Source organism: Gossypium raimondii, chromosome 9, assembly GCF_025698545.1.
Source record: "Gossypium raimondii isolate GPD5lz chromosome 9, ASM2569854v1, whole genome shotgun sequence".
NCBI lineage: Eukaryota > Viridiplantae > Streptophyta > Magnoliopsida > Malvales > Malvaceae > Gossypium > Gossypium raimondii.
Window position 1 is genome coordinate 35,343,733 of NC_068573.1, and position 288,358 is coordinate 35,632,090.

Below are 288,358 nucleotides of genomic sequence, written 5' to 3' on the forward strand. Positions count from 1 at the left end.
ATCTTCCTACTATAAAATTTTTAGAATTTTTGTCTTAGCCAATTAGTACAGTTTATTAGTTAAAGTCTCCCCTGTTTCACTAATTGACTGCTCTGACCTCTTGTCACTAAAAATAATATTTCTCATTCTGGGATTTTCATATAATGCTACCACTTATTTATACAGAAAATATACTCAATAATGATTCCATACATATAAAATACAACTCATAACTATTTTTGTACCATTTTTAGTGATTTTCTAAACTCAGAATAGGGGACTCCAAAAATAGATCTGACCCTGTGTCACTAAAATTCACATATCCCAAAATATAAAATTTCTTTTGCTAAACCGTTATTTTTCCATGAAAATAGACTCAACAAGATTTAATTTCATATATCATTCACCCTCTAATTCATTTTATATCATCCTAGGTGATTTTTCAAAGTCACGTCTCTGTGCTGCCTGAATTCTGTTTCTTTGCAAAATTTTACCCTTTCAATGATTTCCATGCATAATATATCACTTAGACTCTTATAACCACAAACACTTTCATACTTAACCATTTTAATAACCATTCATCATAAAATACTTACACCTCATTCTTTATCAAAATCATAATTACAAACATACAAAATTACTAAATCCCTATACATGCCATAACCCAAACATGTTTCATCATAAAATATCGAGTAGTTGTTCTTGATAGTGTGGACGATCTCCGACTTCTTTAGGATCCTTGAAGTAACCTTGCAATACTATAAGAGAAAGAGAAATAAAAGACGTAAGCATAAAGCTTAGTAAGTTTACTAGCAAATAAATAACAATATTTAACACAAATAATTAAACTCAAGTGTCTATATCCCTATTTTACTCTTTAGTTAATCTCATACTAGTTCTCTTGCTTGATTACTTAATATACTTGTGTTCATAACTTACTCTTCTCTTGCTGCATTATTGAATATCAAATGTTAATATAATAAATTCTTAACTCCTATAACTCACCGAGCTTGCCATTTCTTATCTTTAACGAACTTTCATGTACCGATTCGTTTACTAGCCCGTTGAACCACATTGGAATAATAAGGATACTCGGGTATCTTCTGATCATAACATGCCAAAGCCATGTCCCAGACATGGTCTTACATGGGATGTTCTCATATCGGTGCCCATGCCATGTCCCGGACATGGTCTTACTGGGACCTCTCATCTCGGTATAACGCCATGTCCTGCACATGGTCTTATATGGGACCTCTCATCCGGTGCCCATGCCATGTCCCAGACATGGTCTTATAGGGGACCTATCATCTCGGTGCCAATGCCATGTCCCAGACATGGTCTTACATGAGACCTCTCATCTCGGTGCCAACGCCATGTCCCAGACATGGTCTTACATGGGACCTCTCATCTCGGTGCCCATGCCAATGTCCCAGACATGGTCTTATAGGGGACCTATCATCTCGGTGCCAATGTCATGTCCCAGACATGGTCTTACATGGGACCTCTCATCTCGGTGCCAACGCCATGTCCCAGACATGGTCTTACATGGGACCTCCCGGTATCAAATATAGTCCAATTCACCAACTTAGTCTTCAACTTTATTCTTCCCTTTGTCTAACCTCGAGTTTCGTTCTTCTTGATTATGGAGCTTGGAAGCTTGAAACCCTAACTATGGCTTCCCCCCTTGCTGATTTCGTCCTAATGAAGAAGAAGATGATTTTTGCCATCTTTTTCCCTTTTAATTCTTTTTATTACTAGATTACCAAATTGCCCCTAACTTAAAAATTTTCTATTTCACTTATTTCATGTCCATTTTTGTCTACCAAGTTACCAATGGTCTAATTACCATATAAGTACCTCCAATTTAAAGTTTCATAACAATTGGACACCTCTAACATGTAGAACTCAACTTTTGTACTTTTTACAATTTAGTCCTTTTGACTAAATTGAGTGCCCAAACGTCGAAATTTTCGAACGAAATTTTCACGAAATCATTTTGTGAAATTGTAGACCATAAAAATATAAAAAAAATAAAATTTTTCTCATCGGATTTGTGGTCTCGAAACCACTGTTCCGATAACCTTAAATTTGGGCCATTACAGGAACAATTTAAATTCGTCTTGCGGAAAGTACAAGTATTTTTTGGGAAAAAAGTTTTGTTACTATAAATATCACAACTTGACTTCGTTTACAAAACCTTTAAACTTTCGTTGTGACTAAATATCATTTTCTAACCCGGATATTTGAAAATGATTATGTATCAATACCCATGGTAGTGGTACTGATACCATAACTTAAAGTACCGAAACATAAGCAAATGGAATGATACTTATCAACCATGCGTAATGGAGTATGATTTTAGTTAGGGATAATATATAATTTGGCCCTTGAACTTGTCCATTTATTCCTAGTTGGTCCCTAAAATTTTTTTGGACCTAGTTGGTCCCTAAACTTGTATTCCATCAACCAGGTTGGTCCCTCCATACTAACATCGTTAGTTTGTGTTGACATGACATTTTTAGCCAATGTGGTGGTTCCATGTGGTAGCTTCCCAAAATGCCACATGGCAAGCATAATTTATATATTTATATTTTTTAATTTTTGTTTTCCACGTGGCACCACTGGATTGGCTAAAAATGCCACATCAATATAACTAACGGTGTTAGTGCGGAGGTACTAACCTAGTTGATGAAATAAAAGTTCAAGGACCAGCTAAGTACAAATGGACAAGTTCAAAGTCCAAATTATATATTAACCCTTTTAGTTACATGTGAAGTAATAAACTTTTGAGCGGTGCTTAATAAATTGCATAACAACAAATCAAATTGATAATGGTTCATGATTAGGAAACTGAGGGACCAGTGATGCCTTAAGGTATCGATTGTAACATCACTTAGGAGGTGTTACATATAGTCTATTATCTTAGTTTTTAATTAAGTGTCTAGTTTTTAGAAGTTTCTTATTTTTTTATGTTTTTAGCTTGCTTTTATTATTTTTATAATAATTCATATTCTTTGGACTTAGCCAATGCTTATATTGTAGGACAAGTTGAAGCCATAAGTATGATGAAAATATAACAAGCAAATTTGGAACTTGTAGTATGGTATGTCGCGACACACATTCAATTGTGTTGCGACGCATGAGCTAAATTAAGGATAAGGATCTAGCCTGACAACCTTGGTGTGTTGTGATGCAAAGATCCTTGTGTTGAGACTCTAAGAAGTTAACCAACATTTTTAAAATCTTTCAAGGGAAAAATGATCATTTCACTAAATGCCAAGGTTTTTTTTATCAATAAGAACATGAGGTCATCATAATAAGGGGAGAAGGCTAGCTAAAAGGGTTAATTTTAGGTTTAGATACTTTTTTTTATATTTCTTTTCTTTATTTTTCCTTTTCTTGTAAAGCAGTCCAGGTTTATTGTTTTCCTTTATAACTAGCTAGTAAGTATCTTGAATATTGAAGCATTCAAAGAATTATATTTTGGATATATGAATAATATTCAAGATTAGAAGAATATTTAATTCGACAATTTGGCTTACAATTTTCTACTCTCATTTCTTGTTTATCTTGAGATAATGCTTTTTATATTTTGTATTCAATTATTCAATCTCATTATGTGCTAAACACTTATTGTGGTTGAGTCTTACTCAAAGTTAATGGGTTAAGTTCTTAATCTACATGATTCGAGTACGTTTATGATTGTTTGGTTGATTATTGAAGTGAACTTAGCCCCACTATCTTGGAGTGACGCTCAGATAATGTTATATTTAAGTGAAGATCCAAAATGAACACTTTGTGATTTCCTTCAAGAGTTTGTGATCCAAAATGACGCTCAGATAAGTTACATATTTTTAATCCAATCCAAGAGTTTATACTTGTATATACGTATATATATATATATATATTCATGCTTATTCGAACATCACCTATTCTTGATTACATTTCATATCTTCATTTCAAACCATGAATTTATACAAGATCATACTTGTATATTCGAATATTATATATATATATAAAATCTACACTTCAAAATTTATTCAACTAATATACTTTCAATTATAACTTAACATAAAATACAATTAGTATGCATGTATAAATATTAGCTTAATAATTTTTAGTTGTTAATAGACTTACCTCGGATATCGCAGAGACACGATCGACTATTCGATTACTTTCGTTTTCCCGATCCAAATTCGTTTTCTTCGTTTCTTGATCTAAACATAATCAAATTTAACCTTTTATTCATAAAACATTCAATTAAGTCAAGAAATACATAAATGGGAAAATTACCATTTTGCCCTAACATTTTGCACTTTTGCAATTTAGCCCTTTTGCACAAAACACAAAATACACAAAATTTGCCCATACTACACAAGGGCCGAATATTCATGGTTCTCATACAAGTCCACACATTGCATTTATTTCACATTTTAGTCCCTCAAAAATTTATTTTCACAATTTAGCCCTAAATACTCAAATTCATCAAAAATCCCAAGACAAAACATGTTAATCTAAGACATATCTTCCATTATTCATCATCAAACATCACAAAAAACAAATATTCATTAATGGAATAACTTAAAATATTCATTAAAATCAGAAATTCAAGCATTGGTCGAGTAGTATTCAAAGCAACGATATCAAAAACGTAAAAATCATCAAAAACCGAAGCAAAAACATACCTTAATTAGACCTAAAGATAGCCGAACTTTGTTGTTCTATTTTCCTTTCTTTTTCTTTTCTCTATTCGGCCAAGATGAAGAACATGGCCCTTTTTAATTTGTTATATTAAACATATATTAGCTTTATTTTTAATTTACTATATTAACCTTTACATATATATATATATAACATATATAATAAGGTTACATTAGTCCTTTGCCACCCACTAACTTACATAGTGGATTATTTGCATAATAAAACCTCTAAGTTATAAAGACAACAACAATTAAGTGCTTTTATAATTAACCCCTAAATTTTCATTTTACGCGATTAAGCCCTTTTATTAAATCGGACACTTAAACGACGAAATTAAAACACGAAAATTTCACACAATCAAATGCACACAAAATAAACACGCAAAATAATATTAATAATATTTTTCTAATTCGGATTTGTGGTCCCGAAACCACTGTTCCGATTAGGGTCAAAACCGGGTTGTTACAAACTTGGATTGCCAACATCATATGTAGCGTAAGTTAAGTATTTTGGTTGCTTAATCACATTAATCAAAGCATTTTCTTAACAACTAATTTTTGCGCTTGATTTATTTTTACTTCAAGTTAATTACTTTTCCACATTTTATTTTATAGTACCTAACTTATTGTTTCTCTCCACCATATAAAAATTATTTTTCGTATTGATAAACTACTAATATATTAGAATTAGTATTGAATTCAATTAACTAATTAAGTGGGTAAAGAAACTATGTTTCCTTCTATAATTTCAATTAGTTTACATGACGTTCTACTTCTCTTGGATTTAATGCTTGGTAAAATATGAAATGCTTTATATTACATTGACCTATGCATTTTCAAAATATTGCAATGTGTCTCATCTTCAAAAGATAAAATCTTATTTTATTTAAGACACATCTGTGTGCTATCATATTCTCAATGAGAGATCTACTATAAACTCATAGTACAAATTATGATTTAAGCCTAACCGATCAATTATTACAGCCCAACTATCATACATTTAAAACTGAACTCACTCACAAATTAAGAATTCTCTCCAGAAAGCTTAAGAAACTAATCAATAGGACAATTTAATTACAAAATTTTTCACCAAGCAAACTCCCTTGTGATGAATAGAAATATGCATGTTCAATTCAATATATTCCAAGGAAGAATGGACCTTCGATATATAAACTTTGGAGTGTTCCTTCGTCTAGCTTGAACAAATCAATCCATAATTTCAATTTATTACCCATATTAATTATCTTTGAAGCTTTTAAAATGTTACTAAGATAAAAGCTACACACTGTGAAGGAGTGACAAGAGAGCGGTCACTTCTTCACCACTGAAAGTAAAATAGTAAACAAACAGAAGACACAAGATTTGTTTTTGTAGTTCGATTTTCCTACATCTGCGAGCCTAGCTTGGTTCGAAATATCCACTATCTTCAACACTTACAACAAGTGATCCTAATCTATCACACATCCGTGACAATTTCTGCACATTTGCACCTTGAAGAATGATAATATCACCACTAAATTTTCCTTTATGAATTCAACAAGTAAAATCACAACACTAAAGGTTTTACTATTAATATACACTCATAAAATAAAGTGTCTCATAAGGATAGATTAAGTGTTTAATTCTCTCAGTACAATAACTTGTACAAATATCTCAATTATATAGAATATTTTGATACTTGCTAACATAAGAAGATCTGTATCAATCTCTATTAAACAACAATAGAATATGTTAAATACAAAATAATAAAAAAGTACAAGGTAAACATGGACTCTTGCCGGTTAAGCAATTGGTGTTTCAATTCAATTCAACCTAATATTCACGATCCAAATGATTAAATAGGGTAATTTGATTTGACCCAATATCCAAAGTATGTTTCCTCAAGTATTATAGTCTTCAATAATGGGCTAGACATCATCCACGTAATCAACACAACCCTTATATATCGTTCAATAATTGCCAACATCTCAAATATGGAAATTATCTTAAACAACTTCAATGATAAGGGAGTGGGCACTCCATTGACACTCAATTACCAGTTCCATATTTTTCAATAATTTTTAAATTGTAAATAATAAAGATCAAAGACATATCAATTATAAATTCCATCCCGAATCTTCTCGATGATATATATTTTTAAATGGGAAAAGATAACCGTTAAATCTTACTCTAAAATACTAGTTTACTTTAACAATTAAAAATATCTTAATTTTGTTAAATTTATATAAAAATACACATAAAAAGCCAAAAATAAATAATACTAAAATATCATGACTCTATAACTTGTAGCAACTAACTCCATCAATAATCAATAGTCCTTTTACATCTCTTCCCAAAACTTAATGCTGAACCAAATCATAGGAAAGGAAATCCAAGAGCATCTAGCAGAATATTAAATATTATGAGTCATAAAATGCAGTAAGACACCCCATTTATGGATGAAAAAATGAAAAATATTATGAGTTGAATGTTGAATCCCCCTTCTAACATCAGTTTTTGGATAGCAGCCTTTTCTTTCTTTCCTTTTTTTAAGCATAATCCCGCAACATGTGACTTAGAATTGTAAAATATATTTTCATTCAAATAAATCCCTTTTATAGTTAAATTCTTATAGGTAGAAATCTTTGAGAAAGCCAATTCAAACTTTTCCTTATGTTGACAAGGATACATACAATTGTTTTAATATAGCCACAAAATCAAACAGTCAATATGTCACTACTAAAGGAAAAGAGTCTGTGAACTATTCTGGGATAAATATTAAAATTATATATCAATTATGATTTAATATGTAATTTTATACATGAATTTTGATTTAATCCAACACAATTATTGATATAACATCATTTTATGTTTATCCAAGACAAATATAATTTGATATATATATTTTTTAAATGTGTATGATTAAATCAAAATTAAAGTTTCAAGCATATATTTGAGCCACAATTAGAATTTCATGGCACCACAATTGCACATTAACTCAAAGCTCATATATAATTTTGAAATTTATCCCTAATAATAATTAGTCTAAACTTTGTACCTAGTTCTTGGATATTTTGGATAGAAGTAGTAATGAATTGCATTTCATCAAAAAGTAAAGTTAAAATATGCCATTAGTCCTTGTATTTTTCACTAATTTAAAGTTTTATCCTTATACTTTTATTTCTAGGAATTTAGTTTTTCTACTTTTCAAATTTTAAAATTCAAGTCCAACTATTAACACTGTTAAAATTATTTTGTTACATTCAGGTTAATTACAACATCATTTTTTTTTAGATGCATTCCTACCAAGTGAAGGTTTTTTAATTGAAAGATTCGAATCCTACGAATATTTATGAACGAATGAACTATAGACACACATTCTTTTTCAATGTAATCATGTTATTAGAAATATCTATGGGTTAGATGAACCGAGGTCCAGTTTAAAAAAAAAATTCAAGTTTAGGCTTGTTTTTAGGCTAACCTAAACCATCCATAAAATTCATTCTACTATTAAAAAATTAATAAAAATATTAAAGAAATATTTTTAGTTGAAAAAACATTTTTTTTTTATTTAAATAGAATTTCGAAGTGTAAAAATTCTTATCCAAATTTGACCTGATTTGGGTCAGGCCTAGCGGGTTGGGCGAACTAATCAATTCTTAGACAAGTGTAATCGTCCAGGCTCATCCAACTGAGTTGACTCTGTTCAAGTTGGATTAGATTCGAGTAATTTTTTTTAATCCAGTCAACTTTACTAGAATTTAGGTTAAATGCTTTTAAAAATCGTTTTATTTACATTTGTTATAAAAAATATAAATATTAATATAGAATTATATAATTTTAATATTTTATATTTAAGATAGTAAAATCGAGGTTTAGGTAGCCTGAGTCCTGTCTCAGATTTTATGAAAAAAATCAAGTTTGAGCATGAACCGAACTCTTTGTCATATATGCGAAAATTATGTTAGAGTTAAATTAATTAATTGTAAGTTTAAAAAACAAGGTTAGGGATGAAGTAATAGTAAATCCTTTTGACTGAAAATATGAGTGGTAAGTAGAATCAAAACTAATTCCAGCTTTTCATATTTTTAAATCATAATCAAATAAAATTACTAGATTTCTTAAAATATTCCAACTCTAATCCTACAATTTATATAGGAATTTCACTAAATGAATATAACGACATTTAATATTGTATAGTTTCGTTAAATGAGATTAATATCTTGACTGTCAACGCATCAAATACCCATCAAGACCATCCTAGGAGGCCTATTAACTTCAACTAAATCAAACAACCAAAAGGGCTGTTCTTTTAACCCAAATTCATCCTCATCAATCAATCTTGTTATACTAAAAGTCATATTATATTTTACATTTTTTACTAAGAAAATAGGTAAATTAGTCCCTATACATGAACTCTAAGTGCAAATCGATTTTTCTGTTAAAAATTTCATTTATTTGTACTGTAATAAATTGGCATGACTGACGAAATAATCAAACAGTGACACGTGATGATACCTCATGCTAAATAGAGGGATCAGGTTTCAACAGTAAAAATAGATGAATTTTTTTTAATAGAAGAGCCAATTTGTTCTTTCATCTAATAACAAGAATTAACTTATCTATTTTTTTAAATAGAAAAGACTAAATGCAGTCCGATGTCTAATACAAGAATTGTCATGATAAATTTTCCTAGTTTTTGTTGTTTGCCGATACTCACAAATTCTGGAATCATCCTATCAATATGGTAAAGTTATAACATATACATTAACATTATACATGCACTGAATTGATCAAGCTCAAGATTTGTACACTTGAATGTGTCTAATATTTTCAAATTTTAACTAATTGAAATTGAAATGGATACATACATGTACGATTGAGTGCATAATTACTACACTTATTCTATTAAATGTTATTATATTTATGTTGTCACTAATTGAAATTGTATTTAATATTTAAAATTTTCACAATCTCTAATGTTATTATATTGATATTTTAACTAATTAAAATTGATTAATTTATAAATAAGTTTATAATAATTATATTGTATTAAATATTACTTTCTTTATTTACTCACTAATTGAGATTGAAATTAATTATTAATTATACGATTTGTTAAGGTGTTTACCATTATCGACCCGTTATTTGCCTGGGCTTGACCCGATCCTCTTTAGTAGTGATAGCTTACATAGTTCGCTTACATGAGTTCGCGTCATCATGCAAGCGAACCTACACTTAGGGAACACGTGCTAACCTTAGAATAGGGTACATGTTGGCATGTATGGGGGCCTACCTAGGACGTCACAGTCTAATTAAGAGGGTACTCACAAAAACATTCAACAATATGGTGTGTTGAACGTGGATAGACATCTGATGATCAGAAATTTAGAAAAAAAAAAGATGGCTCACCGTAACGAGAACTTCCTTAGCAACTTCCCATCAGATCAAGTTGGAGGTTTTGACATCGGCAATCAACCGTGAGAGATGGACCTTTTCACTGGCTGGTTCACTGATCAAACAGAGAACTTAGGTAACTCAAGTCAAGGAGGTGCCTCTAACTCTTTTGATCTCAATGTTCCTTTTGGTCAGGGGTTGTCTTTTTCCTCTGATCAGGGAGCATCACCACAACAATTATTTGGTTTGTAAGAACAACTATGACTAATGAAAGAGTAGATGACTCAACAGAGTACCAGGTTCAAGAAACAACAATACTTGTTTCACCAAGAGCTGCTAAGACAGAATGAAGAATTGAGGAGAAAGATGCAATTCGACCATTCTGATCTCCAGGACAATGTTACCTCTCTCCAAGAGGAGGTTATTGGAGAACATGCAATGTCGTGGAAAAATGAGATGGATGCTCTGCGTAGAGACATTCAGGCGTTACACCCTGATGTACAGGATATGGATTGCTTGTCGGTTTTAACAACCCCTTGTCTCTAAAGGTTGCAGCTGTGGGCCTTTCACTACAGTTCAAAGTATCAAAAGTGATGTTTGAAGGTAGAAGGGACCTAAGAGTACATCTCATGCAATATAATGATTATATGAATCTGTTAGGGGATTCTGACGCGACGAAGTGTAAGGCTTTCATGATAACTTTCAAGGGAAGCGCGAAGGATTGGTACTTATCTTTGCTACAGGGTTCTATTTAAAGCTTCTCACAGTTGGGTCAGATGTTTTTGGGTAGGTTTCGTGCCCATAAAAGGATAATGAGCACCCTAGTGGTTTTAATGCCAATGAAGTAAAGAGATGGATAATATTTATAAGATTATGTAAAACGGTTTTATGCAACCATGTTGAACACGAAGAACTTGGAGGATCAATGTACTATTGATGCCTTCATTGTGGGAGTTCAAAATGAGCATGTTCAATCCTCATTCACTAATAGTAGACCGTAGAGTTTGGCGAACTTATATAAGAGGGCGCATAAGTTTGTTGAAGTTAAGAAAATTAAGAGAGTAGCTCGTGGTACCTTTCAGAGGGATGATAGACATTTTAGAAGTCGTCAGAGTATGCGTAGCTAGCAAGGTCCTTCTTCTTAGAACCTACGTGTCCAAGGTGAGGGACAAAAAAGGAGTTATTCACAAAATGAAACACCAAGGGCATTCCAAATGCCTCAAGGCGAGTTTACGAGAAAATATGTTCCTCATGGAAAATTTAAAGTTTACACTCCTTCAAATGTGTCGTGTGCCTATATCCTTAATCAGGTTAGAAGCTTGGGGATTTTTTCGAGTCCACCACCTATGCGAACCAATCAGTTAAAGTCTAATTTAAGGGACAAATGTAGTTTTCATAATGACGGAAGTCACAAGATAGATAATTGTTTCTCTTTGAAGGATGCCATAGAGGAAGCTTCGCCATCGCGACAGAGATCACGAGGTACTGATAAAGGAAACAGAAGGTCAGAGGCACAATACATGTCAAAGTTGGTACAGATGAAGAATGGGTGACGTAACACAAAGAGAAAGGCTTATCTTAGAAGTGTGATGTCTATTAGTTTGCCCAAGAGGTTACATTAGCAAGAGAAATAGAGGGTAAAATTTAATGAGGAAGATAAGGATTCAGTGTGTGGCAAGGAAGGAAATGACCTATGGTGGTGACAGCAACTATTGTTGGATTTGAGGTTAAGATAATTCTAGTTGATAGTGGAAGTGTTGTAGTGGTTTTAACTTAGAAAGCGTGTCATAAGATTGGATCGGAAGAACAAGCTTTGAAGAAGGTGAGCCCTATATATGGCTAACCAACCCGTCCAGGTAAAAGGGTGTATCACTCTACCTGTTACCCTTGAGGATGGTGAGCACACTACTATAGAATACGTTTAATTTTTTGTGGTAGACCATCCCATGGCTTACAATGCCATTTTCGAGCGCTCTATTATGCAAATGACTAGAATGATGATTGCCACCTTTTACATAAAAATTAAATTCCCTACCAAAACAAGGGTAGGATTCATGAAATCTAACCAACAATTAGCCAGACAATGCCATATGTTGTCAGTTAAACAGACTCGTGAGCAAGAGCTACAAGTTCAAAGTTTGCAACAGGTAGAGGTAGCTAGTCAAGTTTTAGATTTGAATAGTTTGGATGTTAGAAGCGAGGAAAGAGTTTGCAGGCTAGAGGAGATAGAGGTAATAGAAACTTTGCAATTATTTTATAATGACATAGAAAAGTTTGTGAGGATTTCATAGACATTAGTAGAAGAGGAAAATAATGACTTAGTATAGTATTTGAGGGAGAATTCAGATATTTTTACACGGTTAGAAGCGAACATACCTGGTGTGGTTCCACAAGTGATTGTGAATCGGCTGAATGTATTTTTTGAAGTTAAGCCGGTTAAGCAAAAAAAGAATAAGGTTCTCTCTACAGGTTGTGGAAGCCATTAGACAAAAGGTAGGAAATTGCTTTCAGTGGGGGTTATTTGGGAAGTGGCGTAGCTTGACTGGGTATCAAACGTCGTCATGGTAAAAAAGGCTAAAGGCAAATAGAGAATGTGTATTGATTTTAGTTTTTAGTTTTTAGTTTTTAGTATTGGAATGTGATGTTTCAAGTATTGGCATAAGAGCGGTTCTAATGCAAGACAAGTGCTCAATTGCTTGCTTTAGTGAAAAACTCAATGGTGCTCAACTAAATTATTCGACTTATGACAAAGGGCTCTTAGCATTGGTTTGAGCTCTTGAAGCACCCTCTGTCACTGTTTAGTTCACATCATAATCAATTTCCTATCTCAATCATAATAATTCATTCATTCTTCTCCCTCGATTCTAATCACTCAAAAGGAAAACTCTCAAAGATCAAATTCACTCTTTTATCCCTTTCTTCTCTTTTCTTTCTTCTCCAAATGATACCCCTAAATTATACCAAATTTCAAAGGAAAAAACAAAAAATAAGATAGAAACACTTAAGAAATTTTATTAGGCCATTTTGATTTGAGCTGTGTTGGGCTTAAGCGGTGTACTGGTGGCTTGGACTAGTGAAGTAGGTGTAGAGACAACTTGATCCAATGATGTAAGAATGTATGGGTTTGGTGCAACAAGGTGACCAGGGCATGTTGGAGGCTAGGTGGATAGAAGCTAGTTAAAACACTGATATGAAGTTGTGTTGGTGTTGTCTTATGATACAATGAACATCCTTAGGTTGTTGGAAGAAGCTTTGGTCAGATACAGTGGCTATGTTAAGGCAGAGGGGCCTTGATTAATATAGTGGTGCGACTAACTTAGAGGGCTACTTGCAACTTGAAGTTAGGAACGATTGGGCTTTGTAGCAACAGTGGATGCAGTTGTGGGTGTTGACTTTTGTGTTGGGCAGAATGTTCTTAACAATTAGAGCTACAACGCAAGGTTAATGGTGACTAAAGGCATGAGGCAGTGGATATTGTGAAGAGTTAGATGAAGGTGCAAGGCAAGGTTATGGGAGAGGGCTTTGGTCAGTAAGAGAATGGTGGCTAGTGGTTGACACAAGGGCGGTTGAAGAAAGAAAGAACGATTTGGTGGTAAAAATAAAATGAAATTTGATTGGTGAAAAGTTTGAGGACTAAATTGATGAAATTTGTAATACAGAGGTTAAATTTATTGGATTATTGAGAATTAAGACCAAATTGATAGAATGTGTAAGTGTTGAGGACTAACTGTGGTATTATGCCAATTAAAAGGTTACATCATAATTTTCGTTAACAATTTAATATAGGGTGACCAAAACAAAATCGAACAATAACGTTAGTGACAAAATTGAATTTTTTATAATTTGATAACCAAAACAAAAATAATCTAATAATTAGACGACTAATTGTATAATTTGCCTTTAAAATGATATAAAATCGGCTTCTCTATTTTTTTTTTGAGATGATTGTTTTCGACATATGATAAATTACAATTCTCAAATGACATTCATAGTTAATAAATTAATCATATACATTTTTTGTTCAATTTTTTAACATTAATCTCATTATAGGTTCTCATCGTATACTCTTTTTGATACAGTGCCTAGAACTACCTATAGCCCCTCCCAAACTCTTAAATAGGATGATGATGCGTCTCAGTGCACTTGAATCCATGACCTCCTGCATTGGCAACAATATTGATGCCAATCGAGTTAAGATTCATGACCAGTTTAACATTACTTCTAAGAAACACTTTTGAGATAAAAATATTGTTAAATAATATACTTTTTTGAGAGAAAAAGTGTTTTTCTAACCTCCAAGATTGGCCCAAAAGTGGTTTTGACATAAGTAAAAAATTTTAACTTCTCCCCAAAAGTGATTTTTGTTTCAAAAATATTTCTTAAAAATAATGCTAAACTGGCCCTCAATTTACTTTTGATTCAAAATTAATTAAGCATATAAATGTGAATGATAATTTAAGTAGAGTAGATTGAATATGGGTAAGCTAAACTTTTGTTGGCAATTTCCATCTTTGGGTAAACAATAACATTAAATGGTGAACAAAACTTTGAAAATGCATTCAATAAGTTTGAATTCCACGAAGTGCTTGCCTTGCTTCTATTGGCATTATTATGGGTTTGGTTTGGTTTACTTTCTTTTTTCCCAAAATCCAAATCGCCAACTTTTGTTTGGTAAAATTTTATTTCTTCAGTCTTTTCTTTTTGGTAAAATTTTACTAAAGGTCCTTGTACTTTTCAGAATATATAATTTTAATCTTTCTTTTAATGAATCCTATGTGATGATAACATATATGTCCCGACTTTTTTATAGCTATATATTTCTCCTTTAAAAAAATACAAAATTTTGTCCAAAAAAAGGGAATGTATATATGACACATAATTTTAAAAGAATCAAATTATTTGACACGAAAATTGGGCCTCAAACTGAAATTGTATATTTTAATTTGCAAATGCTAGTACAAATCTTTTTACCTCCAAACTCAAGGGAAAAGAAAATTAGTTTTAGGGATTTAATAATATTTTACATCAATCTCTGATTCTTTATTTAGCTTGGAAAAAAGAGTACAAAATATTGGTCTTAAGAAACAGTGACCTCTTGATTAAATTCATTTTTAAGGAAGGAGTGTGGGCGGTGGAATCCCTGTTGACCCACCATTGTCCTTTCCTGGCTCAGCCTGACCACTAAGCAATTGCCATGTGGCGTTCATTTAGTAGTTGGAAGACATTTCCAACCCAATGTCATTTGCGTTGTTTCTCACGTGTTGACCATTGAAAGCCCTTACATAAGAAAGTACTACTGGTAAAACAAGCTGAAGAAGATAAAAGAAGCACACAATATGGACAATGACTTTTATATAATATAATTATTTAAACTTTTACGTATACTTAGAACCACCCTTTCATATATATGAGCCACTTTCTCTTACCATTTTGGCTTGACAGGTAAAGTTTTTCTAAGTCTCTTGAGTTTGAGCTACTACCCCAATGGATGAGATTGAAATTCCTCAATATTTCATCTGCCCCATATCGCTGCAAATCATGAAAGACCCTGTTACAGCTGTTACAGGCATTACTTACGACAGAGAAAGCATAGAGCAATGGCTGAAGACAGCCAAGGACACCATTTGCCCTGTAACCAAGCAGGTTCTGCCATCCAGTTCTTGTTTAACGCCAAATCACATGCTCCGGCGGCTGATTCAGGCTTGGTCCACGGAAAATGCGAGCGGTGGTATCGATAGGGTCCCTACTCCGAAATCTCCTCTCTGTAAGAGTCGTCTTCTTAAACTCATTCGTGAACTTGAAGTTCCTGGTTTGTATGTAAATGCTTTGAAAAAATTGCAAGTCCTAGCAAAGGACAATAGCAAGTTTATGGAGGAAGCCGGTGTCCCTAAAGCTATGGTTTTGTTGTTGATAAGATGTTGTAATCAAAGTAAAACTATTGGTGTTGAACAAGCTTTGAGAATTCTATATCTTACTTGGACACCATCTGGTGAAATCAAGGCTGCTGTGAATGAAAATCACCGAATCATCGACTGTTTAACATGGATTCAAGGGTGTGACATTGCGAATCCTGTTGTTGTCAAGACTCTTGCCATGCAAGTCCTGAAAAGAGTGATTGAGGCTGCAAATACAAGGTTGCTGGAGAAATTGAAACCCGAATTCATGGAAGAAATGTTAAGGGTACTTAAACTGAAATTCTCTCAACAAGCAACCAAATCCGCCTTGCAAATTCTGATACAAGTATGCCTTTGGGGAAGAAACAGATCAAAAATAGTCCAAGCCAACGCGATGTTCGAGCTTGTCGAATTGGAACTCGAAAAACCCGAAAAGAACATCACTGAACTGATCTTCAACCTTTTGGCACATCTATGTTCATGCGCTGATGGAAGAGCCGAGTTTCTTAGCCATGCAGGAAGCATAGCTATGGTGGCTAAAAGGATCCTAAGAGTGTCACCAGCAACAGATGATCAAGCTGTTCACATACTTTCATTAATCTCCAAAAATGCAGCAACAAAAGAAGTCCTTTCAGAGATGTTGAGGGTTGGGGCGGTAACAAAGCTTTGCATGGTGATTCAAGCTGATTGTTCAACCTATCTCAAACATGAAGCCAGAGAGGTCCTCAGACCGCACTCTAATTTATGGAATAATTCTCCTTGTATTGCTGTTTATCTGTTAACCAGGTACCAAAGGTAGCCTTGGTGACTAAATTATAGGAATGATCACAGTTTAGAGTTGATTAACATGGATGCCGGATGAAAATGAAGAAATGTGTATGGTGTATAGTTGATAAAGGTAAAAATCAGAATCCAAATCAAAGTGTCGTCTTCTCCTAAACATTTGAATTCAAACTTGGGTTTGAGTTCTTAATTTGACGGTCAATCACATCTACCTGTTTTATATTACACACCTCAGACACATGTGTCCAGTGTGTATTTTTATTATAAATAGAATATTTTAAATTTTATATAAAATGAGTTATTGGCAAATTCTTAATCAGACCCAAATGAAATTATGATTATAATACAAATACGAAATAATTAACCATTTCTTTAGTTTTAACTTATAACAACATTATCACTGCTCAAAGGCATGTTTCCAATTATATGATATATAAATGGAATTTATAATCTTATTCAAGCTAACATATATTATAAATCAAATTAATAAAACTTATAATTTTTAATTTCCAGTTTTATAAAATAATTTAAAAATAAGATGAAATTTCAAAGGGATCCATGTTGAAATAACTTGGTCAATGATTTGCTTTTTTTCTTTTAGTTTACAACTAAATTAACCGTAAGTCTTGTTGCGACTATATCTTCTTTTTTAATTTCGAGTAAATTGATCTTTCTTAAAATTTTAAAGTAATTTAATTTTTTTAATTTTAAAAGTGAGCAATTAAAGATAATTAATTATAATGTTAACCTCTTTTATTACAGAATTAAATAATTGTCCAAGAATTCTAAACCCATTTTTTTCTTGAATGGAGAAGAGATGCATGGGCCGCTTAAAGTATGTTTGGTTGGCTGTAATACTAATACATTACAGCTGAACTCAATGGTCCATCACTAAGCCATTGTTTGGTTAGCTGTAATGAGCTATTACAGCCCTATTCCAAACGGGATTATTCAAGGCAAAAGTTCTGTTTACAATTCGGTTGTTTGGGTCAGGAATAACGATTCAGGGAATGGGTGGGTGAAAAATTTCCTCTAACTTTCAATTTTACCCTCATTTCTTTCTCATGTCTAAACATTTTTCCTTTTTCTCATTCTTCTTCCCATTTCCTCCCAACCTTATCTCCCTCTTTTTCATGCTTCTATCCTCACCAACCTGTTCTCCCTTTGACAAAATAGAGAGAAAATAGAGAGGCCTTTCGATCGTTTCTTCGGAGATAGCAGCTACTATTATGGTGAGGCGGAAAGAGCGGCCTATTGAGGAGTTTTACAATGCAATCGAGATAATCTATATATGAACCAGAGGCATGTAATATTATATTTTTCTGGTTTCATTAGGTTTTCGTTTAATCTTATCAATTAAACATTTGATTGATAATTTCAGTTTTTTGGGATTTTAATTAATTGGATATTGGGTTCGAACGTTTGATTAGTTTAATGTAGTTGTAGAATATGTGGAAATATTTGGTAACAACTATCCTGAAATTTGATGTATCAGTCCTTTGTGATGCTGAATGGCCTATATATGTTGGGAATTAGGGTTTTGGGTCCTCTTTAGAAATTGGATATATTTCTTACCTTGCTGCTTGTCCCTAGTTCCGCCAAAAAAATATGACCCTATGTTAGGCCTTTTATGGAGTTTAGATGGAAGTTTTAGATGTTGCAAAATTAGATTGCTTATAGTGCAATGGTTCTTTTTACTGGATTTTGTTTAATGATGCTTTATTTGATACAGTTTGATGCGCTTTTTAGATCACATGTTTCAGATGAGACGGATCAGAGTATTCAGAAGAATACAATGAGAACATGGTAATTTTCAAACTGTGTTCTTAACCTTAAATGCTACTTTTTCTTCCTCTTCTTTCTTTCTTTTTCTTAAATTTTGTTAGTATAATGTTATAAGTTGAAAGAAGTAAGAGCATTTATTTCTTTGCATTTTCTGTCCTCTTGGAATGTACCGTATACATTATGTTGTTGTGGTTAACTTTAAAATTTTATTGGTGGAGTGTTTTGAAAACTAGGAGGATAGAGGATTGGTGGGAAGAATGATAGAAAATGAGCATACTTTTTCATTCATATTCTCTCTAGGAATGATTTAGAAGTGGAATGCAAGAAAATGATATACATACTTAGTTTTTGTCTATAATCTCGCCATCCTTTTTGTTTTGCTGGATTCAAATTTGTTGGCTAATGTAGCAAATTCATTTCATTTTTTTTATTTTCTTAGTATTTATAGTACCAAGTAAAAAGTGTTTACCATGCATGTACCCATTTTCAGACTTAAAGATCAGATAAAGCCCTTTATTGCATTTTTTTTGGCCGTAATTATGTGATGCTAACTTTCTACTCTATTCAGTTCCAATGTTGAAAATTGTGTTCTGTTTAAAATGTTAATGAGTTAGTTCTAAGTAGGAACCTTCACAATAGTCTTAACAAAGATATGATTTTCTTTAAATTCTACAGAATTTTCAGTTCCATGACTCATGATATTATTACATATCTTGTAAATTTGTAAGTTTGTTTTATGGATTTTTTTCAGTCTTTATGTTGTTGTGGTATAGTTAGTTAACACAAGCCTGAATCTAACTCAGGCTTTGTGCTTTTGCAATTCTTGCTTAGCACAAGCATGAATCTTAGTCCATCATAATCATTTGATAGTCAATTGTTTGTATGATCTGACTCTGAGATTGAAGCTAATGTGGGCTGGTTTTTTTAATCATTGTTGATTTGTATTGATAACATTTGCATGAGGATGGACCATCTTACCATATTGACTTCAAATATATATTATTGGTATATGTGTGCTCAAATCATTGGTGTTCATTACCCTCATTTTTCCACTGGTTTTCATTTATTTTGATTGATTCAAAAGTTGCAGATTTTATCTGGCATTTACATGGTTGCTAAGGACATTTTCATGTTTTCCATTCATTTTGCCTTTGGTTTCTTGTTAAGTTTATTTTTATTTGGATTTTTTAGTTGGAACCATTATGTGTGAAATGTGTATCCTCTTGAAATAGTGGAATGGTTTGTGTTTTAGCTAAAAGAGTGGTTGAAGGTAGCAACAAGAAGGGGAAAAATATCACTCAAGGGTGTGCTAAGGTAGCAACAAGACAATATATACATGTTAAACTACATTTACAATTCGGATTTGATCTTTTTACTTTAAACAACAACATTTTGGTTATATTTAATTTTCGATATGTTTTTATTTTTGATATGTTTCATTTAAAACTATTTTAATCTTTTAATATATTTTAAACTATTTTTATTTTTGATAACTTTAATTTATGTTATATTTAATTTTGGTCTTCAAACAATATTTTATATTACTTATATTGTTTGATTAAAATTATAATTAACACTACAAAAATTATCTCAACAAACTAAAAAAAAAAAAAAAGAAAGTAAAATGCTACAAATAAATCATGTTATGGTAAGAATGTAATGTATATGGAGTTTTAGATTTTATTTAAATACAAATGATAATCGAATATTTTAAAATAATAAATTTTAAGATATTTAACACACTATATACCTATAATCGAATTGAGTTAATACAAAATAAAAGAAATTAAGACCTTATTTTATTTTCTCATAAAATTATTAAATTCATATTATGTTTTTCTTTTTACTAATTTTAACTATTCAAACAAAATAATATATATTTTTCTATTCAAAATTATTAATTCAAATAAAACATTAGTTAATTACAATGTGAGAATGAATACAAACTTTTTAGAAGGTAAATTAAATATCGAATATTTTAAAATTTTTCATATAATATATGTATATTTCAGAGAACTAGAAACTATGTATATTTCAGAGAACTAGAAACTATGTTTTTGAATGTGGATGTATTAAATGGGTATTTTAAAAAAATAATTATTAAACATCAGTCATCAATTAATCAAATCCACAAAAACACATTCTTTACTTTTCTTTTCTTTCTTTTTTTTTCTTTTTGGGTGATTGATAAAGAAATGAATTTCAAGTTTTTACTTGCAAAAATAGTTGTAATTTCTATTTTGTGCTTTGTAAAGATTCTTAATATGTATTATTCATTTTTCTTTGATAGTGTGTTATTGCTTTCTCTTCTTTTTTGGCTTGTTTGATTGCTTCCTCCACCCACAGTTGAGTGTCTTGTATTCAATGAATCACTATAAGTTCTTTGGCAATTAAATTCTTTGATTTTATTTTACTGTTATTGAAATTAGTATTGGAGAAATGTGACCCTATTACTACGATTTGAAGATATGTAACACTTTAATATCTTACAGTAATGGCTTGTCTGCCTTTAATAGTACAAAGTGTGAGGCGTAAAAGAATTGGTCTTGCATTGACAATATGGTTGCAAATGTATACAGTTGCGAGTTAGTTCTTAGTTACATTGGGTGTCATCCATAGCCTACATACTTATAGACCAAGGATTAGATCCTATATTTTAGATTTTTATGTAAAACGAGATTATGTGAAAAGACTTGTATTGCTAGTGACGAGACATGTATTGAACAAGTTAGGATGAATAGAATTACCTTTTTTAAACTATGTGAGATATTACAAACTTTAGGGGAATTGAAGTTGTCAAGGAACATGCTTGTTGATGAGCAAGTGGCAATGTTTTTACATATCATTTCTCATCACCTTAAAAATCTAGTTATCAAAGATCACTTTAATAGGTCCGGGGAAACTGTTAGTAAATCATTTCACAATGTTTTAAATGCTATCATACGCTTATAAGATGTGTTATTTAAAAAGGCAGAGCCAATTACAGCTAATTCTACAGACCTAAGGTGGAAATGATTGAAGGTATTGGAGTGAGTTCTATATATAGCTTGTACATAATTTAGTTGATTTAGATTTAAATATAGTATCCTAACTCAAGGTTTTATACATGTGATTTAGAATTACTTAGGTGCTTTAGATGGAACCCACATCAAGATTAGGGTTCCAACAGTTGATAAACCTAAATATCAAATGCGAAAAGGTGACATAGCAACAAATATGTTAGGTGTTTGTACACCTGAGATGCATTTTGTTTATGTTATTCCTGGTTGGGAAGGTTCTGTTGCTGATGGACGGGTTCTTCGAGATGCCATTAGTAAGAGATATGGACTAAAAGCTCCTCATGGTAAAGTGCAAAATTAGAGGACTTTGAATTCATCTTTAAGATCATACTTTTTGGGGAAATTAACCATGACAAATAATTTTTTTATAGGTTGTTATTATCTAGTTGGTGTTGGATACACAAATTGTGAAGGATTTCTTGCACCTTTTAGAGGATAAAGATATCATTTGAATGAGTGGCGTCAGGGTTACCAGCCAAGTACTCCGGAAGAATTTTTCAATATGAAACATGCTTCAGCACGTAATGTTATTGAAAGATGCTTTAGGTTATTAAAACTTAGATGGGGAATACTTAGGAGTCCATCATTCTATCCTGTGAGGATGCACAATAGAATCATTATTGCATGTTGTTTACTCCATAATTTTATTCGAACCTATATGAGTCTTGATCCTATTGAAGCGGAGTTGGGAGAAGGATTACCTAGTAATGTGATAGATGACGATGAACCGAATATCGTAAATATTCATCCATAGAATGCATGGGCTACTTGGAGGATGGAACTAGTCAACCAAATGTTCGATGAATGGCAAGCATCTAGAAATTAGTTAGGTTTAGGGTAAAAATACTAAACATTAATTTGTTTATGTTATTTCATGTATCTAGTTTATGAAACTTTGGTGGTGTTTGAATTGTTTTTTATATTGTACTAGACTTGTTGTATTATAATTTATTTTCTTTTGATTCATCATGTGTTATAATTTTATAAAGTGTTGACCTTTTGATTCATGATATTGAACTTAATTTTAATTTGTTTTTTTCTTAATATAGTTATGTCAGACTTTTCACAATCAAGTGTTTCTTCCCAAAATTCTCGAGGAATCAAAAGGAAATGGGTTCCAGAAGAAGATGTTGCGTTGGTTGCCTGTATGGTCGACTTGCACAATGTTTGAACCTTCAATGCTGATATGAGATTTAAAGCCGGTTATTTAAATGAGTTGGAAAAAATGTTAGAAAAAGTTTTACCCAATGCCATGTTAAAGGCTAAACCTAATCTTGAATCGAGGATTAAGATATTGAAAAGGGATTGGTCAATCGTTTATGACATGCTTAGTGGAAAAAACAATAGCAGTTTTGGTTGGGATGAGCATAGGCAGCTTGTTGTTGCTGAAGATACGGTGTGGAACTCATATATAAATGTAAGAATTATTTCAAGTCTTTATTATCTTATGTTGACCAAACTTATATTTAATATGAATTCCTCATTTTTTATAGAGTCATAAAAAAGCTGGTCAATTCAAACATTGTAGTTTCCCTTATTTTGACCAACTTACTGCTATCTACGCAAAAGATCGAGCCACTGGGAAAGATGTTCAAACAGCCGCTGATAGTATTGAAGAAATAGATGTTGAGGATGTAGCTACTACAAATACTCATAAAGAAAGAAACAATTTCTATGGATGCGAAGCTGATGTTTCTTTGGATGACACAGATCTTTCAGCTACACAACCGTAACCAGCTAGAAACCAAGGTGATTCCACATTTTCAAAGAAGAAAAAAAAAAGATTTCTGAAGCAAGTGATCATATTTCTTCTACTTCATTTCATGATCCTGCCACTTTATTGGCGGAAAACATACAGACCGTTGGCGTTGAAATCAGTAGGAGTATTGCCTCCAAAGTGCTAATTCAACAAAAGTCAGAAATGACCATTCAAGAAAGACCTCTAACATTATATCCAACATTATGTGAAGTAGAAGGTTTAACTGAGGATGAGCGCTATCACGCATTAAGCAAAATTCTATATCATCCAACGCAACTGCTCATTTTCTTTAGTTTACCTTCTTCTGTGCGATTGAAATGGGTCAGAAGATTTCTTGCTGACCATTAAAAATCATGGTTGTGTTGATGATATTTTGGTAACTTTTTGTGTTTGTAATATTTGGATGGTATAATGACATGATAGAATGTCATTATAATGTTGTAACTTTTTGATGTTGTAAAATTTTATAACATATGGATTATGACATATAAACTAATGAAATCATGTAACTTTTTGTTAATATATGAATATTATGTTTGGATGTGAAATATAATTCTCAAGTTATTTATTACTTCTAATATTTTACTTTTTTATTTATTGTAGAATTATTAAATTATTTGTTTCATTGATGATATTTTAGCACATTAAATATGTATTGCAATTTAAAAATAATAAAGTAGATTATATATTATTTTTATAGTATTATATATTATGATTTTTAATTCATATAATAATAATTTTATTAAGAATTTTATTAAATTATATATCATTTTATTAAATTATATTTAATAATTATTATGTTAAAATATGGTTAAATTATTTATTATTTTATTAAATTGTTTTTAACAATAATCTTATTAAAATTTAATAACAATAACAGTAATCATCTACCTAAAAAAATTCTACTAAGGGTATTCTAGTCATTTTAATTTTTTTCCTTGTGCTATTACAACATCGTTCCATTCAACCAAACACAAGAATACTATTACAGTTCTATTTCATTTCATTAACCAAACAATTGAATTACTGATTACAGCTTTATTTCATTACAGCTCTATTCAATTACAGCTCTATTCCATTACAATAAACCAAACGTACGCTTAGGTTTGCATTTACTTTTTTTTTTTCCTTTTCCTTTTAATGAATTTACTATTAAAAATATAACAAGCTGACATTAATATTAAAATCATAAAATAAATCATCATTTCATTTTTAAAATCATCAATTCATCTAAAATTATACAGATTCTCAACAAAAATTCGTGGACATATATCTCCATTAACAAAATTCTCATGGAAAGTGTCTACATATAGACAAATATTTCATGCCTGTTAAATTTGTATGGTTCCAATATTAGTTGCATGGAGATCAGCTTTAATTTCCCCCATGCTTGTTTCAATATATCTACATACGCAATAATAAAGAAAAATGAGAGCGCCAATCTCAAGAAGATGGATAAGAGGACAACAAATGAGATGGAATACAAGAATGGTTCCTCCAAACCCTAGAGTGCAACTTCAACATCTCCCTTGCTTTTTCCTTGGTCTTGTAACTACTATCAAGTTGAAGCACGAAACACAGCTTTGCCACTACCCCAACTTGCAACATCTCTTGAAGTACCCTAGATGTTGCTGAAAACCTGCAAATCGATGACAGAATCCTCACTGCCCTACCGCTTACCACATGTGAAACCCTGAATATTTTCTTCGACACCATCGCTAGCCCCGCTCCGTGGTTCAAGAACTCCGCCCTCCCTTCGGCGCAACCGCAGAGCTGGTCCAAAACAACCATTGCCAGCTCCGAAGCTCTCTTGTCGGAGCTTTCGAGAAGAAGCTCGATCAAGACGAACACGGCTCCTCCTTCCACGGCTTTGATCCTGTTCCTTCCCCATGGACAAAGCTCCACCAGGAGTTTCAATGCTGCCTTGGAGGCTTGTTGCGAGATCTGATCACGCAATGTGTGCACGATTTCGGTGAAGAAATCGGGTGTAAGGCTGATCAAATGGATTGGATCTGCCACTTCAAAAATATCCTTCAACAGCATCGTGGCGTATGCTCGAGATTGGTAGCTACCATTTCTCAGTATTTGCACTAAACTCTCCACAAATTCATAATCATTGCTAATAATACTTTTTAGACAGCTTTCCGAGACCTTGATATGATAAAGAATGCTCAACGCTTCATCGCTGGCTTTTAAAAATTCGGGCCCTTCATTGCTTTCGGTTTCAAGTAATAACGTAGAATTATAAGTCTTGATGATTGATACAAGGAATTCAACTGCACCAGCAGCTTCCAAGCAGCTTCTGTTTCTTTCACCTTCGAGGGTGATTGATCTGAGCCTTTTAAGGCATTTGACTTGCATCTCAGGGAACTTTTTCGCATCTTTAAGGAGCTTGGCGATCTGGGTTTTGTCGATGGGAGGCTTCGGTGTTGGGATTCTTTCAACTCCATGGGAAGCATTGACTGTGCACCATGATTGGATCAAACGACGAAGAGTGTGATTTGGGATTAGATCTGAATCGTGTAACACTTGTTTCGTTACCGGACATACCTTGTTCTTGCATGAAAACAACCATTGCTCTATACTGTCTCTATCGTACGTTATTCCAGTTGAGATGGTAACTGGATCTCTCATTAGTTGAAGGGAAATCGGACAAAGAAAAAGGGAAGGAATCTCAATTTCATCCATACTTTATATATATATGTATTTTGGAGTTACTAATTCTATAGGCAAAAAAAGCAAAAACCAGCTTTTATGACACTCTATATATGGAAGATATGATGATGGGAAATAAAAATGGAATGAAATGTAGTTACCTCAAACTCAGTCTGAACTCAAAACACTTGCAAAAATGGCTGGTGGGAGAGAGGGTTAAAGGGAGGCATTTTATACATGGAGAGGAGAAAAAGGTATAGACAAATGCAAGCTGTTGATAATAAATAAATAAAGTCAAAACACGCAATGCAAAATTAGAGGGAAATGGAGAAAGGGAAATTAATTAGGACCATTTCCAAGGTTTTGAAAGAAGAAAAGCTCAAAAGGGTGTGGCATCGAATAAAAAATTCGAACGACTTTAGTTTAAAGGCATTAAATGGGGAGCTTTGGGGCAGGCGTCGGTGTTGCAATACCCTGCTCCTCAATCCTTATTCCCACTTTGACTTTCTCTCTTTAAATAATACTTTCTCTCATTATCATTTTCAACTCTTTTTTTTTTTTTAAAGTTAAATAACTTACCAATGTATACGCATAAGGATGAGCAGTAGCGATTTATATGTAATAACAGAGTTTGGATTCATTTATAATTTGTATTAAAAAAATAGAGGGTTTGTTTTGTTATGGAGGGTTGCATGGGGTGGTTCCGACATCTCCTCATGTGGCTCGTGGATATCCGCCCCAGTCCCCACGCATTTTATGGGCTGCGCCTTTAAGAAATCCATGTATTTGTTGAGGTCAACTGAAAACGTCTGTCGTTAAAAATAAAAATGTCGTCTTTAATGACGTTACCGTTTTACAACCTCTACATTTGTGCCAACTGCACTCATCCATGTATCTATTAATTAATTAATTACTCCAATTTTACTATTTAATTAAATTCCCAATTAGATCTTTTAAGTAAACAAAATTCATATATATCATATATTATTTTTTTTGATTTTTTATATACTCTTTAACCCTCTGTATTTAAACTTAAAAAGTGAAAGTTTATTTACGTTTATATACAATTATTTCAACAATAATAATGTCAATCAAATTAAGATTTCGTCTGTAATATATTTACATTTAGTATATTGGCATATTTAATAAATTTTTGACAAGTGTATATATGTTCACGTGTTTATTTTATTTTCCAAGCATTTTTTTATATTGCAATTTTCTTTAATTATTTTTTTATTTTGTTGATATAAGGCTCAACAGGAAAGGGAATAGGAAGGAGATGACCGTGGTTTACGGAAGCCAATTCACCTAAAGAGGTAGAGAGTCGAACAAGAACAAGAGGATAGATAAATTGAGAATGTGAGTATAAAATTGCTTAGAGTAACTTTAGGGTGTCTAGGAATTTGATCCTTTTTACATTGCTTGCTAGGTCTTTATAGAAAAGGTTTTTTTGTACATTAGATATGGCAAGATAAACATTTAGTCTTGCTTAATTAATGCATAAAAGAAAATCATGGGTGTATATTGTGGGGACTCTATTAATATGATATTATTATGCTTGAATAGACTCCTTAACATGTCGAGAGTGTGTTTACTCCTCTACGTCGAGCGGGTGGTTTAGTTGAACACCTCTTTAAATCATGATCAATATCAGGTCCATGTTACCTAAAAAGCTGACACATGTTTGCATGACGATAGGATATAACATATTAATATTTCACTTTTCGAACATATAGTAATATTTTCTTTATATTGGAAATTTTTTAAAATTTCAATTTGAGATGAAAGTATGATTTATTTTATCCATCAACTTTTTCCTAATGGTACCAAAATTAATGTTGTGGAGTTTGAAATTCAAGAATTTAAGGAATATAGAGAGCCAATTACATACCAAATTAATAATATTATGTATATTGTGATTCAAGATTTGAGATTTATTTATAATAATTATTTATTTATAAAATATTATCATTAGAAGTCTACGTAACACATGGAACACCTAGATCTAGATTTAAGTACATAAAAAATATCGGCCAAAAGTCTTTTCCGTTTCATGAGAAAAAGTCCATGATTGTTAGCATAATTTAAGTAATACATGTATATCTGAATATAAAGTCTAACATTATGGATATATCCTTTATATAAAAAATTATCCCAAAAAAAAAAGATTGAATGAGAAATGCACATGTTTGATGGATTCATAATTGTCTGAAATAAACAACAGTTGGATGTTTTGATACATAGAGGAAATAGGCAATGCAATAAAACAAATGTCCAAGTTGAAAGCCGAGATCGTTTGGCTAAGATGTATGTTGAGAGGCAATTAAGGAAGGGGAGCAGAAGTTGCGGATAATAGGGCATTGGGATAAGGGGGTGCTCAATCGGCCTGAGCTGTATATCTTGGGATCCAGGAATGAGACAATTGATTATCGGGCAGTGCCGGCGCCAGACATGGCCATTGTCCGCCAATCAGTTCCTACTTACGTATTATCAAAGGATAAGGATTCCTTATTATTATATCCAAGCTTTCATCTGCTTCTTATTTTATTTTAATTTTTAATAAAACAGTTCATCTTCCGAGTTTTTATTTTTTTGATAATTGAATTAGAAGAAGGAAATTATTTGGGATAGAATCTAGTGGCGCGGGGCTAGAATTAAATTGTACTATTTTAATAGTCTATATCTTTATAGTTTTACTATTACTAATTTAAAATTTTATAAATTATAAAGGGTGTAAATGAAAATTTTGTATTTTAGAAGTTGGGTACATGATGGAACCTAAGCTCTCATTCTTTTAAACCAACAACGCAATAAAATGATTTGTATATAGAAACATGTGTGAAATATAATCATATTCAAAATTTCAAAAGTGTTATTAAATTGAAGGTTGATTTCGGTTAAATCTGTATTAGATGGATACAAATATTAAAAGTGATGAAAGTTTTTGAAATACAGAACACGTGATACACTAATTGATTTTGAAAGACCAACGATGACATTTCTTATCACCAAATTATCCTCTTTTCATTTTCATTCTTGTTAAATTGCAAGTCCTATATCTTATATTACAAGTTGTAAGACTAAACTTAATGTGAATCATTTATTTTAATAACACGTAGTTAATTTTTAAAAATAAAATAGCTTTAAATAAATGTTCTCATTTCTAATTTTGTTTTCAATATTTCTTCGAAGTCTTTCATAATTTGGTTCGTGAAAATTTTAAATTGTAAAAAATAAAGCTGATATATTATCTCTTGAATAGTTTAAATTATAATGAAAATTTATATATATTATTATCTCACCAATTATGTGTTAGGTGTAATGGCAAAGTATATTGCCATATAATTTAAGTCCTGAATCCAAACTCAAATTCTCCTTTTAAATTAAAAAACCGATGCCTATATTTTATGAACCAAATTGGATTTGGACCACAATCCGGTCTTCATATTAAAGCTTTAACTATAAAACCAACTTGTTCATATTGAACCACCACAACAAATGTCATGAATTGCATTCTTCAAATGGAACAATTACTTAGGTCCCTATCACCCATAGACTTTGAATTTAATTAATACGTGTCTATAGTATAAGTAACATGTTTTTAGTTGAGCCCAACACTTCAATACAGTCAATTTTGACTATAGAATTGGTACAAGTCCTGTCTGGGAAAGTTCACAAACTGTTTCCACAGATGTATTGGGCCACATAATCCATCCAAATCTTAGCTACTTGGATGCGTCTTTCTATATTTCGCACGTCCAAATAAAACCCAACCAGCCCCCTTCAAAGCCTTGTTTATTTGAATTTTAGATACCGCTTATGGGTTAGGCTATCCATTCCGGTTCAAAGGCTCACTCGAAATTTAAGAAGGTATAGACAAAATTATTAAGTCCAAAAAATGTGTTTAAGAAAAAACTTTAGGCTCGTTTAAAATATGGGCTTGGGCTTAAACATTCAAAACTTGAGCCTGACATTTTCTTAAGTTTATAATTCTTTATATTATGTAATTCATAACACATTAAAAAAATAAACCTATACTAAATATATAATACTACTCTAATATAAATATTAAAATAATATTAAAATGACTATATAAAATTTTCAATAAATAAAAGGATATAAAATTATTAAATATTAAATTAAAATAATATAAATATTTTTAAGAAACTAAAAAATAATATGGGTGGGCCTAAATGAGCTTAGGTTAGTGTTTTGCAATTATGACAAAATTGGATAAAATCTTAAGCTCATATTTTGGTCCGAACCTGATTTAGACAAACATAAAATATATTAATATCATGTTTAGATCTTAATAACCCCTCCTATCACTTAATTTTTATTTTTTTTTGGTAAAAAAGTAAAAATAGGGGGAATCTGGAAAGGGGACATAAGGACGTAAATTCTAGCAAGCATACTTTTAAAATGCAAGCCACAAGCCCAACAAATAAAAGGCCTAGTGGAGTCTTGTAAGGGAATCCTAGGTGGGAGGGTGGACAAGATCCGACCACATCGCCAGCCACCCGCCACCCGCCACCTCCCTCTACCTTCCTTCCTACCCTAAATTTCTTCCCATATCTTGTGTTTCAATGTGTTCGGCTAACCTTCTCTTTCACTTCAGGCCATATCTTAATTCAATGGAATTGGAAAGATTTCTCAAAGATTTGACAATGACATTATGCCCGGATAAGCATTTATACATTGCATATAGGCTTCATACTAGTTGAATATCTGAGTTTTGACAAATTTTTTTTAATTTGGTAGGTGTTTTTTAATATGGTATTGTGTTTGAAAAACATTATATATTTTGGTATTCAAAGGTAATGGTGTTAATTTTTAGTGTTTAAATTGGATTTTAAAGTTGATTCGATGAAAATATATAATTAGTAAATAATGATAGCAATTAACTTTATCAAATAAATCTTAAAATCTAAATTAAATCAGATCCATCCGACTTTATTTGATAAATTAAATGCAAAGTTAAAAAATTTATAATTAACACGAAATTTATTTTATTAACAAAATCATAAAAATTCAAACATAATAATTCATCAATCAGTCCTTAAATTTGAATTAAAACCAAAAATTAACACCGTTACCTTTGTGTATCAAAATATATTAACATTTGTCTAATATAAGATTAAGATTAGACCAAAAATAAAACAAACATCATATTAAAAAAGCAATATCAAATTCGAGAATGAAATCATTTGATAATTAATCATCTATAAATATTTGATTTAAAAAAAAAAGAAAGTCGTACACATTTATTGCTTTATATGCTTATATAGGAAATTGGAAGTAGATGATGTAAATATAGATTATGGTCATAGAAAAATGAATCCTTGTGGAAAGTTAATATAAGCATTAGAGAATAAACAAGTTTTAAAAATGGATTTTATATTTGTTGTTCACATAAACATTGTTTCCAGTAAGAATCCCATTGAAGAGTGCATGTTACGACTTCAATTTCATGAAAGCAATCCTTGTTGGTTTTGATTCTCTCTTTTTATTACTTCCAGATATTGAGAAGGACATGCAAAATTAGGGGAATATAGAAACCATGTCCCTCGTTTCCATTTTTATTAAAATGAAAAATCCCACTCATTTTGGATTTAATTTTAAAATAAAGGTAAATACATGCACTTCCAACAAAGTTATTCTCTAACATTTTGTTCATCAAGCTTTTCCTTTTTTATATATATAAAAAAAAAGACTAATATTTATCTTAAAAGGAATCTCGATCGATAGTAATATTTCAGATTCAAATTTGATAAATAGAGAAAATAATGCTAAATAAACTTTATATTTTGTTTAAAAATTCAACTCGACTTACCTTCAACTTTAATATAGAATAAAAGAATAGGCATGGGATATCTTAATATAGGAAAAAAGAAAGAGGGGTATAAACCTTGGGGAACTTGGATATTAATTATTATAGCCAGAATTAAAGAAATTACCCCTTGATTAAGTTTGAGGACAAAAAGTGAAAAGACATGGAGAAGTAGTGTAAATCGACACATGTAAACCAAAAAGAAAAAAAGAAAATGGAAATGGTAGGATTAGGATTATACCTTGATTCTGCTGGCTGGCCACTAATTAGCTAGTGGTCAATACTGAGAGTGGGTTCATACCCTTAGCCACCATCGAACAAGGGGTGGGAATGGGAGTGAGCTAAACATGGCAGGCTCGGTCATAAAAGGAAAAAACACCCTTGACTCAAGTCAACCAAATCCAACGCAAACCCCATATTTACGTGTCCCCATTCATATTGGGAAACGTGGCCGTTTCTAATTCGCACAAATTGGCATTCCCGACCGTATTGGAATAACTAGTGAAAAGCCATGCATGCAAAAGCAAAGGCATAGATTCATAAAGCTCTTGTAAGATTGTGTTATCTGTTCCAACCAAAAAACATTTGTGTTACCAGCAATTTTGTGTTTTTTCTTATCATTGATTACGATGATACAGAATATCATTAAAGATGTTTTTTTTTTCCCGTAATTTAAATCTCGAACAAAGATAAAACCGAGAGATAAATACAGAAGGAATAGTTGGAAAACAGATGATGGCATATTTTTGTGTACCACCAGATTGGATGATCCAAACAATGTTATTGCAATGGGGAAGAAGATCTTCTCTTTATGATGAGAATATATAAATAATAAGATCGTGGAATGGAGGGGCTGCACTTTTATCCTTTCATTTCATCTTGTGAAAACCTCTCATCAAATTTTAAAAGCAATCACATTTATTGGACACGAATATCTTCCTTTTCTTTCTCCTTCCCTTTACCATTATTCACCATCTATTTTCCCCTTGATATTTTCATGATTTAATTATATTAATATTTTCTATTCATCAATGTTTTATAATAAAAAAAAACAAACGAAACCAACTGCTTTTATCGCACATATTAATAATAAGAATAATTGTATATTATTATTTGTAATTATAAATAGTTAAAAGTTAAAGGCTTAAGGTGTAAAAAGTCTTCCAACTTTTCAAACATACATAATATAGGGGAAAATGTACCATTAATATGGACTATTAATGAATTTTCAGATGTGGATACATACAGGCCCTTACTCTTTTTTTTTTTTTTTTTTGCACTCAATTAAATATTTAAACTGTCAAAATGTATAAAAAAATGTATAAAAAAATGCCATTTGATCATTAACTTTAACAGTCAACCATTAAAGTTAGTTACCCCTAATTTTTTTCAATTAAAGCCACCCTGTGCCACAACCATGGCTTGACATGTGGCAAATAAATTATTAAAAATCAATAAAAGTTATAAAAGTTATTAAATTTTTATTAAAAATATATATTAAAAATAGAAAAAATTATAAAAATCAAAAAATTATAAAAATTGTAAAATTTTATAAAAATCATAAAAAATTATAAAATGTATCAAAAAGGCCCTTTGACCATTAAACTTAACGACCCCCATTTTTTTTCTAATTAAATCCATCACGTGTCGCAACACAGCGTGACATGTAGTAAAAAATGATAAAAAATCAATAAAAGTTATAAAAAAAATATAAAATGCTTTTTTTGGTACAATAATTTTTATATTTTTTAAGAACTTTATATTTCTTTACATTTTTTATAATTTCCTTACGACTCTATAAAATTTTATAGTCTTTTTTCTATATTTCTATATATTCTATAATTTTACGATTTTTTATATTTTTTCTAATTTTTAATGAATTTTAAATATTTTAATTTCTTTATTAAAATTTAATAATTTTATAAATTTTATTGTTTATATTTTTACCACATGTCACATCATAATTTTGCCACGTGGTGGCTTTAATTGAAAAAATTAGAGCGGTTAACTTTAATAGTCAAAAGGCTTTTTTAATTTATTTTGACAGTTCGAATACCCAATTGAATGGGAAAAAAAACGGGTTTAATTGGTTTTTTGAAAAAAATCTTGAGGGCTTTTATTTTTTTTTTGAAAATAATGGCAAAAGTGGTGGAGGAAAAGAGGAGGTATGACACAAGGAAGGAGAAAGAAAGAAAAAAGAGAAAGAAAGGAGGTGGGACGGCAATAGGAGAGCAAAACGTGAGTAAAAGAGGCTGAAAACAAATAAAAAAATATGTTATAGACTAGGGCTTAGAGGCATGGGGAAAAAATTATGCAGGAAAGGAAAGGGAAATTGAACTCAAGTCGCAACAACAATTTTACTAACTTTTAATTATCTGGCTAATTACCTAATCTTTACTAACAACTCATAAGATAACATTAAAAATCGGGACGTGACAATAATATTATCATTCTAAATATTATGATTACTAAAATTAACTTTACACATGACATTTACTTGTTGCATAATATAAGACGTAACCAAATATGACTTGTTACAAATCAATATTTTGCAGCTATATAAATATTTTTACGTAAAAAATTTAATAACCATATTAGTATTGTCGTATAAAATATTTGGCAAACACATTTATAATTATTAAGAAGAAAATTTAGTAATCACCTTTAGTCATGGTGTAATGTAATACACAACAAATTAAAAATGTTGTTATAAAATGGTGTTTTTCACCGCTACTGCCTTTAGTATTATAATGTAATCACGTGATCAGATGTTTGATTTTCGTTCATAAAAATATTCAAAAAAATAATAATCACTTAAACTATAACCTCCTAAAAATCCGTAGGAGCGTCCATTTAGGGGTACCCTACATCTCCTCCATTAGTACTGCACATACTTATTTTCCCTTTGACCAAACACTTAATAAAAATCTGAACTTTGCACTAAAGGTTCCCCTTTTCATTCATGACTTTACGACCAAATCTATTATGTGGAGCAGGGTATCGAAGATTTTAATCCATGGCCCATTGATTTTCACGAAACCACCTTGTAATTGTTAACACACATCGTAATGACTAGGAATAATTGCGTTAGAATTTATGCAGCTGTAAATCTGGAATTCATTTATCCAATGAATACTAAATAATCGGAAAAATATTTAGAAATGATGAATGAGGCCAGCTAAGCTAGCTTTCATCGAAGATGTACATCAAGCAAATATTTGTTAACCATTCATGCATGGATGAGATCATCATGATTAAACAAATGGGCTACAAAATATTTGCTTGTAAAATATTATTGGTTGCATAGGTCAATTTGATTTAGGGTATAAAGCTGAAAAAGGAGGGGAACAAGCATTATGCAACTTTACCCCTCCCCTTTCCTTTATTATGTGCGCAACACATTTTTCGGAAAGTAAAGCTCATTAATTAATTTCATTTATTCAACTTTAGGAAAAGAATGAAGAAGCAAATTAATGACTAAAGTGTCAACCTTTTTAATGTCATGCATGAATTTTAACTTTGTATGATATTATACTTGAATTTTTAATTTTATTCAATTTTCAAATCTCTAGCATTATTATCGAATATAAAAATAAATGTATGTATTATATTATTTTAATGTGTATAATTACACAAATTAAAATTCACGTATCGAGTTGCATATTAGACTAAAGTTCATATATAAATGTTCATATATTTAATATTTAACTACCCAAACCTCACGTTATTGGCTCCATGATCTAAGGAGGTTAACCTATACAATCCACTCAGATTCGAGCCTTTGAGGAACTAAGTTATAGGCCTTTAGTTGAACGACTCCTTTTATACAATATGCAAGAGTACTTCATGCTATTTTTTGAATATTTTTTTATAAATATTAAACCATTTGTTGACATGATATGTAAGATAAATAGAGTCATGGTAGCATGATGTGCAGTGTCATACAAATTGCCTCACCATCATCATTAAAAATTAATATTTTAGTTAGAATTTCTATTAAAAAGGTAATTTAACTCTGTTTGAAAAGTTAATAAGTAAAAAATAATTAAAAATGTAAATGCATGCAAAAATAAATAGATTAGGCGAACATTTTCCAATTGATAAAGACACCAGTTCCAAGAAGATTTGGAGTAAAAGGAAATTCATTCTAATTTTGATAAAAGGAATAAGAATGTTAAAACTTTTGCCCCTCTTTTAGAAGTTGAAATCAAGAAGGAAAATAAGTCCTCTACATACAGTGCAGATGTTATTCTTCATTAAATATCCATTAGACTCTCTTTTTTATTAAAAGAAAAGAACATTCGTACCCTTAGAAACCATAAAATAGCAATTTTATTTTTGGAGGAGAGGAGCAAAATAATACTATTAGTAGAACAAAATGAATTATTCTTGAAAATAATTAAATGCATGGATGCGTATTGCAAAATAATCCAATTATTTTTTGAAATTTTAAAATTCATTACAAAATTGAAAGGGTTTTATAAACACTCGGCCAGAAAAGCAATTTACATAAAAAAGAAATGCTAACTTTTTTTTTTAAAAGGGCTCAAGCTTAGGACATAATGTTATTTTCAAGTTTATGGTGTTTGAGTGTTAAGATTTGGCATGGATTTTCAGTGGACCTGGGGGAGAAAAGTCAGTTATGGGAATGTCGGAGTTGGAACTTTGGGATGCTTTCCAATACTTAAATTTGTAATAATCCAGTTCTTAGTGGTGTCGAAAAATGCAGTTTTGAGACCCTGTTTCCATAAACCAAACCATTAAATATTAAATTGGGACATTTACAGAGTTAGTGTATAGATGAATTGAAGTTTGGTTAAGTAACTTAGCCGAAATTGTGGTTAATTAAGGCCTGAGGACTAAATTGTAAAAGTCCAATCACTATAGATTTTTATTTAGGAAATGACTTGGGGACTTAAATTGAAATTAACCAAATATCCAAATTAGCAAATTGACCATGCTTAAATAAAAGATAGTGGACGTTAATGTTATACTTTGATTGATTAAGTAAAAATATGATTAATTAAGGAAAAAAAACATGATTAATTAAATTAGAGCATAATATATATCAAAGAATGTGGAAGGAAAGATGAGAAAATTTCATCTTCTTCCTAGCCGTCCTCCATATCTAAGGAAACAAAGAAAGCTTCAAACATTTCTTAACTTTCGGCTAAAAATTCAAGTAAGTCCCTAGTCATTTTTCTTTAATTTTTTATAGATTTGAGGTCATGGGAGCTTAATTTAGCTAGCCTGTGTACCGATTTGTAAAACTGTTAAAATTTTAGAAAGTTTTCATGGTTGAGAATTTGATGAAATTGGTGTAAATTTGATAGAAATTAAGCTTAGATGTTAAAAAGGACTAAATTGTAAAGCTCAGTTGATAGTTTCGTACATTAGGGACCAAATTGAACAAAATGTAAAAAATATTATGAAATTTCAGTAGGAATAGAAAGTAGAAGGTCCCTAATGAATATATGTGAAATCTGATTTTAACCTGGAGGACTAGATCTAAAGTTATGCTTGTCCCGGGTTTAGGAACTAAATTGAATAAATTGTAAAATATGTGTGACTTTGTAATTGAATGTGAATTGATCTGGAATTTGATATTGTGCATTGTTGGACTATTATTCGTAGCTAAAGATGACGTAGGGCCATCTCAAGTCTTCGATTTGTATTTCTATCATTTGAACCATTATAATTGTTGCATATTTATAATATATTGCATAGTATGATGTTGAGGTGAATTGAAAATGGTTATTTTAATTAAATTGTTATGATTGAGATTGGTTATAGAAATAGAAGATTAAATTGAATAGAATTGAAATTGCCTCTGAATTGGGTTGAAACATGTTATGTTATGTAATGAAATGATGAATTGAAAATGATGAAATGTAATTTAAGTTATATGATGAATTGGATAATTGGTTACTCTATTAACTATTCGAGTAAAGCTAGATATAGTTGGCATACCATAGGATAGATTGAGTACGAGTTACTTCAGCTATATGTCGATGAGCGCTGGACGCATTTTCCTTCGGATGTTCCGATGAGTGCAAGACACAACTTTTATTCTTGTTATACCAATGAGCGCTGGGTGCAATCTATTTACTCCGGGCGTTCTGATGAGGCACTACGTGCCAAATTGGTGTGTTGGTTCAGATCCGTGTATCCGTTCAAGTCCGAGTCATGTTAATAGGGAATATAAATTTTGAATTGGTTGACTGATATTTGAAATGGATTAAATTTTATAAATATGTATTACATGTATTTATAAATGATATTTGATTATCGATAGCATGTGAAAGACCATGCGAACTGATTAAAGAGCCTGAAAGCCAATATGGTAAGATAAGAAAAGATCGATTTGATTCAAAATTGAAATATGGGTTTGATCGAATGTGTTGAATTGAATAGGAATATGAATATTAATGATATTGGTATGGTATGATTAGCTAGCTTATTATTGAAGTTATTCATAGTTGATTCATTTGTTATAATTAGTACACTTTGCGGTGTATATATATGTTAATATGCAATTGAAGATTAGCATGAATTATGTAAGAATTGGTTGTTAATGGTATTTGAATTTGATGTATGCAATTGATATAAACTTGTAATGCTTTAATTTGAATCATAGAAATACCACTGAGCTTTATTGCTCAGCATACAATTTGTTTTCCTTGCACAGGTTAGGTTCATATCAAGGTCCCGAGCATCAACTTCAGCATCTAGATAAAGATCTTAGACTCAACAATGTTTGTATAGTTTTTTTTGTTGGTTATATGGCATGTACCTAGGTTGAATTGGATTAGTATTTTGAATTAGTCATATGTCATATATATATGAAATGGTGAATATCACAATTTATGGTTAGTTATGTTTTGTGGTATATCAATAGCATAATTGGTAAAATGTTCATACGTATTGGTATATAAACACCAATTAACTTAATAAAGGACTTGAATGAAATGTTGAAAAGAATGAATGTATGTGTGTATAAATGGTACTTTGGACTTAATGGAATTCATTAGTTTTATTGATTTGGTTGAATTATAATTGCAATTAAATTTGAAAATTTTTAGGTGTTTGTAAATAGGGACCAAAACTTAACCATTTGAAAATAGTATGTCATGTCACAACGTCAAACAACGGTTGTCGCGACGAGACCAGGCTATCATGTCAAGGTTTGACATCAAGTTTCAGTCACTATGACGAGGCCCACTCAATATGTTACGTCGCGACAAGAAACCCTTTGGCATTGTGACATCAACCTGATGTTTTGAAATTCTTACAATTTGGTTCTTTTTGACCTTGAATTAACTTTAGATCTTTCGTAAGCTTGTGTAATACCCAGAAATAATTGTTTAACGTGTTGCAAACATGTTTTGATTGTAATTAATTTTTCAATGGTATAAATCATAAAAAAATTGATTGTAGTTGCTTCGGCAACGAGTGTGATACCTTGTAACTCAGACCTAATGATCGGGTCAGGTATCGGGGAGTTACAAAGTCAATAAAGAAATCAATGGAAAATGAAGGAGACTTGGAAAGAAAAGAGTAGGGTAACAATTAGTTGGAGATTACAAAAAAGAATGAATGAGATACCTGGGATTATACATTACTTGGAGGTTAACTTGGGATTCAAAAGTTCATGGGATTGGTTCATTCTTATGGTCCTTAGCTAATAATTGTGGTAGGACAATGTGCACCATTGATAAGACATTGCGTACAAATCCATGGCACTGGAATCCTTTCTCCTTCTCTTTTTTAGTTTCTTCTTTGATAACAACACCTTTAGCTTTGTTCTTGGGAATACTCTTAGTGGCCTCAAACTTTTTGAATCTTCTGTACTACTTCTTGAAAGCTTTGTTGAAGTTCCAAGTGAGCAAAGTAATTTGTTCTTGAAGTTCTGCAATTGCAATGGAGTTAGAAGTGAGTGCTTTATTTGTCACTTGTAAAGCAATACTCCTTTCATTTTTGGTTTTGCCACGTCTCGCTGTAGCTAGGTACATTTAAAAAACATATAAGGATTTTATTAATTCATCAATATTCAAAATTTTAGTGTTTTTAGCCTTTTCGATGATGTGACTTTGATGGTAAATATTTCAGGCAAAAATTCATCACCTTACTAACCAACTTTATGTTGGAGTACTCTTGTCTAAAAGCAAATGCATGGTTTGATGAATCACAAAGCTTAGAATAGAATTCACCAGTGATCTCTAAATATTACATTCTTAGAGTTTCAAATTTGGTGGTCAACATTTGCATCTTGGACTACTTGACTATGCTAGTTCATTTATGGGTTGTTTGAAGCATGTCCCATGCTTCCTTGGCAATAATAGACTTCGAGATCCTCTTAAACTCTTGCAAATCGATACCACAAAAAATAACATATAATACTTTAGAGTTGACATTATATAGACATTCCTCATTAGTAGTCCATTCCAACTCAAATATAAGAGTTCTTTTAGCTTCAGTGTCAATCATAGGTGTTTGCCATCCAATGAGAAGAGAGTGGCTTGCCTTTTCATTAGTGGACTTGATACAAGCTTTCATCTTTGCCTTTCAATAGGCATAGTTGCCACTGTCTAACATAAGGGGACGAATAGTCAAAGATACATCCATATTTATCAACCAACAACACTAAGAAACACCACTAGCTATGTTAAGTGGAGAGTTCTGATACCAAGTGTTGAATCAAATAGTTGTTAATTACATATAAAAATAAAGTGTTGAATGGAAGAGCTTGTTTGCAGTGACCACTTTGGTTTTCGCTGCGGTGAACAATTTGAAAAACAAAGTAGAACAATGACACAAATTATTGTTTATACAATCCGATTTCTTTCTGTCTATGGAACCTAGCTCGATGAGTAAATCCACTATCTTTAATCCCCACTACAAGTGATTTAAGTTCTTTCATACTCTCAGTATAGTAACCTCACTTTTGTATCTAAACACCTAGATCACTCACCTTTAGGTTTTCCCCTAAGAACTTAGGCAGTAAACAAAATAGTTTACTCTCTCAAATACACTCAATAAAGCGTTCCAAAATGAATAAATCAGTGCTTTCAATGCTCTTTGCAAAACCTATACAAGTCTCTCAATATATAAGAGATTTCAAAACTTACTAATATACTAGAGATCAATTACAATTCAGTTCATACTAAACAAAAACTATAAAATAGTAAAATATAATACACTAATAAAGATCAATGTAAAGTGAATTGTTGGAGATTCATTCTTCAGTGGTATCTGAATGCTATCCCAATTAGATCTCTACAATCTAAGGGATCTGATTGTATAATTCGATCCAATCCAATCTTCAAGGAAAGTTGCTTTAAATGGAATTGTCTTCAAGGCCAGGCTTGTATACATACAACATATCAACATTATTCAAAGCCTAAATGTTTTATTTCAATAAATTACCAACTTCAAATATGGCAAGTACCAGTTTGTCATAGTGATTGTGGAAGGGGCCACTTCCATGTGGCACTTAGGCAACCATTTTAAATATTTGCCCCAATAGAATTAAATCGAATTTGGACAAACATAACTTATTAATAAGATGGCTAAATTTAGTTTGATCAAAAATATATAACAATGCAAAATAAATGAAAATCTATATTCGACAATCTATAATATATATATAAAAGCACAAGTTTGAAAAATCTTTTGAATTGACAAGAATACCTTTTTATTGTTAATTATATTATTAAATTAACATTAGAATAATAATTTATGATTATTATAATGTGATAATAATAAAAGTAAAATTAAGTAAATGTTAATTAATATGATGTTATATTAATGTGAAATTAATTAATTTGATCATATCTTTTAAAGGTTCTAATTAAAAAATAACATAATATATTCTTAATTAATACAATTATAAATCTATAAAATCGTTGAATATAATTTTTTTAATATAATGCCTAGAACTACGCATAACCCCTCCCCAACCCATAAATAGGAGGATAATGCGCTTTAGTGCACTCGAATTTACGTACTCCTGCATTGGTAACAATGCCCATACCAATCAAGCTAAGCCTCAATTGACATCGTTGAATATAATTTGATAAACTAAAAATAACAAAAATACAAGTTTTTTATTAAATAAATATTACTTTATTTTAAATGTGTGAGATTAACATTATATATATAAAGATCATATCAATATATTGATAACTTAATATATAATGTATATATTTATTTATTCTTAATTTATATGTCAAAATTCAAAAGAAAATAGATATATTTATAATTTAATTAAATATTAATTTTTATAAATATTAATTGCATCTAATCAAATCGGTTCAATTCAACACAAATCTTAACTCGACAAATAGTTTGACTCATATCTATTTGAGAAATTAAGATAAATAAATCAATCGATTAAGAATTAGTATTTTATAGTATAAATGTTTCTTATATTTTTAAATATATAAAATCTATAATACAATATAAAAATAATTATTTTGTTAATAATGTTTCTATTAAATTTTAATATAACATTACGTTCTTAAAAATATTAGTACAAAATAGTTATAATTATAATTATTTTATTAAGAATGTTTTCATTATCAATATAATAGTTGTTATCACTTAATTAAACTTCCATATTAAATTAATTTTATTATTTTCGATTAATTATCACTTAATTATGTTTAATAATATACCAACTAAAACTAATATTTAGGTATACAAATATATCCATTAATAATATGTTTTCATTAAAATAACATCTAAAAATTACTGAAAAAATCATATTTTAGCATTGTTTAATATATTTTACTTCTATCACCAAAAATATATAATTTTCATCATTATTTGAGACGTCTAGTTTTTATGATTTGATATTCAATAGTTTTACTATTATTTGATTTTAATAATATTTACATAATTATGAATGCGGTTTATTATGTTGTGAAATATTATATTAAAGGTAATGATTAAAGTAATAGTTCTTTGTAAACTTTACTTGTTTACGGATAACAGTGTTTACCATTAATTTTTTATTTAATTACTTAATATTTTTCTATGAGTTGTAAAAATATTTTTTTCTTTCAATTATTTTTCAAACTCTTTTATTATAAGTTTAAAAAATCTCATTTAATTAGTATATATATTTTTAAAGTCATAAAATTATATTTAATAAATTTAAAACAAACTACGTAACATGAGAAGTAATTAAATACCAAGTATGTCAGATGTAAATGAATCATATTCCTTTGATAGTAAAAAGTAATATAAAAGAATTTATAAGCCAAATAATTAAAAGGCTATTTTCCATAGCAGTAATATGTGTCCTTAAAAGAAGAAGAAAAAAAAAATATATATATATATATATATATATATATATATATATCCGTTGTCCTAATTTCTTTTTTATATTTTTGGTTGTGAGTGCAAGTGGGAATCCAAAAGGCAGTGCTTGTTCCTTATTCAGCAAAGAAGAAATATGAAAGAAATAAAAGTCAAAAAAAAAAATGAAAACTTAATAAAGCTTAGGTTGGGTGGACAGAACCTAATGCCCATCTTTCCATAACGCCTGGTCTCCCTTTTTGTGACATTTTTTATTGACAAAAGCATGGCTGTGGCTAGCAGCTAGTTTCCTACTCATCTTCATGATTCCAGAAAGAAAAAAAAATACTTTCTTTCATTTTTAATTAAAATTAAAATACTAAAATATTTTTTAAAAAATATAAGAATAATATTTTTTACCCTCTAAATACATATCGATTAAAAAAAATTCTATTGATATATCAATTCAACGATTATACTGATATATTCAATAATTATATTATTAAATTATTATTAAGGGTAATTATTTTAAAACTATTGTACTTGTAATTAATAATTCATGTGTATGTATTTTGATGAATTTTACGGTTTTTACAAAATATTATAAAAATAAAAAATAACCAAAATATTATAACTTTTTTTAATTACCAAAATATATATATTTTTTATTTACCAAAATATATCAAAAAAACTTACAAAAAAGTTTGCACCGATTTGACGGCACCTTGGTCACGCCAAAACGATTGGCGGCACCAAAAGTGCCAAAACCATTTGCGGCACTAATGGTGCCAATGCCATTGGTGGCACCAATGGTGCCAATGCCATTGGCGGCATTACTCGTGTTATAAACACGACCTCTGTTCAGCTGAAGGGAGAAAAATCAGAAGAAAAAGAAAGAAGAAGAAGAGGTGCTGCGGAAAAGAAGAGAAAAAGAGAGAAAGAGAAGAGAAAAAGAATGTATTTTTTTAAAAATAATTGATAATGTATTTTTTTAAAAATAATTGATTATATTGTTGTTATTGTTTTGTATATTTTGTAATATTTTTGTTTTAGTTTAGTTATTAAGATTAATAAAACTAAAATTGATAGTTTTAGTTAGTAATATTATTGTTGTTGTTGTTGTTGTTGTTGTTGTTGTTGTTAGTATTAAGATGTTATTAATGTATTAAGATGTAACTTAGTAGTATTATTGTTAGTAAAAAACTAGTATTATTATCATGGTTAGTTATTATTTTTATTTACCAAAATAAACTAGTTAGTAAAAACTAGTATTATTATTATAGTTAGCTAGTTTATTTTTAGTAAAATTAATAATTTTAGTGTGTATTATTTTGAGTATAAAATTATTAATATTATTAGTGTGTTAGTTATTAGGATTAGTGGTTAAACGATTTTCATGTAGAAAATTGCATATTGAAACATTACATTTTTTTTAAGTAATTTAGTTACTGTTCGAGAATTTTTATGAGATTTTGTTTTTTTTACAGATTAAATATTGAAGATGGATGCTAAGTTTCTTGTATGCGTTTATTTCGATGGAGTCATCTTGACAACAAGTGTTGGATGTGTATTTGAATGTCGGCAACAAATAGCAATGAGATTTAATAGAAATGTATCGTTCGATGAAATGAAGGCAATGATTAATGCAAAAATTCATAGACGTTGTGGGAGAAGGATATCAAAAATTTTCTACAAGTTTCCAGTTTCGACAAATCCGGTCAAATTCGTCGAAATGGAACTTGTAGACGACGAAGACATGGACACAATGGTCGATCTCTACTGTGGGAATTGGAGTGAGAATAATGCACCGATTCACTTATTTGTTGAGTTAGTTAGTATGGAGCAAAATGAAGATATTAATGCATCTGATGAAGAAGACTGGGCTGAAGAACCGTGGATGGTGGCTCCAATATCATACGTTGATAGTGAATCAACTATGGGTGGGATCGATATCGACCTGAATATTACACCCGATGTTGATATGGTTGGTGGTGAAGAAGAAGGTGCTGGCGAAGAAGAAGGTGGTGGCGATCATTGGGATGAAGAGGTCGATAGTGACGGTGATCCCGATGTGGACGATGTACCTGATGATATTGACGATGAAGATGTCAACAACGATGAAGGCATTAACGCTTCTTCGGTCGGCGAGTAGATGCGGCGTATTTTGATACACAATAATCTTGGGCCACACATGTCGCTCATAGACCCCGACGTAGCGTATGTAGCTGAGTTTTCGGAGTACCCTGAAATAGCTCATTCTCATTGGCTGGCCGTAACATCTGATAATGAAGAGTTATTCATAGGCCAGAGATTCAGGTGTAAAGAAGATTGCATATATGCCATTAAACGGTACAGCATGAAGATATCAGTGGATTATAAAGTCTCCGTGTCTACTCCGACAATATATGTTGGGAAGTGTTGGAAGGCAGCGGAAGGCTGCAATTGGCGGGTACGAGCTGTATTCATTAGAAGTTCTCAGATGTGGGAGATACAAAAATTTGTTGGTCCTCATACATGCACATCAACACGTATGACAGAAGATCATGGAAAACTTGATTCAAAAACTATTTGTACGTGTATCATGCCAATGGTGAAGGACATGCCGACCATCAAAGTTTCGGTACTCATTGCAGAAATGCAAGCACGATTCCAGTATCGAGTGTCATATCGGAAGGTATGGATAGCTAAGCAAATGGCGATGGAGCAACTGTATGGGGATTACGATTCGTCGTATAACAAGCTTCAAGGTTGGATAGCTACTATGCGGGAGTACGTACCGAGGACTGTGATTGAGTTGCAGACAAGTCCATATTACGGCCCGGATGACCAGTTACAGCCGGCAAAAAGGATTTTCCATCGAATGTTCTAGACGTTCGATCCATGTGTGCGGGCATTTCCCCACTGTAAGCCACTTGTGCAGGTGGATGGGACCTGGCTGTATGGAAAATATACACAGATCCTACTTCTTGCAGTTGCTCAAGACAGATATGAACGTGCTCCCGATAGCATTTGCTATCGTAGATAAAGAGAACATGGAGTCTTGGGAATTCTTCCTCACAAATCTGCGGAGGTATGTTATTAGGAACGATAACATTTGCATCATCTCCGATAGAGGGAAGGGTTTAATTGCAGCTATTAGGCGTTCCGGTGTGCCGTGGAGATCCATTTACTGCATTCGTCACATTGCGTCTAACTTCCATAAAGATTATAAGAATGCAGACTGGAAGAGACAAGTCGTGGCAATGGGTAAATGATAACCTTATATTTTTAATATAAGTTGTAATGTTTGATGTTATCGATTTACTAGAACTTATTTTTCGTTAATACGTATGTAGCGTACGAGTTAGAGCCACATATTTTCTGGCAAAGAATGATCCGACTTGAGAGTGACATGGAGGGGCAGACAAACACATCTTTCCGATAATGGTTGCGCACAATGGAGCCGTGGCAGTGGGCTCAAAGTTTTGACGAGGGCTTTCGTTAATGGCCACATAACCATAAATTTAGTCGAGGGGATCAACGCTGTCTTGTTGAAAACACGTCATCTTTTGATTGCATCGGTATTTTCTGCTACTTTCTACAGGCTGACTACTTTGATGCCAAGAATGGGTCAGTAGCAAGTCGACCAAATTCAGGCGGGACATGTGTTTGTCGAACATGTAACGGATGCAATGGTCATAAACCGTCGGTTGGCGAGGTCAATGAACGTGGAAATATATTCACGACGACTGGAAACGTTTCGAGTTACTGAGAACATCAGTCGTCGACCTAGGTCCTACGGAGTTGATCTCTGGAATATACGGTGCGAGTGCAGGAAGTTTGAAACCCTTCATTATCCCTGTGCGCATGTCGTGGCAGCGTGTGCTAAAGTCAACCTTGATGCTGAACAATAAGTCGATGATGTGTACACGCTGGAGCGCACATTGCGTGTCTGAGAGAATGAGTTCCCCGTCCTGCCTGACCTATCTACGTGGGAGGTGCCGCCGATGACTTTTTGAGCTTCTCCCAGACAGAGGGCTACGGAGGAATCCAATAGGTCATCCGCAGTCAAGTAGAATCCGTAATGAGATGGACATTAGGGAGAAATCTAACGGAAAGCGTTGTGAAATATGCAGGTTAAGTGGTCATAGCCGGAATAAATGCCCTAACCGAAACTTTCATGTTGGACAGTCGTCCGGATCGGGTCGAAATTGAGCTAATGCTGTAAAATTTTTATGTATATTGTTATAAAAAGTAATTTAATTAATAATAAATTTTATTATTCGGCTTATGCTTACGCTTAAATTGTATCCAAATTGTTTCCAGATTAAGTTATAAAATACCATGTGCGCATTTGGAATTATTAAGATTATATCAAAAATAGAGGCATTCATAATTCGATTCAGCTGTAATATAATGAAAAAATAGAATAATGGATATTTATACAAAAAATTCAGAAGTAAGCAAAAATTAAAATAGAAATATTAAATTTATACAAAAAGTGCATTAAACCCCTAAAATTGATGGTTCAATGGTGTTGTCCTGGGGGTATACCTACGCGGAGGTCGACGCTCACGGCCTGGGCGATGACCAACATCCTCATCGTCTACAGGTGGGGGTGTGGCAAATATAGAGGAAAGGTCCTGTGGCTCGTTCGCCGCCGACGAGCTTGAACCGGAATGAGTCCCATAATCCTGCGGATATGAGTCGGACGAGTCGGGCATGCCGTACTGCGGTCGGAGGGATCCAAACAGTTCAAACTCGTAGGCGTATTCTCCCTCTGTGAAGCTCAGATAATATTCACCGCCCACCAAATCCGGACGATAGCCATGTGAATCCACATTTGACTGTGATTGTCCGGGATCTGGCTGTGGGTCTTGCTCGGACACTGCTGGTTGTGGAGAATAATATGCCATCGCATCCGGATCCATCGAGCTCGTTATGTTCGATCCCCCAACTTGCTACACGTACGGGGGGATTACAGTCAACTGGCCTCCAAGTAAATATGGCTTCCCGCAACTATAATACCATTGTGTATACTCTAATGATGGTTGCAAGTCGGTAGCCATAACCATCTGAGGAATTTGGCGCAATCGATCGTTCCACAGTGCAACTAATTTTCGGTACTTAATTCCCCAATCCAATTGAAATCTTCCTCTCTTTGTCAAGCTGTGATCTTCCCCCACCTGGCACGGCAGATCCGGGATAGGTTGGATGCAGCCAAACTGCCGAAGCACTCGATCGCCGTGATACCACTCGACGACGTTGAAATTTATAATTAGTGTGTTAGTGCACCATATGTGGGAATCAACGAGTGCGGACGAGGGTACAACATTTGTAATTTCTGGCCTCCGGTATGGCATCCATATAAACTGCATGAGTAATAACATTGTAACGAGTTAGACCGATAACATGTGAGTAAGATATAGAAATAGAATAGATGTCATGAATATTTGAATAGCAGCTTACCCCTTCCCGGGCATGCTGTTCAATCCTGAGGCGGTATATCGGGACATCACACGACCTCCCAATGCCTGGACGGGTCGTCCACCTACAAAAAATAGTATAGGGTTTAGGGTTGGTAACATTACTCAATATATTATGACCATAAATAATGACAATTTATATTTTATCACCTGAGTGGCAGTGGATACAGATACGGTTGGTGACTAACGGATGCCAAAAACGGCATCCGATAAAGCGCCCAGGACTGCAGCAGTATGAGGCATCTGCCGATGTCTTTAACATGCAGCTCTGTCACCTGACAAAGCTCCCGGTACAGCGTTGCTAGAACGGCAGAACCCCAGCTATACGACCTAGCAGTGGACAAATCAGCTAGCAGGGGCAAGTACGACAAATGCACACTGTCGCTGTTTGCATCAGGCATGATTACTGCCCCTATCATATGCATGATGTACGCTCGAGCAGCGCACATCAACTCACCTTCAGTGGCGGTCGCTGATAATTGTCCAATTTTGGCTTTTAGCCATGTAAATTTTATGCCGGAAAAATATTTATCACCGTCCTCTGGCGGCTCTCCTAGGAGTTGATAGCAAAGTGCAGCCGGATCGGTAAATGAAGATACTCCCGTTACGGGACTCCCGTCAATTGAGAGCCCAAGCTGCAATGCAACATCCTCCAAGGTCACCGTGCACTCCCCACACGGCAAATGGAAAGTGTAGGTCTCCGGGCGCCACCGCTCCACTAGCGCAGATAATAAATCAAAGCGCAAGTCGGAGGACCGGATCAATGCTACTGACCCAAATCCGGCTAGCTCCAGGTACAGCATCAATCGTGCATCCAGAGCTTCCTTTAAAACACTCACACGTCCCCTTAATACTTGGAACGAGTCCTGATAGTGTTAAATTACAGAAAAAATATTACGATAACATAATTTATTTGTATATACTGCGTATATCCTTTTTAAATAAATAGATATCGTGATTAACAAATAATAAATCATACCGCGTTATTAACCGCATCAGATATGTCTAATATCGCTTCGAATCAATCGAGCCATTGCGATGCCTGCAAGTTGAAAAAAAAGTTAGTAAAAAAATCTTACTTCGGCCATTTATTCGTATTTTTTTCTCCGCATTTTATTCATTTAAAAAATATCATAATTTCTAATTTTATAATTTTACATTATTTCAGTACATAATGTTTGAAATTTATTAATTTAGTGTGTTATTTAAATAAATTTGATGTAAAAAAATAACTCTTACCCCGCCCTTTGCTCGTATTATTTTCTCGATTTTTATTACTTTAAATAAAAATATATTATTCTCGTATTTTATTATTTTATATTATTTCAGTACATTTTCTTTGAAATATTTTGTATTAATTATTTTTGAATTTAAAAAAGTTAGTAATACACTCTTACTTCTGCCATTTGTTCGTATTTTTTCTCCGCATTTTATTATTTTAAAAATATCATAAGCTTAGTCTTTTATAATTTTACATTATTTCAGTGCATAATGTTTGAAATTTATTAATTTAGTGTGTTAAAGGGGAATAAAAGAAAATAATAAATAAGGAAGGATTAAAAGGCAATCAGCCACATATTGGTGCCGCCTTTTTATTCCCCTCCATCACCCTCTTTTTTTTTCCTCTATTATTTTGGTAAATAAAAAAAGTTTATAATATTTTGGTATATTTTTTTGTAATATTTTTGGTAAAAAACCCGAAACAAAACCCTTTCCCCTGCCCTTTGGTCGTATTATTATTTTCCCGATTTTTATTACTTTCAATAAAAATATATTATTTTTATATTTTATTATTTTATATTATTTCAGTACATTTTGTTTCAATTATTTGTATTTATTTCTGAATTTTGTTAAAAATTTACTAATACACTCTTACTTGACCATTTGTTCGTATTTTTTATTCGCATTTTATTATTTTAAAAATATCTTAATTTTTAATTTTATAATTTTACATTATTTCTATTTATTATGTTTGAAATTTATTACATGTACATTTTTCGCATTTTATTATTTTCGATAAATATACAACTCCGTCTTTTCTTTTCGTATTTTATGTTTTCTTAAACATATTTCTTTGTCATTTTACTTTTAATGATATTTTCCTAAAATTTTAATTTCAAATTCTAAGTAAATTTCATAAAAAATCCTAAACAATGTACATACCATTAATTTTTCATTCTAAATATATTTCATAAAATATATATGCTAAATAAAATAATAAAATAAGTATAATGTACATAACATAAATTTTAAACACACAAATATTACAAAAAATGAATTTATAAAAAAATTACCTTTTTTTTTTTTTTTCCTTCCTTCCCTCTTCTTCTTTTTTTTACTCTTCTCCTTTCCTTTCCTTTTCTTTCCTTCTTTCTTTCTTTTTTCTTCTCCTTTCCTTTTCTTCTTCTGTCATTCTTTTTTTCTCTTCTCCTTTCCTTTTCCTTCCTTCTTTTTCTTTCTTTCCTCTCCTTCCTGTCTTTCTTTCTTTCTTTCTTTCCCTCTCCTTCTGCCCCCCACCACCGACCCCCCTATTATACATTGGTGCCGCCAATGGCATTGGCACCATTGGTGCCGCCAATGCCATTGGCGTGACCAGTGTCCCGTCACATCCGACAGCCTTTTTTCAGGTTTTTTTTTATATATTTTGGTAAATAAAAAAAATATATTTTTTGGTAAATAAAAAAAGTTATAACATTTTGGTTATTTTTTATTTTTTTATAATATTTTTGTAAAAAACCCAAATTTTACCCTATGATTTAGACATGTTACAATTCAGATTTAGACAGGTTTTGAATAGATTAACAATTAATTATGATATTCAGCTTAACACGATGGAGTATCAAGTCTTTTTACAAAATTGTTTGCTTGCTGCTACCATGCACGAACAAGAAAAAAAATGTGTGGTTAAGGATTCCACAATATGGCAATATTTGCTAATGCCAAATCCAATTCCCAACACATATTTCTTCGATCACAACTTCTTTTGCCTATTGCTAAAAGTTAACCCAAAGAAAAAATCAATTAAAATGCTCGAAATATTATCTAGTGGAATAAAAGAACAACAAATTTAAGATATCATTATGTGGCCTAATGTTGTAAAGTGGACATTTACGCTACAACTCACATATTTGGTAAACAGGTTAAACGCCAGAAGAATGGCATATTATTTGGCAAACAGTCTGAAGTACAAGCCAAAGTGATGGACAGTCTAAGTGCAAGTCAAAGTAGCGGATAATCCAAGTGCAAATTGTCCCGAAACTTTTGATACAAGTCAACAAGTTGTCAACTTGTTTAAAAAAGCAGTCAAATTATTTTATTTATCTTTAATTTGATAGGTTAATGTAATTGGTGTTTATTAGGAAAAAATCAGTCAATGAGTGATCCTATGTACCTAAACATGCCAACTTGTCAAGTTGCAGTTAGTAAAATTTTCCTATTTAAGTGTATACTTTGTATGTAAACAAATGTATTGGAATGAAAAAAAAAAACAAGTTAGTTTTGATTGCTAAAATTTGATCTATCCATTTTTCTTTCTTAGACAAAAAACCAACATCTTATAATTGTTGGGACCTTAACTGTCCTTGTATTTGAAGTTTCTCCTCATATTTGAACAATTCCTTGAACAGCATGTTTTGTATCCTTTGTTCAAACAACTATCTGGACAAACCTTTGAATAGTAGTTTGGACATGCCTTTAGGACAACTAAATGCAATATAAAGTTGGCATTTTGCTTCGATCTTTTTGGATTGTTACACTATCTACAAATGATCCTCAAGCCATGTTTTATTATATATTGGTTGCTGCTAATCGAAATTGTGAAGAGTAGAAGGAGAATGGATTAACAATTCCATGTCAAATCCTTATCATTTTACTTGGAGACCAAGCTGGTTGTTTTTAGTTGGAGATGAAAAAAATTTATAGGATAATTATTGAAGATAATTAAAAAGATAAATTTAACTTTTAACTAAGAGTTTTATCTGATCAAAAGTTACTTAGAGAAGTTTTCATTATTGTCCTATAAATAGGCTGCATTGTCGCACATGTTAAGGTGTTGATGATTCTTTGTGTATCTTGTACTCGATATTTTTGCACTCTTGTGTTATGATTTGTTGGAGAGTAAACCTTATTGTAATTAATGTTGTTTGCGGTGCGTGATTTGTAACAATTAGGGTGTTGGGGTTGCAATTACTTGTTTATGTATTGCTAGATTGGGCTTTAGCCAATAGGAGATCTGAATAATTGTTGAATAAAATCATTCATGTTAGAGTTGTGTGACCCAAATTCTAAGAGATTGCTTGCAAGTCAAGTTAAACAAAATATATTTTCTTTTTAGAAGATATAGTATTTATTAGTATAATATATTTATCATTTATTAGCATAATTTATTTGACCTACGAATTTAACCGATAAATAGACTCTTTTACAACCTTAGAAAACATACCCATTAAAATATTAGAACTCATAACACTATTAGAGAATTTTGTGTTTACATTTTGAGGGTTCTTTATTTTTGGGTTTCGAGGTTTAGTTTTTTATCTCCATCTTTTGTACTCTTTGTTCTTTTGCCATTATAGTAAAATTATCTTTACCCATGATTTTTTATCCTTTTTGGAGGAGTTTTTCCACGTTAAATTTGTGTGTTCAATTTTTCAATTTTTTCCACTATTTTTACTTGTTCGTTGTTTAATCAGGTCGACCCTCAACAAGTGGTATCAGAGCTAGTTTAATTTTTTGTATATCAGCCCGTTTAAAGATGGCAACAACAAGGTTTGACATTGAGAAGTTCGATGGTGTCACAAATTTCAATCTGTGGCAAGTTCAAATGTTGGAAATTCTAATTCAGGTTGGGCTAAAAAAGGTCATTACCGAGAAAAAGCCTGGGAATCTAGATCAGATAGAATGAGAAGAGCTTGATGAAAAGGCCCTATTTGCAATCCAGTTGTGCCTCGCGAGGGCATTGCAGGAGGTATTGATGGAGAAAACCTCAGAAACTCTTTATGCGACTAAGTTTCTGGCTAACCGTTTAATGTTGGAACAACGTCTATTTACGTTTTGCATGAATGAAGGTGAGCTTCTTAGAGATCACATTATTCAATTTATTTCTCTTTTGAATGATTTAAAGAATGTTGAGGTTAAGATTGACGATAAAAACCAGACTATGCTATTATTTTGCTCTTTACTCTTTTCATACAAGTCTTTCAAGGAGACCCTGATTTATGGTAGAGGCAAACTCTCGTTTGAGGATGGGAAGGGTCATTTGTTGAGTAAAGACAAATTCAAAAATGAGTTTGGTTTAGATAGCAAGGCAGATAGGCAAGCTTCCGTTTTGGTAGCATCAAAGAAACGAGACAAAAGGTGTCGCTATTGTAAGAAGTTAGGTCACGTCAAAGCAGATTGTTATAAACTGCGAAATAAAAAGGTTGCTTAGAGTAACGAGAAAGATGTAGTTGGTGCTAATTTGGTCGATGAAAGCGGTGATAATTTCTTGTTAGTGTTAACGAGCAATAGCTCCAAGTTTACGTTTGAGTGGATCCTAGATTTAGGATGGTCTTACCACATGTGTCCCTACAAAGAATGATTCTTCATATATAGTTCAGTTGAAGGTGGATTTACGCGTATGGGAAACAATTCATCTAGTAAGGTAATCGGTATTGGTACTGTCAAAATTAAGATGCACGATGAGACGATTAGAACACTCTTAGATGTTAGGTATGTACCTGATTTATGAAAGAATCTCATTTTCTTGAGTATTTTAGACTCGAAAGGTTGCAGAATCAACATCGAGTCGAACGACATTAAGGTGTCTCATGAGGTTCTTGTTTTGCTAAAAGGTAAAAGGACCGACAATATTTATATTCAAGAAGGTTCTACAATGACCGGTGAAATCGGATGTCCCTCATCCGTTACAGAGTCGAAGTTAACTCGTTTAGAGTGGAGGCAACTTGGTCATGAGAGGGAAAAATGTATGACTGTTTCGATGAAAATAGGTTCTCTTTTGGATAAAAGTTTTCAAAATTTAGGGCATTATGTTCATGAAAATCAAACTCGGGTTAGTTTTGATTTTGCAGTGCATAAGTCGAAGGCTAGGAGTCTTCCAGCTTCTAAGCACAAATTCAACTCAGTTAATTCCCTGCATAGTTCAAGATAGGTCTGTGGCGGGCTTTGGCAAATATGACGTTGTGAGAATTCATGTCAAGATAGAGATTGTTAGAGTTGTGTGACCCAAATTCTAATAGATTGCTTGCAAGTCAAGTTAAACAAAATATATTTTCTTTCTAGAAGATTTAATATTTATTAGTATAATATATTTAGCATTTATTAGCATAATTTATTTGACATACGAATTTAGCCTATAAATAGGCTCTTTTACAACCTTAGAAAACACCCTCATTAAAAGATTAGAACTCATAACACTTTTGGAGAATTTTTGTGTTTACATTTTGAGGGTTCTTTATTTTTGGGTTTTGGGGTTTAGTTTTTTGTCTCCATCTTTTGTACTCTTCATTTTTTTCACTATAGTAAAATTATTTTTGCCCATGATTTTTTATCCTCTTTGGAAGGGTTTTTTACGTTAAATTTGTGTATTCAATTTCTTAATTTCTTCCATTATTTTTGCTTGTTCATTGCTTAATAGGGTCAATCCCCAACAATTCACTAAGTCGGGCTGCACAGAGTAAGATTGATGAATTCGAACTGTGTTAAGAAATATTTTGTGCTGATTTCTCTCCTTACCTTACTCTCTGTTTATAAACTGTTGTTAAATTACCTTGTTCATATGTGTGTTCAAACATCTATCCAGACAACATTTGGGACATCAATTTGAACAAAGAGCAAACTGATTTTTGTTTTTTTTGATAACATATTAAAAATTAAAAAATATTTAAAATTTCTTATAAGCATCTTAACCTCTTTTTTTTTGAGTTCTCCATTGAAATAAAGATATTTATTAGTGCAAAGAGTTGTTGCATTGCTTACTGCAGCATGGGCAAGAACCTAATTTTAGATTTCATGTGTTGGCAACTTTTTACATAGATTTATAGAAATAAATATATGAGTAAAATAACTAGTTAATTGTCTAAAAGGAAGCCAGAAACTACGAGACTCCATACTACATGAGAAAACTTTTAAACGAATGAATAATAGAAGCAACTTATAGGGGATTGTTCTAGTTAAAGATAAACACAACATCTTATCCCTATTTTAAGGAAACTAAATTGATCAGCTTATTGAAGCTATACACGCACTATTTATTCATAGAAAGCTTCATTTTTTAATGTCTTTATCGAGCCAAATACACAATATAGTTTATTATTAGGAACATTTTATGTGTACAAATAATTTGTTATTTGACAAATGATTATAACTCTCAATAAGAGAAGCTAGGTGAAGGAAAAGATTCACACTAAAAGTTAAATAATAAGGCTGCAATATTTGAGTAATAGGCTAGGCTTAAAAATTGGTTGTACTGTATTTTAATAGTGGATTCACCTCTAGACAAAGCCGTATAAGCGTAGGCTTACAGTGAACAACGAAAATAATTAGTAGTGTTTTTTTTTCTTATTTGTTATCACAATTTGTTCTAACAAGTACTTACAACAAGTATGTGCAATAAGTTAATATCAAATACACTTTTAATTGATATTAGAGGCTAACACTTGAAGAAATTGATGCAATCTCATGTCTAGTTATTGATTTGGATTCAATGAAGGAAGGTAACTCAACATCAAGACCACCACTATTGGACAAGATAAACTATTCCTACTAGAAGGTTATGATGTAAGCATTCATCAAATCTATTGATGAGAAAGCCTAGAGAGCCAATTTAACAAGATTAGGGCCTAGTAAAAAAACAAAAATAAGATAAAAATAGTAAGTCTATAAGCAAAATGGACTGCAAAGGAGGATAAGATAGTAAACTTCAACTCACATGCATTTAATGTTATTTTAATGGTATTGATCCTTAAGAATTTAGGTGTATCTCCAAGTGTATTTCTACAAGAACATCCTAAACAGTACTCAAGACTACTCATGAGGTTGAAAATACAAATGTTAGCAACCAAGTTTGAAAATCCCATGATGTCTGAAAATGAAACTATATTCGAATTTCATGTAAAATTATGTAACGTCACTAATGAGGCTTTTGCACAATTGAGGAATATTCAAATGAAAAGTTGCTTTATAAAATATTAAGATTTCTTCTTGAGAGATTCCCTCTAAAAGTCACAGCCATAAATGAGACAAAAAATATTAGCACAATATATGTTGATGAGCTTATTGGATCTTTATAGATGTTTGAGATGAATCTTGAAAAAGCAAAATGAGACATGATCAAAAAAGGAAAATATATAACTATTGAAGAATAACCTAAAGAAAATATAAGAGAGATCCAATGACATTAATGTTAGGGATATGGTCACATCTAGGTAAAAACACCCTGAAAATGAAGAAGAAAAAATCTTTTAATATGAGTTAGAGTAATTATGACACTAAAAGCAAGTATGCAAATGATAAAGATCAATCAACTGCGTTGCTTTCATTTGAAAATCAAAAGCAGTGCTTACATATTAAGAGACAGAGTTAGACACCAACAATCAAAGTGATGGTTAAGCAACAGAGATCTAGACACAAAAAGCCTACAAAAACATGTTAGATAAATGGGATATTGTTTGAAATATCAATGATAACGTGGGAGGAGAAATCACTTGCATGAAGGAAGGGAAACAAAAAGTGAATTTGTAAAAGATAAATATGCTCTTATAGTTGATCTTGAAGCCAAGCTTGACGAAGCACAAAGGAACTGGTAGTTGCTTAAACAATTTTGAAGAAATTAGGATCTAGGAATATAGAGATAGATGAAATCTTTGTAGAAAAATGTGAACATGATCATAAAGGACTTAGATACTTTGATAACCCTCAATCTTTACTTTTATAAAAGTTTTTGTGAATGCTAAAGATGTTACAAAACTAGCTGAGATAATCCCAAAAAGTTGAGTAATCAAGCACCTATTTTAAACTATCAAAAGTAAAAGAGCAAATCGATTTGTCACTATTATGGTGTTCCTTGTCATATTAGACCTAGGTGTTGCAACACAACTAAGAACAATAAGAAAAACTGTACATAAACAAGTGTGAAGGAGAAAATATTAGAGAACCCTTCCTGTGGCTCACATTTCTTTAAAAATAACTACATGAAACTTGTGGTGCATTTAGAACAAATGTTTAGACATATGATAGGGGAAAACTATATGCTGAAAAGACTTTCAAAGCTATCACCAAGGATGAGTATTATTTGGAGATGAAAAGAAATGAAGGATCCATGGGAAAGGATTCTAAATTTTAATTGTAACAGCCTGTTTTCAGTGAAGTCAGAATAGTGGTTTCAGAACCACAAATCCGAGTCAAAAAGAAAATTTATTTTAATACTATTGCATGGTCTGCATTATGGTAGAGAATTCATATGAAAATTTTGTTACGAAAATTTTACCATTACATGTTTAATTATAGAAAGGACCAAATTGCATAAAATGAAAAAGTTGAGTTCTAGTAGCTATAGGTATTAAATAGCTATGGAATTCAAAACTTGAGGTTCTTATATGGCAATTAGACCATTAAGAGAAGTTAGTAAATATTTTGATGATTCATCCATGGAAAAATAAGAAAAGAAAAGGATGAAATTGGAAAGTAAAATATGAAAAGATGATAAATAAATAAAATAAGAAAATATCATATTTTATATCATCTTTCTTAAATAAAATCTATGGAAACCCTAGCCATGGAGACTTGAAGAAAGAAAACTTATTTGGCCAAATTAGGTGAGTATTCAAGTCCCGCTTTTAGTAATTTCTATATTTCTAATATCATAATAGCTTAATTTAGTTATCTTGGGAATTAATTTGCAAAGTTATCAATGTACTATGGTTTTCCATGGATGAATATGCATGAATTATGAAATTTATGGTAGAAAATGAAAGGTTGTTGATAGATAAACAACTTTTGTAAAGTGAATTTTGATGAAATTGTGATTTAAGGACTAAATTGTAAAGTTGAAAAATTCGTGAAAACAATTCTAAAATTTATGAAATACATGGGCTGTAAATGTTATATGTAAAAATTAGCTAGGCTTGGAATAAGGATTAAATTGCATGAGTTTCATTTTTCGAGTTTAGGGACGAAATTGTCATTAATTAAAAGTATAAGGGCAAAATGGTAATTTTGCCTAGGATGAGAATTGAATTGAATATAAATTGTATCAAATTGATGTTAAATTCATTTATATAAATCCAAAAAGATCAAATAAAGAGTTAGATTGAGGAAAAGAAAAAAGTGTCGAATTAGTAGATTTTCGTATACGAGCAAGCGACGAAGTAAGTTCGTGTAAATAAATTGTATACATTTATATGTTAAATTTAATGTTGTATTTATATATGAATTGTGAAATTGTTATGTACATGAAATTGATTATATATATGACAATGCCCGATAAATGTCAAGTCCCGTTTGAATATATGAAATTCGATGGATATAGGATTTCCCATATTGGTTGTGATCTTGCATACCATAGCTCGAAAGAGCATCCTGTTATAAGCCCTCTCGAGCTTCTCGTTACATGGTTCCTGCGAGCATTTCGATCGGTATTGATCCTGCATGTGTTGCAGACATACCGCAGCTCTTTGTGAGCGTATTGTTATATGATCGGTATGGATCATGCATATAATGCGGACATACCGCAACTCTTTATGAGCGTCCCAATATAGGCACTTTATAAGTTTCCTGATATGGCTCGCTTGAACTTCCTATTATATGGCTATCCGAAGCTCTTTGATAATAACTCTTCGGAATTACCAGTTAAGCTCAATGAGCTTCCTATTTTAAACTCTTATGAGTTTCTTGTTGTAGCTCGGATAAGCTTCATATTACATGGCTCACATGAGCTTCCTGTTATATGGCTCGAGAGAGTGCTTCCTGATTATGTGCTCTAATGAGTACCTTTGAATATGAATTGACGGATTACAGTTTTGTACACTTCAAGTGTACTATATGTGTATCTATCGATATTTGAAATAAATTCAATGGACAAAGTTCTAACATAGGCTAAACTGAAAATGAGAAGATTTGTCATGAAAATGCACATGTTATATGGAAATATCATATGGAAAGCATATATATATATGAAAGTTATTACATAATGAGCTCATTCATATTCTTGGTTTTTATGTGAATCATTTGACTAACATGATTGATGAAGTTGTGTGTTTATGCTATTAGTCAAATTGCTTGGATGCCATTTATATGTTTATTTTAATGAAAATAAATGGTAAGTTAACTTCCCGTTATGCGAACTTACTAAGCATTATATGCTTACTTTGTTTTATTTCCTCTGTTTTATAATATTCGGAAGCTCGTAAAGTTCAGACATGGGTCGAAGCAACATCACACTATCCTTTAACTCGTTTTGGTATAAAAAGTAAACTTTATTTTAAGTATAATGACATGTATAAGTAAATTAGCCAATATTGGCACACTAATGTTTTGGTTGTAACTAGCCATTAGAATGGCTAGTGTTTGGTATATTTTGATGTAATTATATAAGGCATTAACATGTTTGATATGCTTATTATAATGGATAAATGATGGGAGTTATATAAGTATGTTAAAGAATGCATGAATTGGTAAAATATACATATATGTTAATATGACCAAATAGGTAAGTTTGGATAAATGAATTTAAGAAATGATATGTCATGCATGAGACTTGATATTGTCTGAGTTTATATGTATTAAATTAGTTTAGGAATGTGCTGAATTGTTGATGTGGGTGCAAAGCAAAATGGGTGAGAAATATGGCTTGGGAAATGGCCTTATTTTGTCCACACGGGCAGAGACACGGGCGTGTGTGACACACGGCCTAGCACATGGGCGTGTGTTCTGGCCGTGTGCCCCCTGCATCCTTAAATTTGAGAAACAAAATGCTCAGGTAGTTTGACACGGGCAGAGACACAAGCATGTGTCTCAGCCGTGTGTGTCACACGGCCTAGCACACAGGCATGTGACTTGGTCGTGTGAATCGTACATTTTAATTATGCAAGTCAGTATGCTCACACGGCCTAACACACGAGCATGCGACTCGACTGTATGACTAAGTCAGTATACCACCTAAATTGGGCACAGGGTGGGACACGACCTTGCACCCCTATTTCGAGTGCCCACACGACCTGGGACACGGGCATGTGGCCGTGTGAGCCACACAGCCTGACCACACGGGCGTGTGTCCCTTGCATATAAGGAAAATTTTAAAATTTCACAAAAAATGCTCTAAGTTTCTGGTTTAGTCCTGACATGTTTCCAACGTATAAATTGGGCCTCGAGGGCCCATTTAAGGGACAATATTATTGAATATGCTTAGTTTTCTGAAATGAATAGTAAATTATATGAATTAACTGAATTTGATTTGTAAACTTTGGTAGTACTCTGTAACCCTATTCTGGTGATGGATACGGGTTAGGGCTGTTACATTAATGGTTTTCCAAATCTTAATAATATTTTCCAAATTCAAGGTTTAAAGGTAAATTTAATCATTATTAGCCAACTATTTGATCAAGGGTTACATGCAATATCCACATAAGGTAATTGCGTTGTGATGGATCATAATAACATGCATATCATGAAAGGAGCCAAGACATTAGATGATTGCTATAAAGTTGTTGACCTTCTAAAATGTAATAAAATAAAAACTTAATATCTCAATATAGGGAAGAAGAGGCTTGGTATAAACTATAGAAGTTTCCAAAGGATAATAAAATATGATGCTATTCAACGACTTCTTAATATTAGAAAGTGTAACACCCCGAATTTTGGGCCTAGAAAAAATAGGTTTTGAACAATGGAACAGTTAGGAACTGCACATAAATACTTAGTTGTGCAAGGAAGTGACATAAATAAATGTTTGCTTCAGTGGTTAAGTGATTTAGGAGTGTTTGGAAGTGTCTGAGAAGCCAGGGGTTCAAGCCTTGGCTTATGCAAAATTTTTATTTTAAGTGAATAAAATCCTTGGATCTAGATAGTAGGTTCTTAAATTATTGTGGTTAAAATTTGACACAAAAAGAGCCCGTGGTCTAGTGGCAAAATGGCGTGTTGTGTAACTGTGAGGTCTGAGGTTCAAGTCTTGGGTTACTCAATGGAGTATTTATTTTGCTGCTTGAGTTGTGTAGGTAGTGGAGTTGGATTGAAATATTGGTAAATGGAGTTTGAACTGGTCATAGAGAGAATTGAGGAGGGATATTTGGAGAGATTTGAGGAGAGAATATTGGGATTTGGGGTGATAATAGTAGAAAATTAAAGGATTTTGGGGTTATCAATTGGGATTTTTATTTTTTTTTTCAATTCTTTTCCAAAATTTTAGACGTTTCAATTCTCCCAGTCCCCTGCCGATTTTATTTTTGTTGATTTTCCTTTCTCTTTTCCTCTCTTTCGTCTTTGGCACTTTCCGGTTCGGTGTGGCTCGATTGTTGTTGGTGTTCTTGGTGTGTGTTCTGGTAAGTTTAGTTAACGTGATTAAAATTTAGGTTTTGGTAATCGTTACTAAAGGGGTTGTCTTGTGTTAGGAGAAGATTAAGCGACTGGAGTTCTTACCTAACGGAGTCGTTGTGTGTGGAATCACCAATGTTTAGTTGAAGGTAAGGACTTTAGTTGTTGTTAAAGGTTGCTCATCTTGCTGGGGTTGCAAATAGGTGTTAATTGAGTGACTGATTGGAGTTTTAATTGTTCAACTTTAAGTTCTGCTGGTCTCGAGAGTGTTTCGGCATCAAACCCCATCAGGTGTGTAACAGCACTCTATAAACGATATCGGTGAAATACCGAGAAGTGTGTGTAATCACACCCCTTAACTGTAAATCGATAAAAACTGAAAAGTCAAAAATGACGACGTTCGATGCCACATGAGCGTACGAACGCTCGTGGGGTAATCTGAGCCCACGAAACATGGTGCTTGACTGTAGAGGCCGCCATGAGCATTCTTATGGGCTTAGGCCGAAATGGGCCACGTTGGTCCAAAATGGGCTGTATGGACCAATGAGCTCGTGGGCCCCACACGGATGAAATCCACGAACTGTGGCGAATACTAAACTAGGCTATGTAGATCTCATAGCCGTGGTGAAGTCTAGGCTGAACGGGCCACACGAGCGTGTGAGCCCACTTGGGATGAGTAATGGGTCTTGGGCCCATTTACACTGTTATGACCATTTAAGTTGCCTGAGTCACTCTATGCGACTGCGGACCTTTCGAGAGGTCGATATATGACCGAAATACCCCCATAGGGTAAAATAACCGAAATACCCCATAGAGTAAAATGACCGAAGTATCCCAATAGGGTAAAATAACCGAAATAATCTCACAGGATAAAATGACCGAAATACCCCCATATGGTAAAATGATCGAAATACCCTCATAGGGTAAAATGACTGTTATACCCCTAGGAGATAAAATGACTGTTATAGCCTTGTCTTATATATGACTGAATTGCTCTATGATATGTATGACTATGATTGAGCATGACATTTTGCATACACGTATGATATTATGTCACGACATGTTGCATGGGGTTGGGTTGTTATATTTGGAGGAAGTGTACTATACTGATAAGGTCGCACGGGCCGCTCAAGACAACTGTGAACCTACTGGTGGCTTTGCAACATATACTGTTACTGGCAGCTTTGCTGCGATACTATTACTGGCAGCTTTGCTATGATATTGGTGTGTTGGCTGGGTGGGTCAATTTTATCCCCATATGGTGTGTTGGTGGTACGGAGTGGTGTGTTGGCTGGATTGGGATGGGTTCTATTATTACACTGCATTGTTACTGTATTGGGCTAAGGCCTACACTGATTATGTATTAGGCTAAGGCCCACACTGATTCTATATTGGGATAAGACCCACACTATTACTGTATTAGGCTAAGGCCCTATAATGGCCTAAATTCAAGGTTATCGGAACAGTCATTTCGTAGCCACAAATCTGATTTAAAGATAAATTTATTTTAATATTTTTGCATGAATATTGATATGATAGGAAATTTGTATGAAAATATAGATAGAAGAATTTTACCGATTTAGTGGTTAGTTAGAAAAAGAAATTATTGAAAAAATTGGGTAAAAACAAGGTACCGAGACCTCGATCTCGTAAAATCGAGTCAAAAATATTTTTATAAATATTTATGAAATGTTATTAATATGGTATTAAAATTTCGTTAGAAAATTTTAATATTTGGGTAGTCAATTAAGTGAAAATGACTAAATTGAAAAAGGTGTAAAAGTTACTAGAAGGATTAAATAGTTCAATTGTTAAATGAGGAGGGACATAAATTGCAAATAACCCTAAAAAGAGATATTTTGGGCGGCATAAGCTGAGAAAAATCAGGAGAATTGGTGAAATAATGGTAAAATGGGAAAATAACAAATTTTGCTAACATAAAAATGGGACCAAGTTGGAATATCTAGAATTCTTTTCATATTTTCTTCATTATCATCAGCCAAAAAATGTCCTAGGGGTTTATTCAAGCTGGTACTTCATAATTTTTGCACCAAGTGAGTTAATCCTTGCCTTTTTCTTGTAATTTTTGTGTTTCTAAGACTTTTACAACTAGGTCCTATTACTAAATTCATTAGTTTTTAATTTTATGAATGAAATTGAAAGTTGATATGAATATGTGCTGGAATTTTATGATGAAATAGCATGAAATTGAAGCTTTAATTTGTTTATGAGATGATTTTATTAGGTAATTTCAATAGAAATTGATTTGTAGGACCTAATAGTGAAAAAGTTTGGAATTAAAGTCTAGTGATAAAATTATGATTTCCAAAGGTTATAAAGTAGTTTAAAGTGATAGAATAAAGTGTTAATTGAGAAAAATAAGCTCAATTGAGAGGTTAATTGAGAATGGATGAAATTATCATTTATTGAAAGCTTAGGGGAAAAATGGTAATTAACATCATGCACTAAAACAATTTTGGACAGCAGCAGTAGTCTAACTTTGAAAAATCACCGAAAATTGTAGAGATCGAATTAGAGGATGAATAAAATATGAAATTAAATCTTATTGAGTTTATAAAAGAAACGATGTAAGCAATGTAATTGTAAATCATGAGATATAGTAGATTTTGTGAGACAAGGTCAGAATGAATTCGGGTTCCCCTATTCTCACTTTGGAAAATCATTAAAAAATTGGAGAAAAATAATTAGGGGCTTAAATTTATATGTTTAAAATCCTTAATGAGTCTATTTTCAAAAGAAACAAACGAGAACATCATCCGAATTCTGTACAATGAGATAATTAATTTTTAGTGAAGAGGGGTCGAAACTGTCGAACAGTGAAACAGGGGAAACTTTAAAGAATAAACTGTACTTATTGGCTAAACCAAAAATTTTATGGTAAGAAGATATGTGAGTCTAGTTTTGGGCAAAATTAGCGGATCTTAATTTGGAGTTTCGTAGCTCAAGATATAAATAATTTAGTGACTATGACTCAATGAGACAGCTTTGAATGCACTATAAATCATAATGGAATTATAGAGAATGTTACATATGAACATGAAATGTATTAGATTAATGATTAAATTTATTTATTTAGATCTAGAAAATTCAAATACGAAGCTAGATCGAGGAAAAGAAAAAGTTTAGGATTAGTAGATTTTTGTTTACGAACAAGTATCGAGGTAATTTCGTGTAACTTGAATTATATTCTTAAATGCTTGAAATGTTTGTTATTGATGTGAATATGATTTAAATGTTCATTGTACGAAAATTGATGAAACATTGATATATTTGATAAAAAGGGGGAAGAAACCCCTGTTGAATGGAAGGAAAATTCGATGGATCTTTGAAAAGGAGTTGACGGTAAAAAGGATCTAGCTCGGACGGGTGATCTTATCCTGATATAGTCCTCCTGAAGAATATGTGAAAAATGGATTTAGCCCAGACGGGTAATCCGAATTAGGGTCTGAATTTAGCCTGTACTGGTAATTCAGATCCAAGCTCATTAGAGTAATTGTCATTGCGAGATTTAGCTTTGGTGGTACTCGACAATACTCTATGAGTTTATATTCTGAGGATTTAGCTGGATTGGTAATCCCGCTGTAAGGATGAGGTTCGCGGGAGTGTGCTCTCTGAAATGGAAATGTGCGCACATGAATATGAATTGACGGACCCGGATTTGCACACTAAAGTGTACCTCTGAAAATCCATCGAAATTTCGAGAAATTCAACATGATAAATATGGAAAAATAACAAGGGAATGGAAATCATGGTATTGATGAGCTCATCAATCATGGTATGTATATTATTGATACATGAAAATTATTGAACTAACTTGAATGTTGAGTTTGTGCATGTTAAGGGAATAATGCATTGAATGGATGTATGAATGTTTATTGCATTGTATTGAAAATATTAGGTAAGTATAATTCTTATTACATGAGCTTACTAAGCACAAAGTGCTTACCCTATTTCTTTTTCCCCTATTTTGTAGTGTTAAGAGCTCGGAGGTCGGATTCGGTCAGAGACGCATCACACTATCAACCTCAAGATCTCGGCATATAAAGAAACTCTATTTTGGAAATAAATGGCATGTATAAGCTAATAAAGTAAATGTTACTGTGAAATGAATGTAAGGTTAGCCATTTGTATGGGTAACAAATTTTGGTTTTGGTATGTGATGAGGTTATCTTATGAATACGTTAAATCTATCTTGAAAATATGTTGAAATGGATTGGTTGTGTTGAATTGGTATCGGTTTAAAATTGCATAGAAGATTAGATATTTATAAAGAGGTTATATTGAGTTCAAAAAAAATATTTGGGATTTTGCGAAAAATTTCTTATGGTTTCGATTTAATCCCGGTTTGGTCCCGATGTATGTTTTGGGCTTCGAAGGCCCATCCAAAGGACGTCATGACATGTTTCGATAAATGAATAGTATTTAACTCGTAATAACTAAAAATTTATTCGGTAAAATCTAGTAATGCCTCATACCCTATTTCGACGACGAATACGAGTAGGGGGTATTACAGGCCCACACTATTACTGTATTGGGCTAAGGCCCACACTGTACTGTCACTGAATAGGGCTTAGGCCCAGACTATTACTGCATGCTATTTACTAAATGACTGATAGGGGATTACACACTGAGTTTTCGTAAACTCACCCTTTCTTTTATTTACTTACAGGAAATCCTCAGCCATAGACGATTTGGTGCTGTGAGGGACTCGGAGGTGGCCACACTACTGCAGTTGTTTATTACTAGTTTTTATTTAAATTTAAAGTTTGTGTTGGGTTTGTTCATGTAATAAGGGCCTTTTAGGTTTGTTTAAGTTTTTAATTAGGCTTTTGCTTATTTACTTTAAATTGCTAGTTTAGGGAAGACGAATTTTCAAAATAATAATTGTTTTCAAAGTCACGAACTTTAAACAATTGGAGTTTTCAAATGCTTCCGCGTTTTAAAAATAACTATTATAACAGTAGCAGATAACAAGGCAAACATTTTAACTAGATGATTGTTAAATAATACTAAAGAGGTTTAAAGCTTAGCAACGTTTATTTTCCAACAAGACAAATTTGCAAACGACACTCCAATGTGACACGCCAGATTTGGCCATAACGTCTAGGCTGGGTTTGGGGTGTTACAGAAAGCAACATCATGTGTCTCATAAGATGTTGCAATAGGTCACCACAAAAAGTCCACTAAAGCTTCTTCACAAGTACTTTATGGGGCCAAGCAAAGAGAAAGCCTTAGATGTTAAAGGTATGTGTATCTATGTTGACAATATTTTATGATTTATATAAGTTACAATTTTAAGGTAAAATTATAAACATATAGATTTTTAAGAGGTTGCACATCAGGTTGGTGAAAGAGAAAGGTTGTTTATAAGCAAATTTCTTAAGTTTTATTGCCTTTTGTGATCTAGATGGAATCAAGCATTGCTTTCTAGTAGAAGTAGAAGTTAAGTATGAAGAAAATTATGATGCCATTGAAGCTATTCTCACTCAAAGGATTCGAACCACATGGGCAAAAAGTAAAGAAATTCAAAACTTCAAAATTTAGTAATACATATGATTTACAATTGGTTGTTGTGTGTAATTAGATGTCTTCTCATCACTACACATCTTTTGGAAAAGTGTTCACGTATTATTGCACAAAATAGGTACATTGTGTATTTTTTATCTTAATTTTATTATTTTTTATCAAATATATAGTCATGTAAAAACCAAGAATGTTAACACTAATTTGTCTTTTCAATCACTTATCTTTTAAATGTTGATAAAAAAATGAATATTATAACCAAGGAAGATTATTTTGAGTCTCTTACTTAAGACATCAAGCTCTTTGACAAGCTTATGTGAAGGACACGACTCATCACACTAATGAATTTATTTTGTAAGTAGAGATGACTACTTAACCTATTTAAACTCATGTTGCAACAAGTGTCTCAACTCCAACTTTGTACGTTTCTTAAATGGGTAGTACACTTAGCATTTGGAACCTAATCTTTGTTTTCTCAATGCAAGACTCAATAAAATCAACAAGAGGAGGAATCTAGTCCTTCAATACAATGTAGATATGAAAAGTGCAATAATCTAACCTTTCTAACTATAGATTTTTTCCAAAAAGTAGGAGAAATAAGGTAAGGGTCTTATATGTGTAAGAGGAATTGGTTGTTTAAGGGAGTTAGCTAGAGTTGGTTTGTTTCGAAAGGAGCACAAAAGCTGCATATTTTGTTGATACATGTTTTTGTTTGACTTTGATGACTTTGTATATGTTTTAAGATGTTGGTTTGTAATGACTTAATATCTACTCTACATACTACTTGGTTGAAATTGATAGGAGAATGTTTATTTTGATTCATGTGTTCATTATTTTGTTGGGCATTAAAGATTTTATTTTATTTTTTGCAAATTTTTGACAAAAATAAAAAAGGAGGAGAACGTTAACGCAAATAATTGTTGCACAAATTGTTGGAACATGTCCGAACAATAGGTATTGATCAATAATCTAATTTTGTATTTCATGTGTTGATAATTTTTACATGGATTAATGAAACAAACAAAACAACAAAATAATGAGTTAATTATTTGAAAAATGAAACTAGAAACTACGAGAGTCCATGCTATATGAAGAGAATTTTAAATGAAAGGATTATCAAAGCTACACATAAAGGACTGCTCGTTAAAGATAAAGACAACATCTTAACCCTATTTTAATGACACTAGATTGATCAATTTATTAAAACTATGCATGCATTATCTATTTATAGTGAGCTTAATTCTTTAGTTTTTTTTATCAAGCTAAATAAGAACCATATAATTCATGGCTAATCACATCTTTATAAGAGTGAATTATTGTAATTTAGGCAAATGATTACAACTCTCAATAGAATGAGCTAATCAAAGGAATCACATCTTTATAAGTGTGAATCATTGTAGTTTAGGAGAATGATTACAACTCTCAATAGAAGGAGCTAATCAAAGGAAAGGATTCATACTATAAGTGTGATTGTAAGGGTGCAAATTTTTATTCATGGGTCGAGCTTAAATAATTATTTGTACTATGTTTTAGTAATGGATTTATCTTAGGACGAAACCCCTACAAACATAAGTTTTATATCGAATTGCACAGACCATTGCTAATTGTTGGGGTTTTGTTATTGCTCGTTCCATGTCTTTTTAGAACGAAATTAAAATTTTGCATGCTCCATCAAAATGGTCCATGGAAAAGTTTTAGCCAACTATTTGTGGCCTACAAAAGTGTGTCATTTTTTACAAAATAATAAATATGGTTCGACTAGAACTCTAAGTCCCCAACCGTCCCTATTGCAAGGCTATGGGATTATTGGATAATGATTGAATTTTTATCCTTATCACTTTATTTAATGAAGAATTAATTAAGAGATAATTATCATATTTTCCCGATGGATTTTACAAGGATTTATTTGTTGGTTATAGGAGATTATCTTGCTGGTATTTTAGCCTGTAAATAGGTATCACTTTCTCTTGGTGCTACACGGCTTGGAGAGCTAGAAATTTACAACACTTTCAATCAACTTTTGCTTTTTTTCTTTTTGTTTTGCTGATTGTTGGTGAAAACTCTTGAGTGGAGTTTAAAGTTGTTTTTTATGTATGTTGAGTGAACTATTGTTCTCTATTGGGGTTGCATGAACTTGCCTTGTAAGGGGTTATGGGCTTTAGCCAATAGAGGTAAACGATTATGGTTGTTTGATTTGGTGAACGAATAAGAGTATAGCCTGAGCAAGGCTCCACAAATGTTGGCACATTGTGTCTGAACTGCGTAAACAAATATTGGTTTTTTCGTTTCTTCTTTCTTTTCTTTATTTCCTCACATGTTTTGTTGTCGTTCTATTTATCGTTACAATGAATTCTGAGCTTAGTTAAATTTATCATTTTTGTAGACTAATCTTTTTCACTAATGTTGTTCTTATGTTTATTTTATTATTTATTATCATAGTTAATTATAACAAATACATATAGTACATCTCAAGTTTATTCCAAATGCACTTTCAATATTAATTAATAAAATTAATGAGATTTAAAGTAAAAATGTTTCTAGGTTTGCATAATCTAAACTCAAATTTTGTAAATTTTAGAAGGATCAAGGTCTTGTCGTCCATCTTATTTTCAATGTTGCACTTGGATATGCAAAAATGTTTAGTGGATGGAATATAAAAAAAAGATCTTTTAATATTAATTATGTTAAGGCAAATTTTGAAAGTGGTTTATGGGAGAGTCCACTTCGATCAACACTGTGCTAGAAACATAATTTGCCTTATTTGTGGCATGCTTGACCAAAATATTTTGATGATTTACTTGTCTTTTTTTGAGGATTTTGTGCAAACAATTTTGTGTTTATCATTAGAGAAGATATTGAATGAAGAAAGATTACTTTTCAAGGATTCTTATGTAATCTACTTACCCTTTATATTGATATATGTAATCCAAGAATATATAAGCTGACTTTATGATCTTTTGTATCATTATATTAAGGTCAATTGATATGATGATATTTGAGTAGATCAAGATGAAGTAAAACTTACTTTCTGAAGATGGATTTGTGCTCTACACATGGAAGGCTTGAACAAAGAGATTTTATTATTGAGGCAAGTGATTTTAAAATGGTTGTCGAAGTGCCACCAGAAGTGGTCATTGTAGTCAGGCACTTTGACTAGCAACATAACTTATCTTATTTGGAGTTGAAAACTTTTTAACAAATCACTTGAGTCATGATTTAAATTATTTTTTGGACATGTGCAGGCCCATACTTTAAGATCCGTCTTGTGGAGCAACAAATCTTTGAAGATTGAAAAAATAATTTGGCATTTCATTAATATAGATCATATTAGTGATCAGACTCTTTATATTCATTCAGTATATGAACAATGTCAAAACCTTTCCTAATTTTTTTGGTCAAAACCTGGGTATTCACCACCGGCAACAGTGACTAATCTTCTTGCCACGGGTGTTCTCCAAAGAGGTAAATAGCTGGCCATGAAATGTACTCTATTCCCATAAGTAGAGATCAAACCCCCAACCACATGGTTAAGAGATGAGGTGAGTAATCACTACACCGCACATCATGATTAAAACCTTTCCTTATTTAATTATATATTAAATGAACGCAAATCCTCTGCGCCAAGCGCTTGCCCCCACTGTGCCCTCATATATATATATATATATATATATTAAAATTCCATTAATATGAGTTTTGTATTAATAAAAAAAGTTAATTTCTAGTTTAATACTGTAGATTTAATTTAAGAATTCATCTTGTAAAAATCCAATGTATTAGATTATTTATAATTTTTCTATAAAGTAAAATATATGTATGATAGAGGATTTAAGTTTTTATTTTTATCTATTAGTACAATTTATTATTTTTATTTCTTATCAATTTTAATTCTTTTAAAATTAATATAAATTTTAATTTTAATTAAAGTTTATAAAATATATGAGGGGAGCAGAGAGTGACAGGCGCTTTGAGGAGAGGATTTTCATTTATATTAAATGGTCATACTCTTTAAATGAAATATTTTTATTTCTGTATTATATTAAATGTTTAAGAATTTTCCAAGGATCAAATTTGATATTTGAGTCCACCATAAGTCCTTTGAACACTCTACTAGAAATTTAGTCTGTAATAGCCCAATTTTGCCAAACTCAACCCAAACTAAACCAAAAAACCAAAAAAAAAAAAATAAGTAAAAATAAAGTCCATTATTAAAGTCGATTTACAAAAACCTTAAGGCCCATTATCTTAAAAATTTTTGGAAACCCTAGGGTTATTTGCGCCGTAGCCTCCGCCTCTGCCTCATCAGTGAGTTTGTCGCCCAAGGTCTAACTCTTTCAGCAAAATGGCAAGGCAGGGCTCCCCAACGCCGTTGACCTTGCCATGGACGCTTGCAAAAAGAAAACACAAGGACAAAAGTGCAACTCGCAAAGAACAGCAGAAAAGAAAAAGAAAAATAATAGTCTAATGTAAGACATTCGGCTATAAAAGCCATAACAACCATGTAATTTTTTTACAGACACAAGCAATCGAAATATAAGAAAATCGAATACAAAAAAGGTGATTCTTCTATTTTTATTTTTCGAAATAAATTTAGGAAATAATAAAAAGAGCTTTTTTTACTTGTTTCAGTCGTTGGTGAGACCCATCTTCGACTCGAGAAGCCTCGGAGTCCCTTTAGGGCTCCGTTGAGGGCCTCGTTGGAAGGGGCCAATTTTACCAAGCTTTTGGCAATTTTAACCCCAAAACGGGTTTCCTTGTAAAAAAGGGGACCATAAGGGGGTTTTGAAAATTTTCTGGCCACCGGAGGCGGCGGTCACCGGCCGTGGCGGAGCTACGGTGGCTCCCATTGCCGGCCTAAGGAAAACTTCAGAGAAAAAAAAAAGGAGAAAGGAGATTTTTTAAAAAAACAAAGGGAAAATGAATTTTTTTGGAAAATTTTAACTTAAATAGGGCACTGGAACAACGTCGTTTTGGCCTGGTTTCATAAATCCCAAAACGACATCGTTTTGGGCATGATCTGCCAACCCGACCCACCTTTTGGATCTGCGCGTTTTCTTAAAAAATGGTCTAATTTCCTTTTTAGTACTTCCGCTTTTAAACTTTCTTGCAATCTCGCCCTATGTTATTTTTATTTTGTTTTATGTTTACCCTTTTATTTTATTTTCTTATTATTTAGTCCCCCGACCTAGCATATACTTGCCAAAGGAACGATGCGTTTAATGGGTTGGGAATAATTTCCCATTTGGTCCCTATTCTTTTTCGCATATTCTATTTTGGTCTGTTATTCTGCCCTATTAATTTTTTTTATTTTTTTATTATAATTTATGCTTTTAATTTCATTTAAATTCCAATTCAATCCTTCATTTTTTAATTTCACCCTTTTATAAATTATTTATTTATTATTATTTTACCCTTTTAATACTTAAAATTTACGATTATTTATATTTCTTTTTTTATTGTGCATTTTTGCCCTTATTATTATTATTATTATTATTATTATTATTATTATTATTATTATTATTATTATTATTTCATTATTCACATTAATATCATGATAGTAATCATGACATCATATAGTTGTTATTACCATAAATTGATGTTTTACTTTCATCATATTTACATTATTGCTACTCACTAGCATGGCACTTTTATTTTACCTTTTATGTGTTTTCTCTTATTCATTTATTTATTTATTATTCTAATATCATGTTATTTTACCCATCACTATTTTACTTTATTTTGTTAATTATCATGTCATCATGTTAAAATATATTTATTCATTTTTTTACACCATGTCTAAACAAATTAAATATATATCGTTTTAAGAAGTTACCTTCGTTCTATCTAACGTATAAGAAACATTTGAAAACCAAGACAATGTTCATTATTTTTGGAATTAGAGAAGTCGTGCTCCTAACTTACGGAGTATGGCCTCTTTCTAAAACCGAAATAATTGAATATCCATTTTAAAAATGGAAAAACGAGATTTAAGCAATAATTAAATGGTGATTATTCTTGTTTTCGAGGATTTAAAGCACCGTGTCCTAACTTACGGGGCATGATCTTTTCTTCTCGATTAACTTGAAATAAGACATTTTCATAAAAATTAATTTAGTTAAGCGATATTTTAATAAAAAAACATCATGCAAAGAGGGATCGTATTTTAAATTCTCTTCAAATTTTTAATTCTCGACATTAAGACATCAATTAATCGATTAGGTACCAATTTTGAGCGTTATGAGAGTGTTAATCCTTTCTCATACATAACTGACTTCCGAACCCGTTTTTCGGATTTTTGTAGACCAAAAATAATTTTAATAAATCTAACATTTTATTAATATGACCAAACTTTGAGGTGATCCAATCGTACCTAAATAATAAGGATTGGTGGCGACTCCATTTTCATTTTTTTTAAAAAGTCGATTACCAAAAAAGATTTCGACATAGTCTATAACACTACCTATTTTAAGCTAATAACAAAATTATTATAATACCAAAGTTTTGGTTCAATCTCTATTAACCTCACCTCTACTCTTAATTATAAAATGTAGGCATGGTGATTTATTTGACTTTCTAATTTTATAAAAATAATTATTTTAGTTTTTCATTTAATTTTTCTTTTTTTATCTCTTGAATTTTTATTATTTTATCAAATCACGAATAGAAAAATTAACATATGTTAACTTTGTTGATGTGACATATATGTGGATACTATATTAATTTAAAAATTCAAAAATTATAAAAATCATTTAAAATTAAAAAGTATTAAAATTAATAAAATATATATAATATATTTTAATTTTAAAAAATTAATTAATTACTAACGCTGCATACACGTGAATTGCTAAGAGAATACAAGTTTAAGAACTTAAAAAAAGCGAAAAAATAAAATAATTAATTAAAATATAGAATTTGGTTAATGATGTAAACAAAATCATGACCACAAATATCCATTATCTTATTCATTTAATTTTTCATTTATTCTTGATTGTGTATGCCCACAGAAAAGGGTGTATGGTGGAATCATAAGTCATGAAACAGTAAGTAAAGGATAGGTTACTTTATGGTGGAATCATTAGTCATAAAGCATGATAATAATTAATTAGGACGATGCATATGTTAAATCCCATTCGACATTGGAGACGAATGTAAGTGAAAATTAAAGGAAGAAAAAGGTTGGGTTTAGTAGACTTTAGACATCTTAAATCAGCCTTTCGGAGATATATAAATAGGAAGTACGTACCACCAGTTTTCTTTTCTTTTTTTTACAACAACATTAAAAATTATGATTCCCCGCGTCAGCTCAGAATGTGTTCATCCACTTGCCATTTCCTATTTCGACTTATGTTTTTTTTTTCTTTTTCTCCTTTCTTCTTCTACTTGAGTTTTTATCAATGCTTTAGTTTTACCATGATATCAGAGCTTGCTTAATGGTCATCTTCATCCTCCTTTCGTCATCTTCTTTTCTTTTTCTTCTTCTATTGTTCTACAATCCCCAATTTATGTGTTGGAAAATTAGGTTTTGTTAGACAATGAAATTTTAAAATTTTTCACAAAATTTAGTACATGTGTTTTTGAGATTGAGAGATTCGTCAAATCTTTGATCTAGCATCTAAATCTTTCTAACTTTCAACCGAATGATCTTCTCCGCTATTCCCAAACCTTCGAATGCTTAGAGAGTAGGCTCTATTTAAAGAATCAGACATAGGATAAAAACCGAGACTTTCTATTGGGGAAAGTCAACTTTCTCTATCGAAAATCCAAAGCCCAAGAATTTAGTCTCACCAATTTCAATTATAATTGCCATGGAATTTGCAATTATAATCTCACAAATTTTAACTTAGAAGTACTCACGAAAATTAAAATTTATTTGAGTTCAATAAAATAACCCAAATAAATTCTTCATTAAAATTCAGAAAAGTATCCTCATATATATATTTGCGAGTATTTTGACAATTCCTAATCTTTATTTATAAGGAAATTCACAAGACTTCTACTAGAATAAGAAAAGGAAAAAAATATTTTAATAAAAAATTAGTCTTACTAGAACACCGAAGAGATGGGTGGCACACCATGCGGCACACACACTGGGAACCCTTCATGATGTGCCACCCACTTAACCATATATTAAGGTATTTGGGTCTTTCATGTATTGAGTTCAATTATATGTGTAGTCTAGTTATAAATTAAATTAAAACAATCTCATATAATTATTCATTTCAATAATCTATTTTTTTATTCTTAAAATATTAATTAATTAATTAATTGTTTTTTCAATCTAATTCTAATTTCGTCAAGTCATGACGACTTTGCCATATTAGAATTTATGAGTAAATCATTTTAATTATCTTATTTAATAAAACTACAATAACTAATTTATTTAATTTTCCTTTGGACTCGAATATTTAATTACATTCAATTAAATAATAATCCAAAGAAGTTAAATTAAATTTTAAGCCATCTCTTACTCATTTGAGAAAAAAACATTCATGCAATCTGTTTCTCAAACATCGTTTTCATCCGTTCTTCACATTAATGATTCTTATTAGCAATCATACACAGTTATATTGAGCTAGCAAAAAGATCGATCAGACATATATAATTATGACTTAAATAATTTGTAATTAAGTTACTGACTCTTCATTTATTAATCACAAATTATTTAGTCATGAAGTCAACGCACTAAAAATACCATGATTAATCTCCCTATTATATATCATTATGAAAACAACTTAGATTTGTGCTTTTGTCCATTGGCCTTTTCATTTGTCTGTCGCTCTCATATATAAAATATCATTTATCCATTTGGGTTATAGTTTGTTCACCTAATTCGATTCTATTTTATCTCATGGCCACAACTGCATATTTTACAATAAAAAAAGAGTACTATCGTAACAAACAGTAATGATAATCATTCGTTCATGATGACGTTTCTTTATTATAATTCATATAATACTAGTGAGAGAATATCATTTGCTCTTTAACTAAGCCATGAATTCCGTTTTTGTAAGTGGAGTAATGTGATACATACTGAATATCCCATATTAACACTAGTGATCATTATGATGCTAGCTAGGGTTTTATCTTCAATGAACCCTTGACATTTTTACACTTTAGCAGAAATTTTAGTCATTGTCAACATCATATTGAGGCGATTTGATTACTCCCATCCAACTTGAGATTGAATATCTAATCAAAGAATTTTCTCTTTCCAAATTTTATAATCATTAGCAGTTAAAATTGAGTATATCACATGGAAAATTCATAAGTTGCATTACTGCTTAAAAATATATATTTATATCATAAAAACAATGAGGTAAATAAACATACGATATACAACATGCCTCAAAATATGAATAAAAGTTGCTTATGGGCTACTGAAGCTTTATGATAAAACTATTCAATTAGATCCTTTTCCTTAACTCCTATTTTATTATTCCATATAATTAATCATAAAAATATTGTGAGATAAAATTTATTATGTTTCACGTGATTTACTTAACATATAATTTAAAAATAATCAACTTTTAATTATTCAATTATATTAACCACAAACAATCCAATTTTATACATAAAATATATCAACATATAATAAGGAGGCTTAAATAAAGCTTATGGACAAAATACGAGGATAACATCAAGATAGAAGTAAATTTTAACTAAATGTGAAAGAGAAATTTAACCTCTATGTTTAAATTTTTTAAAGCATATCAAAAACTTAGTTGTAGGACTCCTTTTTTATAAACAAAACAATGTAGGAATGCCTTCAAACCATATATCCTTAAGAAAGTATGATTTAAATTGAGAAAGAATTGTCCCTCCTTTGGGTCGCTACCACCCCATTTGGTCTTTCAAGAGACGTTCACTAATTACACTTGAAAGCTTTGGTTTAACAAATATTGTGAGTCCAGCATTCTTATAATTTTGTGTTATCCTAAAATATTCCAGTGAATCATATAAGAAATGATTTATTTTTATATTATTCAAGTTATAAATTAAATAAAAAATCGAATCATTTAAATAATAATCATATCAAATTTACTAAAACTAAATGCAACACAAATATTGTTAAATGAAGGTAGAAATTAGAATGTTAAGCAAAAGCAGTGACTCTGAACATGTTTTTTTTTTTTTGACATGATAAACTCGCAAGAAGAAAATAAAAAACCTTTGACTATGTTAACCAAATCATAGTTGAGAGGATAACACCACTTTAAACTTTTGATTTTGTTTGTTTAATCATCAACTTTTGTAATAAAAGGAAAAACTTGGAAAGGAGTGGACGAGTCTGTTAATGGGGGTCCATTGGACATGATTCCCAAGCCTTTGTACCCTCCTACAAATACCCCCTTCCCGTTGCCACCATCAAACATCAATCCACACTCATTTCCCTCCTCTAAACCCACCTTCTTCACTTCACTAATCTCATAATACAAGCAAAAGCACTCCTTCCGAGGTCTTGAAAGACCTCTGTTGGATGCTATTGCTAGTTATTTTCTCTTAAAACCAAACAACAAAAGGTAATTTCACCTATATCCATACATTGTAGAGATACGTGTATTTTGGTATATGCTGCTACATGCATGTTTCTTGGGAACTTGTTATTTGTTGTTTAGCTTTAGCTATTTCCTAAGCTGTTTTGTTTTGTTTTGTTAAATGTGTAGATAAAAATTCCAGTACCAACTGCGTGGGTATTAATAGTTGGAGATGTCTGCCTCACTTAGCAAGAGCTTCCTATTATCTTCAGCTGAGGAGGTCATGGATTCCAAGAAGCAAGGCATAGTATCCATTCTGGGATCGGATGCTGAGAGACCCACCAAAGCTACGTCACTTAGAAGAACTCTGTCTGCCGATATGTCGTCCCGGAAATGGCTGTCTCCCCTGAAAAAGAGTCCATCATCCCAAGAATTCCCTGTTCCTTCTTCATTTGAAGAAGAGGGGGAAAATGAAGCACCAGATCAATCCCATATCTGGGCTTCAATTCAACATGAAAAGAAGCAACCTCAAAACCCTTCCCAGTTCGATATATGGAGCTCAATCATATCACAAAAGGCTGAACAAGAGTCTTTCAAGTCTTCCCCACCTTATATTCACCCTCTTGTGAAACGATCCACCAGTTGTTTAAGCGAGAAAAGCCTTGAAATCTGCACTGAGAGCCTTGGTTCTGAGACTGGCTCTGATGGGTTCTCTTCAGAAACTGGTGAGGTGGAGGAAGATCAACATCTGCAACACCAAAAGCAAGAAACACTAGAACCCATGATGATGCCTTGTTTCCATGGTGAAAAGGCGACAACTGTGAAATACAGCTATGATGTTGGCAAGAAATCGCCAAACCCATCATTTCCACCGCCGATTCCTTCCCTTTCTGGCAAAGGTGGAGCATCGAGGCGCTTGAAGACTCATCGTGATAATGGTAAATTGGTTATTGAAGCTGTTTCAATGCCTTCATTGAACAACTTCCTAGCTCAACGCCAAGACGGCCGCCTTGTCCTCACTTTTGCCAATACCACTGCTCCTAGTGAAGCACCAGAAGAAGAAAGTAAGGAGGTAGGAGAGTTGGAAGAAGAGTTTGAAAACTTTGGAGAGAAAGAAAGTGAAATAGGCATTGATGATGATGATGATGGTGATGATGATGATGATGAAGGAGAGGAGGAAAGTGAGATTGGGCTGGCTCCTAACCTATCATGTGGAGCAATGAATGTGCATAGGTTAGCTGTAATGATGAACAAGCCCATATGGTTAGCAAATAGGAGGAACCCAACATGGCCTAAAAATTTTGACGAAATAGTCAATTTTGGAGAGGAAAGGGAAGGGAAAGTTGAGTCAAATAGCCCACCACCACTAGCACAGTCATTGCCACCACGTCCACCACCGTCCAAGGCTGCTGGAGTAGGAGCAGCTTCATCATTCAATGCTTATGAGTACTACTGGAGGAGGCCCAATCAGGGAATGTCAAAGACGGCAGCGGTAGTTGTTGACCCACTTGCTCAACAGTCACCACCAGGGAAGGACGATAGCAAGCGGCTTATCCTGACAAAGAATCTAATGGCTAATAAAGATCAACAACACTTGCAAGAGTTGGAAGGGAAGAAAGGTGATTACATTGTTCCTTTGTTAAAAGGCTGCAAGGAACCTAGGAGGTCCCTTCTGCTCTGGGAGCCCTATTCCATTGCCACTTCCTGATTACCCAAAAATACCATCTCCAAATTGTCCCTATTATTATTGTTATTACTTACTATTGATTACCCTTTCTTTTCTTTTCTTTTTCTCTCCTAGCTAATTTTTCCACATCCACTCGTTGAGAGTGATTGTGTAGTCAAAATTTCTAATAAAAGGATCTACGAAAAAGGAGAGAATACTTTTTTGGAAATTTTGGAAGATGAAATTTGGAATATATACTGGTAATTTTGTATAATTCTCTTTGCCTATTTGTAGCTAAAAGCGTCGTCTTTGGAATGGGTGGACTGTCTAGTCTGTTTCGTCTGTCTTCACAGAATGATGGGTTTAGACTTCATATATATGTTTTTCTTGGTTGAGCAAAATTCTTAGCCAATGGGGTCTCAGCATGAGTCATGGTCGGCTTAACTGCTTTTGACTTTGGGGACATAATCATCTAGAAATTGATACGAGGCCTTGGCTTTGTTCCTCTAGGTTAAGGTTTTGAGTGTGATTGATATTCTTTCTTTTAAAGAAACCATTTAAAATAGTTTGTGTACAAAGTGTGTTTTTGACAATGATAGCCAGCTCTACAACAATTCCTTTGGTACAAGGAACCCAGGCTTTTCTTCAAGTATTAATGATATATAATACAAATAGTACATAAAATGTTCTTAAATTAATAATTAAATCAAAGTCAAGTTGAAACCCAATGAAGGGAAAATTCTTTTTCTTCAGACTCCTTTACCAGTAAAATAAATTCAAACACTAAAATTCGAACAAAATGACATCTTATAACTGCATAATCTAATCGTGACATTAAGCAAAACCTGGAATTGTAATTGCTAGATTTACAAATGAAAAGAGTGACAAATTTATGACCAAAACTTGTAAAATTTTCATGTTTGAACAACACTAGGTTTTCTTCACACAATCATTACATTGTACAGAGAAAAGAGAATTACACCAATCAACACCTCTTGATACAAGCAACGCCCAATATGATCCCTCATCATCATCACATAGTAAAAAATATTAGACCTAAAACAAGGACTAAAAAATATATATAACTAAATGTGAAAAGTACTCAACACTAGCAACCCATTTGAAGAAACCACCCGACTTCTACCTGGCTGTGCCTTCAATTTACAGAGGGAGAAGCCCAACTTGCAATTTTCAGCACACATATCCAAAAAGAAACCTACGCCGTGCACAATCTGCTTCTCTAACTTGTACCTTTCATACTACCACAGCACCTTGCAATCTGGTTCCCAAACTATGCATCTTTCATAATCTCAAGGCCTACCGTGTGCTGAAAACCGGCGAAAAGTCAAAGCCTTCAAACTTTGTTACGAGAGAGATTACAAGTTTGGAAATGCCTGTATTTGGCATCATGCCCTTATACGGAACAGGGAATCACCATGTAGTAACATAAACCTGAAGGAGTATATGGAAAAAGATTTGGAAGGATCTATTATATACACGCGAGAGAGCCTCGATCATTTGCCACTTGAGGACGACCTCTAGTAGGTGTCGGAGGTCTGTTAGCATTCAACTCCTGATCCCATAGATGTAAAAAATATTAGTATAAGAAGCCATGCACGTGGTCCAAGCAAAAGAATGCAGAAATAACAAAAGACTAATTACTGCTAACAAAGGGAAAGAGGAAGCACCTGCATCCATGTATCTTCTATATGACGTTCCGGTGATGCTTCTGGAGATGACATTGCTGGGGGTAAAGGATGAATCAGCTTTGGAACTACCACGAGATCTCTACCCAAAACTAAGATAGCGCCAGCGTTATTTGCGGTGCCTGAAAAATCAAGCATGAAGCAAAATTTAAAGGTTAAATTGTCTGAACCTGACATATTGCATGTATAAGCATGGGTCAGGGACACACCACAATAATTGGTTGCCGAAAATAGAGTGATCAAATGTCCCTGGGCAAAGCGCTCAAAGCCATCCATAACACACTCGTGAGCACGAACAATTAACTGAAGATCATTATTATTGCAGAATTCCATAACACGATCAGGCTGCAACAGGAAAAACCATTTACATAAACGTAAAAAGGAAAATCAGCATCGAAACAATCAGAACAGACAGTTTTACTCAGAAATGACCTGCACAAGCAAGCAGGAAACAAAACAGAAGCAAATTTAAATAATATCTTGTGTCAAAAACTTTTAACTTTCAATGGTATGTTAAAGATACCATCATTTCCTTATAGCTTTTTGTTTTGTGTGAGCATGTGTGAGAGAGAAAGGAAAGGGGAGAGAGTGAAGCAGTTTCATTCAGGCAGATGACCATGCAAGTACTTCCTCAAATATTGAAATCAATGAAACAAGCAGCTAGAAAGGACTTAAAACGCTGCAGTTAAACAACAGTTCTAAAGTAGCACACTCACCCCAAAAGTAACCAACCCTGGACCTCTAGCATTTGGTCGCAACCCTTCCACACTATCATTTTCTGTTGGATCAGACCTAGAATATAAAATGACAGTAAAATGTATCAGCAAATTAAAGGAATGAATACTACCATATTTCATGACTAAAATAAAACAGCAACATGCTCTGACCATAATAAATCCATAAGAACAATTGAGCCTGCTTCCATTGTAATGGGACGCTGTAGGTTCTCAATCTGTTCCACATGATTTATAGACCGACCAATGCCACCATGCATACAAATGATTTTCTTCTCAATTAGAGCTGCCAGAGGAAGCCAATTAAATAACCGGTTTATGCGATGCCATGCCCATATTCCATCTCTCTCACCCTGTTACACAAGCCAACGGAATTGGGACAAAAACATTATACAAAGCATGACTAACATCTTTCAAAAACAACGTAAAACAATACCATGCGCTCAATACACTCAATCCGGAAGCCAAAAAGTGCATTGATATCTGCAGCCTCATGATTTCCCCTAATTAAATGTACATTATGGGGATACTCAACCTGCAACATAACAGAATTATAGAAAAGCTTGGCTTATCACAAATTTCAAAAGAAAGTAAAAGTGAGCATGAGAAGATAATCAAAGCACCAAATTTCTAAATTTACCTTCAATGCAAGCAGAAGAGTAATGGTCTCCAAGCTGTGTTGGCCCCGGTCCACATAATCTCCTAAGAAGAGATAATCGATATATCTGATAGTAATTTATACCAAACAAATATCAAGTAAATAAATGTCAAATTTAAAAATGAGATGCAATACAGCACATGCAGATTACACCTGAGACAGTCAATTGAAAATTTGCTAGTGAAGAGCCCTCAGAAAACACTAATTTTTAGCCAAACACTTACGCAATGTCCCCAGCTGTTGAAGGCGCACCATATTCATCAAAAAGGCGCATAAGATCCCCAAATTGTCCATGTAGATCACCAAAAATCTTAATAGGAGCTTTCAGCTGTAAAACAGTTGGTTCGGCAGCAAATATTTTTTCGGCACTTTCACAGAGATCTGCTATTTCATTGCAATCTAAGAAAAACTGTCGACGAACTGGAGGTTTCCAACCACGAGGCTTCAAAAGATGTGCAATGACCTGGACAAAGTGACATATAGACACTTCATTATAGTTGAGCAAATGAATCTTTTCAAGATTCTAGAGGGAAGCATTTTGACAGATATAACAGGGGCACAAATGCAAGACTAAGCGAAACTTCTATCCACACTAACATTGATCAGTATATCAATGACCAACTGCTGAAAAAAAAGCTGTGCTTCAACATATAGGAATTATTGACCACATTATTCAACTTCGGTATTCAAGAAAAAATGGATTTTTCCAATTTGAACAAGAGAAATCTCTAGGAGGAATTCTCTCCAAGCCACTTATAGTACTAACAGAAGCAATTTATTATAAAATCAATAACCAACTTTTTAATGCTGAAGTGCATTGGTGAAGATTGCAAAGCAATGACAATTCTGTAATGGCATGGAAAGCATGGTAATGAAATATGGCCCACAAATAATCACAAAGTAAACAATTTGTAGCTTTTCAAGCTTTTCCTTTCCCTTTCCTTTTATATCATAATTGAAGCTAAGTTGATTAAAAAGCTAAGGAGATTTCTTTGAGAGCTTTGAGATATATAGTTCCTTCTGTAAATCAAGATGTATAGCTTTTCAGGCTTTTTCTTCTTTCCCCCTTTCTAAGTTGCATCAAGACCTCAGGAACAATACAGAACACATATACATATGAGGATAATAAATGTGAACCCACAAGGATAAAATAAGGGAGAATTCTGTCATCTTCAAATGAGAGTTCAAGAATAAAATACTGTTGTCCTAGATTTATCAAGTGCCATAAATAAAACTGATCCATCTTAACTCAAATAAACTAAAATCAATCTCATTGAAATAAAGTAAATTCTATAACAAAATCTTAATCCATAAAAAACAATTCAAATAGAAAGAAATTATTCTTGAGTGCTAGTGTTTGGGGTTTAGCGAACAGCCACGAAGATCCTGCTTTTACTATTCAATTCTACCCTTCTCATTTGCAGACACATGAACCATTACCTCTAAAACACAGATGCTGCTTTATAATACAAAAAATGAGGATATTAGTACCTTTTTGGGGACACTATTGATTGACATCTGCCTATCTAATAGTTTCCTTGCTGCAGTTGCACTCTCAGGAGTCCCATAGCTAACCCGCCTGCCTTCATTTTCAAATTGGTCAATAGAAAGCTGTCTTACCATCCCACCTAATGCTCCACCGGTCTCTGCAGCCACAACCACCTATTGGCATAAAGGAAACATTAGACAAACTCATAGGTACAAAACAATGCCAAATGACCTAAAACAGTATCATGTCAATCAAATTTTCAGATACTGACAGCTCTGTGGTGAAGCCGAACTCCAGCTGGAGTAACATTATTTGACCCAGAAGAATCAGGTATTTTAATCAAGGTAGACATTTGTTTTCCACTAGGTGTAGCCTCTGCCCCTCGATCCCTATCAGGAAGTTCAACTTCTCCATTAACTTGTCGTGCCTTGGCAGCAGCCAATGTGGCACTAATAGCCTCAGCTTCAGCAGCCGCGGCCTCAACTAAATACTCAACACCCTTGCTCATTCTCCTGCAAGATAAACCAAATTGTATTCATTGAGGTTGCTTACGCATTTTATAGCCAATAAATAATACCCCCAAAAAGTTACAGTGGTTGCTTACCGGGATCCTTGAAGCATGGCATTTTCAGTGCTTATGTCGGTATACATATCCCCATTTACAGGGGGAGCAACTGGACTTCCCAGCACAACTGCTCCATCAGGAGCTGCTTCAGGCATTGTTTGCCTTTCTCTTTCATCACCAAAACCATACCTTCCAGGTAACCGCCCTGCATTCACATTAGAAGCAGCTGCTGCAGCCGCAGCATGTGAAGCTGCTGCTGTTGTCTCAGCAGCAGCCAGGTCTTCAGCAACAAGCAAGTCATCAAGCAACACACCTACAGCATAAATAAATCATATTACCGCAGTACTAGAATTACCAAATACAGATTCTCTTCTGAATAAGCATTAAGCACCAAAAAGTAGCTGCAGCTCAAACTCCATGATACATTAAAAGAACTTAAAGTTTCACGGAAGTAAATTTCTCTAATTCCCAAGACAAAAGAAGAAACTTTTATAGTCTCTCCTATAACTAATGTTATATACAAGAAAGTGAAGAATGTACATTTTGAATTAGGACAATGAGCAGACAACAAAAACCAAAATTCATTCTTCAACGATTTTAAACAACCAAATTTTGATCTCATGAAGTGAGGAAGAACCAAGGCCTACAATATTAACTGACAAGCCTTGGGTGACCTCAGTCTAGATTTATCAGAAAATGCAGTTATAAAGAGAAACTGTAATTATGTATAGGATATATAATAATGGCATACAAATCTAATAGGTAACTGATAACTCCATGCCGAGGCTAGAACAAAAAGCATACATGCATATTTTAGTGGGGGGGGAAGGCTATCTTACCACCACGTAAACCACCATAAATAAATATTAAGTCACCAACAGCAGCAGCTGCATGTCTGCAGCGCCTTGTCAACTCAACAGAAGCATCTCCTCCAGCAGCATCTGCACTGTATCTGCCTGTCCTCGGACTAGTAACAACAGATTTTGTATCACACCAAACTCCCGCAGCAGTATCCAACACTATCAGAAATGGGAATAAGTTGGGAACAGGAAAACCCCAAGTTTTACGTTGAATAAATGTGAGATCAGAGAAAGGATTGACAGCTTTAAGAGATAGTTTGTTCCCTACTTTATGCACTACCATTGCATCACTTTTTTTCCAGTAGAGAGAATAAACTATATTTGGGGAAGTTTATAACAGATTTTACCTGAAAAAACTACTTTTAAACCTTAAGATTTTACAAACTGATATTTGACACAAACCATACAAACCACTAGCCCAGAACATGTAATAAATAAGTCATGACACAAAAAAAAAAAAAAAAAAACACCAAGACCAAGCACCTGCAACACTTGACGAGTCTTCAACCATGCGTCCACCGCCAAGTGCCCCACCAGAAACATGGAGCCTTGCATTGACAAAGACCTAGAAACACAGCACGTGCATCTGATTCATCTAGCCAGAAAAAGTCATGAATTGAACTGAACTATAAAAAATGAGCACAATAAAAGAAAAACTCACAGCAGCATGTTGATATCTTGGTGATGGTGAGACACCCGGAGCAATTGCCCATTCCCATCGACCATCCCTGTGTTTTGCAAGTCCATATGCACTAGCCAATGGCTGAGAAAAGAAGCATGAAGAGAGAACAGATTGAGCAAACCCAATGTACAAAGGTATGTATGCATATCAAAACAAAAAGGACAAAATTATGACACCATTTACATGCATCTCAGATCAATCTTTAAAATATCTCCATTGCTATTATTTTCAAATTCATTAGAAATCATTAAAATGCCTCTCTCTCCCTATCTAGACAGACAAATATAAATTTCAAATCAGTGCCAACATTTATAAAGATGTATTGAAATTTTACCCCAACTAAACATGGAAAACCTGCCCTAAAGCAAATAATAAATCGAAGATAAAACCAGAGACTACAACATCTTGCGCCATATTGTTCAGAAAACAATACATATATACATACATGTCTATATTAGGCCATACGTTTACTAATCTAAACACCATTTGGTGCAGACTTCTAAACTCACCACACTGTTAGCATCCCTCCCTCCACAGAGCAGAAGGAGACCATCTGATCGTGCACTTGCAGTAGCATACCTATTTAAACAGAAATTGTCAACAAGGAATTAGTTTAAAATTGCCTACATAAATCATCAAAAAAAAAAAAAAACAGCAACAATAATCATGTAGATACATCAATAGTCACCATGTCCAACTGCATCTATTTTGAAAGATAAGCATAGCAATACAGTATCATTTAGGTTCATGTCTTGCATACAGCTTCTAAGAGACCCAAAACTATAAAAATAGAACAGACCATGTAATCTAAGGTTAGTTTTGGCACACTACCACAAGTCAGTTCTGTGTGTGTATGTGTGAGAGAGAGAGAGAGATTACATGCATGGAGGTGGGCCTTCCCCTTCAGGTTCCAATTTACGCCATTCATAAGGCTTGGCAGCAGTATCCAGGGCCCATACATCTGCCAAAGGTCGTTTTCCTAGAAATGATGCACACCATTCAGAAAAGAATTCACTTGAAAATCTAAATACATTTAAATAAAAATTAAAAGAAATTTCCATGATAATTTTAAGAAAATGCAAGCAAGAAAAACAGAATAACAGATTACTTACCATCATTTCCACCAATAGCCATGAGATACCTTTGTCCCACCAAAGCCATCACATGTCCATAACGTGGCCCTGGTCCAGGGCCTTGCACAACAACCCTGAAGTACAATGAAAAGTCATATCAATAACCAACCATAACAATATAAATAAGGTGCAAACACATGCATCCTTCAAGACCAAACCTATGCCACCGTGGTCGCTGCTGTGTGAGATCAAGAACGTGAAGGTCCTCAGCAGACAAACCAGCTGGACCAATTCCACCCTAAGTCAAAATAAAAACTTCACATGAGGAATTACTAACAGTAGAGGGAAGAAACTTGAATAAATAAAAACATTGTAAACCAAAAAAAAAAAAAAGGATTTATGATAAGACACAGTGTGCTCTAACCTGAATAACAACCATAGTTCCCACAGCAGTTGCCACATGAGCTGCCCTTGGTGTAGGTGGCTCTCCAAAGGGCGTGATCCTGTGAGATTACATAACGAGTCAAGTGGATATCAGGAATGCAGAACAGCAGTAATGAACCCTTAGTCCTAGGCTTACCTAGACCATTTATTACTTAACACATCATAACAGTGCACATCAGCAGTGGCACCTGCTAGTCCTGAAATTTAATAGAAACAAAAAGAAGTTTAGACCATGAACATCATCCAACACAAAAGAGAAAAATTCTAAAGAATTATTTCTTAAAAGAGGGATAGGGGCAACAACAACCATCCTTGACATTCCATATGTTGCAGATTTGTTGGGGGATTAAGCCAAATAAAGGTCCTACTTATGCATTATTACTTGAAAATTGATCAAACATCCTTGATTATTTTACCACGCAAAACTTAAAACGAAGCCTGATATTTAAACTTCAATCATCCTAAGCATATGCACAATATGATGATTATTTCAAAAGAATGAAGATATTATTTTTCTTAGTTAGTGGAGCATGAATTATAAAAAATAAATAAATAAATAAATAAAGAAGAAGAAGCGTGACTATTTCAAAAGGACAAATTGGAACATTAATCGTAACAGCAGGAAAATTTAGGCATAGTGTTTTCTGAATAAAGAAGTTTCTATTTGCAACTTAAGGTAAACCAGGATATTTAAAACTGTAAGCTGAAAACAGTCATATTGCTAGTTTAACTTTGAAAAAAGGTAAGAAATCTAAAAAAAATCAGCGTCCAAAATAGCACCAGAAAACAACTTTAAAGGGTTTTGGGAGCAGGCATGGAAGGGAAAAAAGGAGGGCAGGGAGAGTGCAAACTCCAGAATACAAAACTGAAAATATTGAAACATCAATTTCACACAAGGTTCAAGAGGAAAGGAATATACTTCTAGCCTTCCATCAATCCATAAGACAAAATCATAGGCATTTTGAATTGTACAAAACCCAAAGAATGCAATGTTCAGATGCCACCTCCATAATTCCAAGCTACAGATGGTTTTAAAATTCATTTAACTTGGTATTAGCGAAGAACCTAAAAGATTATCACACTACATCTATTCTGTAAAAAAAAAAAAATCAGCCTTCTTGCAGTGGCACCCCCTTTAGAGTTTTCTTTCTTTCTTTCCAGAAAAAAAGAAAAGAACTTTACTCTTTAGAGTAGTTCCTTCCTCCCCAAACCAATAAAAGGAGAAAACAGTTATTTACCCTAATACAAACAGCAGCTGAGTAATTTGGCCTAGTATTAAGTTAGGGTTTCTCACCAAATATGAATTGCTGAAGCAATAATTTCTGGGTCTAAACTCTAAAGAATACGCATCTTAAATCCTCTAAGGTTCTCACAAATATGTGGACACCTATAGGCTATGGCCAAATTTCTTTGCATCTTAAATAACTTAAACCACAGTAAATTTTAAGGGTTTCTTAGACATCACATCAAAAATGGAAGAAAATATAAATAACTTACTGATGCCAGCGCTTCCAGCCGACGATGGAGTCCCAGAAGCAGCAGAATTCCCTTCCAGTGCCGTGGCGCCACCAAATAAAATCAACCTGGGCCCAATATACCCAGGCGTCCCTTCTTCCCCCACAGCTGCCACAGCCGTTAGAGTATGCCCACACCTAGGACCTGGCCCGTCTTCTTTCTTCTCAATAATCGCATTAACCACAGAATAAGTGGGCGCCCATCTTGGCCCAACCACTGGCGTTTGCGGCTGTCCCTGAGTAGCAGGTGGGGCAGCAGCAGACTGTTGTTGCGCCGAAGTGGGTGCAGATCCAACAGGTCCCGGTGGCGAAGCCTGGTTCTCTAGTTGCTGGTTTTGTTGCTGTTGCTCCCTCTCCATCGGCGCTGAAGATTGAGAAGCTCCGTTTTGATTCTGATCGTGGTCAGTCTCAGGAACCATCGACGAATCCACATCCATTTCTTTAACGTTCCCAAATTAAGCCCTAGGTTCAACAAATCGTAAATAAACTAGGCACACTATCTTTCCTTAACGCTATTGCACTTTCATTGGCAGTGTAAGCTTGAGCTTGAAATTTTACTGCGACTTAATAGAAGAATGCCAACGAAAGCGAAAGACCTGCGATTGTAAGTCGACAAAGAGAAAGCCCTAACTACTTTTCCAATGGCTTTCACTCGCAAAACAAGCCACCCACGCGGGCAAGAACACCGCCGGCTCCCTCCTGAGATGGAAAGGTCTTTCCCCGGAGGTGATTGATTAGTACTAGAAGGTTAAGGTTAAGATGAAGAAAGAGCTAAACAAGCAAAATTCAAAATTATAAAACCCTCAATCGAGGCAAATCGAGATCTTCAACCTAAAATCAGAGCAAATTCGATTTTTCCGATCAACATTTTTCGAAAACCCTAGCTCAGATCGTGAATTAACCACCTCGTTAGAAAATTCCACAAAAACTTTCCAGGAAAAATTAGTTATAATTCCAGGAAATAGAGGGAAAATTGAATGGAGAAAAGAAAAAAAAGAAGGGTGATAATCTCAAAGCCTTTTTAACAACAAAGAGAGGAAAATTAATGATCTCATTTTCTCTCTCTGGAATGTGTTATGTTATGTAAGCGTAACTCACTCTGTTCTTTTTCGTAAAAATAAAGTTGATTTTTATTTATTAATTGTTTCTATCTTTTACCGGAGCAGCCGGTAAAGGGACTTATCCAAGGAGGAGAGTGGGCGCCGTCTTAGAGGGGATAATGACGGCGGAGAAAAGGTAAGGGGTAACCGGGAAGGGGGTTAACATGTAACGGTGATTACCGATTCCTATTTGCAAGGAGGTGTGCCTTTTGCCACCTATTATGGAGGAATTCATAAACCACGCGCAATGTTACGCCTGGTTTTCCACGCGCAAGGCTAGATTAGGCGACACGTGGAAGGAGGAACTCCAGTCTCAAAATAAGGTATTTATTGTTTTAGGGTTCTTCTGTAATAATAGATTAATTTCTCTAATGCCATGACTTTTGAAGCATTCACAACCATACGCAATAAATAACACTGACTTTTTAATTTATTTTACCAAACTTCACCTCTTTTACATGCATTAGAATTTAGAAAGACACCCTAGATGCCTTACGACTCTTTTAACATCCCATAAATCATGTAGATTAGATGAAGTCATAATTGATTTTTATGATAAATTCTTTCTTTAAAAATATCCCCATTAAAATCTTATTAGAGTAGTAAAAATTTAATAACCCAATCTACCATTATAAACCCTAGATCTTTGTTGCACAAAACTTTAGTTGCAAGGGAAGACGTATTTTATGTTCCGCATCACATTAATTTCGTACCCTTCTACGATTTTAAATCATTTAGGAATTTTTATATATATTTCATTATCAAGTGAAACGACATCCATTAGATGCTTATCAAGTTTTTCACAAATACCAAACTAATAATATATTTAAACGCGATTGCAATCACTAAAAAATAGCATGTCACTCCATAACCAATCTCAAGTCTTTGTGAAAACTCTTATGTTACATGTCACGCTTTATATCTATTTCGATGGATATCTTTGAAGGTTAACAAATTTCTTTGAGACAGATGAAAATAATGTAACTTTGCCTCTTGAGTAATAATATTGTAGCTCTTTCATAACCTTTGTTTAATTTTGTACTACCTGATATGGTATTAACATTTGCATCACTTGCTATTAAATGAGAAAATTATTTTTTATCAAGTATAATATATATTTTAGCACTTTCTAAAAGGCACGTGTCTTCATTCTCGCTATTAAATGAGAAAATTATTTTTATTAAAATATGAATATTTTAATTATATAATTCTTTAACTTCATTTATCCCACTAACTCCAATGTGTCACCATCCACTCTCATACATGTAACTTCATATTAAGTTTTAATTAGACATTGATTATTATTAAGCCTATATAAGATAATATAATTATTATAAGATAATTTTGGTTGTTAAAGAGCAATGCTTCCGTAATATTTTGTAACAAATATAATTTATATTGTGTTTGTTTCAATAAAACAACTTTAAAATGATTATATGAAAACTTACCAAACAACAAAAACATTGTATATTGAATCATCCAAACATAAGAAATTGCTTTTCCAAAACAAATCAATAAAATTTTCAAAAATATTTTTGAAAATAAAATATTATGAAAATGAATAACATTAAAACATAAAATCTTCCTAAAAATAATGATTCAAACGTTGTTATCATTTTTCCTTAATTTTTCCACCATCAATTTCACAATAATCTTCTAAGTCCATGTGAGTAAAATCAGTAAAGTTGTTAAAGTCATCATAATTGTAAAAAAAAATGGCCTCTACACCACCATTCTATTACGCCAAATTAGTTTCGACATTCATCCCATTCCTTTTTTTTTTTTATGGAGCTTTGATAAAGCTTTACAAAACGTGCAAGCGTACGATAAACATGACCAATGTCCGTTCATACTATATAGATAACACAACTTTTCAATGCTTTTTGAAGGATTAGTTGGTCGAAATATTTTTTACCACTATGATAACAATGTTCATGGCCAAGATCGTGATCACAACCACAATTTATTTTCACTTTTAAAACTACATTTATTTATGGGAATGGGGAATAACAAGATGTATGATTTTTATGATTTTTTATCAAAAATTCATTATTTTCTCTATCACTAAAAGGCATGAGATTAATTCAAGTATTTTTGAAGTTCTTTCCACTATATTGATGTTACAATAGCTGTGAAAAATAAAGAAAATATTATTTTAATAAGTTCTTATCAGTTATCTTTTCTTCACATAATTTTAATCAATAACTTATCTTAATTATTACGATTTATACTTACTCATTATTTTAAAATATAATGACCTTTATATGACCAAACTATAACGAACTTTAGATGAACTTATTGTTTTCTAATAGCCAATATTAGTAAAGGACCCTAATCATCAGTATGAAAATTGGTTGAAATATTGAATTGACACCAACTCAAAAGATTGATAAGAGTTTTTTTTTTTACCTATGGTTTAATTGTTAAATAAATATTTTATAATTTTATTTTTAATGTTGAATTTTATTTCACCAACATGATAACATTTTGACATTTAGATAACATGCTAAATAATGCTTTTTAACATGGTGACATTTTAACGTGTTATAGAAGAATGACAATATGAGTTACAAAGTAATTAGAGTGTATTTAATAATCTCAATCACATATATTTACCTATTTAAATTTATTTTCACTCACAGTTTAAACTACTTTGTTTTATTTTAATTCCATACGTTTTTCGTATATATTGTTATTATATATTCTTAATAATTTATTAAGAAGTTAAATATTAAATTATAAATACATGTATGAAAAATATTTAAAAGTATCAATAAACTCAAAATATACTAAATATGATATCAAAACAAAAAGGTGCTGACTACAGTGAGTGAAACACAGTCTAAATGCTATGAGTTTTGGAGTCATGAGATAAACAACACATTTTAGTAAAAAATCATAATTATAAATATTTTAGGAAATAATTAATAAATAAAAGAACTTTCTTTTTCCCCTGAAATTGATCCTAATCCGTCAAATAAAAGAAGAAAAAGACTAAGCAACCCCTGCCCGGTCCCACCTCTGAAGGTTGCATAAAAGTAATTTGGAAACGTTCAAAGTGGCACTAACAAATAGCGCGTGGGAAAAGCAACCGCGGGGCCTGACAAAAACATATGGGGTGAGAGCTGGCTTTCGCTAGATATTGTATTATTAATTTGATGATATAAATAAAATACTATGGATTACAGTTATGATTCAATTTGTGTCATATATTTATTTTTTAAGATTTAATTGTACTGGATATCTTATTTTAAATTATCAATGTAATATTAATAACTTTATTTTATTATTAAATTAATGATTTAACTGTTAAATGACATATTAAATCTTATATAACTAAATTGAAAATAAAAATTTTAAAGAAATAAAATGTTGTCGTATAACTTTTAAATGAACGATAAATTTTCTGTAAAAGTTTCAAAAATTTCAAAATTAATATTTTAAAACATCTACTTTTACATTATTCATTTTTTCTTATTTTTATTTTAAACTAACTATTTTAGTAACAAAATGACCTAATTAATATAATCTCGATAGTTTAGAAATGTAAATAGAATAATTTAAGGTTTAGGAACCAATTTAAAATGAAAGTTTTAATTTAAGGAGGTTTAGTGCAATTAACTCTTTTTAATTGTTTAATAGCAATCATAATTAAGACTTAATTAAGTTTTAGACCACATGTTCAAATTTGACGATTCTTTTGGATTATAGGTGGAATTGGTTTCGGGAAGGTTAAAAATAACGGTGACATTGAAATTGGATATTGTAGAAGTGAGATTAAAACCAACAATGAGATGTGTATCTGGATTCAAATGTAGTTATAGTAGTAACGTAATATTAGAAAATGACTATTAAAGATATTAAATTAGAAGTGATAAATAGTTTTTTTATCATAACTAGAAACGATATATAATGGAAGTTGTAAATTATTTTATTTTTATGAAATTATTAAAATATTTGAATTTTTAATAAATTAATAAAATTCTATCATGATGTTTATATAAATATTTTAATTATTTATTTTATAATTATTGATAAATTATTTGGTACACTATCAAGTAAAATTTTTAGATTCCACAAGAAGGGCCAAAGGTTAACCAATGTCTTATAGAGGTATAGCAAAAATATTAAAAATAAATATTTAGAAAAAAAAGATAGATATCAATTTTAAAAATAAAATATATATTTCCTGTATATCAAATACTCATCCTAAATTATTAATTATATTATTCAAATAATTATCTAAAAACAACAAATTAGTAATAAAGATAATATATGCATATATGAGAATATATAATCGATGATAAATTTGGTAAAGAAGAAAAATAAACAACGATCATCCCTGCTTCAAAAAGAGGTTATTTTTGTCCATAAAATTCTCACTAAATCAATTGCACAAAAAAGCTGCAGTAGAAATTGAGATGTGACTCTAGTGATAATGGGTATATGCCAGGGGTAAAATCAGGTAATTTTTTTAAGTAGGTCGAAATTAAATTATAATTTTTAATAGTTTATATATTTATAATTTTTAAAGGATAAATTAAAATTTTATCATTTTTAGAGGGAGTAAAGTTTAATTTTACTTTTACTAATTTAAAATTGTTAAAGGTCTAAATAGACAGTTTTCTATTTTAAAGGGGGTCGGGGCCCTACCAGCCCCCCTAAATACGCCACTTCACTATAGATGAGTTTCAGTTTACCATTTGAATATGTTATTAGTATTATGGTTAGTTAGATCGATTTTTTCAAATTCTGTTTAGGCTAACTTAAATTATAATTTAAGCTTAGCTCTTTGGGGAGCATCTACGGTAAAAAAAATTAATCATTGTTATTAGTAGTGGATACCTTAATTAAGATAAAAAATAAATTTACAGCTCATTATTTTTATAAAAATATATATTATTTTTAAGGATAAATATCAAAATTATACATTAACTTTGATATAAATTACAATGTTATACATCAACTTTAGTTTGGTGCATTGATATCAAACTATAGTTTTGGTACAATTTTCTCATTTCACTAACTCATTATCTACATGGCATAATTTTCTGTTAAACCAAGTGTAAATTGTTGACATGACAAACAAATAAATTTAAATTATTTTCATCTAGATTAAAAAGAACAGATTTCTTGGGAAAATAAGAAATTCTTTTCCCAAATGTGTTTAATTTTTAATCTAGTTGTAAATAATTTAAATTTGTTTGTTTGTTCTCTAACCTAATGCAATGTTATGACATCAATTTACACATAAATTAGCGAAAATTTGTGCCGGAGTTAATAAAATGGGAAAATTGAACTAAAACTAAAGTTTGATGTATACAAGTGCATCAAATTAAAGTCGATGTATAACCTTACAAATTGTATCAAAATTCATGTATAATTTTGATATTTAACCGTTATTTTTATTATTAATTCCAATGAAAATAAAAATAAAAAGGTAATTCACCTCACATATAAATTTGGCTTAATCACTATACCAGCAGTAAAAAAGTAAAGTATGTTTGAGAGTGTCCAGGTGAGGTGGATCCAAATCCAATTCGACAGTGCCACGTGATAAGGCATGTGCCAGATCACACCTGTTGGAATGTATATTATTGGGTTGTTTTAAAAAAACATTTTGACATAATTTTAGAGAAACACGAAAAGTATCAAAAAGTTTGGCCAAGCTCCAACTTCTATATTTTTAATGTAAATTGGGGGACATGTCAACGATATGCCCTTACTGAGTTTATATTATACCTATAAAAAATTATATTTATTCTAAAAATTTTATTTATTAGTATATTAATTATGACTGGTTGTACAATCACCTTTTTTTGAACTAATATAATTATAATTTATAAATTTATTTCAACATCGTATATTTACATTTTAATATATAAATTTTAATAAAAACAAAAATTATCATAACTTATCATAATTTAATGGAAATTTAGACTAAAAAGTAGAACTAAACTTGTTAAAAATAATTTCTATATCAATGACAATTTACTAAAATGTGCTTCTAGTTAATCTTATATTACATTAACCAAACATGAAAATCTTACCTTCCTACCAAATGAATCAAATAGTGTAATGTAACATACCCGACATTGTACCTTGTAACCTTACATTCTCATAACTCTACTAGATATAATCTTAATTTATTAAATAAATTGTCAAAATAAGTTATGAAGTAAAAAATATGTGCTAATAACATTTAGGTGAAATTCGCTATTAAACTCTATACTTTGTGTAAGTTGTGGATATAGTTTATGTACTTTAATTTAATCAATTTTAATCCCTATACTTTTTGAATTGATCAACTTATGTCCATATACCTTTCAAATTTTAAAACTTCAGACCTAACCTAAACGATGGTCGTACATGTTTTCCAATTGGATCATCTTCAGTCCCTAAAATTTTCAATTTTTGAAGTTTCACTTTTGAAGCAAACGTCAGTCGTTAAATCCTTTTAACTAATTTTTGTGAGTAGTATGTAAAAATAGCAAGTTGACATAACATTACATATTGATAACATATTTTTCGTATCAAATTTTAGGAATAACAGAACTTAATAAATTTAGCAACTATCGTTTGGTCAAGAATATAAATTTAAAATTTGAAAAAGTATAAGGATTAAAAGAATAACCAAATTAAAATACATAAACTAAACTCATTACTTATGTTTGAACCTCAGTTTGCTCTCTGTTCAATTTGGTGTTCAGATAGATGTTTGAACATAGTTTTGGACAGAACCGTTAAAGCACATCAACACAAAAAACAAAGCAAAGAGAGAAATAAGCACAAATCCAAATGCAAAACCTGAGCCAAAGAGATAAATAAATAAAGAATCAATACATGATGTTTGTTAACGCAGTTCAGATTCATCAATCCTACATCTGTAGAGCCTTGCTTAGAGAATGATTTTATTCAACAATTCATCTAGTACAACTATTGGCTAAAGCCCGATCTACCATTTCCTAATAGATAATTGCAACCTCAAAGTCAAACCTAAATTGTTACAAATCACTCTTCTCAAATACCTCATACTACATACAATATCTCTTCATAAAAATTTCTAGGAGTGTTTAAATACACCCCCCAAACGACTAATGAGGAAGTCGATTAGAAACCTATTTATAGGATAATTAAGAGTCTCTTCAGCGGTGTTTTGATATACCTTAAACTTTCATTTAAAAGTCGAAAAAATCTCTTTAATTATATCTAATAATTATCCCATAAAAGCCTTCATATCCAAGTAAAACATCCACCTTGGTCTCCAAGTAAAAGGTAAGCATATTCAATCATCTCAAAGTCATCCCTTTTTCTCCAAGTCAATCAAAAATGTAAGAATGCTAACATGGTAAAAATTGCTAACATTTAAACTGATCTTGAGCTATCCTGAGGGCTATGTTTAAACTGTTGTCCAAAGAGCTATCCAAACATAGCAGTGTTTGACAAGCAATTCAAAAGAATGTTTGAACATGAGATCAAACATTAGAAATATGACAACTAAGGTCCCAACAATCTCCCCTTTTTCTTTTTAACAAAACTTGTAGCAAATGATAGCACTCACAACACATATGAATGAAGTGCAAATAAAGGGAACTAAATTAGAACTCCCCCCTGACAAGGTGCATCATGTTAAAGGCTCCCCTTAAGAGGTAGAATCAAGCTCGAACATATACTCCCCTTATCAACATGCTTATTCATCACATTTTCACTCAAGCATCATTCGACTTCATTACTACAAACTGAACACAGGATCACCTTCAAACAACTTTTGAAGCTCGCTTTGTTATTAATTGTTAGAACATTGGTTTGCTCTCTGTTCAATTCGATGTTCAGGCAGATGCTTGAATAGAGGTTTAGACAAAATCGTTTAAGCACATCAATTCAAGAAGCAAAGCAATGAGAGAAACAAGCACAAATTCAAAATACGATAAAAGATATAGTAAAGAAAAAATTAATACACGATATTTGTTAACACGGTTTGGATTCACCAATCCTACATCTACGGAGCCTCGCTTAGAGAATGATTTTATTCAACAATTCATTTTATACAACCATTGGCTAAAGCCCACTCTACCCTCTCCCAATAGATAATTGCATCCCCAAAGTTCAAATTCAAATTAATACAAAACACTCTTCCCAAAAATCCCTCAACAATGAGTGTCTAAATACAAACTCAAATGACTAATGAGGAAGTTGATTAGCAACACATTATAGGCTAATACAATAGTCTCTTTAGCGTTGTTTTAATATATTTTAAACTCTCATTTAAAAGCTGAAAATATATCTTTAATTATCTCCAATAATTATCTCACAAAAGCTTTAATATCCAAGTAAAACATCCAACTTGGTCTCCAAGTAAACGGGTAAGAATAAGATAATGATAAACATATTCAATCATCTCAAACTCTCCTTCCTTTTTCTCCAAGTCAATTGACAGCACTAAAATCCCCTTTTATTTGGTGCTTAGAATAGCCAAACATTAATTACATAGTAAAAATTCCAACACTTAAAATTGGTCGAGCTGTCTTGAAGGCATATTCAAATTGTTGTCCAGACATGGCAAAAATATGGTAGAGGAATGTTTGAACATGAGATGAAACTTCAAATACAAAACAGTTGAAGTCCCAACAACTTACACATTATAACAGAATTTAACCCAATATTTACTAGCCTTCCATAAAAATGATAACAATTACTAGTCACTTTTTTTCAGTTATATTTTTTTTTGTTATAAAAAGGTGTACATTTTGATTTAAAAAACTGAACAATTTTCTCTATTTAAAATGATATAAATTTCTTATTGTTATACTTTTTTTATTTAAGTAATCAAATCTTATTCCATCTGCATAATGAAAATGTTTAACAAGAACCATTATTATTATTATATATTATGGGTTGGGGAGGAGGGCTATGGGTAGTTTTAAGTATTGTGTCAAAAATAGTATATATAATTAGAATTTATAATCAGATTGTTAATTTTTTTGTGTAATTAACTTCATAGAAAATAAAGATTTTTGAACAATTAGTGATACATTTATATAATTACAAATTATAACTATAATTAATATATAGGTAAAACTATCATTAGTATAAAAATACCTATAATTGAAATATATTTAGATTTAGAAAAGGAAAATTGATCAAAGTCTAGTGAGATTTCAATCAATAATATCTTTTTTTTTAATTAATTTTATTATAGATTTTGATCATTTTTTTTTTCACATTATGTTTAGAATTACTCATAGTCCCTCCTCAACCCATAAATAGGAGGATAATGCGCTTTAACGCACTTGAACTCATATCCTCTTATATTGATAATAATACACATATCAATCAAATTAAGACTTAATCAACATTAATAAAATATAATTAAAAACTTAACACATACGAATATTCAAAATCCCAAAGTCTCATCGTTACCTACGGTCCATCAAGACAACGTTAACTAGAGACTAAAGATTGTATCGATTTTAATTTAAAAAAAAAAAGGAAAAGAGGAGAGTTGTATGGATTTGAGTGGTTGAGATATTCTCAGCTCGAGTCATTATCAAATGGTATTAGCATGTATGATATTTTCAAAAGATGTATTGATTAACAACCAAATGTCAAAACAAGCAGCAGCCTATTAGTATTTCTTTTGCTTTTCATTAAAAACATATATTGTTTTTGCTACGTACCCATCAATTTGAATCTAATTATAGACTTTGATTTACTTCCATTAATAATCTATTTCTTATGTACTTTTAGTTATTTTTATATTAATATTTTTATCTGGGTTTCAACTTTCTTCCTAATGTATTAGAAATACATGTGGCTTTTTTAGTTTAATGTGATATTTACGATACATGATGATTAATTTTTCAGGATCATAGTTATCTTTTTAATAATGTCATTTTCATAATACAAATTTCAATTATTTTTAAAAGTACGGCGTATTTTATCATTTGCTTTGATGGTTAAAATAAATTATCTCCCCAATTAGATTTATAAATGACATAATAGTCTCATATTATTTGAACTATTTGCTTAATTTGATTTTACAGACTATGAACAATTTGTTTTCTCGCATTATAATATGTGCAACTTAATATTAATTAAATCTTAGATAATCAATAAGTCAATATTTGTTTATATATTTTGCTTTGCTTGCAAAAAGAATTATTAAAAACAATATAGCATGGAGATAATTTATCAAATATGACTAAATAGGGAGTGAAAATTTGGATGTGAGTCCCACCTAATGTATGTTCTACCATGTAGGATTAGTGGTAGGGTCATGTGGAGAATGTGACTTGACCAAAGAGTTTGTCATAAAAATATGAAGAATTTTACTACATGTTTGTTAGGATGTGAGAATATAGGTAAATTATTATACATAATAAATCAGGTTGGCGAACAAAAGTCCTCGCATAAAATAGGGCTAACCTTTGTCGATTGACTCATCTCATTGAGGTTTTTGTTTTTTATTACTTTTCAAAAGTGTTTTTGAATTGAAAAATACTTTTGAATCTAAAAACAAAAATAATTTCTTTCAGCTTTTGCTTTGAAAAAACACTTTTAAAACAAAATGACAACTTTAACCCTTATTTATAATCTAATGTTTTTTCTGTAATATTTATATCAAGTATATAATTATTTTCCTATTGAAATTTATTTCAAATACATTTAAATTTACAATAATTCTATAATATAAATTATATATTTAAATTAAATTTTACAAATAATTAATATTAACTACTTACAAATATTTAAAATTTATATTTCATATAGTAAAATATTAATAATAAATTATTTTTATATTCTTACTAAAATATCAAAATATTAACAAATTTAAATATTATTTACTTCCCAACAGTACATCTAAAATAGACATTTAATTTTTTAAAAATATTTTATAATATTAATATTAGAGACTTAAATTTTAAATTAAATAGAATTTAAACTTTGCCAAATTTAAGAAGCTATAATCACAGCACCTCACATCTAATAACTCCAATCACTTTTAATGGCTGACGGCAAACCCCTCAACCTCTTAAAAATAAAACCAAGGAGGAACTAAAACTAAAATTTATTAATTAGCCATTTTCTCGTTTGATTAAAAACAAAGAAGATTCTATTTATTAATCACGGAGATTAAAGCTTTCTGAAAGCGCAAAAGATAGATTTCGATCAACATATTATGATATTCAACATTAAAATAAGATAAATTACAAAACAAAGCAAAAATAAGATATACACCAACATACCACTTTCATCTGTTAAAATCCCATAGGGGATGGATGTATATTGTAATTTGTAAAGCAAAAAAAGACTACAGCAGCATTGCAGCCATACGCATGCCTGTATATATTCATCTTTCTTCCTTTCATTCATCTTCGTGGAGATGGGGGTATACAAACCAGCAGCCAACTAATAAACTCCATTTCATTGGGTACCCATGGTAAAAGAAGGCATGAGAAAGGAGGACTGGTTTATCCTAGTACTTCTTCAGTTGATGCTTCATTAACCATTAAGAGGACCCGAATTCACTGGCTTCTGGAAGACTCGGGTTACTGGCATTCCGTCCTCATCATCATTCCCAACTCTCCATGATCGATCCTTCTTCCGCTGGGGCTTTTTGTGGTGCTTATGGGATGCATTTGACTTCTTAACTGTTGCCTTCTTGGAAACAAGTCCATTGGCAAGGTCAAAGGAGCTAAGATCATCTAGTACATGCTCGGACACAGGTGTAGTTTCAGTTCCATTTTCCAAAGAATCTTCAACATCAGATGCATCTGAATTGAGAACTTCAGACAAGCTCGGGTTCCCATCATCTTCCACCCCATCTTCAGCAGACATACCAGGTGGCATTTCATAGTGAGGCAGCTTTCCATCAATGAAATCCTTTAAAATTTGGCGAGCTGCCCTAGTTTCATCAGGTAGTCCACTAGAGGCAACATACCCACGCGAAGCACAATAAGCTCTCAGAAGCTCTGAGGCCTGAGGTGGCCGTGACTGTGATTCATATGGCTTGGGTTTGGGTAATTTAATCTTGTATACATCCTCGATAACATGCCTTTGGACCCTATTAGCAACAACTTGCACAGCCTCCCTGTGCTCCGTCATCCTGTCAATTGGCAACACCCCCGAAGCAATCATCTCATATCTTGAGCTTGAGAAGGATGGAAACACCAATCCAGGACAATCACATAGAGTCAGCTCATCTGAAATTATTAACGTCTGGAAATGCTTTGTCTTCCCCGGAGTGGAGGTGACACCTGTACGTTTCTGCCCAACCAAAGCATTTATAGTTGAGCTTTTCCCAACATTAGGATACCCCACAAATCCCACCATCACACTTTTTGGTGCTGAAGTTCCTTCAGCATTGTTTCTAGGAGAATGACTATTGGATGACGTGGAGGTATCAGAGGCTGATTTCCTCATTTTGACTATTTCCTCTGCCTCATACTGCAAACGAGCCAAGAGCTCATCTCTACCATGTATTTTTGTTTCAGGATCATCACTCTTTCGCATGTTGTTTTGCATCTTCCAATGGTCAAGCAGTTTTCCTTCTAATTCAGCAGTAGCAGCTTTAGCAGACCAGAATACAAAGAGAACCTTATGCAAGCGAAAATATTCTGCCCATTTTTTCCTAAATAGAACAGAAGCAAATAAGCATGGTAAGTGGATGAGGAATTGGAATCAATCCATAGCAGATGAGAAAATAGCACAGTTGAAACTAACCTCATAGAAACTGGCAGAAGATCTGCCTTGTTTACAAGAAGCAATGTTCTCTTGTGCTTGTCAATCTCTTTTGCATATTCCTACATTGAAACGAATTTGTCAGAAACCCATGCAACCACAATCCAGCTGAGTAGTATAAAAATACATAAATAAATAAAAAGAAGGAAAGTAGGACACGAGGAGAATAAAACATGATCAACGTTTTCATTTTTGATAACATTCACAAAATCAAATTGGATATCATTTCAATTAACCCTTAATTTCTTAGCATATTCAACGCTCGAGACATGCTGGCAAAACTTAGAATGCTACTATTGAAGATGGTCTTCCTAGAATTTGCTTGATAGAAATAATGCTAAATGCTCTATGATAATGAACCTACTTTAGTACATGCAGATCAACAATAGTCTTCATATTAATCAGACCTTAAATTTTTATCATTCAAAATTTGGAGTTGTTATCATTCTAGCTTCAAGAAGCAGCACACAATACCATATGAAGTAATCCCTCGTACCTCCTCTTTAACAAATAATTAAATTTATCTCAGAATGTTCGTTAATTTATTGGAAGACCAAAAATTTGCAAAAGCTCTACCTACCTGAAGCTACTTCAGCACTACATATTCTGCACAAGAAAAATGTTATGTTACCTCAAGATCAGGACAGCGGTAAAACAGAGGGTCCCTTGCATCAACAACCATCACAAGCTGAAAGAATATAATGTGATCAGAATATCAGTAAGGTGGATCTCAGGGCTTGAAAAAAGCACAAGGATTAAATTATATACAGGAAGCCATGAGAAAATTACGAAAAAGTGGAGAAACATCACACAATGTTTATTCATATCTTTGCTTCAAAGATAAAAAATATAGTAGTAAGTCCAGAGAGGAATCCAAGCCCCCTCCTTCCTTCCATCCATACTAGCCTTGTGCCCCTCCCTCCCTCCCTCTTTTCTCCTTTTCACCTCTCATCCAATTCTCTTTTTCGAGGGTAATATACCTAATGCTGATGCACACATTTTTCCAAGGGTCCTTGGCTTGAGTGTCATTTTGTTTCTTAATTTTCCATACTTGTTTTACAATAATAGATGAGAATATATTGTTCCAGAGTGACTTCTAGATGAACGTAGGAACTAGGGTGAGTGTATATGATAATTGATAAAGCTTGTTATATTAGAAATTAGTGACTCACTTCTCCCAAAAAAGGTTTTTCTTATGTTTTGCATCTAGCACCTGAACCCTGCAATACTGCCTCATGTGCCTTAGACAGCACTGCTTTAAGAAAATCAACCTAACGCAACTTCGTCATGTGTAACGACAAGCATAATGTAGAAAGTTATTTACGTTTCACCTTCAAAAAACAGTAAGTTCCTTCATTAGAAGGAACAAAAAAATCTTACCAAATCACTGCGTTCAAGGACCCGCCAAAGCTGCCTCCAGATATCCAAGTTCTTCTCAAATGGAGTGAGAACAAGCTTTTCATTCTCCTCGAGTCTGCAACAAACACAAGGGCATGAGAATACAATCAATTCAAGTCTATATGCTAACATTTGCAAATCTAAAATGCATAAAACATGATGAGACAATCCTATAATAAAATGCTCACACATGTCAACAGGCTTATTCAAAGTATGCTTCTCTTCAAACATGATTCAAACACTATCATCCACAGAAAAGTAGAGGGGCAAGGATCTTTAAGCCAGCCCTGAAAAATAACCATAAGTGGAAAACTAACCCTGAATGTACAACATCTAATCATATAGAGATGATGAAATTTTTGTTTCAATTTGGCTTGTTGTAGCAGGTATATTTATTATTTACTTTGTCTGACCTGGTTGAACAGTGCATTTGGACCTATCGCAGGATATGTTCTTGACAATATTATTCAACTTGTCCTTCCGTAATTAAATATTTATCTTTTGCAAGTATTTGTCACATAATTTTCTGTTGACCCTATTTTAAATAATTGAAAAGAAGACCATGTTCATTTTAGCCATGGCCTAACCTTGCTAAGCTCCGGCGCCAAACTAAGAAAGCTTGCTTCTCATTGGCATCTAGCTCTTCAACAGACATTGCTGCAGTCCATGGTGGCCTATATGAAAAGAAAGAAAACTCTTTAGTTTCCAATCATAAATATGATAGTCGGTTTGAGTTTTGGCAAAAGAATAAGACATGCCTGCGCGGAACTCGGAGACTGCTAGCATGCAGTGCTTCCTCTTTCTTCTGCTGTTCTCTTCTTTCTTCAGGTGTCATATCGCTGATGCTTGAGCTCACATCCCTAGTAAGAAACAACAGATATCAGATAAACCACTGGGTACTGGTATCAAAAGCATTGGCTTGAACATAGTAAAGCTTAAAAGAAACAGAAAAAAGTCCAGGAATCATTCACTATATATAGAATGCTCAGAAAAGTGAAGTAGGGAAACTAAATATACGGGCAAAAACTATGATTAACACATTCAACTTAAACATGGATTAGATACTTACCAGCAACCATCTCCAAAAAAGGTGGAATGGGGGAATTGATGGAATTATGGGACTAAATAAAATCTCAAAAAGGCAAAGTAGCATAAGTACTACTTCACAAGAACATTGTTCCGGTAATGTTAGTGCAAAAAGTTATACTACTAGCCTATAGAACAGAGCCCTTTGAACAACAAATTAAACCAATCCGAGTCCCTAAAAATCCTTGCAACAGACGTATCATTAACCATGAATCTCACATAAATGGTATTACAATCAAAGTCCAAGCCTTAAAAACATAAGAAACAGAAACAAAAACTTTCAGAAATTAAAAAAAAAAAACCCAAATACGCAACCAACCAATTATTTCAAAAGGCAATATCTTTACACGAAAAACCCAAACTTCCACTAACTTAAAAAACACGGTTACTGTTTTACAACTAATATTAAACCTGTATAATAATGTAAAAAGAAAAAAGAAAAAAAAGAAGAAGAAGACTTAGGCAAAGCTTACAAATTGATGAGGGGGTTAGGGGTGGGGTGGTGGATAGAGAAAAGTTGATCAGCTTCCTCAGCCTGCTCGATGACAGCATCGATGTTGCTAACTTCGGTTACCGATTCCAATACTTTCTTATGTTGGCTCTTATAAAACCTTCCCTTCTCTTTGGATTGCTGTATCATTGCATTGTGATGCTTCACCAGGGCTCTCCCTACCCCTGACTTCTCGTTCTTCCCCATTTTTCCTTGATTCAGATTCAGATAAATATCTCCCAAAGAAAAGAATACCCTACTGAATTTGCCAGGAGGCTGAGAAGATTGAAGAAACGAGAATTGTAGGGTTTGGAGGCTTGAAGTTGGAGGTTTAGAGCCTTCTGAGTTCTGACTGAGTCTACACCGCCATCTCCATTAAAGGGTTCGAGATTATTAGCCCAATTATCCAACATCAATATCCAGTCCAGGCCCATATATATCATATTAACTTGTATCTCTATACTATTTATTAAACTTAAATGTCATCTATCAATCGATCTCACTTAAATAGTGAATTATCAAAAATAAATCCGATCTCACTCAATTACTGAATTATCAAAAAAAATCATTTTATTTAAAAATTAGGTTATATAATTATATGAATATTTTTATTTTTATATTTTTATAAATCAATAAAAATTTATCCATAAGAACTAAGATATCATGCATATAAAACTTTTTTTCCAATTAAATCGAAACAATTTAACTTTAATAAATATATTTGTTATATAAATTTGTTTTTATGTTTATATATATGTTAATAATATTGTTGATTGGGTCAATATCATAAATTAACTCGATAAATAATTGTATACATTTTTATTTTGGTACCGTATACATTTTATGTGTTATTATTAACTAGTTCCAAATTATATATTTTATTTTTATTATATGTTATTTTTAAATACACATTTATGTTTTGAGTTTAAAGGGTAAATAATTGTTTTGAAGGGTAAGTTTTCTAGCCATGTTTTTATCAAATATGGTTAGAGGCAAGTAATGGTTTTGATTTATGATAAATGTTAATTTTTTAAGTTCATGTAATAATTTATTCTTTTGACCCTAAAATTTATAATTTAATTACAACCCTTTTAAAATGATTAATTTATAATTTAATCTCTAAAATTGTAAAAATTTTAATTTAATAAAATTACATTTTTATCTTTTCAAATATTTATAATTTAATTCTATCTTTGAGGCGTATTTGATATAAGGCCTTAGCAGTGAAGATATCAACTAAACTTTCTATGTCTACCAGAATCCACTTCACCTAAAATTAGGATATGAAGGTTGATACAATAAGATTAAGAGGTCATCACTCTCAGCATCCAATATTTCTTGTTCATCTACTTCCAAGAACTGAAGCTGCCAAGAAGAGGAGGCTTTGGGCTTTTTCGACAGAGTAGCAACATACATAATGTTTTGGAGACAAGCCTTTCTTTAGAGTTGGAGGTGGTCCATTCTACATTGCCTCCAATCAGGACATTAATAACCCCTCATGCAAGCTATTGCCCTTGTCACCTTTTCGAGCATCAGATGGTCCCGCCTCCCTATCATGGGAGTGGTTCCTCTGATATAGCTCTTAGGTTAGAAATTGTTTCAAATGGCCCTACTGAATGGTTGACTCATAGGCGGAGGGGTTTCTAGTATGCCCTAATGCTTAATCTAGATAAAAAAAAATATGCCGGAGAGGAAGTGAGCTCATGATAACTATGGAAGCAGTAGTAGGGAGCCTTGTTCCTTTGACTTTGATAGCCTCTATTGTCTCAAGTAGGTCCTAAGCAAGCAGGGAATGTAACAACCCGATTTTTAGGGGTGTCAGAAAAGACAGTTTCGAAATCCCATTTTCGTAAATCAGGTCTGCAAATATTTATGGAGTTGGTATAAAAGTATATTAAAGTTTGGTCCAGTAATTTTGTTGAATTAATAGTTAATTTAGGCACAGGGACTAAATTGTAAAAGTTTTATTACTATAGGTTTTTAATTAGCCAAAGGTTTAAGGACTTAAGTTGCAATTGGCCAAATGTTCAAAATAAAAATTAAACTATTTTGGAATACTTGATAATGAACGGGGAATTGCATTTAGATAGATTAATAGTAAATTAAGTTAAACCAATCCTGATTTAATTACCAATCCTGATTTAATTAAGTAAGTAAGCTTAATTAACAAATAATCAATGTATAAAAGGAACAAGTTAGTGGGATTTTTCTATCTTCTTTATTTTCCTAGTCGGCCAAGCTTTGAAAACCTAAGAAAAACCATTTTGAAGCTTTCAACTTTCAGTCATTGATTGGTGAGTAATTTTAAGTAGTTTTCTTGTAATTTTTATGTTTTTTGAGGTCATAAGAGCTTGGTTTAGCTAGCCCATGTACCAAATTGTAAAACTATTAAAGTTTTTGAAAGTTGTTATTGTTGATTTGTTGAAGAATTTGGTGTTAAATTAATTGTTAGTTTAGTTTGGTATATTGGTAGTATGGTGGGAGAGTGTCTCTAGGGAGAGAAAATGAAGCACCATGTGGAGTTTGAGATTGGCGTGGTGTCATTTAATTAGGATTGAGGGTTGGTTGCTCTATAGCCAGCGCAGGTGGCTGAGTTTGCGTTTGGTTTGAAGGAAGCTCTGTTGTAAGGTTTTCTAGGTTAAGAGGGGCATCAATTGAAAAAGGAGCCATGCTTAGTCTACATTCACCACACCAATTGTTGCTACTGGGTGTTTGCAAGGGGAAAATAATGAGGAGATAATGGTGGTGATAAAGAGGTTCGTTCACCTATGGCAAGCGGGGAATCGAAGTGAGGAAAAAGGAGAAAAAGAGGAGAAAGGGAGATAAGGAAAATGAAATGAGGTTGTGTGCTAAGGTATATCGCTAGGGTTGTTGAAAATGGATAAGATCCTTTTATTGTCATGTATTAGGGTATTTATAAACTAGGAATCTATTGTCCAGTTACGTCATGTCATAAAAATTTTCGAGGTATGAAAAATGTGTTGTCGGCCAAGTAGTAAGATGTTGTACATTGGTTGTCAACAAGTGTAGTACGACTTTAACATTCCTTTTGTTAAAGTAGTAAAAGGTTGTTAGGACTCAGTGGTACCATCAAGGTACCTTCTTGATGAGTGTGTACTTGCTAAAAAATGGGTGCCTAATAGAGGGAGAGGCATATGGGTGACAGGTTACCGAGTGATGAGCTGGATGATGTAAAGCAAAAGGCCATTTATAGATGTTTCTAAAAAAACTTCTCATAGTGCCATGTGTCTAAATCAAATAAGGGCAATTTTGTATCATGTGGACCTTGGATTTGTATTTAATGCTCTAATATTGTTTTTCAATGAAACAATTTTCATCTTGAGGTATTTCAAATTACTCATAGTTATTTATTTAATTAGATAATAATTTAAAAGATAAAAAAAAGGAAGAAGGATAAATCAACAAAGGATCCCCAATGAGAAAAGTAATATAAAAAAAGAGAGGACAAACCCAATAATGAGACCCCACGTGCAAGTAAGACCAAAGAAGAAGCAAAGGAGATAACAAACTTCGAACTTCGGCCTTTGGGTGAGAAGGAGATAAAATACTGAACACATAGATACATAACTAAGGCTTCTTTCCCTTTCACCAAAGAAAAACATCACACGGAACACAAGACTCTTGTTTCTCCTTCTTCTTTGTTATGCTGTGTCTTTGATATTTTGCACAATTTCGTTTCATTTCATGCGAAATGCAATCTTTGTCTAACTCACAACACTAACCCATTTTTTCCATCCATCCATTTCCCTTTGCTTAATGGTTTTTTCATCTCTAACTCTATGGGGGCTCAGAAGAGCATCCATGCAGGCAAAGGTCAGTTTTTTTTTCCTTCCTTTTTTTTGGGTTAAAGTGACAGTCACATTTGTTGCTTTATTCTTAATGAAAAATGATAACTGTTGATTTTTATATGTGTGTATAAATCTTTTGTTTTGTAATGACAGCCAAGATTGATGTTAATGTTGATTTCACCCACAAGATATGTGCTTCTATGATGCTTCCTTCTTTAAGGTTTTTACTTCTTGCTTCAATTTTTTTTGTTTGTCTTGTTCATGGGATTTTAGTTAATGGGTTTTCAGTGATTAATTAAGTTGTTTCGCTTGATTATCTTACAGGAACGCTGGCAGTCCTTTATCCCTAGTAATTGGCAGGTATTGTCATTTTAGGTGATAACTCCATACTTGTTTTTGTCTTTGTCTCATTGCTATTAATAAAGATAACATCTGTTTTGGTTGCTGAGTTAAATGTGGATGAAGAAGCATTGATGAAGAATTTGAGTTTCTTTATGTCGAATCAGATATTTGTTATTTCAATCTGTACCTAATAAGGGATTGCAAATTAGGGCACGAATTGTATTGGTAAAGATAGCTTCTTTGGTTAATTGAGTTGGGTGGCTACTGAAATTAGATTTTGGGTATTAGTCCAATAATTGTTTCAATCTGTTTGTTTCAGTCTTTGCATTAAACACCCAAATTTATTTGGTGGAAGTGAGAAGCTTGATGTATCATGGGATAAGGGGTTATATGATTCAAATATCTTGGTAGCTTACAGGAGGCCTCGACCACAATGGGTTGCTCAACAATGTTTTGTTATGCAGGTATGTAGTTGATGTTGTTTTGCTGTTTTTGCCATGGCGTTTGCGGATAAATAATAAACAGAAGGGAAAAGTTTCCATCATTATTAGGATTACTGTAATTTCTATTTAACAAAACCGAATTGTGAAGCTGAAGTGTGGATATACTTATTTATAATTATTTGTCCCAGCACTCACTTTCACCTGAGATTGGTGTCCATGGTATACCTGTGGACAATTTCTCTCGTTCGGGGAGTGGAGGTGTGAATTTGTCTCGATTTTCAGTTGGATTGGATCTAAATGAACCTGCAAGTTCTAAATGGAGCAGCACAACAAGTGTAAAGTTTGAGGTTTGGACAATGCTTGTTGCAGTCATATTGATTGGTACCTCATAATCATCAGTTTTCTTCCTAAGAAATGTAATTACTTATAGATTTTTCACTTTACAGAATGTTCGCCTGTTGAGTGATGATGGCCGCTCCATTACCAGAGATCTTGATGGTTTTCCTGTCACTTGCAGGTAAAGATGACTTTTTTTTTTCCAGTTCTAGAAATTATGATGAACTGATTGTTGACAATAATTTAATTCTTGTGCAGTGGCAATGCTCATGACAGTATGGTAGTCTTAAAGCAAGAATCTCAATATGCGAAGGCAAACGAGCATAGTTTTTCTCGTGTAATTTACACATTTCTACCACAACTTGCTTACTAAAATATGCTGTTCATGCATATTGAACAAGGGCACTAACTGGATGTTTCTACTTATTTCAGTTTACCATGCAAATAGAACAAGGGATTCCAGTTCTATCCAAGTGGTTAATCTTCAACCGTTTCAAATTTGTTGCATCAAAGGGCATCAAACTTGGACCGGCCTTTCTCTTGACAAGGCAAGTAATGTTGATTAGAATTCCCGACTTGACTTCAAAGATTTCATGAATCCAGCTCTAGATTAGGTGGTATATCATTTCAAAATTTTCTTTATTCTTACTTTTTCTCTGACAGCCTGACAGGTGGTTCGATTGTAGGAGATATGGCTCCATATCAAGCATTTGCAATCGGTGGTCTAGGTAGCGTGAGAGGGTACGGTGAAGGTGCCGTTGGATCCGGAAGATCATGTTTGGTTGCTAATACTGAAGTGACACTTCCTCTGGTATGTAATTGCTTTATTGTAAAATAGAGGGCACTGCATCTAACAATCTATATTTTGTTATTTTTCACACATCTATCATCTTTGATAGCTGTTTAATGGGCATGTGTAACTGTTACAGTGCTGTATGTACCATTTGAAATTTCTTTAACTTCAAAAGATGGCTGTTAGATTAGGAGAGTGATTAGAAGCCAAACCAAACTGAAAATTAATAAATGTACCGATAATTATCCCTGGAAATTTGTTTTAAAATATAGGATGAAGTTGTGTTTAAATAACATCTGGAATGATGAAATTCCTATACATGCTACACTCAAAGTACTTAATGGTATATATAAAAATTATATTGTATATTTTGATTTGATAAATCCCAAGAGGTAATTAAAAACCAAGATTTTGTTTTTGCTGCTATTCAGTTTTAAAATTTGTGAATGGGAATTTTTGTTTATGTCATTGCATATGTGTTGACTTAATTTTGCTGCATTCAGAGCAAAATGTTGGAAGGTTCTGTTTTCCTGGACTGTGGAACTGATCTGGGCTCGGGTCGGCTTGTACCTGGTGAGTCCCATTCATCTACTTCCTTATGAAGTTGTGATCTTAATATGCTTCTAGTTTTCACTGAACATTGTTTCTGACCTTTAGTCAATTCTCAACTAGTTGCATTGTGTATCACATGTTTAAAACAGCCTGATTTAGCTTTCTGCAACTCAGCTTTTACATTTATTATATGACTATGAGCACCCCGAAATTCGTCGATGTCTGCTGATATCATCATCACTAGAATATATGGTTGTTTCAGCGAGGTAGTTGATTTTAGATTTTAGGTTCTGGTGATGTGATGCAACGAATCTTGAATCTTTGAGCTTGTGGATACTTTGAGAACAAATTATTCCTGTAACATCGATTTGCTTCTTATATGCCTTAGGTTTGTGAAGTTAGACATTCTTGCTATTCTAGGAACACGCCGTTGCCAATATTTACATTTATGGAAGCCATTATCAGTGAAGCGTAACTACCATTCCAGGATTTATTACCGGTTTAATTTGTGAGTTTCAGGAAATCCAGCCATGAGACAAGGTAAACCAGGATCTGGAGTTGGGTTCGGGTATGGTCTTCGGTTCAAGTCTCCACTTGGTCATTTCCAGGTTGATTATGCCATCAATGCCTTTCAACAAAAGACTCTATACTTTGGCGTCACAAATCTTGCATCTTGAATTCACTTTTAAACCATACACAAGCTGCCAAATTTCTTCTCATTGTGTAGCGGAAAAAGAAAAAGAAATGACAAGATTGGGGGACGCTGCACACTGACATGTTGATTCATGGAGAAACACTTAAAGCTTTGCCCCATAGCGTAGTTGCAATTTCGTGGGGGAAAAAGATGATGGCGTCATTGATTGTTAAAAGCAGTAGAGACAGGTAGGAACGTTGGAACTAAACGGTGTAGAGGCTGAAATTCTTTCCACAAATAGAAGCTGCTCAATACCACTTACTTTCTTGTTTACATTTATTTCCCTTAACTGTAACAAAAATTTCAAACCAAATTTAACTCACTTTCAAAACATGATATTCAGTAGGGGGCACAAAATCAAAATTATAAAATCCGTGCCCATTTTCTTTTATATCAGTCACTTTTATTAAAATTTTAGAAAAGAAAAAATCACTGAACTTTTTACTTGTGAACCTCTAAGAAGGATGGATTAAACATTCTGTCACATTTAATCACAACTGATTTACAACATTAACACATGAAATCTACTGACCTTATTGGCTTATTCCCATGACAAACCAAGCCAAGCCAAACCAATCTCAACTCTACCACGGAGATGGAGCAATTTTATGACAGGAAAATAAAGCCATAACATCTCGCGCTGTAATTCAATATATATATAATATACTATATACATACTATAACAAGACCTGGGTGGATGGCAGCCCCGACAGGTTTGTCATCACAAATACTTCCTTACAGATCAACGGCCTGTGCCATATTTTTTGTAGGATTTGAGTCCCCACGTCCGTTGGACTTGGACCTGTCCTTTATTGGCTTGTTAGAGCCCGGTGTCACTTTTGCAGCAGTTTTGCCTGTCTTGCTGGTTTGAGATCCGGTTCCTTCACCTGCTCAAATCAAAACAGTGAAAGAATAAATTAGCAAAATGCAAAATGAGTGCAAGAGGGACACTGTCGTTATGCATTTTTGAACCTGATCAAACCTAAAATTAGCAGTAAACATAGAACAATGAACAACAGTGATATCCATTGGGCTTCATGGAATAATGTGTCAGAGCAACATTCTTACATCACGCAATTGTTTTGACAACAGCCGGCGTGAACCAGAAAATTTAATGTTAATAATCAGGGATCAGAGGGTTGAAAATTATCATGCATTCACCATTGGCAACAAACAAGCATTAACCAATTGCCACTCCAACCAGTAGAATGGTTTACATCGAGGAGAATATACCTATATATTGTGGACAACAGAGAGAGAGCTTACCACTGTTAGGTAGAGACAATCTCTTTGTCACCAGTTTATCTGATTTTATGGACCTCTCCTTAGGATTGCTGCGAGATCTTGAAGTAATAACAGGTTTTGAGCCAGCTTCTTCACCCAAATCTTCAATGATTGGTTTGGACTTTGGCTTGGAAGATAATGCATTGACCGCATCTACCACATTTGCTGACTTACCAGGTGGAGAATCACTCCCTTCAGAATATGACAGACCTATTTTTAGATTTGACAGGTTAGCATGAAGATTCGATGCAGCTGGCTTCTTGATAGCAGGTTTTATCTGAGAATTGGCACCATTCTTTCCCTCTGCAGAACCATCCTCACAGGCCACTACTCCATCCTGAAGATTAATGTCGAGAAAACGATTCTCCCATGGACGTACAGCCATCCATCTCTCCAGCCAGTTCCAACCCCAGCTGCTTTTGTCTGGTTCAAATCCAGCAGGCACAGATTGTTGTCTTGATCCTGCTTGCCACTGCAGAAACAGATCTCAACTCTTAACACTAGCTTAAATGAGATCAGCCATTGACATGATTCTTACACAACAGTACAATCAGGTGATTAGTAGGGCTTAAGCAGTATCAGGCAATAAAAGAACCAGGTGATTAGTAGAAGTTTTGTCACAAGATTTTGGCTACCAACATCAACTGTCAGAGGAGGTTGATGCTAATAACAAGGACTTGTGAGATGAGACATTGACCAGGTAACAAAATTTACCGAGATAAAAAATGAACTGTTAACAACAGATGTTCAACCCTTCAGAACATTAAGAAAGCAGAAAAGAATGATAATAATGTAAGAACAGTTTCCACATTTGGATGGAACTGGTGGACAAGATGCAGTTGTGATTATCAAGAGGCAAGAATCAAACAATATTTTTGGTAAGTAAAAAGTAAAAAATAAACATTTAACACTCAATAGATAAAAATGCATGAATTTACTTCAAAATACAGATTCTGTTTAATTGCCATTCACTTTGTTTAGCCATATGTGCAGATTGGAGAAAATAGAATTTTCCTATTTATTATGTGATTTCACTTTATAGCAACTTCTCAAGAAGCCAACAAAATCGAAGTAGGAAATGAAGCAAAATTAGAGAGCCTAAGTATCCAAAACCCATTTCTCTTTCCTCTTCCTATATCTTCTCCTTCGGTCAAAAGAAAAGTATTTTCACACAGCTTGCTCTGTTAAGGACACCTGTCCCTTAGAGTGATTTCTTGAATAAATCCACTAAACTGAAAACACATGCTTTATTGAAGAAATAAACTGTAGATATCATATAAGGTGGTACGAAAGATAGCAAAGTTTTAGCACAGACATATCTTGATCATCAAATTTTTAAGTGGAGATTACTTCAGAAGTAGGAAAGACAACCAAGAGTGTTAATTAGAAGGTTCAAGAACTATCAAAAGGCTTGAAGCTCCAACTACCATAAAAGCATGCTTGAGCATGTTATTGCTATACCTTTTACCATTTCTAACTCAACTGATATGACAAATTTCAATTCCACTCCATTGAAACATATTATGAAATTGGAAACGCTTTCTCCCTCATGAATCTGAGCACAGCTTTCAAGGTTAGAACATTCATTCCTAAAAAATTGGAAACGCTTTCTACCTCATGCAACCTGAGCACAGCTTTCAGGGGTAGAACATTCATTCCTAAAATGATAAAAGCTTCATAGGACTGTAAAATTTGCTGCTTTATCAATAAAAGTGGTATATTATCATATCTTACCTGATGAGCCAGAGCATATGCCATGGCTCTCTCACGTTTAGCTGCAGCCTCTTGCCTCTTTAGTAACTTGGCTTGGATTTCTTCAACAGATCCTATACTATCGCACCACCCTTCCTGCATTTAATCAGAAACCACATGACGCATTCAGCAAACCACCAACATCTATGCTTCAAATATGAGAAAAGAATGGATAACCTCATTCTAAAGTCCCAACTACATAATAAAATCTAGCATAGAAAACCTATCATCACTCTTGTGCCGGTTTACAAGCTACAATCCTTTTACTTTAGTCAATTGCATTCTAAATGAGATTTGACTCACAAAAGTTATGTAATTCATCAGCTTTACACAATGGAATAATAAGATGCCACATCAGAATCCTAAAATTTAAATCTTAAAACAATGAGTACACGCCTGAAAACATGCCTGCATGAGTTGAACTCTATTTCATGAGCGCATGTGAACAAATAGTTGTGCCAATTTATGGAAATAACGAAATAAGAATTTAATGTTTTTCACCTCTATTTCTTTAACGCGAGCCTCATCTGCAAGTTGTTGCTGATGTTTCTGTTGGGCAGTTTCACTTTCTAATGTCAGTCGAACACGCCTTGCTCTTATGCGAGCCTGAACTCTCACCAAAGCTTGCATGCAGCGAAGGGTCATTGCAGCTTGTTTTCTTACAGCATGACCCCTCACCAGGGCCTGTAGTCTGACCAATCCTTTTAAGGCTCGGAGTGCTCTTCTAGCCTGACATTTAAGTAATATACATTTCAATTCCAGCAGTAGAAAGAATTGTGAATTTAAATTACTGATTTAATTATAGTTCAGGTAAAGGGAAAATCATTAGAAGGTGGGCCTTTCTTGTCATGAATAAATTTGTAATCTATGCAGTTAGGAAGAAATGCAATAAATTTTATTTTATTTTTAAAAAATAACCTTCAAACTGTAACCTCAGTTTATGGTGTGATAAAAAAAGAAGAAATATAACATGAATAAATCTAAACTAGGCATCAATGATTAGACCTACTGTACTGCCTTATACCAATTAGCATAGACAAATCACATCCACAAACATATGCACATACAGGATGCATAAAACACATGAAAAGGAGTGCTTGTTGAAATGAACTCACTATAGATCCAACAAAAAATAGCAACACCATCCAACCCATTCTTTTTGTCCCTTATTTCAAAAAGAATTTTGGGCACAGCAGGGTTTGAACCCTGGTCTTTAGGGTGCCAACAAGGGGATTGACCACTGCTTCATTATGTTGTTGGCCCCTTATTTCATTTTTGAAAGTACCAATTATCCCTTTCCCAGAATAAAAATATTTTCTACATTTTAAGGAAATTCTTTTAACTTATTCCTAGAAGTAGCTCTTTCTTTATTAAGATAAAGGAGGTTAAATAAAAAAAACAAGTATTGACTTGAACTTTATGAAACTCTGCAAACCATCCCAAACAACTAGGAACAGAAAGAGGATTTTAAATTCTCATTTGACATGGCTAGGAGATAAAAAAGTGGGATCAATACCAGAAACCCACGGAAAGCTGTTTGTATCCTTGTGGCAGCCCATTCTTCCATTACAAGTTCATTAAGAGCTGCATCACGCACTTCAAGTGAACCAGAGGGGGAGCCAGCAGCATCTGCAATTGCTTGAGTATTAGCATCTCTGGCTGGTGAAGCAGCATTCTGATCCAACCCTTCTTGAAGTTTATCTGTGTCAAAATCAATGGAATGCTTCCTTCGGTGACGAAATTTGCTGGTAGCTCCCCTCTGTAACAACCAAAGACCAAAAAGTATTAAGTAAAAACATACTTAAATGGAGGTATACTTTAGATCAATCACATTTGAGTACTAACTTATTAATGTGCCAAAATAATATACACATAAACACACATGCAAACACGAGACAAAGGATATTCTAAAATATCCAACTTTGACGACTTCACCTGTCAGACTTGCTATTTCCATGAGACCAGAATCGCAATAACAACCTATATTAAGCAGTAGCCAGGTTAAGTTTTTTCCCAATTGTTACTAAACATTTTTTTGACATTGATCTTTGATATTGAAAGTATATATGAAAAACCCACACTTATATCACACATTTCTATCACTTTCAATGCAACTACAAAGCTTTACTGTAAGGTTTTAAGCAACAAATCCTGCTGTATTCCGGTTATCAACTCATGTTTGCCTTCTACAAGGAACAAAAAGACTAGATGAATAGAAAGAAGCATAAAAAAAGGTGCAATTATTCAGATAATGACATAAAGCACCATGGACTAGGATGGATGAAGAGAACAAAATCATATATTTCTTTTGACTAACAAGGAAAATTGCTGCATGTAAGTTCCCATAAAACACCCCTTTCCATTGTACCAGATAACTTGAGATAATAAGACATCACTTCATTTTGAAGAGGCACACATGATATTACACAATAACATACCCAATCTAAACCTCCAAAATAGGAGAAACTGTTTAGAATATATATAGTTAGTCATACTGACATTTACTTTCTTCTCTGAGGATTGTGACTTGTCTGTTTTTTTCAAGCCAACCAATGCTTTGATCCATTTTCCTGAGACACCCATGGTACCAACAATGACAACTGAACTAGATAAAGCAGACCTGCAAGGAAAATATGCTTGAAAAATCAATCCTATAGTTGCAGTCAATAATGATGCTTCACAAACTATATAGGAAATGAAAACATAAAAGAAAGCTAAGCAATGAGACAAACAATTTGCCTGATACTACTTCCTACATATCTGATCCAATGTGGAAGACACACAACCAAGAATCAATGTAACAAGTGTTGAGCTATTACAAAAATGAATACCATTTCACAACATGATCAGTATGATTTATACAAGAAAGAGTAGTCAAAATCAGTATCACTTCGAAGGAAATTCCTCTATTACCACAAAAGAAGGATAGCACTGAACAAAATTAAATCATAACCAGCACTAGAAGAAAGGGTCAATCCTTTCATGAGCTATGAAAAGGTAAAAATTCCTTACACATTGAAAGAAACCAGACTATCAACAATAAACAAATTATTGAATACATAAATCACAAAAGCATCAATCACAACATGAATTGCCCAATGTTCTCAGGGCGCTGGGTGCAGTCAAATTCTCAATTTGAATTATGAGATGGATAAGACTCCAAAATGTATTTGCCTCGACTATGTACTACCGACACAAATAGCATGCCTAAGTTCCATTTTAACTGTCACTTGAACCCTAATTTCGGTGGCCATACAAATTGGAAGCATCAAACAAGAAGATACAGGGAAGAAAATGGTGTCAAATACAGGGAAGAAAATGGTGTCAAAGGAGTAATTATTGAATGAAGGAAAAAAAGAGAGAAGGAATCACCATTTTCAATTCACTAACAATATGCAAAGACATTATCAACTAACCTTTCAAGTTTCAATCTTGGGTTGAAGAAGAAGGACCTCGGCTACTTTAAAACATTGTCAATTGGTTAATTCTAAGTAAAGCAACCATAAATTCCCCATCAACCTTCTCACTTCAAGCACCCCCTGCAAATCGTTGTCATCTCATTAGTAAGATAGCAACCAAAATTTATATATATATATACATATATATATATAGAGAAAGAGAGAGAGAGACTAAAAGAATTCACATTTTCCATGTAATCTTTTTTTTTTCTTAATTATAAAAAGGAAATACCTGAAATTTATTCCCATTATTCATTAATGGATAACCTTTAATTCCTTCCATTAATAAACAGTCCAATTAAAAGACTAATCACTATAAATTGCAATAATTACTCCCCAATTCTTGTTTTTGGACGTCATAATTACTCCCCAATTCAGTAATAGATCTTGCAAATTTCATCGCGGAGCTCGAAACTCGAAAGCTACTAAACTTTTCAGTGTTGTTCAGAAACAAAAAAAAGAAGGAAAATCACTGAATCAGCATCAGATAACCAAAAAAACAGTTGAAAACAAAGCAACAGTACCTTTTTAAACCGTTCGATTGATGATGATCTACCAATCGATCAATCAGTCAAATAAGTCAACTCTCAGTCAAAATTCTTATTTTTTCCTCCCTACAGAAAAAGTCAAATTTCACAAAAGGGATCAACATAAAGAAGAAATGGGACTCTCAGGCGGGGTTTTAGAAAAAAAATATTCTCTAGAATTTGTGAGGACCGGAATCGGCTAAAGCACGCCGAGGAAGGGTCGTGTGGGAGTGGGGGGAGTGGGATTGGGTTAAAAACACTTAAACGGTAAAGGAACGGTGCCGTTTCGCCACTCTTGGTTTAGTCGTTGTCAAACGTGTCAACGACGAGAGGTAATCACGGGACGTGTGTCTCCTCTTGATTCTAAATTTGTAACGGTAGTACTAACCCACGTGATACCATTCTACATTAATACTTTCAGAAAGAAGAGAAAACATATGTTAAAAAAAAAAAAGTTACTGCTATTAAGAGGATGTTGATGTCCGTATATATATACTTGTAATGATAGATGGACAAGAAGAGAAATATAATAGAGATTTTACTTTATTATTATTATTATTATTATTATTTTATAACATATTATCCGCACAAGCTTACTCGATAGTATTCAATATTTCGTTGTAGAATAAGTAATCTAGACATACAATGTTCTTGCTAAAGCAATACTCTAAGTAGAGGTGCTCATGGGCTGGGCCGGGCCAAAAAAAATTTTGGCCCATGTCCTAGGCTCGGGCTCGACCCGGCCTGACCTATTTTTTAATAAACACCAAAAATTTATTTTAAAAATAAAAAAAAGTATTTTAAAAATATTTTAAAATTAAAATATATATTATATATTCGGGCCGGGCCCGGGCCAAAAAAGTGGTGCCTGAGGCACGACCCGTTTTCTAAACAGGCCTCGTTTGTTTGCCCAAACTCATATTTCGGGCCTATATTTTTACCCGAACCCTCCCATATTTAGGTCGGGCCGCCCAGTCCATGAGCACCTCTACTCCTAAGGTATGTGATTTCTATGCGTGTTTGAAAGATTTTGAGATTTCAATATTCCTAATGTAAAAAATTAAAAATGATGTTTTTTTTTCGTATTTAAGGGTATGGTTATTTCACTGAAAATAATTTTTGGAAAATGACTTGTGTTCTTAGAAAAGTTAATATTTTCTAGTGTTTGGATGAATATGTGTAAAATATTTTATGTTGTTTGACATATTTTTAAAAATATTTCATAAAATTGTTTTCAATAAAACAAACATACATTTGAGATTTTCTTATCTTTTATTGTTTAATTGAGTTTATTTTATATCTATAATTTTATATTTTATATTTTTTGCATATATTAAAAATAATTTGTTAATTTTAGGTTCATTATAATGTCATTTTTTAGTTACATGACTAGCAAGTGAGCATTTTTTATTTAAAATGTGTTAACTTTTATATAAAAATAAAATTACCTATAGAAGAGTTTTTTTTCCAAAATGACTTATGCTTTTCAAAACGATAAGTCATTTTCCGTTGACCAAATTATTTTTGTGAAACAAACACAGAAAAATGTTTTCTACATTTTTGTAAAACCTTTATATGTAAACAAGTAGACCCTAAGTATGAATTTATGTTTTATATATTTCATGGTATGCTTGTTTATGATCCAAGACTTTTAATAAGATTGAAGTATCAACAACTTGAATTTTTTACTTAAATATGTATATTTTTCATAACATATGTAATTGATATGTTTAAAAAGTAGTAGTCATTTTAAATATTTTATTTTGTTTGGTGAGCTTTACCAAAGGTACTGCGTTGCGTATTATAGATTATTGTTTTTAACACTAGTGGCTCATGTTCAATATTTGGATATGCAGTATGAAAAATTTAGAAAAGTTAAATATACCGTATTGAATATATATCCAAATGCATATGACACAACTGATGGCTATTTGATTCTTTGCAGATGAAATTTTCTATGGAAATCTTGATTATAGTAAATAGGATAATGTGATGTCTCTAATTAATATTCCATAAAACATTTTTGGTTTATTTTATTGTTATGTTGATTAAATTGGGAGGTTGATCTTAGCTATTATAAGGTTTTAATAGCATCATTTTATTTATTGAGTTTTAATAGATTTAGAGGATCATATTTCTATATTTAAGTTTGAATAGACATGAATAATAATGCTTTCTCGCTTTAGTTGTTAGCTCAAGATATATAACTTGACAGAAATAATTATGAGAAAGTTACTATTGTGGAAGTTCAATGATTATCATTTACATGAAAGATTAAAAGTGGAATATCTAATTGCGAAAGATCCTCTTGACTCTTGAATTGCGTAATAATTTGAAAGAATGATTTAACCATTAGAAAACGATAATAATCTCTAAAACTTGTCATGATTTAAATATATATGTACTCCCGCAGCATCAATATTGTGAAAAAGGTTTTAAAAAGTATTTTGAAATGATCTCATGCCTTCTAATGAAAAAGGCTTCATTCTTTGAAGTGAATGTAATAATACATAACAATTATGAAAAATTGAAATATAGAGATCTTGATTGCCGTTGTAATTGAGGTTGTGGTTGGAGACATATTAATAATTGTTATCATGGTGGTTATAATAGTGGTACGTGTAACACCCCTAACCCGTATCTATCGCCAAAATAGGGTTATAGAGCATTACCAGAGTTTACTAATTAATTTTCAGACTTTTCTTTTCATCAAGCATTCATATTTATAACCAATCAAAATCAAAACATTAATGAGCTAACGTTAACCAATTTCACTTGTACATGCCATTATAACCATAATCAAATCATCCAAAATTATCGATAGAACCAATGGAGAATGTGATATATCTCCAACAAGCTTCCAACTCAATCGAGCTTTCGATAATCATTTCAATGCCTCAAATAATTATACATATTACCAATAATAATTCAATTCCAATAATAAAACACACACACATATATATAATATTCTTTACCAAATAGCATTCACTTAAATTAAAATTATACAGAATATAGTTCATACGAACTTACAAGGCTAAATTACGTAAATACCAAAATTGGGACATTTTGGAAATTTTCTATTTTCTCAAAATTCTACCTAATCTTGATCAAAATTAATATTTCATTCAATTTACTAATTTAAATAATAAAAAATTCATTTCATGCAATTTGATCACTTTTTGACATTTTACAAATTTACCCTTAAAGTTTTATTTTTATTCAATTTAGTTCCTAAGCCTAAACGTGCAAATTATCCATGCTAGCTGAATATTCATATATATATATATTTTCCTTCTCCTCCTCTCCATTCCACATCCTTAATTTATATAATATGCTTATAAGTAACATTATCTATGATTTTACTATTTACTTGTAAATTTATTCAAAACTATCCATTTGAGTCATAGCCACTAAATTATTTTTATCTTGAGCTACAGAAATTCAAATTAGGATCCGCTAATTTTTCCTGAAACTAGACTCACATATCTTCTTACCATAAAATTTTCAGAATTTTTGATTTAGCCAATAAGTACAGTTTATTCTTTAAAGTCATCTCTATTCTGCTATCTGACAGTTCCGACCCTTCTTCACTAAAACTTAATTATCTCCTTGTACAGAATTCAGATGATATCCCCGTTTGTTTATATTGAAAATAGATTCTTTAAGGATTTTAAAATATAAATTATAACTCATAATTATTTTTAAAAATTTTGATGATTTTCCAAAGTCAGAATAGGGAACCTAAAATCATTCTGACCTTATCTCACAAAATCTATTATATCTTATGATTTATAATTCCATTACTTACACCATTTCTTCTATGAGAAACTAGACTCAGTAAGATTTAATTCCATATTTTTTCATCCTCTAATTTCATTTCCACAATTTATGGTGATTTTTCAAAGTTAACCTATTGCTGCTGTCCAAAACTGTTTTAGTGCAAAATGTTAATTACTAAGTTTATAACTTCCTTATTCCCTTTCTCTATAATATTTCCCATCACTTTCACTTATTTCTCTTCACTAATATATCAAGAACATAAGAATTTATATAATAAAACTCTACTATAACATCTTTTCCATGCTATTTCAATAATATCAAACTTAAAAATATATTGAAATCTCAATGTTGATCTTATCTTGTCCTATAGATTTCAACCTTTAATTTAATTTTCTCTCTCCTCCAGCTTCAATTTCTTGAATCCAACTTAATATTCTAGCTCCCCATAGTCTGCTTGTTATCTTTCTCTCTTGATGGCTATGAAAATTCTTTTGATTTCTAATTGAAAATGGTGAATTTTTTTGGTGGAAGGACCAAATTGTAAAGAAAGCAAAACTTTCTTTCTTCTCTTCTCTTCTAACGTGAATTGCATGGAAAAGATGGTGGGTTGGTTCCTTTTCATCTTTCTTTCCACTTATATATACTAAATAATAAAATATCATTTAAAAATCAATTTATAATATTAATAAACTAATATTTATTTATTTAATTAATCTAAAATATCTCCAACATCATCATTATCTTCTAGATTTCTCTCTCTTCTAAATGACCATTTTACCCTTCATGATCTTTTAAAATTCCATCCTTGAGTCATTACTTAATTTGGTAAAATTACGATTTAATCCCTCATAATTCTTCACCTATTCAATTTGGTCCTAATTCATCCATTTTCCTTAGTTTCTAGATTATTCCAACCTTAAAATATTTTCACTATTGGTCCTTCAACTTTTTCTTATTTTCACTTTAACCCTTCAAATTTTGAGTATTTACCCTTGGGCAACAAAACTTTTCTCACTTTTGCGATTTAATTCTTTCTTGAATTAATATGTCATAATTTACTTCTTAATGCTGACATAACTCAAAATTACCCTTTTTATCACTTTATTTCCTTATTTTACTATATCAGGAATATTATCTTACTTTCTTACTGTAGTAATTTTCGGGGTATTACAGTACGTCTGACCACTACAAAAAGAATAATAAGGAAAAACAAGAAAATGGTGGTTAAAATATTCGAATGTTATTGAAAATTCATGTTACCAATATGGTATGAAAATGCATTGGTCTCGTACCTATCGTATGTTTAAGCATCTAGTAAAACTTTATCAAAGCATCCATTAAAAAAAAAAGAAACAATATTGAGATAATTTTCGCTATCCCAAAATGATGAAATGAAGGATAATTATTCAGCAAAAGATGAAAATTTTACTATGATGCTAAAGCTGACCATACATACAAGGATGATTAATATATTTTTAGTTTGTGTAAAAATTTTGTTGGGATCCAAGTATTGAAATTTAATTGTTTGGTTTAAGAATCATTAGAATCAATGGCTACTTGGTATTTACTAGGGATGATCTCTTTCTCTTTATTACAAAGGATGCTTATAATCACTGCTTCTCATCCATGGTAACCTAAGTCAGTCTAATTAATTTCTTTTGAAATTTGATTTGATTTCTATTAAGAAGTTCAATTTATATAATTCTCTAATCGTAACTCTATGAATTTATATAATTCATTACAAAGGATGTTTATAATACATATGTCAGGATGTTATAAGTCAATTCTGTCTTTGGTTTAAAATTTAAACAATATTTGTCTTAGAGGCTCATTTATGTAACAATTGACAATTTAACACATTCAATTGCGAAAGATCCTCTTGACAATTGACAACTTAACACATCTACATGAAAGACTAAAAGTGGAATATCTAATTGCGAAAGATCTTCTTGACTCTTGAATTGTGAAAGAGTCAATTTGATCCAAAAAAAACATCTAGGGACAAATATAAAAAAGTTGCAAGTTTAGGGGCCAATTAGTATGTTAAATCTATTATTTAAAAGTTAAATGAATATGTTATAATATTCTAATTCAACACATGAAATTTAAAAGCCGAACAATATTTTCTCGCCAAATAAAATTAATAGAAATTAGGGTTTTTCTTTCTAAATATCACCCTTTAGTAAATGTTTCGGAAATGGAAAAATAGCACTATGAAGCATGCTATATTAAAAAAGGTTATTTTTTAAATTTTAGTTGGCTAAATTACTAGAAATTAGGGTTTTTTCTTTCTAAATATCACCCTTTAGTAAATGTTTCGGGAAATGGAAAAATAGCACTATGAAGCATGCTATATTAAAAAAAAGGTTATTTTTTTAAATTTTAGTTGGCTTTTTCAATAAAACATATTTGCTAGAAATGTTTTTCAATTTCTCAGGAATCCCAAGCTTAGTCTTATTGGTTAGAAAACGTATTTTTCAATATTTTGTGAATCCTAGTTTTGTTTGATTTTTTTTCCAACATTTTAGTTTGTGTTTCAAATTTGGTTGTAGTATTCTTGCTTATAAGTTGCAATGAGTGTTTTTCATCTTCGCACTTGAAAAAAAAATTGCTCTTAGTCGTCCGATGATTTCCACTCTTGAAATTTGGTATTTCGTTTTCATAGTTGAAATTTGTACTAACTTGAATTCGTAAGTTAATTAACCTGATTAAAGTAATTTATTTCTTATTTTATTATTGTTATATCATTTCAAATTCGGACATGTGACAACATAGCAAACCACCTAAGAAACACTCACAAGTAGCTCTTTGCCCTCTATTGCCCGGGTAGTCATTAGATGACCAAAGTCTTGAAAGACCTACTTCCATTCAGCCTTCTGATATTCTAGAATGGTTTTGGTCATGTCATTCATCCCTATAAATTAATACCCGCTCCCTTTCGAATGGTCTTGTTCACCCGCCTTTATGAACAAACTACCCGCTCTCTAAGGCACCCGCTTTTCTAATATGAACACACTCTTTGACCAGTGACCCTACCTAAGCAAAACAACCTTGTACCATAATTCAAAAAGAATGACAAAATGAACCCCATTATATACATCCCCCCAATGTGTTCCATGATAATGGCTTATTGGTGGCAAGTTTACCATACTAGCACCATTGGACAATAGGCCCCCACTATCTATACCCTTCCGTATGATGAAGAAGGGATCGACCCTTAAGCATTCATAGCAACCTTATGGTCCTCAACCTTCCCCTTTGAGTTCTCAACCTTCTTACTTTACACTCCTACTAGAGTGGACCGACCTTCCTCAACACCACTACTTCCTTTCTCTCTTCTCTTCCATTATTGATTCCCACATCAATAATCATATTTTTATGCTTAAAAATTCAATATTATATATGTTTTAGTATTTCTATTTTAATATATAATATATTCAAAATATTATTTTAATTTTCAAATGATAAACTAAGTGTTAGTTTTTGTATAATTAGTGGTATATGTATGTGATAATATTGTTATATTTACTTCTTATTTTGTTATATTAAACAAGTTTTAGCAATGTTGTCTAAATCGGATCAGACTAACAGCACGTTTGGTTCGCTGTATTGGAATAGAGGCGTAATGGAATAGAGGCGTAATAGCAATTCAATTGTTTGGTTGAATGTAATGGAATAGAGGTGTAATAGTATTCTTGTGTTTGGTTGAATGGAATGGAGGTGTAATAGCATAAGGAAAAAAACTAAAATGACTAGAATACCCTTAGCAGAAATTTGTTTAGGTAAATGATTATTGTTATTGTTATTAAATTTTAATAAGATTATTAATATCAATAATAAATAATTTAATCATATTTTAACATAATTATTATTAAATATATTTTAATTAAAATATATAATTTAATAAAATTTTAATAATCAATATTATTATATGAATTTACTAAAATCATAATATATATGATACTATAAAATATAATTTAACATAATTATTATTAAATATATTTTAATTAAAATATCTAATTTAATAAAATTCTTAATAATCAATATTCTTAATAATCAATATTCTTATAACAAAAATTCAAAGTAATTTCCGACGGCTAAAATGTTAAGACTACAATTGTGATTGTTGTGATTGTTGTTGTATGTGTGACTGATTCAGATTCTATTCTTTGCAAATGAATATGATTTGAATTGTTAGATGCACACTGACACTACTATTGGAACAGCAAACATGGTTTTTTTACAAACATAAAAGAGTAATTTGATTGAATTCTAGTGCAGAGAATCAAAAGCCCAGATGGAACATTTTGTACTAACTTTTTAAGTACATAAATAAACCTTTAGAATCCTAGGATTAAACGAATATAAAGATAATAAAATTAAACATGGAAGGAGGGATTGTTCAAGGAAATGAATTCAAGTTTCTTCAAATTGAGACAATTATCTGCTGCTTGACTGAATAACTCCTGAACCTGTTTCAGTTCCTTCACTGGTAAGGAAATAACATACAGATAGATAGAACTTTAAACTGGGGAGCTTAATTTCTCTAGGTAAAAAAACAACATAGGTTAAAATCTGCTATTAGTCCCTATACTTTGATTTGCTATTTTAAAATTTTGAAGCGGCAAATAGATTATTGCATTTGAAGTGCCATGTCAGCTTGCTATTTTAACATATTATTCAAAATAAAGAAAACCACTTAATAGATTTAATGACTGTCATTTGCTTTAAGATTGAAATTTTGAAACTTGAAAAATGTAATGACTAAAAATGTTCCTGTTGGATAACATGGACTAAATCTACAACTTTTAAGCATAATAAAGGGCTAATAGTAGAATTTAACCAATTAGATTTAATTGCTGTTAAGACTACAGTTTCAGAATTCGAAAAAGTACATGTACTAAATCCACAACTTAAGCAAAGTTTAAAATGAACTGAAAGTTTAAAAGAATGAGACATGAAGCAAACATCCTATGTCTTGCATACAACACAAATGCCAGAATAAAAGCAAACTTAGCCACTGCTCAAACATATGTTGAAATTGAGCAGCCTAACTCATTCTCTTATTTATCTATAAGAAGATGGAAGATGCTTATGTTTGCTACAACACTACTACTCAATGCATATCTGGATTCGGGGAATATAACTTTTCAAGGACTTGGAAAAGCAAATCACACCTAAGCCAAGTTTACATAAAAAAAAATGTAAAAAGGATGGGGGAAATGTACCAGCAGCCTCTAGTTGTTTCTGAAGTTCTTGGCCTACAGTATCATTTTCAACCTAGACAACAGGGGTAAATAAAAATGAAAACAGAAAATTCCAACAACTAATTTAAAACGAACAACATTATTGAACAAACTATATTACTTGAAGTTCAGCAATCCTTCTAAGTTGAGCTTTTTCACCGCCCTCTGAAGGTGGAAGTGCAGCAACCAATGCATCGAACTGTGGAAATACCCGGAGCAATAATCACTAACGTCATCCCCACATGGGATCTAACTGTAATTAGAGTACTGATTGATTCCCAGAAATTCTAACCTGTTTAGCAGCCTTAACAAGAGCAGCACTCATGAGCAGCACTCAAAATAGATTTAACATGACCATTGCAAATTCAATTTAACCCCGTTATGCCAAATTTGATAGAAAAAAGCTTCGGCAGAGCAGCATGGTTCATTGAGATCAATACACTTTCTACTTTGCAAATTAACAGCATGCTTAATGAGATAATCAAGTGATCTACAATTAAAAATAAATTAAACAGTACTACTGCTGAATATATTTAATGAAACACTTGAAAAGGGACCTCAAAAAAATATTATTGATCATAATTAGAAAACTCATTTCACCGAATTTGACAGAAAAATGCTTCAGCAGAATCAACAACGGTTAATTAAGATTCATACACTTTCATCACATATTGGCAGCATGGCTCAACAGATAATCTATTGCTAATTAAACTTAATCCAATAACACAAACCCATCAAAGTAAACCAATCAAACTTAAAATTTGACATGGTAAAGAAGGAAAATAACCACTCAAAATAAAATGTGAAGCAGAAAAAAGCTCAATTTCTTGAACCTAATGGATCAACAGGGAAAAAAACAACGATAAATTTAGAGCTGCAAACATTAAAGCAGTTTGAGAGCAAAAGAGAGTTAGAAACCAGTTTACCTTTCAGTTGTAGTAACTTGGAAACCCACCAATTGAGAGCAAGCGAAAGAGTGACAGAGAAAAAAAGAAAAGAAAAGATTGAGAAGGCCAAGCGTAAATTGTGTTGTAAAGAAAAAGAAAAGAAAAGGTTGAGAGACAGAGGGAGCAAATCGGCAGAAACCTCAAGCTAGAAGGAAGGAACAGAAGACGGAAAGGGGAAGCCGATCGGGAGGGTAAAACAGGGAGGGTAAACTGAAGCAGCACCTAAACTGAGCAAAAGGGAAAGATTAGAAATCGGTAGATTTTGGGGATTAGGTCAGTAATGTATTAGACCTGTAATAGCAATACCCTGAACCAAACAAATGATTAAAGGGGGATTAAGTGGGGCCCACCGATTAGCCAATGCACCCAACCAAACATGCTAGTTGAAATGGGAACGACTAGGGCATCGATCTAATAAGAGGTAAAAAGTTGATTGACCAGGAACACATACGAATCGATTGAACATGCTAAAAACCAGTTGAAGCAACGATTGAACTGATTTTTTATAATTTTATTTATTTTTTTAAAATTTTTAATAATTTATATCCTTTAGATCGATTAGACCAGAAATCATTGATCTGACCGATTTGACCACCAATTAAATTTTAAAAAAAAAATTAGGTTTTGGTGTGCAAATATATCTTTCACAATTATTTATCACAACAAGCAATTTTGTTACACTAAAATTAGGGTCATATTTCAAGCCGCTCATCTTGTAATCATGATATTAAAGAAAAACATCAACCAGGATGAATTTATGAAAAAAATAATAGAAAACTCCAAGCTAAAAACTGGAAGAGATTATTGAAATTAACATATAGATTTGTGTGTCATTTAATCTAGTTAGGTGTATTGCAATTGAGCTGAATGATGATAATGGTATTGAAATGACGATTAACGTACATTGTTCAACTAGGAATACAACAATAAAGATATATGCTAAGTTTAACGAAGTCAAGATAGGTGATTCGAGATTGTCCATATATTTCATATTTATGTATCCCATAATGTTCATCAATATGAAACCAGAAGCTCAACAGGATAATTGAGTAATGATTTCATGCCATTGTTGGAAAGTTTGTATCTTTGGCGAGGCATTCTTCTATAATTGTCTTAGATTTTAACTTTGGCATACCAATGAAGATTGTTGCCAACCTGCATGTAATTTATTGAGTGATATTTTGTAAGCATCTTTATTAATTTCAATTCGATAGTCAACACCATATTGTATTATTAATGTTTTGTTTTGATGGTTTAATTTCAGTTTTCTAACACTTCATTTATGGTTTAGGAATAATAATTTTAAATTTAATTTAGAATGTTTAATTAATATTTATATCATTATTGTGATTTATTTGTATTTATAATTATTTTATATTTCTTTTGATCTTTTATAAAATTCTGAGCTGTTGAAATAATGATTTAATTAATTAGGCCTAAAATACCACTTGTTAAATTCTAAAAGAGTTAACATATTTGAAGATACTTGAACTTGATATATATATATTTATTTAATTGATATTTAAACATATAAATTGTAAACTAACTTAGTATTTCTTTTAGGTGCGTGATTAACATCGTTACGGTAAAATATGTCGACATATTTTAACGATGTTAGTATGATACCTAAAAAATGTATGAATTCTAAATTTAGGTATCAATTAAGTAAAAAATTTTAGGTATCAAGTAGGCGTAATTCAAGTAGGTAAGTATATATTGAACCTTTCTATAAATATTCTTTAAAAATTAAAAAGAAAAAGCAAAATAAAATTAAGAAAATGAAGGTATAATGATTTATTTAATCATCTTAACTTCAAAAAATATTTTAATAATTCGTTTAATTATTTTGACTCTTTTAATTTTTAATTTATATATTTTTTATAAATTAATTCAAAATAGATGAAAAGATTAATTTTATTAACGTAGAAATATATGTGGATATTAATTTTATATTTTTGAATTTTAAAAATAATTAATTATCGATATATTATTTATGTGGCCGTCCGCGAGCATATTCATCTATTTTAGATAAAAAATATTAAATAAAAGTTTAAAATAAAATTTAAAAGGAAAGTGGAAGCGAAAGTCCCGCGGTTGAAGAGAAAGAACCATCTAGATTTCCAATGTATTTATTTTATTTTATTTTCTCTACTTCGTCCCAAAGGTAAAGAAAAAACAGAGGTAGAGAATTCTAGAGCCTTCTTTATTTTCTCTAAATCTCAGTCATCCATTGAACAATCTCTCTTATAAATTATATCCCAAACCCAAATCCTTTCCCTCAAGCAATTTGGGTGATTCTTTCTTTTTCTTGTGGTCTCCAGAGCTTCTCTGTTACATCGTTTATTTTCTCTCAAGAACTGAAGAAAAAATCCGAATAGATTAAAACTTAAGAAAGATCAAAAGATGTTTGGAAGAGCACCTAAGAAGAGTACTAACACCAGGTACTATGAGATTCTGGGTGTTTCGAATAACGCTTCCCAGGATGATTTGAAGAAAGCTTATAAAAAAGCCGCCATTAAAAACCATCCAGACAAAGGCGGTGATCCTGAAAAAGTATGAACAATTTTTTCTTCATTTTTGGGTATTTTATATGGGTTTCTTTTTGATTGATGGTGGTTTTAATGATTTTATTGTTAATTCTGCTTCTTCTTCTTTTTTGGTTTTTGTTTGATTGGCAGTTTAAAGAGTTGGCCCAAGCTTATGAGGTATTGAGCGATCCTGAGAAACGTGAGATATATGATCAGTATGGTGAGGATGCACTCAAGGAAGGAATGGGTGGTGGTGCCGGTGCTCATGACCCGTTTGACATCTTCTCCTCCTTCTTTGGTGGTAGCCCGTTTGGAGGTAAGAGATTTAGTTTAACAGTTACCATATTTAAAATTAAAGATGTATGATTTTTTTAAGAAGATCCTGATATAGGAATAGTTTAAGAATCTTGAAAACATTGTTATTTTATTTAATGATGTTGGGATCATTACAACTTGCAGTCAAAATCTGGTATGTGATCATTTTCTTTTTAATACATCAGCTTATTTGATGCACTAGTGAAACCTGATGAAAGAGAATCTTACTATACTTGGTTAAGGATATATTATAAAAATAGGGGTAGGGGGTAGCGGCAGGAGTTGTCTAGGGATTGAGCCTGAGTTGTATTCGACGAAGGCTTAAACACAGGTGTTTTTTCTTGCCCCACCTAAGGTTCAGTCGACACTTTTTAGGAATTTGGGAAATGTTGTTGAACTAGTTCTAAGGGAAGTAGGATATGGTTCAAACTTGAATGATGGTGTTATTGTTAATGATTAGGTGGTAGCAGTCGAGGTAGAAGACAGAGGAGGGGAGAGGACGTAGTTCATCCTCTGAAGGTGTCACTAGAGGACCTTTACCTTGGGACTTCAAAGAAACTTTCTCTCTCCCGGAATGTGATATGCTCGAAGTGCAATGGGTAAAATTGTTTTTTAATTCTTCTTTTCTATGTTCGGTTTTCTGCATTATTTGTTTATGGGGAATGTGTTATTTATGACAGCAAGGGTTCAAAATCTGGAGCTTCAATGACGTGCCCTGGTTGCCAGGGTTCTGGGATGAAGGTTTCAATCAGGCAGCTTGGCCCCTCCATGATTCAGCAAATGCAACATCCTTGCAATGAGTGTAAGGGTACTGGCGAGACGATCAACGACAAGGACCGCTGCCCTCAGTGCAAGGGTGAAAAGGTTGTTCAAGAGAAGAAAGTTTTGGAAGTCATTGTAGAGAAGGGTATGCAGAATGGACAAAAGATAACATTCCCTGGCGAAGCTGATGAAGCGGTATGCATAGTTTGATAGAATTACATTTTAGCGTATGCACTTGGTCTCTTGACTAATTGGTTGGATTTTGGTGCACTTTGCAGCCTGAGACTGTTACTGGGGATATAGTCTTTGTCCTTCAGCAGAAGGACCATCCGAAGTTCAAGAGGAAGGGAGAAGACCTGTTTTTGGAACATACTTTGTCTCTTACTGAGGCATTGTGTGGCTTTCAATTTGTTATTACCCATCTTGATGGTCGACAACTTCTAATCAAGTCGAACCCTGGGGAGGTTGTGAAGCCTGGTAAGTTCTTGGAAGTAAGTATTCTCAAGGGGATTTTTTATCAATTGCTTGGTTTTAAGTTTGTAAAACTTGTTATTCCAGATTCTTGCAAGGCAATCAATGATGAGGGGATGCCATTATACCAGAGGCCATTCATGAAGGGCAAATTGTACATTCAGTTCACTGTTGAATTCCCTGATTCCCTTAGCCCTGATCAGGTTAAGGCACTTGAGGCCATCCTGCCTCCAAAACCAACCTCTCAGTTGAGTGATATGGAGCTAGACGAGTGTGAGGAGACCACGCTATATGATGTGAACATTGAAGAGGAGATGAGGAGGAAGCAGCAGCAGGCAGCGCAGGAAGCTTATGAGGAAGATGAAGATATGCATGGCGGTGCCCAGAGGGTGCAGTGTGCCCAGCAATGATGATGAAGCAAAAAAGAAAAAAGAAGTTGATATATGGTTTCAAAAGTATTCTCGAGGATATAGAAAGCTGGTTTCTCTAGTAATGTAGAGTGGTAAAGCATATCTTGCTCAGGTGGTGGATGAGCGGTGTTATTATTGTTAGCCTGAGAAGAACCGAGTACTAAGTATTTTTTTTATGTCTCTCTTCGCAAAAGGTCCACATCTTGTAGTGTTTCTTGCTGGTAATTGGAAAGTAGTTAATAAGGGAGATAAAGTTCCAGCGAAGACAATTTGCTTTCTTTCATACTTCTCTTATCAAGAAAGGTTAGAAGGTAGACAATCTGCTACAATTGGATATTTACCTGAATAAAAAGAAAAAACTAATTGTCTGGAAACAGAAAGGCTTGTGGAAGCCTCATCTCACAAAGGAAATATATTTCACGGAAAGTACCAATTGAAGTAAAACAGGGCCAACACTGAACCTCAGTTTGTGCAGGAAAAAGTTTGTAATCTTCCACAATAATAAACAATCTTGTACCAAATATGACCATACTTAAAGAACCCCTGCTTTGAATAACTTAACGCCAGGGAGCAAATGCATAAAACCATTTCGGGTCTTTCAAGTTCTCACAATCCAAATTTCAATTGCTGAAGCTCCTTCCCGGGTATCCAATTCCTCCACATTTTGTAATTTCCAGTCTTGGAACCTCTAAGGACTAACCCACAAACTTCCCTTCACGGGAATCAGCAAACCACTCGAGAACTTAAAAGGTTCTGTGGTTTCTTTTAGATTAGGCATTGACATAATAACCAGTGCGAAATTTTCTGCATAAGTAGTGGATTGACCGACCCTCTCATTAACTGCATCGATCTCAGCCTTAAAGATTATAGGTTAATCAAACTACTTGACCAAATACCTATTTTGCAGCAGAGTCAGTTGGAGTCGCTGCAACTTCCATATGGTATTAGACATGTTCTATTGACCAAAATCTGGTGGCAACCAGCTACGATCCATCTTTGATTAAAACAGGTTTCTTCATGGGATGCTTCTATTGCTTTCTATACTTATATAAAGACATGTTCATTCAGGAAATGCAGCAAAGCTGATAATGTTTTTATTTATTTATTCTGAATTGCGATGGATGTAGGTGATGTATAAATGAAAACAGGATTGCTTGTGTTCTCTGTTACCATTTCAGTGGCCGTTTTATACCTATGATACCCAGATTCTTCAAATTTTTGCAAGAATGTCTGGTACATGGGATAGATTTTCCAAATGTATGAAAAAAATGGAGTATATCCGACCCATATTAGACTTGTAACGGTATTCGACGCTCACTTTCAGGTCTGGGTTTTCCATTGATCTCCACATCACCTGCTTCTGCATTCACATGGAATTTAGTCTGCAGCAACTCTGCTTGAGTTTGATATATATAATTGTGTTTGAATGAAGTTTCTCAAACCGATAACCTTAAAACTTCAATCTGCTCAATCTTATTTTGGGAGCTTTAAAAATAAAAAGCTTTCAGCTCACTATCGAAATGAAAACTCTTTAAAACCTTATTTTAGGAAAGATAAAATGGAATCAAACATAAACAGGTTTATGGTAATTCACATGCAGGGATGTAAATTTCTAGTTATCTGCCTGCAATTACCTTAATCGCGGGTTAAGGTTTTTGATCAACATGTTAGTCTTAACAGTGACAGGCGAACTAAATTCCAAAGCAGCAGGAGAAAGCCACTTGTCCAATAAAAACTACCCATAGAAAACAACAGAAACAAAACGCCATTGGCCAAATTAAGATTCTCCAGAGCCGCCTACATTTAACTTTGTCCTTTGTTCCTCCTCTCCCCTTCATTCCCTTTACTCTTCCTTCTTAACCTCTCAATCCCATCTGAAACAGCAAAGATGTCTGACATGGCTGCCTCTGCTTCCATTACAACCCCTCCCCATGAAGTCGATGAATGCCGAGGTGTCCTTCGTGTTTACAGCGATGGCTCCACTTGGCGTTCTTCTAAGCCAAGCTTCAATGTCCCAGTCAATGGTGATGGCTCTATTTTGTGGAAAGATATTGTATTTGATCCTGTGCATGACCTTCAGCTTAGGCTCTATAAGCCAGCTTCACCTTCATTACCCAAGCTCCCCGTCTTTTATTACATCCATGGTGGTGGTTTTTGCATTGGATCACGTGCCTGGCCTAACTGCCAAAACTACTGCTTCCGCCTCGCTTCAAACCTTCAAGCTGTCGTGATTTCGCCGGATTATCGTTTGGCTCCGGAGAACAGACTCCCGGCAGCCATTGAAGATGGTTTCATGGCTATGAAATGGCTCCAAGCTCAAGCTCTGGCCAACAACCCTGATCCATGGTTAACTGATGTAGCGGATTTTAGCAAGGTGTTCATATCTGGTGACTCAGCCGGTGGTAATATTGCTCATAATTTGGCGGTCCAACTAGGGGCTGGTTCATTAGACTTGGCGCCGGTTCTGGTCCGAGGGTATGTGCTTTTAGCACCATTCTTTGGCGGGACAGTGCTAACAAGATCCGAAGCTGAGGGTCCCAAAGATGCCTTCCTTAATTTGGAGCTCATTGACAGGTTTGTCATACGGCTTTAGCTAAATTTCAATAAAACTCCACTCTGAACAGCAGTATTTTGAATCTTTTAAGCTTGTGTGTAGGTTTTGGAGGTTATCTGTACCGATGGGAGAAACGACGGATCATCCGCTGATAAACCCTTTCGGGCCCGTCAGCCGCCGTCTGGAACAGGTGAATCTAGACCCTATTCTGGTGGTGGTTGGTGGAAGCGATCTGTTGAAAGACCGAGGAAAGGAATATGCTGAGAGATTGAAGAATTGGGGGAAGAAGATCGAGTACGTTGAATTTGAAGGACAACAACATGGGTTCTTCACTATTGATCCTAACTCTGAACCGGCCAAAGCATTGATGGTAATAATCAAACGATTCATTGTTGAAAATTCTAGCTGAGAGGATTTTTTAGGTAAATAATTGTCCTTTGTTTGAATGATGTAACGTCGGATTGAGTGAGCGGAAATCATGCATTGCAGTTTGATATTAAAACCTATGAACCAAATTCTAATATGATATTAATATTATAACGTAATTACAACTTTGGGGAGAGATGGTGGATATTCTTCCACCCAGTAAACATCCTGAAGGTAAAATGAAACATGTTTTGCAAGTTGATGTGCACAGCTTCATTGATCTTGCTAAAGTCTGTCCTTTTGTGATCGCTGGTCCCATGTCGGACAGGTCGATTTTCCTTTTTTCTGCAAGCCTGTGATGACTTTAAGAGCATCCTTTTCAATGATAATTTTTTGATGTCTTAATTGGTGTGCCAATTCCATCGCTTTAACTGCAGCAAGAGTTTATGCGACTCCTGCATCTTCAACTCTTCCCAAGCAAAACAGAACAAAACCGTCAGTCTCTAATGATAAAACCGCCCCCCTCCTTTTTTGCTCAATTTGTCAAAACAAGCATCAAACTTGACTATAACCAAATGATTTGCCCAGTAGCTCTCTTATAATTCTATATTCCTGCAGTTGGCTTCGAATCTCATCAACAAACCTAGGAGCACTAAACGAGATATTTTCATGAAGCATTCTATTTCTCATATTCCGAAGACACCAAATGACCATAAGAAAGAGTTCGAAGCTGTTTTGGTTCATTTTTCCTAGCAGCCAAGTCTATCCGATCTAAGCAACTTTCAATATCAGTAGAAGACAAAAATGCTGGTACCTGGCAATAAGAAAGAGCTTCTTTGGGAAAGGGACAATCTCGTAAAGCATGCATCTCTGTTTCACGTTCAAAATCTCACCACTGACAAATATGGGATGCTCCTTGACCTCTGTAAGCAATATTTCCGGCAGTCGGGATTGCTCCGTTACAAGCTCTCCATACAAAAAGTTCCACCTTTGGTAATTGGCATGTCTCACTGAGATTGGGAGGATAACTGTCTATACCCACTCTTACTTGAATGCTTCCCATCACAGTTGAAATGCCAGTGTTATATTAGCTTGTCATCACAAAACTCCAGAGCCAGAGGCATTTCAAGGACTGCATTTGCCTCTACCTCGTTGAACTCAGCGCGTACAAGATCTTCCCTCCACCTATTATTAACAACATCAATAAGCATGCTGACTTTGCTATTTGAGAGAAAACTCGAAGCATCTGATTGCACAATAAAAGATTCGTTTGTTGGCAGCCATCTGTTAGTTTTCTATTTATAAGCTTATCATCCCCCACTCTCCATCGTGTTCCTTTCAGCATCAACTCTTTGGAAGACCAAATACTCCTCCACAAATAGGAGGTTAGATCCCAGCTCTGAATCAAGGAAACTTCTGTTCGGGTAATATTTAGAGCTAAAAACCTTGAAAAAAGGAGTCCCTGGTTCAAGCATTAACCGCCACCCTTGTCTTCCCAGCAATGCAGGATTAAAATGTTTGAGGTCCCGAAAACCCAGTCCACCAATGTCCTTCGGCTTGCAAACTCCTTCCCATCCCATCCAATTCATTCCTTTTCTATCATTTTAAGTTATCAATATTAACTATTCACCATGTACATTCAGTGTTCATTTGGAAGTTTATTTAGGTAACATTTTAAAAAAATTAAAAAATCAAATTCAAGATTATAATTTATATTTGGATATAAAGGGTTTTTTTCTTTATATTTAATTTGCAAGATTTTAAGATCAAAGGTTCATAATTAAAATACGAGAAAACATGAAAATGTGTTGGAATCTACTTTACTAAGAATTTAAATAAATATATATTTTCTTTGAAACAATCCTGACACAAATATATATAGCTTTAACTCTTTGAGTTTGGTAATTTTTATACATTACTCCAAATAATTAACATTTTTATATCATAAAATTTACATATTTGTTAAAAATGTCACTATAATTATTGCTAATATCCTATATTTACATTGAAAATAATATGATTTTAATTATCTATCATAACAAATTACTATAAATATATCAATATTGTATTAAACTTATCATATTGTATTAAAATGTTAATTTTTATGCCGAGATTAGAAGGTTCGTCTTTGACACATTCCCAAGGAGCATAACAGAGTAGCTGATTGGATGACTAAATTTGATAAAGGGAGCTATGATGAGATGCATATATATGAGGAAGGCCCAACCTTATTAAGGGAGCTACTCAAATGTAATCTTTATCCAATGGTTGCTTCTTCTAGTTAATTTGTTATTTGCTTTCACTTTCTAGTTGTTCTTGTTACAAAAAAAAAGTGTTGTATGCAAGGGCGAAGCTAGAAATTTTTTTTAGGGGGGACCGAAATGAAATTTTAATTTTTAATAGTCTATATCTTTATAATTTTTAAAGGATTAAATTAAATTTTCATAATTTTAGGGGGTCAAAGTATAATTTTACATTTATTAATTTAAAATTTTAAAATTTTCTAAAAGGCCAAAACAACAATTTTTCATTTTAGGGGGGTCGGGCCCCTGTCCCCCTATTCACCTCTAGTTGTATGTTTATTATATTTTGTATTTAATTATACTTATATTATTTGTAAATCAATTGAATTTTTAAAAAGATAATATGGAAGGATCCACTTACACTAGTGTAAAATTAAAATATTTTTACACATTTTCGTAACTTTTATATGATTAATATTTTAACAATTCAACCGTCATATTTCATGCTTCATCCATATAGATCATGCATGCTAAATTTGATGTAAATTAAAAATTTTGACCGTTTATTTTTATAAAAAATTCAAACTATCAATGAATATTCATATATACACCTTTTAGATCGATATAATAGAGATATCTCGATCGGTTCGAAAATTTATATGCATGACAAATATAATTATATCGATAAATTCAATGATTGGATCATTAAAATATTACGAAAAATGTAAAGCGGTTTAATTTTCCACTTATGTAAGTGGATTCCTCCCCATTTTTAATTATTCAAGACAATAAACCCTTACATATAGCATGGGTAAGAAAATTAGTATAAAAAATATTTAAACTTAAATTTACATAGAAATTTCCGAATTAGTGGGAAAAAAAAGCTATGAAAATCATACTTTCTTATTAAACTATCAATTTATATGTAGGTTGTACTTGAAGTTAAAAAATTTAGAACTTCATGCATTAATCCTGAATTCGAAGGGAAGTTGAACCAGATGTTCAAGGGGGATAGTTGTCAATGGTGATAAAGCATAGGCATCTTCTTTGGGTACACTCCTTAGTGAATTTTTTGAGGATGTTGACAATGACATACTTGAAAAATTGAGGAAGAAAATATAATAGATGTTCAAATTGAATGAAACAATCAAAAAAGAAAAAACACATGAGGGATGAACTTCACATTTTAAAATTGGAAGGAAGAAATCCTCAAAACAAATTGGAGGGGCCACAAGATTGTCCAGTCAAATTGAAAAATTATGCAGTGCGACTGACAATATGAGCCAAGCCACATGTAGTTTGACTCCTGTTATGTATCCATATGGTATTCCGCAAGTAGTCAAAGTGCTTGATAGCTTATCGAAGGAAGTTCGAGATTCTAGTCCACTATACTTTTTCTCACTGAATTTATTACTCAATAAGGACAAGTGAACTATGTTTTTATCAATTAATCCTAAGATTAGAGCTTGGTGGCTTAAGATGGAAATGGAGGAGAGTTCAAAATTTTCTAGTCTTCTATGGTCTTGAGATATCTACTATGTGACTAAAAGTATTGCTGCTTCTTTGAATCGATTCTTTGTTGTTTTAAATCGATTGTTTATTGTTTGAATAAATTCTTTCTTGTTTAACTTGATTCTAACTCCGACAGTAATATTTGTTTGGCTATTTATTTTTGTTCTACTTATTTATGTCTTTATTTAATAGTCATTTTTCATTCTCACATTGCCACTATAACTATATTGGAATCCAAATGTATATCTCATTATTGATTTTAATCTCACCACCACATTTGTTTTTAAACTCAATAGAGTCAATCTCACTACTCATTCAAATGCACCCTTAAGCTACGAACATGAGCTAGTTTTAGAACAAATGTTATACTGGATTTGTATTTGACGTGCTAATAATACAAAATTATACACTATTTATAAGAATTAATTATTAATTTACTAATTTAATTCACCGTCAAATACAGACCCAACATAATATTGATTCTAAAATTAGGTCACATTTGTAGCTTAATTATCTTATTGTTATCTTAATTCTTCATTTATTTTTAAATAGCGATTAAAAGACATCGGGTAATAGATAGACCCATTAGAAGTACTTTTAAATTCTTATATTCGTTATAATTATTGACAAACAGAGATGATCTTGACAACAACACTTTTGCCTCCACACTTTGTATTAATGGCTCCATTGCTATTTTCATTGTTGAGGTCCCCTGCAAAACATAGTCCACCAAATTTCATCAACATAATGGAAGATTATTAAATTGTCTCAATTTTTTTTTGCTCAATCAAAGTAATATTTTATTAAAATCCCAAATAATACTAATAATATAACAACAATAAACACAATCACTCTAAAAAGGAACAATTCCTTTTTTCTAGTTTGATTGTAAATAAGTTTATTTTTTATTTTATTATTAATATTTTAATTATATAATTGTACTTTTGAATAGAGAAAAGAAAAATGCAATAGACTTCTTCATCATTTTTGCTTTGTTGCGTGCTCCCATATATCAAATTTATAGTTGCTTTGGAAATATATTTAGAAAATATCCATATTTATTGTTTTACAATATATATTTGAGTAAATATTTGAAAATTTTATTTAGAATTAGTATAATTATTTGTCTCTTATCTAATATAATAAAATATTCTAGCAATTTAGGAAATTTGCTTAAGTGTCATATTTATTTAATTGATTTGTGGCTTTCATAAATAATTGACAGGTGGGTGTTGTAACATTAAGGAAACATAACAACAATGACTTAGAATAAAAGGAATAAAATGTTGTTTTTATTTATAATTTGAATATTTCACAAATTATAAAGGTATAAAAAATACTTTAATTATTAAATAGTTATTTCTAGATAAAAAAAAGCCTTACCTGGTCCGGTCTATGATTTCGACAAATGTCGTGTATTTTATTTGGATAAAATTTTTGTATTATTTTTCAAAAACAAAATTTGTTTAGATTTTGAAAATCTAGTTAAAGAAACTATTTTTATTTAACTGTTGCAGATTTTTAGATAATTGTTTCTCCCAATTTTACCTTTTTTTCCCTACATATTTTACTATGCCATTCAGAAAATTATATAAATAGGAGGTCATTCTCATTTTAGACAGAATACAACAAGAGAAATAGAGAGAAAAACAGTTTCTCTCATTAAGAGGGAAATTCTGGCCAAATTACCAAAAAAGTCCCTTTATTTTAAAAATTACGGAAATGGGCCGGTTTTTTAATTATTTACCGGAATGGGCCATTTTCCACGAAATCGCGGCCACGTCAGCGCGATGTCGGGGAACTTGACAGGAAATCGCGTCCACGTCGGTAGCGACTGCCGACGTGGAAGGAAATCGCGTCCTTGAGGAAGCGATTTCCTTCCACGCCGCCAGTCGCTACCGACGTGACGCGATTTGTTCGCTGCGTGAACAAGGCTCAACGGTCAAAAATTGACCGTTGGCCCCTAACGGTAAAATTTTTTAAACTATATAAACCCCCACCCTTTTATTTTCACAAACAAATTCTCTCAATTTCCTTCAAAAATTCTCTCAATTTCCTTTTAAAATTCTCTCAAACTCTCAAATTCCTTCCAAAATCCTCTCAATTTCCTTCAAAAATCTCCAAATCCATATTAAATTTATTTTTCCATTAAATTTCATTTTTAAGAAAATTTTACAATTTTTATTTTTTAAAATAATTTTAAAATTTTAATATTTTCAACCATGGCGGATCATTGATTCGTCTTGATAGGAATCACATATCGGTGGAGCAAATGAACATGGTAAGTATTAAATTTAAATTTTATATTTTATATTTTATTTAAGATATTTTTATTTATGTATTTTTAGATATTTATTAATTTATTTTTTTAATAAAAGGCTAAAGATCGCGTATTGGAATGCAATATTCGGAATATGCATGCTCCTCCATCACCGTTAGTAGAGAACTACCTCCGGGAAGCAGGATTTTGGTACGTGGCGACGGTAGGCCGGGGATGTAAGTTGGAGCCGAAACTGATCAGTGCGTTGATCGAGAGGTGGAGACCCGAGACGCACACATTTCATCTTCCATGTGGAGAGTGCACTATCACTCTAGAAGATGTCCATCTGTATTTGAGATTGCCGGTGGACGGGCACCCAGTGACCGGGTCTGCCCAATCTAGCAATTGGGAGGCGGTGTGCTACGAGCTTTTGGGCGTCGTTCCAGATAAAATGGATGGAGGTAAGGTGGAGATGGGCTGGTTACGTGCGACCTTCCCCGATCTGAATGAAAATTCAACCGAAATTGAAAGAATCCGATATGCTCGAGCATACATTCTTCAAATAATTGGAGGCTATCTCATGGCCGACACGTCACAGAGCCGTGTACATCTAAGGTGGCTGCTAAAACTCGTTGATTTTAGAGGAGCCGGTGAATTTAGTTAGGGGTCTGCCGTCTTGGCAACATTATATCGGGAGATGTGCGGGGCGACCAAACCGAGGAGAGCAAAAATCGGAGGATGCCTGTCACTACTGCAATCATGGGCACGGTTTCACTTTCCATTTCTACGTCCTCGAGTGAACCACCCATATACATTCCCACTCGTAACGAGGTAAATTTTATATTACATTTTGAAATTGTTATGTAGATTTTGTAAGAATAAAAGTATGCTAAAAATTTATTTAATTAGGTGGAACCATCCGGCAAGTTATCGTGGATTACCGTCTGAACTTGAAGATATACGGCTTCTATTGGACCAACGGTCGGAAGCAGAAGTAAGTATTATTGCAAATAGATATTTTCATACATTCGCTAGTGGATTGATATTTAGTATTATGTATATAAGTAATATTTCTATCATGTTCATGTAGTTTCAATGGACACCATACGAGGATCCGGCAATCCGGGCAGTAATCTCGGAAGAGTTTTTACAAAACCCTAACTCTTGGCACGTGAAAGTGTTGTTGATCAACTACGCAACTGTGGAGCCCCACCAGACAGACAGAGTCCTACGACAGTTTGGATGTAGACAACCGATCCCTGTGGACCCTGAGGTGTTTGACGAGCACCACAAAATCGACATTCGGCTATTAGGTACGGATTGGCCTAGATACTGGTCAGACTACACGGAAATGTGGGAAAATCGGCATGAGTATCTACCTGCTCGGGAACAAATCATCGTTCCCGAGTTAGCGTGTGTTCCAGAATACATGCCATGGTTTAGGATCCATGGGAAGCCGTATTTACTTACGCCAGAGGAGAGGCAGTGGCAATTACGTGTCGGAAGGGAAAGGCGCGGGCCTCTAAATCCAAGGGGACAAGAGTAGGAGGGCAGCCCATCAACGAGGGCCAGACATTCAGCCGGCTCATCATCAGCGGCCATGGAAGCACCGTCCCCAACGAGAGCACCGACGCAGTCACCTGATGCAGCAATTCAACAGATGATACCCACGCAATCGCCTTTCCCTATGATGCCAGGTATGTTTCCTAGCCCTTATATGTACCCTAACCCGTACATGTATCCTTTTCCAAATCCTATGACAGGTTGGAGCCAAATGCCCGGATCAGCTCCATTTCCTGTAATGCCGAGCGGACCACCGATAACTAGGCCATCACCGCAGGAGGGGTCGCAAGGGGGCCGTCGGGGAGCTCTCATTTTTACCAATCGCCAGCAACGCATGGCTTTCAAACTCCATCGCCGTTCATGATGCAAACACCTCCACATTCACTATTCTTTGAAGGTGGATCATCGTCCCAAGTCCGACAAGCGGATGCCGAACCGGAAGAACAACAATCACCATCCGAGGAAGAACAACCGCCGCCGGAAGCTAGAGGAAGGAGGAATCCAGCGCGTAACCGTCGACAGCCGCCATGTGGAACCGAATCCCCCGGTCATAGACATTGATTACCGTATTAACATGTATCAATACCCATGTAATGAAATAGAAGTTAATGATGATGTAATACACATAGAAATTTTTCCGAGTTTTTTTGACATTATTTGATTAAAAACCCTAACCTAACTTAATTTAATTAAAAACCCTAACCTAATTTAATTAAAAACCCTAACCTAACTTAATTTAATTAAAAACCCTAACCTAATTTAATTAAAAACCCTAACCTAACTTAATTTAATTAAAACCCTAACCTAACCTAATTTAATTAAAACCCTAACCTAACTTAATTTAATTAAAACCCTAACCTAATTTAATGTAAAACCCTAACCTAACTTAATTTAATTAAAAACTCTAACCTAATTGAATTAAAACCTAACCTAACCTAATTTAATTAAAACCCTAACCTAACCTAATTTAATTAAAAACCTAACCTAATTGAATTTAAAACCCAAACCTAACTTAATTTAAATAAAACCTAACCTAATTGAATTAAAAACCTAATTTAATCAAAACCCTAACCTAACTTAATTTAATTAAAACCCTAACCTAATTGAATTAAAAACCCTAACCTAACCTAATTTAATTAAAACCCTAACCTAACCTAATTTAATTAAAAACCCTAACCTAATTGAATTAAAAACCTAATTTAATTAAAAACCCTAACCTAACTTAATGTAAAACCCTAACCTAACTTAACTTAAAACCTAACTTATTAATGTTAACACCCTAACATACTACAATGATTTGATAATCTTACTAACCATTTAAGAAATTATAGTTTTACATAATGTTGGATTTAGTAAAATGTTTTGACTGGTACTAACATTTAAGAAATTGTAGTAATTTGATAATTTTACTAACAATTAATACAATTATCAATTAATAATTGAATAAAAGGTAGCTTTTTCTATAATTACATTCAACTATTGCGATTAGGGCATAATCGACTTGTATGGCCTGGGTTCCTACACCATCCGCACAATTTCTGTTGACTGGCTGTTTCTCGGATATCTATATTGTTCTGTATTCTAGTGGAGAAAGGTCGACCCTTTGCTATGACGCAATTCTCTATCCGTAATGACTTGAAAGGAGCAAGAGATACTGGTGCCACTTACGCTCATCTGGGACGGTGGGAAAACATGTCTCCATACGTTGTACATGTTTTCTAATTTGTACACTTCGTCCACATAACTGAGCGGATCCAGACGGAGTTTCTGACAAGCTGCAATAACATGAGCGCATGGATAACGAAGTGCATCGAACTTCCCACAGTCACAAGTCCTATTTCGCAAGTGTACACGATATTGCCCGCCAACAACACCTTGGTGCGGTATGTCGAACTCCGTCACGCGAAACCATAAATTGTCTCGATCGTGACATACAGCGTGCATGATGTGCCTTCACCTTGTTAATTTCTTGAACTACCTTACTGCACCATACATGCCCACCCTGCATCTGGCCTGCATAAGTTGTTGCTCGCTTTGGAAATAGCGCCGCCAAACAGAAATATGTCTCTCGCACAACCGCTATTATCGGTAGATGGCGCGTTCCTTTAAGAACAGAATTTATGCATTCCGCCAGGTTCGACGTCATATGGCCATATCGTAGGCCTCCGTCGTATGCTTGTGCCCACTGTTCGAAACGTATGTTGCAAAGGTAGTCTGCCCATTCTTCGTTTTGGGATCGCAAGATTGCCAACATCTCAAGAAAATGATCTTTATTCATTTCATACCCTACCAATATAAGAACATAGTGAATATTTTATACCGCTTCTACCAATAAAACTAATTCAATTTGACAAACAAAATAATACAGTTATACAGTAAATACCCATGTTGGTCACTTGTCGTCGTTCCGTCTTAGACGGATATTGCCTGTAGTAGTTCGAAGCAACGTGTCTCAGGCAATATCTATGGTGTGTACGCTGCCACAAGCTTCCCTCCCGATCAAATGCAGCTAGTATCCCGGCGCCCCGATCTGAAATAACACAGATATCAGGTTGGGGGCACACATGCCTCCTTAACCTAGAGAGAAAGAAATCCCAGTCATCAGACGACTCCCCCGGTGTTATTGCATATGCAATTGGAAGAATTCTCCCACCGCCGTCCTGTGCCACTGCAACCAATAGCCGATGAGTGTACCTACCGAACATGAAGGTACCGTCAATTTGTACCAACGGCTTGCAGTACGGAAATGCGTCTCGGCATTGCTTAAAGGTCCAAAATAGGCGTTTGAACACTTGGCATCCACGTAGCAATCGACCGTTGTAGTACGCATGTTCCGTTTGAAGGTCTGTGATGGCGCTTGGGACGTATCTCTCTAGCACCTGACACCATTGCCATATTTCATTATATGAGGCGTCCCACCCATTATGCATATTCCCCAATGCCTTTTGCTTAGCTATCCAAGCCTTGCGGTAAGAGGGCGTGTACCCCATTTGGCTACGGATATTGGCAATTATCACCGGCACTGAAGTCCGAGGATCTGCTTTTATCGTGGGCAGTATCAAGCTAGCCAACATAGCTGAATCCATTTTCGGATGATCTTCTCAAACACCTACAGAGGGAGGGAGTACATTAAATAATGCAACATTGGAAAAAAAATATTATTCAGAGACATTCAATACTGTACCTGCAGCACATGTATGTGGACCTCTGTACTTTTTTATCTCCCACAACCCTGTCCTCTTCCTTAACGAGGCGACGATTTTCCATGAACATGTGCCATCTTGCACCGCACACTTCGCCTCAAACTTATCAGATTTTGATTTAACGACTTGGTAATTAACGCCGTTTTTGATGCTATGCTGTTTCAAAGCACCAATAAAACTATCCTTATTGGTAAACTGATTACCAACTTCAAGTTCACCGAGATCTACCCCCGAACTTGTACGATCGCGCATCCGGTGTGGTAGATCTGGAAACTCTAACGCATCATCATTTGACAGATCGACATTATGCATGTGGGCTGAAGGTGAGTATGCTCTGAATCGTGGATTTTCTTCATCATCTGCACTCCTATCACCATATTCACCTTCTGTTGGAATAGGCTCCGGTTCAGAAAATAATCTCACCTCTGCACCATCTGCCCCGGGCTCTCGAGGTGGATCAACATCGGAGTCACCTTCTGACCCACAATCATCTGCAGCGTACGACGTCCCCTCACCGGTTGATGTCGTAGGTAGTACGTCATCCCTTCTTCTGGGCATTTGATAATGTCCCCAATTGGATGTAGATTGCCATCTAGTAGAACTTGATGCAGAACCTCAGCTCGTATTTCCTGCGTCAAACGTCGAGCCACCGACGTATATGTCTCATCCACCGACAGAGTGTCTTGGGGGGAAGTGCATTCGACACCGCTACTGAACATGGGTTGTTCCGTATTTTGTAACACGCTAACCGAAAGTGTCGGCCGGGGTCGTATACATCTCAAACACCGGACGGAAGTACATCAGTTGGCGACGTAAATTGTACATATAACTCAATATAAGTTGCTCCGCTAGCAAGATGAGTCTGCACCATTGCCTCAAAGCTACGAGCACCTTTTATGTCAAACGAGTCATATGTCACCGGATCAACAGAAGAACAAAATCGATACGTCATTGACAGAACTTTCATTGGCGTCGTTCCGAAGATTTTACGCCTAATTCTTTTATGGAGTTCTGTCAAATCAATGTTTTGGCTAAATGACAGTCGCACCGTATTCTCCGACAAAAAAATAACACCATTCTCGGTGTGGCAAACCCCACCATCGTAGTAAATAACAGCACTAATACATTCACTCATTTTGAAACTCTAAGTTTCTTAGCCTCTCTAAAATTTTTCTGTTGTGACTTATGCATTCTGTGGAACATTTTCTGCCTAATTTATAGCCTCATTCAAACTTGTTATCAGAGCAAAATCGCGCCCACGAGGCGCGATTTGACACTATTTGCTCGAAACGTCAAAAAAATTATTTCCTACATGACTAATCAGGCGAAATCGCGTCCACGGTAGCGATTTCACAATTCTACCAATATAGCATCCTTGTATCAGCGATTTTATACTATTTGCTCAGAAAACGTCAAAAAAAATTATTTCTTACATGACCACTGTAGCGAAATCGCGTCCACGAGGCCACGATTTCACAATTTCTTCTCAAATAGCATCCTAGTAGAAGCGATTTCCCACTATTTGACCAGATACGTCAACTCGAAATTTTTTCCCGGGACCCCTAACCCCTAAAAAGCCTGCACCCTAAACCTTAAAAGCCAGAAAATACAAACGTAAAATCAGCGTCAAAATCGCGTCCCGATGCAGCCTTCGTCGTCAAATTGCGTCACGTCGGTAGCGACTGGCGACGTGGAAGGAAATCGCTTCCTAAAGAACGCGATTTCCTTCCACGTCGGCAGGTCGCGCTGACGTGGACGTGATCTCCTGTCATGTACCCCGACATCACGCTGACGTAACCGCGATTTCGCGGAAAATGGCCCATTCCGGTAAATAATTAAAAAACCGGCCCATTTCCGTAATTTTTTAAAAAAATGGGCTTTTTTTGGTAAATTAGCCGGAAATTCTGTTTAGGAAATTGGATTTTAAGCGGGACCATATGTGACCCCTCCATTTTTTTTTGGGAAATTGACCTTAGTGTGGTTTTGTTGGTTTCTTCTAGTTTATTTTTCGATCAGATTTCTAATAAATTGCTTTTATTTTTCGATATTTTCATTCCTTTCGAGATAATATTTTTATTTCACTATTGCATATTTTTAGGAAATTGTCTTTACCAGTTTTACCTTTTTTCCCTATGTATTTTACTATGCCCCATTCAAAAAACTATATAAATAGAAGGTCATTCTCCTCATTTTAGACACAACACAACAAGAGAAAAATAGTTTCTCTCTTCCTTTTGTTCTTTAAATTCTAGTGTTATATATATGCGAAATTACACGAGAGGGAAAATAAGATTGAGTTTTAAGTGGGACCATCTGTGATCGATCCAATTTTTCCTGAGAATTAAACCTAGTGTGGTTTCGCTAGTTTCTTCCACATTATTTTCCGATCAATTGCTTTTATTTTTCGATTTTTATTCTGTAACACCCCTAACCTGTATTCGTCACTGGAATAGGGTTATGAAGCATTACTGGACCTACTGGATAATTTACAATTAATATACAAGTAATTATCAAATATAATATAAAATAATCTTAAAGTCCCTTAGATGGACCCTCAAGGCCCAAAATACAAGTTAGGAGTGATTTGGGACTAATTCGGAAACTCGGAAAATTTTTTTTTGTGCGAATTCAATATAACCCCCTTTATAAACATCTAACCTTCCCTGCAATTTCAACTGCAACCAATTTACAATCAATATGGAAACCAACACATTTTCACATTCAAACGTATTTAAATCATGCCTAAAACATTTATTTATCAAATTGATCAGCAACATTCATAATACTATATAAAAGCTAACTAAAAAACTTCGTTCATTTCATTTCAATTTTAGTACCAAACTATCTCAAAAGTATATCAAGATGATACTAGCCTATACATGCCATATACCATATATATACAATTCAAAAGTACCAACTTAGATGTCCGATAGCGTGATGATGTTCCCGGCGACTTCTGGATCCGAGCTAGCCTTGATTCTCTATAGAACATAAGAAAATAATACGAAGTAAGCTTCATAGCTTAGTAAGCTCGTAAGTGAATAATTTAATACATTAAATAAATACAATTCAACTAATTGTACATAACATCACCATATATACAATTTCAACAAACCTTTCTCATCTCTTGAAACATGATCAAATACCATTTCATCATTTTTCTCTATTAAATACTCGAATAGGTTCCGTACGTACCTGTATCGTCTCGTACTAACCTCTTTCTCATTCATCTCATTCTTTTACCCGTTGAACCATTCGTAATAGAAATCGGATACTCAAATATCTCATATGATAAGTACCTATACCATGGCCCGTAGCAAAAATCAAGGTAACTTATCCAAAGAACTATTATCGTGGCCCGAAGCCAATTTATTCGATATGCATGTCCCAAAGCCAAATCGGTATAAAACGCACCCGAAGTGCTAATATCATAGCTCGAAGCCAAATTATCCGATATGCATGGCTCGAAGCCAAATTGGAATATCAACTTATACATTTCACAAGTATCAAATTCTATTCATAAGGTTCAACCGAGATTTCTAGCTTATCGATTTTATCTTCGAATATATCCGTAAAGTCATATTTACAATTTATACATTAATGAAAATCTTGTAATCACAGTTTAGGCATAATAAGAGAATTTAACATACATTCTAATGAAGTCATCACATTACGAACTTACCTCGTACTCGAAATTGACGAATCGAATCGATTACTCGATAATTTTACCTTTCCCCCGATCTAATTCTGGATTCCTCTTTTCTTGATCTATATGTATTCAAAATTTAACTCATTTAATCATATATTTAATCAATTTAACACAATTTACACATTTTGGCAAAATTACACTTTTGCCCCTATTATTCCACATTTTTGCAATTTAGTCCTTATTACAAATTAACTCATCAAATGAGCTAATTTTTCTCAATTAACACTTTATTTAAATAATATAAGCTATTAAAAACCGTTAATAAATATAATTTAATACCAAACCTTAAGATTTAATCTTTTTACAATTTGATCCTAAAATCAATTTCTATTAAAATTACTTGATAAAATCATCATATAACAAAATTAAAACTTCAAATACATATTAATTCATCATAAACATCCAGAACTCATCAATGGTAACTTTCAAAATCATCCATAGAATCAAAAACTAACTAATTAGATAGTTGGACCTAATTGTACAAGAATTAAAAACACAAAAATTACAAGAAAAGAGCAAGAATCGAACTTACATAAAGTAAAATAAATAAAACCAGCTTAAAACCTTCTCCTATGGCATTTTTGGCTGATTAGTTGAAGAAGAATAGCCTAGAAAAGTATAGAATTCAATTTATTTAAGTTAATTTGGAAAAATTTACAATTTTGCCCTTAAATCACCTAATTCCAAGATTTTTTTTCTGCTTATGCCGCCTCAGCTATTCCTTGGGTGTCTAATTGCCATGCTATTTAATCACTTTAGCAAGTTCTACACCTTTTTCAATTTAGTCCTTTTTAATTAATTAACTATCGAAACGATAAAATTTTCTAATGAAACTTTAATACTACCTTAACGGCACTTTGTAAATATTTATAAAAATATTTACGGCTTGGTTTATAAAATCAAGGTCTCGATACCCCGTTTTAAAAACCAATTAACCTAATAATTCTTTCTAAACTCAAATCACTATTTCACCAATCTTTCTAAAATCACATTTAACTCGTAAATACTAAATAATAAAATTTATGAGCTTACTCATCGTAATTGGTGACTTCGAATCACTGTTTCCGTTGCCACTGAAAATTCAGGCTGTTATATATTCCTTTCGAGAATAACAATGCTAATTGTGTTTCAGCTTCTTTATTCAAATGTACAAATATTGAAATATTGTGTTAAGTTTAAGGAGCAACGTCCACTACACGAATACGTGGATTAAGACTAATTTGCTTCTAATGCAATAGATATTCTAGGAGAGAGTGAATTAATCCCTGTCAACTTACAAGTTGCGAGCACCAAGTTATAGTCCGACAAGAAGATTGAGAAGTTGAATTAATAGGTTGGGACCGTGTTTACATAGAATACAAAACAGGATAAATAGGATAAATTTGGGCAGTGGGAATTTTAATAAATTCACCAGCATTGTGTTTTGTTTAAAATAAAATAAAATAAAAAACAAATATTCAAAAAGATATGTAGAAATTGGTTTTAGTGGGGGTATCGGCCATGAAAAATCACTATTACACAACTTTTATACATACAAACAATGCCACAATTTAGAAATTTTATTTTTTTAATTAGCTTTTTAAGAAAAATATATTCATATGAAATTGACTTTACATGTGATTTGATTAATTAAGCATGTCACAGTAACTTAAAATTAAATAGGAATTTTCGAATTAGTAAAAAATAAGCTATGAAAACCATACGGTACACGCCTAGGTAACTTAACTGCTGCAATGGTAGCGAAATCGGGCGATTTAGGATCCATCAAAAGGAACATTGATTCATCCGTTCGCTCGTTATGAACGAATGTCATCACAAATCCATCATCTTCATCATCTCCAACATTCCTTCTCACAAACAATGGCTCTCCTCCGAAACAATCATCCCTATAAAATCTTCTTCCAACTTCGTCCCCAGTTTCCAAGTCAATCTTCACCAAACCTGACATTTTAGGGACCTCTTCAATCACACCAAGATATGCATATCGGGTTTTCTTTCCCATATAGCTAGTATTTATAGACCCAAGGTCCAATTTTCTTGTTGAGAGAAGGTTTCTGCAAACATTTCCAGTCTGGGTATTAATCTTTACCTTCTCCAAAACAACATCCAGTTTCATGCTGTCTAAAAAATTTTCCAAAGACAAAATGTTTGATGCCACCACGATGATCTCGTCCTCGCCATTTTCCCAAGCATTTACGATGTGAGATGCATTAAATCTTGGAACCTCGAACCACTTCATCTTTGAGTCACTGTTAGCGTACCGTGGGATGATTCCAATTCTTGTAGTTTTATCTGGTTCATAAACCAAAGGGGAACCTCTTCCGGTTAACACTTTTGACAATGAAAAAGATAACTGTGTCTCGTGAAAGATTGCGAACCTCTTGGTAATGGCGAAATCATGAATTATACTTGGTCTATGCACGGAAAAAATGGGCACTTCGTTTTGTTTAACACCCTTTTCGTCGATGCGGAAGAAGGTAAGATGCGGAGTTTTAAAGCTCCATGAATAAGCAAATGTCTCCTTTGTTTCACTGTCGACTTTGGGGTGTGCAGTCATGTTGGAGTGCAAGTTTTTATCGATCTCCCAACGTCCCAAAGTCTCAATGTCACCATTTTGAGTTGCATTGACTATATATGGTAAATCAGACTCGCATAAAGCCAAAAGTTTACCAGAAACGGCGGCCACGCTAGTGTTGGCGACCCCCATCCCTTTCAGGATATCTAGATTCCCCGTTACCAGTCTCTTTATGAATATGGACAAACGAGCAACGTCAAGCAGGCCATACAGGCCCGATAACATATTTGGAAAGATAGGGAAACCAACTTCTTTTTCGACCAAGTATTTGTAAGTCTTGACGTAGCGATTACAATACGTTGCCTTGCCATTTGATAACCTCAACGAGTGAAGCATGCCGTCGCCTTCGAACAAATTTAGAGCACGACGAGGTTGGAGTTGTGGGTTTGGACCATTTCGGATGTAAACGCCATTTAAACAGAGTGGAAGCTCACCTTCGATTACTTCACAGTCGGTTGGCTCCATTTCGTCCACCGGAGCCAAGTTTCCCTTGAAGACATGCGTCGGGTCGACGGAAGGGTTGAGAGGCGGATCAATGAAGTTGGAAAAGGAGTGAAGGATTGAAGTTTTCATGGATTTAAGGGGCGATGAATGCATCTTCAATGAAGTGGTTTTTTCCAATGCTTTGGGGTTTCGGACTGCTCGGATCATCATAACAGCCTTCGGTTGTGTGGAACTCAGGATAGGTGAACATGTTGATGATATCATTTCGGTCTTGGCGTGATTTATTTTTGTTTTTCTGGAGAACACGGAGAAACAAGGAAAGTCTATATTAATAGCCACATGACATTTTTTGTGACAAATATCTACAACAGTAACGTCAATTTTGCATGTCTCCCTCATCCCTTTTCTTTGGTTTCTTTTTCTAATCTCGTTTTCAACCATATAACATCAATTTTGTACGTGTTCGTCTGTTAATGACGGATTAGAATGTAATTAACAATAGTTATCAAGGTGATGTTAATTTCTAATTTTTTTAGTGTTGTGGTTATTGATAATTTATCTTTCTTTTTTATTCACCTCTTTTTAGATACAGTGATATTTTTGCAATAATTTTTAATGTTTTATTTCTAATTTGTATTCTATTTATTATTATTCTTCTCAATGAAAGTATTTTTTCCTTAAAAAATTGCAGATGTTTTTACTGTAATTTTAGTTAATAATATGTAGTAATATATTTTCAGTAAAGTTTAAGGATTTTTTTCAAAGGAACATATTTTCATTATCTAGTAGGAGGATGAAATCATAGCATTATCTATACTTTTACCACAAAATTAGTTTTTTATTGCATTTTCTCTGCGTGGCATCTATTAAAATTTTTTTCCCTTCTTCTCCTAGTGAATACTCATATTTTTTATGGATATTATTAAAAATACATATGGGTGTCCTTGATACAGTGGCAGCACAAAAAAAATTCTCTTTTTTTTTTAAATTGATGATTGGGTAATGATTAAGCCGAAAAAGGGGTGATGCCGCTGATTCGTCAGACAACATTGACTTTCACTATAGAAAATGATTCATTTTCGTATATAAATTTTTATCCAAATCATTTTCATAATTAATTAATATTTTAAGGTTATTTTTACAGAAAATAAGAAGAAGCTAAATTTGACCAACCCTCTAGAGGTTTTTCCCACCCAATTTTTCATACCTATAATGTGCCAAAATTTTGAATATTTGATTTGTTAAATTTTATTAAAGTTAAGCATTTGCTTTAGTGGTTAAGGGCTTGCTGTGGTTGTGAGTTCAAATCTCATTTTTTGAAATTTTTTTTTATTTTTGTTCTTATCTCTATCTCTGTTCATTAGACTTAAAAATTTCTCTGTTTATTAGAATGAATATATTGATTTAGTGGTAAGATGCTAACTTATCCTTTGGTCCTGAGTTCGAATCACTCTCGCTCACATGGTTGAGTTCGAATAGAATTAGAATTAGAATTATCAGGGAAGCTGGTAAGTTATTAGAAAATTTGTTTGTTGGACATTATTTTTATTTTTATTGTTTTGATTAATTAATTAAAAAAATTGCTTTGTTCCCACGTTTCTTTCCTTCTTTCCACTTATTTCCTAATTCGCATTTATCAATTTTTTCTCCTTTTGTTCTTTTTGTCAACTTCTTTTCTGTTCTTTCTCTGCTCCTTTGCGGTTTCTTCCTTGTGCTCCAGTATTTGCAATTTTTGTCGCCTCTTTGCCATGATTTCTGTGTGGACTGTGTGTGTTATGTATTTCAGAGTAAGGTCGTGGGATCGTCATCATGGGTGACTTTTCGTATGTTTATTTGAATGATTTCTGTTTACGATTAGGTGAGGAGTGTGGAGTGTCGTCTTCTCCAAGGAATTTATTGTCGTTGGTTGCAATTCTTGAAGGTAAGGAGTTAAATTGAGGCTTTAGGTTGAAATTCTTTGATTTAATTTTGATATTGGATATATCAATTTTTGTGAATTGTGTAACATCCTAACTCATATTCGTCGCCGGATTAGAGTTACAAGCTAGCACAGATCAAAACTGGCATTTACTATTTATTAAATTTTTTTAAATTTAATTTTATTAATACACAAGCAAGTAATTATAATACATATAATTCATTTAATCAACTAGAGCTCAAATAGAATTCACAACTTAAAATTCATACTTTAAAATTTTAAGCATGTCAATATTTATTATTTGCTCACATATTTGAAATAACTAATGAACAACGAAAATCATGTTACAAGCACTCAATGCATATATAATTGAATATGATAATATAACTTCATCAATATTGGCATTTGCTTCTTAAATACATGTTCAAACATATATCATTATTTGTCATTCATTGAATAAATATCAATTAATCTGTAAGTCATATTATTTTATAAAGTCACATATAGCAACCATGTTACATTAACTAGATTTAATTTCTTCTTATATATATATATATATGCACGGCATTAATAATAATATACAATATCCGAATATAATTTATACCTTATTAAATTACATGTAATCATAGTAATATAATAAACTACTAAGATAATCAAAATATAAATATACTTTCCATGCTCAATAATATACCTAAATTTTATTTTATTTATTAAACTTAAACGAAACCTATTATGAGACCTAACAATCAAGATCATAAATAACATACATATAAATTTGCATTTCATCCATTTCCAAGGTTGCATTTTCATATACACGATTTGACCATTTTCAAATTACCACATTTCAATACCATTACTAAATAAAACCTGCTTGATGTGACGGTAGCTACGCCGACTCGGTTGACGCAGAGCCTACAAAATGTGAAAAATCTTAAAAAGACGAACATGTATAGTTGTAGAGGTGCTTATGGACCGGGCGACTCGGCCTGGCCCGACGGTCCGCCCGAAATATGGGCTTAGGCAAAAAAACGAGGCTCGTTTTATCGGGCACAATTTTTTTGGCCCAGGCTCGGCTCGGCCCGGCCCGATATAATAAATATATTTATTTTTTAAAAATACTTTTTTTAATTTTTTTAATTTTAAAATATTTTCAAAATATTTTTAAAATACTTTTTTTATTTTTTTTATTTTTAAAATAAATTTTTGGTATTTTATTTAAAAAATGGGCCAGGCCGGGCCCAGATTTATGATTTTTTCTCAGGCCGGGCCTGAGCAAAATTTTAGGTCCATATTTTGGGCCGGGCTGGGCTCAAGCCTAAGACTTGGGCCAAAGTTTTTTATGGGCCCAGCCCGAACCTAGTCCGACCCGGCCCATGAGCACCTCTATATAGTTGGTGGCTGCGGCAGAGACCATCCAGCAAACCGCCTCAAAGGATTCTACTTCGTTAGCTTCGCGCTGCTATGATGTGATTTTTGTCGTTATATATTTTGCACTAAATTTATAAAAAAGAAACAATTTGTGTTTTTTATTAAACAAAATTAGAAAAAACCACATACGGTGAAAGTTGAAATTATGACTTTAATTTTTTTTTAAATCTTTAATTTTGTCAATTTAAAATTTGTCATTCCAATCAAAATATCATTAATTATTTAAATAATTTTTATTTACATAAAATACTCTAATTTTTTAAATGTCAAAATAAGTTTGCTGGACCGTGTTATTTTCGAATATAAATGCTACCAACCATTAATTATTAATGGAAATTTTCGACAATGTTTTTGTTTTGCTTATAAGATTCAATTAAAGAATTTATTTTATATTTTTTTATGATTTATGAGTGTGTAATTCAATCATTAATCATTGTTTTGAGTTTATTATAAATATTGGTATATTTTTATATATAAAAATTGAATTTTTAACTACATGTGGAACAATATTTTTCGAAACATAAAAATGCTATTGTATCAATTTAAAATTTTAGATTTATCACAAATATGATTAGTTATTATATTATTAAATTGATATTATAAAAAGTATATCACATTTTAGCAAATAAAAAGTTCATATAAGTAAATCTTGTTTTCATATCAGATTACACTTTGACAATAATTTATTTAAATTGGTACATTAGAAAAGATGTCATTGTCCTGGATCTCAAATGCCTACACAGATTATCAAAATAATAATAACTTAAATTAATATTGTAATTATATAAAAATTAAATTAAGATTTACTTCTAGAATATAGGCCTTTTGGCATGCAGACATTGCTATATGCGCGTTCATTGCACGCAAAGCAAACAGTGATTTTTAACTTAGGGCATCAGCAACAACATTAGCCTTTCTCGGATGATAATCAATCACAAGCTCGTAATCTTTTAGCAACTCTAACCACCGTCGCTGTCTCAAATTCAGATCCTTCTGAGTCATCAAATATTTCAGACTTTTGTGATCAGGATAAACATGACATTTTTCACCGAATAAACAGTGGCGCTATATTTTTAAAGCAAATACAATAGCGGCCAATTCGAGATCATGCGTCGGATAGTTCTTTTCATGTGGCTTTAACTGTCTCGAGGCATAAGCTACAACTTTGCCTTCTTACAACTGCGTCATGCACAGTTAACCAATCCATACTCAAAATTATATCAAACTCGTCGAATGGTAGTAGCATCAAATCAGCCGGAAAACATGAATTTCGAATCATCAACGGACAATTCTTGCACACTTTGTCAACCAGAACACACCGGCCCAGGGGGTTCAATACTTTAATTACAAACTCAGTAGACTCAACAGACAATGTCTTACTGGATACTAAAGTCTCACATACATATGAATGAGTCGAATCAGGATCAATCAATGCAATAACTTTAGTATCATAGAGAGTGAAAGTACCAGTAATAACGTTTGGGGATGAGGCCTCCTCTTGTGCGCGTATGGCATAGGCTCTGGCAGGTGTGCGAGCCTCGGATCTAATAGCTGTATCTTTAGTACCTCTCTGACTGCCACTCATGTTACCTGTGTTTCTGGGGGTCTACCTCTAGCTGCAGTGTTACCCGATCTCGTATTCTGTACCGAATTTTGATTCGCCAGCTCTAGGCACCACGGATATAATGATCCTTTGATTTGCTTTTAAAGCAGACTCTATCAAGCAATTTACAACTGCCGGGATGTCGTTTACCACAACGTTCACACTCAGGTTGGTTTGATCTAGCATTACCCACACTCGCTACTGAAGTAGCTCTCGAGCTCATAGGTGGTCTATCCCTATCCCGTCGTGAATACCCCACGGTAGCCTTTGAACGGCTAGTATCATCTTTAAACTTCTTTGAGGTCGACTACAATGACTTACTGAATGATCTTTTATGGAAATCTCTAGCTTCAAAGTCAGCTTTTCTCTTCTCTTTCTCGAGCTCTTTGGCTTTGCAAACTCGCTCAACAAGTACCACGAACTCTTTTATCTCAAGTATGCCAACTAACAGTTTAATATCTTCGTTCAACTCATCTTCAAATCTTTTACACATAATAGCTTTGGTCGAAACACACTCTCGGGCATACCGACTGGGTCTCACAAATTTTCGCTCATACTTTGTCACTGTCATATCCTACCCTATTTCAATTCAAGAAATTTTTTGCGTTTCTGATAGATAAATCTCTGCCTGATGTATTTCTTACAAAACTTAGTCTAAAAGAATTCCCAGGTTACTCGCTCTTTCGAAACCACCGATACTAGTGTATTCCACCAGTGATATGCAGTGTCCCGTAGCAAAGATATGGCACATTTTAAGCACTCATCAGGGGTGCAAGATAACTAAACATAAATAGTAATAATTTTATTTATATCTACTATTTATATTATTAAATTAAATTTAACATTTTATATTATTTATATTATTAAATTGTTTAGTCATATTGAATATTTATATTAAAATTGAATTATTAATTATGCCATAAAATATTCGTGTTAAAATTTTATATTGGTATCAATTTCACTTTTTATTTTTAAAATAAATTTTATTAAAAATCATATTTTAACATTTAATATATTTTTAATTCCAAAATACATAGTGACAAGAATCTGAAGATAATTGAAACAACTAAGCAAGCAAAAAAGCTAACCAGTATATAAAAAATAAATAAATAAATTATGAGGTGATGAAAGTTAATAAAAAATTTGATTAAGGTGGACAAATTTTATTACGATGGGTGACGGTGGTTACAAGGACCCAAAATTATTTTTTAAAATTTAACTCGAACAAATATATTTGATTCGATTCGATTCGAATTCCATCTCACTTGATTCGATTCGAGAAAACTTTAAATAAAGTCAGGATGATAAAATGAGATTCGAAAACTCGATTAACTCAAAAATTTTCGTTTCGATTCGATCGAATGCTCACCCTTAGTTTTGGGTCTCTCTCACATCAGGTCCAATTACGAGAACTTTATGGGCCTTTTTGACCCAGTACTCTATAATGTGATCCAACCCGATTCGGTTTTTCTATTTCCCAAAATAAACTTTAATATTTACATATTAAATAATTTTCTCATCCCAATTTTACTCTAGTAAAATTATGACGATTTTACCCCTAATAAAATTTTGATGATTTTACCCCCAATAAAGTTTTGAGAAAATTCATTTAATATGTCACAACTCAACATGTTCACTACGACCGAATGATTTATTTTTATTTTTGAGCTTCAAAACAGTCCAAAAACATAAACTCATTCTTCCATCATTGTATATGATTGTAAATTTCCATTTTCGTTTTCATTTCCATTTTTGGAAACCTACATTCATTTCTAAATGATTCCATTTCTCCATTTCGGAGAAAACAATAATGATTCCTGAATGTTTTCCATTTCTTTTTTTTTTCTATTCATTCTGTTCATTTTTATTCAAACACGCAATTCATTTTTGGTTTCAACGAGCTAGCGGAGGGACCGATTGGACATATGTAGTTGAAGATTAAATTATTTATAATTAAGTTCATTTTTTCGCCTATTAATTATAAAGCCATTTAGTCACGAAGTCATTCCACTATAGTATCTGACTGAGCTCTCTTCAATGACATACCATTACGAAAATAATTACTCAGCGCTCATCCAATGACATTGTCATTAGTGTGTTACCCTTATAGGATATCTTTAATCTTTTTGGGATAATATCCATTCTCCCAATATGATCCTATTTTATCTCACGGTAACCATTACATCTTCTTTCATGAAAAGTCAATCACTATCAAATAGTGATCAAGTCATCTATCGCAAAGAGAGATGACTGGTGGCCACGTTTACTTTTCATCAACCATGTAATGCTAATGAGGTGATGTCATTTACCCTGTTTTGGGCTATGAATTCCACTGTTGTGAATAACATACTGCAGAAGTCGTACACCTAATGCATTAGCTTTCGGTTCCTTATCTATTTGAACTTAGGTTTTTACTTACATCAAAGTGTACGAGTTATGCATACATAGTCCGTCATCCACTCAGGATTTAAGTATACCACACTATGAACGTCACAAGTGAATAAATCCATAAACGGATTCAAGATTTATTCTGCTTGGGTCATGTCCGATGCATTGTCAGTCCAGTCAGTCACATTTATGTCTCTATTTTCTGGGAGTCATCCGCTCCGATGCCCAAGACAGTCACATGGGTGATCATCTCACCTCTTTTCTTACAATTCTCCCTATCTTTTAGGGAGGTATAAAATTCATAGATGATAGCGTCAACTGTCGGTTCGGTCAAGGTTACGCAAAATGTATCCCAATGGTTAGAACTGTCGGTTCGGTCAAGGTTGCGCAAAATGTATCCCAATGGTTAGATCGGACTAGATCTCATATCTCATTAGAAGCAGACATGGTGGGATCGAACCCGTGCTTTTGAATAAATGAATGTTCACTCATCTGAAAGGAAAAACGGCTCGACTTCTGTATTATGGAAGCAATTGACATCAGGGTTGCTCAGTGCCTGAGTGGAATGTTGTTGTTTTTGTGGTGCCATTTTTTAATTAAAGTAAACTAATGACAAACCCAAACAATAAAAATGATAAAGATCGAGTTTAGAACACGATACCTTGGGTAGTTGTTGATGGAATTTAGCTTTGGATCGATGTGGAATGTAACAAAATAAAGGATGAAAACTGAAATGAAAAGAGAAGAAGAACACTTACTAATGTGGATTGGAGGTTAGGAATGCGAAAAATCAAAGCTTGACTGTGGGGAGAATATGCGGTAGCTCAATGAGGGAGTTTCTCTCTTTTGGGGCGTTTTAAATGTGTGTTTTTATGCCTAAAACTAGTTAGTATAAATAGAATTTCGACTGCCTTTCTTGTTGAAACGACCCAGTTTTGGATGAAAACATAAGCGTGTCGTGCCATAGCTTGTGTGTGGCGTAACACAACACTTTAACATCAGGTCACTTTGCTTCGAAGAGCCTATGTCATGCCATGACCTATGCATGTCCGTGTACACAAGCCAAGTTGATTGCGCAAACGAAAATAGCCTGATGTTGATTGCATGCGACATAGGTCGACATGCTGCCCAAGTATGCCAAGGCTATTTTCTTCCGCCATTTTAAATTCATATAAAGTTGATTGCACGGACGAAAATAGCCTCAGCATACTTAGGCAGCACGTCGACCTGTGTCGCACTACGGGTTTTGAGTAGCGCGACACGACACACAAATCCTGCCTTGTGTCATTCGTTTTATGCTTTGACGTCTCGGAAAGCTTGTGCATCACTTGTCTCTTGCTTCCACGTCAATTGGGTTTTTATATCTTCATCCTACACTCTCAATTAGACATATTAGTACTATCTAAGGCCCGTGTTGGCCTATTAGGTCACAACAGTTACAAAATGTGTTGAAAAATATTTATTTTATTAGTATTTAATCTTAAGGCCTAAATATTGGAAATGTAATATTAAATACTAAATTGCATAAAAAAAACTCCTTAAGTGCGAAATTGATCCAATTAACTACTACATTTAACGACAAGTCATATATAGATTATTATATTTAGACAAATTTGAAACAATTTTGCTTTCAATTAAAATTATAAATTAAAAACAATTTAAAATTTTCAATAAAGGTAAATTTGTAAATTATCATTACATCCTTAAAAAGTACTTAGTGAACCAAACGTGATAATGTAATTTTCCTACTATTTTAATCAATATCTTCTCATGTATACCAAATGTTATAAATTAACAATAAATCACATCCTATTGGTATTGTAACATGGGAAAACACTAAATGCTAATGAAAACATTTTACCAAAAAATAAAATATGAATATAAAAAATAATTTTGATAAATATATAAATCTAATTATGAATTTCATCCGAAGTTAATCTATCTATTTGAATTTGTGGAAAATTGAAGCTCATATATTAGGAAAATGGTTGAATTATTGGTTTTAAGTTAAGGATTTAATTGTGAGTTTTGACTCAGAATTATATAGTAAATATAATATTGGTTACCAAGTTTCCAACTTCTTCCGTTTGATAATTAAAATAAAATAGTTTGTGTTTGACTTTTGTCAAATAAACTAAAATAAGAAAAGTAAAAGAGATAAAATACCCTCATTGAATGTTCCGTCGATATTCTCGGGAAATCTTTTTATTTTTTGGCTGGATTGTCCCCTTTCTTTTCTAATTTTAATCCCAATTGATTTAAAAGAAATAGAAAAAGGAAAAGGAAGAAACTTGTTCCAAAATGAATCAAGAATCACCTTCTCCCATGTTTTCTTCTTTTCAAAATCACCGTTTTCGTTTCCCCTAGCTTCTATTTTCGGGGGAGGGGAAGGGGATTTAGAGAGAGAATAAACACAGTATCGGTTAAAGATGACTCTTCAAGTTTTGTCTCGTTCACCGCCGGTGAGACACAAACGACCGTGTTCACCTGATGGCCTGAAGACGGAGAGAAAAGGGAGGAATTATGGGGGAATGGTCGGTGGTTCTGCAGCGGAGTGCACGGCGGTGTGTTGCTGCTTTCCACTTACCATTATGGAGCTGCTTGTTTTGGGACTTTACAAGGTTCCTACTGGACTTTGCAAGAAGGCTTGCAGAAGGAAGAAAGGAAAGCACAAGAGCCATGGCTTTCATCCTACTTCGTCTAGTGAGGACCAGGACACGGAGCTACACCAAATGGTGGGTAATGCGGATGATGGGTCCAGGGTAACCGTGGATTCGGAGGACAACAAGTCGGACCGGTTCTTTGGGACCGGGTTTTGGAGAGATCCTTCGGAAAAAGAGACCCATGACGTGATGTGTGAAAGGAATTAAATCCACTTTGATTATTTTTTCTCACTTTTCTTTAGAAACTTCGATTAGGTGTTTTATGTTTTTACTTCATAATGAGATCAAATCATAACTCACCATCCAAAACCTGTTTCATTATTTTATTTTATATGCTACATATTATTATCTTTAACTTTGTCTCTTTATTTTCAGTATTCTCAACTCTTCATTTTGTATTTGTAACACAAAAGGGAGTAAAACCACCCTTTGCTTGAATTCACGCAGCTAACATTGATGGATTACCATCCCACCCTGATGCGATTCGCCACTGTTATTATGAAGATGCCTCTGCTAACCTGAAACAACAGAGAAGGCCAAATAATCCAACATCAATTCAAGCCACCGGGAACGATCTCAAAGGTATTCCAAAAAGGCTTACACCTCGACTCAGAGGAACCCAAAGACTTTCTTCCTAACAACCACCGGCGACAATAAACAACAAGAGTCCGGCAAAAGAAAAAGAAGAAAACGAAAAGAGCAAAGGAAAGGAGAAGAGAAGAAAACAGATGGGAAACGAAGAGATCAAGTATTCAATGATCAAGAGAGGAGGGAGAAGGTGGGTCAGCAGGTCAAGCACCCACCATATACAACAGCAACACGGTAGGGGCAAATGAGGTTTTTTAAAAGGAAAACTCGTTCCACAATTTCATAAATTCATAAAGAGTTCGCAATTACATGATCATGTAGCACATATCAAACTGGGTTTCATGTCCACTATTTAAGTCCATGCGGCTAATGCTATCAGTCACTCTATTAGTCCATCTAGGAACATAACAAAAATATAAAGAGCTAAAGTAAGATAACATTAAACGAGCCTTATTAACAAAAATACCCAAATGTGCTAAATCTAGAGTAACAATTGAGAATTTAGAGACCAAAAAAAAGAAAAATCTGCCTCAATAATAATATCCATGAAGCCAATCTCTCGAGCAAAATCAAGTTTCATTCGGATAGCATAGGCCTCCACCCATATAGCATCCCAACACTCAGACAAGTGCTGTTCCAAACCACCTAGGACCAACCCATCTTCATCTCACGCCACACAACCAAGGTTTGCAACCCACGTGTTCTCATCCCAAACCGCATCCACGGTCGCTTTAATTGTCCATATGTTAGGCGCGCGACACTGCTCCTCTTGTCTGGGCAGAGTGGTCGATTAAGAAAGTTATGGAGCTAAAATTCCTCATGCAACGATCGAGCAAAATTAAGGGCAATATGCAACCATTGATTACTTCATATTTATTAATAGGGTAAATTATATTGTTGGTCACTCAAGTATTAATGTGTTTCTATTTTAGTCATCAAACTTTAAAACAAAATTATTTTGTAACCAACATTATCGATATTAAATATTTTGGTCACTCTTCCATTAGATGGTTAACTGAAGGGTCACATGAACTTTTTGATTAGTATAATGATAAATTTAACTCTCGATGTTTACACATTGTCAATTTAACCATGATTATAGAAAACGATCACTTCATCATTCCATTAAATAATTTAACGGACAAGTGATACAAATATTCAATGTTGATAATGTTGAAAAAATAAATAAATTTTTTTGAAGTTCTGTAATCAAAATAAGAACATGATAATACTTTGAGTGACCAACAATGTAATTTACTTGATCAAACACTTGACGGAAAAACATGAATGTATTGTATACCATAGCCAAAATTCAATATGTTGTCCGACAAAACAAAATGATTGAAGAAAGAACCATCAAAGATATTATATTGAAGTTGCCACATGTCATAATCACAGATGCCACTAGATTAGAGCTAGCAAAACAAGCCCAAGTTCAAAAGTCCGCCTGTGTTGATTCGAGCCCGAGAAAACTCGAACTGGTAACATATTCGAACTCAATAAAATTTGAACCTAAGAAAACTCGACTCTATAAAAATTCAAGTTTGAGACTGATCTGGTCTGAGCCCAAGATAAATCTAACCCAAAGCTCGAAAAACTCAAATTTTATATTGAATAACTATAATAGAGATTAATAATTAATATAAGTATAAGATATTACTTAAAATAAAAATAAAAATAAATTATAATTATTTATTTTATAAAAATGTATTAATAAGCCTTACATATTTATATTAAATTTTATTAATAGAAAAATAATTAATAATATATATGTGTAATTTTGTATATTACAATACATGTTTATAATTAGTAATATATAAAATATTATCAAAATTTTAAAATCTTAAAAGTATTATTTTTAATAAGTTAAATTTTGGATTGGGTTTTATATTTTACAAATTGAATATAGATATTGTGTTTAATTTCTTTTTATTTTGGACTTGAATTTTGGAATATAATTAGTTTAGTTTGGGTTAGAATAATAATTTGTATATTATTTGGGTTTGGGCTTAATATAATATATTTTTGTTTTGGAATAAATATTTTAGCATATGAGTATTAGGTTTATAAATTTAGTAAGAAATATAAAAGTTATTCAATTGTCAATATAATATAATAAACAATAAAATATATTTTCATCAATTCATATACATATCATATAATAATAAATTTTACACACAATAAATATTTTAATTATTTTAAATAAAAAATTCTATTAAATATATAATAATTAATATATTATATAATACTATTACAACATGTGATATAACATTGCATAATATAATAATATATTTTAAAATTATTAATTGGTTCAAAATCAAAATCGATTTTGTCAACCAATTTGCTTGAATTGACTTGATTTAGTCGATTAAATCAATTTTAATCGCTAACCATAATAAATGATATACTATTACATAATATAATAATATAGTAGATAACCATGACAAAAACTATTAATGCACATGTATAAATATAACTATTATTATATTATAGATTATAATAAAATATATAGTATTACATAATATTGTAATGTTTAATATTAATGCTTATATATATAAACTATTAATATATTGTATATGATATGATATGAGATATCATTATATAATATGTTTTTTTTTAACTAGGCGATCAAAACAATTATTATAAAAGTGAAATCTCTACAAAGTGAAGCCAACCAAAAGTTGCACAAGGCACACAAAACGCTACAATTAGATATATTTATGAATCGGGTTACTTATCCAAGCTCGAGGGCTAGCCCAAAATTTAGGAGAATTTAGGCAAAAATATAATACTCGAAAAATGAGTTTAGACAAAAAAAGTAAGCTTGTTAAAAAATGGGCTAGGCTTGGGTTTAAATGTTCAAGGCCCAATCTCAACCCAACCCAATCTTTTTTCTTTAAGTTTGTAAATGTTTTATATTATGCTATATATGTATATATATTATGTAATTTATTACCCAACAATATATATATAATTAAAAATATTAAATTAAAAATAATATAAACATATTTTTATAAATATATAAAGTCATCTTAATTTTGACAATATTAGAATTAGGTTGAGAAAATAATCTAATTTAATTAATTAAAAATACTTTGAAAATAGAAAATTAATTATTGAGTTGGATAATTATACAAGTTTGTTTTAATTTAATTTAAAGCTAAACTACACATATAATTGTACTCAATACATGAAAGACCCAATAAAATTACACAATAAGGGTGCTACAGAATCCTAGTGTGTGTTGCCCACCAGACGAATTTTAGTAGAACCTTGGTATTCTATTAATATATTATTTTCCTCTCACTTTCTATTCTAGTAGAACTCTTATTATTATTATTCTCTATATAAATTAATTAAGAGGCTGCCAAAAATGATAAGAAAATATACAAAGATATTCTACTGAATTTTAGTAGAAAACTTATTTGAGTTAATTCCTTAAATTCAAATAAATTCTATTATTAGTAAGTACTTGTGAGAAAAATTTGTGAGTTAATTACATACTCCTTGACAATTATAATTTAAATTTGTCAGTTTGAATTTTTTGTTTTAAATTTTCGGTTGATTTTTCCCATTGGAAAGTTTCGGTTTTCGTTTTATGTACAATTCTTGAAAAAGTTCACTTTTAACATCAGAGGGTTCGAGAACAATAGAAAAGATCATGTTATTAAAAGCCAAAAGGATTTAGACAATAGATCCAATATATGATGAATCTCCCTAGCTTGGAAACACAAATATTAAATTTAATAATATAAATATCCGAATAAAAGTTTGGTTTTGTTCAATAAATCATTTTTATAAATAAAATTTCCAACACTTCTCTTCATTAATGTGTCAAAAGCTATTGAAATGAGAAAGAGTTCACCATTCCAACAATAAAAGCCATCAATAAATAAGTACAACTTGTCATGTTAAATTACAATCAATATGAAATTCTGGTTCCGCAAAAGTATCCATCAAATAAATATTCAATAGAGCACATTGACAAAAATTTTCTTGTCATCAAACTCCATAAAGATCAACAATTAAAAATCCAAACAATTTTAATCAAAACATGACAATCAAATAATACATGTGGACAACTGGTAGTTATAACTAACACTAAGATTAGGAATGGTAGTTATAAATGTCCATATTGGTGATTTCAAGTAGTTTTTCTTAAAATCTTTGGCTATGTGTCTTACATTTGATACTTCGTTTCCAAGATAAATTTAAGAATATGTTCTACTTGGAAAAACTAAAAATCATTATGGACTGAAGTATTTAAATGGAAAAACCCAAATACTTTCTTTTCAGCAGAATTTTATCCAAATACTTGCAATCCAAGTAATAACATGTATAGACTTAGAAAACATTCTTGTGTTTTTCTTCATAGTGAAAACGATGGCTAAGAGAAGATTTGCCACATTCATAAAACACCATTGCTAACTCTTTATTTTTCCTTCTGCCTCCCAACTCAAGCCAAGTTGTAAACTGCCACAAAGGGCATAAGAACACTCCCTAGCCAGAGCTTGCCATCTCTCTCTTCGACTTCACTAACCGCTTTCACAACCTTCCCTTCACTATCCTCCAAAACCTGCAACAGCTTTCCATCTGGACTGTATTTCACAACAATTCCGTGCAGCTTACCGCCAATCTGAAGCAGGTATTGAATTTTTGCAGATATAGGGAGCTTGAGAATGAATTTCCTGAGTTTTGGATATAATCCCATTATATGAGCATACGTGAACCTGCGACAGTGAATTGCTACCCAAAATTCACCTTCTTTATTTGTTCGGACATTGTCCGGAAATCCTGGTAAGATGGCAAATACCTCAGTACTCCCTGCTTTCTCACCTTTCAACCAGTACTTGAGTAATCTGTGCATTTAACATAATATCAAATCATCACACAGCAACAGTTAAAAGTTGTACTATAACTATTAAGAACTAATCTACTTTGCCTCTGTAATCCTGGCATTTTTACAAGGAAATGATAAAGGTAAAGAAAAATAAAATCTACAATCATCAATTGCGGTTATCTTTTTTTAAACAGGATCTTTCGACATTCATGGAAAGCAATATGTCATGTGTTGAAGCAAAATGGGTTCAAGCAATGTGAAAAATCATCATTGTATATAAATCCAAATGAAAGTGTTTTTAAAGGCTATAGCACGTGCAGATCTAACACAGCAATATTTGAGTACATGTAGAAGCATGCAAACCTGCCCGGACATCCTTCGCAAAATACGAGAAAAGAACCATCCTTGCTTAGGGATACACCGTTCGGAAATTGGAGATTCCTGACAAGGACAGCAGTTTCCTTTGTGTAAAGATTATACTTCAGAAGCCTCCCACTATTCTCCGAAGAAAAAACTAGCTGCATGAAGTTCCTGAATGCTACATTGTCAGTGCAAATTACCAATAATCTTCATTCTATATCATGAGGTCTTTCATGTAGAGTGAAACATGATCGAAGTAAACAGAAAATTTCCTCCGTTCCACTGGCAGAAGTTGCAAATATAGTCTTAAAGGTTCACATGTCAATCAATACAAGTATAACTAACTTAAACCGATTTTTTATGTAGGGATTTACAGAAGAGTTTCAATATATCAATGATTAGAACACAAAATTTTCAGTATACCAAGATTTCTACGTCTTCTTTCCAATAAACACTACCAGCAGTCTCAAAACTAAAATAGTAAGTTACAGTTGGAATCATTTAATTACCTTATATTTTTTTTTGATGGAATAATTACCTTATATTTATACAAATTGACAAGGGTGGTGTCAAAATCCACAAACCATGCATGAAAAGAAATCCCATCCCTGGGTGTAAGCACAAATGCAATGCAACAGTAACTTAAATTTAAGGGGCCATCAGGCACGTAAGTGATTCTCGGACATGCCGTATCATGTGACCCCCAAGGCTCATGCATGCAATCAAAGAACATATATTGCATGGGGAATCAAATGATTTCCACTCATTATTAAGACATAATATAAAGGGGAAGTATCGACAAAGTCAAATAACACTTTCGTGGAGAACTCTCTAGTCTTGACAGGATTTGAACATTCCTCCCCACAGCCAAAGTCTGTTCCATAGAACAGCTTTGTTGAAAAAATATATGACAGCATCTTTTGCATCTTCTTCCATGTCCTAGAAAATAGGTGGCATTTGAATGCCTTTGTGATCTAATAAAATCTTCAATAGTTCATACGTTTTTCAAATGCACTACGAATTTCAACGACATTAGTCCACAACTTAGAAAATTATTGTCAGAAACCTACCTTCTCTGGAATTTGCTGCTGCTATCAGTAAAATATATGTTTCCTTCATCATCAATGTCAAGGTCATTGGTAAACCTCAGGGGCACCCCATCTACCTCAGTTACAAGTGGTGTTGCTAATCCGCCTTCCGGACCCACCTTGAACAGCCCCAAATATGCATCAGCAATGTACAAATCACCAGTGTTCTTATCAAACCGGAGACCCAAAGGCCTGCCACAGATATGCTCATTTGGCAGGTAACTCTGTGGTGATGGCTTGGGATTACATATTTCAGACCTGAAATCCCAAATTGCACATGGTAAAAGATTATAAGAGTTATACTTCACACATTATTCAATCATATGACATCACTTCATGAAGGCAGCCATCCCCAAATTTTCCATAGGAATTTCTAACAAAGTACAGCTATGTAACATAACCTAATTCTGCGCGCGCGCGCGCGCGCACACACACACACACAAAACTATCACAATGGAAGGTAAAAAGAAAGAAAAAGAAAAAACCATTAGCAAGAACTAGATAACTCACCTATTGCTGGAAGTATAAGCAAAATCCTTCCAGTTTTGACCATCCCAGAGGAGAACTCGACCATCAGCAACACCAGTGTAAGGACCACGACCAAGAGGGTCAAATGCCATGCTTTCAGGGCCCTGAACCTGGTTCAAGAACTTAATCTCTGACTTCTGAAGCAAATTATCCTTGTCCCTGTCTGCCGGAACTAGTTCCCATGGAGGCAAATCCACCTTGTAAGACTCGAAGTCAGGAAATTCAGAGATTGCACTGTGCTTAAAAGGGTCTATCCCACAGTATAGAGCGAGCAGCAAAAACAGTAAACCCAGAAACCCAATTGGAATCATCGCTAGAAATTTTGAGGAAATACAGCACAAAAGCAAAGCTTGGAACAGAAAAATTATCAGTTCTTCAGCTGATGTGTAAGCCTTCAACCACACTTGGGTGTCCAAAAAGATTGCTTTCTCTTGCAATCAAGAAAACAACCCCTTTGTTTGTATGTTTTGAAGGACGGATAGAGGGTTAGGTAGATCTCATTTTTGCTGCCTCTAGTTTCTGGTCATTGGTAGATACTGAAATGAGGCAGGTGAGGGGTTTTTTTTTTTCTGTTTTAATGAGACAGGTGAGTGTTGTCAAAACCGATGTTGCAATAACCAATTTCAGTTGAATGATTTTTTTATCATTTCAGTCCTACAATTATTTAATTTTGTTTATTTTGTCATCTAATCATTTTAAAATTTTAGGTGTTTTCATTTTTAACTCATCTAACTGATAATAAAAAAGATAAAATTAAATAATTAAGTGACCAATTTTATTTTTTATAGTTAAATGAAAAAGGAATACTAATAATTAATAATTATTTTGTAACTTTTCATAATTAAATAAAAAAATCATAGTTACATATCGGCTAGTTTACTCATAAAAAATTTCTAAAAATTAGTAAGTCACGAACAAATAAGTGTAGTAATGTAAATTTTATTTTATAACAACAAAATTAAAATCTAATCTATCTAATTTATATATAAATAAAACCAAAACAAATTGGGTTATTAAGAGTTAATAGTGATAATGTTGGTATTTAAAAAAATATATTAAGTCAAAATAGGTTTTCATAGGGAAATTTGTAAATTACTTCATTTTTATTTAAATTTATTGATTTAAAATGATTTAATTACCATGCTTTTAAATTTTGTATTAATTAGAGTTTTTCCTTTCTATTACATATTTTTTATTCTTTTTGTTAAAAAATCAATTTTGCTATTTGTTAAAGGAAATCTTCCTTCACCAATTTGGAATGTCCCAAAATTCCTGAGAGCAGCTATTATTGTCCGTGGGAGATAATTTTCCTTTAAATATTACTCGCTAATTTTAAACAAAATAATTATTTTATTAAAAAATCATTCCATTTATTTAAATTTAAATGTTACGTAGCTATACGATATACGATCCAGTAATATATATACTTGGGCCTTGTCTATTATTACTCGTACAGGTTTCATGGGCTGTGGCCCAATGAGCTCTTAGAAAATGTGTTTTTGACAAATGTTTGGATGATCAATGAAAAGTTTATAGGAGAATAAGGTTTTTTTTTCATGAGTTAAAAAAATTGTAAGATTCGGTATCTTATACTTTTAAGAAAGAATTAAGGTTTAAGTAGTAGCGGTAATATTGTTGAAAGGGATAATCACGAATCTCGATAATAATAAAATGGATATGAAAGATTAAAAAAGTAATAAGAGAGAATCAAATGGTGAAAATTCGCATGACATTTATATTATAATTTAAGTTTTATATTGAACTATTGAGTTTATATCACAAGTCAATTGAATATTAGTAAGTCTGCTTAAAACTATTTTTTATTCTTTTACAAAATAACAAATATTAATACAAGAATATTTTTATCTTTTAATTTTTTAATATAAAATATTTCTATAAAATATTACTATAGTGGAATTTGAAATTAAAAACACCTATGTTTGGTAGAAGTGTTATTTTTTATGCATATTTTAATATATAGTTTAACAATAAATTAATTTAATTGGTAATATTTAGCCCTTCCCATGACTTATTTTTAGCAAAGAGAAGATTTTTTTTTTTTTGCTTATTTTGAAGAAATCTTTTTTTTACAAGAATTTTTATTCATCTCTCTAATTTCAAGTTTAAATTTTAGTAACTATACTTTATTTTATGTCTAACTATTATAATACATATGTAATAAATAAATTTTTTATTACATTAATAACCAAACGAGACATCGACTTCAACTTAACCATTTCAATTAAAACTGAAATTGATTTCATATAAATAAATTTGTTACCTTTTTTTTTTCATCCAAATTGTGGGAGTGACGTAATCTAGTAATAATAAAGTTGACTTTTAATGCCCTTATCTTTGTTATTTTCGTTTGGATTAATTTCACTCTCAACCTTTATTTTGAATCATTTGTTGTTTCTTTTAACGGAAATGATGGCTACACTGTTAAATTTTTAACAACACTAACGTAACACACCACACATATTTTATTGTTAGTGTAATACTATTTTATGTTATATGTTAGGTTAACAAATAATTTTAAAAATGTCATAAAAATGATAAAAATAAAAATTCTTAAAATTTTCAAAAATAAATAAAATTTAAAATTTATTAAAAATAGTTTACTTTTTTTTATTAAAATTTAAAAAGCAAATGAAGTAAACTACACCATTAATTACTCTTTTAATATGATACTTTTTTATTGGCAAGGTAAATTTATCCTTCAACAATAAAATATTTTGTGAATTTAATCTTAAATTAAAAAAAAAAAAGTTTGCTATGACACCTTTGGTTGATGCATGCTGATAGATGAAGAAAGTTAATTCGAAAACATGGGAGCATTTCATGCAATAATGATTAAAGCGTACTCAACATATACTTGAGTTTCAGATACAAAAAGCCGTTGGTTTTTTTTTCAGATCCAGTTGAAGCACAAGCAAGCATTACGAGCCCTTTGATGATCCAACACTCATTTAATTTACACCCCATTAATAAGATAGGGAAAGGCTACATTCACCCACATATTACACAGTAAAAGTGAATCAGAAGTTTAAAACTGAGTTATGCAAAAGAAAATCATGTTGCAACCTGCAAGTACATGTTTCAAATTCTGCAAATGAAGTTGCCTGAAGCTCATAGAAATTTAACGGAATAAATTCACCAGTTACTGGTTGATAAATCGAAGTAGAGGGAACAAGGCAGGGACCTAATGAGCTCAAAAGTATGCAGTGTCCCGGCCGATAAACGAGTATGGTGAGCTGCAGAAAAGCGTTAAGCAAACCAAGGATCTAGATGGTTATAGAGAGCCATAGCCCCTTGGTTGTTTGGAGAAACCCAAGTCGTACAAGGATACACTGATACAATCCAAATTCCAGAGCAAAGTTCCTTTGAACCTCATGAAAAAGATATAGAAACGAAACCGGAGGAAAGTGATGAGGCCGAGATAATCAAAGTGGATCCAAAAGGCGACATTCATGTCCACTTGACGAAAAGGGAGAAGCTACAGGTTAGAAAGAGGTGGGAGCAGGCTTTGATAATCAAAGTGTTTGGAAGCACAGTGGGATCTCATTTCTTGATATTCAAGTCCACTTAGGCCAGGATTTCCTGGTTTGTTTACTTGCACGCAAATTTATGATGAAGTCATCAAACAAGGGTTGTGGTTCATTGGTGCAAGTGGAGACGACCTAGTTTTCGAGCTTCACAAGCTTTCTCTTATCCATCGAATATTTCGATGTTGATGTACTCCAAAAATTTAAAAGAGCCATAGGAAGCTTGTTAAGGATCGATAACTTCATGATGAATGAGGAAGGGGGCCGGGAAGTTTGCCCTCCGTGAATCCAAATAAATTTGGAGAAGCCTTTAAAGAAGTTCATCGACGTGGAAGGAAGGAAGCAAGCCATAGTCTATGAAGCTTTGTTTCGGTTGAGGTATGGTTGGGCGCAAAGTAGATCTATGCTGGGAGAAAGGAAATGGGAGTGCCGCCCACGGTGGAGATGGGAGAAACTAAGGAGCATTTTCTTGAGGAGACAAAGAAACAAAAATCGTGCTGACACACAAACCGACAAGTCAATGGGGATAGACGACACATGGATGCTCGTAAGGAGGAAAACGACTTGGATAAAAATTGGTCCAATGGATAAAAAAACAAACAAACAAACAAGGGGAATGTAAAAAGAGGCAGTAGCAATGAGGAAAAAGGCCAAGTTTAATGGCAAGTTTAAACGTTGTGATGGGCTCTATAATTCTAGAATAAAGGCGAATGGACTAACAAGCCCTTCAATGCACAGCTAAGTGTCAGCGATACCAATGCTGTAAGTAGCAATTCTTTGGAGTCCTCCAAAAACAAAGAGCCAATTGGGGAAGGGGTCTTTGGAGAAAATTTTGGCACCGTAAAGGAGCTAAAGACTTGGGTGAAAAAGGAGGTTTGTGTAAGGCCAACGTGGTGTACTATTTTGACATTCTATTATTATTATCACATTCCGTGTTTATTTATGTGTATTAAATTAATTAATAATTAAGTGCCTAAAATAATATAATTATTCTTAAATTATTCTTAGGTATTATTGTGGGTTGGAACAACAATAATATATGAAGACTAATACAAGTCTGATTCATGCAAGATGTTATATGTATAAGAAATCAAGTTAATGCATGGGTACTGCATACTTTTCGTCACTTAAAGAGCTTATACTCAAGCATTCTTATGTTATTCATTATAGTTATAAGATGTTATATGTTCCGTGACCAATTAGGTTGATTCGGGTTTGAGGTAGCTCTGACAAGTTAATTAAGTGTGCAAAACAATCTATGCTAAGGAGTTCGTGGGTTGGATTGAATATCACAACATTCAGACGTGAAAGTTGCGACATTGAAGCTGCTCTGATACTTAGATGAATTTTCAACAGATGCCTACAAGGCAAGCAATTTGGTACCAAAGTCACGACATTGAGGAAGCAAAGTCGAAACATTGGGCTATAAGCGACATCCATGCCTGGAAGCAGCAACATCCGAGACAGTAGCTTGAAGATGGAAGTTGATCCCAAGTGCAGCAAAGTCATGACATTGAGAAGCAAAGTTGCGACATTCAACCCAATCCTTAAGGTTCAAGCAAACTACCTGCAAAGTCGCGACACTAACCTGGAATGTTGCGACATTAAAGCTCGACAGAACTAAAATCTGCAAGGGTGTTTTCGTTCGTACAATTGAAATTAGCTTGTAACTAAGGGTTTAGTCAACCTAATTAGGTCAAAATACATTCAAACTATAAATATAACATGTAAACATCAGATTAGGGAGCTCGGTTTATGTTTAGTTTCATAGTTTTAGATAGATTTTAGGGATTCTCAACTTTGTTCTTTGTTTGTCTATAATTTTCTAAATAATCAATTTTTAGTTTATCTTTCAAGTCTTTTACTTTATTTTATTTTCGCTTGTGTTTTATTCCGGATTACCAATCACATGTTTTCATGGAGTTACATTGCCACTCAATCGATCTCATGCTTTGGAGTCTTCTGATTTTCTGAGCATCTCTTACTCTTTTCTTGTTGTTTTCATTATTTTAATGTTTCACAAGTCGACTAAGATAATTGCATTTAGAATGAGGCGTAACTAAACCCTTAGGAAGGTTGGTTAATCAAAGTTGGAGTGATTAGTCTAAAGTTAGGGTTAAAAATCAATTAATTGGATTAGATCGAATATGCTTAAACCCTAGAATTGATGACTCTAGGAAGTAATTTAGGTAGATGAGATCAAAAGGTATTCTTCTTATTACTAGTTCGATTTAGCCCAGTTTAGATCCATCAGACCGAAATATAAGTGGAATAAGTCGATTAGTTAATTTAATTATAGGTTGAAAGGTATTAATTAGATTAATTAGTAATTGATTAATTGGTAAAATCTCTAATTTTAGATCAATCAGAACTATGGATATTGATCAATCTTCTGCTTGTTATTTCTAATTGTTAATCTGGTAATTTCGATATTTATGCAATTTAGTCATTCTTGTAGTTAAATAAAAAATTGTAGTAATCAGTCGTAATATAATTAGTAGATTAGTAGTTGTCTAGACTTAGATTAGCGTGTTAGTCTTTACTATTAATTCAATTTAGACAGACCTCATTGGATAAGATCCTCAGAATAGTTCCAGTATTCATTGTAAACTTACTATATTACGTTTTGACCTGTAAACTTGTAGATTGCACTTCACGTATATAATTGCATCTTTCTAAGCCCTGGTGGAGGCACGCGAGGCATGGTCAAGTTGTTGGCATCGTTGCCAAGGAGGTTTAGGTGCTAATTTGATTTAGTAGTAAATTGTGTAGGATAGTTAAGATAAGTCACGATCAAGTTGTTGGCGTCGTTGCTAGGGTGGTTTAGGTGCTAATTTGATTTAGTAGTAAATTGTGTAGGCTAGTTAAGATAAGTCACGGTCAAGTTGTTGGCGTCGTTGTCAGGGAGGTTTATGTGCTAATTTGATTTAATAGTAAATTGTGCTGGCTAGTTAGGATAAGTAGTGAATTCGAAAGTTATAGGTACGTCACTTTTTATTTATTTATTTATTTATTTATAGTTTGATTTTATTTTATTTTTGATTAATTTAGCTATTTCGTTTTGCAGTGTATGACTCAAAGTAGGTGCGACTTGATTAACCCAGACGTTGAACCTAAGCAAACGTTACGTAAAGCAAGGAAAGCTTTATTTTTTAGGGAAAAGCCACAAAATATTGATCCGCCTGCGGAAAATTCGCTATTCAAGGAGCAACCAAAGCAAGTGCCATCACTTAAAGAGCCAGTTCAACCAATAGAGGAACCAATGGCTGAACACGATCGCACATTGCGGAATTACGCAATGCCAAACCTAGATGTTGTGCGGGGCAACATCAACAAGCCGACTATCAATGCGAACAACTTCGAAATCAAACCAGCCATAATCCATATGATCTAGAGTAACCTGCAGTTTCGGGGCTCAATGAATGAGGAATCAATTCAATATCTTAAGCGTTTTCTTACATTATGTGATAATTTTAAATTTAACAAGGTGACATTATTCGTCTTCGGTTGCTTTGACCTGCCGCCAAATGTAGTAGTAATTTTAGTATATTTTCGCACTTAAGGAGCTTGTTTTCTAGCACTTTTATATTTATTTATTGCATTTTCAATAGTTAGTAGTTAGGTGGTAAAAGTTACAAAAATAAGTGTTTTTAACACATTTTGTGAGTGTTAGTGACCTATTAGGTCGACACGAGCCTTAGGTAGTTCTAATCTGTTTATTTAAGCGTGTAGGATGCTAAATTTAGGGCTCAATGGACGTAGGAACTTGGGACGAGTGATGAACAAGCTTCCCAAGCCACTAAAGTACAACACAGACTCAAGAGCTTATAATTTTAGTGTTCTGTTTGTTATAGTATGCCCAAAGACTAATCATGAGGTGATTGTAATTACGTACTTATTTTACCTTGTTTATTAATATAAGGCATTACCATTATTATTTCAATTTTTTTTTGTATATAAATAAATTGAATTGTAATAAAGTCCTAAGAAAAATATGATTATTCTTAAAAGGTCATTAGTCAAGTATTATTATGAGCTTGGACAACAATAATGCATTGAGACTAATGTGTAGTTAATTGATGACAAAGTGTTGTCATTGACATAGGGACATCAAAACCAATACATGAGTATGTGCTAGAGAACAACATATCAGGCTGACCCACTATGAGTATGTTTCTTGGATTATTATGTAATAGTCACAACATTACTCATAGTGATATCTATGTATATGATTCTCAGACTTGAGATCATTATTATCCCATCGTTGTATGTCGTATATTTTGATACAGTCAAACATCTTCTCTAACAAGTTGTACTATAATTCTCGCACTTCTTCCCCAACACGTTCACACTCTTACGATTTAGTCTATAACTCGAATTAATTCCTCTCAAAATACACAACATTTTTAATTCCCTCCAATATCTAACTACCTTTTCTACTAACATTAAAAATTCCTACTTTATTTATTTCGAAAATTCTAACACATGTAATCTTGAAATAACACTATTCCCATCTAAAGGGGTGTTAGGCATATTACACAAATACCTAGCTCCTTTGTGCCACTAACATATCTTATTATTCTCTTTATTATCTTTAGATGAAATTATTTTGGACTAGACTAGTACCTTGCAAAAACACCTACACTAAAATGAAAGGCAGGCCAACTAATAGTCAGATAGAGTAAACTTTCAATCATACTCCTATAGATGGTTGAGACAATTGCAACTCCCCCATAAATCCGCCATTATCTTTTCAGTAGTTGACGTAGAAGTTCTAGTAATCTTTGCTCCTTCCAATTCAAACTTGTTCACATGATTTTTGGCATATTTTTACAAAATATCTCATCTTCCAAGAAAAAAAAATAAAAGTTCTCTCGACATGCTCATTTCAAAATTAAGCTAAATCATCTTAACAAAACGATCTTTTGCTTGTAGAAAAGTAGAAATAAAGATGATATTATCTACATAAACTTCAGCAATAGTAGTGAAGCCTCTGTCCTTCTTAACAAACAAGGTTTTGTCAACTAAGCCCCTTTGATATCCTTGGTTAAGAAGAAACTTTAGACAACCTCTCATACCATGCCCTAGGCACCTTTTTCAACTTATATAAAGCTTTAGTGAATTTGAAGGCGTAATCAGAATGCTTTGTGTCTTCAAATCCCTTCTACTAAGCTACATACACTTTTTCATCTAAAAAATTATTTAGAAAAACACTTTTCACACATGTCTGGTACAATTTGAAATTTAGTTTTATTCTTTTTACAGATTTTTCAATTATAAATTAAACATTTTTTATATTTTGAATAATTATGTATTTCAAAATTTTAAGTCTACTTGTAAGGGTTTCACATTTTCTTTTTAGTTAGATTCTATTATTATTATTATTATTATTATTTGATAGAAGATAAATTAGCTCTTGATTAATCCCAATACCACAATTTGACATTATATGATGGATAAACAAATAAGAAAATTTTAAATCTATTTTTCTATAATCATAAGTGTCTTCATTCATTTTTCAATACGAGACAAATTCTGTTAGTACCAAAATGTTATTCAGATAAATCCTCCCAAAATAAAAATATCAATAAAAATCTATTCTACCTTTCAAACCCCCTGATGATGAAACCGATATTTTTGATTAACACGTAAAACTTATGAGTGAAAAGACCCATGTGATAATATTTGTACAAATATTAAAGGAAACGTAAAATTTTGTATAAAAGAAAAAGCATGTGACATATATATTTGATTTTCATGTAAAAAGTGGGGCACTTCCCTCTTGCTAATATAATCTTGCTTTGTCATATAGATTGGATTGAAGGTGGTCCTGGCTAAAGAAAATTTTGAACCTAAGGTTTGAATTTGTTGGACTTGTTTTATTATTCATATATTAATTTATAAATACATGGTTGTTGAGCCTGCTTATCACCCTTTTCTTCCTTAATCCCATCCTCTTTTTTCTATTTTTACCATAAACTTTGTTTTAGTTAAAATTTCATGCTAATGTTAACTTGCGCTTGAAGTTATATGGTATCTAAATATAATTTATTTCTTTAAGTAAAAACTATGATCTAAAAATGAAATATTTGCAAAAACAATCTTTCCTTGTTAAAGGACTAGCTTGGTACAAACAATTAATGAGGTTTAGATCTTTGGACCATTCAATCTTAAGATTAAAGTTTTAGGTGTAGATCTTTGGACCACTAGGACCTCCATGAATTCACCAAATCTATCTCCAAAAGTTTAAACAATTACATGATATGGTAATATTTGGCTTTTTAAAATAAATATATATATGGCTCTAGATATTTAAAATAAATAAATACAAATTGTAAATAATACATATTCGATCAATTAAAATTAGAATAAATTCAATCTAAATAAAGTCACATATTGTGAAACTTAAATTTTGATTAATCTAAAAAAAACTCGACGTTTTATGTATGGTAAAACTCAAACGAGAGTCTTGAAAATCACAAAACATTAACCTTAATGACATAACCAGGATGTCATTAGCATAGGGGCAACACTACCCCTCCAAAAAAAATGAAAGATTTTTTTTTTAAACCCCTCAATAATTTCAAAATTAGAAATTAATATATGATAAAAATACTTTTGACCTTAAAATGAAAAATATTATGTTTAAGTATTTTAAAATATTAAAATAATAATTTTATACATGAAAAATTACACTTTAATATTTCAAAATTTTATAATTTAATTTTTACCCTTAAAGATTTCAAAATTCACCCCACATTATAGCCTATAATCGTATAAAATAATTGGTTAAGATCAACAAACAACTCGATTCTTAAAACATATAATTAAAGAAAAACCATGTTATGTGTCTTATCACTTCGTTTTGACAATACTTCTACTCTCATTTAGCAGATAATTATCCAACACTCTAAAAAAATGCAAATTAAAATATAAATTTCAATTTTATAAATATATATAGTTATTTCATAATCAATTCTGAAACTAATAAATATCCAAAATCTCAAATATAAAAATAATGATTTATATTGTAATTTAGTTCTTAAACTATACCCGTTTTCTCATTTTTTGTACATTTTTTCTATCACATTTTAGTTCCTAAACTATCATTTCATTATAGAATAAAGTTAAAAAATAAGTGACTTGTCCATTCAATGAGAATGTGCCATGTGACACTCTTTTACACATAGAAAATGATGGCATGGTATCCATTTAACACCATTAATGATATGGCGTCAAACCAATATATAAATAACACATCATTAAATATAGGGCAAATTCAACAATTTGGTATTGGTGAGAAATTTTCTTTTAAAAGCTTTGGGAAGAAAAGGTTAAAAAATTGTTAAAAAAGCTTAAATTAAATGTTTTATAACTAAAAAGGACTAAATGTGATTATATACCACTTACCTAAGGGGGTTAAGATCATTAGTCTCTTGTGCCATCTATAAAGACTAAACACTAATTTCACTTAAATTTATTATTACCCAAAATGAAAAGAAAAACCTTAGAAATGTGTCATCATTTACAACATTTGCAAAAACTCATCATCTTCTTCATAGAAATCGTAGCCATCTTTTCCCATTGTTCGCATCGTTGCTCATCGGCGTTTTATTTAGCTAAAAAGGGTGTAACACCCTACACTCAACCTAGAAGTCAATCAGATGCAAGAAGCCACATCTGTTGCTGAAACAACTAAAACATTTGTCAAAATTCTTGAATTCAAAAAAAGATTGATTAACACATGAAATGAAAAAGTGTTAAACATGTTAAATGAACTTAAATGGGCCCAAATACACTAAAATAAGGTCAAAGATGGTCAAACATGGAGCCAAAGAATGGATATTGGGATTATAAATGTCCCTAAACAAGTGTATCATGCTACCTAACCAATGCTAACATATTTGACAAGTCAAAACAAGTTTAAAACACAAAAAATCATGGCCTTTAACATTTCAGAAAAAAATTCAATAGGTAAATAAATTGTAAAACATAAAAGCATGCATAAATAAAGAAAACTACTCCACAAAATCCAAATTAAAAGTGATCAATAGTCCTATAAGGTACCAAAGCATACCATATAAGTGAAGTAAAGCCAAATTACCATAATCCAACAACCATACCATCCAAAGACTCCCTAGAGACCTAGGTACATGCCTAAAACACTAAGTTTAAAATAGGAATTACAAAATTTAAAGGTGTTACAAATTCTTAGGATTGATTTTAGGGTGTTAATTTATTTTTCTTTTCCTTATTTTGACTATATAAACTTTTATATAAACATGCAACCTCAAGAGAATAAATACAATGAATTTTCTCTTTATTCTATTCTCGTATATTTTCTTTTCTCCATTTTTTATAACACAATAACATGGTATTAAAGCCACTTGGCTTGATTTAATGGTTCGTATTTGTTGTTTTTTAACATGAACCATCAAGGTATTTTTTGGGTGAGTTTTTCAAAGTGTTCATTTGGGTACACCGTCGACACAGAAAGGAGCACCACTAGATCTACGGTCAAACTATAGTTTTCGGCATTCAGCAAGGTTGAGTGTGAACATTACGCGCCTCTAGAGTGTTTAAATTCTTCTTCCAGGTGCTGGCGTGTGGGGGCACATGTGATGGCGTTTGGTCACCATAATTTTACTCTATGTGCAGTGGTGTTTGGTCGGATTATCGTTTGGAAGTGGTTCGAGGGTATTTTGGGTTTCTTGCCACTATTTTGGTACTATTCACAGGGGTACTATTCAGAACTATTTGGGTATTTTTCAAGGGTACTATTTGGGTATTTCTCACGATTATTGTTTGTGTATTGTTCGTGGATACTGTTCATGGTATTGTTCACAAGTATTGCTTTTGGATTATTTTTAGTATTTATTTTTGCGATTTTCGCTGCCTTTCGTCATGGCTTCCTTTCCTTCGTTTGCAACTCAGGTAAATCTCATGCATGTTTTATTTTTTTTTCATCCAAATGGGTCATCGATTCAGGGGATACAAATCATATAACAGGTAATCCTAATCTTTTCTCTACTTTTTAGTCACAAAATTCACCTCCTATTACTATTGATGATGGAACGAACTATAAAATTGTTGGTTTTGGAAGTATTAACCTAACTTCATCTATCACCTTATTATCGGTATTAAATTTACCTAAACTGGCCTTTAATTTAATATCTATCAATATACTTACCCATGAGCTAAATCGCACCATATCATTTTTTCCCAACCATTGTCTTTTATAGGATCTTGTGACAAAACATATTATTGGTAAAGAACATGTATTTGATGGTCTTTATATTTTCAACTCGTGGGTTCCTCGATCCGTGGCTTTTCTTACTGTTCTTTCTTTGATTGAAGCACATTGTCAGTTAAGACATCCTTGTACATTGTCAGTAAAATAGATCATGAACCTGTTTATGAATTACTCACTTATTACATTCATAGTTGGCATACCTTAATCCTGAGTGATTATGGACTATGTATGCGTGGCTTGTATACCTTGATGTAAGTAAAAGCCTGAGTTCAAATAGATAAGGAATCGAAAGCTGGTGCGTTAGGTATACGACTTTTATAGTATATGTAGCATAATTCACAATAGTAAAATTCATAGTTCAAGAAATGGGTAAATGATATACTTTCATTGGCATTACATTATAGATGAAAAGTAAACGTGACTATGGGTCATTTGTCTTTGTGATAAATAACTTTATCACTATTTTATAGTAATTAACTTTTCATGAAGGAAGATGTAATGGTTACTTTAGATAAAATAGGAACATATTGGGAGAATGAATTTATGACAATGTGTAACACCCCTAACCCGTATTCGACGCCGAAACAGGGTTACGGAGCATTACCGGATATATAGATCAAACAATCATACATTTCATATTCATTTCTCATTCAAATTAAAAACCATTTAGCTTCATTCATATAGTCTATAAAACGAGCCCTTAAGGCCCAAAATAGACATTAAAAATGGTTCGGAACTAAACTGAGTACTCAAGAGACACACTTGTGTAGCTAGGCCATGTACCTCACACGGCCAAGAGACACGTCAGTGTCTCATGCCGTGTGGGCATTCGAAATAGAGCTACACGCCCGTGTCCTAACCCGGCCAGACCACACGCCTATGCGCCAGGCCGTGTACCCTCGAAATGGCCTCACACGCTCGTCTACTAGGCCGTGTACTAGGCCATGTGAAAACTGGAGGGTATACTAACTTGTACCACACGGCCAAGCCACACGCCCGTGTGCTAGGTTGTGCTAAGCTACTGACTTGATTTTCTAAGGAAGTTACAGGGGACACACGGCCGTGTGTCACACACGGCTGAGACACACGCCCGCGTGGACAAAAATAGACCATTTTCCAAGCAATATTTCTCACCCAAATTTGTACCAACCTACACTCATCAATATGCATATAACCATGGGATAAATAGGCATTCAAAACCAACCAATGTCAAGTTTATAACATGCAATAATATCAGTTACCATCATGATACATGTAGGCACCTCAAATGACCACTCATAATCATGAAACTATGATTCCAAATATACCTAAATGGTCAAACACATATATGCAATCTTTGTGCCTAAAACTTACATGCATGCCACTTATCCATTTCAACCATTTGGTACCCAACATACCAATTCACAAACAAGGCATTCACATGGCAACTATACACCATATACACAAAGGATATTTACATATCTACATAACCAAAAATATGTTCACAAAACAAGCCAACACAAATGGCTAAAACACAACAAAACATATAGGCTATCATTAGCCAAAATGACCTATACATGCCATTTAATCCAAAATATAAAGTTCAAAGTACCAAAATAAATTTTGATAGTGTGATGAGATCCTCGACGACTTCCAATCCAAACGAGCTTCTGAAACACTATTAAACACGGAAAAATAAACAGAGTAAGCAGTTAAGCTTAGTAAGTTCATATAGCACAAAATTAAACTTACCATTTAACCACAATTTAGGTAAGTACTCAAACCATAACACAATTCAATTTAGCCAAAGCCTATCACATAACCATTAACCAAATTAGCCATGTATTCATATAAAAACCGAGAATCATGTATGAATTCAACAATTAATAAATTCCATATACATGTAGCATCTATACTGTGTAATCGTATACCATATAAAACCATTTCCATGTAAATACCTGTACTAGTTCATATTGAACTTATATAATCTCGTAATAACACTATGCCCATTGAACCACTTAGAATATCGTTAGATACGCGGGTAGTACACGCGAGGTGTACTGAACTGTAAATCCATTAATTCTTGTACATGTATGCTCATACGAGCGATAAACGGTAAGCTCTGCCAAGCTAAAATCGGTAAGCTCATACGAGCTGTGGTGTGTCCGCAACACATGCAGGACGATAACCATATCAGTAACCCTAATCACATGTCATTTGTATCCTACGAAATCCTAAGGTTCAAACTGGGCTCGGTAATTTTTCGTATGTCATCGGTTATGCACTCGATAATTATATATAATAATTAAACCATTCACATATATATTTCAATTAAAGTATATGAATATGCAATTTAATTACACGAACTTACCTCGAACTTGTACGGTGAAATACGATTGTTTAATCCACGATTTTATCCTTTCCCCGATTTAATTCCGAATGTTGCTTTTCTTGATCTAAATAATCAAATTTAACTCATTTAAGCATCATTCTATTCAATTCAACCCAAAATTCAATTATTATGGAAAAATTACTATTTTGCCCATATACTTTTAACTTCTTTAAATTTAGTCCCTAGGCTTGTAAAAATGAAATTCATGTAATTTCACCACACCCAAGCCTAGCTGAAAATCTTATAAGCCTATAGCAGCCCATACATTTCACAATTTCCCATATTTCATACATAATTTTTATATTTCTCAATTTAATCTCTATTTGACAATTTCATTTAAAATCACTTAACAAAAAGTGTTTAACTCACAACAAGGATTCATTTTCTTCCATTAAACTTAAAAACCCTATCATATTCATCAATGGAAAATCTCAAACTATTCAATAGTTTTGCAAATTAGTCCCCTAGTTAGCTAGATTAAGCTACAACGATCCCCAAAACATAAAAATCATTAAAAACTAGATAATTTTTCTATAACACACTTAACTCGTAACCGTCACCGGAATAGGTTAAGAGGCATTATCAGACTTTCAACTTAGTTCAGATCGATAATTCATCAAACATTTAACAAATATCATTTCATTTCAACAATTATCAATCATTCATAAGCAAACTTGCCAAAACATATCATCTTATACACATTTGACCATTACAACAACTAAGCCAAATCTCATGGCTTAAGAACATCAAAACACATAACTATACAATAAGCTAAAGTAACCTACAACATATTTCCATCAAGTAGCCTATAATTCCATATTTACACAACTCCCATGAGTTCAAAAGTACTGAGAAATAGAATGGATAGTGTGATGCTTATCTCTGACGTCGTCCAAATCGAGCTAGCTAACGAACCACAATAAAACACGAAGAAATAAACTAAGTAAGCATTAAAGCTTAGTAAGTTGATATGTAAATAATAAGCAATTTGTTAACATGTTTTTACCAATCCTCACAACATTTTCTCAAGATAATACAATCAAAATTGCACATAGTTCCACTATTTACTCATGTTCACATAAATCTATCTACTAGAGTCATAGTCACTAAATTATTTATATCTTGCGCTACGGAACTTCAAATTAAGATCTGCTTGATTTTCCCAAAACTATACTCACATATCTTCTTACCATAAAATTTTTAGAATTTTTAGTTTAGCCAATAAGTACAGTTAATTCTTCAAAGTCGTCCTTGTTCTACTGTCTGATAGTTTCAACCCTTCTTCTCTAAAAATTAATCATCTCTTAGTACGGGATTCGGATGATACTATCATTTGTTTTTCTTGAAAATAGACTCATTAATACTTTTAATCATATAAATTCTAACCCATAATTCATTTTATAAAATTTTTAATGATTTTCCAAAGTTAGAACAGGGGATTCCAAAATCATTCTGACCTTATCTCACAAAAATTCAAATATCTCATAATACGAGATTCTTTTGTTTACACCGTTTATTCTATGTGAAACTAGACTCAATAAGCTTTAATTTCATGTCTTATTCAACCTCTAATGCAATTCACACAATTTTTAGTGATTTTTCAAAGTTATACAACTGATGCTGTCTAAAACTATTTTATTGCAAATTTTACTCTTTCATGATTTCTTTAATACATTTCATAAAATTTCGTTTCCAATTACATACGTCCTCATGAAACATATCATTTTTCATCTATACAATTCACATAGATCATATTCCATTTCATTCTCAATCATATAATCGGTAACAGTATAATGCCCGTTGAACCAATGAGACATCGAAGGATACTTCGGTGATACACACTATGTGCATTAATCAGTAATCCGTCAATTCATTATCATTTTCGCTCTTTCAAGCCATGATCGGTAAGCTCATTCCGAGCTGAAGAACGGTAAGCTCTATCAAGTTGAAGCGGTAAGCTTATAAGAGCTGATATATCGGTAAGCTCATACAAGCTGTGGTGAGTCCGCAACACATGCAAGAGCTCGACCAAAACGGCAACCCTAGTGACATGTCACTCGTATCATACGATTTTTTATAGTTCAAACGGGGCTCAATATTACTCAATACATTTCAAATTAGGCAATTCAATATCGTTTAATTCAACCATTCAATTCACATATATATATACATATGCATTTCATACAATTGCAATTAAATGAAAGTTCAATTCTAATTATATGAACTTACCTCGAGTTGCTCGGATGAAAATTATCGACTATTCGTCCACTTTTCCTTTTCCTTGATCTAATCCCAATCTCAACTTATCTTGATCTATATATTATCAAAATCAGCTTATTTAATCAACTATTTATTCAATTTAATCCAAAACACACATTAGGGCTATTTTACACATTTGCCCCTAAACTTTCACATTTTTACAATTTAGTCCCTATTTCAAAACTACACAAAATACACAAAATTTCATCATACCAAAGCATATCCAAATCTTTAATAGGTCCCTAACAACCGATTGATTCCATTTATTTCACATTTCAACCCCCCAATTTACAAATTTTCATAATTTAATCCATAATAAGCATTTTATCAAAATCGCTTAATAAAATATGATAATCTATCAACAAATATTTATTTTTCATCATCAAACAACAAAAAGCTTGAATTTTCATCAATGGAATTTCTCAATATCATTATCAAATTCAAAAATTAAAGCATGGGCTAGCTAGAATACAAAGCAACGATCCCGGAAACATAAAAATTAATAAAAACGGGATAAGGAATCACTTACATGCAAATGAATTAAGTGGCTGAAATTTTAAGCTTCAAAAACCCCTATTCTGCTGAAAATTTTGGTGGAGGGGATGAAGCAAATGGGTTGGTAAATTTTGTTTTATTTATTTTATCTTTAATTTACTTATTTACTATTTTACCATTAAAAAAATTAGTAACTACACCAAATGTCCCTCCACTATCATCCACTTAACTCATAAATGGCATATTTACTACTTAAGGACCTTTATTTTAATGTTTTATAGCTATTAGACACCTTTAGCTTATAGAACACAACTTTTACACTTTACGCAATTTAGTCCTTTTTACCGAATTAAGCATTCAAACAGTAAAATTTCTTTACGAAACTTTCACACATATATATTCACATGTTTTAAATACCAAAAACAGTATTAAAATAATTTTCAAACCTCATATTTGTGGTTCTGAAATCACTGTTTCGATTTAACTAAAACTAGGCTGTTACATTTTCACTTACATGCAAAGGGAGAGCTTGAACCAAAATTTCCTCCTCGATAATGGTATATTCGACCAACACAAGGGGAAATGGGGAATATGATAGCTTTCATTTAGTTTATTTTATCATTTATTTACCTAATTACTAAATTACCCTTACCTAACTTTAAAAATTACTCAATTACCAAGCCATGGACATCTACTAACTCATTTAATGGTCTAATTACCATATAAGGGAGTCCACTTTAATGTTCTATAGCTCTTTAAATCTTAGCTAATAGAACACAACTTCCGTACTTTACGTGATTTAGTCTTTTTTCACAAATTGAGCATACAAACGATAAAATTTCTTAACGAAAATTTTATACTATCATATTATCATGCTGTAGATATTAAAATAATATTAAAATAAATTTTTTGACCTCGAATTGTGGTCCCGAAACCACTATTCTGATTTCACTAAAAACGGGCTATTACACAAGGTCATTGGATGAGCACTTATCGAGTAGCTTTTGTAATGGTATATAATTGGGGAGAGCTTAGTCACGATACTATAATGGAATGACTTTGTGACTAAATGAGTTTGTAATTATAAATCATTATAAATCATTTGAGTCCTAATTACATATTTCCAATCGGTCCATCAGCTAGCTCGTTGAAACCAGAAATGAATTGCATGTAGAATCAAGTGGATAGAAATTATAAAGTTAGAGAAATGGGTTACATTCGAAAATGAATGTGATTTCTCACTAAGTATGAAAATGACCTAAGAGTTAATTTAAGTTTTTCAGATTATTATTTAATTAAATAATTGAATTTCAAAAATAGAATTAAATTAATAGGTCATTGTGAATCCGCTGAATATGGAAATTAAATTTATTTTCTCCCTAGATTTTTTTATAGTAAAGTTGCGATGACTTTAACGGAATTAAAATTTGGCTGAGAAAATTATTTAATTGGATAATTAATTTATTTAAATTAATTTAATAAATTGTTTTTATTTTGGGAAATAGAAAAACATGTACTGAGTTGGATTGAATTACAAAGTGCTAGGTTAAAAGTCCAGGACGTACATATAATTGAACTCAATATAAGAGAGGCCCAAAACCCCTCATAATATATATGATGAAGCGACAACCCTAGTATATTTAACTAAGGTGTGTCGACCCTCTCTCCAAGTAGAACTAGGGGACTAGTTTTTCTATCAGATAAGTATTTTTTGTATTCTACTGATTCAAACAGGATTATTCTATTTCTCTCTATAATAGATGACACTGGTAGGGCTAAAATAATAGAAGTTTTCAATATTTTTATTTTACCCAAAAATAGTGAGAATTTATTTTCTAAGTATAAATTTTATAATCCAAGAATAACAAATCTACTGGTTTCTATTAGGGGTGTGCATAATTCGGGTAAAACCGAAAAAATTCGGTTAACCGACCGAATTCGGTTAATCGGTCGGTTAACCGAATTTTTTCGGTCGAGGGTCGGTTAATTTTTTTATGATTTTTTGGTTAACGGTTAATTCGGTTCGAAATCGGTCGGTTAACCAAAAATTTTCGGTTAACCGAAAAAATTAATAAATAAAATTATCCAACCCAGCCCAAACTCAATTACTCAACCCAATTACCCAACCCAATAAAACTAAAACTAAAGTTTACCCAATTACCCAATCCAATAAAACAAAAACTAAACGACAACCCAATTTACTAAAGTCTAAAACCCAATTTACTTTAATAATTTATAATTTTTTTAAATTTTAAAAATAAAAAATAAAAAAATTCGGGTAATTAGGGTATTTTTCGGTAATTCGGTTAATTCGGTTAATTCTGTAATTCGTAATTGGGTAATTTTAACCAAAAATAAAAATACATAATTTTGGTTAATTCGGTTAACCGACCTTATTAACCGAAAAAATTTCGGTTCGGTTAATTTTTTTTTAAAAAAAATTGGTTCGGTTAACGGTTAAAATTTTTGGAAGGTCGGTTAATTCGGTTATAGTAATTTCGGGTCGGTTAACCGAATGAACACCCCTAGTTTCTATTAAGAGAGAGATTTACTTTCCAACTAAAAATAAGAAAGCTGTTTTTGGTTTTGTGTTTGATTTGTGATTGTTCGAGCCTACACTCAAAGCGATTTGTGGTACGAGAATAGCAGAAAAGTCTATTCAGTTGAAAGCCAGGAATATCTAGGATCCGTCTCACATAAAGCACTAAATTTCAGGAAAAGTTTATTGCTATAATGGGAGTAATATCTTGGATCACTTTATGAAGTAAGACTAAAAATGCATGGTCATGCTCAAATATATGAGATATCACACTTATTTGTTTAACATAGTCTACTCATAATATCAAGAAATATGATATTGGATTTTACAAGTGTGACTATATCATGACTTGTTTTCAATCTAGATATAAATGATAGAAGAATATGATGCATGAAAATTTTATCACTTAAAGGGTATGTCGAATCACAACTTCATGCAACTTGGGTACCAATGATGCATTGCTAGATGCCACTCATTACTTGTAACATTAGAAATGTTCTAGTATTACTACCAACATTATAAGAACATACAGGTTCACACCTTAGGGTTAAAGCGAATAAACTTCACACCAATAGAATGAGCGTATACCCTCCTACATAAAACTATGGCGAATTCTTATCATTGGCGGATAAGGATCACCTGGCGGACAGTTTCGCCTGGTGGAAAGTATTGCCAATGGGACAACATTGCCTAGTGGCCAATGTTATTTGGCAAATATGATTCGCAATTAGCGGATACGATTCACAACTTCTTTCCAGAGTTAATATTTATGAAAGTTAGTATTCTTTTGAAAAGAATATAATTTAAATACCTTCCATGATTTTTTTTGAAAAGTAAAAGGGATTTATTCCATTTTAATATGCATGATATTATTAAAAAAAGGAATACAACCCCAGATTATGTAAAGGTGAGTAAGAAAATCAAACTAGGTCTAGCAGTCAAAAGTTTGGATACTCTCCGAGACATTTTGTTACAGTTAGGATTGACATCGCGCAAAGGATTTCAACCAACAACGTTATTCGCCATTTTTAGTTTTAAAAGGTATATCTTTAACCCTATTTCGACCCGATTCATGCCTTCTACATGGATCTGTGGTTGACGATCACCGTAATAAATTTTTCACTGTGCCACAAGGAATACCTGCAATCTAATAATATTCATATTCGTGACATAGATGAAGGTTTGGGTTGATAGCTTGCATATTAAGGTACATTTTTGGGTTACACGATTTACCACACGGCCGTGTGTCATACACAGGTTATGACACAGTCATGTGCAATTTGATTTTTGGTTACTTTCAAATCACATGGCCATAGTTAGTTATATGGTCCAACCACACGGTCGTATGACATTTGTTGAAACTTTACAGTTTGACCCACATAACCTCAGTAAGTTACACGAGCTAGACACACGGTCGTGTAAGTCAATGCCACACGGTCTCAGCCTGGTTATACGGTTGTGTGACTTCAGTTTTACACTTTTTCCCATTCTTTTTTGAAATGTTTCAATTCTGTCCTTGATTGTTTTCGGGTTGATTGTAGAGTTTTTGTAAGCTCGAAATCGTATGAAAAACATGTTTTTTTGAATAATTTAAATATGATGAATGTTTTGTTAAAATTTTAAATTAAATTCCCATGTTCCTATTCTATTTATTACTATACCATCTCGTAATTTGATTTCAACAACGAAGACGAGTGAAGGGTGTTACACACTAGAGGTGCTCATGGGTCGGGCGGCCCGCCCGAAATATGGGAGGGTTTGGGTAAAACTATAGGCCCGAAATATGGGCTTGGGCAAAAAAATGAGGCCCGTTTAGAAAATGAGTCGGGCCTTGGGCACCACTTTTTTGGCCCGAGCCCAGCCCGATATAATATATATTTATTTTTTTAATTTTTTTAATTTTAAAATATTTTTAAAATATTTTTTATTATTTTTAATTTTAAAATATTTTTAAAATACTTTTTTTAATTTTTAAAATAAATTTTTGGTATTTATTAAAAAAATGGGTCGGGTAGGGCAGGCTTATGATTTTTTGGTGCCTGCCTGGGCAAAATTTTAGGCCCATATTTCGGGCCGGGCCGGGCCAAGGCCTAGGACCCGGGCTAAAATTATTTTATGGGCCCGGCCCGGCCTGGCCCATGAGCACCTCTATTACACACTAATCAACCTCTAAATTAACACATTGCTCATTCCTGAAAATCTCTTTATTTAACTTCCCAAAATAGCTTATTTAAGAAATCTAGCTAAAAATTAAACTTCCTAAAAATCAAGGCGTTACAAAGGGTTCCAAATCGAAGCCTTTTCTCCACCATGATTTAGATTTCAAAATAAGAGCCCCAAAGGTGTAAAATCCCACCTTTAACTTCAAAGAATTGCAACTCCATACAATAATATCCATGGCTTCTCCTCTCCCAAAGGCTCACTAGAGAACCGACTTCGAAACAACCCCAAATAAAACCTCTTATCTCATTTTTAATCTATTTGTTTTTAGGTTTTTAAAAAATTTTCCTTTCCTTTCTCTTTTCACTAGCTCTCTACTTTTAATTATTTGTTGATTTTGTATTCTTTATTTCTTTTTTTTAGGTTCGAGCTTGTGATTTCCTCGACTCCTTTTTGTTTTGACTACTTTTTTGTTGTTATTGTTTCCTTTTTGTTTGCTATTGCAATTTATTTCTGGTTTATTAAGAAAAGGATATTTTCCTAGGAAAAAGGTCTCGTGTTAAGGTTCAATAGAGGATTGTTGGTTAATTATAGGGTCAATAATGGGGAGTATGGTGATGACAGAGGATTATGTTGGAGGTGCCAAATGAGGCTTGGATATGTGGGTGGTGTTAGAAAAAGCGGTTTGAAAATAGCGAAATAGTGCACAATAGAATTTTAAAAAAAATTTGAAAACGACCAGTTGTGATGTTTATAGTAATAAACCTATTTACCTAGATCGTACCTGGGTTTTGTATGAGACAAACTAAATCATTTCCAACTTTCAACCACTTGATCTTCTTCGCTATCATCAACCTTGGTTTGTTAGAGTGTGGACTCTATCATCAAATCGATGAAAACTTCAATGTGAAACTTTTAAGAGATAGAAACCCAAACATGAATTCTTGTCAAAAGATAGAATATATTTGTGAAAATAACTTTTCTATATTTTGACAGAATATCGATATATATGAGGTATATCTTTGACCTACCCCTTAATCTCTATTTATATAGAATGTAACAAGACTTTTAATTGAACAAGTGTTAACTGAATAATAATATTTAACTAGGAAAATACAACTCCTACTCGGAGTATATCATAGGGGTGATGACAACCCTAATCTAATACTAGGGTTTGCCACCCCTTACTATTAGATTGGGTCTGTTGGGCCTCGTCATGTATCAAGTTAATTATATATGTTATCTGGTCTTTAAACCAACTCATATAATTTATCCAAGCCTAATAAATATATTTTCCTATGCCTAAAATATTATCTATACTTTTAATTACTTAAACTAATTAAATTATTTTTTGAACCCAATTATAATTCCGTCAAAGTCATGACAACTTTACCGTACTATAATCTATGAGATGCTCCCATGAAATTATGAGGACTTAATTAACTTAATTTGTACTCAAATTTCAATTATTTAATTTCAAATTAAATAATAATTCAAAGATATAAATAAATTTCTAAGTAACTTTTTGTTCATGGTGAGCAATCTCATTCACTACGGATATTGATTCATGCGATTTATCTCTCTAATTCGTCGTTTCACATTTTTTCGTTTTATTAATTAGATGCAAACCATCAAAGATTATATCGAGCTAACGGAGGGACTGATTGAACATGTAACGCCCCAAAATCCAACCTAGAAGTTTAGACCGAATCTCGGAGGTTACATTGATCACCGAAGTGATCGTAGAAAGTTTTTACAAAACGAGCTGTTTTAGACTTCGTCAAAATTTTTTTGCTTTAATCGAGCTCGATCATTTAACAAAATATGCCGAAATCAAAACGATAATTAGGATACGATGAAACATGTTCAAAAATAAAATCCCCAATTTCCAAACTTCAGTACAAACAACACTTATGTATGGCACAAAATTTGTACCATAGTTTTCAAAATAGTAATTACAATCCAAAACATTTATTTACACATAGAATTAAAGAAATACTTTATTAGCATGTTTAAAAACATGTCACTCCGAGACCTTTGGCATGCCAAGTCCAACTTTAGAACACGAGAGTACCTAAAAGGGAAAAACTAAGGGGGTAAGCTACACGAGCTCAGTGTGAGTTCGAAATAGACAAAAAAAAAATAGTAGTCCAACGGGTGGTTCTTACAAATCACATATGGATAGCTCAAATGACAATCTGATAAATTGAGAGTTAACATTAACAAACCTAACTCATATACGTTATCATTCCAAGCACACATGTACCCAAACAAATATGGATTAATCAGAGCGTTTCATTTAGATGCTAATTAATCAAAAAAACATACATAGACTCTGACGTGTGAATTATGCAATAATCAGAAATCCCGCCCAACCAACCGAACACCCATTCGACCACCCAACACACCACATATGAGCTATATCAAGCTCAACCAACCCTGCACACCATATAGGACCTTGAAAGGCCCACCCAACTCTATACACCACACATGTGGAACTAAGCCATTGAAGTAACAATATGAAGCTGAGCTAGCATATGTACAGTACATTACGGTAAACTGCTGTACAAATATGTTGCAGTTAAAACTGACAAATCAGATTAGACTTCATTCTCTTCGAAACCAAACCTAAAATTTTATGCAAATTTATGTATGCGAACAGATCAATAACAGACTTACAGAAACAATGTACTCAATTTACAAACAGTCGTACATCAATTAAATAGGATTAGAGGTACACATATTAAATCGACCAGATTCAGAATCAGTTATAACAATACTTAATTACTAGGTAACATCACTTAACACTTAAACAAATCATTAAACTAGTGCAATAATTACAAATAACTCATAAGTCCGAGCCAAAATAGAGTCCTAACCACCTTTACTAAGGCCTGGCCGAGGGTCAGAACACACAGGAACACAAACAGGTCAAAATCTGACACAGAATGAAAATTTGTGATACAAGGCCACACGGCCATGTGCCTAGGTCGTGTGGAGGTCTGCACGACCATGTGAAGATGACACACGCCCGTGTGTCCAGGGACATGGTCGTATGAATAGCCTGTGTAACTCTCTGTGCAAATTGGCTAAAATAAAGTGCAGGGCAAACACGACCGTGTGAAAGTCTCATATGCTCGTGTGCCCACGGGACACGACCGTGTGTCCAGAAAACAAACTCGTGTGAAAATCGACTAAAATCCCCAAATTCAGCCACAAGATCGCGTGGCCCTAAAATTTCTCAAAAACCCTAATTCTTAATTACACACAGCCGTGTGAATCGGCCGTGTGAACTGTGCATGTGAGGCACACCGTGTGGTCACAAAACCACACCGAAATTGGCTACAAGTGGCGTAATTCATCACCAAACTGACCCCCAATTGCTTAAACCCAAAAACATACCAGAAATTGTAAGATTTCATATAATCTCGATCCCTACAGATTCCACTCAGAAATTTAAAACCAAAATAAAAAAGTTTCCAAACACACACCTGAATTTGCGACTTAAACTCCCTAAAACGATCGATGCCTCAAATCCACTAATTCTGAAAACCTCATTAATCAACATAAAACCTTAAGCAGCTAATCTAAAATTCAGAGAATAATCACAAAACAATGCTAGAACTTACCCGAAAACTCTTATCGATGAAATTGTAAAACAAAGCAAAAGAAATGGAGTAGAAGTAAAAAGAACAGGATTCCAATCAAGACGAAAACAAACCACGAAAATGGAGCAGAAGAAGAAAATCAAATATTAAAAGAAAAATAAGAAAAAAAACATGAAAAGAGAGGAAAAGAACGTGGAATCTTTGATTTTGAGATAAAAATAAAATAAGTTTTAAATTAAATAAATAAATATATACTAAAAACTTGAAAACAACAAAAATTAAAAAATTCTTCAAAACGCACATGAGGATTCAAACCCAGAACCCAAATGTACACTAACACTCAACCAACCACTAGACGAAACCAACAGGCCCATTTTGACACTAAAACACATAAATTAACTCAATTGTTCGACCTACTCAATGAACCTTACTTCAAACCTCAAATCTTCTAACCCCAAAATTCGGGGTGTTACAGAACATATAAAATTAGGGATCAAATATTTTGCAATTAAGTTCCGACTCTTCATCTATTAATTACAATATTATTTAGTCATTAAGTCATTCCACTAAAGTATCATGACTATTTTCTCTCTATTATATGTCATCACGAAAGCTAATTTACTAAGTGCTCGTCCAATGACCTTATCATATGTGTGTTACCCTCATAAGATAACCTTAATCTCTTTGGGATAAATTTGTTCTTCCACTATGATCTTATTCTATCTCATGGTAACCATTTCATCTTCCTTCATGAAAAGTGAATTACTAACAAATAATAATTAAATCATTTATCTCTAAGACAAATGACTCATTGTCACATTACTTTTCATCTATCATGTAATATCAACAAGACGATATCATTTACCCTTTATTAGGCTATGAATTCATTATTGTAAGTGAAACTATGTCATGCAAAATTTTGGATCTGGTGCCTTAAGTGTAGTATTTTCGTCTAAGTACACTTGTAATTTTTTCAAACGGATTGGTTAATAAAATAAATCATGGATTACATTAAAATATTTTGTATAATTTCCTAATTTGGTTTTTGCATGTAAAGTAAAATAGAAGAAAATATTGGCTCATTGGTTGTCTAATTTTAAACTAATATTAAACAATATTACGTGGTCGGATCGTAAAACGGAAAGACAACTTATATTAGTAGATGAACTTAAACATGTCCTTAGTCTAATAAAAAATGAGCAAATTGGTTGAAAGACTAATATATCGTCTATCAAGTCCAACTGGGGGAGATGTTTTGTCTTGGGCATCAGAACGGATGACTCCCAGAAGATAAAGACATAGAAATGACTGACTGGAATACTATGAAGACATCTTAATCCAGAAATGTTTGGATCCCATCCAAAAATTTATCGCAAGTTGATTAATCTTTTCAACTTGAAAATTGACAGTTCGATTGAATTGACTTTAATACAATTCACCCATTTTGTGCATATATCATTCCTCGTTTCCTCAAAAAGATTCATCCTCACATGCTGGCTTTGGTCGAATCTTAGTTTGATTTGCTTGACCTTTGACCATGTTGTTGGGCCTTGAGGTAGTGTAAACTCATCACATCCATGGGCCTGAAATTGGGCATTGAGACTCGTATCATTGCATCAAGACCCAAGAAGAATAGATCGTGAATTTGTTTATGAATTTATTCACTTGTGACATTCAAAGTGTGGCATACCTTAATCCTAAATAGATGACAGACTACGTATGTGTGACTCGTATACTTTGGTGTAAGTAAAAGCCTAAGTTTAAATAGATAAGGAATCAAAAGTTGGTGTGTTAGGTATGTGACTTCTGCAATATTGCACCCAAGACTTGGTGAATATTTTAACAATATTTTTAGGTTTAATTAATATCTTTTTATAAAGGAGCATGTAGTTTGGAATAACAGAAAATATTATAGACCATTAAGAATCACTTTATATATGCTCCCCTAGATTTCTTCTAAAGGTAAGTCTCCACAAAACGGTTTAATTTTGCTAACCAATATCGTAAGAATAGGGATAGGAGCAAAGGAATTTATTAATCTCAGATAGTAGGCATGGATTGAAAATTTTAACACAATTTTTTTCCTGTTTCACTTATGGTTTGATTGACATAGGGGAAGTAGGACCTTGGGTTGGCTCTGCTTTTGGCCTTTCCAAGAATTAAAATATTTAATTTAACCTTATTAGCTTTTAATTAAATGGAATATTTTAGATTTTTAGTTTTTTAAAAATATAATAATTTAATTTAAATTTTTAATGCAATTTTTAATTTTTACCTTCCCACATTTTGTTACTTTATTTTGATCTCTTTAACAATTTTTTTACTGTGGATTGACATATCATTCATATATATGTTAAAAGCAATTTGAAGAAGAAACTAATCCTATGTATCACAGTTAGATCTAATATTCAGACATGTGTAATTAGATTTCTCTAGCTAAACAATATTTAGGTTTAGGAAAATTCTTAATTAGTTGCTTAGAGTACGTTAGTCAAAGGTTTCACCCTCTGCTATTATGCGAAATCTCATTATTAAGGAAAATGCTTAATTAGTTGCTTAGAATATATTATTCAAAGGTCTCACCTCCTCCAACATGTGTACAAGCACAAGCAATAGAAGAAGATGAAATCTATTTCTGTCCATATTATGTGGCTAAGCAATAGCAGGATGGAATATGACCATTAAATTTTAATTTATTTAAAAAATAATAATGTGTAATTGTATACATGAATTTTGATTTTGAATAATATTATAAATGAAACTTCAATTTGATTCAATTCTCACAAATTATTAACACAATTATTAATGTAACGTCATTTTATGTTTATATATTACATACGAAGTAATTATATTTATCTAAATATGTATGATTAAATCAAAATTAAAAATTTAAATCATAATAAAAATTTCATGTATGTTATTACACCAAATTAAAGTTCACGTATCGAATCAAAGTTCATACATAATTTTAAGATTAATCTTTAAATCTTAAACAAATTCATCACTTAATTGGTTCCTTAAAATTAAGGCTGCAGGTCTAAAGAAATTAGTTTTAAAAATATTCTTTACGTTTTTCGTCCAAGGCTATGAAAATGGTAAACTAAGTTATCAATAAATATATTTAATACATTGTTAATTAATATATTCATTTTGTTGATTTTATTTATATTTAAAAACTTTGAAGAGTGCCATAACAATATTTAAATTTGTATAAAACAAATATCTGATAAAAATTTTAACCACTACTTTATACAAGTTAAAGATTATAATTTGAGGTGAAACTCATTACATTCATTTTTCATATTTGAGGTTATCAAATTTTACTTAATATGTATAACATTTGTATATACATTTCTTATTATAATTATTTAATCTATACTATTATTTAAGCCCCTTATTGAGTTGGTGACATGAGCCTATCGAAACCAATTTGGTTAGGAAAATTATGAAAATAACCTTCCATATTTAAAATAAGTTATATTATTCCAATGCACTCTAGTCTTTTAATTTAAAAAAAACTAATAAATAATTTGTATAGGATGAAATTTGAACTTATGTCATTTGCATTGTTAAAACATTAATTTTACCACTTAATCAAAGTTTTATAGTATTTTAATTTTTTATGCATACTATATTACCTCTATAAATTGCATATTTATACTATTATTTTGAGTTAGTGTAATGAATCAATGGGGTAAAACTCAATTAGAAAAATTACAAAATGTTATTTTATATTTAAAATAAGTTATGTTATTCTACGATATTTTAGCCTTTTTATTTTAAAAGAAATAATAAATAATTTGTATATCTTGGGATTCGACAAACTTAAAACTTTATCTTAAAATATCTAATACATTTTAATTTTATACATTAATAATGTTATGAGTCGGTGTCATGAAGTTAACTTGATATCAATTAAAGATTGATGATAATTATATTTAACATTCTTAATCGATGTATTTACGTATTTAAATTTTGTTTTATTCACAATATAATCAATTTTTTATTTTAATATTATAAATATTACGTGTATTATTATTAATTAATTTCAAACGGTACATTTCACTATTATTTTAAATTTGTAATATGTATAATATATTTTTTAAGATTACATGATGTTTAGTTTGTTGTACACATTTGCCATTCAACATAATTTCAAACTCGTCAACAAATTTGGTTATAACGCACCAACTGCCTATTTAATGAAGTAATGATGTTATCAAAATATATATACATTCAACTTCCTCATCCCCAATCACCTTCACATCTATTTTAACCCAGTTTTTAAGGGGGAAAAAAGAGTAATCCTAAAATATTAATCAATTAATATTATAGAAAAAAGTAAAGTTGAATAAGATGATGATAAAAGCTGATGTGTTGAGCCAATCAAGGGAGGATGGTGAAGAGATTTTATGGGGGGATTTAATCTCAAATCCCTAAAACATTCGAAAGCATAAACAAGAGTGGGGGCTCCTCCTCGTCCGCTACACAAACCCAGGTATGAATGGATGGTTAACTTAAATGACTTGAGAGTTGGGTAACTCCCACCCACTCATTCCCTCAATCATAATTCCCATCCCCCCCTCTCTCTCCTATCTTTTCATATCCCAATCCTATTTTATATTCTACCAATAAATTTACTTGAATTAATCTTTTTATTATTAAAATAATTAAAAAAAGTCAAACTTTAATGAAATATATATTTTTTTGAAAACTTTTTATAATTTTGTAAATGAAATATTTTATTTAGAGTTAAATTGTAAATAAAAATAATATTTTATGTCATTTTTAAACAATAAATGTTATATATATTCTAATTTAGTTTTATTTGATTTTTAAATAAAGGATTAAATTCTTCCGTTTAATAATATAGGGATTAATTTGATCTTGTCCCTATTATAAAAGGACTTCTCAAGTGCTTTCACCTATAACTATCTATACTATTATTAAGCATTTGATTGAGTTAGTGTTACCCATTAACTGGGTCCCAAATCAGTTGTAAGGTAACAAAAATACATTTATTTTACAAAGTAAATTATATTTTTATGGGTTTTTTTTCATTTTATATATTTTACATAGAAAATAGCAAAAACATGCCCATGATAAAATTTGAACCTACGTCTTCAAAGTTTTCAACATTTAAACTTTACCATTCAACCAAAGTCACATTTACTATTTATATCAAATTTTAATAAATATATTTGTTACCCACATGTGTGTTTATCGTAATTTAATTTTTTGATATACTGTTAGCACAAGCGGTTTAAGGGCGTGACAAATGTCACATTTATTTATACAATTTTTACTTTATTTTTACTACACCCTATAATACACTTATCGTATACTCAATTTGCTTGCAGAGTCTTTTCTATTGTATATTCTATTACTATATTTAAATGTTTTATTAAATTTGTGTCACCCTTAATCAAATCACCAACTCATTAATGAATTTACTAAAAGCCCTCATTTGTAGTTTATTATATTTAAATATTTTATTGAGTTGGTGTCACCTCAACTAAATTAACAATCTAGTAATGAATTTACCATAAACCCTCTTTTTAATAATCAATAGATATTATTCCATCTTTTATATATAATCTACAAAATACTTGCAGTGATTTGAACCTAAAATATTATTATGATTTTTAATTTTATCATTTCTACTTAAACCATTTTTATTATTGTATCAAGTTTTTAAATTTATTACATACATTTTCTCGAAATTATAATATAGTCACAAATAAACAATATACATCCGAACAACAATCAAAATGAAAGTAATGCCTCATTGATGTCATCTTTATTTTACATAATTGTATTCAGATGTAACTTTTAAATTTTATACAACTTAATAAGGTATGTTTATAGAAGAAGATCATGACGCACTTACAAGTTGGCTAGAAAAAATTGGAAGAAAAACTATATTTATTTGATAAAAAATTAGTTGAAATAATAATAACCTAAGTAATTTAATTATGTAAAACAATGTTAGAATAATTAATTAATTAATTAATTTAAAATGTAACATGTGGGTCTAGGATTTTTTAAAAAATATGATAGTTCAAATTTAAATGATTTATTAATATAATTCAAATACCACATTTTAATTTTAAAAAATGCTAATAATGAAAAGGGAAATAAAAAAAACACTTCCCTACCCACTATCACTTCTTCCACCCCCACTTCACTACACTCTTTCTCTCTCTCCCGACCAGACTAGTCCTATCAGATTTTTATACATTTCTATATAAATTATAAGCCAAAAGAAAACCCAACAAATTTCTTGTTCTTTGTCCTCCCACTTCTCTCCATCAATTCTTCAACCTTTCATCATTTCTTTATTTTGTTGTTGTTGGTTCTAGGGGAATATATATATTTAAAAAGAGAGAAAAAAAGTTGGAACAAAAATGTCACTGGATTTGGCATCTGAACGTGTTTGTTATGTTCACTGCAACTTCTGCAACACCATTTTAGCGGTACACCACTCTAATTCTGATTTTCTTTTTCTCTGTTTATATAGCTTTTCTTTTTTTTTTTTTTTTTTGGGAAAAGAGAGTTGAATTGCCCATGACTGGCTTGTTTTCAATGCCTACCCTTTTGGTTTTGCTGAATTGGGTTCTTTTCTTGAAGAACAGTGTGTGGGAATTCACCTGAAAAGATTTAACACTTAACATATGCCCTTTTACTCCTCCAATTTTCTTCTTCTTAATTTTATGGCAAAAAAAAAACACAAAAATAATACTCACTTTACCTATTATAATTCACGGATCATGTGATTTCTTGATTTGACTTGGAAAAAAGCAGCTTAAAATTCTTCTTCTTATGTCATATTTTATGAGAAATTTTAGCCTGGTTGGGGATTCTATGATTTGAAACTCTTCAAAAGATTGATCCCTCATAAACAAGCAAATGAAGTGAGTTTCAACAGTTCAAAAGGGGAAACAAAATATCCTCCAAAGGGACTTGTTCTGGTGGTAAAAGCTTTTTCGGGCTATGACTAGGGCTACAGGTAAGCATTATTTAGGGTTCTTCCAGGTCAAGGTACAAGTCAACAATGGAGGAGATTCTTTCCTTTTCCTACCTTTCAAAGTCAATGTTATTCATGGTATTTCATGTCTGATTTACCACTCCTCTCCTCTACAAATTCAAGCCTACAAGTTGCTTTAGGTTTTTTCAATTAGAAATCCTCTTAGATCTTCTTCATTTTATCAGCTAAACAGCTACTGCATCAACAATCTTTCTTCTTTTAAGATCTTTACTCTTATGGGTGCTTTTTGTGATGGACATGTATTCGATATAAATATCAAAAAGAAAGAGGTGGAGAGAGAGGTGGTCATGGATAATAAGCAGCAAGCAATAAAACCCAAGTGCTGCTTTTCTTTTTCAACCATCTTTTCCTCATAACATGCTCCGAAAACAAACAAAACCACATTTACAGGATCCCAAACACTGCACATAGATCAGTAAATCAATCGCCATTCATGATAAATGTTTTTTTTAATCTTTTTCTTTATTCAATGGCCATCTTTGATAGCTCATGACTTTTATGGTTTCTGTTCCAGTCACGTCGTTTTCATCTCTCTCTTTCACTCTGGGTTTTCTTTTTTTCTTTTTTCTATCTTTTATCATCTAGCTTGCGGTGTCAGCCAAAAAAGTGAGGCGCACCGAAAGGAAAATACATAATAATATTGGGGGAGAAATGAGAAGTCCTTTGTACTTGTAGTTATTGCCCATGTGAGCTAATCAAATCACTCACCTCTTTCAACTTTGATGTCTTATTAGTATAAACTTGGCACCTGCTATCATTTCTATCTCCTCCCCCATATAAATAGGACCCTCAAAGAAAACTGAAAGCCATACGTAGTTTTTTTAACAAAGGATTACTTCATGTTCATGACTCCCTTCCCCTCTTTCTCTCATTTGCAAGTGTTTGGATACTCAGAAAATGGCAGATCCGGGGACCATAGAAGGAAAATGTCATGGTCTCTGAGGATATTAGGCTTGGAACTTTGATTTCTTCGCTTAGGGTTTGATAATATTGTAATATATGAAACAAACATAACACATATATATATATACAGTTTGTTGCTTCTAATCAGTTCTCACTACTTTACTAAGCTTCCCAAATGCTAACATTTTGCAGGTTAGTGTTCCATACAACAGCTTGTTCAAAATTGTGACTGTTAGATGCGGGCATTGTGCCAATCTGCTGTCTGTAAATATGGGAACTTCACAGCAAATAGTTCCCATTCAAGATGCTCAGGTATAAATATAATCAAGGTTCTATTGCCCCCCTCTTATCACTTCCTGAATATTAAACTCAATACTAAAAGATTATGGAAAAGAAGGGTAAGCATTTAAGACAAGGAATGCATATTTTTTCATTAACCAAAGATTCCAAAGCATACTATTATTTTATGGGTTCCTAACCCTTTTAGCTGATATTAATAATATTATATTCTGGTGTGTTCTCAAAATACTATATGAAACAATAAATCTGTTGCTTCAGTTGATTTGACCTCTTTCCTCTTATACTCTGATATTATTATACATACTAACCCTTTTAGTTTCTTTTGTTGGGTGTTTTTCGTTAAAAGTAATATATGTACCTTGGTCTTTGGATGTGTTTTTTAAACCAAGGCCAAAGTGGAGCTTCAATGCTCTTCTCAATGCTATCAAAAGCGTTGTGGGCCAAATCAGAAAGGGACTGTTTGGAGGATTCACTTGTTTACTTTGTTTTGAGTGGAGTTGCAGAAACAGCAGATCATAAACATTGATGAAGATCCTTCAAATAAGGAATGTGGGTCGTCTTCCAAATGCAACAAGCAGTTTTCTGCATTTGATTCTGCACAAAACGAAGCACCCAGAATGCCTCCTATTCGCCGTTAGTCTCTCTCCCTCTCATATATAGTATTTATATTTGATGGACTATCAAATTCTATGCTCTCTTAGTTCACTGATAATCCATCAAATTTTTAACTCATATATATTGTACTTATATATATATGTACGCAAATGCATTGAGCTAAGTTCCTTATGCAAAAGCCCAATGCATAGTTGATACCATAAGGTTAAATGTAGAACCAAATACCTAGCTTTTGTATGACGGATATGGAAAACTTGGAACCAAAAGGATAAAAAGGGGCTCCCTCACAACTGGCAAAAGTAAATAAATCAACACATTAAGCAACTTATCTGAGCTCTCCTTTCCAATCATAGCCCCTACAAGATGGTGACCTTACATAACAAGTTTAACTCCTCATTAATTATTAACAGTTTCCTACACCATAGCCTATACCATATCAAAGTTGCCCCTACAGCATACGTTAAATTGTTATATATTAATTATCACAAACAATTCATATGCTTACGTCTGCATGAAAATGGACCACCATTTGAGCACCCAGGTTGGAACCCTATACTGTCAAGTTTCACATGCCACAAATGCTGATTGCCTATGCCAATTGAAAAAATTTCCTTCCTATGTTTTAGCATCTACTATATATCTGCCTACATTCTCTATATATGATCACATAAGTATGGAAAAAACATTGCATAGAGATGTGAAGCCTTAGATCCAGAGTTTTGTTAAATTTAAGCTTGCTTATAATTAAATGTTTGATGAAGTATGATGAAATAATGCAGCCCCTGAGAAGAGACAACGTGTTCCTTCTGCATATAACAGGTTTATAAAGTAAGTTGAACCAAACACATGGTTACTTGATTATGGATGATGGATGGTAAACCATCTTTCACACGTTCTCTTTACTTGGATAATGCTATATTTAGGGAGGAAATCCAAAGGATTAAGGCAAGTAATCCAGACATCAGCCACAGGGAAGCTTTCAGCACTGCTGCAAAAAATGTAAGTTTTTGGGACACATACAATATATACTCATTGCTTATCTAATGCAATTAACCATAACTCCATTATAAGAGATCTTTTCTTCTTGTTGTTGTTGTTTTAAGTTGATGGGTCGAACTTACTCTTTTTTAAGAAGAAATAAATTTGATAAAAAAAATATCTACTTCCTCCTAAAGTTTGAAAAATACCCACTTATCTCCTAAAGTTTGATAAAAATACATTTACTTATTAAACAAATTGTAAATAAAATAAAAACTTTACTTTTTATTAATTTCTTATTTTTAATTTGCTCTTGTTATCTTCAATCTTTATTTTCAATAATTTAAAATTAAAAATAATAAAAACATAATTAATTATGAAATATTTTAATTATTATTAAATTAAATTATAAATTATTTTGTAATCATATGTTAAACATAATGTATTTTTCAATTAATATATACAAGTTTTTCTTGAGATTACAAATACATTCACATTGTAACTACAAAGAATAGATCGGATAGACTTAATCATTATAAAATACGATTAGATTAATAACCAAAATATGATCCAGGCTTATATCAAAACAAATTAAATTATAAATTGTTTTATATTTTAATATAATCATATTTTAAATTAATATATTAAATAAATTTTTTAAGTTAGAAATACAAAAATAGATTGGAATAACTATAACGACAATTAATTATTAATTTGATAACAAAATATATCTAAACTTAGACTAAAATAAATTTATACAGGACCCAAATATAATAAAAATAAATATGAATTAAGAATCTATACATGATTTATACCAAAATGGACTTGAAATTGAGATGTTAAAATTATTGTGGATTTAACCTTACCCATTAATGTAAGACTTCATTGCCCGTATTTTATTTTTATCTTCTCTTTTACATTTTTTTTCTAATAATTTGTTATGCAAATACATGTTACAACCTTTTAAAATTTAATTATATATTAATTTTGAGATTTGTTATATTTTAGTATTTTTTTCCATTAAAACTTTTTGAATAATGGTAACTTGTTGTTTTACATAGAATTCATCTTAAGGTTAACATATAACTAAATTAAATATAAAATTTAAATACTTAATTTAAATTGCAGTCAAATATAATTTTTAAAATAAAAGTTAAATATATTTAATATTATAATACTTCAATATGTAATTAAATTTTATTTATTTTTATTTTTATACAATCAATTTATGCCTACTTCTACCATAACCTTTCTAAACATTTAATTGAACCCGTGTACTCTTGATTAACTTGTAATTAAAACTATAAAAATAAATAAATAATAGAAAATATATAGATAAATAGTGACAATATTTTTATTATTTTATCTTTTCATTTAAAATTGCTTAGCAAATAGATCTAACGGTTTATAGGATTTTCTTAAAATAGGAGGCTACACTAAATTAGGATTAAGTTATTTTGAAGATTTTAATTTTAATTTTATCATTTCGATTATTATAATTTTTTTAAACACTTTTTATCCATGTCGTGAGTGTGTTATAACCTATTATATAGATATAAATAAAAAATATATTCAAAAATACTTAAACATTATCCATTTATCCAATGAATAATACACACCTTTCGTAATGAAATTACGTCCCTAATGCCAGGCTATTAATTTGGGTTGAGAACTAATGATTTGTTCTCCGTATGTTGAAGGAAAGAAGAAATGTAGGACTTTTGCCATGCCTTGAAAATATCTTCCACATCCTGTCTTTATATTGACAAGTGAAGAAACAATTTAGTCCCGATTATTTGGGTTTGACTTCTTATATGAATATGTGTTTATATTGGAAGATTATAAGTGTATTTTAGAAGACTTGCACTAATCCTTCCCAAAGACATGATAGAATGCAAATAACAACATAAATGCTTTTGCAGTGGGCACATTTTCCTCACATTCACTTTGGGCTAAAACTGGAGGGAAACAAGCAAGCAAAACTGGACCAGTCATTTGCAGACCAGGGTGCTCAAAAGTCTAACAACTACTACTGAATACACGGTGGCAACTTGTGACTACAAGCCAATCATCATATATATGTTTATTTACAAAACAAAGTTGAGGTCTTGATGAATAGTCTCGTAAACCATATTACTAGGAAGGCTGTCCTCCCCTGACCTTGCTATTTGCGTGTTTTGCACTGTTCACAACAAATTTGCTTCTATTCTAGCGCTTGCATTTATGCATGTTGAATTCAGCTCATAACTTTATTCCAGGGAATAATATGTTGCAATTTCTTTTGGTTCATCACGCGACAGGGGTGATAGATACTAAGTCCCCCTAATATGGGAAGATTTTAGTAAATTGTCAAATTGCATTTTGACCCCCAAAATAATAATATTTTAATTTAATCTTTTAAAAGTTATAAATATATATAAGTTTATATACAATATTGATGAAATTGTATTTTAATTCTCATAAAAATACATAACTTAAATGTTTAAGCAAAAACCTAATAAGGCCCCTTTATATAGTTAAGCATGGACCCTCTGCAAGGGGTGCCTCTATTCTCTTCTCTCCATCTGGGTCATCTCTCTAGAGAAGCACTAAGCTTCCTTACCACACTCCAGCCACCATATCATCGGCTCTCCCCCTATCCTAAATAGGGTAAATCAATCCACTCCGCCACTAACCAATAGGTTATAACAAATAAATTCTGCCAAAATCTCTCTTTTCTGTTTTTCTCTTAGTTCTTTTCAATTCTATAGTCCACGACAGGCACTTTGATTCATTCACTACTTAGCCAATATGACATTTTGTTCATGATTTAATGCTTGCTTTAGACGTTTGTGCGGTTAAATCATTTTTTTATATAGAAAAATAGAAATATAAATACACATAATAGGATTTGAACTCAAACATCGAGAGCGATCCTTTTGAGGGCCTAGGAGACCTTTTTGCCCTCCAAATTTTAGGAAATTTTAATTTTTTTTTTGTTGAAATTTTTAAAATATCTTAATTAAGCCCCTCAAATATTTGAAAATTCTCTTTATACTTTTTTTTTAAAAAAAATTTGAATATTTTAATTAAACTCTCTTAAAATTTTGAAACTTTCATTAATCTCACAAAAGATTAATTGGACCCTAATTCTTTTATAAAAAAATTCTCATTAAACTCTTTAAAATTTTTAAAATTTTATTAAACTCTCTTTTCAAAATTTAATCTCAAGATCCGCCGCTACAAACATTTATAATTTTAAACACTTTATAATTTAACATTCAATCAAAACCTCATCTGTTAATTATATTTATTATTACACATAGAAGAGAGTTTAGAAAATTCATGATAAAAGCTTTCTCAAGGTTGTTTCACATAGTCTTATCAATAGGTGAGATATGATAATTAATATTGATATATAAGCATTGTTTCGCATGTGTCCATATGTGGTGTTTAGATGTCAAATCAAACTCAAATGATCAAATATTACAGGTCTGTTTGTTTACATATAAAAAGTTTTACAAAAAAATATTTTTTATATTTTTTTTGTGTGTTTGTTTCACAGAAAACAGTTTAGTCAATGAAAAATGACTTATAGGTAATTGTAAAATGAGCTCTTTTCCCATAGAATGACTTACGCTTTTCAAAAAGGTAAGTCATTTTTCAAAAAAGAGCTCCTCTATAGGGAATTTTATTTTTATATAAAAGTTAACTTAAATAAAGCTTAATATTATTATATTGATAATAAGTTTGATTTTTATTTTTAAAAATATTTAAAATTATTGAAATGTTAATAATAAATTATTTAGTCATATAATAAATTATATTAAACATACATATTTAATTATTTATATTTAGTCATATAATAAATTATATTAATAAATTATTTAATATTTCAATTTTATTTTAATAACAAATTTTTTTAAATTATAATTTTAAATAATATTCTTCACATATTATTGAAAATATTCAATATTAATATTTTAATAATAAATATTTTGTAGTATAAAGGTTAAAATATGTAATAAGCCTATGTACTCTTCACAAAATTGCAATTTAGTCTTTGTACTTTTATTTTCAAAACTTAGTCCTCTATTTTTAGATTTGAAAATCAAATCCAATTGTTGAGTTTTTAATTTTTTATATCACATTTAAAAAATACTCACTTGATAGTCATGTAGCTAAAAATGACATTATCTTGAACCTAAATTTAACAAAATATTTTTAATATATGTAAAAATATATATATAAAATATAAATTTATAGATATAAAATAAACTCAATTAAACAATGAAAAGATAAAAAAATCTCAAATGTATGTTTGTTTTATTGAAAACAATTTTATGAAATATTTGTAAGAAATCTATCAAATAGTAGAAAATATTTTACACAAATTTATCCAAACATCAGAAAATATTAAATTTTCAAAAATTATTTTCAGAAAATTATTTTCAGTAAAACAAGCATACCCTAAGTGTTATTTATAAGGAAGATTAAAGTATATTGTTGGGTTCTCTCCACATAATTTGATGGCACAAAAACCATGCAGAAAGAGTTACACCAATACACGACGGACACACACAAACACACCACCTTGGAGTTCACAAAAAGTAACATTTATAAGGTTTTGGATTGACCAACCCAATCATACAAATATTCTTCAAGGACTGCCCCTTGCTTGGTATTCCAATTTCAGTTCAAACCTCTCTTCAACTCTGCTTTTATTTCTCTGCATTTTCACTCCCCTCGATAAAAAGTTGGATTCATGTTTGAGGATGAAGACTTAATTTAAAGGTCTGATTTAGTTGGTAGAAGATTGATAGAGAGTTAAAAAAAATTACAAATACAATAATTGATATATATATATATATATATATATATATATATATATGCAGAAACAATTATATTTATTCAATAAAAATATTTATTTTTTATAAATGTACACAATCGAATAAAATAAGAATTTCATGTGTAGATTTAAACTACATGTAAATAATTATACCAAATCAAAATTCATGTATTAGATCATGATTGAACTAAAGTTGATGTATAATTTTGATATTTATCTCAAATATTGTTCACTTGATTACATAGTTCATAATGAATGAATAATGTTAAGACAATCATGTATGTATTTTGATTAATTTTAATTTTAATATCATATAAATACACATGACAAAGACATAGTAGTTCATATTTTGGGTTTATTGTTAATTGTAATAATTGTTTACCACAGATGTTGAATGCGCATGCATTATGCTGTGCATATAGATTCAAGGATCCTCTAGTCTCTCCTCCAATAATTGATGTGAGTCATAATAAAGTGGGGTTTAATTGCATAATGAATATGATATCACGCCTAAATGATTCTTAAATGAGGTCGTTCACAAAACTCATTTTGCTATTTGGGCAAAAAGCCGAAGTAAAAATGGCCGAGGGAAAGAGAAAGTGAAGGATTTGGGGGTGTAAATGGAAGTGTTTACAACCCAGTTGGAAGAATATGTATATGTATGCTGCCTGGTTTTCTTTTTATATTTTATATTTTTCTGATACGAAGAAGATGAGTGGATTGTGTTGTCATGTCGGGTATAAATCAGAGGCTATACATTTTTATACATTAAAATTTTAATTCAAAATTTTAATTCGACTCTACAGAAATTCCATCAGCCTAAGATTGAGGAAAGAGAGAGAGATGTTGGTGGTTTCCGTAGCAGACAGCAGCAGTAGCATGTAGGAAGAAAAAAGGGGATGAGTCAAGTCAGTAGTGACACAACCTTATTTTCTCGCTTGCCAAAACATCAGGTTTTTTTATATAAATAATCTAAAAATATTAATTAATTACAAAATTAATATGAAAGATATTTTATATATGAAAATGACTCATTTTTGGTGTTATATGATACATTGGCGGTATCATTTTTCCTTAATCATCACTCAATCATCAGATTTTTAAAAAAAATCACGTATATATTTTTTAAGATACCCGTGAAAAATATAGGTATCCATAATAGATAAAAAAAGAAAAAAATATTTTTTTTAATGAGTGCTGCTGGTTTGTCAGGTAGCACCGGTCAATTTTTTTTTAAAAAAAGCAAGTGAAACAAAAAAAAATGAAAAGAAACAATTGAAATATAAATAAAAAACCAAAAAAAATAAAATAAAGAAGAGAGCCTATGACCGATGCTTGTTTTATAGGTGGCTCTATTCTTGACTTATTGATGCCACCACTAGTGGATTGAAAAATTCAGAAAATGAAAACTAAACACAAATATTATTTAGTTGTCCTTTACTGAGTTTTTCAATCCACTAATGGTGGCATTGGCAAGTTAAGAAGACAAGAGCTACCTATGAAACAAGCATCGATCACATCCTTTCTCCTTTATTCTTTTTTCGATTTTTTTTCTATTTCAACGGTTTCTTTTCAACCTTTTTTTTTTTGTTTCACTTTTAAAAAAAATTCTCACATTTTTCACTTGATGCATCAATGACCAACAAAAAAAAACTTTTTTTCATATTTTTCAAAAAAAGTTGGACCGGTGCTGCCTGCTAGACCGGCAACACCCATTAAAAAAATATTTTTTTCTCCACCGTGAATACTTATATTTTTCACAGGTATTTCAAAAAAATACATACAGGTGCCACCTGACACAATAATGACACCTATATAATCTTTTTTTTTTAAAATTGATGAATGAGTAATGATCAAGGGTAAAAAAGAGATGTGCCACCGGTAGGTCAAGTGACACTGACTTCCACTAATAGTAAATTGGTCATTTTTTTATATAATTTTTCCTAAAAAAAAAACCAACGTCATGCATTATCTCCATTTCTAATATCAGTACAAAATATACCTTAACATGGATGTCCAAATTCTAAATTAGAAAAAGAAAAAAACTATATATCAGATAGTAATAGTAGATATTCTTACTCCGGTTTAAATAATTAATATATAAAATAATTTTAATTATATTAAATAATTTAATATTAATATTATATAATTATCATAAATTATATAAGATATGTTGAGATAATATATATATGAATATGATATCACATAATACATTAAAAAATAAAATATTACACAAATTTATGAACTATAATTATTAATTTCTTAAATTCAAATTAAAAATCACATACAAATCATGATTTGTACAAATTTGGTTTGAGAAATCAGAGACGCTGCACTCCCACTCCACTTTCTAAACTGCTAATTCAAGCTTTCCAAAATTTATAATTATATATTTTTTTATTAATTTGAATTTTTTAGTTAAAAATTTTAAGGGTAAAATATAGAAATAGTCACTTATGTGTGGTTTAGGTCACCCAACTTTAATTTATTATAAAATTATCACTAATTAATATTATCGATTTGTACTCACTGTTAAACAAAAATTTAGGTTAAAGCGCACATCAAGTCCCCATTTTTTTTTTCCCTTTGTGAGCAGTTTAATTCTTTTTCTTTTTTAATTCTCATTTTACAGATTTAATTCATCTAAAAAATAAAATTTTAAACAAATGAAAAGTATATATTCATATTATACACTCTTCTTACCTTTTACAAATTTCCATTATTTGGTACTTTCTTTTGTCCTAAGTCTCATCTTTTACAAAGTAATTCAACCTTTTCAATTAGCTGTAAGTTTTTTAGTCATTGGGGATGAGCAAGTAGACAATCGAAGTCCCAGAAACTTTGAAAGTGATGAGTAGTCATCACTTGGTAGTGGGTTTATTAGTTCAATTGGTATGAGCATTATTGTTAATATAAGAGGATGTGAGTTCGTGTGTGCTTATTTATGGGTTGGGGAGGTACTATGAATAGTTTTAGACATTGTGTAAAAAAATACGATTAGAACCTATAATGAGTTTATTAAAGAAAAAAAAGTAAAATTCACTATAAATTTAGAATTTATTTTTAATTTATTTAAAATATTAAGTTTTAAATGAAATCAATTTTGTTAGTGTGTCGATCCTAAATTTCAAAATTTTGATCAATTAAATTGATTCAATTAGAAATAAGAGATACTTCTTTGATTTCACATCATATATAAAATCAGAAACTCAATGAACCACTAAAAGAGGAAATTATTTGGTACATTGTAAATGGAGTTTTAGACTCCACAAGTAGGGTTAGGGATTGACAAATATCTTATAAAATATAGTAAAATATTAAAAATAAATATTTTTAAAAGAGACACATGTCAATATTTTAAGGTTTATTGTGAAATAAAAATAAATAAACTACTAATGTACCAAAGACTCACCCCTAAAAAATAGGTTCCAATTGGAATAAAAATAGGTTTTTTTCATTTTGTTTTATTGAAAATAAAAACATTAAATAAAATTGAAATTTTAATTTTGAAAATGAAAATAAAAACATGTAAAAGAAAAAAAATTAAAAGTTTTTTCATTTATTTTCACTATTTTTTTTGTAAGGCTGGTAAATTTGAAATAAATTGATGATGGTTGAACTAAACCATATTCTTTTGTTTAGACAGTTTTTAAATATCAATTTTGTTATGGAATTTATTTCTCATGTTTTTATATTGTTATTATTGAATATAAATTTTTAATTCTATTTATGAAATATTAAAAATAGAAAAAAATAATTCAAACACACACTCGCGTTGACGAATCAAAGATTGATAAGCTTGTAGTGGTCAGCCAAAATACAAAGGGTAACATTAATTAGGGATGGTGAAATGCCAACAACCCCATCTGGGGTGCGAAGACACATTTTGTGTTCGTTTGAATATAGTTATTAGAGAAGCGCAAGCTTGCGAGTGACACTTCGTTATTCATTGCCCAGGATGTGTTTAAGCTCTACCTCTCGTTTCCCCGGAAGGGCTCTGATCATTCATTTCAAAAGACGCTACCCACTCCTCCGGGCACCCGCATCTCTACATGCCAACATTCTTGGGATCCATTTAAGCAAGATTGGATAGAATAGTATAGGCCCCACCATACGCACTCTACGACTAAATCTCCTATTAGTAACCTCCAAACCTATGAGGGAGGGCCGAAGCAGACCTATCTACCATTCTACGTGCATCGCTAGACAAGGGTGAACTGCTCCCCTTCTCTTCCCTTGTTCATCATCGCATCAACACTTTATATATTTAAATGAGGTATTTATAATTTATTCTTCTGTGTCAAATAGAGGTGCTATCCTGCCCTGTCAAAATGGCTCATCTTACCGCTTAATAATAATAATAATAATATATTTTCTTTAAATTTAATTATAAATAAAACGAGCCTATTGAAAAATCTAATATCTAGACTCAAGCTTGATCCAAAAACAGGATCGACCGATGGGTCAAATGTACAATAAAAAGGGATGAGATAGAATGATTATGGATATATAAAAAATCCATGGAAATGATAGCAATCCATTTCAGAGTATGGTTGAACAATATCAACTCCCTTCATTGCAAATTATATAAAACTTTCCTCCTATCAACACAAAAAGATGGAAGGAATTCGTGTGGTGGCTGTTTGCTCATCTTATTTTTTATGCAAAAACCAGAAACCAAATCTCACCCACATTATTAAATGATGCCCCCCCTCTGGTCTTGTTTTGATCAAATTATTTTATGACAGGGTTACCCTATATGCATGTCCATTTTAAGGTTAAAAAAAAAAGGATCAATATCACGTCTTTGGATTTTTGTACTGAATATAACATCATTAGCAACGATGATGGATCACGTAATTTCATTAACATGTAGGTAACGTTAAGAATAAAGAACAAGAAAATTATTTAAAGCAATGCTAGTAGATAAACAAGGGATGATACGAGCTTAAGTTATTCATTTAAATCCATGTAGGGAATAGAGGCATCAAAGCTTGAAACTTTGGTTTTTATGGGAGAAAAGGCAATTGGGCTAAAGTGGGTGAATAATGAGAACCACAGGGGCTGGGATAGGGACCCGACATGACCTGACCAAAATGTGAACCAAGGAATAGTGGTCCTGGAATTTAACCGGGCTCATTTCATGGCTGCCATGGTACTATCGAAGAGAGTCTGGTCACATCTTACACCAAAATGGGAAAAGAACTGTGGCCCACCATTACTGGTAGAACTCTGAAATAAAAAAACACATAGCATCTTCCTTCTTATCCTACATTATAAACAAAAAGACATTTTTCCCTGAGAATTTACTTCATTCTGTCTTCACATCAAAATTCAAGGCAATCCCTATGTAAATCTGAATTTGAGCATGTATGCATGCAGGCATCAAGATGTCATTTAGATTATAAGTGAAGCATACAGGCAATGGGTTATGAAATCACATTTTGGACAAAATGGAAATTCATGAATTAGCTCTCAATCAATTAATTCAGTGTTCAATCAACAATTGTACATTAATAACGGTAAACAAAAACTACGCTTTCATGGATTAAAACCAACAACATTTGTTAAACCTTTCACAATATTATAAAAGAAAAAATAATAAAAAAATAAAAAAAAAAAGGAGGAAGAAGAAGATAAGGCTAGACACTTCATTTCACAAATGATTATAGGTATAAAAGGGGGTAAAAAAGGAAAAAGAAAAAATCCCCTTCTTCGATCACTCTCACCTCTTTCTTGCTACTATGTTACAATCATCAATGGCATCAACTCTAAGATTATTATTCCCCTTCCTTTGTAACACTGGCTGCTATCAACTTAGGCTTAAACAGTGCCAAACATGAAAGCATGCTACTCTTTTGAGATTGAGTTGATAATTGTAAGGCAGCATGAACTTTGATATACTCACCAACAAATAATACCTGGCTTGAAATTGTTTACTCGGTAAATGATGTCTCGGATGTTTTTATTCTACAACTCTTCTGTAGAAAAGAAGATAAGCAGCAGATGTCTTTATCTTCTCCAGGCTGATGGGAAAAACATGGCTATCATCGAACTCATACCATTGTCCACCCCCATGCTACATCACAAAAACAAAATTTAGATTATTCTAGCAATGCCAACATGCAATCACAAATCTTTAGAATGAGAAGGGGAATTTATATTTCTTAGATTTGAATCCTAGAAGGGTGACCACATAAATTAAATGAGCTAATTCCTGGGTTTGAATACTTCTATATTTCATGCTAAACAAATTGATCAGTAGCATCATCATAATATATTGGTATTTATACATGTGCATCCTCTTCTGATACAAGCCTGCATCATACAATCCAAAGTCAAAATTTTGGACAACATTTAGGGGGACTGGGGGAGGTCTGGGGCTTGAGAAGTGCAAGAAGCACGTTCTGAAGCTTGAAAGATGTTGTACTCAGGATTAACTTCACGAATGAAGTCCTCCATTAATATGTGCCGAATTGAGATAACTACAAAGAAGTAAATAAGCTAAGCTCAAGAATGCTAAACTAATTAGTTTAATCGTCCACCTGAAATTTTGCTATCAGATCATAAGGTTAAAATATTAAGGCACTATGCCTTTGGTACAGAGCAATATCCATGCACTATTTCAAAAGGTTCCCCTACCCTGACCAATGTTGAGACTGAACACCTGGTTTCGAATTTACTGAAACAGGTTTGACGTTTACAGCAACTCTAGGGGTGTTAGTGTGAGTGTGTTTTGTTCTTTCCACATGAACAAACCTACAGTTCATGATGGCACATGCTAATATGATAATATGAAATTAATTTATTAATTAAAAAAGCCAATAAAAAGCTTTTTGCCCTTTTTTATTCTATGGAAACAAAAATCAGATTCCAGCTTATTTCATCACTTACATGGACAAATGCAGTATAATGACCACCTCCCATGCTTCCATAGTGGTTACTGACAGCATAAAGCATGTAACGATTAGATAACTCGCCATTCCTAGAGCCAATATAATTTGACAAATCAAGATTGTCAATGGGGAAGTCAACATATGTCTCCAGCTTGTTTTTCAGGAATCGATTATAAGAAAATCGTTTTAAATGAATAACCACAATCTCAGGCAGCCTCCAAAGATCCAACTTTTTACTGGCTTGACGGTGCTCTTTGCAGCGCGGACAGTACCTAAAATCACATTAAACAAGACCAGACATTAGATAGACAATGACCACCAAAGCCTCCACGTGAAGGGTTAATAAACCATTTGGTACCTAAGTTTGGCTTCAACATTTGGTACCCAGACCAAAAAGCATCATATGGCCCGATGAATGTTTGACCCATGTGTACTAGTACAAAATACAGGTGCTTAATTGAAAGGAAAAAAGCTTAGATACCAAATTGAATATTGAAGCCACACTCAGGTATTTAACTGGGATAAAAAACTCAAGTATCAAAATGGAAAACTCGGCCTCCGGTACCAAATTGGGACAAGAAAACTCAAGTACTAAATTGAAAATTAAAGCCAAACTCAAGTACCAAATAGAATATTAACCCTTTCTAATATACATGCATGCATTGATATATATAGTAGGCTAATGTTTCAAGTACTCATATAAACAACTTATCGAGGCTTGGAGAGATTGTGTCAATTCAAGAAACAAATAGATTTTAAAAACTGTATCTCACGCATTAAAAACAGAATGACATTTTTTTCTTTTCTTTTAATCTGCAAAAAAATGCAGCGACTGGTTAAGCAAGCCTACTAGAGGTCTATAGCTTTGAAAAACAGATGCGGAACATAGAGTCTAAGCAGATATATATTAAATCCTAAATCAAGGGACCTCTTAACAAATAGAATAGTAATGATGAGCTATTAGTTCATACAAGGACATTGCATCTTCCAAATAGGAAACACCTGTAGACAAAGTTTTCTATCACAATGCAAAGCAAAGACAAGGAAACATTGCTAGGATCAAAATAATCAGCAAAATAATATTCAACTTGCTGATAAAAGTTAATCCTCCCAAATAAGGAACACATTCTAGTTACTTTAAGATTCAAAATATTTCTTAAGCAAAGTTACAAAATTGAAAATTTAGACACTAACCACATATCTTCTGGTCCAAGTGGCTCCTCCATTAAGAATGCTTGAAGACATTTATAAAGAGAAACAGATTCCTGAGGTCGCTTAGCAAAAAAGCAGGACTTAAAAATCTGCGGTAAAGAGCCAAGAAGCTGTGTATCATACTGCTTAACATATTTTTCAGGCCAAGGAACGAGCACATGTAACCTTCTAGACATGCCAGCAGCTGGTATTGCTTCAGCCATAAGTATCTGGGATTCCTTGACTATTCCCTTGTCATCTGTTATGTAAAGTTGTAATTCAGCCTCTGAGAGTGCAGAAACCCCATTTGCATCGGGAGGCTTTTCAATGCCGTTTGAAATAGGAGATGATGCATCATGCTCTTTCAGAGAAATGTCTTCAACTGCAGTACTCTCAGAGGTATCATGGTCTTCTAAGACATCTTCAGCCTGTGTCTGAAATGAATTTAGTAATTTGAGATATAGACCATGGATGTCAGATCCAGTTTCAACATTAGAAAGCCTTGCTACAAGAGGAATTCCAAATGTTTTCCAACTTGAAGTCAGTTTCCCAAGCATATACTGCCTGAAAATATGAAATTCAAAAACCTTAGGTTATAAGGATACACCAACCAAACTAACTGATATTCTTTAAACAAACCCAAAGTATTTGTTGTGCAGCAGTAGGTGGGTGAACAACAAAGATAATTTTTTGAGTCAAAAGAAAACAAGTAACATTTAATTAAAATATATCTAGCGAATCATAGGGGTTATCAGCAAGTGGAGAAAGGAAAAGGAAAACGAACAAGAAGAAACAGGAAAAACAGTACAATCAACGTGAGAGTTTTATATCTTTAGAAGGTAAAACACCATGTGAGAGCTTAATGCTCAACATGTTAAAACCCATGTTTCTTTTCCAAGTAACATAGATAGGTAAAAACTAGAGCTTACAAAATAATTCATTTGATATATATACATACATATATGTATATGTATACATATATCATCAATTTCTGCTATTAAGTTCAAGCATTGATTGAGCCAGACCTTAGTTGTCTTACCCATAGGATCCATCAAGCAATCTCAAAATGTGTGTCCTTACGAAGCAAGCAGTAAGGTTTACATAATATGAAATGAATTGTATTCTATCAAATCTACAATAAATGATCGGTAAACAACTTTATAAAGCCATTAAACTTGATAATACCATAAAGAGATGCAAGAATTCTGAGTAGCAATACAAAGATGCAACTATAGGACAACTTTACTGACATGTTTTGGCTCAAACATGCGCCTTCAGTAACAAGCACTTGTAAATACAAAATATAGACTAGGAATAGCAAAATTTGGTAGTCACATATAACCCAAACTACTTATTTTCAATTTACATGAACTAGAATATTCTTTTAGCAAAGTAAAACAAGAGATGCAAACATATAAAAGTCAAATCTAAATCCTGAAGAGAGTGGGAATGGGATGTTGAGCAGTGATGTCAAGGCGAGCACCTAGGCGCTAAGGCACAGTGCAAATGGCCATTACCACCTCAGCCACCTCAAGGCGAGGCAACTTCAATCAGGCAAGCTCCTGGTGTGCTTTTCGGGCGCCTTAGTTGCAAACCCAGGCGCAAAAGAAGCACGCCTCACTTAAGAGCCATTCCATTCCCCCTTTTTGTTTTTCATTTTGACTTTTAAAAGAAAAGTATAATAAATGACTTTTTTTAATTAATTATTGACCTAATTTTATTATATAAAATCCTAGTTAACTCTTAAAAGTTAAAACTTTTAAGAGAAGATGAAGGAAATTTAGAGCTAGTTTCTGATGATATATTTAATTTCATTCTTATGGTGTCTTATTTTACAATACATTTAAGTAAATTATTCAACTTAAACTATAGAACAATGTTTTGAATTTATAAATTGAACTATATTAAAAATTATCTTTCTTTTACTGATTAATACTTATCAATTATATGTATTAGTTACATATGTTTTTATATACATTTTACTTATATATTTATATTTATATGCTTGTGCCTCAGTTTACTTGGGTGAGTGCTTTTTTTGTGCCTTGCACCTCAGGCTATATAGAGGTCTTAGCGCCTCGAGTGCACCTAGCACTCTTGACAACATTGATGTTGAGTGCTGAAAACAGTCAAGCAGGAATTAAACGAACTTACTCCTCCATCTGCTGATGCATAAACACAACTAAAGGAGCTTTCTCAATGTCTTTATTTAATCGATAAGCAACCAGCGTGTCATCGTCTCTAATCAAGGATAGCGAATCAGAAAGCTCTTCAAGATAACGTATAATTCGGTGGTTGTATATCTGCAATATAAGTTAATGCTTACAGATTAATTAAACATTTATAAGCATAAAAACAATATTAGTAAATAATCCAACTAATGCAAATGTTGTAAAGAATGTAATATACCTCTGCCACCAGAAGGGTCTCATCAGCCCCCAAAGAACAAGCAAAACTGAGAGCCTGTATAAGGTCTTCAAGTTTCCCACTCTTTGGGACAGTAATTGTAAATGGAGATGGTTGAAAGGTTCCATCAGTACTGATGACAGTTACAGTCATTGTTCGCGAAGTTGTTGATGGTAGAGGTAGTGACAGGTACATGAATGGATCAAACGTTACAGAAACCTTTTTGCATTGTGGACAAACTAAAGTTGATTTATACTGACCCTGCAATGAATATGATCTTGACCAATTAAGTGGAATAACAAACATGCAAACAAATAAAGCAAACACCACCTACTTTTATACTGGAATACATAGTGTTACTTAAGATCGTAACAGAATTAGATCCAACTTGCCTGAGGTATTTGATTAAGTAAACAAAATTAACTATGATATAAATGAATAATTGATTCAATCTACAAGCAACATTATTATAATTCTATAAGAAAACATTTAAGCAAAAATGAATAGTGAATCTTCCAAAATGCTATCACCGTGTCCCCCTCCTCCAAAAGAAAAGGAATTTTATACTATCCATTACTTCCGCCCCACCCCCCCCCCACCCCCGGGTGGGGACCAATGCCATATACAACTTACACAAGTAATGAATATCTTTAGAAGTTCGAAGTTCAAAAGAATGGAAATTAAATAACGACCAACGGAAAATGAAAGTGATTACTATGTGAACAATACTGATGGAACCTTTAAATGAGTACTCAGAACAAAGTCAAATCAGAGGGGGAAAAATTACTTGGCACACATCAACGATGATAGAATCATTGCGAGCGATGTGATTTTGCCAATATTCATCAGCTACTTCTTCATCTTGGCGACCTTCGCTGTCCTTCATTTCAACATAAGGCTTACTTTTCACACGGTTGAGATCCTCATGAAGTCCATCCAACAAAAATGCAAGAAGTTCCTAAGATAAAAGGCACATCAAATTAATAAAGAAAAACATGGAATATTATCACATTACAATCACCCACCAAAGGGAAAACAAAACTCAACTATTGAGATCAAGAAAACGTTCACCGACTTGAGAATCATGCTGATTGAAGCCACTAAACTGAGGAGCAAAACGAGCAAGCTTTGACTTAAATGTTCTCGGTGCCACAGGGGTTGCTCCAGGGGCCCATAACTTCCTCAACAGATCCCCGAAGGCTGAAGCAATCTCACCCTGAAAAATTCGCATGCTTTATGGATGCATACAACTAAGAACAGTTCAAACTTCAAACTATTCTGAACCCTATAATAAATGTAATGAAACATGAAAGACGAGGGACTGATGTAAATATAACGTACTTTCATTCCCAAAGGATTGTCGGGATTTATTTCTCTAGTATAATCTCCAAGAAAATAATCAACCACCTTTGGTGTATGAGCCAAGCACTGAATGGCACTGTTCATGAAACAAGTGTTCCCGAGATTTTGTAATCCAGTTAATCCCAAAGAACCAGCTTCTCCAGATCGTCCACAGAATATTGAAGCATTTGTGCTGCCAAAATTGGAATTTGCAGTGCCATTGCAACCATTTGACAAGACTGGAGCACCAGAAGAGCAATTTGCTGGATGTCCTAACATTTCATCTTTTCTCCCCTCCCTGCATTTCATGGAATCTGACAACCCATAGACTTGCAACTCCAGGAGAATCTACAGATAAACAAACGTAACAAACCGTTATTGGCATGCATCAAAACTACAACAAATGATTTGTCATTGATCTGATCAACAAGACAGCAGAAGAGAGCAGTATATTAAAATGAAGATGAAAATCAGTTTGCCCATAGAGTCAATACTGGTTGACACTCTGCCACACATTGCTTCCTACTCACAGCTGGCATCATCTTCAGATTCATCCCCTTATTTTTAAATTTGAGTCATAGTAAAAATTACCTCAAGTATATAAAATATCCTTTTAAGGTTACATAAGATTATTTATTGCCACAGAATTTGACCTTTTGGGGGCTCAAATTTGGTGAGACATAATTGCTAGAAATTTTAGTATAATAAAGCAATCAATGAAAAAACAATAGTATATGGTAGGAATAATTGATACATGACAAGTGGCTTAAATTGTACCATAAAAAGAATCAATCAAATGGGAAAAGGAAAGCATTAGAACATCCCTTGTAAGGAAAAGAAACATGAAACTCTCTTGAAGGAAATTCAAATGTCAAGATTTGTCTCAAAAGGCACAATTAATCTCATGTAATCTTACTTCATAAAAAAAGTCTCATGTAATCTTTAATCACATCAATAAAGGATTCTTCCAATTTTCTTTATTGACTAGCCAAACACTGGAGCATGAAACATACAACAGATTCAACGTTTATGAATTAGTATTTAGTTTTATTTATAACAATCATATTAGAAATGAATTTCATCAAAATGTTATACTAAACATGAAGACAGTGTCAGATTCTATATGCTAGAGTAGTTAGGCCAATTATGAACTTATTAAGAACAATGCTTGCAGAAAAGCACAATAGTTAAAAGAGTGGGTTTTAAAAAACTAAGGATGACATCTTGGAGGGAGAGTGAACAGAATCAAATAAACGTGTAGATGTAAACCAATATCTCATTTAAAACCCAAAAAGATACCTCTTACCTCCTGATCTGATTGGCGTTGAGAATCTTTGAGAAATCTATCTCTCTCATTCACAAAATATAGAGCTGTCTGCCCGGAAAAGTCCCAAATGCGTAACTGTGCAATAGAGAAACATAGATAGCCATCTCATTGAAAAGTAACTAAAAAGAAAAATCCTCCCTAAAGATAAGGAAAATTACCTGCTCAGAATCTATACTAAAGATTTTGCAGGCTCTTCTGAAAAGTTCCACTGCATTGTCCTGTAAAAAGTGAAACATAAAGTTCGCACACAGAACCAAGGGCATTCAATAATAAGGATGAGGGCTAATGATTCAGAAATGCAAGAACATGTAAAATTTAACCAAATAACAACTAATGAGAAAACATCTTTTAGTACAGGTGAGAAAACTGTAAACTATAGCATAATTCTAGAACACTTTAATTGTAAGAACATCTAAAATCCCAAGATGCAAGCAAAATGTTATGAATCAAAAATTCAATTTATATGGAGTCGATTTGTCTGTCAATAATAAAGTTTCAAACTAAGTCGTTACATTACAACAAAGGACTCAAATCAGAAATGCATTTAGTCCACTATCTGGAAAAATTATATAAATAACACAACTGGTCCTATGAAAATAGAACTAATTATTTTTTAAACATTTTTTATAACAAACATGGAATGAAGAAACTAAGCCCATCTCCAGAGTGAAAAATGAACATAGACCTTTAATCTTATGCTATCAATATCATGCTCAATATCCACTTTACAAATAAGATTGGTGGAAACATTAAAACTAAAAATTAGACTTATACAAATCTATGGCCAGACCAGAGTCACAGACCAAATGTGGAAAAATGGGTTACTTAAATGAACTTACCTTTTTGCTAATTTTTACTGCCAATGAATTTGTTTCCCTTGGAATAGAAAGTCTTAGATGTAAGGGATACACATCCGCCATGTCATCTTCAGCAGCTGAAAAGCTTTTTCCACCTTTTGCTGCAACTTTAGCATCACTATGCCTGCAAGGAACAGCACAAAGTAGAACTTGAGAGATATTAAAAAACTCTTTTTAGTTTCTAAGGGCCACATAGAATTGATTCATCAAGCGCTAGAACTGAATTCCAGGTATCAAATCTTAGTAAGTCAAATACACATTGCTTTTCATTCTAAAATTCATTCGACCAGTGGCAAATAACAGGAGAATAAAAAGCAAAGCAGAAATGGAAGAATAAGCCATGTAAATATCCCAAAGTAAAGGATCCAAAAAAAATGGAAATGATGCATAAAAGCTGATTATTAATTGACTGTTGTCGCAAATAGAGTAAACTGATCATTCTTCTAAAACTAAGATTAACAAGTTTAATTTTGCTACAATGAAGGAGCAATCTTAGAAAAGATGTGGAATATGCGCAGTTACAGTTTTCATCTGAAATAAGCTTGTCATAAATTTTCAGTCCATATTAGCGGGCTTCCCTAATTAATATAGACTACAGTGACATAAAAGTTCAGAAAGCAGATCTTAAGCTAAATCAGTTTTAAAAGGTCACACATAGTTTTCCATGTCAAGAAAGCAGGAATTGTACTAGAATATATATTGAGGTGTGATGCAAAGATCCCAAAGTAGGATAATTCCCCATGTCAAGAATTGTTGACCTAGTTTTCCATAGACTTACTGGGCTTATGTTTCAAGGAGCAATGGAGGCATTCCCACGATCTTAAAGAGGAAGCAAATAGCTCACTTAATGAAGAAACTATACTTAACAGAGAACGTAAGGATCTTTTTAAAGGTAGACTGGGATCAAAAACTAGAATATGCTAAAATTATCACTTTTCTCTAATCCGAACATTTGAAGCAGATCCACACTTCACTTTGATTCACTTGCCTCATACAAGTTCCATTCTTTCCTCTTTATTCCCATCAATCCAATTAATACCCATTGCTTAAACTCTTAGATGCAATGCAACCAAGGCAGGAACCAAAAAGCATGCAAAGAACAGTAGATAAGTAGAACCACCTATTCAAATTATTTAACATCAAAGGCTACAGTATCTGATCTGATTATACTGAAAAATCAATCTTAAAACACTCACCACTTAAGAGCCTGCAACCACATTTCACCAGGAACCAATGCGTAGTCCCTTCCTGAAACACCAACCTCTCCATTTTCACCATTGTGCAAAGAACTGTCCTCTTCCTTCCTTAAATTGAAAGCAAGATCTGAGTTGAAAATGTTGTTGATTAACTTCATGGGACCCGCATACGAGGTTCCTGGTGTAGCTGTATACAAAATCCCCTTCTTCGAATCAGATTCGCTTGAAGTTGAATCCTGTGCATCCTTCCACCACCTTTAAGAGAAAAGTATAAATATGAATCAACTCTTAACCAATGTAGAGTGTAGACATTATCAAATCAAAAAAAAAAAAGGTCAAAATCTTAAAATACAACACTAAAAATTTCGAAAGGTAGATATCTCACTTCAAACAGTTCGTAAAAAAGAAATCCAAGCAAATCCTTATAAATTTTAACGAAAACCCAATTGAAGCAAATCTAAATGAAGGATCGAAAACATTATCTTTTTGGTTACTAAGAAAGTTACCTGTTAAAGAACACCATAAAAAGTAAATGTTTATCAACATTCCAAATCACATTACCAGAGATTGACTACTACATTAATACCCAATACCCAACAATAGAAAAACCCTTTTTTTATTGTGATTGGATCAATTTTTAAGTTGGGTTATTTTAGATTTCAAGAAATGTTTGCTGTAAAGGAAACTGACCTGAAGGGCACAAAGTAAACTCGCTGGTCATCGTTGTTACTGATGTCGTTGTTGTTGTTGCCATTGTCGTCTGAGTCGACTCGGTGAGTGGAATCTGAGGAATCCTCAGAAGGGAGACCCACCATTTCCGGAAGAGAAAGAACGAAAGAAAAGAAAAGAAAAGAAAGAACGAAGGAGAGCTTACAAATGAAGAGAGAAAAGGGTACTCATCATTATTGCTTTTCGCTATATATTTTGAGAGAACAGAGAGGGAAAAAATGCCGGATTTCGCAAAATAAAGGAAGAAACAAACAAAACAAGTGGAGTTTTTTTTTTTTTTCCTTCTTGTGAAGAGGATTCAAGGAGGGGGTTTATTTTTTCCATTATTTATGGATTGATGTTGGAAAATAAAGTTTTCGGACAAATGAATTGAAAAACTAATAAATAAATAAATAATCAAGGCCTAGATTCATTTCAGTAAGTTTGATCGGATTGGTGATGGAATAAGTTGTTATTAAATTTTATTTACTGTATAAATTACAATATTAATTAAATTTAATATTAACTTCTAATTAATTTCTATTATTAAATTTAATATTAACTTCTAATAAACTTTTATAATTAAACCATTTGGGAATTTTTTCGATATGATTATTTTATTTGATCTTTTGGATCAAGTTTTTTAAAATCGAACCAATGATTGGATCAGTTATACCATCAATTCATCAGTTCGATCAATTCTATTAAAAATCATAAGAACAAAAAAAAAATAATCAACTTATTAGTCGGTTTAATCGATTTTTAACTTGATTCAATCGGTTCATATCCGTTTATGGATTAACCGACCCAACTTTTTTATTTCAAATCGAATTCTAATTCCACCAATCCGATATTAGATTCCAAAAACTATAAGTTGGAATTAAAAACCTTACATTAATCTATCCACTTAAAACAAAATTAATTTTTTCATCAAAAAATCATATCAAAAAATAGTAATTTAAATGATAGTTTGTTGGATTATTTAAAACTTTGCTAATTGTTCGCAGCTTCCCATCTCAAATGCAAGGGAGTTGTACAATTTGGAATTTGCTATATTTATTGGTATTATTTTCATCCAAATATCTTAAGCAGTAAATTAGTGATCAGATCATGCTGAATATCACTGAAGCAAGATATCTTTTTGAAGACTTTATGCCCTTAATTAAAGAGATCCAGTTTCTTTAAAAATCTATCCCTTCAATACTTCAACATATTTAGTTTTTATTGAAGACTTTTTAAAGCATTTTATAAAGGAAGAACGTTTACACTTATTACAAATAAAGCTCGTCTATTTTCATAATATAAGATTGAGTGAGAGAGCATCCATCTATTTCTTGTAAGGAATTATTTTCAGTGCAATTACTTTATAAAGAAATTATTCATGTTCAATTTGTAAGTAATCTTTGAAGGGAAAAGTCTTAGTGGAAAAGTGATCTAGTTGTTGTATAAGAATGAGATTACAATTTGGCAAGTGAATTAAACTTAAATCACATCTTCTATTGCAAATTGATAATGGATTACTCTCTAAGTAAGGCTTCATAGACGTAGAAAAGTTTTCTGAACTATATAAACAAATTTTGTGCCCATATCCACTTTTACTCTTCTCGCTGAAATTGGACGTGCAAATAATAAGCTATAACACCCATTACTCGATCCGGCTACCAAACCCGATCAATCAGGTGCTACAAACAAATACGGAATGTTTACATGCAATTCATAGTTCAAAGTTTCAATTCAATAACAATTTATCGCATATGATCGATTATAACATGCAAAACAACCAAATTCAGGTTTAATTTGAGCTTACGAAATCTTTAATTTAACTCGACATGAATCAGGGATCACTTTCAAACAAACACAAAAATATGGGAAAATTTTGTAAGCAAGGGTCACACAATCATGTCCCCTGACCATGTGGAAGGTTGAGGCCGTATGGGATTGAAACACACAACCGTATAGCCCAACCGTATGCAAGAAAAAAGACCTTGTAATACAGAGTCACATGGCCGTGTTGCCAGGCCATGTAATAGACCGTGGCCGTGTGTGTACCTAATTGTAAAATCTTGCAAACATTCACATGGTCGTGCCACCAGGCCATGTGAGAGACGGTAACCGTGTGCACCAATTATCACCCAAAATATACAGACCACATGACCATGTGTCAGGCCATGTATACTTGAAAAAACCTTTCAAAATAAGTTTTCTAGTCCTAAGTTCACTTAAGCCACAAGCAAGCATTATACCATTCTCTCAACCAATTTAAAAGCATCAAAAACATGCCAAAAACATCACTTTAACAACCATCCTACGTGCATAACCAATATGTCACAATTTGGAACCTCAAATCAACAATTCAAAATCAACCAAAATACTATATCCAAACCACTCTGGTATGCCTTCAAGGGCACCTCGATACAACCAACAAATTTACATCAATTTAGCCATTCAAGCAACCTCAAACTCAACCTTATAAGCATGCACTAAACTTACCAAATTACCTCAAGTATAACATAGGCATATGTATCACTCTCCTATCTATTTCATGGCAGATCACCTAATCACCCTTTTAAGCAAATAGACATGCATATATAATACTCAACATGATCACCATTAGCAAATATCATTACCAACTCTTATATATATATATATATATACACATGACATTCAAAATGCAATTCCATTCATAGCATAACATTATATAACATAAGACCTTACTAGGTACATGCCATTACAACAAGAGACATCACTAACACTTTGAGTCTAGGATTGTCGCTGAATGCTGAAGTTGACGATTGAACCAAAAAGAACTTAATCTGCGTACGGAAAACAAAATTGTTTGCTAAGTATAACTCAGTGGTATTTCTATAATACGAACATTATAACATAACGCACATAAATTAAAATGTATAAGTCAAAAACAAATAATAATAATATGCAATTATACCATTTCTAACATTCCTTGTTCAATCTAACATAAATCACTAATATATTAGCATGGAAAATCCACTTCAAATATCCTTTTATATCTCAATTCATTAGGTAGCTCATTCTATATCAATTTCCAAATTAATGAATTTAATGAATATAACAATCAATGTTTCAACTCATTTAACAAATAGATATTCTATCTTACATTTCACTTCCATTTCATATTCATTTGAAATCTCAATAACAAATTCCACATCTCATATTAGATTTTTCAATCTCATGGATTTGAGGATTTATTCATCATCACCATTTCAATTTTGAATATTTCATTTTTACCATATACCTCCCTAGTCTCGGACTCGGATGGATACATAGATCCAACCAACACACCAGTTTGGCACCCAGTGCCTAATCGGATAAATCTGAAGTAATAAGTCGCATCCAGGGCTCATCGGTATAACCGAAGTAAATTTAGCACCCAGTGCCTCATCGGACAACGCCGAATTAAATTTGGCACTCGTTGCCTCATCGACTCATGGTCGAAGTAACCCTGAACTTTTCCTATCCTATGGCATGCCAACTATATTCGACTTTGCTCGAATAGTTAATAGGGTATTCATTTCTCATTTTATTATCAACCAATAACTCAATTCACATGTAGTTTTACCATGAAATCATTTAACCATGCATATGGCAACACAAATCATCTCAATATGTATTCAATTACATATTTATATAAACATACACATTTTTCACATGTATTCGTTTCAGTCCTCCCTAACATTTATCAATTCAAATCGATCCAAAGTAACTCATTGTGACAAGGTATCTCACCTTATGTTCTTACCATGCACAAACAATTCAATATGCATCAATTACAATGTAATTTGTGTTGACACCATTTTTTGGATGAAAAACGGGGTCGACTTGGGTTTTGAAAAATGAAACGGGAGTCGCCACCAATCTTTTTTTATAAGGTGTGATTGGATCACCTCGAAAAGTGGTTGTTTTTAATAAACGGTTTGATTTTATTAAAACAACAAGTTTGGTCCACGAAATTCAGAAAAAATAGGTTCGGGAGTCGGTTACGCACGAGGAAGGATTAGCACGAGGAAGGATTACGGTCACATGCACCCTCGAAAATTGAAAACTTTGGAGAATTTTAAAAATACTATCCTTGTATTAAAACGTTAAAAGTTTTCAGGAAAAGGGCATGTTTCACGTTATTCGAGAAAGAGAATCATATCCAGTAAGTTAGGACACAATGTCTCGAATTCCCGATACGCGAATGAAAATGCTTATTTAAAAGATATTTAACTATCTTGGATTAGAAAAGGGATCATGACCAGTAAGTTAGGACACGATCCTTTTTAATTCCCGATATCGTTTAAAACTTGAGTTTGAAAAGATTCGTGTAATAAAGTTTAAAAGAATATTCAATTGCTTAAATCAAATGAAGAAATCGCAACCCAATACGTTAGGGCACAATTTCTCAAAATATTAAACATTGAATATTGCATTTATTTCGAAAAATCCTCGTCTCGAGAAAACAACATGTCACATCCAATACGTTAGGACACAACGTATTGAATTCTCGATAACAAGCTTTTTATCATTTTTAAAAGAGTAATCTCGATTATTTAAATTCAACGAATAAAGTCGGAACCCAATACGTTAGGGCTCAATTCTCTCGAAGATCCAAAATACCAAATATTACTTATATTTTTAAAATTTCATTTTTGGCAAATTTGAGTAAAAACTATATATGACAAAATAATAATTATGATGATGCAAGTAAAAATAATGCGAGCAGCAGTAATAAAATGAATGAATAAAAGGATAAATTAACGACATGCGAATAATGAGATACATGAGCGAATTAGATTAAAATATATGTATATATATAAATTATAAAATATATGTACATATGTATTATAAAAATGTATAGATGTATGCGTATATTTTAAAACTATAAAATATATAAAAAGAATATATGTATGTATATATATAGTTTTAAGTTATAAAAGAAAATAAAAACATATGCGTATATATTTAGTATTAAAAAAAAATATATATATATATATATATATATATATATATATATATATACACATGCATGGAAATAGTTTTAAGTTAGTTATAAAATATAAAAATATGTATATGTACATGCACGTATATAAAAACTATAAAAGGTATGCAAAAGTATATGTATACATATATATAAGCTATTATGTAATAATAATATGATAAGTAACAATAATATAGATAATAATAATAGAAATAATAATAATAATAATAATAATAATAATAATAATAATAATAATAATAATAATAATAACAACAACAACAAAAGGACTAAATTAAAAATTTAAAACAAAATTCGGGGTTAAATCACAAATAAATTAAAGGGGAGGGACTAATTTGAACACGCGCGCAACATGAAGGGACTGAAAGGGTAATTTAACCTTTCCCCCCAAAATGACGTCGTTCCAACAGGGACCAAAATGTAATCGCAAAAAATTACGGGGAAAAATTTTAAAAAAATACAAGTACTTGATTGTAAAACTGTTAAAAAGTGGAAGGGCTAAAGTTGCAATTAGCCCTTCCAATAGAAACACGCGGACCCTAGCCTTGGAGCGGGTCGGATCGCATGTCGGCCCTTTACTAAAACGGCGCCGTTTCATTTTGTTATAAAAGCCAAAAAAAATTTAGAAAATCTCATTTTAAACCTTTATTCCAAAAAAAACAACAAAAACCCTCTCAATGTTTCTTCTCCCCCCATCCGGCCAAGCTCCGGCACACCTCCGCCGTAGCGCCACCACGAGCGGCGACCGGAGGCACAAAATCAAGCCTTTCCAGTCCTTTTTTGAACCCGGTGGCCTCTAGAACACGAATTGAAGGCTGAATCTCGTGAAAGGCGAGCCCAAAAGCCAGAAAATAGGGGCGAAACCGCTCGCCTTCCTTCTCCTCCGGCGCGGAGCAGGTAAGGTTTTCTCCCCTTTTTTACTTTGTTATTTTATTACTTATTATTTGGTATAGAGTAAAAGAAAAACACAAAAAAGGACAGAAAATAAAAGCAAATCTAAAAAACATTTGAGAAATCTCTTTCTGTTTAATTTCCTCTAATGTTCATGAAAAGAAAAAGGAGCCCCCTTTTTTTTTACAAAACAAGATCGGTTTTCCCCCCACTTTACATCGGTTTATACTTGGCTTTATATAGTCATTTTACAAGATTTTTTAATATTTGTTGCTGTCTTTTCTTCTTGTAGATGACAGTGCAAGTGGAGGGCAGGTGCGGCTGTAGTAGGTGGAGCAGGTGGCCGGTGGCAGAGAGTAGGTGGCCACTTGCACTGATGAAGCGACAGCAAGGCGCTAGGGCGTGCTAGGGACGGCGGAGATACTAGGGTTCGAAAAGTGAAACCCTAGTTTGACAAATTATTTTTGGGCTTGTTGGGTATTTGGGCTTGGTTGGTATTTGGGTTAGGCTGTTGGGTTTATTTTTGGGTCTGCTATTGGGCTATTCGGGTTGGGGTTTCTGTTTAGGTGGGTTGTTGGGTTGTTGGGTCAAAATGGGCCTGTACAATTTGGATTATAGAAACACAAACCATAAACTTCAAGTTATTCGTCAACGACTTTGTCTTTTCCTTTCTTTTTTGAGGAATTTGGGTCGACATTAGCTACGAATTAACATAAACATACAAAATCATCAATATACAAAAAAATTATCACTCAATTTCTAATTTAAGCAATTTTTGCATTTTATTCAATTTAATCCATAAAATCGGGACTAACATAACTTTCAATTCTATCCTCAATTTTTCATGTCAATTTCACTATAGTCCATATTGGACCTCATATTTCTCACTTTTACCACAAATTTTTAAATTTGTGCATTTTAGTCCCTATTGGACAAAACCATCAATTGACTTTACAATTTAGTCTTTTTTCAACTCCAAACTTAAAATGTATCAAGTTAACACCTAAAACTTCAAATATCCAACAATGGCAACATCCTAAATCTTTAATAGTTCTAAAAATCAATATACGGGTCAGCTAGCTTAAGCTCCTAGGATTCCAAAAAAATAAAAATTACAAGAAAAGGTGTAACACCCCTAACCCGTATTCATCGTGGGAATAGGGTTACGAAACATTATCATAAAATCGTAACATAAAAACATAAATTTCCAATTATTTCATTAAACATGGCAAAGCCTATTCATACACATGCATAACGTCCCTTAATCGAGCCTTCGAGGCCTTAGAAACACTTTAGAAACAATTTGGGACTAAATCGAAAATATTTAAATCTTTAAGTAAAAAGTTGGAAAAAACTTAAACTACAGGGGTCACATGGCCGTGTGACTCACACGGTTGAGCCACGCCACATGTCTCAAGCCATGTAACATTCGAAATAGGGACACACAATCGTGTCCCAGCCCGTGTCCGTGCCCGTGTAACTCTCTGACTTAGGTCACATGGCCAAGCCACATGCCCATGTGCCAGGCCATGTAACTCTCGAAATGGCATTACACGCCCGTGTGCTAGGCTGTGTAACTGCCTGACTTGCAACCCTTTAAAACCTACAGGGGACACACGACTGTGTCGCATGACCGTGTGCCACATATGGCTCAAACACACACCCATGTCTTAGGCCATGTGGACAAGAAATAAACCCAAAAACAAGCTATTTCCATAACCCCTTTCAAGCTTGTACTTAAACACATTTTGCACATATGACAAAGGCATCATAAACATACCAAAACATACATAATATGACCAATTCAAATGACCTAATTTCATTCAGCCAATATGTCATATAAAGTACCTCAAAAGCAAGCATTCAACTTAACTACACATGTGCATAATTGGTCACCTTACTACCATTACAAAACATACCATACTTGACTTATACCATGTCAATATAACTTACTATTTGTACCATTATTCTCATTCATCTCAAACACATATACCTAACTTGTACATATTTGACCATAACTCATCCATGTATATCTAGTTTAATTCCATACCAAGTTATACCATAATTAACCATATTGCAAACATGCCAAACTTACCATTTTGGTCATAGAACCATGCATCAACTTCACCATATTAACACCAACCATCAAAATACCATAAGTACATTAACCATAATGACACTTATACATACCAACACAACAACTAGATCATTTATACACAAATCCACCTATACATGCCATTATAACCTTGCTTAAAACATCAAAATCTACCAATATAATCTCTCGATAGTGTGATAGATCTCCGACAAGCTTCCAAACCGATCGAGCTTCTGATAATCTGAAAAGTAAAGGAAAATAACTACATAAGCAATAGATGCTTTAGTAAGCTCATATAAACTTTAAACATAACATACCATTTTAATAATGAACTTTATGGGGTAATTATAAACCTATACCAATTCCATAAAGTTTATCAAACTTTATAACCATCAACTAATAAATCAGTAAGTTCATCAATATCACAAATATTTTTCATTCCTAACATACTAGGATTTATAAAACATATTACTCAATCATTAACCTTTTCATAATACTATGGATCACTCCATTTACTTTCTTACCATTCCATTTACTTACTTTCCATTTCATTTACTTAGCATAAACTTAATTAACAACATCAATTCACTAATTAGTATATTTGCTCATAAACTAGGTAAATTCATCCATAGCAAACGTAAGTTTCTCACATATATGTACATCATTCAACCCATCAATCCACTTTTCATCATATTACATCACAACTTTGAACTTACCGTTTTGTTACCTTTTGTTACCTGCTTCATTTGCATAATACAAGACATAAGCATAAACATCACCCACATGATAAACCATTTTATTAGAAAATACATACTTTGATTCTTACCATTTCAATGCATAACTTTAAAAGTAAACATAATGCAATCCAACCAGTAGTTTGGCATAAGCCTAAGCATCATCAGCAACACACGTTAGTGCATCAATTCATAATTCACATGAATTAACATAAGATAAGTCATTAAACATGAAATACCACACTTGAAATCATCAATTTCATGAACATAGACATACCTTCATTTAACATTTTCTTTTCATTCCTTTTTCATAGCTTTCATGATATAAGTCATTTGAATGCTTATCGTTCCTTTTCTTTTCTTACTCATTTCATTTGCATAGTACAAAGTATAAACATAAAAAAAATCAACCATATGTGTTCCTATCATCCACCATCTCAACCGATAGATTACAAACGTTCAATTCAAATCAAATATATGGTAAATTCATCAAAAATTACTCATCAATTTGCCTTACAAAGATTTTCAATCCGTTGAACTACTTACGGATAAGAGTACATCATCAGTCCAACCAAAACACACCAGATGCTCACATGAGCCAATGCCTTAAAGACACACTAGATGCTCACACGAACCAATCCCTCCAAAACACACCAATGCTCATAAGAGCTAGTCCAACTGAAACACACCAATGCTCCAAAGAGCTAGTCCCTCCGAGACATACCAAACAGAGAGTATAACATGAGAGTTCGCAACAAATATTGAAACTTGATTTACTCGGGGTAATATATATGTATCATTCCGAAACCATCTCCACTCCAATCCCTCCATAACACAACAAATCACGACTGTACTTTATCCAGCGATAAATCCAAACTAAGCATCAAATTAAATTATATATCTCAAATAATCATCCATTATTAAAAATTGTATATATATATCATACCATGTTATTCTACTTAACAATTCATATAGATGATAAATTCTAAATCGTACGAACTTACCTGGCTAAATTGCAGAAATGTCAAAGTACAAGGGTTATTTGGTAATTTTATCTTGATCTAAATTAATAATTCAATTCAATTCATTAATTTAGATAGTAAAACTAATTCATTTTATACAATTTATTCATTTTTCAAATTTTTACAAAATTATCCCTAACATTTTATTTTTATTCAATTTAGTCCCTGAGCCTAAAACATGCAAATTAACCATTTTTATTGCAAATCCATACCAGTTGAATAGTGATAGCTTCCATTTCAGCCTATTTTTGCAAAAATTTCACACCAAATCCTTGTATTTTTACTATTTCAACAATTTAATCCCTAATCGTTAAATTCATCAAAATCACTTAAGAAAATACTTATATATCACAAATAATACATCAAATTCATCATTTAACATTTAAAATCACATAGATTCATCAATGGAAACATTTGAAATCTTTAACAGTTTCAAAAACGAAGGTACGGGTTAGCTGAATCTAGTTGCAACGATCTCAAAAACATAAAAATTATTAAAAACGGGTGAAAAATGGCTTACCATGCATGAATTGAAGCATCTTGCAATGGAGTTTCAGTGATGAACAAAGTAATTTGAAGAAGAAAACATTATGTTTTCTTATAATTTTTACCTTTTATTATTTTATTTTAATATTATAATAACATATAAAACATTAAAATTAAAATAAATTAAAGCATCATCTTGTACCACTATTTTAAGGATGGTTTATTTATCCATTAAGACCATTCAATTATAATTCTTTAATCAATTAACACATTTAAACTAATAGCCGTGACTTTTTCAACTTTTACGATTTAATCCTTTTTGCTTAATTAACTATCGAAATATTAAAATTTCTTAACGAAACTTTCATACAACCTTAATAACACTCCATAAATATTTATAAAAATATTTACAGCTTGGTTTATATAAACGAGGTCCAGATACTTTATTTTCTAAAACCACTTGATTTTAGTGTCATACCACTTGACCCTATTTGTTCTTCTATTTAACCAAAAATCATTAAATCAAATTTTATTATCACACCATATATTATTCGTAAATATTAAATAATAATATTTAAGGACTCATATGTCGAATTTATGGCCCCGAAACCACTATTCCAACACCACTAAAAATGAGTTGTTACAAAAAGACTAAATTTCACTAACCAATTTTAAAATTGAAGTTGGAAACCCCTGGACTGAACACTCTCCTTTATTTCTTCTCACCTCACGCTTACATGAACAATTTGGGGGAAAATGTTTTGTTTTTCTCAACTAAGTTTCTTTTTCTTTATATTTTATTATTAATTTATTTTATACATATTCTTATTTTATTTATTTTAATTTAAAATTTTATAACATTTTTCTTTATAAAATAATCAAGCTACCGTCCACTATACTTCTAAAATGGTATAATTACCACTTTAGTCATTATTCCATTTCTAATTAATAAGAACATATTGTAATTGAACTTTTATCACTTTTACATTTTAGTCCCTGATCCCTAATTAAGCACTAATTCAACAAAATTACTTGACCGAAATTCAATTCACTTATATCTTAAATCTGTAAATATTTTATAGGTTCGGCTTACGAAAATGGGATTCCAAAATTACAATTTCTGACACCATTGAATTTCGGGTCATTAAATAAGCAATTTCAACAAATTCTCAATTAGTATCAAAACTAGACACTTAACTCACTAAGTGATGATCCTGTTGTTGAATTGCTTAAGATATGGGAATAACTTTAGTTTCAAGGTCCTTTATACTTTTATGGCTCCAACTATACCTACTAAAAGGCAAAGATGAAGGCATTTATTAAGTGAAAGCATAGAAAACTATATTGACTAGTTAGGAGCTTCCTATAATTGACGTGGGTGACATAAAGGCTTTCAAACCAAAAGTCACCTAGATTACTAATAAGGACAAGTTAGCAAATGCCAATACCATTTTTAGTGACGTGTACCCTTACGAGTTTAGGCGGGTCTCAAAACGCACCACTACCAAATAAGCATAAACAATTTTAGAAACATCTCATGACAGCACAAACACTACCAAGCAGTTCAAACTTCAAATGTTAACAACTAGGTTTGAAACTTGTAGAATGCTTGATAATGAATTATTATCAAATTTCTATGCAAAACTTTGCGACATACTAACCAAGAATTTCTCCTAGTGAAGAGTACTCCAATGTTGAGCTAGTCATAAAAGTTTTGAGGTCTCTCTTGAAACGATTTGCGGCTAAGGTAATTATTATTGAAAAGGTCAAAGATATAACATAATGAGGAGAGATGAACTCATTGGTTCCTTACAAACTTTTGAGATGAATCTTGAAGAGAAAGGAGTAAGGGCAAAGCAAAAAAGAACTTTGCGCTACTAGTTGCATCCCTAGTTGTAACTGAAGGTGAAACTATTGTTGAAGACTTATAAGAGCATTTAGCCCCTTTCACCAAAAACTTTAAGAAGACATTCAACAAGTTGATTAGGAAAAACAAGAACTTTGAAAAGGTTGTTGGAGAAATTAGTTTAGAAAACATGCTTGTTTGCACGATGAAAATTTAATTTTTTTTCTAAAATCGAACCTTTGTATTATTTATAGAAATAAACTTTACCAAATTATTACCTGTGTTTTTGGCTTAATAGTTCTGGTTGATTCTCAACTTTCAACCAACACAATCTCCACTATTTTCAAACCCTCAGTTTGTTTAGAGAGTGAGCACTTATTCACAAATCAAATACACAAGGAAAACTTTTTAATTTTCAAGTGGGAAAATTAATTCTTTCCATGGGTAAGAAATCTAACTCCATTTCTAATAAATCTCACTATTTCTGACAGGATAGCTATGCTCAGAATGCGTGTTTTGAACTTAACTTATAGTCCATATTTATAGGAAAAAGATCACAAAAGTTCTAATTTGAACAAGAGGAGACAAAATAATAATAATTTAATATAAAATACATATAGTCCTATTGGGACTACTACATGATGGACGGCGGCATACCCCTTCTAGGAACCATGGTGTTGCCCATTCAATTTTAAATGGGCTCATTCATGTATTGAGTATAATTATACGTGTTATCTAGTCTTTAAACCAACTCATATAATTTAGCCAACCCAATAACTAGTTTTTTATTCCCAAAATATTATTAATTTAATTACTAAGTCATCTTTTGTTCATTGCGAGAAAATGCATTCACTATTGATAGTGATGCATGCAAACTATTTCTCTTTTCATAGTTTTCATTCATTCAACATACCAGTTCAAGTGCAATCCGTAAATGGTTGTGTTGAGCTAGCGGGGGGACCATTTCGAATATATAATTAGGGCTTAAATAATTTGTAATCAAATTATGGCTCTTCTTCTATTAATTACAATCCACTAAAAGTACCATGATTGAACTCTCCCTTATTAATATAATGAACATAAAAAGGAAAAGGAAAACCTCAATCCAGTTTCATCGTATATTACTGTAGCTTCATTTGTACAATTATTAACATTGAATTTATAGACTCCAAAATCCAATTGAATCTTTCCTATAAATGTGAGGAGATGATGAAGCAAACTTGCTTCTCTCATATCTCACCTTCAGAAAAATTAAACTATTTCATGCTTCTTTTAACAAAAAAAACATTGTCATCGATGTAGGGTAGAATTTTTACAAAAAGATTTTTAACTAAAACCCATCAATCGTAAAAGTCTTAATATATTATATTTTTTACTTTTTCATAATATAATGATCATTTAATTATATTTATATTTAATTACATGTGCTTAAGGATCAAATTGATAGAATTTGTAAATGTAAAAGGTTAAATTTATTGAATTATTTAGAACTAGGATCAAGTTGATAGAAAGTGTAACCATTGAGGACTAAATGTGTTATTATGTCAATTAGAAAAAGACCACGTCATCATTTTTGTTAATCATTTAATGAAGAGTGACCAAAATAGAAACGATCTAAAGTGTTAGTGACAAAATTTTGAAAATTTTTATAGTTTGGTGACCAAAATAAAAACCCACTAATAGTTAGGTGACTAATAGTATAGTTTACACAATAATATTTGTTACTTTGTAAAAATAATAGGTTTTTGGTAAATTTCCAACCAAGTTGGGATGTAGTTGATAAGTGACACCAACTCAATCAAACACCTAAAAAATAAGAAAATGAAATGGTTAGGACAAATAGTAATAAGCTATGTTTGCCCAAAATGAAAATAAGGCTCTTGGGCTAGATGTGTACACATTTTAGTTTTTACTAATTTTAATTTTGCAACAATTGCTTTGGTACCTAAAAAACCAAATCCTAATTACATAAAGGATTACAAACCCATATCTTGCTACTCTGTAGTTTACAATTGCATCACTAGAATTTTAACAAGGAGGTTAACTAAATACTTGCCTAACACTTGTAAAGGGTTTGGTAGGAAGAATATTTTCCTTCGATCTACTTTAAAGATTGATTTACAAAAAGCTTTTGATTTTACTAGTTGTATTCTTTTGCTTGTTTTTCTAACAACTATTGGGTTACCTTTTTTTGTTTATTTCATAGGTTAAGGAATGTATTACTATACCCAAGTATTCAAGGCTGAAGTCAAAATTTTTTTTAAGGGATGGCAGAATTAAATTGTTATCATATGGGGGGCAAAATGTAATCTTACCGTAACTAATTTAAAATTTTATAAGTTATAAAGGGTCTAAATGAAAATTTTTTCATTTTAGGAGGACTGAAATCCCTGCCAACTCCCTGCTTCACCACTGCAAATATTCTATATCAATAAATGGTGGTCTTGGATGTTTCAAATGAGCTAGAGGTATTTAACAAGAAATTTCGCTCTCCCCTTATCTTTTTGTGAAAGTGATGTATATTTTATCTAAGATATTGGATATAGCTAGATTGTTACAATACTATTTTAAGTGAAAAAAATAATAATCTTACGCATTTGTGATTTGTTATCTAGGGGTACCACTTGTAACAAGGCAATTAACATAAAGATTGTGCACCACCTTTGAACTTAGAAATGCAAAGATTGATTGGTAGGCAACGAAGTTTGTTTCTTATTGTTAGAATTAAGTGACCCGAATCCTTATTTAAATAAAATACAGTGGTAAAATAAAAAAAAATAAAATCCCTATAGAACTACACATCTTTTGTTTTATTTTAAAATAAGGTTTTTTAAAATTTATTAAACTCCATCTATTTGATATTGATTAGAATAAGGTGTTTCAATCTTACTACACTCCTATTAGAATATGGTTTTATAAGCCTATAAATAGACATAATCTACTCCTCTTGTAATTATTCGAATTCGACATAGTGAATTTTCTTCTCCTCTGCCAGTGGTTTTTTCTTGAAAGAGTTTCCACGTAAAAATATGTGTGTTCTTTATTTTTTTTCTCTTTTCTTTACGATATATTATCATTACCGATATTCTATTTTTACAAATTGGTATTAGAGCTTCTAGGTTGTTCATTTTAATCACGGTAATGGCGTCTCTGAAGTATGAAATTTCGTTGTTGGATCGCAACACCAGATTCATGTTGTGGTAGATAAAAATGCAGGCAGTTCTTGCACAAATGAACTTAGAGGAAGCCCTGTTAGGGGTAGATAAGATGCCTTCGACATTGACGGAGGAAGAGAAGAAGCGCAAGGAACGAAAGACGTTAACACAGTTACATCTGCATTTGTCTAACGAAAATTTACAGGATGTGATAAATGAGAAGACCGCTACTGGATTATGGAAAAGGCAAGAACAAATATGTATGTCGAAAACTCTAACCAGCAAGCTCCATATGAAGCAACGTCTTTATGCTCATCGTTTAGAGAAATGTGCGTCTGTGCACGAACACTTAACAGTGTTTAAAGAAATTATCTCAAACCTAAAAGCCATGGAGGTTCAGTATGGTAATGAAGATCTAGGGTTGATTCTATTTTGGTCGTTGCTCCCGTCTTATTCAACCTTTAGAGACAAAATTTTATATAGCCGCGAGTCTCTCACAGTTGATGAGGTTTACGATTCTTCGACCTCGTATGATAAGATAAAACATCTTATGGTTAAAACAGACTCTCAAGGAGAGGGTCTCATTGTCGTATGAGACAAGATCAAAATGCTGATGATGATCGTGGAAGGACACATGAATAGAATCCCCGCGGTAAATAGGGTAGATCGAAGTCTTCAAACAGAGGTAAAACTTGTAACTTCTGCAAGAAGAAAGGACATATTAAATCTGAGTGCTATAAGCTATAGAATATGATCAAAAGGGAAAACAACCAGAAAATTCTAGTGAAGCTGATGTTGTAGAGGACTACAGCGATGGTGAACTTCTAGTCACTTCTGTCAACAATTCTAAAGTGAACGAGGAGTAAATCCTTGATTCAGGCTGCACATTCCACATGAGTCCCAATCGGGATTTGTTTACAACTTATAAAACAGTGTCTGAAGGTTTTGTTTTGATGGGAAATAATGCTTCGTGTAAAATCGCAGGTGTTGGAACAATTAAAGTTAATATGTTTGATAGAGTTGTCAGAATACTTAGTGACGTACGACATGTTCCAGATTTGAAGAGAAATTTAATTTTGTTGAGTACTCTTAATTTAAAAGGGTACAAATACACAGCTGAAAGTGGGGTTTTCAATATTTTCAAAGGTTCCCTTATTGTGATGAAAGGGCAGAGAAAGACTGCAAAGTTATATGTTCTGTAGAGTTTTACTGTTACTGGTGATGTAGTTGTTGCTTCCTTTTCCTTGTCAGATGATGATATTACTAAACTTTGGCATATGCGCTTAGGGCATATGAGTGAGAATGACATGGTAGAATTGAGCAAAAGAGGACTTCTTGATGGGCAAGGAATTTACAAACTGAAGCTCTGTGAGCACTGAGTTTTTGGGAAGCAAAAGAGAGTTTGATTCACCAGAGGAATTCATAACACGAAGGGAACATTGGAGTATATTCATTCTGATCTGTGGGGGCCATCCAGAGTGCGAGAGGTGGAGCTAATTACATGCTAACTTTTATTGATGATTTTTTCAGAAAAGTTTGAGTGTTCTTCCTAAAGCAGAAAAGTGATGTGTTTTTTGCATTTAAGTATTGGAAAACTATGATTGAAAAACAGATGGGAAAACAAATAAAGTACCTCTGCTCAGATAATGGCTTAGAGTTTTGTTCTAATGATTTTAAGAAACTGTGCAAGTCAGAAGGGATCGTGAAACACTTGATAGTTCGTCATACTCCATAGCAAAACGGTGTTGCAGAACGAATGAACAGAACGATCATGGAGAAGGTTCGATGTATGTTGTCAAATGCCAACTTACAAAAGTCATTTTGGGCCAAAGCAGCCTCTACTGCATATTTTTTTATCAACCGATCTCCATCCGTTGCCATTGAGGAAAAGACTCCACAAGAGGTATGATCCGGTAATCCTGCTGACTATTCTGATTTAAAGATCTTTGGGTGTCCTGCGTATGCTCATGTTGATAATGTAAAATTAGAACCGAGATATATTAAATGTATTTTTCTTAGTTATAAAGCTGGTGTAAAAGGGTATAAGTTATGGTGTCCTGAAAATAGAAAAGTTGTGATTAGTAGAGATGTTATTTTTTATGAAACTTCTATGCTACCTAACTTATCTCTTAAAGGCTCTTCCAATAAAAAAAATCAAAAGCAGGTGGAACATCAGATTCATCCAGAATCGATAATAGAGTCGACTCTTTAAGCTAGTACAAAAATTTAGAATAGAGTTGCTTCTTCACCACAATATTCTATCGCCAAAAACAGAACTAGAAGAGAAATTAAACCTCCAAAGAAGTATGCCGAGGCTGATCTAGTTACTTATACTTTAAATACGACTAAATATATAGATGGAAACCAAGAGCCATCTAATTATTCTGAGGCGGTTAGCTGTGAAGACTCAGAAAAGTGGATGTTTGCTATGCAAGAGGAGATGGAATAACTCCATAAAAATAAAACATGGGATCTTATGAAACTTCCTAAAGGTAAAAGGGTTATTCGTTGTAAATGGGTGTTTAAAAAGAAAAAGGGGACTCTAAGAGTTGAAGAACCCATATATAAAGTAAGGCTTGTTGCAAAGGGTTACAATCAAATTCCAGGAGTAGACTTCACAGATGTGTTCTCCCCAGTTGTGAAGCATAGTTCGATTTGAGCTTTGCTTGGTATTGTGGCCATGCATGATTTAGAGCTTGAGCAGTTAGATGTAAACACTGTATTTTTACATAGAGAACTTGAGGAGAATATTTACATGCAACAACCAGAGGATTTTACAGTCTCAGAAAAAGAGGACTATGTTTGCTTGCTAAAAAAAATCTCTTTTACAGTTTGAAACAGTCACCAATACAGTGGTACAAGATGTTTGATTAATTTATGACTTCTCATGATTTCAAAAGAAGTAGCTTTGACAGTTGTGTTTACTTTAAGAAAAACAGTGATGATTCTTTTGTATATCTACTCATTTATGTTGATGACATGTTGATAGCAGCGAAAGATAAAGGAGAGATAAGAAAGGTCAAAGCCCAACTAAGTGAAGAATTTGAGATGAAATATTTGAGACCAGCAAAGAAGATACTTGGTATGGAGATTCTCAGAGATAGAAAAATAAGTAAATTGTACCTAAGTCAAAAGTGGTACATTAAGAAAGTTCTTTGCAGGTTCAATATGCAGAGTGCTAAGCCTGTTAGTACTCATTTAGCAGCCCATTTCAAACTTTTATCAACTTTGTCTCTATAATCAAATGGTGAGATTGAGTACAGGTCACATGTTCCATACTCTAGTACAGTGGGATCTCTCATATATGCTACGGCTTGTTCACGTCTAAATATATCACATACAGTCAGTGCAGTTAGCAGATACATGGCGAATCCTGGTAAAGAACATTGGAAAGCAGTTCAGTGAATTTTAAGATACTTACGAGGTAATACTGATGTTTTCTTATAGGTTGGAAGAACTAGAGATGGAGTCATTGGATATGTTGATGCTGATTTTGTTGGAGACCTTGGTATAAGAAGATCTCTTTGGTTGGAAGAACTACAGTCGCTTTGTCTACCACTGAAGCTGAGTACATGGCGATTGCTAAGGCTTGTAAAGAAGCTATTTGGTTGAAGGGACTCTTTAGTGAACTCAATGAAGACCTTCAAATCAATATAGTATTTGTGACAGTCAGAGTGACATCTTCCTTACAAAAGATCAAATGTTTCATGAGAAAACAAAACACATTGATGTTCGGTATCATTTTGTTCGTGATATTATTGCTCGTGGTGATATTGTTGTGAGCAAAATTTGTACTCATGAAAATACTGCAGATATGATGACTAAGTCACTTCCTATAACCAAGTTTGAGCATTGCTTAGACTTGATTGGTGTTCATTGTTGAAGTTAAACTCTTAAGGGGTTTTATGGAAGAGGTGGAGAACTTGTTCGTTGAGAGTTCGCGGTGAAGAACTTGTTCATTGAGAATTCGTGTCAAGGTGGAGATTGTTAGAATTAAGTGACCCGAATCCTTATTTAAATAAAATACAGTGGTAAAATAAAATAAAAGCAAAATCCCTATAGAACTACATTTTTTTATTTTAGAATAAGCTTTTTTAAACCTTATTAAACTCCATCTATTTGATATTGATTAGAATAAGGTGTTTCAATCTTACTACACTCCTATTAGAATATGGTTTTACAAGCCTATAAAAAGACATAATCTATTCCTCTTGTAATTATTTGAATTCGACAAAGTGAATTTTCTTCTCCTCTGCCAGTAGCTTTTTCCCAAAAGGGTTTTCACGTAAAAATCTGTGTGTTCTTTATTTTTATTTCTCTTTTTTTTGCGATATATTGTTATTACCGACATTCTATTTTTACACTTATGCTAGAAGAGCACAACTTATACATGCAATTCTTTAATGTATAAAATTATGAGGCTATGCATTTCATCCTTCCAAATGCAATAATAAAAAAGATTAATCAATTAAAGGAAAAAAAGGAGGCTGTTGTAAGCACAAGAGTGAATTGGGGAGACATTATTTAATATATTTGGGCGGGCTCCGTGTAGATTGCTTGGATAAGGGATTATGCGCTTTGATAGAGATGGAAAAGAAAAACTTAAATATGCATTTAGCAATTCACATTTTCTCTTCGATTAATATTTATAGTTTCTTCTTTCTTTTTAAATTTGGTATGGGAATTATTTTTCTCTCCATCATTCCGGTACTTTTTGATAACATTGTTACAAATGGCACCTTGTGACATTGACACTTGGTAGTTATTATGTTATAATGATATCATCATTCGAAAACTCTTTAAATCTTTTTTGAAATTTTTAATTTTAAATAAAAATCAAAATATTTTGAGTAAATTATTCTCAAAGTCACTCTAAAATAGGATTTGTCCTATTTTGACCATTCTAATTAAGATAATTAGCTAATGTGCCATGTCAACAATTAGTTAATGGATTAACAAAATTTTTAACTGTTGTGACTAGTTCAGATAATTATCTTAATTAGAATGATTAAATTGAGAAAAAATTAGAGTGACCAAAATAGGACAAACTTTATTTTAGAGTGACCTTGAGTATAGTTTACCTAAATATTTTATAACCTCAAAAAGAATTAGAAATATATATATATATATATATATATATATATATATATATATACAAATTTAAAAAGTTTCTATAAATGAAAAATAAAAAAAGTTTAAGAAAATAATGAAAATATTCATTCACTAGGAGTGTCGTGTCTTTTAATTCTATTTTATATGAAGCCATTTCTTTCCATTCACATTTTTTAGCCACCAAATGTGCTTCGCATGGATTAAGAAAAACAGAAGATGCTGCCTTTCTTCAACAACGATGCGTAAATTAAAAGGTATCCACTGATGAAGGTCTTTTTCCTCTACTGATTTCACCTCACCTCTCAGCCCTGATGCCATTCAGTTTCATACTTTGTATTTATAAAGTTTTTATATTTTTAATTTTGGTGTCAACGTCATTTGTCTTGGATTTAACCGCATTACAAAATAAAGTACAAGGGTGGATGCAAAAATAATTCAAGCACCACAAATCATGGGCTACACCCTCAAAATAGTCACTTAACTACTAGTCACTAAATTATAAAAAAAAATTAATTTAGCCACTAAAGTTTTAAATAATTTTTATTTTGGTCACTCATGTTTTATATCATTTCTATTTTAGTCACTCTCTATTCAATAGTTAACCAAAGTGACGATGTAACATTTTATTAACTGGTATAATAATGCATTTAGTTCTCAATACTTACACATTCTATCAATTTAATCCTTAAACACATATAATTAAATATAAAGTATATATTATGAAAAACTACAAAATATAATATCATTTATATGTGTTTATATTTAATTATGAGGCTCAAATATGCATTTAGCCCCCCCCCCAGAACTTGACACATTCTCCCAATTTGGTATTTACGATTTTTTTTGCGCTAAGTTGGTACTTAAATTTTTAACCCGTCAAGGGTTTTAGTACTTTTCTTGTCAGGGTGTTAAATATAAGATACATGGCACCAATAGTGCCATAATCTATTTTTTTATAAAAATATTTAAAAAAATTAAAATAAAAATATATAAAATATAAAAGAATTATAAATTATAAAAATATATGCTTCTAAAAATTTATAAAAAAATCTAAAAATCAAGTTAGAAAAATTGAAAACCCAAAAATTTTAAATTTTTTCTAAATAAATTGCAAACAAATTAGATGAAGATAAATTTTATAATAAATTTTATGCTTAGAGATGGGTGCAGATTATTACACAATTCTTCAAGTCAACAAGAGTGCAACAGATGATGATTTGATAGAGGCTTATAGGAAACATTCTATTTTTTCCTTTTTATTTGTTAGGTTTCATAAGAAATTTTGTGTTCCTCTGTTGAGAATGCTATTAGCAAGATTATGAATAAAGTTTATAAAAACAAAAAGAAATTATTGAGTTTTAGGGGTTCGGGTTTATCAAAATCATAAATTTACATACAAGTTCATCAAGATTTAACTATATGTGTTTAAATATTATTAATTGATATTTAATTATGTGTTGAAGGATTAAATTAATAGAATGTGCAAGTAATGAGAACTAAATATGTTATTATGCCGTTAGAAAAGGACATCATCACTTTGATTAATCACTTAATAGAGAGTGACCAAAATAGAAACGATCTAAAACGTGAGTGACAAAAATAAAAATTATCTAAAATGTTAGTAGCTAAATTGAAAATTTTCATAATTGAGTGGTCAAAATAAAAATACGCTAATAGTTGGGTGACTAATTCTATAATTTATCTAAAATCATAAGTACCAAATCAGGAGAATGTGTGGAGTTTGCCTCGTATTTCAATCAAATTAAGACACAATCAGAGAGTGACCTTGCATGTAACAACCCAAATTCGGCCTAGACGTTATGGTCGGATCTGGCTATGTCACATGGAAAGGGATTTGAAGACAAGATTGTCGAGTTAAAAAAAATCGTTACAGTAAGTTAGTTTTTATTTAATTCAGAAAAAAAAAACTAGTTGATTTACTTTAAAACTTGTCTCTTAGCGAAAGCTTTTGTAACCAATTAATTTAGGGAAAATCGTTTCTATTTACGAAAAACCTTAGTTTTTTTAGGAAAAAACCGTGTTTTGTAAAGTTGCAGTTTTAAAGAAAATCCATAAAAAAAACAGTATAATGTCTCAAATTTAAAGCCAACCAGTCCATAGTCCAGAAGATACATCAAAACTCCAAATAAGTAATAAATTCTAGGCATTAACCAAAAACAGTCTAAAATTTACGTGTGGCCACCGTCGAGTCCTCCACTGCACCGACCCATCAAGTCTGGGGATTACCTGTACAGATTAAACAGAGAAAGGGTGAGTTTTCGCAAATTCAGTGTGTAATCCCCACAGAAAACATGCATACAGATAATCAACAGAATTCAGTTAGATACAGTCTAGGGCCTGTGCCCATTACATAATCAGTTTAGGCCTTAGACCGCTCAGATACAGTCTCAGAAATACATTAAGGCCTTGACCCGTATCAGATACAGAATGCGGACACAGTAAATCAGAATCATACCCACCAACCTCTACACACCATTTCTGTCCAACCCTACACACTATGTGGAGATTAAATCAACCCACCCATCCCTACACACCATGCTGTACCGAAATGCGGCACATAATTAGAAAGTTGCAGCTAAGCTGCCAGATAACATACTTAATAGCCCTTCAGACACTTCCTCCAAATATCATAAACCCACCTCGATGCAATGCAACATACAAAATATGCCATGCCATTATGCAATTAATAGTACATACATTCAGATATCATAAGTTATGCTCGGTATAGAAATCAGACAGACAGATCACATATATAAGGGTCTAATTAAAGCTTATTGACCCTACAGTAGGTCCACAGTCTACTTGGGCGACCCGTGCAACCTTATAGAACTTTTCAGAAAAATGGGCTCACATGCCCATGTGGCTCACACGCCCATGTGGCCCACTCGGCCCAAATTGGCCTTGGCCGCTTGATGTATCTTTAATGTAACCGGTGCTACCTAAATATTCATATATGTTTTCACTATTTACTTATGTGTTCCTTCAAAACTGTCTACTTGAGTCACTGTTACTAAATTATTTATATATTGAGCTACAGAATTCCGAATTTGATATCATTGAAACTAGACTCAAACCTTTCTACCATAAATTTTTAGAATTTTTGGTTCAGCCAATAAGTACAGTAAAATCTTCAAACATACCCCTATTCTACTGTCTGATAGCTTCGACCCTTCTTTGCTAAAAATTAATTATCTTTTGGTGAAAAATTTGGATGAATTTTTCATTTGTTTCTATTGAAAATAGACTCATTAATAATTTAAACATGTAAATTTTAACCCCTGATTATTTTTCTCCAATTTTTGATGATTTTCCAAAGTTAGAACAGGGGAACCCGAATTCATTCTGACCTTGTCTCACAAAGTTTATTATATCTCACGATTTACAATTCCATTACTTACACCGTTTCTTCTATAAGAAACTAGGCTCAATAAGATTTAATTCCATATTTTTTCATCCTCTAATTCGATTTCCAAAATTTATGGCGATTTTTCAAAGTTAGCCTACTGCTGCTATCCAAACAGCAAGTAATTGCGGCTTTTTGCCGAATCCCTATTTTTTTGCGTTTCGGGTACACATCATGTTTTGTTTGATTCTAAAACAGTCCCCGAGCACTCCAAAACCCATAATCAAGATACTCAACATCAATTTAACAGATTTACAAGCGAATTGACAACCAAGAAAGAACAGAAACCCAACTTACCACCACGATAACCCTCCGTTTAACTATTGTTAAGACGAGAACACTGAATTCACCAGTCCGAGCCTCCCCCTACGCCCAAATCACAGAGAAAAAACATTACCACTTCAGTCGCTAAGAGATTCATGACAGAAACGAAGAGAAACACTTACCGAAACTAAGCGAGCACTAACCGCGTGCAAAAACGAAGGAAAATAAATGGATTAGGGAAAAATCAAGAAGAAGAAAAAGAAGAGATAGATGGAAAAACTTAGAGGATTTCGGTAAGAGGAGAGGGAGAAGGATAGACGGCAGAATTTTTTTGAAAAGAGAGTCAAAATTCGGTTATAGGAAAAAAATAAAATCCCGATAACCCCAAAAATCCCTTAATCTTCTCCCCTAATTCCCACTACACATCCACTACTCAGAATCCCCCTATTACACAACTCTATCCCAAAATCTGAGCAAAAAAAAAATACCCTTGCCTGCATAGGGATTCGAACACAAGACCTCCACCATAATAACAAACCATTTAACCATCAAACCAGCAAGCCCATTCTGATTTAATTTACCCAACAATCAAATAAAAACCTACTGAACAAGAGTAAGGCCTAATTCATTCAAAATACCAAAATTTTCCCGAGTCCTAGCTTAAACTTAGGACCTCCCAAACATACCCAGAACACATAACCACTAAAGCAGACAGATATTTTGTGTCATATTTTCATAATAACGAAATTAGAAATTTTGAGGCGTTACATTGCAACAAGGAGGAGCTCTTCGTCCCGACGAGCTGCCGACTTCACGACGAGAAGAAGACTGTCGTACTGACGACGTGACGACACCTCGTCCCGACGACACAAATTTCATATCATGATGTGGCAACATGTCATGCAATTTTCTCAGTTTTCTTCTCATGGTTAAATTCTAACTATTTGTTTCAGTCAAACTCTGATTAGTATAGATTATTTTAATATTATTTGACCTACAAAATTAGCCTATAATAGGCATTTTACAACCTTAGGAAAACAACCCATAACACATTTAGGTATTAACTTTTACAAGCTTTTAGAGAATTTTGTGTTTAAGTTTTGAGAGTTCTTATTTTCGAGTTTCAGGGTTTAGTATTTATCTTCACCTTTGTACTCTTCATTTTTTTTGCCATTATAATGAAATTATCTTTACATGTGGTTTTTTATCCTCATTTTAGGGGTTTTTCCATGTAAATATTTGTGTTCAATCTTTTAAAATTTCTTAATTATTTTACTTGTTCATTTATTAATCGGGTTTATCCCCAACAAACTAATATTAGAGCTAGTTCGATTTTCAAATTCAACCCATTCAAAGATGACAGAAACCAGGTTCAACATTAAGAAGTTCGATGACATCATAAATTTCAATCTATGGCAAGTTTGGATGACGACAATTCTAGTTCAAAATGGCCTGAAAAAGATCGTTACAAGGAAAAAAATCTGATAATCTAGATAAATCAGAATGGGAAGAGCTTGATAAGGATACCTTAATTATGATAGAGATAAACTCTCATTTGAGGATGTGAAGGGTCATATGTTAAGCAAAGACAAACTCGACAATGAGTTTGGTTTGGATAGCAAATTAGATAGGAAAGCCTCGATTTTGGTAGCATCAAAGAGGTGAGACAAGAGATATCACTATCGTAAAAAGTTAGGTTATCTCAAGATAGATTGTTACAAACTGAGAAATAAAAGGGCTATTGAAAGCAATGAGGAAGATTTAGCTAATGCTAATTTGATTAATAACAAGGGTGATGATTTTTTATTGGTGTCAACAAGTGAAAGCTCCAAGCTTATGTCCGAGTGGATCCTAGATTCGAAGTGTTATTTCCATATGTGTTCCAATAAGGACTGATTCTCCACATACAGTTTAGTTGAAGGTAGAGTTGTGCGTATAGGAAATGGTTCACCCAGTAAGGTAATCGGTATCAGTATTGTTCAGATTAGGATGTACGATAAGACAATCAGGACACTACTAGACGTCAAGTATGTATCTGAATTAAAGAAAAATCACATCTCCTTGGGAAATTTAAACTTGAAGGGTTGTAGAATTAACATCGAGTCAAGTGACATTAAGGTATCTCGTAAGATTCTCGTTTTGATGAAAGGTAAAAGGGTAGACAGTCTTTATGTTCTAGAAGGATCAACAATGACCGGTGAAACAATACGTCCCTCATCCGTTAAGAAGTTAAAGTTGGCTCGTTTAAAGCGGAGGTAACCTGGTCATAGGAGGGAAAATTTATGACTATTTTGTATAAGAGAGGTTCTCTTTTGGGTGCAGGTTTTGAAAAGATAAGGTACTGCATTCGTGGAAATCAGACCTGTGTCAGTTTTGATTTGGCATTGAACAAGTTGAAGACTAGAAGTCTTTTAGCTTCAAATTTCAAGTACAAATTCGACTTAGTTAATATTCTGCATAGTTCGAGATAGACCCGTGGCAGTTTTGGCAAAGAAAATGTTATAGAAATACAAGTCAGGGTGAAGATTTGTGGAGTTTGTCCCGTATTTCGTTAATATTAGGACACAATTGGAGAGTGATGCTGTAACAAGGAGGAGCTCTTTGTCCCAACGAGCTGCTGACGTCACAATGAGAAGAAGACCGTCATCTCAATGACGCAACTCCACCTCGTCTCGACGACACAAATTCCACGTTACAACGTGGCAACGTGTCATACAATTTTCTTAGTTTTTTTTCTCCTAGTTAAACTGATTATTTGTTTCAGTCAAACTCTAATTAGTATAAATTATTTTAATATTATTTGACCTGCGAAATTGAATTTTGTGTTTAAGTTTTGAGATTTCTTATTTTCGGGTTTGAAGGTTTAGTATTTATCTTCATCTTTATACTTTTCAGTTTTTTGCCATTACAGTGAAATTATCTTTGTTTGCAATTTTTTATCCTAATTTGAAGAGTTTTTCCAAGTAAATATTTTTATTCGATCTTTTCAATTTTTTTCGTTATTTTAGTGTTCTTTGCTTAATCAGGTTTATTCCCAAGAAAAAAAAACTAATGCAAATTTTTTTGAATGACTATAAAAGTTAGGCAGGAAAAACACAGTGGCCTCTCCTTGAAGCCACAGAAACATTTCTCATATCTCAATTCTCATGTATCACATATTCACTTTCTTATACTTCAACATATCCATGCTCCACTTCGCACAACAATCAATTTTTGATACCCAGCAGCTCGGCCACTCGGATTCAAAATCCATCCTTGCTGCTCAAGGTGTAAGTCACCCTCCATTGACTTAAATAGAAGCTCAAGCCTTAAAATTGGGTCTCCAATAATTGTGGTTGAAGCACCCATGATGATCAAGACTGTAGCATTGGTTCCATGTCTCAAAGTTGATTTTGACCTCATCAAGCTTGGTGATGTTGGAACGGGGCATAGTACCAATAAAGGCCAATTTCCGTAAATAAATAGGTTGTTTCTAAAAATAATTACGGGTATGAACCGAAAATCTCAAAACGAGCTGACATTGACGCGTTTTCAATGGATAACCCAGAAAAACGCTTCCACGTCAGTGCTTTTTTCCTTGTGTCAGGCAAAAGCACGCTGATGTGGACGTGCTTTTGCCTATACTTGAACTAAATTTTCAAAAAAGGTCATTTTTTAAAAATATTACAAAAATAAACCAAATTTTTGAAAATTTACGAGAATAAGCCTTTATAAAGACCCAAAGTGGTAGCACCATTTTTTTTTTAGTGCTACCAGTTAATGTGGAAATAAAACTTACAAAATAAATTTTTATATAGACCCAAAGTCTCGTTTCTCTTGTTTTCTTAAGCAATGTGAGATGTGAGATATGTGTATATATAGATTCATGAATAGTTTTGCAGCTTGTTCCTAGACAATGTGGGATTCATTCCTCTTTTAACTAACAACATAATATTAAATGCTACACTATATTTTATATTTTTTTACAAAATAATTTTTTTATATATTTTGTTAACATTTTCTCATATTATAAAATTATCTTTAAGATCTTTAATCTTGTTGCATTTTAGAATTGTTAGCATATACAAAAGACCATAAAAAAGGAACAAACTGCACATATAAAACTTGTACATGCAGTAATCTTCTATTCAATTTTAAATGTTTTAAGTTAATATCCATGCAATTCTAATTTTTAAAATAATTTTCTATTATTTCAATTTAGAAGTTATACTTTTAATTTTTATTTATTTATTTTATTTTAAGTTATGAATGTTTGATTAATAAATAAATAGTGAGTATTTGGTACTCAGATAATATTTTTTTGTAATTTAAAAAATGATATTTTTACTATTTTACTATGCTCATTAATTTTTAATCCTAATTTTTAATTTAATTTTCATCACCTAATAAATGATGATAAATTTATTTCAGATGTATTTTGACTAGATAGATAATCTGTTTAAAAATAGTATATAATTATGTTAAATAAGTTTTTTATAGAAATATATAATATAATAATTATTTTTCATATTTTATATCTAGATTAAATTATATTAGTAGTCACTTAACTATGATTTATAATGTAAAAATGTTAACTTTTGTAAAAAAAAACTCTATATGTAAAAAATCTAAAATATAGTGTAGTATTTAACCTTATGTTGTTAGTTAAAAGATGGAGGGATCTCGCATTGTCTAGGAACAAGGTGCAAACCTATTCATTAGTTTATATATACACATATTTCACATCCTACATTGCTTAAGAAAATAAAGAAAATAAGACTTTGGATCTATATAAATATCTATTTTGTAAGTTTTATTTTCAAATTAATTAGTGGCACAAAAAATAAAAAGTGGTGCTGTCACTTTGAGTCTTTATAAAGGCTTATTCTCGTAAATTTTAAAAATATTAGTCTATTTTTATAATATTTAAAAAAGATAACCTTTATTGAAAATTTAGTTTGAGTACGAAAAAGCGCATCTATGTCAACGTACTATTGCCTGACACAAGAAAAAAAATGATGATGTAGAAGCATTTTTTTACATTATCTTCTGAAAACACGCCCACATCAGCGTATTTTAATGTTTTCAGTCCATACCCATTATTATTTTTTGGAGCGACCCATTTTCGTAAATAATTTCCATTGGAAAGTTTAAGCCCTTAGCTCTAAACATATTTAAAAGCCACTGTTTTTAAAAGTGTTGCAGAATTGTTTCAAAAAAAGCCCAGAATTGTTTCCTTATGATATTGAATCCTGTTTGGATAAGCATTTAATACGAATTTTGGACATAGATATTTCAAGAAATTCGTAGAATTAAAGCAGTATAGTAAAATGCTGATATGTGATGCCTTAGGCCCAACCTGGCCCCGGTTCATAAATACCTCTAATGTAGAGGAAAAATAATTTAAAGTTTCTAGTTTCTACCATGCAAGGGGAAATGCCTAATATAAAGCAGCAAACTCAGTCTCTACAATGATATTAATTCTGGTGGGTTGGTTTAGTAGTCAAACCAAAGCCAAAGGGAAAGAGAGGGTCATAATGTGAATCGCCGACATTCATTGGAAGCTGGTCAACGGTCTTGAACCATGTCCTTGCTAGCTTGCCGGTGAACCCGTAGTCACCAAACAAGACATCAGCAACACCTTGGCCCTCGGTCCCCGGAAGCCAAGCAGCTACAAGTGCATGAACTGACGAGACAAATGGCTGTACAACAACCGGCCGACCAGAGATGACAACAACAACACATTTCACAGACCCACAAACATTGTAAATAGTCTTGGGACCCGGCTCTGATATTGTAAGATTCAGGCTGTCACCATATGTTTCTGCGTACGGGGGTTCTCCCACAACCACAATGGCATAAGAGAATTCGCCAGACTTGACAAACCCTGCATCCGGGTTCTCACTGTATACAACTTGAGTACTTGAATCAACTGTATTTTTGACAGCCTGGAGGATAGTCGTACCTGTTTGAGAAGATTGTGTTCAGTCAATTCATAAGGGATAAGTGCATAAGGGATTCAACAAGGATTAAACAAAGCCCAACTATCTATTTTGATATTAACAAACTCCTTAAGTTAGGAGTAGTTAATAAATAATGGCAAATTCAGAGGCAACACCACAACTTCAATGCTTTTCTGGGTCATTTTATTTGTCAACCTATTTATGTTTTTAATTGTTTCAAGTGTAAAGTCTAAAAACGTACCAGTTGTGAGATAAGTGCATAAGGGATTCAACAAGGATTAAACAAAGCCCAACTATCTATTTTGATATTAACAAACTCCTTAAGTTAGGAGTAGTTAATAAATAATGGCAAATTCAGAGGCAACACCACAACTTAAATGCTTTTCTGGGTCATTTTATTTGTCAACCTATTTATGTTTTTAATTGTTTCAAGTGTAAAGTCTAAAAACGTACCAGTTGTGAGATCGTTGCCACCAAGACCCTGCCATGTAATGGTCCAGCCTCCACACTGATAGCCCAAGTTATCGGCATGAGTTCCAGCAACTAGTATCTTAGTTGCTTTCTTTGGAAGGGGTAACAATGGCTTATCGGCAGACTCACCATTCTTCAGTAGGACAAGACTTTTCCTCACAGCTTCCCTTGCCAACTCCCGATGTTCCTATTCAAAGCATGTTGCCATTTAGTAAAACTATGCTTTTTTTTCACCAATATGCTAACCCAACATTCCCCATTGCAGATATGACTCTTTGATCGCATAAATGAGGATAATCAAAGGGCATACAAGTCCTATTATAACAACAGAATGGATTCAACATACCTGACTCCCGAGTTGGTTGACCAGGCTGTTATCAGCCATTGGATTCTCAAAGAGACCCATCACAAATTTAACCCTCAAGATTCGCTTTACAGCATCATCAATCCGGCTCATTGGAATGATATTGTTTTTAACCTGATAGGTTAGGTCATCAATAAATTCTGTGAAGTTATAAGGAACCATGACCTGCACGACACCAGAGATTTCATTAGAAGACAAGAGAGAAGCTCAACTTGTCAAAGTACCATATGCAAAATAAAGATTGGTACTCTGATAGACTCAAAAAGTTTGAATAGCCTGACATATATAGTACTAAATATGGACTGACCATATCAATCCCGGCACCGACTCCAGCTTCTACAGAATATGAGTAGTTAGCATGTGGAGGAGAGGTAATCCTATCAAGACCCTGCCAATCTGATATAACGAAACCCTGAAATACACCCAAAGAAACAAGTCAAAACCAAATGGTTTATACTGATTATAGTGAGTGGAGACAAGTTTTTAGTTTATGTTACCCTGAACTTAAGCTTGTTTTTCAAGAAGTCGGTCACAAGATCGTGATTAGCATGCATCTTTTTTCCATTCCAGCTAGAATAGGATGTCATAATTGTTGCAACGCCCTTTGCAATAGAGTTAAAATATGCAGGCATGTGGATGCCGAGTAATCCGTTCCAGCTAATAACAGTATTGTTCTCGTTTATGCCTTTTGTCGTACCTCCATCTCCCACATAATGCTTAGCACAGGCTGCCACCTTGTTCCTAGAAAAAGAAATTAATTGATTATGGGAAACTCAATACTTTCTAATTCAACCAATTAAGTTATTACTTCATGTCTAATCTGAAAATGTACATTAGGAGAACCTATAAATCTTCATAACTAAGAGCAGATGACTCAATCTGATCTATCTAACAGGGTATGATACAGAACAGTTTGGTGGACCTATTACTTTGCTTCATTATTCAAGTCTTGTTTTATATTTAGATGACTAAGTGACCCACAATGAAAGCCTGCCACATGATTACACCTAACGACGTCCAAAAGATTTAAGAGAAATTTGGGACACTTGTAGTTTGGGAAATTCTCATCACAAGTAAAATTAGGAACGCTAGCCTTTTAAGTGGTTGGTTTATAGTAAAGACTCTTACTTTCCAGCAACAAAGGGAACACCCTTTTTAGAATGGACAGGGAGGCCTCCTTGTAAACCAGTTATAATCTCAGTCATCATTTGAACAATCTTATGATCCTCACTGTAGCTTTCATAGCATCGACCCCACCTTGGATCCCTGCAAACCTGTAGTAAAAGCAAACAAAAGAAATTAGTACACATGGTGCATGCTTCAAAATATGTCAGCATTCAAGCATGTTCTAATGTTTAATTACCGCGATGCATGGAGCAAAAACATATGGGATTCCTGTAGCTCTAACTTCGAGTGCAGTTGCTTCACCAATCCTCTTGACAAGGTTAGGATCCCTGCAGGGAAAAAAATCACCATTGCTCAACATTTCATCCACTAAATTTAGTTCCAATTAGACCAATGCGGGTTGAAAGTGAATCTTGAACTCTTAGCCACTTCATAATAAGACAAAAGATGAAAGTCTATATCTAAGGCAAAATGCAAAACCTTGAATAATTGATAAAGAAATAATTCAATGATCATTTTTGCCTCAAGATATAAGACTTGCCTGGTCACTCCAAGACCAATATTATGAGGAAAAATGGTGGCTTTGTACACATTGTTGTGACCATGAACTGCATCAATCCCGTATATCATCGGAATTCCAAGACGGGTGGATAAAGATGCCTTTTGCATCGTATTCACCATCTCAATCCAAGTTTCAGGAGTAGCTTTTTGAGCTGGCACACTCCCTCCACCACTCAGAACACTCCCTGCACAAACCATGAAACCACCTCCAATTACCACATAACTCATTTTCCTAAAACGACAGCATTAAGCATGGCAACCATTTACATAAATAAACATAATAAAATAAAACGAAAGAGTTAGCATATTCAATGAAATTAATATTTGGCAGCAAGGGCATAAATCCACAGGTAAATGAAACTAAATAAACAAAATGATAGAGGATTGTCCATCAAACATACACTCTTGGAAGAAATTCGGCATATAAACAAAACACGAGGAAAAAACTAAAATGTGGACTTATTAAAGACTGTTAAAAGGTGGGTTTGGTTTTATACCAATGAAGTAGTTCTTCATCGCATCTGGGGTAGCAACAGTGCGCTCAATCTGAGTCATTTGGCCAATCTTTTCAGCCAAAGTCATCCTACGCATTAAATCTTTGATTCTAACACCCAATGGCTGTTTTGGGTCTTTGTACTTCACATACGTTGCTTCCGTAAGAGCAGCTAAGCAGCATAGCAGTAGAAATCCCAACTTGGGTATAGAAAATTTACCCATATTTTTTCGAGTTCCCGGATCAAGCTTTAGCACTGAAAGTCTGAAGATGTAAAGAAAGTTAGACCGTATGTGAAGATTAAAATCTAGAAAGTGGCAGAAGACCATATAAATCAAATGTGAAGGCTATCTGTTGTAAGCTAAAACTCAAATACTCTGAAGCATTTTGATTGCTATGAGATAAAAGGATAAGCATTTTCATTGCTATCAGATAGTTAAAAGATAAAATGAGTGGGAAAAAAAATAAAACAACCCCAAAAATCAAAGACTCTAAAAAAGATTGGAACTTTGAACTTACTGGAAAGCACTACTAGCTGAGAAACTATAATACACGGAGAATGAAAATGGGGGAAAGAGAGAGAGATGTAGAGTCGCAGTCCCAATGAAAAATCACAGTCATTTATAGAGAAATATAATAAAAAAAAAGGTTCCCAACCAACACTCTTTTTTATATTATTACTTTTTCCAACAAAATTTCATTCTATTTGTAGTGACGAATTCAAACTTTGAAAATGCACTTCATTTTCCTTTCATGTTTTATTTTTATAAATCTCAATCGTATTTAAAATATCATAATTTATAGTGATCTGTTTGTCGCCTCAAAACAATATCATTATTTTAAAGATGATAACGTAAAAAATTAAAAGATGAAAATCCAAAGGCAAAAGAGTGTGTTTTTGGGTGTATTCTCACATTTTCCTTTTATTTTTTTTTTTAGTAAAATTTTGAAGTGCTTCACACTTCGCTTTGTTTTCACAATTCCATCACTTCTTAAAGGAGTTGATTTCTTTTTTCAACAAATTCGGTGCGAAATTTTGAATAACATGAACGTGCGTACCTTCCTGGCAGAAGCCAACCTCTTAGAACGCGGCTTAAAGTGGGGGAAATAATTAATTTCTTTTTAAAAAACAATCTATATTTAGTTGGAAGTCTTATCTCTAATTCAGTACAACACATAATCTGATTTTAAATAAAATTCGAGTAATTATTTTTATCCATTATATCTGAAACAAGAATCATAATGAAGGAGAGAGAATACTTTTTATATTTTAAATATTAAATGTAACATGGGCTCAACTTACAAAAATTAAATTTTTAATTTGTATATGCAAATGATTATATTTATTTAACATAAATTAAATTGAAATAAAGTTGATGTGTAAAATCATTTATTAAAATTATTATATAACCAAATAAATATTTGGAGTAAATTAAAATTTATTAAATTATTGTATTTTCAACTACCATTAACCAAAGATATGAATAAACTGATGTTATTGGAGATGGGAAAGAGGAATAATAGAAAGGCGAAAAGGGTAAAGCGTGGAATATTTATATTTATAGAAAAGAGTGCTTTTCCTTTGAAAGAAGATGAAAAGAGAGCAAAAGGGGAATTCCTAGAATATGACCGTTGTGGGAATCGGGATCAACGGCTCCAATTAAATTCCAACGGGTCAATCTTCTTTTTATTATTTAATCCCTCATTTTATTTCTTTATAAATATATTCAATTTTAAAATATTAGTTGAAATGATAAAGTTAGAATATTTTGAGTTTGAATTTTATCAAATATATTTTTTTAAATTTCACATTATTTAAATTAATAAAAATATCCTTGTAATAATCATTATTATTTTATAAAAGCGAAAGTTCTTGATAATTGTTCAACTGAATTGAGATTTGATTAACTCAATCAATTTTTTAAATATAATGTAAATATTTAATTCTAAGAGGTTTAATAAAACATGAGCATAATTAATTAATATGATTTCAGTAAGTTAATTTTATTTTTGGACTTACAATCGGATTCTCACTCCTAGAGTGACTTAATTGGAACATCGTCCAAAAGGCACTAAACTTGGGTTCCAGCACCTTCGCAAATCACGAATTCAATGGAAGATAAAACCCAACCTCTGAAGAGTACAAGGGCAAGTAAAACCCTCTGCCACCATATTCCACATTGCTCAAATGAAATCTTGAAATCAAAGCCAAAATGGGGAATGTGCACAACCCTAAGTTCTAACATTAATCTTTTCCATTTCTTACGTCGTGACACTATACAAGCACAACAGTAGGCCTAGATTTTTGGCTTCAATTCGCTTTCTTTCCCTTTCCTTACTCTTACATGCCATTTATCTCACTAAATTTCACTACAAAGACATTTGTGTAATGCTCCGAAATTTGTAGTGTCAAATTTCGTTACCGCGAAGTTCAGTGAGAATTAATTACTGTAAAATGTATTAATCATTGGGAGTTAAAAATTAATTAAAGGATTTTAATAGTTATTGAGCTTGTAATTGGGGTATGGATTCATTTTAGTACCAAAAATGGATAGGAGAGTTTTAAGTGGTAAATGTATCAAGGGTCTTAAGGTCAATATCCCCAAGTTCTATGGAAACAAAATTCACGTCATTCCTACTTCATTGTGCTGCAGTTTCTAAAGAAAGTGAGTCTTCTCTTTTGTGCTGTATTGTGAAAAGGAGGAAAAAGTTCTTTGACTTTTCTCCAAAAATCATAAACGAATTATTAAAATGACAGGTGAAAATTATTCTTTCCATCTCTCATTCATTGGTGGAACAAGAAAGAGAGAACCTCTCTTCAACCCTTCAAACTATAAATTCATGGTGAACTTTTTTTTATAATTTTTTTAGAGTAATCTCGTTACAGATTTATTATATCTGTTTATTTTTAATATAATACGTAAAATTATCTATAGTCCTTCCTTAACTCATAAATACAAAGATAATTTATTTCAGTACACTAGCTCGAACTCATATCTTCCTACATTGACAACAACGTCAGCTCAATTGACTGTTGATGATCCATTAATTTAGTTTAAATACTGAGTTATTGGAGGTTGAAAATTGATGGATAGGCCCTTAGGTTATGATTAATTGGAATATTTTTGAATGCCAAAATAAATATCCACTAGTGAATATTTGGTTAGTGGGAAATGTTGTGAATTCCACAAACTGTAGATTGATGGGAGATGCGATGAGCTATTTAACTTCAAATTGTGGCAAACCAGAATCGGGTGTAGTTGAGCTTTACATATTTGGAATGTTGGATGGTTAAATACTCATATGTCATGTAATTTCTTTATGTGTTACTTGAGTAAAACTTTTAAACTGTTACAATGAAAAATGTTTTTTAGATTTAAATTTTGTAAGTGGAGGGCAAAGCCCTAATAGCAATGCAACTAACGTAATTTAAATCTAAATATACTTGAGACGATGAACACCTTAATTATCAGATTTAAATTATTTTTTTAAACTCTAATATATATGATTATTTATAAAATGGACATCCTCACTTAGCGTTTTGGATTGCCATTTGTTTCAAGTTTTCGCATTATTTACTTCCATAAAGGCTTTTATTTCTTCAATTTTAATTTGTTAAGGTATGTACTTAAGACTGTTTACAATTTTGGATTTTTTTATTTGATTGGTTTCGTACACATTTTGGCTACATTGACTTAAATTGATTAGATCTATTGATTTGTTGTTTTGATTCTTAAATAATGATCCTTCATAAATAAAAATTTAAGTATCTATGTACACAAAATTTCGAGCCAAAAGTTAATTTGAAAATTCAAGTAAAATTCATTGAGAACTTTAAAAGAAAAGTTACAATCTCTAGATGTAACCCCTAAAATCAATATATTATAAAAGTAGTATTAAATTAAAATAGTGTATAATTGATTTACCGGTAAAATGGGAAGAAGATATAAAGATGATAAAAGAAAGGGGTAAGTGATGCCAAAAAAATTTTGAATTAAGAAGAATGTCGATCTAAGGAAGGGATTAGATTGTAATAATGTCAAAAATTTTGAGACATGAGTACAATTCTTCAGAATTCAAGGGGTTAAAGTGTAAACATGAGAAAATTTAAAGGATCAAAAGTAAATAACCCAATTTCTTAAGATATAAAATTGGGATGTAGGGACCAAATTGGATAAGTGAAAGAAATATGAGGGACTAAATCACAAAATTATCAAAAGTGAGTAGTGACTCAAGAATAGAATTTTGAAGAAATGTGAAGGGTAAAATGGCCATTACACAAATTAGATAATTATATGCTATAATTATTAAGGACTAAAGGTGTTCAATTGTGCTTGGTTGATCATTTTAATATTTTGTAAAATATTTTAATATTTTAATTAAATAACTAAATGAAATATTTTTGGAGAAAAGTGTAGAACATTATCACGTTGGTTAGAAGGGTTTTAATTTCTTTACAATTTGGTCATTTACTATGAAATTCCACTTTTCTCTCAAATTCTTTGAAAATTTTCATAATTACCCAAAAGAAGAAGTGAAATAGAGACACTAGAGAGTTAAAATATCATCTTGGAAGAAAGAAATTGGAGTGAAAGTGGAGAAAGTGGTAGAAAAAGTGAGGAAATTAAAGAGACAAGGTAAGTACTTCAAGAAATTTACTTTATTTAATTTTAATCAAGTATAGAGTATGCTAAATTAGTTGAATTAATTGTGAATGTGCTAATATTATGTATGAAAATTAAAACGGTATATTGAAGTAGTAGAAAGAGAGAATAATTTGTGCAGTAAACAAAATAGGTTATGTGAATTTGAATGTTTAAAAGAGAATACAAATGAAGTGTGATGATATAAAAGCTGAATTCAAGTTACATTAAATTTTTATAATAAGGACTAAATTGTAAAGTGTACAAAAGTTTATGTGTGAAATAAAGTATTGTGTAAGGATGTTTAAATGGAATGTTAAGTGTTAGAGAATTAGTTACAAAGTGATGTTAATGTGAAATTATAGTAAATAATTAATTTTCAAGATATTAGGAATTAATTTGTAAACTTGTGAAATTTATAATTGAAATAAGAGAAGTTATAATAAAACTATATGTTGATGATAAGTGAGTTTTAAGGATTAAATTGGACAATAATTAAAAGTATAATGATTAATTATGTCTAAATGAAAGTTAATACAAAGAACCATGAAAGAGTAAAATTAGCATTAAAATAGTTTATGGACAACAACAATGGTTCAACTTTGAAAAATCACCAAAAATTGTAGAAATCGAATTAGAGGTTGAATCAAATATGAAATTAAAGCCTATTGAGCCTAGTTTTTCATAGAAGAAACGGTGTAAGCAATGGTATTGTAAATTATGAGATATAATAAATTTTGTAAGACAAGGTCAGAATGATTTAGGGTTCCCTTGTTCTATCTTTAAAAAATCATTGTAAAAAAATGTTTAGAGATGAAATTTATATGCCTAAAACATTAATGAGTCTATTTTCAAGGAAAACAAACGGAAACATGATACAAGAATTTACTGAAAGATATTTAATCTTTAGTGAAGAAGGTCAAAACTGCCTAGCAGCAAAATAGGGAAGATTTGAAGAAAAAACTATATTAATTGGTTTAAGTAGAAATTTTGAAATTTTTATGGTATAAAGCTCGTTGAGTGTAGTTTCAAACAAAACAAACGGATCTTAATTTCGAATTATATAGACTAAAATATAAATAAATTAGTGACTCACTCAAATGGATAACCTCGATTACATATAAGCATGATATGTTAAGAGCCAATGATTCATATACATATACATGTAAATATAAATATTAAGGAAGTAAAATAGAGAGGAGGAGGAGGAGGAAAAATAGTAGAAGAGTGATATTGCTAAGAAGTTGTTGCAAATAATGGATTTGCTAAGAAGTGAGTAATGATTATAAAATGAATTAAAGTAGTCCTAATTGATAAATTGTTTGGTATATGTTGGCAATAGTTATGGTATGTAGAAAGAGTAAATTGTATTTGTAAGTGTAAGCCCTCTAATGGACTTATTTGTAAAACTTCGATAATTGTGTAAATTTTAATAGCTTTACTATCTCTAATTAAATATCATGTTTTATTATGTGGACTTGAGATTATAATTGGGTAAATGTGAATGATATATGAAATGAGTTGAATTGATTGGATTTTGAGCTTTGAAAAAAAACTTAGAAGTTAAAAACTTGAAATATGGTAAAACATGAGAAATATGATTCTCATCGCAACGACGGAGGAACCACGTCGTGACAACATAAGTCAATTTGTGATGTCGTGACAAGGAACCCCTGACGTCGCAATGTCACCCGAAATTTTGAGAACCTTTCACTTTAGCCTCTGTTCCTCTTTATACTATTTTAAAGGTTGCAATAAACCCATATACAACTTGGAAATGACGCTAAGGTATACCAAAAACTTAAAGTGATCAAATTGATTAAATAAATATTCAGAACCAAATGAATTTGACTGTCATTGCTTTGGCAACAAATGTAGCATCTCAAAATCCTGACTTGACGATCGGGTCGGGTATAGAGGTGTTACACTAGAAATTTCTACAAGAAAAGTTCTTCAATTCTTCTCTCCAGTTTGACTTTGATCCAAGGGTCATCTGATTTGATATTGGATGGTTGTGGATTGCTACAAGTGTCGTGTTGACTTGCTCTTGAAATGGGTTTGACCCTCTTTTTCAGCTGATTTGGGTTAAAGGTGACTTTATTAAAAAATGACTTTTGGCTTCTTCTCCATGATTGAATTGAATTGGAAGATGGCTTTTATTCAGAATTGATACGGTGTTTTTCATAATTTTTTCAAGTTCTTCAACTTTTTCAAAGAATTCTGCAAAGATTTTCTAATTTTCCTGAACTTGTTCATCTATAGAATTGCTTGGGGTGATTCTTTTTGTAGAACTTAACTACTTTATTTGATTGTTCTACAAAAATTTAAAATTATTTATTATTTATATTTTATTAATTTAATTAATTAGAGATCATCACTTAATTATTTTATTTTAATTAGTGATAATATAAAAATATTATTTATCTCTTAATTCATTTAAACTAATTAAAGAAAAATAATTGTGACATGATCTCATCATTTTACCCATGATAACTTTGGCTTTACCCCATAATAATTTTGTCTTGTATGTGGTGCTTTGCAATTGACATGTAAATTTTCTTCGTTTACAATCTAATTTTCGTAATATGCTTAAATTTTGCGTTTTGGTAAATAAATGATTTTAAAAAATGTAATTGTATGCTCGAAAATTTATATTATTATGTGCTTTGATGACCAGTATAACATTTTGCATTTGAGCTAGACCTCCAGATTGTGTATAAAATACTACAATTCGTAAAAGGAAACACCACAATAAAAATAACTACTAAAAAAAAAAAAAAAGGTCAATCATTGCATTCCATGCACCAAAAATGGAAAATGAATGAGAAAATGGAGTGTCCCCGTCATTGTGACCATACCAAAGCTAATCAAACGCAGGCAATTCTTTGCAACTTGGAAATTGAAAACCTAGTTCCAACCACACACCAACAGCAGTCCTTCAATTGCCTATAATTGACAACCTAATCCACTTGCAAGCAAACACCATTGTCCAAGCGCAGGTCACATTATTATTATACATAAGTTCCTCTCAATCGATCTCTGCTAAGAAGATGGCTCACCCACAAGGTAAAGTTTATCCAACAACTAATCAAGTTACATTAAATGTGGCAATCACACTCATCAACTAATCAAGTCGCATTACATGCACTCGTAACTTTTGCTATGTTTGTCGTAATCCAATATCAAATTTTTAATACAATCCAATCATCTCCGATTTGACTCCATAAAGACATCCTTTATAAAATAAATAATCATTCTCTATTGACCTGGTAACATACCTTCTCCCTCGTATAAAAGATCCTCTCAAAATATTGAAATTAATATTTTTATGTATTTTTATAATTTCTATGTGGATTAAATTACTATAGTCTGACACAAAAATTGCCATTCTTCCAAGTTCAATCCAAAGTTCCATATATCATCAACATACTCTCCCCCCCGCCCCCCCCAAAACAACCTTCTTAGTGGCTCTCATCACCTCCATCAATCACCAATCCTCAAACCATGCATCAACAGCTAGTGAAATTCGCAATTACATGTAGATTATAGAGCTAATCTCTAAAAGTGAATAAGTTGGCATGGTTACGGTATCTATTGAAATGTCTTGAAGAACATGATTTAAAGCTTCAAATATAGACAATATTAAGACGTTCTCTCGTCTCTCCACGAGGTCTTAACCCTTTACATAATCTAACCAATGTGGGATACTTTAAGAGCAAAGAAACACAGTTTAGGTCAATGATAACTACCAAAAAAAAAATCTAATCATTCTATAAAATAAAAATAATAATCCTGGAATAATGAGTGGACTCACACTACATGTACTGCAACATAGAGGTGTTCATGGGCCGGGCCGGGCCCATAAAAAATCTGGCCCAGGTCCTAGGCCCGGCTCGAAATATGGGCATAAGATTTTGCCCAGGCCCGGCCCGGGAAAAAATCATAAGCCCGGGCCCGACCCGGCCCGGCCCATTTTTATTTTAAAAATTTTAAAAAATTAAAAAAGTATTTTAAAATATTTTAAAATTAAAAAAATTAAAAAAAGTATTTTAAAAATATTTTAAAATTTAAAAAAATTAAAAAGTATGTAAAAAATATTTTAAAATTAAAAAATAAATATATTTATTAAATCGAGCCGGGCCGGGCCTAGGCCGAAAAAGTGGTGCCCGAGGCCCGGCCTGTTTTCTAAACGGGCCTAGTTTTTTTGCCGAAGCCCATATTTCGAGCCTATATTTTTACCCAAACCCTCCCATATTTCGGGCGGGCCGTCGGGCCGGGCCGGGCCGCCCGGCCCATGAGCACCTCTACTGCAACACCAGTTTAGGTCAATGATAATTAAGGGTGGGTTTGGATGGGCGGTGCATTTATCTGCGGTTAGTGTAAAAACAGCGGTGTCGGTGAGATTAGATACTGTAGCGATACTGTAGCGTGAGACAAGAAGTAAGCTAAACGCACCGCACTGCACCCAATCGCCCATCCAAACCCACCTTAAGTCAGTAAAGCCGATTAACTTGCCATACTGCAACACCAGTTTAGGTTACATACATGATATAAAACTTATAGATATATTGCCAGAATTGAGATATGCCTCATGCGAAACTACAATGAAGTTTCTGTAAGTTGGAATTGCAATGATTGACTGCGTATATAGAAACTGTCAACAACATTAAATTTAAAATAGTTTTACAGATAATTATCGTTTTATATTTATATATTTCATACATAAATAAATATATATTTTTAGTAAAATAAGACAGCATAAGCGAGGTAAAAGAACAACCTAATACAATACGAAAAGATAATAATCCGCCATAAGCTGCTCCCTAATAGAATTTAGAGGTTCCTCCAATAGGTGAAATCGCAATAACTCTGGATGAAATCGTAATAACTCTAGATCTTCAATTTTGATAAAAAGATCCACCACTGTATTTTACTCTTGGGGAATATGTCAGACACAAACCTCCCAAGAGCAAATAAGCATGTAATGTATCGGTCGCAACTTCCATATAAAAATAAATTGATATATTTATTTCTTTAAATGTGAATGATTAAATCAAAATTAAAGTTTCAAATATACATTTAAACCACAATTAGAGTTTTACATGTATAATTACACCAAATTAAAGTTTATATATACAATTACATATTAAATCAAATTTCATGTATCCCAAATTAAATTCAAAGGAATTAGTTTTCTATACATGGTTTTACATCAGAATGTCATAGCTTTAAAATGAACATCAGGTTTGACAAATTAAATTACGTCTAAGTTTTGATACTCTAAAAATAAAATTGGCTTATATACAGAGTTTTGGAGCTCTGATCTCATCTCTACATTGGATAGCCGTATTTTCCCACAAAATGGCCTGTATGCGGTATCTGTTGCAGTTGAGGTGCCTGTTGAACCATACCATGTGGTTCAGAACCCCGGTTTTGTTCGACGGGCACATCCATCGTTTTGCTATCAACTGTGGTAATGTCATGGATACTCGACCGTTTTCTCTCCTTTTTCACTGCACTCTGCCGGAGAAAATACTTTTGAGCATGGCTAGCCACTTGAGTCGGTGTCCGTGTCACCACCACGTTTCTTGATATACTCCGCCAATCACCCTTGCCAAATTTTTGCAGACCAATTAAAAATAACCTGTTCGTCCATTAAAGACCAATTGAAGATAACATGTTATCCACTAAATGAATCACAGGAAAACAATCATGGAGTACATATATAGCAGAAGATAGAAATAGTGTAATTCATTTTGCAGCACAATTACTATCCAGACAACAACGAAGTCAATTAAAAATGCTATACATTACCTCAAATAACTCGATAAATATTGAACGAGCAACACACATAAACCTGTGCTCGCAACATACTAGGGTTTAGTTCCAAAAGACTTCAGTTCAGCTGACATTTCTTGAGTCGCTTTTAAGTAGTTTTAAGATATCAAGCAAAGTGGATTAAATATAGTCATACTTGACTCAAGTGGTTTGAGCTTCTTTGGTTCTTTATATAAAGTAATCCTATATACGTTAGAAAAACAAAGTGACAATAAACTCAGAATTAACAATAGTACATATAATATACAAGACCTGATGTCAACAGGGACTTAAACAACATAAGTCAATTGCAACTATTCTATTTTTAATTAACAGTGATAAATTTCAACTCCACTTGAACACAAATAACCAAGCTTTAATCGAGTATGATAACCAAACTCATTTTTTTCCTAGCTAAACCAATCTAATTGAGCGAGTTCAAGCACTGCAATTTTCATCTCAAATGTATTTTCGAGTTTCAAAAGTAAAACTCGATTCGAACTTTGAGATCGAGTTTCTGACACCAAAGAGAATCAAAGCCAAGCCCGGATGCAAGCACTTAAATCCACACCTTCACCAAAACAGGAACCTTGATTATGTGCTTGCACGTGGCCGGGAAAATGTCTCTCCAGCAACACCACAGCCTATATGTCATAAGTCATGGTCTAAGCGTGCACAAATTCATTCATTTTTAAGGTTCATATGTTCAGGCACTCCCACTCAGGGTCCGACCCTCAACCAGCATGATTTATCGCTGTTCAGAAGTTAGAAAATTATCATTCACATTAAAACTTTCAACTTTCACAATCAATCATTCAAATCTAATATCGTTAATTATTTCAAATCAACTCTAACCGCCCGCTAAATACTAGATTTCCTAAAACCCTTCATACATACTTCAAATTTTAGATTCAATTAGGTAATGGACTTGGTTCAAAATAAAAAAATAAAAAATAAAAAAGCGGCATACTTGTGTTCTTCTTCTGTCCAGGGAGTTCCCTTCTTTCTTTCACCCTCTCCGTGATGTTTCGACTTGGAAACGAATGAAATCTGATTTTGGGAATCCCAACCCTGTGACAACATTACCGAATCATCAGCATACTGAGGAACCTGAACTCGACCCGCATCGATCTCATAAACATCATAGACAAGCATATGAAAATGTTGTTCAACTTCTTTAGCTGACTTTCCGGGAATCTGTTCAGCGATCTTCTCCCAGCGATCAGAAATCCCCTCCGGAAACAAAACCAAACACTGCTCAAAAACCTTATCCTCAAGACGGGTCCAGTGAGTGCTCGCCGCCGCCACCGACTCAATAAATAACGGATCACCGTTGCAGTGGTTGTTATCCTGGTACATGCCGATTGGGGGTAGCTAATAAAGTAATTTGTGTTGGAGTTGAAGAAGATAGAAATTTGAAATTGTTGGTATTTCGGATTGTTGGGAGGGGTTTTACGATTTTATGTTCTTTTTGAATTCTTTTTGTCAGTATTTGTATCTGTTTAGACTTTTTATTCAACACGTTTTGTTTATTATTGGATAAATCTCTCTTTTTTATAAATTTCTTTTTAGGTTTAATGACAACTTTGGCCTCTGACATTTACATGTTTTATCAAAATGACCCTAATTGTATTTTTGAGCTTTTTTAACTAGCAACCGTTATTATTTTTCTCAAATTGCTTTTTTTAACAGATTTGATAAAACTACCGTTAAAAATTTAACGGATGATATGGAATATTTTAATGAGATGTAATCTATACCAAAAATATTGAAGGTGTGCATTCATTTTGAAATCTTTTTTTAGATAATTACATTTATTTTTAAATTCATGAATTATTTATTTATTTTATCATTTTTCACATGTAATTATTTTACTGGGTGACCTAAGTAATAGATTACATCTCATTCAAAATATTTCACATATGAAATCTGTTAAAAAAGAAAGAAATTTCGAAAAAGAATAAAGGTTGATAGTAAAAAGAGAAGCTCAAAATTACAATCAGGTTCATTTTGATAAAACATACAAATATTAGTGGCTAAATTTGATGTTAAGCCTTTTGTTTATAATTATGTCATATTGTTTTAATCATTGTAGAGAGTATACCTAGGGATAGGGCTTATATACATTTTCCTCATTTTTAGTTTAGAATTATTTTTAAATAAAACAATTTCATTATTTAAATAATGTATCCACGAAAGTAAAATGGATTCAGTTGTGATTATTCGGTAGATATATAAAATATTAAGAGTAAAATTAAAAGAGAAAATGTAGGGTTGTACGGTTGTACCTTTAAATTGGTCGTAATCAACTAGTCGGAATTCTTTTATATAAGCATTGGTCAAATACTAATTTATTTTTTTTATTTTTATTTGGTTTCAAAATAAATAAATAATTTTTGGGTGCACCTCCTCCTCCTAATTTCTTTTCTCTGTCTAAACTCAGTTTGATATACAAGTTTAAGTAATAAATAAATAAAAATATTTTTTATATTAGTAATTTAAATGCCACTTGATTTGATTGGGTTTAATGAAAGAAAAGTATTCTTTTGCTTTGCCTTTTTTTTTCTTTATAATATATTTATATATTTGTATTTATTATTATTTATGCTCATATAATATGATTAAATGCTGAAATTAAAATTATCTTTTAGAGGTTATTTATGTAATCATAATATTTCGTTAGAACTTAACTAGGGTTGTAAATGAATCGGGCTTGAATAAATGCACTTTTGTTTATGTTCATTTGTTTATTTTTAAATTTGTTCGTGCTTATTAAGAATTTCAAAATGTTTGTTCGTGCTTGTTTATTTAAAATTATGTGTGTTCATGTTCCTTCGTTTAAGTTAAACAAACAATGTTAATGATTTATTAAACGAGCTAACAAACAATAAACATATATATATATATATTATTTTTAGATATGAAATAGTCAAATATAACTATTAATAATTATATTATAAATAAAAATAAACACACAAGCCTTAATAAATTTATTAATATATACTATTGGAACAATAAACAAGCTTTAAATGATTTATTAAACGAGCTTTAAAAAAATATAAACGAATTTATTCATGAACATGAATAAACTGAATAAGCTTTGCTTGTGTTCGATTTGTTTAATAAGCAACCCTTAAAATCTTGTCATAAACATCCCTAAACATGATTTCCAGATCTTTAACCTTGGGAGAATGTATTGTTTTACCACAATGTGAGACCAAAAAGATGAAGGATAAAGTTCCTATAATAATATTAGCCCATAAAGAGATGGGCAAATCCCATGAAAAGCAATCTTAGCAAATCCCTATCAAGGCTAGCAATAGTATCCATTGAGGAATAAAAAAAGAAGAAGAAAGAAATGAAGTGTAAATGGCAGGACAACCTTTGCTAAGAAAAGACACCAACCCTAATCAATCAGCTATACGTAGTGGTCATGCTTCCGGCATCTTTCACACACTACGCAATTGAGGTGCCTAAAATAATTTTTGTATAAAAATGTAGAGGGTTCTTTGTTAGAGGGAGGAAACATTGCAAACAAATGAATAAGATGTATCGAGATAAAAGTAAATAAGAAGATTATAACAAATTTGGTAACAGTGAGTGTAATGGCAGGTGATGACTGGTAAGGTGGAGAAAGGAAACGTGGTTGACGATAAGACTAAATAAAGAAAACAAGTTGAGAGAATTTTAGAAAGAGCTTTGAGAGTTAGAATTTCAAAATGCCAAAAGTCTCTTCACTAGTTGTGAAGGCTCATATTTGTAGATTTCAGAAAATGAGAGTTACAAGCTAGGTAATTAATATGAGTAATGAAATTAATTTTAAGTTACAATGACACTAATGATTAAGGGTGGATTTGGATGGCCGATGGGGTGTGTTTAGCTTACTTTTTGTTTCACGCTACAGTACTTAATCTCACCGCCACTGCTGTTTTTACACTAACCGCAGGTAAACACACCGCCCATCCAAACCCACCCTAAAAAGGGATGGTGAAACATTTTGTTGTTGATAGTGATGATAAATAGTGAAGAAGAAAAATGCACTTAATGTTACAATAAAAGGTTAAGAGGAAACCTTTTACCTACCTCCATATCTAATCCACCAAGCCAACCTCTTCAAAACATCCCAAGTGTGAAGACAACCCAATAACCCAAGAACATCTCTTGAATTACAAGATTATATATGGTTGTTCTTGGATGAGAATTGTTTCTAAATAATGGTTTTTTGACTTGTTCCAAACGTGAGTTATTGTCGTTATCAATATAGAGGTTGTTCCGAACAAGAGTTGTTTCTACGGTTATGCTTTTCTTGATAGAGCTTGTTCTGAATAATAACTCTTTCAACAAAACACAATTATTCTAAATACAAGTTGTTTCAAACAATGGTTGTTCTAAACATAACTATTCCTAAAATGTCATTTTTCTAAGCAAGAGTTATTTTGAACTTTGAGTGTTCTCAACAGGAGTTGTTCTCAAATAAGAACTGCACCGAATAACCATTCTTCTAATTAAAGCCCTGTTCTAAACATAGTTATTCCGCATATAACTAGAACAACAATTATTCTGCACAATACCATTGTATGGATTTCAGTTAATTTTTATCTCAAAATTCTTTTTAATATCCTAAACATTAAGATAGTATTAAAAATTAAAAGTATTTTCTGCCAAAACCAATTTCTTTTCTTTTAGAAAAGAAAATGAATGGCTAGAAATAAGGGATTAGATATTGGATATCTATAATTCAAATGTAAATTGGAATAATGATATTGAAAGGTATAAATAAAATGGATTTGAATATTATATAATTAAATCAACTTATGTTTGAATATTTAAAATACTATATCCCCATCACCTTAATTAAATTATTTTTAAATGAAATTATCTTTTGTTTACTTGTTTGAATTTTGAGAACAAATATTTGATGAAAATAAATAAATATAGATTACTTATATATTCAATATCTATAACTCGAATGTAGTTTTAGATAATAATATTTTGAATAATAAATATATATATATTTGAAGGTAATTGAAATAATAAATATATAAATGAGATTTATATTTGAATATTTAAAAGAGGTTCAAATGTGTTTGCCACATTAATATATTATTTTTATTTTTAAAAATTTTGTACATTTATTTTTAAATTTTAAGTCTAATTGTTAACACCGTAAAATTACTCTATTAAATTTTTGGTGTGACAATTTAAAATAAGAAAAATACTCACTTGATAGCTATGTAACAAAAAAAAATTGAGGTTATATTTTAAATTGAAAAGTAGAAGGACTAAATTCACGAAAATAAAAGTAAGGAGATTAAATTCCATATGTACGAAGACTACATGGGAGCACATTTTACCCTTAAAAATTAGAAATTTTTTTATCTATACTTACTTATATTTAAGCCCTGGACTAAGTTGGTGTCATAAATCAATTAGATTCCAATTTAATTGAGAAATTATTAAAAACCCTTTTGTATACAAAGTAAATTATGTTATTATGGAAGCATTTTTGTCTTTTATATGATAATATAAAATTAATAAAAAAACTCAATCATTATAAGATTTAACCTAACACAATAAATTTCAAATATTTAATATCATCTCAATTAGAATTACATTTAATTTTCACATATAAATTTCAAACTCCTTAATAATTATATTTATTATATAAATTTTTTATCATTCAGATTTTATTATATTCATTAATTTTATAATAATTCGTGTGATAAAATTTTTAATCTAATTAATGGTTGTGTATATGTAGATTCTCTAGCTATATTTTTATCTGACCAGCCAGCCAACATTTATTTGCAAATTGGGTATTCCTTATTATAATGGGTTTAAATTAAGTCGATGAAATTTTATAGGTAAAATTAAGAATATATGTTATATTTTTAAAAGAAAATTAAAGACATAAGTCAAAATTTGATAATTTAGCGTGATTATTTAAGGAAATAAATCGGTTTTTTATAGATGTGATAAAAACATTCTTGAAAAAAACATTTTTAAAAACGCTTTCTAGAAAATGCATCTTCTTTTTCATTCATCCTTGCAACCACATTTGTTTATTATTATTATTTAATATTGTTTTAAGTTTTAATTAATAAATATGTTATTTTTAAGTTATTTTGTTTTATTTTTAATTAATAATTATTTTATTTATATAAATAAAATAATAAATATATAATTATATAATTAAAATATATTCTATATATTTTAATTAATAACTCCTTTATTTAAATAAAAATAAAAAATATAGTTATGATATAAAAATCAAATTTACGACTTAAGACTGAAGATAGTAATGCTTCACCACCATCTGACTAGAGAAACGAACATGTCAAAAGAATGTGCTTTTGTAGAAAATATTTTTCCATGACATGTTTTTGCCACATCTACGAAAAATTTGTTTATTTTTCTAAATAATCAAAATTTTAACCTATATGTTTAGTTTTTTTTTCTTGAAATCCATATATTTCATTCAAAATATGTGAATCTAAAATTTTATTTAAAAATATACAACCCAACAAAACATGTGTACAAAAAATCAAAATTCAGAAAATGTTGCAGAGCGTGTGAATGAGGTTGCAATGCGTGTGAAAGAGAGAAGTTTCATCCGGAAAACAAATGGGCCCTAAACACAGATTGGTCAACTGAACACACAAGCATGCAATGATGAAGCATCAAACACCTGTCACTGAAATTGCCAGTAAACTTTTGACAACAGACACAATGAACATAGACGGTTTGGGAAGTAGACTAAATTAGATACATACATCAGGGACAATGAACCCTGACATGGATTCGGATGAAAGTTTTAAAACCAACTTATCTTTTCAGGAAAGTAGTTCCACTTTTTGTGACGTCCACTCTTCTGGATTTCGACGTCATTTCAAATCTCTCGTCCATTTTTGGTTTTTTTTAGACCGCTTCATCTTTCAACTCAAATATATTAAATAAACCTGTAGTGATGTTTATCTTCTATCAAATTATTCTTGTCTACACCTGAATATATATGTACAGTAATGTTTTTGGCCTCAGTTTTTGGCAGTTGTCCACTGCAAAAACTTCTGAACACTGTCAAGCCCGCAAAGCTCCTTGACCACAGGCATGGTGGCAGGTACCTCTAATTGGACTAATGTTGAACCAGCCTCGTTTGGGCCACTCCATGAAACAAGTTGCCGTCTGGCTTCTCTTATAGCTGCTCTTGTTGCACAGTGAACTGAAACTGCTAGCGTTAATGGCGGCTCACCAGAAGCTGCAAAGGTAAAAGAAAAACAGTATAGATTTGCATTTTAGCATTGCAGTTACATAATCGTCCATCTATTCGTGGAGCTCCATATTTACTATGATTAACCTTGGAACATGGAGAAAAAAGAACCCAAACTTGCCTTTGGAAGAAAGAACGCGGTTTTTATGATTCCCACTGTTGAAGATTTCAACATTGAATTGTTTGGGAATGGTGTCCACCGTGGGGATCTTGTAAGTCCATGTGTTATTTGTAATCACTAATCCATCTGAGTTTGTGGTGTATTCCTCAAGCATAAAGAACCCAATTCCTTGAACATAAGCTCCTTCAATCTGCAATAACCACCACCCAAAAAAAAGAGTTTAGTTTCTTTACTATCACATGAGTATGAGCAATGAACTTGGTGATAACTTTCTGACAGTCCTAAACAAATTCTTAAACCATATATCAGACAAAGGACTGTATCCCGGCTAACCTGTCCTAAATCGACAGCAGGATTTAAGCTTTCACCACAGTCATATATGATATCTGTCTGTAGAATTGTAGTTTCGCCTGTTATAAGGTTTACCTCCACCTGCAGAATCAAATGTTTGAAAGTGATAACTGTGAAATCAATCCAAGACTATGCCATGATCTATCATGACTATTATCATGTTCATTGGCTTAAATCTGAATGTAGTTCGATAAGAACTGCATTGCTTGTAATACAAGCATGGAACAGAAAGCAAAATAGAGAATATCAAAAAAAGAGACTTGCCTCGCTCACAGCTGCAGCATAGTTTAGGTAGTGCATGGTGGAGAAGTTCGGTACGTATAGTGAACTTGCTGATAAGTTTACAGAGTTGCGATATGCCTGCATACAGGCGATGAGAAAAGTGAAACCGTGACTGTTATCACCTCATGAAAATGTCAAAGAAAGAAGTGGAAATGGGTACCTCAAGGATCAGCGTCTCCCACTCTAAGGATCCAATTTGCTCCATCAACCTTTGCTTGAGAGGGACAAGTCTTTCAACCAACACTTTGCAGCAAAGTCGTACTGCTTCACAGCTTGACTCCGATGTAGTACTTCCCGCAGTCATACCACCTTGAATTACACTCAAAGTATCAGCTTCTATGACCCTTACTTTCTCCAAAAGATCTTGTGTTCCACCACATTTAACCAAACCAAGACCATATGCAGTCATTTGTTTTACTTTTGTCCAAAGACCCTGCCCCATCTCGATTCCTCCAACCTCAACCACAATCGATCCATCACGTAGGATGCTTACTTTCCCCGGTGTTGATCTCATCTTCACTTCGTGGACAATAGGCACCCTTGAAATGCCTCTTTTCTTCCATTTATGACACCTATTGAATTCTTTAACCATTTCGGTCCTGTGGTAAAAGCTCGAAGTAGTGGCCAACTTGTCCCATATTGAAGGTAACGTATACTCTGATGGTTCTCCTGCAGCACTCGCAAAGAATAAGTCGAGGCTGTTGTGAGTGTGGAGATTAATATTTCGTACAGAATCAACGTCCATAGAAAGGGTCGATGCAATATGTTCAATTACAACTTCAGCTATGTACGAGGCCTGCACATCTCCAGGGGCTCTCATCGCTGCTCGGCTTGGAAGATTCGTTTTGCAAAGCTTTATATCGAAAGATAAAGCACCCCAATCATACTTTTTAAGTGACCCTAGCATATGATCTGGCAATATTGGACTTACATCGACAAACATCCCTGAATCAATCAATATATCAAGTTTCAGGGCTGTAATCTTTCCGGAACTTTTGAATCCCACACTGTATGTTATTTTCATCGGATGCCTTCCTCCTGACATTATCATATCAGTCTTCCTATCCATATAAATTCGGACCGGACGGTTTAACTTGTAAGCAGCTACGGCACATGCTGATGCAACCTATCAATATAAGGACAAAGAAAATAGGATATAAGGAATCACTGTGACTTATTCAATTAGATGAATTGCAATGAACCTTGGGATTTACTTTCTTTTTTGCTATAATATGAAGAACTCAGTAGAGATGATTAAAAAATAAGTATAAAAGAAGGAAAAGGAGCATACTGCTATGGATTTTACAGCCTTTCCACCAAATCCTCCTCCAAGCCTTCTAGTTTTTACACGAACATTATGGGCAGGAACACCGAGGCATCCAGCTATAGTATCATGAGCAAATTCGGGGCATTGAATAGAACTGTATACCACCATGCAGTTGTCCTCATCCGGCACGGCAAGAGCGGTTTGTGTCTCCATATAAAAATAGTATTGCGACCCAAGTTTGATCTAGATGTAACAATTTAATTGAAACATTAACATGCTTTCCATGATAAAAGTTGATGATTAGATCCCTAGTAAGTGATGAGTCAATATCAAGTGTAGTATGGTTAAATTTAAACAAATATAGATTTCCAAGGTCGTTATTCGAAAAGGAATACCTGAGAGTTGAGAATTCGGTGATCAGCTTCGGCCATTCCTTTCGAGAAATCACCACACTGTTCAGGATAAAAGAAAGGAGCGTAAAAGCTACTTCTCTCAACTGCCTCTTCTACAGATAATATTGGAGGTTCTAGATTTTCCTTGTCATAATCAACCACTGCAAGATCAGCTGCGATGTCTGCATTTTTCTGCGTATCCGCAACCTGAAATCATAATTTCCATAATCAAGTTCTAAAAGCTTAGACATCATTAACACATCAATGTTAATTATAAACATGAAACTACCACAAAGGCAATCCGCTGACCAACGCCTTCGGTAAGATCATCAGCATATAAAGGTTCAGTTCCAAATACTATCTTAGAACCCAAATTCAAACCAGGAATGTCTTTAGAAGTAATAAGTGCAATAACTCCTTTTGGTGATGATCCAGGGTTGAACTTGATACCCTTCACCCGTGCCCGAGGCTCCAAGCTATATATAAATGCTCCGTATAGGCAATCTTTAGGAGATGGAATGTCATCTATATAAATAGCTTCACCTACATCATTGAAAATGGTGTAAGCAACATAAGCAATTTGATTATTTAAGTTTTTTTGTCAATAAACTTGCAAGAAAACAAGAAAGTATAACAAACCAGAGGCTTGGAGGATAGCTCCGGTTTTTATTGTTGGCTCTCCGACTGGATGATATTCTTTATTTAACTGAATCACCTGCCTTGAGGATGATAACAGAGTTGGGAATTCGATTTGACCGAGATCAAGCTGCTGATTTGAATTCTTGGACAACGAAGTACTATTAAATCCACTAACAAGACCATCAGAAAAGTCGATAGGGGAGTCAATTAAGGGGCTTAGGAACTCGAAAAGAAAGCCAACAGCCAAGCTTGATCGATATGCTGGAGTAGAAGTGCCATCTTCAGGTATTACCAAAGTTTCAAGCAATTTAATAGCCTCATACAGCACACCAAAACTTAGCAATTTTCCATATAGAAACTCCTCAACCTCCTTCACCCTAATAGAGTGCTTGGTTCCGTAAGCACCAAAAGCGAACCGACAGTTTTTTAGCATAAATCCTGTAGGATTCTTACAGAGAGACACCTGAGCCAAGAAAGCAGCATTCAAATAGGGGAGTGCATTTCCAAGAGGACGTGGTGCAGCTCGATATGTTTCGAAAAATAACTTATTGCAGGCATCAGAAGAAATATCCCTACTTGATTCCCAGCATGGGATTTTAATACTTAACAGAACAGTTTTGGAATCCAATGGAGGCCTTCCAAGGAACTCCTCTAGTGTAAGCTTCAAACGTCTCTCACCTGTCATTATTTCTAAAATTGTATCCACAGAAAGTAGTATTGTAGCAATATCTGAAGGAAAATGTTTCCTCTGGGCCATCATCAGATTCCCACCTACACTACCTGAATTCCTAATGAACTTGGAAGCAATCTTGTCCATGTGGTCACCGATTTTTTCGAATACCAGTTTAGCTTCTTTACTGAATCCACCTTCGTTTTCTTCCTTCAACGCTTCAATAGCTTTAGAAATCATCACAGCTGCTCCAATTTCAATCCCTGTTGAATCCTTTCTAACTATTGAAAGCTCAGGAATGTATCTCAGATCAATGTACTTGTCATAGTGTACTAGCTCCTTGTAATAACCCATTCCAGTGTTACCAACTATAATCTTCATTGAAGTTCCCCCATTAGCTTCCATTTGCAATAAACATTGTAGCTCCTCAAGACTAACAGGACTATACCAATGATACCTTTCAGAGCCCAGATTGGGACCAACTGCAGTTTCCTTCTTTAAAAACTCGGGAAACACACGAGTCACATAGTTGCAATTGTACGGAGCTAACCTACTCAACTTTACTTCATTGCTTTCCCCTTTTCTCCAGAAGGAGTTAAACCCCAAATCCTCCATGTCAACATCAGTAGCAAAACTTTTACAGGCATCAACAATGGGTCGGTAACCGGTACATCGACAAAGATTTCCTGCAATAGACTTTTCAGCTTCAGAAACTGTCAGCTTGGAAAATCCTGGTGAGGGCTCTGCTGGATTATTCGTCTTATCAGCATTGACAAGAGATGCATAGAGAGAAACACACATTCCAGGAGTGCAAAAGCCACATTGAGAAGCATGGAAACCCGAGAATCGTTGTTGAATGGGGTGGAACCCATCCTTGCTGTTCCCAATTCCCTCAGCTGTAGTGATTGAGCATCCATTTATACTGCATAACAATGTTAGGCAGGAACTCACAGTGAAATCCTCAACCTTATTGTGAACATGATCATACTTGGAAAGTAGGACAACGCAAGCACCACATCCTCCTGTTAGGCATACGAACGAATATCTCATTGACATATAACAACATAACAAGGATCATTATATGTTAACAGAGTATAAGATTAAAAATACTCCTCAAAACATTTCAAAAGGATAAAGATGAAACAACAAGAACAATCACTTAAAAGTCGATGAAAAAGATGAAAGGCCATCATAACAAATAAATAAACATATACAATTTGTAGGTTGAGAAGCAGAAAAACCACTTATACAACAAAGAAAATCCATTCTATTCAAACATATAGAGATAAAAAGAGAGGTGGTAACAAAAGGGGGAAAAATGACCTTCTCCACAACTGAGCTTGACACTTTTGAAAGGAGTTTGAGACCGCAGAAACTCAAGCAAAGTAGTTGAAGGGTCAATGCTACACACCTCAAACCTCTGTCCATTTACAGCAAAAACAAATCTCTGTTTTGTTGTTGTATCCATGGCGTTCTTCTTCTTCTTCACCGTTTATCAAATCTGATTAAAAAAACTGAATATTGAACTCGATTTCAACACTAAGTTTAATCCATTTATTTTAATCAACGTTACGCACGACAACTTATTCTATAATAGCCCATTTATATGTTGAAACATCAACATCTATTATTATTATTATTATTTTTATTACAGTCAAATACATCATTAATCTTTCTTTAATACATAGATAAAATGTAACGTGCTAAACTTTCCAATGTCCATAACATCTATTCTAAGGCTTGAATAGTGAAATTTGAGATGATTGTAATTCTGTAATATATTTATATAAATGATGACTCAGAATTAAATGATTTTAGCAAAAGGAATTTAATAGAGGGACTTATATGTGAATAAAGTAGTAAAAATGACCAATTTGAAGCTTGAAAGGAAATCAAAGGACTCAGAGCGCAATTTATCCAATTCATTAATGAAGAGCTTGGTTACAATTTAACCACGCATACAGGGACAGGATAGTGGAGGTCATTCTGCTCTTTAATTTGTTGTACTGAGTTAATTTATAAATGAGTGTTGTTTATACTGCACCTTCTTTACTGTCCATTAAGCCAGAACCATGCTTCAAGTATTTGTTTAGAACTTGCTGCTCAACTTTGCCGACTGCTCCTCACCAAATGCATCAATTATTTGATGCTTGGAGTGAGATTTGTGGCCTCAAAGGCATGCATGAGAGGGTTCTAAATTGAAAGAGAATTGATGATCTTTTAAGCCTAGTGGTGATTGCTTCGTTTGAATTTCATGTTACATTTACACGTAGTCAATCCTATTTATAATAATTAACTTTTCATAATAACATTTTAGTATGACAATCAAATTGATTGCAAAACATATAACATTACATGGCAATAATGGTGGAATACTTAAAAAATATAGAGACGCAACTATTCACCTTTCTCCCTAATAAAATTTTGTATACGATAACTTCTTCTCATTACATGGGAGGTAGCGGAAGTCATGGTTATTGGTCTCAACTTCAGTTTTCTCTTTCAAAAACCTCTCAAGCTTAAATTCTTGGGGGGTTTCAATTAAGTTGTTGACAAGCCATCATGCATTTACTAAGATATTGTTTAATTAGAAGTAAATATTAAAAAATTTAAAATTTAAAAATAAAAATATTGTTCAAAATATAACTTTTAAAATACTGTTTATTAATAAATAAATCATTACTAGTATTTGTTCTTTAGTAAAATGTTCAATGCAGCACCTGTTCATTGAAAAATTAAAAAAACTTTGATAAATAAAAATTAAAATATGTTTGACAACTATTTTTCTATAATAGAAACATCAAATTTTTACAAAAAAAACTTTATATGGATTTGAACTAGGTATCAAATTTAATATTTGAAAATAATTAAAAAATATTTTGTATTTATATGAGTTTGAAATGGAATCAAATCATTAAATGTTAAAACTCTTATTTTCATCGTTTTAACTTTTACAAAATATTTTCAGTGAAAATAATGAAAGCAACTTTTCATTGTTTAGTTTGGTGTCTGGTTTGACATTTTTTAAATGTAATATCTATGTTATTTTTTGGTTCAATTCGATACTTATATTTGACAAAATTTTTATATTTTGGTACTCAAAAGTAATAGTGTTAACTTTCTAGTGTTTAATTCGGGTTTTAGAGTTCGACTTGATGAAAATTCATAATTAGATGATAATATTAGAAATTAACCTTTATCAAATTGAACCTAAAGTCCCGAATTAAATCACATCTATCGGACTGTCACTACACCAAAACAGGTCTTTAGCGGTATTTTTTTTTGGCTTTTAGCGGCGCTCTTTAGCACCACTAAAAGTATTTGAAAACGCCGCTAAAGGTCATGTTCTTTAGCGGCGCTTTTTCCAAAAATGCCGTAATAGATTCTGACTTTTAGCGGCGCTTTTCTCACAAACGCCGCTAGTGTTTGGCGACTTTTAGCGGCGCTTTTTCGAAAAACGCCACTAATTTTAGAATTTTTTAAAATTATAATTTTTCATATTTTGGGCCCTCCTGTAGCAACAAATCAAAAGCAATCAAATCTAAACCAGCCAAAAGCAATAAATTTATATAATATTTCAAATTAAACGAATAAAATAATATAAATATCAATAAATCAAATATAATTTATATTATTTTTACAAAAATGTTAAAACTTAAAATCATAAAATTTTTTATACAATACACTATGACGGCGGATGTTGCGACTGCTAAAACATCTTCATCATATTCTGAAGCTGCTGTTGGAGTTAGTCGTACTTTCAACTCTGCTCTGCTTCCCTCGCTGCAACCTCCGTTTCCCTCGCTTTTGCCTCAGCTTTAAGTTGCTGCTGAAGTTCTTCATATTTCGTTTGAACCTCAACTGTGGTCGCTTGCATCTAAGCTATTTGGTCTTTTAACCTCTGAACTTCAGCTTGAGCCTGACTTCCCGAAGGCATGTATTGCTGCGAGCTGGATCCAAAATATTTGGTTGGGTTAACAAAGATCCTTGAAATCGAACCCGACCATACCTTTCAGGACCCAGAACTTCAGTAATAATCCGGTTATCAATGTCTTCAAGATGAACAGAACTATCACTAGAAGCAATCGCTTCCTACTCCGCCTTTTTATCCTTTAGTTTTTCCTAAAAAACAAATGACATAGTTAGGAACACTATATATATTAAAAAAAACAAATGCAGCATAACTTAACAGTAGTTGCTGTAAGACCCAAATTTTGCCTGGGCCCAACAAATAAAACAATAACAAAACCAAAAGAACCCAATACCCAACCAATTTCCAGCAGACCCAAAACCTAACACTAACCCAATACCCACAAGCCCAATAACCTAACCCTAGCCCAAAACACCCTAAACCAAATCAGAAAAAAAAACAAACAAAACAAAAACCTAGCCTCCATAACCCTAGCCGCCGCCCTAGCACCTGCTCTGCCAACAACCACCATCAACTGCCACAGTCACCTCTGCCCACGTGT

The 288,358-nt window shown here is 32.4% G+C and overlaps 20 protein-coding genes across 25 annotated transcripts; 8 read left to right on the forward strand and 12 right to left on the reverse strand.

Moving 5' to 3' along the window:
- The first annotated feature begins 15,457 nt into the window (after nucleotides 1-15,457).
- On the forward strand, nucleotides 15,458-17,064 carry LOC105799266 (E3 ubiquitin-protein ligase PUB24). The gene has a single exon (XM_012629723.2). It carries the CDS (start codon nucleotides 15,540-15,542, stop codon nucleotides 16,746-16,748), a length of 1,209 nt encoding a protein of 402 aa, XP_012485177.1. The 5' UTR covers nucleotides 15,458-15,539; the 3' UTR covers nucleotides 16,749-17,064.
- Nucleotides 17,065-24,509: 7,445 nt separating this feature from the next.
- On the reverse strand, nucleotides 24,510-26,200 carry LOC105799269 (E3 ubiquitin-protein ligase PUB23). Its single transcript, XM_012629725.2, has one exon. The coding sequence runs from the start codon at nucleotides 26,021-26,023 to the stop codon at nucleotides 24,779-24,781; it is 1,245 nt and encodes a 414-aa protein (XP_012485179.1). The 5' UTR covers nucleotides 26,024-26,200; the 3' UTR covers nucleotides 24,510-24,778.
- Nucleotides 26,201-48,061: 21,861 nt separating this feature from the next.
- On the reverse strand, nucleotides 48,062-49,389 carry LOC105797672 (serine/threonine-protein phosphatase 7 long form homolog). The gene is made up of 3 exons (XM_012627611.2): nucleotides 48,737-49,389; nucleotides 48,570-48,651; nucleotides 48,062-48,472 (listed from the first exon to the last, which is right to left on the reverse strand). Exons 1-3 carry the CDS (start codon nucleotides 49,387-49,389, stop codon nucleotides 48,062-48,064), a joined length of 1,146 nt encoding a protein of 381 aa, XP_012483065.2.
- A 28,618-nt stretch (nucleotides 49,390-78,007) lies between these two features.
- On the forward strand, nucleotides 78,008-80,066 carry LOC105799271 (protein FAF-like, chloroplastic). Its single transcript, XM_012629727.2, has 2 exons — nucleotides 78,008-78,171; nucleotides 78,316-80,066. Exon 2 carries the CDS (start codon nucleotides 78,359-78,361, stop codon nucleotides 79,832-79,834), a length of 1,476 nt encoding a protein of 491 aa, XP_012485181.1. The 5' UTR covers nucleotides 78,008-78,171; nucleotides 78,316-78,358; the 3' UTR covers nucleotides 79,835-80,066.
- A 515-nt stretch (nucleotides 80,067-80,581) lies between these two features.
- Nucleotides 80,582-90,693, reverse strand: LOC105799270 (serine/threonine-protein phosphatase BSL3). Its single transcript, XM_012629726.2, has 21 exons — nucleotides 89,501-90,693; nucleotides 88,140-88,200; nucleotides 87,984-88,062; nucleotides 87,778-87,857; nucleotides 87,599-87,693; nucleotides 87,366-87,465; nucleotides 86,996-87,065; nucleotides 86,466-86,567; nucleotides 86,288-86,369; nucleotides 85,784-85,963; nucleotides 84,984-85,257; nucleotides 84,651-84,891; nucleotides 84,382-84,552; nucleotides 83,115-83,353; nucleotides 82,873-82,957; nucleotides 82,669-82,767; nucleotides 82,386-82,585; nucleotides 82,215-82,290; nucleotides 81,708-81,843; nucleotides 81,481-81,620; nucleotides 80,582-81,365 (listed from the first exon to the last, which is right to left on the reverse strand). The coding sequence occupies exons 1-21, from the start codon at nucleotides 89,952-89,954 to the stop codon at nucleotides 81,282-81,284; spliced, it is 3,048 nt and encodes a 1,015-aa protein (XP_012485180.1). The 5' UTR covers nucleotides 89,955-90,693; the 3' UTR covers nucleotides 80,582-81,281.
- Nucleotides 90,694-101,780: 11,087 nt separating this feature from the next.
- On the reverse strand, nucleotides 101,781-106,686 carry LOC105799272 (GTPase LSG1-2). The gene is made up of 7 exons (XM_012629729.2): nucleotides 106,316-106,686; nucleotides 105,515-105,616; nucleotides 105,344-105,430; nucleotides 104,739-104,832; nucleotides 103,990-104,046; nucleotides 103,341-103,420; nucleotides 101,781-103,248 (listed from the first exon to the last, which is right to left on the reverse strand). Exons 1-7 carry the CDS (start codon nucleotides 106,537-106,539, stop codon nucleotides 102,120-102,122), a joined length of 1,773 nt encoding a protein of 590 aa, XP_012485183.1. The 5' UTR covers nucleotides 106,540-106,686; the 3' UTR covers nucleotides 101,781-102,119.
- A 3,198-nt stretch (nucleotides 106,687-109,884) lies between these two features.
- Nucleotides 109,885-113,692, forward strand: LOC105799274 (outer envelope protein 39, chloroplastic). 2 transcript variants are annotated; one of them, XM_012629735.2, is made up of 11 exons: nucleotides 109,885-110,166; nucleotides 110,295-110,361; nucleotides 110,466-110,516; nucleotides 110,803-110,947; nucleotides 111,115-111,273; nucleotides 111,373-111,443; nucleotides 111,521-111,599; nucleotides 111,695-111,810; nucleotides 111,926-112,073; nucleotides 112,559-112,628; nucleotides 113,127-113,692. In XM_012629735.2, exons 1-11 carry the CDS (start codon nucleotides 110,133-110,135, stop codon nucleotides 113,282-113,284), a joined length of 1,098 nt encoding a protein of 365 aa, XP_012485189.1. In that variant the 5' UTR covers nucleotides 109,885-110,132; the 3' UTR covers nucleotides 113,285-113,692. The 2 variants fall into 2 exon arrangements, with proteins under 2 accessions (XP_012485189.1, XP_012485190.1); XM_012629736.2 differs by having other exon boundaries at nucleotides 109,886-110,166; nucleotides 110,466-110,501.
- Nucleotides 113,693-113,739: 47 nt separating this feature from the next.
- On the reverse strand, nucleotides 113,740-120,561 carry LOC105799273 (protein IQ-DOMAIN 5). 4 transcript variants are annotated; one of them, XM_052620704.1, is made up of 9 exons: nucleotides 120,320-120,561; nucleotides 120,028-120,220; nucleotides 119,754-119,876; nucleotides 118,837-118,957; nucleotides 117,854-118,096; nucleotides 116,839-117,066; nucleotides 116,320-116,433; nucleotides 114,535-115,057; nucleotides 113,740-114,188 (listed from the first exon to the last, which is right to left on the reverse strand). In XM_052620704.1, exons 4-9 carry the CDS (start codon nucleotides 118,918-118,920, stop codon nucleotides 114,037-114,039), a joined length of 1,344 nt encoding a protein of 447 aa, XP_052476664.1. In that variant the 5' UTR covers nucleotides 118,921-118,957; nucleotides 119,754-119,876; nucleotides 120,028-120,220; nucleotides 120,320-120,561; the 3' UTR covers nucleotides 113,740-114,036. The 4 variants fall into 4 exon arrangements, with proteins under 4 accessions (XP_052476664.1, XP_052476663.1, XP_052476662.1 ...); XM_052620703.1 differs by having other exon boundaries at nucleotides 120,028-120,225; XM_052620702.1 differs by lacking the exon at nucleotides 120,028-120,220.
- A 7,623-nt stretch (nucleotides 120,562-128,184) lies between these two features.
- On the reverse strand, nucleotides 128,185-129,812 carry LOC105799276 (mediator of RNA polymerase II transcription subunit 21). Its single transcript, XM_012629737.2, has 4 exons — nucleotides 129,641-129,812; nucleotides 129,470-129,547; nucleotides 129,331-129,382; nucleotides 128,185-128,591 (listed from the first exon to the last, which is right to left on the reverse strand). Exons 1-4 carry the CDS (start codon nucleotides 129,671-129,673, stop codon nucleotides 128,482-128,484), a joined length of 273 nt encoding a protein of 90 aa, XP_012485191.1. The 5' UTR covers nucleotides 129,674-129,812; the 3' UTR covers nucleotides 128,185-128,481.
- A 2,584-nt stretch (nucleotides 129,813-132,396) lies between these two features.
- LOC105799277 (dnaJ protein homolog) lies at nucleotides 132,397-135,064 on the forward strand. The gene is made up of 6 exons (XM_012629738.2): nucleotides 132,397-132,848; nucleotides 132,974-133,139; nucleotides 133,599-133,737; nucleotides 133,819-134,095; nucleotides 134,179-134,377; nucleotides 134,459-135,064. Exons 1-6 carry the CDS (start codon nucleotides 132,699-132,701, stop codon nucleotides 134,779-134,781), a joined length of 1,254 nt encoding a protein of 417 aa, XP_012485192.1. The 5' UTR covers nucleotides 132,397-132,698; the 3' UTR covers nucleotides 134,782-135,064.
- Nucleotides 135,065-136,452: 1,388 nt separating this feature from the next.
- Nucleotides 136,453-138,984, forward strand: LOC105799278 (probable carboxylesterase 15). Of its 2 annotated transcripts, XM_052620610.1 has the most exons (3): nucleotides 136,453-137,355; nucleotides 137,438-137,705; nucleotides 138,320-138,984. In XM_052620610.1, the coding sequence occupies exons 1-3, from the start codon at nucleotides 136,670-136,672 to the stop codon at nucleotides 138,452-138,454; spliced, it is 1,089 nt and encodes a 362-aa protein (XP_052476570.1). In that variant the 5' UTR covers nucleotides 136,453-136,669; the 3' UTR covers nucleotides 138,455-138,984. The 2 variants fall into 2 exon arrangements, with proteins under 2 accessions (XP_052476570.1, XP_012485193.1); XM_012629739.2 differs by lacking the exon at nucleotides 138,320-138,984 and having other exon boundaries at nucleotides 136,464-137,355; nucleotides 137,438-137,886.
- Nucleotides 138,985-144,199: 5,215 nt separating this feature from the next.
- On the forward strand, nucleotides 144,200-145,845 carry LOC128032394 (protein MAIN-LIKE 1-like). Its single transcript, XM_052620405.1, has 3 exons — nucleotides 144,200-144,547; nucleotides 144,626-144,710; nucleotides 144,807-145,845. Exons 1-3 carry the CDS (start codon nucleotides 144,414-144,416, stop codon nucleotides 145,260-145,262), a joined length of 675 nt encoding a protein of 224 aa, XP_052476365.1. The 5' UTR covers nucleotides 144,200-144,413; the 3' UTR covers nucleotides 145,263-145,845.
- A 7,905-nt stretch (nucleotides 145,846-153,750) lies between these two features.
- Nucleotides 153,751-155,501, reverse strand: LOC105799279 (probable carotenoid cleavage dioxygenase 4, chloroplastic). Its single transcript, XM_012629741.2, has one exon. It carries the CDS (start codon nucleotides 155,472-155,474, stop codon nucleotides 153,846-153,848), a length of 1,629 nt encoding a protein of 542 aa, XP_012485195.2. The 5' UTR covers nucleotides 155,475-155,501; the 3' UTR covers nucleotides 153,751-153,845.
- Nucleotides 155,502-164,730: 9,229 nt separating this feature from the next.
- LOC105799280 (uncharacterized) lies at nucleotides 164,731-165,570 on the forward strand. The gene has a single exon (XM_012629742.2). The coding sequence runs from the start codon at nucleotides 164,977-164,979 to the stop codon at nucleotides 165,415-165,417; it is 441 nt and encodes a 146-aa protein (XP_012485196.1). The 5' UTR covers nucleotides 164,731-164,976; the 3' UTR covers nucleotides 165,418-165,570.
- A 4,490-nt stretch (nucleotides 165,571-170,060) lies between these two features.
- On the reverse strand, nucleotides 170,061-173,182 carry LOC105799281 (protein STRICTOSIDINE SYNTHASE-LIKE 3). The gene is made up of 4 exons (XM_012629743.2): nucleotides 172,597-173,182; nucleotides 172,069-172,344; nucleotides 171,002-171,169; nucleotides 170,061-170,657 (listed from the first exon to the last, which is right to left on the reverse strand). The coding sequence occupies exons 1-4, from the start codon at nucleotides 172,923-172,925 to the stop codon at nucleotides 170,255-170,257; spliced, it is 1,176 nt and encodes a 391-aa protein (XP_012485197.1). The 5' UTR covers nucleotides 172,926-173,182; the 3' UTR covers nucleotides 170,061-170,254.
- Nucleotides 173,183-205,002: 31,820 nt separating this feature from the next.
- LOC105799282 (putative axial regulator YABBY 2) lies at nucleotides 205,003-210,977 on the forward strand. Its single transcript, XM_012629745.2, has 6 exons — nucleotides 205,003-205,320; nucleotides 206,988-207,107; nucleotides 207,599-207,728; nucleotides 208,490-208,538; nucleotides 208,634-208,709; nucleotides 210,611-210,977. Exons 1-6 carry the CDS (start codon nucleotides 205,252-205,254, stop codon nucleotides 210,722-210,724), a joined length of 558 nt encoding a protein of 185 aa, XP_012485199.1. The 5' UTR covers nucleotides 205,003-205,251; the 3' UTR covers nucleotides 210,725-210,977.
- A 7,999-nt stretch (nucleotides 210,978-218,976) lies between these two features.
- On the reverse strand, nucleotides 218,977-229,746 carry LOC105799283 (ubiquitin carboxyl-terminal hydrolase 8). Its single transcript, XM_012629746.2, has 13 exons — nucleotides 229,421-229,746; nucleotides 228,731-228,985; nucleotides 227,517-227,658; nucleotides 226,836-226,895; nucleotides 226,657-226,752; nucleotides 225,351-225,698; nucleotides 225,085-225,225; nucleotides 224,797-224,967; nucleotides 224,013-224,270; nucleotides 223,758-223,906; nucleotides 221,607-222,167; nucleotides 220,411-220,684; nucleotides 218,977-219,595 (listed from the first exon to the last, which is right to left on the reverse strand). The coding sequence occupies exons 1-13, from the start codon at nucleotides 229,543-229,545 to the stop codon at nucleotides 219,482-219,484; spliced, it is 2,694 nt and encodes an 897-aa protein (XP_012485200.1). The 5' UTR covers nucleotides 229,546-229,746; the 3' UTR covers nucleotides 218,977-219,481.
- A 29,007-nt stretch (nucleotides 229,747-258,753) lies between these two features.
- On the reverse strand, nucleotides 258,754-263,121 carry LOC105799284 (uncharacterized). Its single transcript, XM_052621004.1, has 10 exons — nucleotides 262,957-263,121; nucleotides 262,442-262,701; nucleotides 261,925-262,129; nucleotides 261,622-261,712; nucleotides 261,387-261,532; nucleotides 260,756-260,999; nucleotides 260,566-260,670; nucleotides 260,241-260,423; nucleotides 259,877-260,081; nucleotides 258,754-259,425 (listed from the first exon to the last, which is right to left on the reverse strand). Exons 2-10 carry the CDS (start codon nucleotides 262,659-262,661, stop codon nucleotides 258,938-258,940), a joined length of 1,887 nt encoding a protein of 628 aa, XP_052476964.1. The 5' UTR covers nucleotides 262,662-262,701; nucleotides 262,957-263,121; the 3' UTR covers nucleotides 258,754-258,937.
- Nucleotides 263,122-272,226: 9,105 nt separating this feature from the next.
- LOC105799285 (transcription factor DIVARICATA) lies at nucleotides 272,227-274,380 on the reverse strand. Its single transcript, XM_012629748.2, has 2 exons — nucleotides 273,868-274,380; nucleotides 272,227-272,724 (listed from the first exon to the last, which is right to left on the reverse strand). Exons 1-2 carry the CDS (start codon nucleotides 274,254-274,256, stop codon nucleotides 272,412-272,414), a joined length of 702 nt encoding a protein of 233 aa, XP_012485202.1. The 5' UTR covers nucleotides 274,257-274,380; the 3' UTR covers nucleotides 272,227-272,411.
- Nucleotides 274,381-279,570: 5,190 nt separating this feature from the next.
- Nucleotides 279,571-285,441, reverse strand: LOC105799287 (indole-3-acetaldehyde oxidase). Its single transcript, XM_012629749.2, has 10 exons — nucleotides 285,210-285,441; nucleotides 283,217-284,908; nucleotides 282,867-283,120; nucleotides 282,581-282,784; nucleotides 282,210-282,428; nucleotides 281,079-282,044; nucleotides 280,901-280,996; nucleotides 280,619-280,717; nucleotides 280,286-280,475; nucleotides 279,571-280,152 (listed from the first exon to the last, which is right to left on the reverse strand). The coding sequence occupies exons 1-10, from the start codon at nucleotides 285,352-285,354 to the stop codon at nucleotides 279,932-279,934; spliced, it is 4,086 nt and encodes a 1,361-aa protein (XP_012485203.1). The 5' UTR covers nucleotides 285,355-285,441; the 3' UTR covers nucleotides 279,571-279,931.
- Between the last annotated feature and the right edge of the window lie 2,917 nt (nucleotides 285,442-288,358).

Coding starts and splice junctions, on each gene's coding strand:
- LOC105799272 (XM_012629729.2), bottom strand. CDS start 106,539: ATGGGGAAGAACGAGAAGTCAGGGGTAGGGAGAGCCCTGGTGAAGCAT. Junction 104,833..105,343: donor TGGCGCCGGAGCTTAGCAAG/GTTAGGCCATGG, acceptor TGTTTGTTGCAG/ACTCGAGGAGAATGAAAAGC. Junction 104,047..104,738: donor TCCTTGAACGCAGTGATTTG/GTAAGATTTTTT, acceptor ATATTCTTTCAG/CTTGTGATGGTTGTTGATGC.
- LOC105799279 (XM_012629741.2), bottom strand. CDS start 155,474: ATGATATCATCAACATGTTCACCTATCCTGAGTTCCACACAACCGAAG.
- LOC105799281 (XM_012629743.2), bottom strand. CDS start 172,925: ATGATTCCAATTGGGTTTCTGGGTTTACTGTTTTTGCTGCTCGCTCTA. Junction 172,345..172,596: donor GCTTATACTTCCAGCAATAG/GTGAGTTATCTA, acceptor TTGGGATTTCAG/GTCTGAAATATGTAATCCCA. Junction 171,170..172,068: donor AGCAGCAAATTCCAGAGAAG/GTAGGTTTCTGA, acceptor TGTAGCATTCAG/GAACTTCATGCAGCTAGTTT.
- LOC105799269 (XM_012629725.2), bottom strand. CDS start 26,023: ATGGATGAAATTGAGATTCCTTCCCTTTTTCTTTGTCCGATTTCCCTT.
- LOC105799283 (XM_012629746.2), bottom strand. CDS start 229,545: ATGGTGGGTCTCCCTTCTGAGGATTCCTCAGATTCCACTCACCGAGTC. Junction 225,226..225,350: donor ACAATCCTTTGGGAATGAAA/GTACGTTATATT, acceptor CGAATTTTTCAG/GGTGAGATTGCTTCAGCCTT. Junction 224,968..225,084: donor TCAATCAGCATGATTCTCAA/GTCGGTGAACGT, acceptor CTTTTATCTTAG/GAACTTCTTGCATTTTTGTT.
- LOC105799278 (XM_052620610.1), top strand. CDS start 136,670: ATGTCTGACATGGCTGCCTCTGCTTCCATTACAACCCCTCCCCATGAA. Junction 137,356..137,437: donor AATTTGGAGCTCATTGACAG/GTTTGTCATACG, acceptor GCTTGTGTGTAG/GTTTTGGAGGTTATCTGTAC. Junction 137,706..138,319: donor AACCGGCCAAAGCATTGATG/GTAATAATCAAA, acceptor ATATTCCTGCAG/TTGGCTTCGAATCTCATCAA.
- LOC105799285 (XM_012629748.2), bottom strand. CDS start 274,256: ATGTACCAGGATAACAACCACTGCAACGGTGATCCGTTATTTATTGAG. Junction 272,725..273,867: donor TGGACAGAAGAAGAACACAA/GTATGCCGCTTT, acceptor ATGGACGAACAG/GTTATTTTTAATTGGTCTGC.
- LOC105799277 (XM_012629738.2), top strand. CDS start 132,699: ATGTTTGGAAGAGCACCTAAGAAGAGTACTAACACCAGGTACTATGAG. Junction 133,140..133,598: donor TGGTGGTAGCCCGTTTGGAG/GTAAGAGATTTA, acceptor GTTAATGATTAG/GTGGTAGCAGTCGAGGTAGA. Junction 133,738..133,818: donor ATATGCTCGAAGTGCAATGG/GTAAAATTGTTT, acceptor TATTTATGACAG/CAAGGGTTCAAAATCTGGAG.
- LOC105799282 (XM_012629745.2), top strand. CDS start 205,252: ATGTCACTGGATTTGGCATCTGAACGTGTTTGTTATGTTCACTGCAAC. Junction 207,108..207,598: donor TTCCCATTCAAGATGCTCAG/GTATAAATATAA, acceptor GTGGAGTTGCAG/AAACAGCAGATCATAAACAT. Junction 208,539..208,633: donor GCATATAACAGGTTTATAAA/GTAAGTTGAACC, acceptor TGCTATATTTAG/GGAGGAAATCCAAAGGATTA.
- LOC105799276 (XM_012629737.2), bottom strand. CDS start 129,673: ATGAGTGCTGCTCTTGTTAAGGCTGCTAAACAG. Junction 129,548..129,640: donor TTGTTAAGGCTGCTAAACAG/GTTAGAATTTCT, acceptor GTATTTCCACAG/TTCGATGCATTGGTTGCTGC. Junction 129,383..129,469: donor GAAGGATTGCTGAACTTCAA/GTAATATAGTTT, acceptor CCTGTTGTCTAG/GTTGAAAATGATACTGTAGG.
- LOC105799266 (XM_012629723.2), top strand. CDS start 15,540: ATGGATGAGATTGAAATTCCTCAATATTTCATCTGCCCCATATCGCTG.
- LOC105799284 (XM_052621004.1), bottom strand. CDS start 262,661: ATGGGTAAATTTTCTATACCCAAGTTGGGATTTCTACTGCTATGCTGC. Junction 260,424..260,565: donor TCGGTGCCGGGATTGATATG/GTCAGTCCATAT, acceptor GGTGTCGTGCAG/GTCATGGTTCCTTATAACTT. Junction 260,082..260,240: donor TCAACCAACTCGGGAGTCAG/GTATGTTGAATC, acceptor TGCTTTGAATAG/GAACATCGGGAGTTGGCAAG.
- LOC105799280 (XM_012629742.2), top strand. CDS start 164,977: ATGACTCTTCAAGTTTTGTCTCGTTCACCGCCGGTGAGACACAAACGA.
- LOC105799271 (XM_012629727.2), top strand. CDS start 78,359: ATGTCTGCCTCACTTAGCAAGAGCTTCCTATTATCTTCAGCTGAGGAG.
- LOC105799287 (XM_012629749.2), bottom strand. CDS start 285,354: ATGGATACAACAACAAAACAGAGATTTGTTTTTGCTGTAAATGGACAG. Junction 284,909..285,209: donor CAAGCTCAGTTGTGGAGAAG/GTCATTTTTCCC, acceptor TATGCCTAACAG/GAGGATGTGGTGCTTGCGTT. Junction 282,785..282,866: donor GTCAGCGGATTGCCTTTGTG/GTAGTTTCATGT, acceptor TTATGATTTCAG/GTTGCGGATACGCAGAAAAA.
- LOC105799270 (XM_012629726.2), bottom strand. CDS start 89,954: ATGGATGTGGATTCGTCGATGGTTCCTGAGACTGACCACGATCAGAAT. Junction 87,858..87,983: donor GAACTATGGTTGTTATTCAG/GTTAGAGCACAC, acceptor ATTTTGACTTAG/GGTGGAATTGGTCCAGCTGG. Junction 82,291..82,385: donor GTTCTTATGGATTTATTATG/GTCAGAGCATGT, acceptor TTTATATTCTAG/GTCTGATCCAACAGAAAATG.
- LOC105797672 (XM_012627611.2), bottom strand. CDS start 49,389: ATGCTGTACCTGGAGCTAGCCGGATTTGGGTCAGTAGCATTGATCCGG. Junction 48,652..48,736: donor CTGTATCCACTGCCACTCAG/GTGATAAAATAT, acceptor TATTTTTTGTAG/GTGGACGACCCGTCCAGGCA. Junction 48,473..48,569: donor AACAGCATGCCCGGGAAGGG/GTAAGCTGCTAT, acceptor TTACTCATGCAG/TTTATATGGATGCCATACCG.
- LOC105799273 (XM_052620702.1), bottom strand. CDS start 118,920: ATGGGTGTCTCAGGAAAATGGATCAAAGCATTGGTTGGCTTGAAAAAA. Junction 116,434..116,838: donor CTCGCGTTAAAGAAATAGAG/GTGAAAAACATT, acceptor GATTAAATGCAG/GAAGGGTGGTGCGATAGTAT. Junction 114,189..114,534: donor CTGTTGTCCACAATATATAG/GTATATTCTCCT, acceptor TGATTTGAGCAG/GTGAAGGAACCGGATCTCAA.
- LOC105799274 (XM_012629735.2), top strand. CDS start 110,133: ATGGGGGCTCAGAAGAGCATCCATGCAGGCAAAG. Junction 110,362..110,465: donor ATGATGCTTCCTTCTTTAAG/GTTTTTACTTCT, acceptor ATTATCTTACAG/GAACGCTGGCAGTCCTTTAT. Junction 111,444..111,520: donor GGTTTTCCTGTCACTTGCAG/GTAAAGATGACT, acceptor ATTCTTGTGCAG/TGGCAATGCTCATGACAGTA.
- LOC128032394 (XM_052620405.1), top strand. CDS start 144,414: ATGTGCGGGGCGACCAAACCGAGGAGAGCAAAAATCGGAGGATGCCTG. Junction 144,548..144,625: donor ACATTCCCACTCGTAACGAG/GTAAATTTTATA, acceptor TTATTTAATTAG/GTGGAACCATCCGGCAAGTT. Junction 144,711..144,806: donor ACCAACGGTCGGAAGCAGAA/GTAAGTATTATT, acceptor ATGTTCATGTAG/TTTCAATGGACACCATACGA.